This window comes from Canis lupus, chromosome 20, assembly GCF_003254725.2.
Source record: "Canis lupus dingo isolate Sandy chromosome 20, ASM325472v2, whole genome shotgun sequence".
In the NCBI taxonomy this organism is placed as follows: domain Eukaryota; kingdom Metazoa; phylum Chordata; class Mammalia; order Carnivora; family Canidae; genus Canis; species Canis lupus.
This window is the reverse complement of record NC_064262.1, coordinates 55,867,020-56,138,355: the sequence shown is the minus strand read 5'-3', so window position 1 is coordinate 56,138,355 and position 271,336 is coordinate 55,867,020. Positions and strand designations below refer to the sequence as shown.

General features: G+C 59.7%; 15 protein-coding genes, 2 long non-coding RNA genes and 1 other non-coding gene across 41 annotated transcripts; 5 read left to right on the top strand and 13 right to left on the bottom strand.

Annotated features, from left to right (window-relative positions):
- The first annotated feature begins 2,177 nt into the window (after positions 1-2,177).
- Positions 2,178-7,195, top strand: HMG20B (high mobility group 20B). 2 transcript variants are annotated; one of them, XM_025456933.3, is made up of 10 exons: positions 2,178-2,251; positions 2,531-2,586; positions 2,922-3,030; positions 3,542-3,745; positions 4,281-4,401; positions 4,703-4,749; positions 5,017-5,089; positions 5,350-5,565; positions 6,071-6,203; positions 6,527-7,195. In XM_025456933.3, the coding sequence occupies exons 2-10, from the start codon at positions 2,549-2,551 to the stop codon at positions 6,537-6,539; spliced, it is 954 nt and encodes a 317-aa protein (XP_025312718.1). In that variant the 5' UTR covers positions 2,178-2,251; positions 2,531-2,548; the 3' UTR covers positions 6,540-7,195. The 2 variants fall into 2 exon arrangements, with proteins under 2 accessions (XP_025312718.1, XP_048953899.1); XM_049097942.1 differs by lacking the exon at positions 2,178-2,251 and having other exon boundaries at positions 2,271-2,586.
- Positions 7,196-9,801: 2,606 nt separating this feature from the next.
- Positions 9,802-14,421, top strand: GIPC3 (GIPC PDZ domain containing family member 3). Its single transcript, XM_025456932.3, has 6 exons — positions 9,802-10,038; positions 10,803-10,988; positions 11,111-11,291; positions 12,742-12,854; positions 13,170-13,251; positions 13,379-14,421. Exons 1-6 carry the CDS (start codon positions 9,802-9,804, stop codon positions 13,528-13,530), a joined length of 951 nt encoding a protein of 316 aa, XP_025312717.1. The 3' UTR covers positions 13,531-14,421.
- A 3,489-nt stretch (positions 14,422-17,910) lies between these two features.
- Positions 17,911-27,426, bottom strand: TBXA2R (thromboxane A2 receptor). The gene is made up of 3 exons (XM_025456930.3): positions 26,304-27,426; positions 22,079-22,911; positions 17,911-18,571 (listed from the first exon to the last, which is right to left on the bottom strand). The coding sequence occupies exons 2-3, from the start codon at positions 22,862-22,864 to the stop codon at positions 18,326-18,328; spliced, it is 1,032 nt and encodes a 343-aa protein (XP_025312715.1). The 5' UTR covers positions 22,865-22,911; positions 26,304-27,426; the 3' UTR covers positions 17,911-18,325.
- Positions 27,427-29,693: 2,267 nt separating this feature from the next.
- CACTIN (cactin, spliceosome C complex subunit) lies at positions 29,694-43,687 on the bottom strand. The gene is made up of 10 exons (XM_025456935.3): positions 43,474-43,687; positions 40,209-40,689; positions 37,464-37,559; positions 36,870-37,015; positions 35,843-36,005; positions 35,647-35,761; positions 32,556-32,748; positions 31,741-31,863; positions 31,344-31,627; positions 29,694-31,109 (listed from the first exon to the last, which is right to left on the bottom strand). The coding sequence occupies exons 1-10, from the start codon at positions 43,638-43,640 to the stop codon at positions 30,619-30,621; spliced, it is 2,259 nt and encodes a 752-aa protein (XP_025312720.1). The 5' UTR covers positions 43,641-43,687; the 3' UTR covers positions 29,694-30,618.
- Positions 43,688-45,621: 1,934 nt separating this feature from the next.
- Positions 45,622-73,327, bottom strand: PIP5K1C (phosphatidylinositol-4-phosphate 5-kinase type 1 gamma). 8 transcript variants are annotated; one of them, XR_007404076.1, is made up of 18 exons: positions 73,188-73,327; positions 71,601-71,693; positions 70,437-70,567; positions 69,600-69,717; positions 66,668-66,820; positions 65,231-65,530; positions 64,496-64,701; positions 62,871-62,954; positions 61,192-61,240; positions 59,539-59,623; positions 57,817-57,978; positions 56,932-57,070; positions 56,781-56,813; positions 55,503-55,607; positions 54,688-54,799; positions 52,918-53,038; positions 49,023-49,106; positions 45,622-48,424 (listed from the first exon to the last, which is right to left on the bottom strand). XR_007404076.1 is itself a non-coding variant. In XM_035702956.2 (18 exons), the coding sequence occupies exons 1-18, from the start codon at positions 73,200-73,202 to the stop codon at positions 48,422-48,424; spliced, it is 1,959 nt and encodes a 652-aa protein (XP_035558849.1). In that variant the 5' UTR covers positions 73,203-73,326; the 3' UTR covers positions 45,622-48,421. The 8 variants fall into 8 exon arrangements, 6 of the variants coding, with proteins under 6 accessions (XP_035558849.1, XP_048953558.1, XP_025312725.3 ...); XM_035702956.2 differs by lacking the exon at positions 54,688-54,799 and adding an exon at positions 51,595-51,672 and having other exon boundaries at positions 73,188-73,326; XR_007404077.1 differs by lacking the exon at positions 45,622-48,424 and adding an exon at positions 51,595-51,672 and having other exon boundaries at positions 49,045-49,106.
- Positions 73,328-86,391: 13,064 nt separating this feature from the next.
- On the bottom strand, positions 86,392-96,226 carry LOC125753086 (uncharacterized). The gene is made up of 2 exons (XR_007404079.1): positions 96,025-96,226; positions 86,392-87,102 (listed from the first exon to the last, which is right to left on the bottom strand). It is a non-coding gene; the product is annotated as an uncharacterized LOC125753086 (long non-coding RNA).
- A 3,631-nt stretch (positions 96,227-99,857) lies between these two features.
- Positions 99,858-106,530, bottom strand: LOC125753087 (uncharacterized). Its single transcript, XR_007404080.1, has 3 exons — positions 106,187-106,530; positions 103,085-103,269; positions 99,858-100,610 (listed from the first exon to the last, which is right to left on the bottom strand). It is a non-coding gene; the product is annotated as an uncharacterized LOC125753087 (long non-coding RNA).
- TJP3 (tight junction protein 3) lies at positions 100,576-126,683 on the top strand. Of its 4 annotated transcripts, none has more exons than XM_025456936.3 (21): positions 100,576-100,774; positions 111,323-111,379; positions 111,509-111,618; positions 112,307-112,409; positions 112,626-112,953; positions 113,902-114,005; positions 114,938-115,103; positions 115,336-115,444; positions 117,408-117,466; positions 117,706-117,772; positions 117,982-118,138; positions 118,760-118,868; positions 118,942-119,179; positions 119,273-119,484; positions 121,592-121,687; positions 124,166-124,236; positions 124,526-124,736; positions 124,851-124,951; positions 125,103-125,360; positions 126,019-126,065; positions 126,480-126,683. In XM_025456936.3, exons 2-21 carry the CDS (start codon positions 111,332-111,334, stop codon positions 126,580-126,582), a joined length of 2,697 nt encoding a protein of 898 aa, XP_025312721.2. In that variant the 5' UTR covers positions 100,576-100,774; positions 111,323-111,331; the 3' UTR covers positions 126,583-126,683. The 4 variants fall into 4 exon arrangements, with proteins under 4 accessions (XP_025312721.2, XP_035558843.1, XP_025312722.1 ...); XM_035702950.2 differs by lacking the exon at positions 100,576-100,774 and adding an exon at positions 102,259-102,353; XM_025456937.3 differs by lacking the exon at positions 100,576-100,774 and adding an exon at positions 106,770-106,921.
- A 95-nt stretch (positions 126,684-126,778) lies between these two features.
- APBA3 (amyloid beta precursor protein binding family A member 3) lies at positions 126,779-134,250 on the bottom strand. Its single transcript, XM_025456945.2, has 11 exons — positions 134,101-134,250; positions 132,943-133,545; positions 132,815-132,854; positions 129,244-129,389; positions 129,040-129,126; positions 128,798-128,959; positions 128,340-128,519; positions 128,045-128,257; positions 127,322-127,441; positions 127,086-127,226; positions 126,779-126,993 (listed from the first exon to the last, which is right to left on the bottom strand). The coding sequence occupies exons 2-11, from the start codon at positions 133,516-133,518 to the stop codon at positions 126,922-126,924; spliced, it is 1,737 nt and encodes a 578-aa protein (XP_025312730.1). The 5' UTR covers positions 133,519-133,545; positions 134,101-134,250; the 3' UTR covers positions 126,779-126,921.
- A 308-nt stretch (positions 134,251-134,558) lies between these two features.
- Positions 134,559-137,974, top strand: MRPL54 (mitochondrial ribosomal protein L54). 2 transcript variants are annotated; one of them, XM_049097603.1, is made up of 4 exons: positions 134,581-134,680; positions 134,882-135,167; positions 135,796-135,961; positions 136,512-137,974. In XM_049097603.1, the coding sequence occupies exons 2-4, from the start codon at positions 135,050-135,052 to the stop codon at positions 136,642-136,644; spliced, it is 417 nt and encodes a 138-aa protein (XP_048953560.1). In that variant the 5' UTR covers positions 134,581-134,680; positions 134,882-135,049; the 3' UTR covers positions 136,645-137,974. The 2 variants fall into 2 exon arrangements, with proteins under 2 accessions (XP_025312739.1, XP_048953560.1); XM_025456954.3 differs by having other exon boundaries at positions 134,559-135,167.
- Positions 137,199-140,202, bottom strand: RAX2 (retina and anterior neural fold homeobox 2). Its single transcript, XM_025456955.3, has 2 exons — positions 139,975-140,202; positions 137,199-139,429 (listed from the first exon to the last, which is right to left on the bottom strand). The coding sequence occupies exons 1-2, from the start codon at positions 140,188-140,190 to the stop codon at positions 139,091-139,093; spliced, it is 555 nt and encodes a 184-aa protein (XP_025312740.1). The 5' UTR covers positions 140,191-140,202; the 3' UTR covers positions 137,199-139,090.
- Positions 140,203-143,104: 2,902 nt separating this feature from the next.
- MATK (megakaryocyte-associated tyrosine kinase) lies at positions 143,105-150,082 on the bottom strand. Of its 5 annotated transcripts, none has more exons than XM_025456948.3 (14): positions 149,377-149,541; positions 148,863-148,971; positions 148,026-148,085; positions 147,567-147,680; positions 147,316-147,431; positions 147,014-147,233; positions 146,435-146,528; positions 145,361-145,414; positions 144,608-144,707; positions 144,434-144,518; positions 144,274-144,347; positions 143,961-144,156; positions 143,626-143,712; positions 143,105-143,533 (listed from the first exon to the last, which is right to left on the bottom strand). In XM_025456948.3, exons 2-14 carry the CDS (start codon positions 148,866-148,868, stop codon positions 143,294-143,296), a joined length of 1,446 nt encoding a protein of 481 aa, XP_025312733.1. In that variant the 5' UTR covers positions 148,869-148,971; positions 149,377-149,541; the 3' UTR covers positions 143,105-143,293. The 5 variants fall into 5 exon arrangements, with proteins under 5 accessions (XP_025312733.1, XP_025312732.1, XP_025312737.1 ...); XM_025456947.3 differs by having other exon boundaries at positions 145,349-145,414; positions 149,377-149,535; XM_025456952.3 differs by lacking the exons at positions 148,863-148,971; positions 149,377-149,541 and adding an exon at positions 149,895-150,082 and having other exon boundaries at positions 145,349-145,414.
- An 11,329-nt stretch (positions 150,083-161,411) lies between these two features.
- Positions 161,412-205,576, bottom strand: ZFR2 (zinc finger RNA binding protein 2). 6 transcript variants are annotated; one of them, XM_049097599.1, is made up of 19 exons: positions 205,161-205,576; positions 184,599-184,812; positions 183,539-183,662; positions 182,912-183,130; positions 182,552-182,808; positions 179,818-180,000; positions 177,936-178,161; positions 176,733-176,890; positions 175,702-175,821; positions 174,061-174,185; positions 173,216-173,348; positions 172,363-172,550; positions 169,414-169,585; positions 166,668-166,806; positions 165,119-165,216; positions 164,818-164,913; positions 163,918-164,029; positions 163,309-163,457; positions 161,412-162,595 (listed from the first exon to the last, which is right to left on the bottom strand). In XM_049097599.1, the coding sequence occupies exons 2-19, from the start codon at positions 184,797-184,799 to the stop codon at positions 162,416-162,418; spliced, it is 2,880 nt and encodes a 959-aa protein (XP_048953556.1). In that variant the 5' UTR covers positions 184,800-184,812; positions 205,161-205,576; the 3' UTR covers positions 161,412-162,415. The 6 variants fall into 6 exon arrangements, with proteins under 6 accessions (XP_048953556.1, XP_048953554.1, XP_025312741.1 ...); XM_049097597.1 differs by lacking the exon at positions 205,161-205,576 and adding an exon at positions 198,871-198,978; XM_025456956.3 differs by lacking the exon at positions 205,161-205,576 and adding an exon at positions 198,871-198,978 and having other exon boundaries at positions 163,309-163,406.
- On the bottom strand, positions 194,365-198,609 carry LOC112666287 (nischarin-like). Of its 3 annotated transcripts, none has more exons than XR_007404078.1 (2): positions 198,313-198,609; positions 194,365-195,146 (listed from the first exon to the last, which is right to left on the bottom strand). XR_007404078.1 is itself a non-coding variant. In XM_025456960.3 (2 exons), exons 1-2 carry the CDS (start codon positions 198,497-198,499, stop codon positions 194,812-194,814), a joined length of 393 nt encoding a protein of 130 aa, XP_025312745.1. In that variant the 5' UTR covers positions 198,500-198,601; the 3' UTR covers positions 194,365-194,811. The 3 variants fall into 3 exon arrangements, 1 of the variants encoding a protein (XP_025312745.1); XR_004807393.2 differs by having other exon boundaries at positions 194,365-195,107; XM_025456960.3 differs by having other exon boundaries at positions 194,365-195,017; positions 198,313-198,601.
- Positions 205,577-205,692: 116 nt separating the features above from the next.
- On the top strand, positions 205,693-237,440 carry ATCAY (ATCAY kinesin light chain interacting caytaxin). Its single transcript, XM_025456961.3, has 13 exons — positions 205,693-206,043; positions 208,584-208,701; positions 219,629-219,687; positions 222,447-222,668; positions 223,555-223,740; positions 224,052-224,154; positions 224,983-225,114; positions 225,815-225,901; positions 228,758-228,856; positions 229,539-229,574; positions 231,482-231,553; positions 233,065-233,097; positions 235,295-237,440. Exons 2-13 carry the CDS (start codon positions 208,625-208,627, stop codon positions 235,302-235,304), a joined length of 1,116 nt encoding a protein of 371 aa, XP_025312746.1. The 5' UTR covers positions 205,693-206,043; positions 208,584-208,624; the 3' UTR covers positions 235,305-237,440.
- A 6,246-nt stretch (positions 237,441-243,686) lies between these two features.
- Positions 243,687-257,579, bottom strand: DAPK3 (death associated protein kinase 3). Its single transcript, XM_025456962.3, has 9 exons — positions 257,456-257,579; positions 256,512-256,651; positions 250,883-251,243; positions 250,516-250,645; positions 250,180-250,228; positions 249,469-249,495; positions 246,583-246,735; positions 245,829-245,874; positions 243,687-245,418 (listed from the first exon to the last, which is right to left on the bottom strand). Exons 2-9 carry the CDS (start codon positions 256,571-256,573, stop codon positions 244,882-244,884), a joined length of 1,365 nt encoding a protein of 454 aa, XP_025312747.1. The 5' UTR covers positions 256,574-256,651; positions 257,456-257,579; the 3' UTR covers positions 243,687-244,881.
- Positions 257,580-258,533: 954 nt separating this feature from the next.
- EEF2 (eukaryotic translation elongation factor 2) lies at positions 258,534-270,113 on the bottom strand. The gene is made up of 15 exons (XM_025456963.3): positions 269,958-270,113; positions 268,780-268,994; positions 267,703-267,884; positions 267,406-267,617; positions 266,748-266,926; positions 266,435-266,540; positions 266,109-266,222; positions 265,740-265,878; positions 265,375-265,570; positions 264,509-264,767; positions 263,968-264,075; positions 263,077-263,430; positions 262,610-262,792; positions 262,396-262,528; positions 258,534-261,812 (listed from the first exon to the last, which is right to left on the bottom strand). The coding sequence occupies exons 1-15, from the start codon at positions 269,958-269,960 to the stop codon at positions 261,619-261,621; spliced, it is 2,577 nt and encodes an 858-aa protein (XP_025312748.1). The 5' UTR covers positions 269,961-270,113; the 3' UTR covers positions 258,534-261,618.
- LOC112667014 (small nucleolar RNA SNORD37) lies at positions 267,003-267,067 on the bottom strand. Its single transcript, XR_003141007.1, has one exon. It is a non-coding gene; the product is annotated as a small nucleolar RNA SNORD37 (small nucleolar RNA).
- Positions 270,114-271,336: the final 1,223 nt, after the last annotated feature.

Below are 271,336 nucleotides of genomic sequence, written 5' to 3'. Positions count from 1 at the left end.
AGCCAGGCGCCCCTTATCCCCTTATTTGTTTCTTTTTATGGCCACTGATATTCTATTAGACTGAATGGACCACATTTTGTTTGTTAATCAACTGATGGGCTTTGGAGTTATTTCTACTTTTCGGCCATTCTGAATCATGCTGCTGTGAACATTTGTGGACAAGTTCCTGCGTAGACATGTGTTCTCCATTCTCTTGAATTCACCTCTAGGAAGGGGGTTTCTGGATCACCTGGTAACTTCATGTTTAATGTTTTGAGGAACTGCTAGGCTGTTTTCCAAAGCACTTGCCTCTGAGAAATTTACTGTATTTCACACATTTGCTTATTCAACAAATACGGATTGAGCAACTCCTAGGGGCACTGTTCTAGGTGCTGGAAGTGTTAAAAACCACTCCCCCATAAAAGAGCCTCTTGGGGCAAGTCACCAAAGTGGGGCTTAATGCCTAAGCCAATTACAGCTTCAGCCTCCCCCAGAAATGTTAGGTCTTACTGGGTCAGCCAGGAACTTTCCCTCCTCACCCCAAAGGAAAATGAGAGAATCTGCATAGTAAGACCTCCAGCTCTTGCCCTGCTAAGGGAAAGTCACCTTGCGAGTAGGAACAATTCTTTTCTCTTGCTAAGAACATCTTCTCCCCTTTTTCCTTCCTCTATAACTTCCCTTTAAAAATTTTATTTATTTATTTATTTATTTATTTATTTATTTATTTATTTATTCATTCATTCATTCATGAAGATACAGAGAGAGAGAGAGAGAGAGAGAGGCCGGGACACAGGCAGAGGGAGAAGCAGGCTCCATGCAGGGAGCCCAATGCGGGATTCGGATTCGATCCCAGGAACCCAGGGTCATGACCTGAACCAACAACTGAGCAGCCCAGCCGTCCCTAACCTTCCATTTTGTTCACCTCTTTGGAGCGCCCTTCTACTTGCTAGATGGGATACTGCTCCACCCATGAATCCCTCAACAAAACCACTTAGATTTTCAAATTTATTCTGTTAAAATTTTGTTCTTTGGGGGGCGCCTGGCCGGCTCAGTCATAGAGCATGTGACTCTTGATTTCTGGGTGGGCCCACGTTGGGGGTAGAGCTTACTTAAATAAAACTGAAAACAAAACTGTTATGTAGCAGAGGAAACAAACACATGGGGAACAAATAAGGTGTATGGGGGAAACCTCATTGAGAAGCTGACATTTCAGCAAAGACCTGAAGGAGATCAAGCCATGAGCCAGGCGGATAATCTGGAGGAAAGGGCACACCAGGTGCAAAAGCCTGGAGGCGGGAGTGAGAGAAAGGGACCTATTTGTATGTGAGGGGCATCAGGAGGTGGAGAAGGCAGAGGAGGGCAGGGCGGTGATGTGGGAGAGTTGTTTGGGGACTAACGGGACATCGTGAGCATCCAGCGGCCGCAGCTGTCATCCTGGGAGTCGGGGAAGTCCCAGCCCAGGCCACAGGACCACGCTGCCGCCTGGGGCTCCCCCAGATCCCAGAGCAGAGCCTCCTGCCCCTCCATCTCCACGGGGTCCCAGCCCCGGGCCTCAGCTTCGGGCATCCCAGCCTCCTGGTCCTGCACATCGTGCAAGGTCCCCATTGCACGGGAGGGAAAGCGGAGCCTGCGGGGGAAGAGCAGCCCCCGCCCGCGCACTGCGGGGCTGGGCACAGCGGGACGCCGGGGGCCCTAACTTCAGGGACTAGCGGGTAACTTCCCCGCCGGGTTTGCGAGATACGAAGACAGGTCCCACCTCGTCCTGGAGCGGGGGGTGGGGGAGACCGCCACGCCGCGGGGAAGGACCTTAACCCCCTTCCCTAGCAACCGGCCGCCGTCTCCATGGCAACCAGGGAGGGGCGCGATCTCGCCCGGCAGGTCCCGGGATCCCGCTGGGGCGGGGAGTCTCGCCTTGGCCGGGAGAGGAGGAGTCCGCGCCGCCCCTACTGGCCCTTTAAGGGGCTCCGCCCGGCGCGGCCCCAAGGCGCCCCGATTGGCCCCGAGAGCGGCCGAGCGCAGCCGAACTTGACGCACCCGCCCGCGGCCTTCCCCGTCCACCTCCCACGCGGCCCAGCGGCTGCCCCAGCCAATCGCCGGCCGGCGCGCCAGCCCTCATCTGCATGGCCACGCCCCAGGGAAAGCCTGCACCCAATCGGACGGCTCGCGGAGGCCGCATTAGCATGCCGGGGGCGGGGCGAGCGGCAGGGGCGGGCTCGGGGCGGTTGGTTGGAGCGTCGCAGCAGCCGAGAGGTCCGGGAAAGTTTCTTTGGAGGTGAAAACAGCCGCGGAACTCGGGGCCCTGCGAGGGGGCGGGGGCGCGGGGGTCCCGGGACCGGGGAGGGGCCCCTCCCGGACCGGGGGAGAGTGGGTCCGGCCCTCCCGGGGGGCGATCGCCCAACAAAGGATCCCTGGGGCGCCCGCCCTCGAGGGCCTCCCCGCCCCTGGATCCGGCCCCCCCAAACACCCCGGGCCCGGCATTCCGGGATCCCCCGCCGGCCCGGCCCGTCGGCGGCTCGGGCGCCGCTCACCCGGCCACGCGTCTGCCTTCCAGGTGGGGCCGGGAGCGGCCATGTCCCACGGCTCCAAGCAGCCCGGCGCGGCCGCCGCGTGAGTGCGACTCCCCTCCCCCAGCCCACTCGGGTCTGCAGCCCCGCCCCCGCCCTCCCTGTCGGAGCTCGTCGCCCCTCGCCCCTCGCCCCTCGCCCCCGGGTCTTGACTCCCCCCACTGCCGGGCAGGACCTCCCCGCACGCCCCCAGCTCCCCGCCCCGGTTCCTCCCGGGGGTCTCTCCCGCCCCCCACCCCCGTGCTTCCGTCCCGGCCCGCGGATAGTGACCCCCGCAGAGCCCTGCTCCCGGGCCCCGGGCCCCAGGCCCCTCTGTGCCAGCTCCGCGGTCGGGATGGACGTGAGGGCGGCGGTGACCCTGGCGTCCCGTGGCTCCAGGCCGGCGGGCGGCAAGGCTCCGGGACCGCACGGGGGCTTCGTGGTGGCCGTCAAGCAGGAGCGCGGCGAGGGCCCCCGGGCCGGCGAGAAGGGGTCCCACGAGGAGGAGGTGAGTCCCTGCGCCGTGGTGGGGGCAGCCCTGGGGCTCGCCCCTCGCCTGGAAGCTCCACCCCGGGCTGGATTTGAATTAGCTGCGGCCCCGCCCGCAGTCCTGATTTTCCTCCCGGAGCTGAGGCCCCGCCCCGTGCCGCGTGCCACGCCCCCGGAGGTCCGCGGCCTCGGAGCCCAGGCCCCGCCCACCGCCAAATGTCCGGTGGGAGGCACCTTCCCGTCGTCCCGCGGGGCTTTCCTCCGGCGAGAAGCCACGCCCACGCCAGGTGCCACGCCCACTCGCCGTCGCTGGGCCCAACCCGGCTCCTTATGCCCCGCGCCCGGGATCGCCCGGGACCTCCGATCCGTCACCCGCGCGGCCGGCGTTCCCCGAAACCCGCCCTCTCCCAGTTCTGGCCCTTGATCAAGCCATACCTGCAGGTTTCCAGGATAGGCCCCGCCCAGCCCTCTAGCCCCGCCCCAACCCTCCAGGCCCCTCCCAACGGCGCGGAGTGGGTACTGTTCTGCAGCCCGTGAAGAAGCGCGGCTGGCCCAAGGGCAAGAAGCGGAAGAAGATCCTGCCAAATGGGCCCAAGGCACCGGTCACCGGCTACGTGCGCTTCCTGAACGAGCGGCGCGAGCAGATTCGCACGCGCCACCCGGATCTGCCCTTTCCCGAGATCACCAAGATGCTGGGTGCCGAGTGGAGCAAGCTGCAGCCGGCGGAGAAGCAGGTGGGGACCACTGACCTTGCCCCGCCCACTCGGACACTGCCCTGCGGCCACATCCCCCAAAGGGCTTCCGCGGGGAGCACTGACCACCCTTGAGCCCTCCCCAGCAGGCGGAAGGAGGGGAGGGTCGCAATAAGCAGGAATCCACGGAAAGCTTGATAACCAACACGGAGAGGTCTAAAGAAGTAGGAGTGGGGGCCGGATTTTTATGTGATAGCTCTTGGTTTTCAAATCCTGCTAATTAAAGTTGCAAAAATATAGGAAACAAAACACACCACCAGTTTGCACCCTCTAAGTGGGATTTCACCAAGCAAAATGGGTGTGGGAGCCCAGCCCAGCCTGGAGATGGGAGCCTGCCCTCAGACAACTGGGAGAGGCTTTTAAAGGCAAGAGTTTGGGGGAGGAAGGTGCCCCGCACAGCAGGCCGAGGAGCCGGGTTCACCTCCAAGGAGGGAGCTGTGGGAAGGTGCGGTGTTGGCCTTGGAGGCCGGCCGCCCCTGCCCCTGGGCTGGGACAAGCCTTCCGCTGCCCCCACCAGCGGTACCTGGATGAGGCCGAGCGGGAGAAGCAGCAGTACATGAAGGAGCTGCGCGCCTACCAGCAGTCGGAAGCCTACAAGATGTGCACGGAGAAGATCCAGGAAAAGAAGATCAAGAAAGGTGGGAAGGGCCCCAGCCCCCAGGCAGCTGGGTGCGGGCTCTGAGACAGGTGACCCAGGCAGACCGACCTGCCCTCCTCCATGGGACTCAGTCCCATGAAGACGAGACAGCTGTGGGTGGACAGGGCTGAGCAGTGCCAACGCGGGGGCACACAGACACTGGGGGTCCTCACAGGAGCCTGCCCCAGGACAAGTAGGGCTAACCTGGGGGGGGGTCCCAGGCAGGGGGGACAGCACTTGCATTGCAAAGCAATGTGTGGGCCCCTGCCAGGCTGATCCTGCCCTCCTCCCTCCCCCACCAGAGGACTCGGGCTCTGGGCTCATGAATACGCTCTTGAATGGACACAAGGTAAGTACCCCTCCTCCTAGGACCATGCCTGGGTGAGAAAGGTCTGGAGGTCTTTAGACCCTGGGTGAGCCAGAGCCAGCTCTCACGGGAGGAAGCAGTGCCGGGCCTCCAAGTGTGCCAGCCGACGTGGGGCAGCCACATGGTGGGAATGTTGTTAAAAGGACGTCGATGCAGACGGCCAGAGGAATCCCTCTCAAGCTTGAGGGACGTCCCAGAGGGGTTGTAGCTGCCCCACCCCCCCATCATCACCTTGTCCTGTCGTCCCAGGGTGGGGACTGTGATGGCTTCTCCACCTTCGACGTCCCCATCTTCACTGAAGAGTTCTTGGACCAAAACAAAGGTGAGCGCTGACCAGGGGTTCTTGGGGAGGGTGCGCGGGCCAAAAGGGTGCCAAGGCCGCAGGGGGCGGGGGTGGTGGTGGTGGGGAGCATTTAGCACTCCCAACAAGCTGCGGCACCCACCTCCCCCGCCCCGCGTGGGGCTGCAGGCAGAGCAGGACAGCCGGCCTGGCAGGGAGGCCCAGCTAAGGCAAAGGCCCCTCGCAGGGCAGGGAGGGCAGGGAGGAAGCGCAGGCTCTGACCCGGCTCCCCCACGCCGCAGCGCGGGAGGCAGAGCTGCGGCGCCTGCGCAAGATGAACGTGGCCTTCGAGGAGCAGAACGCCGTGCTGCAGAGGCACACGCAGAGCATGAGCAGCGCGCGGGAGCGCCTGGAGCAGGAGCTGGCGCTGGAGGAGCGGCGGACGCTGGCGCTGCAGCAGCAGCTCCAGGCCGTGCGCCAGGCGCTCACCGCCAGCTTCGCCTCGCTGCCGGTGCCGGGTGCGGAGGCCCCGCCCCGCCCCGCCCCTCCGAGCCCGGGCCCCGCCCACTCCGCCGCCCCGCCCCGCCGGCCCCACCTCCTGGCCCCCGCCCCCGGCCGTGCGACTCCAGCTCCGAAGGACCGTCCCGGTCGTGAGCAGAGCACGCGCCCGCCCCGCTGACCCCTGCCCCGCCCCCCTCCTCCCTGGCCTTCCGCGCTGCGGCCGCAGCTGACAGCGGCTACTTCCTCCTCCCGGGTTTGGATCCCCCGGAATCCCCCCCACCCGGGGCTGCCCCTCACCACTTAGCACCCTCTGCCCCCTGCCGCACAGCTGGCCTTGGTTTTTCCGGGTCTAGACGTCCTGATCTCCCACCTGACCCCACTGACGCGCCGCGCCTCTGGCCCCGCGCCCCGGGACCCTGCCCCTGCAGACCCCCACCCCCTGACCTCTGCTCCTGTGGAACCCCGGCTGCGTCCGCCCCCCTCCTCCGCTGGGCCCCGGTGACCGGTCCCTGCCCTCTCCAGGCACGGGCGAGACGCCCACTCTCGGCACCCTGGACTTCTACATGGCTCGGCTGCACGGCGCCATCGAGCGCGACCCCGCCCAGCACGAGAAGCTCATCGTCCGCATCAAGGAGATCCTGGCCCAGGTCGCCAGGTGTGTGCCCGGGGCGGTGGGGCCGCCCTGCGCGGGCGGTGGGGGGCTGCCTGGGGCCCCGCGGACATGAGGCCGCCGCCACCCGGGACCTGCCAGGTGGGGCCTGTTTGATGCCCGCGGCCGGTGCACTGGGTGGCGCTGATCAGACCGGGTACTTTACTGCTGCCGGTGGGGTGTGCTAGTCCCCCTTGGCCAGTGGGATCCCCTGGGAGGCTAGAACGTCCCCACAGCTGCTCGGTGGGTTTGGGTGGCTTCCAGCTGCCCGAGACCCAGGGCGATAAATGATGGGGGTTCCCCGTCACCCGTCTTCTCTCCTGTCACAGTGAGCATCTATGAGGGTGTCTGCAGCCCCACGGATCCAGAGAAGACCAAGTTTTGGTCATGGCCCCTTCTCTACCCCCATGGAGGAGGATTGGGGGTCCACCTTTTGGGGCCATGCCCAATCCTGCACCTTGGGGGCTCCAGCCCCCCTAAAATTAAATTTCTACAGCATCCCTCTAGCTTTCAATTTCCCCAGCCCCCTGAACCCAGAAAGATCACCTGCTGTACACGATATACCTAGAACCCATAGCCCCGAGGCCCGGCAAGGCCTGCTCGCCTTGCACATGACACTACAGGGACGGGGGAGCACCACAGGGCTGCGGAACCCGGGACACAAGGGGACCTGCGGCAGCTGGCTCGCCCAGTGTGGGGAGGGTTACACCTGCTGCACCCGACCGGGCCAGGGACAGGGTAGAGAAAGCCCACCCCTGACACGCTGGGACCCCCAGCAGGTGCTCACCACAGGTGCCCCCACACAGGCAGGCACACTGCAGGGACACGGTCTCGTACCCGGGGCGGGGCCCTCTGCTTGTGACCTCAGATTCCTGCACCCCAGAATTGAGGGGGCTGGTACTGACCACCCCTCCCTCATTCAGCCGAGGGACCTTTGTGGAGGCAGCCTCTGCCTTTGCTCAATCTGGACTTTTTAAATAAAAAAAGTGGAATTTGAATTCCAAGCTTGTGAATGTTTTTTTCTGGGGGGGGAGGGGAGGTGGGCCAAAAGATGTGCCAAGGGCTCCCAAGACACCCCTGCTGGGTGTCCGAGGCCTGCCCACCCCTGGCAGCCACTAACCCCCTTTCTGTCTGGATGAACCTGTCCTGGATGTTTCACGGAAATGGACTCACACACCTGTGGCCTCCACCATGGGCTCAGGGTCCATCCCCAGGGCGGCACCTGTCGGCACCTCGCTCTTTTTCGTGGCTGAATAATATTCCAGCGTGTGGATGGACCACATTCTGTTGATCCCTTCACCCGCTGATGAACATTTTGGTTGTTTCCACCTCTTGGCTGCCGCGAGTCGGGCTGTGTGAACACGCGTGGACAGGCGTTTGAACACCTGCTTCCAATTCGGCAGGCTCTCTCCCAGGCGTGGGATGCTGTGCTTGACTTACTGAGGAAGCCTCGCTGCGACTTTTTGTTTAATGCGCTATTGAAGACATCCCAAAATTTTTGGAGAACAACTTGACAAACGCCCGTATCATGGGTTGAATCATGTCCCCTCAAAAGACGCTGAAGCCCTAAACCCCAGCTCTCAGAATGTGACCTTATTTGGAAATAGGGTCGTTGCAGATATAATTAGTCAGGATGAGGTCATCTTGCAGTGGGGTGGGCCCCTGATCCAATATGACTGGTGTCCTTATAAGAAGATGAAGATGTGGACAGCCACGTGACCAGAGAGCAGAAATGGGAATAACGCAAGCTGCCAGAGAGCGCCGAGGAGCGCCCGCCGCCCTGGCAGCTACGACAGGCTGGGAAGGGCTCTACCGAGGGCTCGAGGGCTCGGCGGCAGCGGGGCCTTGCTGACAGGCTGACGTCACACTTCGGGCCCCTGGAACCGAGAGACAGCAAATCCCTGTGGTTTTAAGCCCCCCTCAGCCCGGAGAGACTCGCACAGCCAGACGTCGCCACCTCCCCGACCCCAGGTCCCTTGTCTGCCCCACACACCCCCCCTGCCAACGGCACAGGTACCTCCATCCCGAATTTGGAGTATATAGCAGGCGGGTCTTTATATACTTTGAGCACGCAAGTATGTCTTCCTCGAAGAGTACCGCTTTGATGGGGTTTGGTTTTTTTTGTTCAGTTTTCAAAGGTTTGAAAGTGTACAAGTCTGTGGTTTCTAGCGTATTTACAAAGTTGTGCAATCATCGGCACAATCGAATTCCAGAACATTTCTGTTGCCTCAAGGAGAAACCCCGTACCCCTCTCAGCCACCGCACCCCCCCCCACCTCCATCAGCCCCTCGGGGACACGAGCCCCCCTGCCTGTCCCAGGACGAGCCCGGCCCGGACGTGTCACACGCGTCTGCTCACACGCCGGCGGGGCCTCCTGTGTCTGGTCCCCCACCCCCACCCCTCGGCCCCGCCAAGCGTCATGTTTTCAAGGCTCGTCCATGGTAACACACGGCGTGTTTTGCAGGCTTTTAAACTTGACATTACATTTTCTTACATTGTCCAAAGCCTTCTGGGACTTGCCTTTTTCCATCAACGCTTGGTTTCTGAGATTCTCCCAGGGCGGGAGGCCCCTCTTTGGGCCACTCCGTGGCATTCCAGGGCCGCTGACTGTAAGAGCCAACATTCTCATTGTTGGACGCCTCGATGTTGCGTCCCAGGGGATTCTGACAGGTGCCTCCCGGGGGCCAGAGCCTCCTTCCCTCCTGTGACCTGGGAGTCCATGCCTTTCCTCACTGCAGATTGCCGGGGTGCCTGCTGTCTCCGGGCACCAGACCCCAGGATGTGGCAGTGGGGAGAAGAGGCCAGAGCCCCTGCCCTCCTGGGGCTGACACTGCGGTTGTGGGGACAGCCGGGATACAGGACGATTAAGTAGAACAGTTGATATCTATCAGGTAGGGCTCAATACCAGGGAGAAAAACCTAGGAAAAGGGATTGAGAGGTGGAAGGAGCGGACAACATTTGAGCAAGTAGCTGAGGTGAGGCAGGGACCCGAGCGCATGACTGGGAGATGGCATTCCAGGCAGAAGGAACAGCACGTGCAAAGGCCCTGGGGCAGGACCCAACCTGGCATTAGAGGAAAGGCAAGGAGGCCGGTACGGCTGGAGCAGCGTGTGCCAGGGGGAGATGGGGAGGAAGGGAGGGCAGGGAGGGCGGCCGGCCTGGTCGTGCAGAGCCTGGCTGGCCTCAGGGAGGACGGAGCCCCCGGGGGCTGCGGCGGGTAGGGACAGGGTGTAGCTGAGGTGATCCCTGGTCCCTGTCCTGCCCTTTCTAGGGTCCTTGCAAGGAGTACATGGGCGCGCTCACTGCCCTGGTCCTCACTGGGGACCCCCGTTTCCGCCCCGTGTGCTGCTCAGGCCCCGCGGCCCGCCCGGCGTCCCCCGGGAGCGCGCAGCTGGCCTAGCAGGGCCCGCGCACCTGGGCCAGACCCCCCTCCGCGGCCCGCGGTGTCGCCTTCCCGGGAGGCTCGGGTTCCCGGATCCCCTTACCCAGCGGCTCGGCTGTCGCGCCCTGGGCCGGGGGAGGGGAGGCTGCAGGAAGCGGCGGATCCGGCGGCGGCGGCGGCGGTGGCGGTGGCGGTGGCCGCGGTGGCGCAGCTCCTCCCGCCATGGAGAGCGCAGCGGCCCACGAGCCCCGGGGCGCCGAGGCCCCGCGCCCGTCCGCGCCCCCGCCCCCGCCCTCGCCCGCGCCCGCGGAGCCCCCCGCCGCGCCCCGCGCGCGTCCGCGCCTGGTCTTCCGCACGCAGCTGGCGCACGGCAGCCCCACGGGCAAGATCGAGGGCTTCACCAACGTCCGCGAGCTCTACGCCAAGATCGCCGAGGCCTTCGGGATCGCGCCCACAGAGGTGAGGACCCCCGAGGTCCCCCCGCTCCCCGCGCCAGAGCCCCCCCCCACGCCGTCTGAGCGGGGAGAGGGGTGGAGCCCGGGGCGCGGGGCTGGGGGCCCGGACCTCCCCTCCCGGGTGCACGGGCTCCCATCAGCGGGTCTCAGAGACACGCCGCTCACATCCTGGGGGCCCCGTACCCCAGACACCCTCTTGGCTCGCCCTGCGCAGAGGGCCTGCGTCGGGGTCAGCGGGTCCCTAGCCTCCCCGGAGCCCTGCGCTGGGCCAGCTAAGAGCGGACCCCGCCGGCGGGGAGGCGCCTCTGCGGTTCCAGGGCGCGGCGGGGGCCGGGGTTCCAGGTGCGAAGTCGCCGGGGTAGGGGCCGGGCTGCAGGGCGGTGCGGCTCGTGGCCCCCAGGGGGCGCCAGCAGATCCAGAATCGACCCCAAAAGTCGGTCTGGGTGTCAGGGCGCCAATGTATCAAAACTGAAAATCTAGGGGTGACGGGGTGGGGGGGGGGCTCTCTTCCTGCCCACAGCCCCCTTATCACCCTGCTCCCCATTCTCAGGGTCTCAGACTCCTTCTTGCCCCTCTACCCCATTCGGAGGGCCCCACACCCCGCCTTGGACTGGGATCCCCAGGGGCTGGGTGACCAGGCCAGTTTCATGCCCCTTTCTGCCTCAATTTCCCTCCCAGGCTCCTGAGCCCATCACCCTGGTTGTTCTGCACAGACAGAGGGCGATGAGCGCTGTCATTAACTCTGGGCTTCCCCTCCCCTTGGGACAGATCTTATTCTGTACCCTAAACAGCCACAAAGTGGACATGCAGAAACTCCTGGGCGGCCAGATCGGGCTGGAGGACTTCATCTTTGCGCACGTGCGCGGAGAGACCAAGGAGGTAGAGGTCACCAAGACCGAAGACGCCCTGGGACTGACCATCACGGACAACGGGGCCGGCTACGCCTTCATCAAGGTGCCCACGGAGGGCGGGTGGCCTCCTGGGGGCTCAGGGCCCTGGGATGAGCCACTACCTGGGCTCTGGGAAGCCGAGGGGGTGGCTGGGGTGGCCCCCTGAGTGACTCTGGGTCCCTACAGAGGATCAAGGAGGGCAGCATTATCAACCGGATCCAGGCTGTGTGCGTGGGCGACAGCATCGAGGCCATCAATGATCACTCCATCGTCGGCTGCCGCCACTACGAGGTGGCCAAGATGCTCCGGGAGCTGCCCAAGTCCCAGCCCTTCACCCTGCGCCTGGTGCAGCCCAAGAGAGCCTTCGGTGAGGGCCGCCTGGGGCCCAGGGGGCAGGTGGGGTGCTGGCGAGGAGCCCTTCCAGAAGCGGGTTCTCTGGATGCCCAGCACAGTGGACGATGGGGGGACGGGACAGGATGGAAGGTTCTAGATGTCTCTGGTGGCATGACAGAGAGCCTTTGGCACTGTGTCAGGAAGAGGTCGGTAGTCTCTAGATTGTTATGGTCAGTCCAGCATGGGGGCGGCGGGTGAGGAGGTGTCTGGACCTGTTTGGTAACCTGGCTAGGAGGTTTTAAAGTACTGTGGTCAGGCTACGGTCCTGAGAATGTTTTCCCAAGTGAGTTCTAGAATGGTGCCTTTTTTTTTTTTAAGATTTTAATTATTTATTTGAGAGAGAGAGAGAGAGAGAGAAAGCGAGCACAAGGAGGGGGAGCAGCGGGCAGAGGGAGAAGCAGGCTCCCATTGGGCCAGGGAGCCCTATGTGAGGCTCACTCCCGGGACCCCGAGATCATGACCTGAGCTGAAGGCAGATGCTTAACTGACTGGGTCCCCCCACAGGCGCCCCAGCAGGTAATTTTTTTAATAGCAAGACCTTCTCAAGGAGGGAACCGGCATGTTGCTTCCCATTCCAGCCCCACTTTCCTATTTCTTTACGGACTGGCCTTTGAGTAGCACCATTCTCCAGCAAGAGGTTCTAGAAGCGCCCTGATGCATCTGGAGGGAGGTCCCAGGGAGAATGGGACAGGATGGGGTTCCAGATCTGCCCTGTTGCACAGCAGGGGACCCTGAGAGCCAGGCCCCAACGTTAGGACTGAGTTCTACACAAAGTCTCCTCTAGGTTGACCCTCTGGCTACGGGAGGGTCTCAAGCATTCCTTCTAGAGAGAGTTGTTTTATTTTATTTTATTTTATTTATTTTATTTTATTATTTATTTATTTTGAGAGAGTTGTTTTAAAAAGAGGAGGGATGGGGCGCCTGTCTGGCTCAGTGAGTGGAGCATGTGATGCTTTTTTTTTTTTTTTGTAGATTTTTAAAAAAGATTTTATTTATTTATTCATGAGACACACACACACACACACACACACACACACACACAGGCAGAGGGAGAAGCAGGCTCCCTGCTGGGAGCCTGATGCGGGACTCGATCCCAGGACCCCAGGACCCCAGGGTCACCCCCTGAGCCGAAGGCAGACACTCAACCGCTGAGCCACCGGGCGGCCTGGAGCATGTGCCTCTTGATCTCACTGTCGGGAACTCGAGCCCCATGCTGGGCATAGAGATTACTTAAAAAAACGTAAAAAAATAAGAAGAGGAGGGAGATTCAGGGGAAGAGAGGATTCTCAAGGGAGGTCTCTGAAGATTCACCTGTGGACCTAAGGAGGGCTTTGAAGGCTTAGAAGGTTCCAGAAAGGCTCGAGGGCTTACACAGATGCGGGTCTGCCCAGAACGCACGCCCCTCCCCACTCTGTCCCCTGCAGATATGATCGGCCAGAGGAGCAGGAGCAGCAAATGCCCCGTGGAAGCAAAAGTGACCAGTGGGAGGGAGACCCTGCGTCTTCGTTCTGGGGGGGCTGCCACCGTGGAGGAAGTGGTGAGTGAAGGGGAAGGGAGTCTCCTGGGGCTCTTGCACCGAGCACTCGGCTGAGGCCGTGGGACCTCGGGTAAGACCCTCTTCTTCTTCCCGCCTGCTCCCCTCCCTGCCAAGTGGGTCCTCCCTGCGAGGCGGGGCAGCGGCGGGGGCACTGAGCTCTGCCTCTGCTCACACCTAAGGGGCGGGGCCTCGGAGGGGCGGGACCTGCAGGGCGTGGCGGCGGGCCTCGGAGGGGCGGGGCCTCGGGGGGCGGGGCCGCGTGGCGGAGCGGGAGGGAGCCAGTTTCTGACCCTGTGGTGGATGCTCCTCCCCCAGCCCAGCGAATTTGAGGAGGAGGCGTCCCGGAGGGTGGACGACCTGCTGGAGAGTTACATGGGCATTCGGGACCCAGAGCTGGGTAAGGGGCCAGGGTAAGCCGGGCGGACCCTGGGGGGAGGACAGCCCACGGGGAGGGCGCCGAGGCCCACGGGGAGGCCGGGGCCCGGGGAGCACCCTCACCCGCCTTCCTCCTGCTCGGCCTGCAGCGTCCACCATGGTGGACACCTCCAAGAAGACAGCGAGCGTCCAGGAGTTTGCGCGCCGTTTAGACTCCGTCTTGGGCGAGTTCGCCTTCCCGGACGAGTTTGTGGTGGAGGTGTGGGCCGCCATCGGCGAGGCCAGGGAGGCCTGCGGCTAGTCTGCCCCGGCGCTGAGTGCGGCCCCAGCCCGGAGCCCAGCCCCCTGCCCCAAACCTCCCGGCCGGTTCCCGAAGCCCGGCTCTGCACCACAGCCCGGGCCCCATCTGAGACCCAGCCCCGCTGCAGAGCCCAGGCCAGCCCTGGGGCTGAGTTCACCTCTAGAACCCACAGCAGTGTCGACACCAGTCCCAGCTCTGAGGCCAAGCCCTGCTCTAGACTCCAGGCCGGCCCTGAGGCCGAGTTCATCTCTAGAACCCAAACCACGCCTGAGACCCAACCCAGCTCAGAGACACAGCCTCCTTCCAGAGCCCAGGCCAGCTCTGAGACCAAGTTCGTCTCTAGAACCCCTTCCAGTTCTCAGACCAAGCCCAGCTCTGAGGTCAAGTCTTGCTCTAGAACCAAGCTCAGTTCTGAGACCAAGCCCTGTTCTAGACCCCAGGCCAACCCCGAGACTAAGGTCATTGCTAGAATGCAGTTCGGTTCCGAGAACAAACCCAGCTCCAAAACCCAGCCCTTTCTTAGAACCCAAGACAGCTCTGAAGCTAAACCAAACTCTGAAATCAAGTTAAGGTCTGGATCCCAGATAAGTGTTAAGACACAGCCCGGCTCTGAGACCAATCCCAGTTCTGGAACCCAGCCCAGATCTATGACCAAGACCTGCCACCCAACTCAATCTGACACTGGAACTCAAGACAATCTCATGACTCAGCCGTACGAAGACACCCGGTCTAGCTCAGGAACTCCCATTAGTTCTAGAGCCCAAGTCAGACTCAAGAAACAGCCCAGCAACAGGAGCCACACCAGCTCAGGATTGGAAGATGGCTCCCAAACCCAACGCTGCTCACGAGCCCAGATGCATGCTACAGCTCAGTCCAGACCCAGACCCCAGCCCTGCTCTAAAACCCAACTGCATTCGACTACCCACCCCCATCCTGGGGCCTGGTCCAGTTCCAGCGATGAGTCCAGCTCAGAGAATGAGTCTGGTTTTAGACCCCACCCTAGTGCTACAACCGGGCCCATCTCCAGAAGTCAGACAAGCTCTGAAGCCCCATCCACCTCTGAGGCCAGCCCGGCCTCTGGAGCTCAGCTTGATGCCGAGCCTGGTTCTCACTGTAGAACACAGACCCGCTCTACAATACCAGCTAACTCTGGGACCCAGACCAACGTTAAGGCCTGGACATTTTCCAGAGCTCAGTCCAGCTCAGGGACGCCACCCAGCTCCAGAACGCAGCTCAATTCTGAAGCACAGACGGGGTCTGAAATCCCTTCCAGCTCCCAAACACAGTCGGTTGTTGGGACCTCACTGAGTTCCAGAATCCAGTTAAACTCTGGAATCCACTCCAGCCCCGGGACCCAGATCAATGCAGCAGCAGATTTATGCTCCACAAATCTGCCTCACTCTGAAGGGAGGCCCAGCTCCAGGACCCAGACTGGCCCAGGAACTCAGTCAACTTCTGGAAGTCAGATCATTTTGGAAACCCTGTCAACTTCTAGATACCAGCTCCAGGCTGCAACCCAGGGCAGCTCTGGAGTCGAGCCGGACTTTGGGAAGCAGACCAGCTCTGGAACTCAGCTCATTTCTAGAGCCCAGCCGAGCTCTGGGGCCCAGATAAGTTCAAGAATTCAGCCCAGCTCCAGTACCCAGCACAGCCCCAGGATTCACTTTGGCCCTGAGACCTGGCCCAACTTGGAAACCCAGAGCAATTCCAGAACCCAGACTATTTCTGAAGCCCAACCCAGCTCTAGAACCCTGATCAGTTCTGGAACCCAGCTCAGCTCTGAGACCCAGCCCAGTGCAAGAATTCAGCCCAGCCCTGGAGCTCAACTTAGCTCCGGAACCCAGCCCAGTTCCAGGATTCAGCTCAGCCCCGAGACTCAGCCCAACTCTGGAACCCAGAGCAGTTCAAGAACTCAGGCCAGCTCTGGAACTTACCTTAGTTCTACAACCCAGACTGTTTCTGGAACCCAGTCCAGCTCCGGGATCCAGACCAGTTCCAGGATTCAGCTCAGCCCTGAGACTCAGCCCAACTCTGGAACCCAGAGCAGTTCAAGAACTCAGGCCAGATCTGGAACTTACCTTAGTTCTAGAACCCAGACTGTTTCTGGAACCCAGTCCAGCTCCGGGACCCAGACCAGTTCCAGGATTCAGCTCAGCCCTGAGACTCAGCCCAACTCTGGAACCCAGAGCAGTTCAAGAACTCAGGCCAGCTCTGGAACTTACCTTAGTTCTAGAACCCAGACTGTTTCTGGAACCCAGTCCAGCTCCGGGACCCAGACCAGTTCCAGGATTCAGCTCAGCCCTGAGACTCAGCCCAACTCTGGAACCCAGAGCAGTTCAAGAACTCAGGCCAGCTCTGGAACTTACCCTAGTTCTAGAACCCAGACTGTTTCTGGAACCCAGTCCAGCTCCGGGACCCAGACCAGTTCCAGGATTCAGCCCAGACCTGAGACTCAGCCCAACTCTGGAACCCAGAGCAGTTCAAGAACTCAGGCCAGCTCCAGAACTTACCTTAGTTCTAGAACCCAGACTGTTTCTGGAACCCAGTCCAGCTCTGGGACCCAGACCAGTTCTGGAACCCAGCTCAGCTTCAAGACCCAGCCAAGCTCTGGGACCAAGAACAGTGTAACAATTCAACTCAGCTCTGGAACTCATGTCAGTTCCAGGATCCAGCCTCTTTCTGGAACCCAACCAAGCTCTGGAGCCCAGAGTAGTATAAATATTCCACCCAGCTCTGGAGCCCAGCTTAGCTCTAGAACCCAGTTTACCTCTGAGACCCGGCTCAGCTCTGAAACCCAGCCCAGCTCTAGAACCCTGATCAGTTCTGGAACCCAGCTCAGCTCTGAAATCCAGCCTACCTCAGAGACCCAGCCCAGCTCCAGGATTCAGCTCAGTCCTGAGAACCATCCCACCTCAGAAACCCAGAGCAGTTCAAGAACTCAGCCCAGCTCTGGAACTTACCTTACTTCCAGGTCCCAGCCTGTTTCTGGAACCCAATCCAGCTCTAGAACCCAGACCAACTCAAAGATCCAGCTCAGCTCTAGCAATAGACGCCACCTACAGACCCCTGGCCTTGACCCTAGAACCCAGGCTGATCTCACTCGCCCCGTCCAAAATCAGCCCTCAGGCCCACAACCCAGAGCCCTGACTCGGGCCCCGAGCACAGTCTCTCAGCCTCAGCCGCAGCCCCATGATCTGGTACATGGAACGCAGGCCAGTACCGGCCTGGGCAGAAGCCCACCAACTTCCCACCTGGCCCCACAGCCACAGAGCCCCTCAGCACCCCAGAAACCAGCGCTCTTCCCCAAGCCCCAGCTAGGACCCCAGAAGCCCACCCCACCCCCCATATCTGTTATCTCTAGTTCTGCCCCCAGGGCAGCCGTCCTGCATTCCCAGCCCCCTGAACCTCTAGCCCAGAGACTTGTCCCCTCCCCTACACTCAAGGAGTCGAGGTCTGCTCCTTGGGGGTCCGAGCCCCTGCCCCACCAAGGGGAGCTGTAGCTTGAGGGTAACATAATTGGCTTCCATGGTTCCCCCATCCTGTCTCCTGCCCCTCCCTCCCAGCCTGGGTCCCCTGGAGGCAGCAGGTGACCTCATTCCCCCAGCAGGTGGGGAGGGGGGGAGTGGGGAGAGTGGAAACAGGGGCTTTAGTTTCACTCGGCCTGGCTCTGAGAGGTGTAAGCAGATCCCGGGTCTGTGGAGTGGAAAGCCAGGCGTATGGCGGAGGGGGGCATGTGGGCCGGAGGTGGAGATGTTGGAGCAGGAGACAATTTTGTCCTCATGTACCTCGAGGGCTGGCAGGGAATAAAGGCATCTCCCACCCCTGCAGCTGGGTGCGTCGTTTTTGGGGGACGTTCATGGGAAGGCGGGGGAAGGGGCAGGTGTGAGTGTCCAGGGGGCTCACGTGACCACACGCGGCTCTGTGCCCAGCCCTTTACTAAGTGCGCGTGTGCCCGTGTGCCTGCGCGCACCTGATGCTGTGTAAGGCTCGTCCTCCGGCCGGTCGGGCCGTGTTCACACCTGCTGTGGGCCAGGGGCTGTGTGTTCCAGGCCCCGCGGGTCTGAAGTGTTGAGCGAACAAGCAGGTAAAGGCACGAGCCCCGTATGGAGGGGGAGGCAGGTGCTCCCTCCAGGATCCCGTGTCTTCTCTCTTTCCTCACCTCCCGGGGGTTAATCCCAGAACCCCAGGGGCCGCGGGGAGGCTCCCAGGAGATGTGACCATGGCAGGCCCACCGAGGGCGAGGGCGCGGAGGAGAGCGGCGGGCACCCAGCGCACCCCCTCCGCCCTGCCCGGCCCCGGCACGGCTCTGGCTGCGGCCAACACGGGGGAACAGCAATCTGACGCCCGAACTTTAAAGATTGATGATTTCCGGACCCAAAGGAAAGTAAAGCTGGGGGGGCCAGTATATATTTTGGCAAGAGAGCGGTGTCTTGCCTGTGCACACTCAATGTTTTCTAAATAGAGCCTTCTCGGGGCTGGGGAGTCAAAGGGAATCAACTGTACCCCAGGAAGCAGGTCATATCCAGGGGTCAGAGTCCCCCCATTCTCAGGGGATTCCTGGAAGGGGCGGCTTCCAAGTCCGATTTCCTCAGACACCCTCCCCCCAACATGCCTGCCCACCCTTTCTGGGTAGGGAGGGGGAAGGGATCAGAGAGGAGTTGGTGGTGGGTCCCCAGGGCCGCTGGGGGGGCCCCACCATCCTGGCATGCACAGTCTTGGCCCTTCTGAGACTCCGGGCTCCCGGGGCTCCGGGCTGGCTGGGGGGCCCCCCGTGTGCGGCCGTCCCGCTGGGGCCCTACGGCACCGGGCGCCTCTGGGTGAGCTGGGGCTGCAGGGACAGCGACCTGGGCCGCGCGCTGAGGCGAGGGTGCAGGCGACGGATCACCGCCCGGCGGAACAGGATGTACACCCAGGGGTCCAGGATCTGGTTCCAGGTGGCCACGCGCAGGTAAATGAGCAGCTGCTGCTCGGTGGCCCGGGACAGCTGTCCGGTCGGGCTCATGGCGGGCGGGCTGCGCAGCACCGTCTGGGCGATGAAGACCTGCGGGGGGTCAGAGCCGTTAGCGGGGCACCAGCCGCCGCCCGCACCCCACCCCGCGATCCAGTGCCGCTTCTGTCGCCGCCTTGCTGGGTGACCTGGGGGGGGGTGCCCAGCCTCTCTGAGCTTCCCCGACGCAATCTTCCTGCCTGTCTCCACAATTAAATACGGTGGAAAACAAGGCGGGTGTGAGCACGCAGAGCCCCCGCACCGCCAGCGTTATTATCCTCCTAAACACCTGAAAATTCGTAAAAATTTCATAATGTAAAACTATACTATTCAATTGCACCTTAAGTATTTAATTTTTTAAAAGCTTTTATTTATGTATTCCTGAGAGACACACAGAAGGAGGCGGAGACACAGGCAGAGGGAGAAGCAGGCTCCCTGCGGGGACCCCGATGCGGGACTTGATGCTGGGACCCTGGGGTCACGCCCTGAGCTGAAGGCAGACGGTCCACCGCGGAGCTACCCAGGCGTCCAAAAATAAAATCTTAAAAAAGAAATTTGATTAATGTTGTTTCCTGAGCACCTGCTGGGCAGTGCTGGGGACACTGCGCTGGCCACGAGGGACCAGTCCCCGCTGCACAGGCTTGCGGCCCCAACAGGAGGCGGCCAGGAAGTCACAGCGTGGGGGCGGGGGTGACAGAGCTGTGACAGGGGACACATGGGGCCTGCGGGAGGCCAGCGTGGGCGCCTGAGCTGACCCAGGGCTGGGAGCCAGTTGGCAAACTGGGTTCCCCAGGTGAGCTTGAGGGCCTCCTGGGGGGCTTATCCTCTGGGCCCATGGGGATCCGGGGCGGGATTAGAGCACCAGCTGGCCCCTTGGCCAAATCAGGCCTTTCCCCTCTTCCTGTTTGGTTTGCTTGGGCTTTTATGGTTTCATTTTATTGTTTTGTTAAGGACGTTTTTACATGTGCAAATAGTGGGAGAAAAAAAATAGGAAGGAGTTTGTGACATGTGAGAACGACATGAAATTCTCGGTGTCCTCTGGGCGCACAGTCAGGCCCACTCGCTGCCTGTGGCTGTGTTCCCGCCCGGGAGGGGACAACACAGCTGAGCCTGTGACAGACCGCGTTGAAAATACCACACGGAAAAAAAAAAAATTAAAAAAAAAAAAGAAAATACCACATGGCCCTTTATGAAACAGTTTGCCCACAAAGGGGACTCAGGGGGTGTCTAATGATTCAGTGATCCTACTAGGACGGCTTCCCTCTTATGTGTAGCAAGGAAACTCCTATTCATGCTTCAAAGCCCCGGTTCCAATGGTTCAGAGCAGCACGGAGCCCATTCTGGGTGTCCCCGGGAGAGACCGGGCGGCAGGGAGGAGACCGAGGCAGGTTCTCGGCCACTCTGCTCCTCCGACATGCCAGGCAGCGTCCTGCCCCAGAGCCTTTGCACGTGCTGTGCCCCCTTCCTGGAATGCCTTCGCCCCCAGATCTCCGCACAGCCCGCTTCCTCCCCTGGACCGCGTCTTTGCTTAAATGTCACCTTCACGGAGACGTCCCTGACCAGGATCTGCCGCAGTCTCCCGGGACCCCCAGAACGGGCCACGCTCTGCTCGGGACCACGGGCTCTGGGGCTCTGGAGCATGGGTGCGAGGTTCACAGCTGGATCAAAACCAGGTAGGTGTCCTAGATCGAATCTCACAGAGTTGTGAAACGGTTCCCGGGGCCCCTTTGGTGGCCACCTTCCTTCTTACAGGGCCGTGGAATAAATATTCTAAACGCAGTCCCTGTCGCAGCTGGGCCACCGCAGCCTCGGAGCTACAGGGAGGCACAGGGGCGTGGCTGTGCTCTAGTGTTATTTCTGGATGCGGAAATTTGAATTCCATGTCATTGTCACATGTCACAAAACATCAAAATATGATGCTCCTTTGTACTTTTTCCCCGACTACTTACGTATGTGAAAAATTCTTAGCAAAACAAAACACAAAGCAAAAAAAAAAAAAAAATATGATCTTTCCATTTGCAGTGCTTTCTTTTTTTAAGATTTTATTTTTAGGGGGCGCCCGGGTGGCTCAGTGGTTGAGCGTCTGCCTTTGGCTCAGGTCGTGATCCCAGGGTCCTGGGATCGAGCCCGGGTGGGGCTCCTGCTTCTCCCTCTGCCTCTGCCTGCCACTCTCCCTGCTTGTGCGCACGCAGTCTCTCTGTCAAATAAATACATAAAATCTTTTTTTTTTAAATGCATTTAAGGTTTTAAGTCCTCTCTACACCCAACGGGAGGCTCGAACTCAGAACCCCGAGATGAGGAGTTGCAGGCTCGACCGACTGAGCCCGCCGGGCGCCCATGCGGGGTTGGTTTGCACTCTAGCTCTTTTCACTCCCATCTGCCGCCTCCCGCATCGTCGCACACGTGCACGACCGGCCCTCCCCGCTGGCAAGAGCTCCCAGGGGGCTCCGTTGCTTTCATCCTCCGCTGTGTGTGTCCTCGGTGTCTACACCGCAGCCTGGGACGTAGCAGTCACTCATGAAACGCTTGTGGAAGCAGCAGATGGATACACGAGTTCATTTCAACCTCACCACCACTTGGAAGGGCAGGCAACTTTTTTTTTTTTTTTAAGATTTTTTTATTTATTCATGAGAGAGAGAGAGAGAGGCAGACATACAGGCAGAGGGAGAAGCAGGCTCCATGCAGGGAGCCCGACATGGGACTCGATCCCGGGACTCCAGGATCATGCCCTGGGCCGAAGGCAGGCACTAAACCTCTGAGCCACCCAGGGATCCCCAAACTTTTGAATCCCCGTAATCAGGCCTTGGGGAGGGGAGCCCAGAGCCAGAGTCACACAGCAAGTCCTTGAAGGACACGGGTTGGAAGCCGACTGTCTGACTTCAGACTCCAGACTTGTTCTGATCGAGTCAGAAATGGAAAAATGACCACCCCAAATGGCCAAGGACGTCGGCCAAGCTCCCCTGACTGGGAAAATCCGGGCAGAGCTGGGTCTCGGACCAGAACCCAACACAAAGTGGCCTCAGGAAATGTCTGACGGGTCGGTGATACTACGTAGAACGCTTTCCTTGGTTTTGTTTGGCAGATAAACTCTTATGTGTCCTTCAAAACCCCAGCTCCAGCGCCCCTCCTCTGGAGAACCCGCTGATGACCCAGATGGAAGCTTGGAGCCCCTCCGCCGGCATCCCGGGCCTGGCCCCCCCTGGTTGGGGGGTTGTCTGTGTCTTATCCATGAGCTCCTCTGGGAAGGATGCTCAAACATCGGGGGTCTGTGCCCACATTTTCCTGGGTGGGTGGGAACCTGGGAACCTAAATCCACTGTGGAGAGGCACCTGGGGGGCTCAGTGGGTTAAGTGAGCCTCTGCCTTCGGCTCAGGTCGTGATCCCCGGGGTTCCAGGGTCGAGCCCCACGAGGGGCTCCCTGCCCAGCGCTTCTCCCTCCGCCCCCAGCCCTGCTCGTGCCCGCACACGGGCTCGCTCTCTCTGAAATAAATAAAACCTTGAACAAAGAGGCAACAGGTCCAGGCGGATGGAGCCCCCCCGCCCCGGGGAGGGTGCACTCACCAGCAGCGGCATCCAGCAGATGCTGGCCACCACCATGATGCCCGTGAGCTGGGCCATCATCTCCACCTCGCAGTCCCGCGGGCGCTGCTGGGCCGCCTCCTGCCCGTGGTACACGTGGCACAGGGTGGCCACGCTGATGGTGTTGAGCAGGAAGGACAGCCCCACCGAGAGGCTGCCGAGGAGCGTGAAGAGGAGGCCGAAGGCCACGTCCCCGGGCTGGGCGCCGAGCGTCAGGAAGCACCAGGAGCCGGGGTACTGCACGGTGTAGCGGCCCACGCCCAGCAGCGGCAGCAGGCCCAGCGCCAGCGCCGCGGCCCACACCAGCGCCACGGTGGCCCAGGCCCGGCGGCGCGAGGAGGCCGCGGGCCGCGAGAAGGGCCGCGTGATGCCCAGGTGGCGCTCCGAGGCCATGGCGGCGCCCAGCAGCAGCGGGCAGAGGCCGAAGAAGACCATGACGACGCCCATGAACTGGCACAGGCGGCAGCCGGGGTCGGCGGCGCGCCAGTCGAGCAGCGCGGCGTGCTGGGCCACCACGATGGCGCCGGTCACCAGCAGCCCCATGAAGTCGGTGAGGACCAGGCCGCAGAGGAGCGTGAGGAAGGAGGAGCGCGCGTGCGAGCCGCCCTGCCTGGCGCCCGCCAGCACGCCCAGCGCCAGCAGGTTGGACGCCAGGCCCGCCAGGCAGAAGGAGGCCGCGAACCAGGGCGACGCGATGAGGCGCCGCTCCTCCGCCGTCAGGTTGCTCGGCCGGAAACACGGCCCCGCGGAGCTGCCGTTGGGCCACATGGCGCCGAGCCGGGCGCGGGGTCAGCACCCCATGGGGCGCGGCGCACCTGGGGGCACAGAGAGGGTGTGCTAGGCCCCGGCGGCGCCTCCCCGCGCTCCCGCGCCGCGTGACTCTTACTGCCTCTAGCAGCGCCGCTGTCCTTGATGGTCTGGGTTAGAAGCGCGGCCCCGGCCCCCCCCCCCCAACGTGACCCCAGGACCCGATCGGCCGTGCCCCGCCGAGCCCTTGGCCGCCGCGGAATGCAGGACGGTCGGCCCGAGCGCACCGCGGCCGAGGTGAGGAGGTCGCCGGCTCTCACGCGCTCCGGGCGGCCCTGGGCCCCGGTCCCGGCTTTTCGGAAGCCGCTGCCTCACACATGTTGGGGTCATGTGGATTCTTCCCCCGTCTGCCCCCGTTTTTATAATAAGAAATAAACCCAGAAATCCAGTTCCATTCTGGGAACAGCAGCAAAAAACCCCGGCTCACTCGGAGCAACAGACTCCCCAGGGACGAGCTATAAATGGCAGCGAGAGGGACCTGTCACCCTCCGGGGCTGCGAGACGAGGCGGAGACGCCCGGGCCCCGCCGCGAGTGTGGACGGGTGTGGACGGCTGGACCGGACGGGGTGGCAGGGGCAGGGGGGATGTCCAGGAGAAAGAAAACGAGGGACCATTCTGGAAACCGTTCCCGGTGCCCGAGAAGGACAGGCCGGGGGGCCTTCCGGGAGCTCCTGGCGGCAGCTGGCGGGTCCCCAGCCTCCTGCCCTGGTCCGTGCACCGGGCTCGGGTGGGCAGGCGTGGGCGGTACGCACGCAGGTGCCTGGGGGGCAGAGCCAGGCAGTGCCTACGAGGATCCCCACTTTGCAGAGCCGGAGCGGGAGACACAGGGGTCAAGCCTCGTCTGTCCCACTGGCTTGAGTTGACCTGAGATGTAAATTCAGGCCTTGTTATGCGTAAGCCCATTCGCAGGCCCGGGCCTGGGGGGTCCGGGGGCGTGGGTGTGGGCACCCCCCATTGTCGGATTCTTCTTTAAGGGGTAGAATTTTCTACAGCGGGGTCCGGCCAGATCTGCACCCAGGCTTGGCCACGAGCCCCCTCACGGCCCTGCTGAGCTTCAGCTCCCCTTCCTGTAAGCAGGGACGGTGGGAAGGAGCCAGGCGAGCGCAGGGCCTGCGGGTGCCCGTGGGTGCTGCCGTGGCGCCGGCCCTGGGGTGGGGGGGGCCCCTGCGGCCGCCAGCCCTCGCCCCCCAGCTCCCCTGCTCATCGCTGCGTTGGTCGGGCCCCCCTGCGCGGCTCCTTATCGCTCCTCATAAATCACCCAGGCCCTGAGCTTCCCTCCCAGGCTGTGAGCCAAGGCCGGGGCGCTGGTGGGGCGGGGCCTCCTGGGCGGGGGTGGGGGTGAGGGGGGTGGGGTGGGAAACCGAGGCCTGAGACCCACAGGGTCTTAGCCTCCCGCAGGGCAGGGCTTTGCCCTCTGCTCCTGCAGCGAGGCCTTCTTCAGGGCCTCTCGGGCCCGGGCACCCTCTGCCTCGGGAGCTGCTCTGCACCGTTTCTGAACATTCCCGGGGACTCGGGCTGCGCCTCCGCGTCCTGGGTCTCGCGGCCCCAACCGGGTGTGGGGGCTCGTGCACCAGCCATTCGCGGGGGGCGCACACCCCGAGACTGCCAACGGCCTCCGTTGTCTGAGAACAAACCTGTGACCCAGAGCCCTTGGCGTGGCCTCCTGGGGCAAGCTGGAAACTGGCATGACTCCCCCTGGCCACTGCCGGTGGTTTCTAGTACCCCCGCAGGTTCAGGTGATAGCGGCCGTCTCAGGTTCCCCAGGCACCCGGGCCAGGCCAGTAGGGGCACCGGGCACGGCCTCCTGCCCTTCCCAAGTTGTCTGGGAGGGATGGCGGGGCCCTCACCCTGCAGGGGACTGTCCTCGTCCGCGCGAGGTCCTGAATCAGCACCGCGTGGCCCTTGGGGGAGTCCAGCTCCAGCTCCCCGGGCCTCAGGGGAGGCATGGACCCCAAGTTCCCAGGCCGGATTTGCTGGACAAACCCAGGCTTCCAGGACCCAGGCGCGGGGAGGTGTGGGCTCCGAAGGACCAGGGATCTGGAATCCTCCCAAGCTGGTTCTGGAACCCCCGGAGGCCTCAAATACCAGTGGCTGAGGTGCCAGCACTTCGCCGGGCATGTGGCAGGGCCCTGGGTTCCAGAGCGCGGGCCTCAGCTCCCGGTCCGTCCTGGGGGACGACCCTGCGTGGTGGTCAGTCCACCTGGGGAGGCCGCCCGTCCTGCCCCGTCCTGCCCCTCCCGCGCCCAGGCCCCTGTGGAATGTGATCTGGGCTCCCAAGCGCCAGGCCCCTCCTCTGTCCGAGGTCACCAACGCCCAGCGCCCCTCCTCCCGCCCCAGGGAGCAGGCCAGCCCCCCATGCGTCCCTCTCCTGCGCTGCAGCCCATGCACTGGGGCTCCTGACCTGCCCCTGCCAGGCTGGGGGCGCTGCTGCTGAGCCTCAGCATCCCCCCTCCCTGAAATGCAGAGAAGGGGGACACCGAGTGGCCCGCTGGCATCTGGCTGGCCTCCCCAGGCCTGACCCGCTCCCACCCCCGCCCGGTGAGCCTCTCCTGCTCCTGGGGTGCTCCCAGCTTAACCTGTTGGCCGTGTGCACGCGTGGGGCGGTGGGGGGCAGCCCTGCGGCGGCCCCAGCACATTTTCTGAGTCCTGAGTGCTGTCTAATGACCGTCGCCGCCCTTTGGTGTGACACCACAGGGGCCCGGCCAGCCCAGGCCTGATGCAGACCCGTGGCTCCCGGGCGCGGCGCCCCCACAGACACCCACCCAGACACACCTGCCGGTTCCCAGGCCGCCCCTGCCCACCCTCCCACATCACAAGGCTCAGTTTCCGGGAACTTTTTCCTGTTTGTGACACCGACCTAGCCCTCACCTCAGAGGGTGCAAAGTGGGGCCTCCATAGTCAGCCCACTAGGTCTCAGCCCAGCCTGGGCCTGACTCAGGGGCCCCCTGGGAGCCTCAGTTTCCTCATCTGTACAATGGGTGTGCCCTCGAGGGCTCACCACCCACGGCCAGGGGGTCTGTGCAGGGGGGCAGGTGCGGGATGAAGGCCCCGGGGCCTGTGGCCGAGGTTAGGGCTGCACAGTTAGTGATGGTGCAGATGGGCGCTGAGACCTCGCTGCCTGTGCATGCGCACGCGTGCGCGCACACACACACACACACACACACACACACACACACACTTGCTCACAGCCACACCCAGACCCTTGCACCCTTCCCGTGACACCAGAGGCCCCAAGTGGCTCCACGCTCGTGGACCCCGGGACACGCACACGAGCACATCCTCAGCCACTCCGGGGCGGTGGCACACCTGGTCTCAACACCCCCCCAACACCCACACCTGGGCCGGCTGGTGGGGGGACACACCCACCCAGGCCCCTCCCCTGACCCGGCGCGGGTCTCACCTGGAGGTGGTGATCGGTGGGATGCGCTGGGGTCGCAGCGGCCGGGAGCGGGCCCAGGCCGGAAGGGCGGAGGGGGAGCGGGCGGCCGGGCCTCCGGGGCCCCTGGGGAAACAGAGTCACAGCCGGGGGCGGGCAGCTCGGAGGAGCCTCGCAGGGCACAGAGGGAGGGCGCGGCGGCGCAGCAGGCGGGGGTGCGCGTCCCCCGGGGCTGGGGGGGGCACGAGCCCTCCGGGCCGGAGCGGGTCCGCGGGGGCTGGGAACGGCCAGGCCCGGGGCTCTCGCTCCGCCGCCCGCGCCCTCTGTGCCGTGTGTCCGTCCGTCCCTCCATCCGTCTCTCCGCGGCCCCGCCCCTGAGCTGGCCACGCCCCTCCGGCCAGCCCGGCTGCTGGGGGTCGGTGGGGGTCGGTGGGCGCCCCGGGTGGCCTGGGCAGGGGCGGGGATGCGGGGCCGCGGCTCTGGAGCCTCGCCCCGGGCCCCCCTGGACCTGCCCCGCGGCCCCGCGTTGTTCACCAGCCCGGCAGCCCTGGATCGCAGGCCGGGAGGGCCGGCATCGGCCTCCCCCACCCCAGGCGCCCAGACCGGCGCCCAGGGCCCGGGGCTCTCAGCTGGTGACCCCGAGGGCTGGCGCCTGGCACCCAGAGGTACCTAAGAGGCTCTTTGGGCACCGGGCGGAGCCCTGGGGGGGGGGGGCTGGGGGTCCCCGCCTCCCTGCGGGAGTGTCCTGCAGGGCAGAGGCTTGGAGAGGCTGTGGGGCTGGAGAGAGCACAGCCCTAGAGCCCGGCAGGGGGAGGAGGTCCGGCCCCCTTGCCCCTCCACCTCTCACCCCTGCGTGGGGTGGGCAAGGGTGCCCGGCCGCTCAGCTCAGGCGGGAGTGCGGGTGAGGCCGGGGGCTTGGGTGCGGGCCGCAGGCAGGGTGCGCTTCCTCGGAGACCCCAGACCCCGTCCCCCCAGCCCCAAGAGCAGAGGGCGGCCAGGCTGGACGCGGCCGAGCAAAGGCCCCAGAGGTGCCTTTCGCTGCAGGTAAGTGAGGCGAGGCGAGGGGGGCAGGAGGCCTGACCGGGGCCTCACTGGCCCCAAGTGAACCGCCTGGACGGGGCGACTGGCCGCTTTGGCCTCAACCCCGCCCCGCCCATCCCCCCCCCCGGGGCTCTGCCCTCCTCTGCCCTGAGTCCCGACAGCCGCCTCCCGCGCCCCCGTCCTTCCGGCCTCCAGGCCTTAGCTCACACCCAGCGTCCTCCCAGACGGCCCCTCCCCGAGGCCGTTAACTCTAACTTCTCCTCCTTGGGAAGGGGTCCCCCCAACTCCTAGGCGCCTGGCACAGCCCTGGCTCCAAGGGCCCCTCCTTTGTAAAGCTCAGCTCTCCCAGGCAGTCTTGCTACCTCCAGCCTCCCTTGGGGCAACTCAGTGTCCTAGTCCTGCGCCGGCACAGTTTTGCGCTGGATCTGCCCTCGAGGATGCCCTCGTGTGGGAGAAAGACCCAGCGAGAGGGACAGTCCGGCCCCCTGGGGCCAGGGCTGGGCCAGAGGAGGTGACGGGGCGTAGGGGGTGCCCAGAGGTGAGCCAGGAAGGCATCCTGACAGAACTGGGGCTTTGTAGGACGAACAGGAGTCCCCCGGGTCTGAGAGACGGTCGTGGCAGAAATGACATGATCAAGACGTTGAGGAGGAGACGGGAGCACTGAGGCTTCGGGAAATTGTAAGGAAGGCAGATGTGGTGGCGAGAGGATGTGGAGCGGGGGCTACAGATGTGGGGACTTGAAGGACCCTGCTCCCCACTTCCTCTGCCGCGAGATAACAAGGACAGCATCCCTTCTGGGAACAGTCGCGGCGGTGTCAGAAGGGGCCTGACCTGCGCGCCGCCGCCAGCAGCGCCCGAGGCAGTGGGGGCGGGGGAGGGGACCGAGGGGCGCCGGCCAGCTCGTTGGCAGAGGGTACGACGTCCGGGTCGTGAGCTCAGCCCTGTGTCACGTGTGGGGATTACTCAAAAAGTCTTAAAAAAGGGGGGGGGAAACTGAGGCCCACAGGAGGAAACGAGGCAGCAGAGGCCTCGTGCGGGCACGCAGCTCGCGGCCACGTACGTCCGCCTCCTCCGGGCCTCCCTCCGGGCCCGCTCCCGGCCCCCCTCCCCCCTCCCGGCCTCCCTCCCGGCCCCGGCCCCGCCCGCCGGCTCAGGCTCAGCTCATCTGCTGGGGAGGACCAGATGGTGGGAACAGAGGCCAGGCTCAGGATGCGCCCCCCGTGGCGGGCTTCCGGTGGGGGCCAGGCAGGCAGTGTCTATTCTTAGCCTCCAAGGCCAAGGGCAGGAAGACGGGGTGGGGGCTGGGGCAGCTTAAGGCACCGGGCGGACCCTGGGGGAGGGCAGGGGGGTGGGGGCGGCTGCGCTGTCTCCACTGACACCCAGCTCCAGGCCGCCAGACATTCGCCCTCTATGGCTCCCAGGGCCACCCCCGGCCCGCAGTCACTGCTCCCCACCCCACCCCACCCCCAGCACCTGCTGCCTCAACCTCTCCCCGCAGCCCCGAGCCGAGCCACAGCCCTGCCCAGCGCCCCTTCTCCCCTTCTCCAGGGAGCCTTCCACGTTCCTTCTGGGGGCCAGACCCCAAGCCCCCCTTGCCGCAGCCTGACCCCTAGGTCGCCCTTGGGGTCCGCACCCCGTGGGGGAGCAGGTGGACACAGGCTGGGGCGCGGTTGGGAGGTGGGATCCTCCCAGCCGGAGACTCCAACCCCGGCTCACACACGTGGCCTCTCTCCGTGAGCCGCTGTGCGGTGCCTGGATGCACACAGCCCGCGCTGGGACCACAGGCAGCAGTGGACCCAGCCTGCGACCCACGGGCGAGCCCCAGACTCAGGCTCACGCCCAGGGGCCTGCGTGCACCCGGACAGGGGAGCAGATCCGGGATGCACTGGTGCCAACTGCTGGGACATGCGGGACAGTGGAAGATCGCTCCAGCAGGCGCCACTGATTAGCGATGTCTGTCGGGGGTTGTGAGGGGGCCCCTTCGTGCTGCCCCCAGCTGCGGTGGGCACATGTGAGCTGTGCCAGGCGCTCCTGGGAGCGTACGGTGGGCTTGGGGGCCACCCGTGGCCCTGGAACAGTCTAGGCTGTGCACCCTGGGGGGTGCTGACCAGAGCACCCTCCCCACCCAGGTTCCAGCCGGTCAGACGCACTGGGAGGTGAGGCACTGGGAGGTGAGGCCGGGCGGGCAGAGACGGGAAACCTGGAGCGGGAGGTTCCCGAGGGGCCGCCGCCTCTGAAGTGCTCTGCAGCTTTGTAAAAGGTCGTCTTGCCCGAGCCCTGGCTGGGACGTGTGTGCTGGGCTCACGGGAGATGGTAAGGACATGGCGGCAGGGCAGGGCGGGGCACTCTGCAGCATTTCTGACAGTCTGGAAGTATTCTAAAATAAAGTGTTTATTAAAAAAACATGCAACTTCATGAGTCGACCAATTAAATGAAAATAAGATCTTTCCCCCACCTAAAAAAAGTCTTCGTAGAGAAACCACCTAAAACATTTCCAGACAGAACAGGGCGTGTGGGTGGGGCCGTTGGGGGAGCCCGCAGGTGGCCCTTGGTGGGGTGGGGGTCATCCCCCTTAAGGCCAGAAGGAACCGTCTCTGGAACCAAATGTCAGAAGAAACGTTTCTGGGGCAGCGTGTGACCGGGTGGTGACTGCACCTGTCAGCCCCGCTGGGCTCAGGCCACACACGGACGCCGAGGCCAGTTTTGAGCCGGCTGGGAGGTGCTCTCCAGGGACATAGCTGTCCCAACATGGGGGGCCCCCAGGCCAGATGGCGTGCCACAGCCGCACACAGAGACCAGGCTCCTGCAGCCACAGAACATCTCAGCCCCCCCCCGCCCCCGGGCTCCTGGACCCGACGGCAGATGGTGATGGGTCTTCCTCGCCCACCCGGGGGGCACTGGCCCACACCAGCACTGGGGCCACCTGGGGAGCCAGAGCTCAGGCGCCCCTCAGCAGGCTCTCCTGGACCGTGCCCGGCGGGGGCCCACATCCCTGTGCTGCAGGCCCAGCCAGGCCAGCCAGGGAAGGGGCCAGGGGTGTGAGTCCTGCAGCCGCCCTGGACTTGGTTTCCTGCCCCTCGAGAGCGCCGCTCCCTGTTCCGCACCCTGTTGCACTGACTGTCCCCAGCAGGCTCTGTGGTGAGCCCCCCTGCACCCCCTTCCCACTGGGGAAATTGAGTCTGGTGGAGCGGCAGGCCCAGCCTGAGCTCCCGGGGCCCCTCGCCCGGCCCGGGGAGGCTGCTGGCTCCACCAGACCCCGAGGGGGGCAGCAGATGGTGTGGGAGGAAGGCCCCTGCCGTCACCGCCGGTAGCGGTAGCGCTTGAAGTGGAACCAGAGCTGGAAGATGCCGTTGGCGAACTGGCAGCGGAAGCCGTGCCGGTGGGAGTACTCCCACTCGCGGTTGACGATCTTGAAGGCGATGTCCTCGTAGGGCGGCCCAGCGTGGAAGCGCAGCGTGGCGAAGTCCTTGTTGTCGGGGCACGCCTCCAGGAAGTACTCGGGCGTGGAGCGCTTGTCGATGAGGTCGGGGTAGAAGATGTTGAACTTGTAGCCCTGCACGATCTTGGGCGGCGGGTTATCGAAGTCGTAGTGCGTCTGGTTGTACTTGTTCCACTCGAAGCCCGTGTGCACGCGGTTGAAGAAGCGCGGCTTGCGGGGCCGGTACTTGTCGGCCCACAGGTAGGCCTTGCCCGTCAGCGGCATCTCCACGCTGAACTGCGCCTCGTCCTGGCCCATGCCCTCCTTGGCCCGCCGGAAGAAGATGTCCTCCGCACTCTCGCTGGCGTCGCCTGCGGGCAGGGGTGCGTGTTGGCGGGGATGCGGCAGCCCTGGGCCCCGGCTCCACCGAGAGGTGCACAGAAAGCCCCCCCCTCGCTGCCCCCTGCCCCCGACGCCCGGTCTGGGTCATCTCCACGCGTCCTCCTGGGTGGGCACCGAAGAGCCTGTGGCCAGGAGCGCGGCCAGAGAGCCTGCTGGTGAAAGCCCTGCACGTGAGCCCCGGGCAGGTCCCCACGCCCCTGTACCTGTGACCTGGAGCTGCTGGCGGGACAGCTGCAGGCGCTGCAGGTCCTCGTCGGGCTCCAGCACGTGGGCGTCCAGTGGCAGCTCGTGCGCTGTAAGCAGCCGGGGGCTGTACTTGCCGGCGTCGTAGTCATCCAGGCTCTGCTGGATCAGGTCCTCCTCCATGAGCACGGCCTCCCCGTCCGCCTCACCCTCCACGGGTGCCGCCCCTTCCGCCTCAGGCTCCGCAGAGCCGCCTTCCGAGGAGGGTCCTGGCGGGGTCGGTGCCGGGTCCTCAGGCTCCAGGCTGCACAAGGGAGGAGGCTGGGCTGGGCCAGGCAGCAAGGAGCAAGGTGCTGCCCGGGGACCCACAAGAGGTCCTTGGCTGAGGGGTGGGATGGGGGCCACGGGGTGGCCTACCTGTGGCCAGGGGACGGGGGCTCCTGCTTGAGGATGGGAAACAGAGGCTCGCTCTCCACGCCCTGCTCCTGCTTCAGCTTGTAGAGCTTCTGACGCAGCACGTCCTGGTGGCGCTCTCGGAGCCTGGAACGCAGGCTGCCGGTCACCCCGACACTGGCCGCACAGGGGCCCCTCTCCTCCCCCACGGCCTTTCTTCCGACCCCCTTTGATGGTGAGGGCCTGGAGCCTGGGAGGGCACCAAGGGGTCCCTGCCCAAGCCCTGAGGCTTCAGGCTGTGGAGGGGAGAGGGGCGGGGGGGCGGGGGGAGCCTGCCAGGGTGGGAGTGCTGCAGGGGGCGGGGACCTCTGGGCCAGGGGCCGGGACTCAGAGTGACGACCCTGCCGGGAGCAGCATTCTGCGGTTGGCAAGGGCAGGTCCCCGTTCAAGGGATTCATGCGCCATGTCAGCCACCGAGCCGGGCGGGACAGGGCGCAAGACGCCAGCAGGGGACGAGTGAACTCAGAGGCAGCTCTGCAGTTAGCGACAGCCAGGCGCTGTGTTTATGCGGCGCGGCCAAACATGCTGAGAATTTGTACACAGAGGGTGTGGGGTGGGCGGGAGACGGGGGACAGGCGGCCTCCGGGCCCGCCGAGATGCCCGCTGACCCGGGCGAGACGAAGGCCAGGTGCGGCTGGAGGCCAGGCCCGCAGAGGCCCTGCCCGCCGCCCCGGACCCTGACCCCCGACCCCAGGGGCACAGCCTTCCAACTGGGACAGTGAGCGGACGCTCCCCGGGGCCGGCTCCTGGGCCCCACAGAGGCTGGGGGCAGCACTGACCTGGCGCGCGCCATGTGGGCACGGAGCTGCTGCAGGAGGCTCTCCCAGTAGCCCATGTCCAGGTTGGGGCCCCCTGCCCGGATTTTGCCCTCGATGCCCTGGAAGATGACCTGCAGCTGGCTGTACGTCTTCCCCTTGAAGACCGACTGCACGTCAGAGCTGACCGAGGCATTGACCCCCTCTCGCCGCTCTCCTGAAGGGGACGGGACGCTCAGCACGGGCCGGGGTCTGAGCTTTCCCTCTGCCTTCCCCCCTCCTCCCCTGCTCCTGGGGTCCTCCTCCCCGCCTCTGGCTGGATCCTGCTAACACATGAAGTGGACACCAGGCCACAGACCCTGGCTGGGATGGTTCGGACTCTGTGGGCCTGGGGAGCCGGGCAGGTCCTTCAGCAGGCCTGACCCCCGGGCCACGTCCGAGCACCTCAGCCTGGCATGTCTGGCCTGTCACCCCGAAAAACATCTGAAGAACAAGGAGGGATCGCCTGACAGCCCAACTCTCGGGAGCTCAGATCCTGCTCCCGCTCTCGGCCGTGTGATCCTGGGTAGGGGGCTTGCCGCTTCTGGGTCTCCCCGTTCCCCAGGAAGGAGAGCTGCTCATCTCCCAGGCTTTGCAAGAAATCCTGGCGCTGCCCGGAGGGGAGCATGCTCACCACCCCCCACCACGGTCCTGCATCCGTGTTAGCTGGGGGCCCCGGAGGGCGGTGCTGGGTGCTGCAGGCCCCACCCGCTCTGGCACACCCGCCTCCTCCGTTGCTCAGCACAGACACCACACCCTGTCGCAGGGCCTTTCCTCCAGCAATGTGACCTTCCCTATCCGTTTGCCTCCCAGATCGCTCCCCTTGGCCCGGATGCCCGATTTGTGGCTTCCCCGGGGCAGGGGCCTTGTGGGGCTTCTCTGCGGAGCCGTGCTGGCCCTCAGGAGTTAGGGTGCAGCTGCTGCTGGGTGCAGAGGGACATGAGCAGAACGTGGTCCCTGCTCAAGACCTGGCTTCTGCTACCCTCCCGCTGGACGGAGTCGTAGCCGGTCAGAGAGGGGCACGAAGGAAGCACGCTCCTCTAGCCAACCAGCGCAGGACCCGGGAAGCAGAGACTCGGCCCCTCTGCACACAGCTGGGCGCCCCAGGTACCCTAGTCTGACCGGCTGAGTCTGCGACGGGCACAGAAACGTTACAGGATCAGAAGTGAATTCAGAGACAGCTCCCAGCCGCCCCTGGGGCCACATCCCGCGCTCGCTCACACAGAACTCACACCACACACAGACTGCGTCCGCCGGCACAGCCCCACACGAGCCAAGCTCCACCTTGTCATGGGTTAAAGTCGGGTCCCAGGTCCAGATGCCCCCTAACACCCAGCTACACGGCCCGGCTGGCTGGAGGCGGGCGCCCGAGTGGCTGTGCCCTGCTGACTGGAGCACTCTGCGGGCAGCACACGGGGAGAACCCACAGGGAACGGTAGTGGGGGACCCGTCGCGGTCACCCACTTTCTACCGCACAGCTACCAACGTGAGAACAAGAGAAGCCCAACTGAACTTGTAAAGACAACGTGTGGCGCTTGACTCAAGGAACGATGGAACTGAGACTGCTTGGAAATGAGGCCGAAGGGAGAAACGGAAAAGCAAAGCTCACCTCAGAGGATGGCTCAGGTGAGGGGGGAGAGCGGGCGGGGACTGGGCGCAGGGCAGCTGTGCGCAGGGGCACAGGGCGGGCCGGCCCCCACTCTTCCCCAGCCGGACGTGCATGACGTCCCAGAACTTCCTGATTCTCGCCAGAAATTACTGGAGGATGCGTCCCACTAAGATGAGGGAGCAAAGTGCCAAAAATGATGATGTGGGGGGTCACAGTGGGGCTCCAACATGGGCAAGTGAAGGGAACCCCAGGAGGTGGGGGGTGAGGGAGGCAAAGGCCAGTGGTGAGCCTGAATGCCACGACCCTCGGTGACACTGGTCAGTGCAGCTTCTGGTACGTGACAACCACCTACTCGTTTCTCCTCCCGTGATGCTCCCAAACATGTCTTATCATCCCTGGGGGACAAAAAGGACAACCAGGCTCCCAGGAGCAGCCGACTGGCCCAGGTCACTGAGTGGCCTGGTGGCCTGGATCGGCACTCAGGGCCACACCTGCCCAGTCAGTGCCCTTTGGTCCAGAGTTCTATACCCAGCCCCGCTGCCACCGAAGGAAATGCCTCCTCAAGCATCTCCAACAGCAAAGTATTTCCTTTTCCTTCTCCTGAAGTTACTACAGGACGTGCGGAGGGGACGCAAGAAAACAAAGCACCAGTTACAAAGACAAGGAAAGACGTGCCTCCTTCTCCTAAGCAGAGGAAACCAGCCCCAGCCCTGTCTGAGCAACACAGGCGTGGGGGAGGGGAGGCCACCACGCCTGAGAAATAGCAGCAGAGGACGTGCCCAGGATAAGCGCAGAGGAGCCAGGCGTGGTTTGAGGGGCGGCTCGAGGGGTGGAATGCCGTGTTGGTTATAAGCTTCTAGAACAGCGGTTCTCACCCTGGACAATCCTGCCTCCAGGGGACACCAGGTTATGTTTAGGGAGCTCTGTGGCTGTCAGGACGGAGTGTTTCTGACACCGAGTGGGTCGGGGTCCAGCGTCTGTGGTGCTGAGCTCCAGAGTCATGCCCCAGAGGTCATGAGTGTGTGGCCACCTCCAGGGCAAGAACGCACACGGAAAGATCACCAGGTTGAACAGACTAGGGCTCCAGGGGGTTCCCAGACAAGCGGAGCCGAGTCCCACTCTGGTTCAAACACACCAAGCCTCTGGCAAAAACTTGAAACCCAAACAAACAGGCCCCTGCTGGCACCACTCCCAGGGAAGCTGAGCGGCTGAGTGTTTCAAGGAGGCCGGTGGGTGCGCTGGGGGCTCTGAGCCCCCACCCAGTCAGCGTCAGGAGCACCTGCTGCTGCCCCCTGGTGGCTCCCGGAGAGGCCTCGAGAGGGACATGGAGACCCCATGTGGGGAAACTGAAGCAGCAGCGAGGCCAAGGTTCCCTGGGGAGCCACCCAGACGAAGGCAGATCCAGTTATGTGTCCCTCAGAGCACACCGGGCGCTTTCTGGTGACTCTGGCGCCCGTGCTGGGTTACCTGGGCCCTTGCCCGACGCTTCCAGCTTGCGCAGCTTGGCGATCTCATCCTCTGTGATGGTGGTCATGTCCCGCCAGAAGTCTGCGTTCTTGCCCTGCTCCAGCTCCATGTACACCTGGAGGTGGACGTGCAGAGGGGCGAGTTGGCGGAGGGCTATCCCAAGGGCCCGGGTGCAAGGGGCAGGGCCGGGCAGTACCTGGATGTCCTCCAGCAGGTCCTCCATATCCGCTACGGTGAGGCCGTTGAGGAAGGTGTATGGCTCGTGCATCTCCACAGCCAGGTCATCGTCCTCGGCGCTGATGTACTTGGCCAGCAGGTCAATGGGCTTGGCCCGCCCGTCCCGGATGCGGATCTTGGAGCTGCCAAGGAGCAGGGAAGTGGTGTCAGAGCCCAGGACATCATGACCCCCGCTGCCCCTCCTGAAGACCCTACTCTGGAGGGGTGCCAGGGGGAGAGCCTGGCCTGGAGGGGCTGGTGGTCACAGAAGTCTTCGGGAAGGGGGGGTGCCAGGCACAGGAGCAAGGGAGTTGGAAGACGTAAGTAAGCGTGGCATCTGAGGAGCAGCAGGTGGGAGTGGAGCAGGGCAGGGAGGAGCCCACTACCTGGGGTGGGCTGCTGGGGTGGAAGATCCGAAGCCTCACTGCTGTACCCATGGGGACAGGAGTCAGAACCAGGTAGGTCTGAGCCCCTGGGGCTGGCATGGCCAGCAGGCCTCAGGACAGAGGGGCCAGGAGTGGGTTCCTGGCGCACACACACCGGGCCTGGGGTGCTCGTGAGCCCTAGAGCCTCACAGTCCTTGTCTGTGGACCAGGCTGTGGGCTGGAGTAGAGAGGGGTGACCACTCTGGCTTGGGGTCTAGCACTCTGCTCAGCTCCTGTGGCACCACTACATGGAGCGAAGATCACGCAGATGTCTCCTTGGCATGTGACTCAATGGGGGAGACAAGGGGACTCGTCAGTGACAGGCTCAGGGAAGGAAGTGAACAGGAAGCGGCACACACAGCAGGGGTTGGCACCAGAAAGGGGGTGAGGGAGGGACCCCCTGAGGCGGCGATGGGTGGAAACCTGAAGGGCAAGGGGAACCAGCCAGGGCAGAAGGCTCCAAGCAGTGCAAACAGCATATACAAAGGCCCTGGGGCAGACAGGGCTCTGTGCGTTTGGGCCCAGAAAGAGGCTGTGGGCAGAGGGAGGTGGAGGCAGCACCGTGCAGGCCTGCCCACGTACCGCAGCTTGGCCTGCTGGAGGTGGAAGTTGTCCTCCTGCTCCTCCCACGTCTTGAAGTGCTCTGCCTCCTTCTCCCGCTGCAGCATCTCCAGCTCCTGCTCCCGCATGGCCTTCTCCCGCTCCCGCTCCAGTCGCAGCTGCTTCACCTGGGGGTGCACGGGGAGGACGTACTCTCTAAGGCCATGGGGGACCCTGAGGTCAGGGGTGGGACTCTATCCCAGGCCTGGCCCCAGCCCACCAGCCCGGGTGTGGACTAGTCAGGAAAGCCTGCTTCAGACAGACACTAGGGCAGACGCACATTCTTTCTGCTGGAAACACAGCAGCCTGCAACAGCCAGGACCATTTCAGACCTTTAACTGAAGGAAGTTTCTGAGAGTAAAGCCCAGAGCCCATCAAAACCGAGAGATGGAGGGAGACAGTGTGCTGAGACACGGCCTGAACCCCTTGATCCAGCTGTGCCTGAAGCCAACCTCCCCTGGACTTACTGCATAAGCCAGTCAGGTCTCCCTTGACTTAAGCCAGAGTCAGCCAGCGTTTAGGCCCTCACAAGGGAAGGCCTCCTGACCCGCGTAGGCAGGCCCAGGGCAACCCCACCTTCTGCAGCTCTAGACGATTATCCTCCTGGATTCTCTTGTTGCGCTCCTTCAGCTCCTTCTCCTCCAGGTGGCTGATCCCCTTCTTTTCCAGGGCCTGGAAGGGCCAAGCACACGCCCACTGAGCAGAGACGCCTCCGTCCCAGGCACCACCCGCCAAGGATCTTCCATGCCCTCCTCTGTGAGACCCAGATCGAGATCCACCTGGCTGAGTAGCGTCTCTGCAGGTGAGGCCCAGAGAAGTGACCTGTCCACGGCCACACCTCCCTGAGTCCCACTGAAGATGCGGCCCCCTCAGTGCTCCTAGACCCAACACGGCCGAATGCAATGCTCAGAGCAGCCTCCTGCACGGGTGGGACATACACTAACGTGCAGAGGGGAGGCAGCCGCCTGCCCCAGGGACTCTCGGAGGTCTCTCTCAGAAGCACCTCAACATGAGCCCCACTGCCCTGGTTTACACAGGAGCCTAGCTGTGCCAGGTCCGTTTAAGCCCCCAGCAGGTCAGAGGCCCACTGCATGTGGGCAGAGGCAGGACATCGATGGAAGGACTCAGAGAGCACACTTGCCGGGCTCGCTATGAGAGGAACAGCAGTCCCCGGGCTCACAGACCCCTGGGGTGCCATGCAACATGGTCAATGCTTCTTTCCTATCTGCCCCCTCACCCAATGGAGGGTGCTTGGGGCACAGGGGCTGGAGACCCCTCGACCCTGACATCCCCCCCATGATTACTGCCTGAGCCGGGCGCTAAGCCCACACTTACTGACATGCACTCCCCTGGCTCCGAGGGCTGTCAAGGAGGCCCCCAGTGCCCAGGAAAATATGCCCGCAGCAGGACACGGAGCTCAGTGAGGGACCACCCGGCGACGCCCGTGCTGCTCCTTGGCCTCCCCAGCCGCCACACCTATTAGCAGCGACCATACTTGTCACCTCTGTGGCCACAAAGAACAGCAACTGAGGAGCTGGGCAGCCCTGGTTCCAATCACGGCTCTGCCGTTCAGGAGCATAGAGACCGTGGGCCACCAACTCAGTGACCTGGAGCCGACAAGGCCAAGTCAGGGAGAGCCAACACGCAGAGAGCACTGTGAACAACACCCAGCATGGAGTGTGTGTCAACGATTAACATGGTGACTGCCCATGCTGCCAGCCAGCGGTCCTGGGACAAGGAGACAAAACGCATGATGCTGCCCAAACTGTTGGCCTGTCTAGAGCGGCCTCAGAGGCTGAGCTGGGGTCGACCCCAACGTGCTGATCACCGGAGGGGCCAATGAAGGCCTCTTGTGGGACAAATCCCCCTAAGCCAGCATGGGGCCCAAGAAAGACCGTTGGGGAAATGCCTGAGCACATGTGTGTGCACACCACCCCACCCCGAACTCATTCATTCCACACCTACCCAGGGTCGAGCGTGCACCAGGCTCTGGGGACAGAGCTTGCCCGGTGGGGCTCACAGTCTGGCAGGAATCGCACGCACGTTATCAATCAGAACCCGCGTTTAGATGTCTGCTTTGCAACGAGACCTTTCTGGACCTGCTTATTCTAACCACAGCCAGAGCACCCCAACACCTGCCTGCCTTCTCTCCTCTGTGCTTTGCTAATCTACTTATTTACAGTCTCCCCCAGATGGCCAGCTCCACAGGCGTCTGTCTCTGCAGCTCACGGATGCATGCTGGGCCTGCACGGTCCCCAGTGCCAGCAGTTGAGTGGCACAGGTTCATGAGTGAAGTGCTAGGAGGGGAGAGGCAGCACTAGGACCTGTGGGACCAAGGGGGCCAACAAGCGGGCCCCGAACAGGGACCAGGTCAGCTGCGATCTGAAGGAACAAGAAAGCAGCAGCCACAGAAAGAGGTAGGAAGTGCTCCAGGCAGAGGTGCGGCGAGGAGCAGGGCCCACGGTGGCGTGGACTCAGTGTGTTCTAGACAAAGGCCTGGAGTGCACATGGTGAGTGGCAGACATCATGGCATCCGACTGTGCCACCTCAGGGGTCCCCCACCCCCCTATCCCACCATAGATGGGTGCCGTGTGAGGGTTAACTGCACCCTCCAGAAAGACGCATCCACTTCCCAAGCCCAGAACCTGTGAAGGGGACCTTACATGGAAACAGGGTAGTGTTCAGAGCAGCCTCCTGCACGGGTGGGACATACACTAACGTGCAGAGAGGAGGGACCCCAGATGTAGTGAAATAAGACCAAGTCACGTGGAGTTAGGCTGGGCTCTAAACCAATGACCAGTGTCCTTATACGAAGACACAAGATGGCCACGTGACCGTGATGACAGAGGTTGGGGAAAGCAGCCATGAGCCGACTTCCGAACTAGGAGAGAAAACCTGTGGCTTTAAGTCCTGTGCGCAAGGCCGGGACTGACGGGTGAGTGATCCGCATGTGACTTTCATCTCGACAATGAGACGTCCACAAGACGACTGAGCATCTGTAACTGGAATCCCATCTTGGGCACCCGACGCAGAGAACCTGCTCCCGGTCACGTCTGAGATTAGCCTGGTGTCTTGGGGAAAGCCTTTGGAATTTTACACGGCAAGAAAATTGACTCAGTAAAAGCTGGCAGAAACCAGGGCGCGTGCGCACGGATAAAATACACTCTTAACGGCAAAGTACCACCTGGGAACACGTGCTGCGTGTGCTAAACCACGTCTCTTGAAACAGAAACCGTAAAAGGCATATGAAGCAAACCCACGAGAAAGGAAGGAAGAACCTGCAAAGGATGCGCCACGTGCCGAGGGCGGGAAGAGGCTCACCTTGTTCCAGATGAAGGTGCCCAGGAGATTGTTGTCGCCGAAGGGGTTGTCGGTGTTGGTGTAGCCCATGTACTCCTCCCCCCAGCCCATCTTCTCCCGCTTCTTCCTCTCCTTGGCCTCCTTCTTGGCCAGCCGCCGGGCCCGTTTCTCCTCGGGAGTCTCGAAGGCCTTCATGAGCTCCTCCTGCTGCTTCCGCTCCTCCCGCAGCCGCAGCCGCTCCTGCAAGCTCTGCTGCTGGCTCAGGGCTGCCGCCGCCTCCCGAGGGCTCTGGGAGCGGTCTGGGGAGGCCGAGCTGGATGCCGAGGAGCCCGGGGACCAAGAATGTGTCCGTCGCCGGCGGGCCCATCGGCGCCGCTGCTGCTCCTGCCGTTCCTCATCCGAGTCGGACTGAGAGGACCGGTCCTGTGAGCGCCATCGTGGTGGCAGTGGGCTTGGGCTCGGCCTCCTTCGTCGCTGCCACCTTTCTTCCTCCGAATCTGACCTGTGGAGGGAATCCACAGAGGTGCGCTCACTGCCTGCTGGTCAGTCTCTTGTTTGACAGATGTTTACCGAGCACCTACTGTGCCAGGCGCTGTTCTAGGTCCTGGGGACACGGCCGTGACCAGCAGTGATACCGACCAAAGGTCGCACCCTTTGGAAGGCTCCCATCAACAAACACGCCACATGACACTAGACAGTGCTAGAAGTCGCAAAGAAGAGTGACTAGGCATTAGGAGATAGAGATCTGAGGAGGCAACTCTGGAGAAAGTGGGGGAAGATGCCACAGGGAGAGAGTCATCCATGAAGAGGGTACAGCAGGAGCAAAGGCCCTGCGGCAGAAATTTACTTGGCATGTTCAAAAAGCAGCAGGAAGCCTGTGTGGCTGGAGCAACGTGAACAAAGGGGAGTAAAGGGAGGGAGTGAGGACAGGGAGGCGGGCTGTGGCCTGGATGGTACAGGAGCTGTAAGTATAGGACACAGAGGATCTGATCTGTCCGAGGTAACAAGAGGGAGCTTACAGGAGAAGTGGTGGCTCAACAGGTCTCATAGGATGGGCCAGAGTGAACTGGAGTAAGACTGGCAGGACCCAAGCACCAGGCAAAGAATACTGTGGACACGAAATGGAATGCACGAGCCCTACTGCAGGGATAGGCTCCTTAATGGTCAGGGGCCTTTGAGTGTGCAGAGGAACAACCGTGTCTCTTCATTTTGTTAAACGCTCCACTTGTTAAGCTCACAAAAAAAAAATCTATGCCATGGGAACCAATTATTTTAGAGTCCCTGTAGGCAAACTACACACTTGATCAGATTTTTTTTTTTAAAGATTTTACTTATTTATTAATGAAAGACACAGAAAGTGGGGGGCAGAAGGAGAAGCAGGCTCCATGCAGGGAGCCCGATGTGGGACGCGATCCCAGGACCCCGGGGTCATGCCCTGGGCCGAAGGCAGGTGGTAAACTGCTGAGCCACCCAGGAATTCCCCCTTGATCAGATTTTCATAAACAACCCAACTTGAACTCGGTATCCAGGATGGCTGATTCTCCTGAGTAACTCGAATACCAGGAAACAGCAAATATGAGAGATGCACAGAAGACTGACTGCTGTCCGTGAACCAGTGCAGGAAACACCAACCCCAGGGGCTCACACCAGAGCCAGCAAACTCTCTCTGTAAATGGCCAGATGGTCGAGGACACAGTCTGCTGCTCTGCTGGTGTAGGGAAATAGTAGCTCGGACAGACAGGAACTAATGGGCATGGGTGGGTCCCAGTAAGTTTTTACTTCTGCACCCCAAAACTTGGACGCATTCAAGTACCCCATAAAATTTTCACGTCTCATGAAATACTTTTCTTTTCCCCCCCTCACCATTTAAAAACGTAAAAACCAAGGGCACCTGGGTGGCTCCGTCGGTTAAATGTCTGCCTTCGCTTCAGGTCATGATCCTGGGGTCCTGGGATCAAGCTCCGTGTTGGGCTCCCTGCTCAGCGGGGAGTCTGCTTCTCCCTCCTCCACTCCCCCCTGCTCATGCACGTACCTACGCGCTCTCTAATAAATGAAGAAAATCTTTAAAAAGACATGTATAAACCATTCTCGCTTCACAAGCGGCAGGCTGCACACCCTGCTTTAAACCCTGTCTGCGCTACTTCCGTTCTGCTTCTTATAACTTCTCGGCAGCCTGCGGTTGCAATGATCTTAGGAGCCTCAGAAAAGAAAAACTTTCTCGAAGCTAGAGGGCCATCAGCCACTTCTGACTACAGCCACTGCGGCTACTACGGTGTGAACAGGCCGGAGGGACGGGAGACAAGGCGTGCTGGGAGAGGCCCCATGGACATCTTCGGTACGGAGAGGAGCACACGTGGGCCACACTGGGGCAGGGACTGGCCCGACGGTCACAGCCAGGCAGGCGGTTAGTCAGCACTGGGACCGAGATCGGGAAGTCAGTCCCCGGCACCGTCGGGTCCCTTTGTGCAGGAGCAGCCTGAAGCCAAGCCTGGAGAGCGGAGAGGTGTCCCATTCCCCCCGAACCCGCTTTTTAAAGCTCGTATTTATTCATTTGGCAGAGAAAGTGAGCACGAGCAGAGGGAGGGGGTGTGAGGCTCCATCCCAGGACCCGGCCATCGCGACCTGAGCCGGAGGCAGAGCACTTAACCAAGGGAGCCACCCAGACGCCCCAGGCGTCCCCTTTCCAAAAAGACGGGACTGCGGGCCTCGGAGAAGCGGAGACCCAGGTCCTAGAAGTCGGCCCAGGCCTGCCACCTGTCGCCAGCAGTTCTTCTGTCTGGCGCCCACTCCGGCGGCAAGAGCTGTCACCTCCACTTAGGAATCCCTCTCGAGTGTGCCTCCCACCGCCTCCCTCCGTTGCCCAGACGACCGAACCACCTTCCTCCTCCCCGCTGTCGCTCCTGCCAGCCTCCTCCGTCCCTTTCCCACGCGAAAACCGGCGGAAAGTTCCACAAAGTAAGTCAGGCCACGTCGCTCTCTTGCTCAGAATCCCTCCCTGGCTACGTGCTTCCCTCCCAGTAGCGACCGAACCTCTCACCGCGGCGCAAGGACGGCCGGGTGGGCTCTCGGCTCTCGGCTCTCGGCCGGACCGCGCCGCCCAGCCCGCCCCCGCCTGCTCGCGGCGCTCCCACTGTCCCCTCCGACCCCCGGGACGCCTGGGGCGCCTCTCGCTCTGCTGTCGCTGCCCAACCGACACCCGCAGCCGGACGCCTCCTCCTCCAGGAAGCCCTCACGGACTAATTCCGGGATCCCCGGCTCCCCAGCGCCGTCCGCGCAGCGAGCCCACCTGCGCTCCCGGCTCTGCCGCCTCCGCCTGCGCCGTACTTCGTCGTCCCGGCGCCGGCGGCTTCGCCGTCCATGGCTCCCGCTTCGACTTCGGCTCCGACTCCCGCTCCGTTGCCTGCGGCGCCTGCGACCAGCCGACCGCGAGCGCGAGCGTGTGTCCCGACCCATCAGCTGAGACGGCGGCGGCAGCGCTGACACAATATCCGGGGCCTGCGCCGGGGGCCTTCCTCCCCTGCGGCGCGCGCCAGGCTGCCCCGCCCGCGCCTGAGCCGAGGGAAGGAAACCTGTGTCGCTGTCCCGTCCCGCCGGGACTCCGGCGCCCCGTCACCTCTCCACTGCCCTCAAATGTGGCCCGTGTGACGGCCTCCGGCCAGGCCTCCGTCTCCAGGGTGGAGGACTCGCCCTTTAGGCAGTATTAGGGGCAGCTCCATGTGGGTCCTCGCGCCTTGGTGGGGGGGGCCCGGGGGCCGTGGGCGGAGCCAGAGCGAACCCGGAACAGCGAGGGGGGCGGAGCCTGGGAGGGGGCGGGGCCTCGGGGGGCGGGGCCAAAGCGGAGGCGCGCCGCGCCCGCGAGATCTCGGGGCCCGTGCAGGCGGGCAGGCTGCGACGTCGTGGGTTCGAGTCCAGGCTGCTCACCGGGGAGACTGACGGACTCCAGGTCGGAGACTGAAAAGTCTCGAGGCTGGGCTGACCTTTGAGAGTTACCCTCATGCTCCATCGCCCGCAAAGATGGGGAAACTGAGGCTCAGAGATGGAAAGTCAGTTTAAGAAACAGTAGTCCCCCCGGCCCCAGCCCCGATGAGGCAATATGGAGCTGGGATCTGAACTAGGTGGTGCGGTTTTGTTCTGTGGGTGCTGGGGAGTCACAGGAGCGCTTTGAGCAGGGAGAGGGGTGTGTGTGTGGGTGCTGGTTGTTAGGTGGGGTCCCTGAGGGACTGGTGGCCCAGGAAGGACCAGGGCAGGTAGGGCTGGAAGACCCCGAAGTCCCTGCTCCAAGCTCCCGCAGCCCACCCCAGAGGATGGTACTTCGTGTTCTAGTTTAAGCTCTTCAAATGTTTATCTTTACAACTTCATGACCTCACCCTAAATGCTAGTTTGCACTCTGCTTCGTGCCAAGGCGCTGGGTGGGGTGGGTGGTGCAGAAGACTTCCCGAAGACCGTCTCCTGCCACCCTCCGTAACAAGCCAGCTTATCAGGATGTGGATGAAACCCAAAGGGCCCTGTGACTCTCAAAATGCAGATGCATCTTTGAGAGTACGCGAATACTCTCTGGACGTGACGGTAAACGTGCTGCAGCTCATCGGCATGTCCAGGTTCTAAGTGAGCTGTGCTGTTCCGCATCAGGATGAAACTGGGCGTCCAGTGGCCTGCTCACAGATGGGATCTTACTTTCAAAGCAGCGTTTCTCCAGTTGGGAATCCTGGAGAAATATTTTCCCCTTAAAAGGGGTCCATGCATTCATTACTCAATTTGAGCAACGCTGGCGGAACAAATACAAACTTTGGCAAGTTTGTTCTTTTGAGCTGGGCTGATGTCAGAAATTTTTCAGTTTCCTGAGCTGAACTGGAACCCAAAGCAGGCCACAGCTATTAAGGCATTAGGTCCTGTTATTTTTTTTTTATTTTTAAATTGCTTTTTTTTTTAAGATTTATTTACTTATTTTTTTTTTTATTTTTTTATTTTTTTTTTATTTTTTATTTATGATAGTCACATACACAGAGAGAGAGAGAGGCAGAGACACAGGCAGAGGGAGAAGCAGGCTCCATGCACCGGGAACCCGATGTGGGATTCGATCCCGGGTCTCCAGGATCGCGCCCTGGGCCAAAGGCAGGCGCTAAACCGCTGCGCCACCCAGGGATCCCAAGATTTATTTATTTATTCATGATAGACATAGAGAGAGAGAGAGAGAGAGGCAGAGACACAGGAGGAGGGCGAAGCAGGCTCCGCCAGGAGCCCGACGTGGGACTTGATCCCAGGAGCCCAGGATCGCACCCTGGGCCAAAGGCAGGCGCCAAACCGCTGAGCCACCCAGGGATCCCCGGTCCTGTTATTTTAAATCTGACCAAAGTTTCTTTCTGTTCTCCTTCAAAGTCAGTCCTTAAATTCCCCAGCCAACCACCAGAACGTACGGAGGCAGAGAGAGAGAGGGTGATGCTTATTACCCGATTTTATTAGAGAGAACTCTTCAACGTAAAAAGGAGGAGGGGCGGTAGGGAGGATAGGGGCCGGGGGGCTGCATATGTTATTTGGGGCCAGCAGGACTGCACAGTTACAGAGGTGCCCATGGCTCTGGGTTTGAAAGAGACGGCGTTCTGTGCCTGATGAGGCCGCGCTCCAGATTGTCACACCCCAGACCACGGGGGCTGAGCACACGGAACCCCCAGAGAGAATTAAGACACACGAGGTTTGCAGTTTCATTGTGTTGAAATCAGTTCGACCATAAAAACGACATTGGGGGCGGGGACAGGCAATGCAACTGAGCCACCAGAGAAAAGGCGGTGGAGGGCGCTGGCCCGGGGAGCAGACCGAGGGGCTGCAGCGACAGTACCATGGCAAGGGACCCCACCGGGAGTATTGCACTGAGCCAAGTGGTGGAGGGAGGGGCGAGGGGAGGCGGGAGGACGGAGGCTGGAGGCTGGCAGGGGCTCTCAGGAAGTTGCACCTTGTCAGTCTCAGGAAATGCCTTTTGTTTTCACAGCACAGCAATCCAGACAGTGCCCAGGCTCTCATCTCTCAGGGACAGCAGCCATCTCAGGGACAGCAGCCATCGGGGATGAGCCATGAAGGAACTCAGATTTCTATGCTGGGGGTGGGCACAGCTGGGTGGGTCCAGGGCTTTCCTGGGATGGGGAAGGGGGGTAGGGGGTGGAGCCTGGGAAAGGCCCTGAATTTTGCTACACATTATAAATAAGGTCTTGCCTTCCTGCCCCCACCCCCCACCCCCGGAACATAATAAGCAAACACTCCCACCGGCACAGTCTGCAGACCACGTTTAGCATCCACGTGACAGTTCTCTGAAAAGGGACAAAGAAAGCAACCAACACAAAACAGGTCTCCAAAGGGGTCTCTGGGACCTAACACAAAAATAGAAACATCATGATATCCAGGACGTCTGCAAATTTCTCTCAAGTGTCAGCATCTAAGTGATGCCTTTGTTTCGTGATTCAATTAGGAAAGCCCGCGGGGACCAGAAGGGCTCCCCTCCTGTCTCCTAAAGCTCCAGGTGGCTGTCAGTGTCCTGTGTCCAGGGCACACTGCTCCAGGAGGACTGTGCCTGCTGCTCTGGTCATCCCCACAGAACTCACAATGTGCCTGAACATCCGACCTTTGGGGGCCGGGAGGGGACTCCCAATGCCGGCTTTTGGATGACATAGTTGTCCCTGTCAGTCACCAAGGCCTGAGATACCCCTTCAGACCTCCGTCTGCTCAGTCACCACCTTCCTTGGCGAGAAGGGGTAGGGATGTGCTGACGACTCACAGCATGCAGCCAGGGCACCTGCAGAGATGCTGATCTGAAATCCAGGTAAGGACGCTTTCTGCCTCTGGACAAAGGCTCCTTGGGCAAGAGGGGGAGGACATCACTTTGCTTCTAATTGGGAACACCCACGGGCTTGTTCTGACGGATCCTCTCAGGATTGCCTTCTCTCAGGGCCGCACGCTGGCACATTCCCTGGCAGCTCTGGACCGATGGCAGCCAGGCCAACAGGCTCCCTCCAGGCACAAGAAAAGAGCCAGGCGAGGGGAGATGAGGGACACAGAAAATCAATCTCCTGGATCAGTAGGTTTTCCACCAGGAAGGCAAGGGCTGGGAGAAATTCTTCCAGAAGGCACAGCTTCTGCTCCAAGCCAGCTCCCAGCTCCTCCCAAGCAAGCCAGTGGGGGGCAGAGCGGTTAGGGGGAAGACCATCCCCGCCATGCCACCTCTCAGGAGGTGGGAGTGCATTTCTGTGGGGACAGGATGGACCCTGCCATGCTGTTGGTGCCCACAGTGACACAGCGAGCTCTCTGAGCCCAAGGGGGGGGTGGGCTGCCCCTGCTGAGGACAACAAACCGGAAAAAAATTTATTTTTCATGAGGAATTTTGTCTCCTATCCTTTAACTTGCGTTCATGTCAGCATCTTAAAGAGAAAGCCCAAAGCCCATCCCAGGCCTGGAGGAGCATCTCTTACTGGACAGCCGAGCAGCGTGAGCACGGGAGGGCCCCTGCTCCAGGACCGGCTCTCGGCAAGTCCCACGGCCTGAGGGCCCAGCGCGCCTCCCCGGCTCAGGCCCTCTTCCAGACACTGAGCAGGCCACGCCGGGAGCACAGACAGGCCCACAGTCCTGAGCTCCGGCGAGAGGGGTGGCCCCCGGCCATACCTGCTCATGAGTCACCTGGCAGGTGAGGTGGTGGGAAACAGACTCGTAGAGGTTACAGGCTTCGGCAGGGTGGAGAGTCGCCCCCGGACCACTGGTCAGACACCTCCAAGGTCGGATGTCCAGTGCCTGGCCCGGAAACCTGAGCCCATGGGCTGCGGGTGGGGGCCCTTCCTTCCTCTGCATCCCGTCCAAGTGTGAAAGACAGAGCCTCGGAGTGTGGATTTCAGCCGGGGGGGCACGGCCCCCCGAGCCCACAGGCCTTGTTCCCTCCGGGAGACACATGCAAGCACAGCAAAGAACCACAAAGTGCAGTGGACTTTCTTCTTTTCCCGTGACACGTCCTTTTTTTTTTTTTTTTTTATCTTTTTCTAAAAAAGCACACGTGTGCTGCTGTCTTTGTGCAAAGAGTAAGGACCCAAAATAAATACATGATCGGACACTCAGGGAGGTTCACAGTCTCACAGGCATAGGTAGTTGACGGGAGCGGCGGCGGCGGCGGCCGGCGTGCAGCCAGGTCCTGCGGGCGGGCCTCCGGGGAGCAGCCGGGGCGGCGGCGGGCGCTCGGCTCCGGGTCGGTGACTGCATAGGAATTACTGCGGAAGGCAAGAGGGTGGCTGAGGGGTGGAGGGGTGGGGCGGGACCCCCAGCTGCTGCCCTCCTCCCCCCCCCACCCCCCCCCCCCCCCCGCTGTCTCCCCCTTGGTCCTGGGCAGGTGGCCAGGCGGGGCCAGGCGGGGTTAGGTGGGGCCAGGTGGCCAGGAGAGGCCAGGTGGGACCAGGTGGGGCCAGGTGGGGTTAGGTGGGGCCAGGGGTGGTCAGGTGGGGTCAGGTAGGGCCAGGCGGGGCCAGGCGGGGCCAGGTGGCCAGGCGGGGTCAGGCGGGGCCAGGTGGGGCCAGGTGGCCAGGCAGGGTCAGGCGGGGTTAGGTGGGGCCAGGTGGCCAGGAGAGGCCAGGTGGGACCAGGTGGGGCCAGGGGGGGTTAGGTGGGGCCAGGGGTGGTCAGGTGGGGTCAGGTAGGGCCAGGCGGGGCCAGGTGGGGCCAGGTGGGGCCAGGTGGCCAGGCGGGTCAGGCGGGGCCAGGTGGGGCCAGGCGGGGCCAGGTGGCCAGGCGGGGTCAGGTGGCCAGGCGTCAGGTGGCCAGGCGGGCCGGGCAGGCCGTGCGCTGGCCCGAGGCCGAGCGGGGCGCACTTACGGTGTCGCTCTCGCCGTCGGAGGCTGGGTGGGCGTGCGCGCTATAGTGAAGCGGGGAGTACACCCAGCTCCTCTCATCGGTGGGCTGGGCGGGCGGGCGGGCGCGCGTGCAGGAAGGGCGCAGAAGAGCAGGGGTGCGAGGAGGCGCGACAGAGGCGACAGGGAGGAAGGAAGAAACAGAAATAAAGGAGGCGGACCCCAACGCGGACGACAAGGCGGCGGCTCAGCCCCTGGCCCCAGCGGGCCCTCCCCCCACCCGGACGGCTCCGGGCCGCGGGCGAGCGGGGCAGCGCGGGGCGGGCGGCAGGAAGCGGAGCGCAGGGTGCAGCGGAGCTGGGGGGGGCACTTTGCTTGCTGTCCCTGTCCCCTCCCCCCTGCTCAGCCCCCGCCCGGGGGGTGGCACCCAGGCTCGGGTCCTGCCTCCTGTGTGGCCACCGGGGCCGCCCCTCCACCGAGGGTCCTGGGTGATGAGGGCAGTCGGGTTGCAGGTGGAGCCCATTTCCTCATGTTGGGGGCGGGAGAGGGGGCGACCAAGGCGCGGGCCACCCAGAGAGCCAGCCACAGGGGGTGGGCCGCTCTTCTCCCGGCTCAGGGGAGGGGTCCGTCCCCGTTCTGGGTCAGACTCGGGGGGGGGGGAGGGGGGGCGGGGGGGAGCAGGGTGCACCTTCCTCCGGCACCCACACCTGTCCCTCCTGGGTCTGTTCTCAGCACCAGAACCCCTGCAGATCCCTTCTCCCTCTTCCTCCTCTTTCCTGGGGATCCCCACCCCCAGTCTGCAGCGCCCTTGCTCCACCTCTGCCCTGGCTAAACCCGCGGAGGCCACAACCCGAAGAGCCCCCAGACCTGCCCCTCCTCGGTCGGGTCACAACCACGAGCCTCAGCTCTGCAGGGGCGGCTTCTTCAGAGCCTCCTGAAGGACAAGTACGAGCACGCGACCTCCAGGCTCTCTGGGTGAACCCAGGACCCCCCTGACCTTGCTGCCCTTCAAGGCCCCCACTGCCTCTCCCCACCTCTGTGTCCCCTCCATCCCGCCCTCCTACAGCTCTGGCTGCAGAACCTGCCCTCACAGGCCAGACCACCAGCACTGGCACCAGGCACCTGGCCCAGGGCCACATCACCCTGAAGGCCGTCCATCAGCGGGCAGCCTGGCACAGAGAGGCGCATAGGCCCTGCTCACCGCTTGGTGGTCACAGCACACCCCGCCCGGCCCCCACCCCAGCCGGCTGGAACCGGTAGTCCGGGAGCATGGGGCGAGGCCTCTTTTGGGGCTGCTCATGCCCAGTGTCCAACACAGGGCAGCTGCAGCACACATTCGATGCCAGGGCAGCTGCCCCTCTAGGACAAGAATGTGGGACAAAAGAATCTCCATCTGAACTCTGCAAAGAGCTGGCCTCAGGGGAAGGAGGGATCGCGGGCAGCAGGATCCAGAACTCTGCGATGACCCCACTGAAGTGGGGCCAAGGACACATCCTCCCCAGGCCCTAGGGTCTGTGCCCACTCACCTAGCCCTCACACTTGCTTCCGTTGTGCCCTCTATGGAGGCCCCCTCCTCTTCCCGCCTCCCCACATCCTGAGTGTTTTCTGGTCCGGGTCAACCCCTCTCCAGGCAGCCTCTGCAAATCACTTCCCCAGGGGGCCTCAGGGCCTGCTGTGTATCCCCAGCTCTTGGATCATCTTCGGGGTGTGGAATCCCTGTCTCAGCAGGACACAGCATGGCAGGAAGGTCTGGGGAAGTGGTTTCCACTTCTTGGGTTTGCTTGGCAGTGCTGGACACCCACTGACGCTCAGAGGCATTTAGGGTAGGGGATGGGAGCCTCTGAGGGGCCTCATCTTGAGAACAGAAATTCCTACTTCAAGTATTCAACTTGTTTTGCCTGCTTGAGTGCTGTGTGGCTCTGGGCAGGTTCCTAGGCCTCTCTGCGTCCCTCATTTATTGCTCATGACGAAAGTAACAGGTCCTGATAATACCATGGCTACACGATACCCACAGTGTCCCAAGCACAATAGGTGTCTACTAGACACAGGGGCTGCTTGGGAATTTGGACCCAGATTTTACCTGAACTGTGCCCTTTTGTGGGCTTCCTGGGGAGCTGAGCCCGTGGTTTCTCCACTATCAAGTAGGTATGGAGATACCACCTCCTCTCTCCTGCAGCGAAAAGCTTGGCTTTGAAGTCCCTTTGCTGACCCACATGACCACCTGCTTCTGCAGGGCAGATGCCCCTTGGGGGGCCACTGGCAGCCAGGTCTGAATATTAGACAAGAGTCTACCGACTTGTCCCTGACTTAGCAGGCTGGGGAGGGGGCAAAGACAGCCAGGGGCTGGGGTCAGATGCAGACCCCATCGCTACAGACAAGTCCCCTTAGCCCTGGCTGTGTGCCTACCGGCCTAGCAATGCCCACCTCAGAGGGACCTAGGTGACATCACTGGGGACACATGACCAGCTTCAGTCGTGGTGATTATTTCCCCAAGTCCCTTCGCAGAGGACGAGGGACAGCCAGGACTTGTGGCTCCCTGCTGCCCAGGGTGGTGGGACAGGGGCTGGGCTCCCTGGAGGCCTGCTGTGGTCACTTACAGTCCCTGAGGAGCTCAGCGTCACGGCCCGCAGTCGGCGATGCCGGGGAGAGTAAATCCAGTACCTCCCATCGGTGAACTGGGCGGGCCGGGTGGGCGGGGGAAGAAGCAAACAGAGGACAGGATGAGGCAACAGGAATCCAGGGGACGGTTAGGTGGGGAGGGTGCTGGGCAGGGGCAGGTAAGCCGATAGCCAAGCAGGAGGTGAGTTTCAGGGTGGCAGGGGTCCCACAGCAGCCCGATACCTTCTCTGCTGCCCACAGGGCCTGGCCGCCCACTTGGGTGTCAGGACCCAGACACACATACAGGACATGGCCCCCTGGGGCCACCTCACACACCGGTCCACAGGATGGGACACAAACCAAGCCCCCAGGGATGGGGATATGACGGCGGGTGTGTGGACGCATAGACAGTGCACCTGTTCCTTCTCCAGGCCTGACGGAGGCCCCAAGACAGAGCAAGGTGGTGTTAGCTACACAGCAGCAGCAGCAGCAGCAGCAGTAGGCCCCCAGCTCACTGGCCAACAAGATCGAAGGTCTGGGAGGAGGAGAGGCAGTCCCCTTCATTGCATAAGGCCTTCTGACCTGACCCCTCAGTAGGGCTGCCTGAGGAAGGCAGCCCCAGGACCCACTGGGGCAGGGGGGGTGTCATTGGACTGGATTTTGCAGGCTACCTGGCTGCCCAGCACCCACCTCACCCAAGCTCCTGGCCCAGCTGTTTGCCTGTGGGAGATGCAGCGGGGGGAGGCGACCCCCTGCTCTGGAAGAGAGGTCCCAGGTCCCTGGGGGAGGGCCGCTTCTTGCTCCCACAGACCCCGCCCCATCCAGGAGCAGCCATGAGTCCTCAGCCAGTGAGGTTGGCAGCGTGAAGCACACCTACCCCTTGCCACAATTCCCTTGCATCCTTGAGAACAAAACCCGCCTAGCTGTACCCACCACCCAGCAGGAGAAGATCCACATGGTTTGCAGCCCTCAGAGGCTGGCCCGGTGGGGCACACAGCTTGAGGACTCCAGATGTTTCCTAGGGAGATGCGGTGGCATGGCTAGGGCCTTGCCTGGCGGTGGTCACGAGGCCTGGGGAGGAGGGACAGGGCTGTTTCCTGGTCTTGGAGTAGCCTGGCCTGGATGGCGAAGGCAATGTGCTCCCATGCCATGTGAGCATGTGATGTGAACGTGTGTGAGGGCACACTGGGCGTGCAAGAGTGTATGCATGTGACTGCTGACCAGTCAGTGCACTGTGTCCACGTGGGTGTTCTGTGAGTGTGACTGCAGGAGTGTATGCCTGGTCAGGGGTCTGGTGACGGAAGGAGTTGCAGGGGACTTACAAAGTAGATGTCTGTGGCGGGTGCATCCTCCTCATCCGAGGCCTGGCTGGCGGGCTCCGAGGCCTGGCTGGTGGTTTCTGCTTCGGCAGCCGCACAGGCATGAGCTGGAGAAGCCTCCACCCTGGGGACACGAGGACAGGGGAGTCCTGAGGCGGGGCTCCGGACAGCACCCACACCAGCCCCAGCCTGCACCTGCCTCTTCCCCTCTCATCAGGAGGTCATCATGGGGACAAAAGACTCAGGAAGCCAAATAACTGCCCCCCCACCCCCTGCCTCCAAACACCTCTGTGGAGAGGTGGGGAGGATGTGCCCACCAACAGGTGAGCCTCTACTGACCGCTGCTCAAGCACACACGGGTGGGCAGGTCCTGGCCTCACCACTCACCCCTGGCGACCCTGAAGGTCCTTTCCCAACCCTAAGCCTCAAGTAGCCCCACCTGTAAAGGAGGGACACCTAGCACCCATCCCACATTGAGGTCAGAACCCCTTCGTAATCTTTACTGAGCATTTGCGATCTTGGAAGAGCCAGGTATCCTGAGTTATGGAAACAGGCTCCAGATGGGAGGGGAGGCGACTCCTAGGTCTCACCTGGTGGCCAGGTGATTGGGGGCACAAGTTCATCTCATGAGCAAAATGCACAGCTCTGAGATGGGAGGGGCACCTATAACCACGGGGAGCTGGCTCTCCAGCCACGTGGGATGGTAGGCTGTTTTGGGGGCAAAGACAGAAAGATGTGTCACACGGCAGGAATTCAGTTAATGGGAAAAAGTGGCTGGTGGCAGAAACCGCTGTGTGTGCACGCGGGCGTCTGTCTGCGTGTCTGCAAAGTAATTCTTGATGGCAACGCGCAGGCGGGGAGTGTGTGTGAACGCTAAGAAAGGGGTCTTGGAAAGAAGAAAAATTTTAGAAGCAGGGAAGGAGAAATCAACAATGGAAGCAAGAAGAATTTGATAACAAAGCAAACACAGAACCAAACAGACCAAACCAAACAAGGACATAGGCAACTAGATGCCTCGATCAATACACGGGACACAGAACGTTCCTTCCCTCCACAGAAAACACACGTTTCTCCCACATGCCCACTGATTTGGGGGCACCTGGGAGGCTCAGTCGGTGAAGCAGGTCAGGATCCTGCGGTCCTGGTGTTGAGTCCCACATCCTTCCCTCCGGCTCCCTGCTCGGCGGGGAGTCTGATTCTCCCCTCTGCCCTCCCCCCCGCCCCGCTTGTCTCTCTCGAATAAATAAATAAAATCTTTAATAAATTTTGGGGATCCCTGGGTGGCTCAGCAGTTTAGAGCCTGCCTTCGGCTGAGGACATGATCCTGGAGTCCTGTCCCACGAGTCCCACCTCTGGCTTCCTCCAGGGAGCCTGCTTCTCCCTCTCTCTCTGTCTCCCATGAATAAATAAATAAAATCTTTTAAAAAAATAAAATAAAATAGAAAGATAAATTTTGGGGACGCCCGGGTGGCTCAGTGATTGAGTGTCTGTCTTTGGCTCAGGGCATGATCCTGGGGTCCTGGGATCCAATCCCATGTTGGGGTCCCTGGAGGGAGCCTGCTTTTCCCACTGCCTGTGTCTCTGCCTCTTTTTCTGTCTCTCACGGATAAATAAATAAAATCCTTGAATAAAAAAAGATAAGTTTTGTATTCAATCATGAAGGCTTTGATCTGTTTTTAAAATATACGTCTATTTCTTTAAGGCCGCTTTCTTCAACTTATAACTAAAGACGTATAGGGGGATCCCTGGGTGGCTCAGGGGTTTGGCGCCTGCCTTTGGCCCAGGGCGCGATCTTGGAGTCCCGGGATCGAGTCCCGCGTCGGGCTCCCGGCATGGAGCCTGCTTCTCCCTCCTCCTGTGTCTCTGCCTCTCTCTCTCTCTATGTCTATCATAAATAAATAAATAAATCTTTAAAAAATAAATAAAAACGTATAGAAATCAGCCCTGAAAATATAAACAGGTCTTCAAATCCTGTAAAGTTGAGAGACACTTCTAAAACCCTACAGCAGGGTGTCCCTCCCGGCACACGGGGGGTGGGGCTGACCGCCACAGGTGTCCCTGGGGTGGGGGGGGCAGGGTCACTCCCGGTCGCTGAGAGCCACTGCCCCGGATTAAGGAGCCGGTAGAGAACTGCCCCACGTGAACCCAGGAGAAGGGGCGGCCGCGGGCGCCTCCCCGTTGAGGGAAAGGCCTGAGCACGGAGAGGAACCAGGAGCGGGAAGGCAGGTGCTCCGCAGAAGCAGCGGACACAGGAACATACACACGGGGCAAGGGGGCTGCATCCAGAGGCTCCCTGGGGAACCGGAAAGCCCCCTCCCGCAACCCGGGGCTCAGGGCAGAAGGGGTGAGGAACCCTGGGAGATCCGAGGCCCCCCAGGGGCCCCTGCACAGACTGCCTGGTTCCCACGCCCTGCACCGCCCCTTTCCAGTGGGAGGCCCCATTCCCAGGCTCTCCCCCCTGTGGCTCCCCCACCCTGCCTGGACTACATCCCCCAGCCTGCCTTGCTGCCAGCTGGCCATGTGACTGCGCTTAGCCAATCGGATTGGACCGAGCGCGTAGTGCAGAGGTCGGGCGATGCGACACTCACCCCGCGTCCTCTTCCGTGGGTACCACGATCTCCACGCTGCATGCGGGCTCCACCTGCACCGTGATCTGCTGCAGGTCCTCCTCTGCATGTGTCTCCTCCTGGGGCCTGGAGGCAGTGGGAAACTGCACCTCACTCTCTCTCCTCACCCTAACTCTGCCCCTGGGGGCAAGCTCCAGGCCAGCTCAGATCTCCAGCCCTGGTAGGAAGCCGGGGGGCCTCTATGGGGTGCTCTCTCTGGGTGCCATCTGACCAGTGCCCTGGGCTGGTCCAGCTCACCCCTGGTCCTGTGGGTGTTATGCCCACCTGGGGTCTGCAATGGGGGCAGGGACTGGTTGTCCACCTGAGACCATCTTGTGACTCTGGTACCAGCAGGGGCATAATGCATAGGGTGGGATCCTGCTCACCCTCCTGGGGGGAAGCTGCACATGGACCTGGACTGGGGGTGGGGTGGCTCCAGGGCTTTCAAGGTCCAGGCCCCTGATGCAGGTGGGTCAGAACATTCCGGCAGCCAGGCATGCAGAAGCTCTCTGGATGGATGGCAGCATCAGAGAGCAGAAAGGTCGCTGAGGTGGGAGCAAGCAGCAGGAGAGAGAAGTGCATTCTGCCAAATGTGCTTTGTGCTGTAACTTTTTTTTTTAATGACCGGAATAATTGCCCCAAAACTAAGGAAAGCAAGCCCTATTCACTGTGGTCGCGATGGCAAGATCAGGCAAGTGCAACCACCGAAGTGCCCCCGAGGGCAGGCTACATTCCGTCAGACGGAACGCGCAGGCGCTCCCCCCAGCTCACAGATGACCTTTATCTGCTAAGTGCACAAAGCAAGAGGCCTGCAGTGGCAGAGAGCTGTGCTGGTGTCAAGACCAAAGGCAGAAACAGGCCAGTAGGTTTGTTTTCTCGTATAGTCATAAAATATTTCTAGAAAAATAAAAAACCCATCCAGGGGCTGCTCCCGGGGAGGGGAAGGGGCACGGGGCAGGGGGAGGTGTTTCACTATATTGTCTTTTGTACCGCTTAGAATAAAAATATGTAATAATGATTAAAAAAAGGATCAACAAGCAGGTTCAGGGGAGGGGTCCTCTGGCCCCTCTGGGGGTCTGTGTGGAGAGAACCACAAAGTAACTCAAGATTCTGTGACATTCTAGAGTCTAACTTAAAGCTGTGCCCAGGGGAGTGGCCAGAGAGGCGGGACTCTGGGTGGGAAAGTGCAGGGGTGCCTCAGGGGAGGCCGGACTGTGGGGGCGGTCGGGGTCTGGGGGGGAAGCTGGGGTCTCAGCTCACCGGCCATCGGGTCCTGAAGACTGTGTGCGCCTCCTGCAGAAAGACGCAAGCAGGTGGATCAGGTAGGGGAGGCAGCCCGCCGCGCCCCTCCCATGGAGGATTCGCACTCCCCACCCCTGCCTCACGGAGGGAGAGGCCCCAGGCTCCTCACCGGTACCGCGGCTGCTCTGATGACTCCGAGGGAGATCGCTCCGGGATGGAGAGAGACGTGGAGGACAGGGTTGTAGCGATGGAGGCGGTGGTGGCCTCCTCAAAAGACGGGGGCGTGCAGGGCAGGAGGTCGGGCCGACCTGTGGGGAGGAGGCTGTGGGCGCTGCGGCAGCCAGGCCCCCTCACCAGCCCTCCCAGGCCTCTGGCTCCACCTGCAGCTTGGCTCACCTTCAGCAGCCCGTGCCCCGCCCCACCTGCCACCCAACACTCCATTCTGCTTGGCAGCTTTAAGAGGACAAATAAGCTTGAATTTACTGTCGGCACCAAGGTTTCGGTAGCCCACTACTCTCAAACTGCAATCGAAACCCTCCTCAGGCCCACAGGTCCTGCTGGAGGCCCACTTCCTCCCTCTCTCCTTCCCTGACTTTGCTCCAACCACACAGGTGTCCTGCTGTCCCTCCAACACAGCAGCCCCAGGGCCTCTGCATGTGCGGTTTCTCCCTTCCTTTATGCTATTCCACCCAGCCCCTCCGTGCCTGGAATCTTTGACTCTTTAACCCTGGGAACTGGGGGGGACCTTCCAAAACATCATACCCAATTCCATCAAATGCTTCATGCCTCTAGGTCTCCAGGTGTCTGGTGATGGGGTGGGTCACCTCCCCGGTGGCACCTTCTCTGTTTAGCTCTCCCTGTGGCAGTCTCAGCTGCTCCCCCTCCCCACATGGCCGCAGATCTTTGGCTGGGCTGGGGGTGACTGTGACCCAGGCCCCTCCCGTCCAGGTAGCCAGCCTCAGTAAACCCTTCCTCACACTGTCCCTTAGCCCCAGGGACAGCACCTGTCCCCAGCAGCCCCCTTATCTCTCCCATCACCAAAGCACCCAGTCACCTTCGTCCTCCAGCGTGGGGTAGCTGCGGGCCCCCCGGAGGTCGTACTGTGCGTCCTCCCGCTCGCTGGGGATCTGGCTGGCCGAGAAGGCAGCTGTGGGTCCCAGGGGCTTGACAGCCAGCAAGGCCCCACGGCCCTTCTTGGACGGTGAAGATTTCAGGGCTGTGGACGGTGGAGAGGTGGAGTGGCGCTTGGGGCAGCCTGAGAGCCGAGGCAGCGTGGAGGCAGGCCCCCCCAGCCCCGGCCCTCCTCCGCACGGAAGCCTGGTTGGTACCCCCCGAGGCCCGCTGCCTGCACACAGGGCCCCCCACTGCCCGGCCTCCAGCGTGGGCAAGCAACATTCTCTGTGCAGAAAACCCTGCCCTGCTCTCTACCCAGCTCTGCCTGGAGGTCCCAGGAGGCCCTGTCCCGCGGCCCGCCCTGCCCGTGGCCTCCACTTTCACACGAGGACACGGAAAGCCTTGGGGCATGCGGGGTCAGCACCAAGGCCCAGGCTCCAACCCAGGACAGAGCCTGGGGAACGGGGCCCGCCCCAGCGTCACCGTCTGCAGCAACAGGGTGGGACGAGGCAGGTGAGCCCTGTGGCACCCCCCGCACCAGGCCTCGCCCATCCGCTCCTGCTGTGAGCTCTGCTCCCAGGATGGCCACAGCTCCCAGCACACACGTGCCGGATTCCCTGTACGCGGCCCTCTCGTCCCTGGAGGCTGGCAAGCGCCCCTGGACCACAGTGAGAGTGACACTCCAGGCAAGGTTCTCATCTGCTCACATGGATGGTACGCTCACGTGGATGAACCACCCGCTCTCAGGAGACAAACGCCAGAACTGTGGCGTTTGCACACTTCCCCAATGTGAACAATATAAATAATCCCCCTGCCATCGAGTTCAAGCTACTGGCTAGATGTCAGAGAACGTGGGGTCGCGTTGGCACCATGACTGGCTCCAGGTGACCGGAGCTGGGTCACCGCCCACACACACCTGGCAGAGAGGTGGGGTTCCATCGCTCCTGCAGGTCGAAGCCTGGATGGTAAAGTGTATGCCCACGAACACTGAACACCTGCTGCGTGCCAGGGACATACAGTGCAAGGCTGACAAGCACGCTGCCTTCTGGCAGCCCAGGGGGCAGATGCCAGGCAGGCACATGGGGACAGAGACAGGCCCTATCAGGCAGCACATGGGATCCTGGGCTGGGGTGTGCACCAGGGTCTGGGACTCGAGGCCCAGTGCAGACAGGGGACCTCCCGAGGCCACCCCTGGAGCACAGGCACCTCTGTCCTGTGCCCTCCTTAACAATGCCCGGTCTGGCTGATGATGGGCTGCCTCCATGCCCACTAAGGCCACGTGTCCTTGGTGATGCCACGAGGCCACAGGTGATGCCCTTGAGGACCGGTATAGGGCCAAAGGCACCCGTAAACACATCTTGCTCTCACAGCTCTGTACAGACAGGCAAACCGAGGCATGGGGTAGGGCATCACCTGCTGGAGGTCACACAGGCAGGATGCGGTGCGGCCAGGACTCAAGCTCAGACAGTGGGCACCAGGCCCTGTGCTGGGGCCCATGAGGGTGGCACCCTGACCACCCTGCTCTCTGGACCTCGTCCCTGAGCCAGGCCCAAGGATGGCCAGGCAGCGGGAGGAGGTGCTCCGGGTTTACTGCACTCTTGGCCACCCCGCCTCCCCGCTCCGCACCCCGGGGCTCTCCTGCCAAAGGGCCTGGGAAGCTCACAGGAATTCTTCCGGAAGACGGTGTTGCTCATGAACTTGAAGAAGCGCTCTGCATAGAAGCTGGGCCGGTGGACAGAGACAGTGTCCTGGGAAGAAAAGTGGGGCCCGAGGGCAAGAAGGGCTGAGTGCCACCAGGCCGCCAGGAGCTCCGTGTCCCACAGGACGGCCCAGGCCACGGTGGCGGGACAGGGAGATGGGTTCACGGTGTGGGGCTGCCTGGAAGACTCAAGGACCAGGTAACAGTGGCAGGGAGGGGGCCCGTCAGGAAGGGGGCCTGGCACACAGCCAGTGCTCCAGTGTAATGCTGGACCCCGAAAGGTGGGGATGCCTTGCTCCTCCCCAAGGGCCAGTGTCCCCGGCCTCCATGGCACAGTCTCCCCTTGGCACTACGCACGCCAGCCCCGGCGCTGTGGGAGCCTAGCACGATCCCTGCCCCCACCCCTTGATGCCGGGAAGCTCCCCCAGGCATGAGGATCACAGATGTCCCCAGACGTGGCCCGGTCCTCCCCCCACTGTAATGTAACAGGACCCGCAGGGACACGTGGACCTCAGAATGCTCGCTATGGTGAGCATCCTTGCTGCCGCGAGGCGTGACCGCATGCTCTGGCAGACGGCATGGGAGCCGAGGCGGGGACAGAGGCAGCCTGCAGGGCTGGGGGCGAGGGTCACGCCCGAGGGTGTGCAGCGACACGCAGGAAAGACCTGGGCCTCCACTCCACCGGCCACCCCTCCTGCCCCAGACTGCTCACGCCTGTGTGGTCACTGTGATCAACATCTGGACCCCGGGAGCTGACGCAAACCCCACTTCAGAGATTACTAGTGGCCTCGCCAGGACTTGGCAGCTCTCTCGTCTGCCACGGCCTCATAACCTATGGAACAGCTTCCTGCTCACCGGCTGCCACCTGGACCTTCCCAGTGCACTTTCCAGAAGCTCCCGCCTAGACCCTCCAAACACTCTGAGGGGTGTCGGGAGCTTGCTGGGATTTCCGACTTTACAGACTATGCAAACACACACAGCCCTTAGCACTTTAGTAAGAATTGGTCTGCAAGGGGGCACGGGAGGGGAGGCGTGCACCCGAGGCACCGGCCAGCTTGTCAGCACCACTGGACCAGGGCTGGACCAGGGCTGCCTGGGGCCCCCCAGGTGGGCTCCGTTTGCTCCCCAACCATTGGTTCTCAGTCTTTTATATCTGGGAATCGCCCACTGCCAGCATGCAGACGTTGGCAGCGCTGACAGGAAACCGCGCATTCCAAGCTACTCTCACGCAGTGGAGCCATCCTGGAGCAGGCCACACGCCTCCAGGGCAAAGGGTCAGCGCTGCACGGCCCCTGGGTGTGGCCAGTGCCCAAGACCCCCTCCGTATCGCACGTGTCCACAATGGCCCGACTTTCCTGCCAGGCTGTCCTTGGGAATCCTTCCCACTCCACCTCCGAGGAGCCTTCCTGTTCCGCTCACCAGTGGAGCTCAGAGCCCTCACTGGAGAGCCTGTGGCTGCCGCCTGTGCTCTCCTGTCCTGACCCCGACCCCCTGGCCTGTGACTGCCAGGTCACAGGGCCGCCCCCACTGGACGGAGACTCCAGGGAGGAGGGAACACGTCTCTTGTCGTGGCCGCGGGAGGTCATTATGTTTGTGGATTGATGGACGAACACTCACCCCATCGTGAACAAGAGCCTTCCAAGTATGTTCCAGCTTCTTGATGAACCTGCAGAGAGAAGAAATACCTGAACACCTGCCAAACTTTCAGGCCCAGTGGTTCCCAGTGGGGCACTGGGCCGTGTCTGGGGATGTGTGTGGTCACCACGACTGGGGGTGCTCCTGGCACGGAGTGGGTGGGGGAGCCCTGGTCCAGAGGAGCTGAGGCTGCCTGCTGCACCCACCAGAAGCCGCCTCCCTCTTGTCCGCTTGTCCCCCTCCAGGCCTGCTGGCAGCTCCTACCACTGCTGCTCTTGGAGCGGAAGTGAAAAGACCATGGTGCTTGACCCCCTGTGGGGGACGGAGGGCCAGCGCCTCCCAGAGCACGTCCTTCACCTCTCCTCATGGCCTGGCCTGAGCCCCGGGCCCCCCTGCTGGAACTATTGTCCTGCACAGTGGCTCTAACTAGGCCCCTGCACACGTGGGCTGGGGAGAGTGTTGCCTCCTCCAGACAGCCCTCCCGGACACCCCCTAGCCTGCAGCGGTGGAGGGCCCTCTCCTCAGCACACCCCCCATGACACCCCTGCCCCAGGATGAGTTTGTGGCTGCCTGACACACACAGGCCCCCCTCCTTGCCTCCACTCAGAGCATCTGCAGAAACCTTGCTCTGCTACCTCAGAAGCTTCCTAATCCTGCCCTAAATTGAGAGGAACATTCTGCAGCAGACACTGGCCTCAGGCAGGAAATCAACAGGCTGTGAGTCTGAGCATCTGACGGGCAGGAGTCGCGTTTTGATTTAGGGAGTAGAGACCCGTGAGGAAGAAAAGACCCAAGGCTCAGCGGGCTCCCGAGGCGGAGGGCAAGGAGCAGGGGCCACCCGCCCACAACGTCCCCTGGGTCCTGTCAGCCCAAGCACGAGGACATACACTACCCTCAGGACAACACGTTCATTGGCAAAGCCTCGTGAAGGACAAGCACAGGGCAGCCCGGTGGCTCAGTGGTTTAGCGCTGCCTTCAGCCCAGGGCCTGACCCTGGAGACCACGGATCAAGTCCCACGTCGAGCTCCCTGCATGGAACCTGCTTCTCCCTCTGCCTGTGTCTCTGCCCCTCTCTATGTCTCTCATGCATAAATAAAAAAAAATCTTTAAAAAAAAAAAAAAGGGATGAGCACAGACGACGGGGCTGCTGACCCCCCAGCTGTCACGAGGCTGGAGTATCTGTCCCTCAGGCCACGAGCATGTACTGCCCCCGCGTGAGCGGTCCAGGGATGCCGGGCTTTGTGGCCACGAATGAGCTTCCATCCTGCTCAGTGTAGCCCAGCGCTTGGCACACAGCAGGTGCTCAATAGACAGGGGAGCTGGCGATAGCCTGTCCCCCACGCCAGCCTCTACCTGACGTGGGCTCTCACCGCACTCCTAGCACAGATCCTCACGCGGAGTCACCACCTGGTCGGGGACCAGATGCCTCCCCTCAGGGCTGGGGAGGAGGGCGTGCTAAGGAAGGCTGGACAGCAGAGGGCACGCTGCTCCTGTGAGCAGGCGAGTGTATCTGGGGGAAAGGAGAGGCAGGGCAGGGAGAAGGCGGGAGGTGGGGAGGCAGGGGTGGAAGGGGGGGGAGGCAGAGGCGGGTGGGGGGCAGGGGGAGGCGGGCAGGGGGGCAGGGAGGAGGCAGGGCAGGGGGAGGCAGGGCGGGCGCCCACCTGTAGGACTGCAGAATGTCGATGATGCCGATATGCAACAGCAGGCGCTCCCCTCGGCCATTCACGGCGGGAATCCCACCCATCCTGGGGGGGAGAGGGAGAGAGTACCCTCTTCAGCACCCCACAGAGCCGGACCACATGGGAGGGCACCAGGCACTCACCCTGCCCCGAGCCCCCCTGCTAGAGCCCAGCCTGCACCCCCGTGCTCCCTGCAGGCGGCAGCGCAGCTGGGACTGAGCCGCTCCCCTCCTCTGGGGCACTCGAGGCTGGAGGCCGCCAAAGGGTCCGGCACCCACATGCCCATGTGCACGCATACGCACACCCATGCACGTGCATGCACACGCTCACCGGGGGCAGGGCCACCAGGGCTTCTGGGTGCCCACCGGGGAGTTAGTTGCTTCACTCAGCCCCTGGCCCACATGTGCCAGGCCCAGCAGGGTTAGTGAGGTCACACAACACAGCGACTGTCCTCAGGTCACCAATGACCCCAGACCCGCTGGCCCAGGCCCCCCACAGGCTCAGCTCACTGCACTCCACGCACTGCTGAGCTCACCTGCGCACCCCGCCAGCCCCTGCCAGGCCCGGCACAGATCCTACAAACACCAAGATGGTTGGAGGTGGGCTAGCCGCGCCAGGCCCTGCTGCTCCCCAGCCTGCCCTGGGGGGCTGGGCTCAGCTCCTCCTCTGGCCCCCCTGCAGCTGCTGGCCAAGTGTGGTGACCAGGCCATGGGCAAGCCTCGGCCCGGTCACCAGCCGGCTGTGCACCCAGGACAGCTGCTTCTGCCTCTGAGCCCCCGTGTCCCCAGCTACGGTGGGGGTGACGCCCCCTCCTTCACCAGCCACTCCCCCGTGATGGTCCCCAGCATGGTCAGCGTGTGGTGACGAGAAGTCACCCTTGACATCTGCCTTCAGCAGTGGTCCCCACCCAGGAAATGCCTTCCACAAGCTCTGGACAATGTCTGGAGACATCTGTGGTCCTCACGACGGGGGTCGCTCCTGGCACCGAGTGGGTGGGGGTCGGGGAGGCTGCTCAGCCCCCCAGGGCCCAGACAATGACCCGGCCCAGCATCCACAGTGCTGGGAAGGTGGGAGGGGGCACCGTGCAAGGCTATCTCCCCCCTGAGCCGAGCCCCATGGCAGGACTGGGTCAGCCCGCTGATCCGAGCCATGAGCTCATCCTCCATCACATCACGGCCACCTATCCCTGGAGCTGTGGGTCTGATGGCCCGTGGCAGGAGCCCACCCCCGTGCCCAGTGCCGCACCCTCTTCAATGCCTTTCCAGCTTTGCTTTGGACGGTGGTGCTTTACCCCGTTCTGGGGCCCGCCAGGAAGAGGGGGCAGCTGTGCTTCCCGCAGGGCCAGCCAATGGCCTCAGCCCGCTGGAGTGCTCATCCACACGTGGGGGTCTATGTGTCCGCGCGTGTGACCCCTATGGGGCCTGCCAGGCAGGCGCCGTTGCTCTGGTTCCCACACCCTGAACTGGCTGCAGATGGGTTTCTGGACTCATCTGCTCTGTGGTCTCTTGCCCCCCCCGGCCACCCTCCCCCTACCCCCGCCCGCCTCACACCTGCCAAAGGGGTGTGGACAGAGGAGCTGGACGCCCCGCTGGCCCCGGGCCACCTACGTGTCGTCCGACTCGATGGCCTCCCCGCGCGCGGCCCCGCCCTGGATGGACTCCATGGCCGTGGAGTACAGGGCCTTCTGGCCCAGAGGCCGCTTCTCGTCCGCGGTGCTCTGGGCGCCCTCCGCCTGCCGCTCGCGCTCCTGCTGGTCGATGTTGTGCACGCCCAGGAGCAGGCTGTAGTCCATGATCTTGAAGCTCTCCAGCACCTGCCAGAGGTGGGGGTCAAGAGATCAAGTTCTCCGTCCCCATCCCCAAACCCGGCCTGGCGCAACCCCAAGCCACGTCTGGGTCTGGGCCCACTCAGCCATGTGAGGGCCGATCCCCGTTGCACAGACGGTGAGGAGACCAAGGGGCCAGGCCTCCAATCGGGACTGGGACAGGGTGTGTCCTTCCTCCCGACAGAGCTCCCACCTGCCTGGTGACAGCTGAGGAGCCCAGGTGCTCCCGGCCCCAGCGTCTCTGACATCGGGGCTTAGGGGAGCAGGAGGTCCTCAGAGGTCTGTGGGGGTCATCTGGGGAGATCATGCAGTTTTCAGAGGCCTGGAAGCCGGGGGTGGTGGGCTGGGGGGCTGCGGATGGGGCAGAGGGCCCTGGAAGACCCGGCCCGGCAGGCTGGGCATGTCAGGCAGGGCTGCAGGGGTGGAGGAGACCGCACAGACACACGATGGAGGCTCAGAGAGGCGAGGGCCCGCGGGTCCCCCTGTGCTCAGGGGAGGCTGGGCGCAGCGGCCTCACCAGGCAGTCCCGCTGCAGCGTCTTGACGAGCGCGGAGAAGGTGTCTGCGTCGAGCAGGAGCCCCTCGGGCATGTCCTGGATGAAGTCCAGGTCCTTGTAGGTGGGGATGCTCTTCTCCTTCTCCTTCTTGCTCGCCCGCCGCTTGTACGTGGAGCCCTTGAGGTCGAACTTGAGGTGCATCTTGACCACGCGCGGCAGGATGTTGTTCATGACCACCACGCGGATGTTCTTGCCGCCCGACTGAACGCAGTACAGCCCGTAGAACTTGGGCAGCAGCGTCCTCGGGTTCTGGTTGAGGTTCTGGGAGGTGGGGGAGCAGAGAGGGGTCAGAGGAGTGGCCCCCTCAGGAAGCGCTCCCTGGCCACCTCCCGGGGGGGCAGGCGCCCCCCCCCCAGCATCCTGACGGGAGCTGGGCACCATCTCCCCAGCAGACAAGAGGCTCCAGGAGGGCCCGCTGCAGGTGTCAGGGCCAGACCGGGGGTCCCACGTGCCCAGCCCACCCCGGGGTGACATGGGGCACGGCCGCTGGGCACTGTCCAGGGCAAGGGTTGGCAAGCTCCGGCTGGAGGGCCAAATCCGAGCACCCGCTTGTTCTCACGCGGCTGGCTGAAGGTAGGGTTTTGTGACACATGAAGATTACGTGAAGTTCACGTTTCCATGTCAGTTGGTGAAGTGTCACCAGCGCTACGACACGCCTGCTGCTCCCTCCAGGCCCGCGGGGCCCTCCCTGCGACATCAGCAGGGCTGAGCAGGGCAGGGAGAGGCCGTCTGGCTCCTTCCAGAAAGCGTGCTGAGCCCCGACCGAGGGGAGCCGGGAGCCAGGGGCCCACCCAAGCCCACGTGCTAGGATGAGACGCCCCAAGCGGAGAGGGGTCCGCGCACAGCTGCCAAGAAAGGGCGGGCCCACCACTGCCAGGTGCCAGGTCGGGCTCAGCAGGGCAGGTGGGCGCTCAGGCCGAGCCAGCTCCACCCCGGGATGGCTGGATATGGAAGTGGAGGCTCCTGCTTCCACCTCCACCAGGGGGTCTGTTGTGCCCTTTCCGGTTGTGAGTCACCCGGGAAATGGGAAGCGCCCCAGCAGCTGGTCCTTGGTGACAGGCCAGCTGGTGGCCCGCCCCCCTCCCCCACGCCTGAGTCACCAGCTACTGACACACAAGCCCCACGAGACAGGATTTCTGGGATCTGTGACTCGGGGGTGTCAGTGGGGGCAGGGGACAGGGAGCGGGGGCTGCTCGGGTGCCCACCTCCCCCCCCCGGATGGCAATCTCTGCCTGCCGTGTGGGGGGGACCGCGTGAGGGGGATCCTGTGGGTGAGGCTCAGTGACCCGGCAAGGCCCCCGCAGCCCCCAAGAGGTGGGGTGGTGCCTGGGACCCCTGCTCCGGCGCCTGCCCTGTGAGGGAAAGGAGCTGGGGGAGGGGGCTGCAGGGCAGGCTCACCATGTAGTAGCCGGGCAGCAGCTTCTGCAGGAACTCGGCCTCCTTGTGCATCACCGTCTTGATGATGAACTCGTCGTCGCTTGTGACGTAGAAGAGGGAGCCGCTGGCGCCAGGGTTGGACAGCTCGATCAGGGGCTCGTTGCACAGCGAGTACTGGGGGGGCAGAGAGTGTGCAGGTGGGTTGCTGACACCTCACAGCCCAGCGGCTAGAAGACGACTCTGGAACAGGTCACTGTTCCTTTCACAGACGAAGAAATAGGCTCAGAGAGGGAGACCGACGTGCCTGAGGTCACACAGCACAGAGTCGAACCCGGGCCGAGCCAGCAGCTGGGGTGCTCACCTCCTAGGGCCCAGTCCTTCTCCTGCTGCTAACAGACCCAGTCGGGGTGGGGTGCTGACACATCGGGCCACACTCACTTCCCAACCACTCCCCCACCCACCCCCCCCAGCTAGGTGAGGCCGCAAGAGTCAGCTCTGGCCAGTATCTGCCTGTAGAAGCTTCTGAGTGGAGCTTTAGGGAAGACTCCCTAAGCGAGTGACAGAGGAGGGCATACCTGGAGTTTGGGACCTTCCCTCCATCCCATCTATTTCCCACCCGGAGTGCTGACGTGAGAGCTGGAGCCCCAGCAGCCACGTTGGACCACAGGGTGACCTTTGGTACGGAGACCACCCTCCAGAACAGCACAGAGGGGGACCTGTGCCTCTGGTGAGCAGCCCTTAGCCCACCTTCTCTTCCACTGACATCTGCTTCACCTCTGCTCTTGCGGTCCAGCAGCCCCACACGCCCTCCCACCAACAGTCAGTACGTTCTGTGGACGCAGGAATTTTTAAGCGTGTTGTTGGTGGAGGGTCCCCAGCGCCTAGGACGGTGGCCGGCAAGCAAAGGAGTGGACAGCAAAGCCCTGCAGGCTGCTCTCCCTGGGCCCATTCAGCTAGGGAGCCGGTGAAGCACTCTCCAGGGTGACGGCTGTTTGGGCTGGCTTTCTGTCCCTGCACCCCCAGTCCTGACTGAGCACCGTGGGTATAGAACACGGATGAGGCCCCAGCACATTCCCCACTGGGCTGAGAGTGTAAGACTGGGGCCGACAGGTGGGGGGGGACACAGGGAGGAGCAGGACGCCCCCCACCCCCACCGGGTGCCACGTGCTGCCCCTGGCCCGGGGAACACCAGCGTGCTGGGGGTGTCCTGCAGTGTGGCGGGGAGGCTCACAGGGCCGCAGCAGCACGGGGAAACAAGGTGTCACCAGCTCCAGTGTGGCCGTGCCCCCGGGGAGAAGCGAGCTACAGTGAGGCCTGGACCCCAAGACCAGGCGTTTGCCATCACAGCACACCCTGCCAGCCCTGGGCTGACTCTGCCGAGGGCCCAAGGCCAGAGGGCACCCGTAACCCTACACCCCAGCAGTCAGCGTTCCCCAGCTGGATGAAGACCCAGGGGATCGGGAGCCCCCACCCGCTCCTGGGTGGCACCGTGGGAACCCCAGGGTGGGGCCCGGTGTGCCAAGCACTGACCGCAGTGGGGCTGGCTGAAGGTGCGATGGGCACCCCCCGAGGCGTGACCTCCCAGGGACCAGGTGGGGGCTGTCGGTGGAGGGGAGCGGAGTCAACGGGCCTCCCACCTGCACTGGCACAGGCAGCCAGCAACCAGCTCAGGGAGGCAGTGGGTGTGGAGGGAGACCCACGGCCCTCCATCCATCCGTGGCAGCCATGAGGCTCAGGACAGCCGGGCACCATGAGGGAGATGGTGCAGGGGATGCCCAGCCCACCCTGGGCTCTGAGGGAGAAGGGACACACCTGGGGTCACCTGCCCGTGACCCCGCCCTGCTGGCTGGCCACCCGGCCAGGAGGTCCCTGTGTCACCTCTTCTCCCTCGGCAGCCAGGACCCCGAGAGGACTGACCCCATATCCCCACCAGGCCACTCCCTGAGGGCAACTGTTATTAGCCATGTGGTTCCAGAACATTCTCTGCTCATAGACTTTTGGACAAAGCCATTCCCTTCTCACCACTTGTTTCTCTCAGCACTATCCCCCATCTCCTGCCAGCTGGGGTCGGCCATACCGCCTTTGGGGTTTGCCTGTGAGGGACAGTGGCTGTGGGCTCCAGAGGTCCAGGACACCAGCCCCCGCAAGCTCCCCGCTTGCCCCTCGCTTCTGCTTTATAAGAGGGAGAGCTGACGTTAACACCAGGACGCAGCAACAGTGGGCACGCCCCCATGAGACTCAGGACCAGCAGCAGCTGCCAGAGAAGTCTCTGACCCAAGGCAGTGCCCGTGGCCCACAGGGACCCCTCCAGGAGACAAGACCCCCAAAGGGGTTGCGCTGACAAGCAGGGACAATGATGTCGTCTGGGTGCCCGCTCCAGCTGCACCCAAGCTCCCGCCCCTGCCACGGGAGCGTCTCTCAGTCCCAGGGGTCTCATCCCCATTGCTGCAGCAGGATGGGTCTTGAAGGGGACAGAGAGGCCGAGAGAGGACCTCACCGTGTCTGAGTCCCCGCCCTGCAGCCAGGCCGCGCCAGCTGGTGCCCACTCCCCGCTAAGGGCACGGAGGCCACATCACCACGACCGTTCGTGCAGCAGGTCTCCGCTCTACTCACGAGACCTCAAACCTAGGTGGCCCTGGGTCGTTTCCACTCCAGGACCACCAGGATGTCTTCGCTCTAATGAGGCTGCTGGACCACGGGGAAGGTGTTCACGGGGCTGCAGGGGACAGCAGGGGTGGCCGTGGAGCACGACACAGAGCCCGTGGTTGGGGGACCAGGCCTTGGCCTTGACAAGGGGCCCCGTGCCTTCTGCACCCCGGGCAGCTGGAGAACTTTGGGACCAACGCGTCCCTGGCCGGAGCAGTGCTGGTTCCCTCGGGAAGTTCCTGACCCGCGGGAAGCACCTGCCGTGGAACCTGCTATGCGGCGGTCGTGCCTTGACTAAGGTGCTCACCAAGTAATCGTCCGGCCGGATCCCGAAGAGCTCCCGGAAGTAGCGGAAGGCGACAGGTGCGTAGGTCTTGAACCTGAAGTCCTGGAAGTGGTGGGCGGGGGTGAGGTTGCTGCCTTCACTGTGGAGCAAGGAGGGAGGGAAGCCCGTGAGGGACACTGGCTTCGGGGGTGCATGTGCCCAGCACGCTGGCGGGCGCACAGCCTCCCCTGGTGGCCAGCCCAGAGAGCAGCACGGGGCCCCCGGGGGCCAAGGGCCATGGCCCGTCTCCAGCTGTGTCCCAGTATCCACTCCCACCCAGAATAAGTCCACTGCCGGCCCCTCCTGCCAGTGGGGGCGGTCACGTGCCTTTGCGTGGCCAAAGAGCTATGGGCGGAACAGAAACCTGTGCCATTTCCAGGTCCTGCGCTTAGAGGGAAGGGGCTTGTGCTCCCCTTCTCCTTTTCCTCCCACAGGTGGAATGCAGGTGTGATGGCAGGATCCCAGGCAGCCGCCAGACAGTACTGGCTGGCAAAGCTGCACATGAGGATGGCGGACCTGCTGGAAGGAACAGGGGCCCCACCCAGGGAGCCGCCTGACAGCCCTGGACTGACTGCCTATCAGTTCTTTTCACATGAGAGAAAAAGAAACTTCAGATTTTCTCTTCCTGTTTTCTCCCAACCAGTCACACCGCATCTCTCTGGTTCAGTAGAGAACTAACAGCGTGGCAGATACGGGGTCAGACCTCCAAGCCGAGCACATGCCAGGAGAGACCTGGGCGATTTGCAGCAGAGCAGGGCGCTCCGAGAGCAAGGTTGCAGGCACCGCAGCGGCAGCTCCACGGCGCAGGGCCAGGCCTACCTGGGGAAGAAGATGCTCTCCACGACGTAGAAGTCTTGCATGAGCACGTCGCGTTCCGGCTTGGAGCTCAGATTGCCCACCGTGTAGCCGATGCCCAGCTGGATGGCCCCCTTCAGGGTGGAGGATGTGGTCTGCAGGGAAACCCAGCTGCATCAAGGCCCTTGGCCCCCAGGGTGACCAGCAAAAGCAGCAGCCCCCCTGGGCAGGAGATCGGGGCACGTGCCCAGCCCGCAGCTGCACTCAGGCAACCGCCACCACCGCCGGGCCCCAGGGCACCTGCCAAGTACTTGTCACAGACCCGCTGGCCTCTGTGCCACTTAGCACACACGGGCGCACAGCAAGGAGGTGGCCTGGCTGAAACTCCAGTATCACCTCACGTGGCCCCAAGGCCTGTTTTCCATCTAGGTTCTAGAAGGTTCCAACTTCTCAAAACTGTCCTGACTCAGGAAGGGTCAGTCTACTGCCAGGATCTTTTTTCAGGGGTGGCATAAATTTACAGAGTGACACCCCAACTCCACTTCTGTTCCTTCCACCCATCCTCCCAGGGATGTGCATCATCACGCTGGGGGAATGACGCTGCTGCTGTGCCTCAGTTTCTCCACCCATAGTTGGGCATGAAGATGGCAGTACTGGCCATCCTGGGGCTGCCAGGCGTTATGTGGTCTGAGCCGCCGGGGCTGAAACCTGCCCACACCTGAAGGGGGGGAGATGGGAGTGATAGCTAACGGGGACGTCATTTTGGGTGACAGAAACAGTCAGCGCTATGACTGACTGTGGTGATAGCTGGACACAACTGGAAGATGCTAGAAACCATCTAACTTGGAAAGGGTGAGTCACGTGGTCACCCTTCCTGTGCACCCCGTGGCCTGGCCTCGCTCAGGCTTCCATCAGCTCAGCCCCACGTTCAAGGGAAGGAAGGAGAACGGCATGTCCCCCTCCCCAGAGGAGCCAGCAGGGCCGGAGGTGGCAGGTGACCCCTGCAGCCACCTGAGCACAGCGCCCGACGCCTGTGACATCAGCGACAGGAGGCAAGGACGTCGCTGGGACGAGGGGCCTGCACGAGAGCATGTGCCTCCAGCCAGATTCAGGCACAGGGCTCGCCCGACCCTGTGGGGCCCCAGGACGGCCGGGGGCCCACCCCACCAGCTAAGGGCAGGAGAGAACCTTCTTGTAGGTGGTTTCACCAGATGCGTCCACGCCCCGATGACCCAACTTCTTCCCGTGGCCAGGACCCGGCTGTCCAGTCATCAGCGGGGCCTGAAGAAGAGGAAGTAGGAAGCATCAAAAACCAGCACGGAGGTGCCGCTGGGGCCAGAACACTCTGGAAACCCTGAGCAGGAGGCTGAGTCGCCGGGTACTGACAAAACACATGGGGTAGAGGCTGGTGCGGACGGGCGCCAGGGCAGAGCAGGTGGCCTGTCACCCCAGGGCCCACACGGCCCAACTCTGCACACCCAGGAGGGCCCACCCCCAGGCCGCTTCCAGCTCCCAGACAAAGGCAGGAAATCGGCCAGCACAGCCTCCTTGCAGGGTCTGGCACCACTGACACAGGGGCCGGGTCATTCCCCGCGGCCCCCACCCCTTGGGGCAGCCCTGCCCTGGCACGACGACCACAGATGTCCCCAGACACCGTGCAGACACTGGGCAGTCACCCACCTGGGACCCTGGGCTGGAATGGCCGGGGGCTGAGGGGCACGGTGCCCCCGGCCTGGGCCCTCTCTGGGGACAGCCGTGGCAGGCGTGACAGACCGGTGCACGAGCACCAGCACCGACGTGTGACTCCACGGGGGCAGTGGTGGAAGGGGCAGGGGGGGGCAGCTGGGAGCCCGAGGCCGAGGCGGCCAGCAGAAGGGAGCCGGGCCTCCCGGGGGCTGGACCGTCACTGACCCTCAAGCGTCATCTGTGCACCTGCTGCCATCTGCAGAGCCCGCACAGCCCTGCGGCCCCCAGCTGGGACGGCTCGGAGCAGCCCGACCCACTGCCCCACATCGGGGCCCAGCAGCCCCTCCGATGCCCCACCTGCCCCAGCTCCTGAGCCCGGCTGCCGTGTGTTCTGCACACCGGCCGCCAGGGGGCGGGCTCTCCCCGGCAATCGGAAGGCACAGCCCCTGCCCTGCAGCCCCCTGCCCTGCAGGCCTCGAGGACTCCCCAGCGCCCCACGGCTTGACACCGCCTGGGAAGCCCTCCTTGCAAGATGCCACGTGGCAGATGGCATCCAGGGGACATGGATGCCTGGGGCCCGGCAGCTGGCACAGGCACAGGAACGCCACCCCTGGGCCGCTCCTGGAACGCAGGGCTCCTTTCAGGACCAGGGACCAGGGACCAGGGAAGGGCTGACGCCACCCCCACCCCCAGCAGGGCTGAGTGGGAGGGCGGCCCAGGCCCCAGAGGCGGCACCCCCAGGGAAAGCTCTCTGGAGCACGACCGACGACGCGGGACGCTACAGTAAGGGTGCTGGTGCTGGGCACTGGGCCCGGTCCCGTCCTCCTGGGAACTCCACAGGGACCCGCACGTGCCGGCTGCCTTCCCGCTCTCTGCCCCTCGGTCTCCGGTCCCTCTGTCCCTCACTGTCCGGGCCGGGTCCTCACTCTCCCCGCCCCAGCGGCTCCCCTCCCTGAAACTCGAGACGCTGGCCAGACTGCAGGACTTTCACCCCTGCCACTGGGGCCCCTGGAGGTGCGGTCAGCTGCCCCGGACCCCGGGCCGCTGTCTCTGGAGAGGAGGAGGGTCAGGCGGGCACAGGACACTCACCTCCGTCGGGACCATCTTCTTCTGTCCCAAGCCTGCGGGAGAGAAGGGAGAGGCTTCAGCCTGGAGCCGGGGCGGCCCTCCACCCGCTGTCACCACCCTGCCTCCGCCGCACACAGGTGCCTCTGACCCCACTCAGCCCTGCACCCCTATGGAGGGATGGGAGGACCGGGGGTGTGAAACGGGCAAGGATGCCAACCCACCACGGACGCCTCAAGACGTCAGGTACCCTGTGGCAAACAACTGGCTGAACTGACAAAGCCGTCTACACCCGCTGGTGGGAGCAGGGGTTAACAAGGAGAGGCTCGGGCCCCCGTTGGGTCGGTGGGAAGGGCCAGTGCCCAGGGCTGTGGACACGGCCCCCTGGCTCCTGTCCACACAGTCCCCGGGGAGAGCTGCTTGCCACGGAGAGAAGTCGGAGGCAGCGGAGCGCTTTGGGGGGCCCTCCCCCCAATCCTGGCTCCCGTGAGGCCACCAGCGACCTCTCTGAGCCTTGGCACCCTCCCCTGGAAGGCAGGCTTCTGCTGAGGACTGTGTTCAATGAGTGTGGATGGCAGATAGGGCCACTCCCTGCGGATGACGGGCTCTGCAGGGGGGCAAGGTGGGGGCGACCCTGGGTTCCCGGGGGGCCTCACGAGAGGGAGCCAGAGGTGGGAGCCCCAGAGACCGGCAGACCCCCACGGAGGTGAGGACAGAGGAGGGGCCGCAGGCTGGGGAGGGCCGCCTCTGGAAGCTGGGGGGCAGGAGCGGGTCTCCCTGGGGCCCCGGGGGGGTAGAGGGGGGCCAGCCCTGCCCACACCTGGGTTTTAGCCCCGGGAGACCCCTTTTAGGCCTGTGACCTCCAGAGAGTGACACAGGTGTGTGGTTTTAGACCAAGCCGTGGTGACTTGTCACGGCGGCAACAGAAGCTCATACACGGTGTCCACCACGTGTCCGGCTGGCAGGAAGGCAAGTGGGACCAGGACAGACACCGCCCCCACCTGCAAGGGCTCACAGTCGGGGGGTGGGGGGCAGAGAAGGCCTGGCCAGTGTGGAGAGAGCCAGGAGGAGGGCCTGGGGTGACAGGTGAGGGGTCGGGTCAGGTCGGCAAGGGAGGGCTGGGGCTTTTCCCCCAGGGAGGTGGGAGCTGGGCGGGGGGGGGGGGGGGGGGGGGGGTGGTGTCTGGCTCGGGTGCTCACGGGTGCCCTCTGGGGGCCGCCGTGGGGAGGGCAGGGGGTGGGGAGGAGGGTGGGGGCCCAGCTGGGTGGAGAGGGAGGCGATGGGGTGCACCAGGTGGAGGCCCAGGAGGGAGAGGGGTGCGCAGGTTCTGACAGGTGTCAGGTTAGGCTACGCTCATTGGAAGCAAAGTGAAGAAAACAAGAAGTCAAGAATGACTTCTTGGATTCAGAGAAGGATTCTGACTGCAGCAGTGACAGGACAGGACACACGGCCTCAGCCGAGATGAGTGACGGGGCAGGACGGTCGGGGACAGTGTGGCTGAGCTGAGTGAGGGACGCCCCGGACCCTCGGGCAAGGAGACCTCCAGGGTCAGCAGACCTTGGGGGGGGGCCAGTCTGGAGACAGGACTGTGGGCATCGTCCCGCCATCGACAGGGGAGAGTGGACGAGGCTACTAATGGGAATAGGGCTTCCTCCAGGGGACGAGAATGTTCTAGAATCAGCGTGTACAGTTGCACCACATTGCGAACACACGAAAACTAAATTGTAAGCTTAAAAGTGTGAGTGACGGCACATGGATTACACTTAGAGGAAAAGCGACCCCAGGGGACCCTGAGTGGGGAGGGGGGTCCTCGTTCAGCCGTAACCACCTGCGCCTCAGCCATATGCTGGACGTGGTCTAGCCAAGGAAACGGGCTCGGTGGGCGACAGGCCGATACCAGGGGAACACCGGCTGCCGGGCGCCCCCAGCTTGTCAGGGGCAGCGTGGCAGCTCCAGGCCACACCAACACCAGCATCTGAGATGCCGTCCTGCCCAGGCCTGACCTGCCTGAGGACACCCGATGACACGACCAAGCTGCCGCTGTGTCACCTGCTTCGTGACTGGGGTCCCCGTGACAGCCACACTCTCTAGCCCGACTCACATGCGGGCTAATAAAAGGGAGACTCAACCTCCCACCTGGAATATTCTGGACTCCGTGCCAGAAGGGGCCGCAGGAAGGCCACACACTGGCTCGGGTGAGAGGGGGGGGCCCGACTGCCCCACTGCAGCAGGATGCCGGGAGCGGCCTGCTGCTCTCCGACGGCGGCTTCGGGGGCGGTGGCTGCTCCGGGCCGGCGGGCTGCTGGAGGCCACGCTGTGTCGAGCTCCTCCCAGCCCCCAGCCCGAGACGTGACCATCCTCTTCTGAGCGAGCCACCCCATTTTTGAGGAAATTTTTTAAAAATAGCCTGGGGGATCCCTGGGTGGCGCAGCGGTTTAGCGCCTGCCTTTGGCCCAGGGCGCGATCCTGGAGACCCGGGATCGAGTCCCACGTCGGGCTCCACGTTGGGCTCCCGGTGCATGGAGCCTGCTTCTCCCTCTGCCTGTGTCTCTGCCTCTCTCTCTCTCTCTGTGTGACTATCATAAATAAATAAAATTAAAAAAAAAATAGCCTGGGGAGGGAGAGAGTGGGCCAGGCTGGACCAACACCTGCCTGGGCCCAGCTGGGCCGGCCGCCGGGCGGAAGAGGGGGGCGCCTCGGCACCAGGGCCCCGACTGCTCAGGGCGAGGCGGTGTCCCTGCTGCGCCGCTGCGTGACTCGGGCACATCCTCCGCCTCCCTGAGCAGCTTCCTCTGGTCTCCCCGCGCCTCCATGGGTGGCCGCAGCCAGCTCTCCGGAGCTGGGCCCCTCGCCCTAGCCTACCACCCGGCGCCACCATCGGGTCCTGCTGCGGGCCGCCGGGTCACTCCTGTGCAGGTGACCTCACAGCCCCACATGCTCCTCTAGGGCCAGAGCCAGGCCGAGCACCCACCCTGGGAGGTAGCTGCTCCCGCCCTGGCCTGCGGCCACCTTCACCAGGCAGCTCCCTGTCCCCCCACCGCCCTGCCCGGCTCCCTGTCCCGGGCCCCAGCCACCCCCCTGTCCCCCTGCCCGGCGCCCTGGCCCCGGCCCCCCGCCCCCCACCTGGCTCCCGGTCCTGGGCCCCCGCCGCCCTCAGTACACGCTGCTCCCACGCCTGCCGCCTTCTCCACTCAGGAACCGCTGCTCCTCCCTGCAGACCCTGTCCTGTCCCTCCGGGCGACAATGACGTCAACATCCGTCCTCCCCGCAGGAGCTGGGGTCCTCCTCCCTCAGGGCTGGCCCTGCCCTTAGCAGGCACCTACTAACGTTTGCCGACTGACAACCGTTCCTCTCCCCTCCGCACACACATGAGCTTCAGCAAGAGCCGCTTCTCCACGTTTGCTTCACGTGGAAACTGAGGACTGCGGGGCCCCAGGACCAGACATGAGCCTTCCCATCAGCCACCTGTACCCTTACAATCCGTCCAAAACCTGCCCCCGTCCCTGACCCTCTCAGCCATCACCTGAGCACGGTCCCCTCCACCCCATCCCAGGCTCCTGCCCTCACCCCCGTCCGTCCTCCCCGCGACGGTCCCCAGAGGGCGCCTGTGAGCACCTGGGTCAGGTCCCGCCCTCCTCTGCCCGCAGGGGAGGGGGGAGACAGGACAAGTCCAAGGCCTCCCTGGGTCCCCAGGGCCCTGCACGACCTGCTCCGTCCCCTCCCTGTCCTCCCCTCCTCTCTTGGGTCCTGCCCCAGGGCCTTTGCACAGGTTGGGGCCCCTCCCCACCTGAGACACCACTCCCAAGACACTTGAGGGGTTTGTTCCCTTGCGTCATCCAAGACCTGGCTCAAACGTCCCCCGCTGTGAGGTGTCCCCCAACCACCTCACCCCAAACAGCCCCTCTGAGGTCACTCCTCACCTCCGCCTGCTCAGTCTCCCAGGGACTCAGCAGCACCTGGCGCCTCTGTGCGATGTCTCCCCCACTACGGGGAGACCGGGTCTCCCCTGACAGACACCTCCAGCGCTCTCCGAGGGCGGGTCCCCACTGGACAGGGGCCGCAGAGGGGCACGAGGCCCGGCAGCTCTGCGCAGAGGCCAGGCGCCAGGGCGGGGCCGCTTCCCAGAGCAGGACTGCCGGGTGCCCAGGACGGGTGCCGGGTCCCCGTGACTCAGAACAAACAAGAAAGCACGGGGACAAGGCAGGCCGGGCCAGCAGCCACGAGGAGCCAGGAAGTGGCGCGGAGGCCCGGCCGCACACACTTCCCTCATTAGCTAGAATGATCTGGCCCCTGCGGGCCGCCGGCGAGGAGCCTGGGGGAGCCCGGCAGCCTCTGGGGGCAGCGCCCACCCTCACCTCGGTCAGGCTCGGCCGCCCAGACGCTCACAAGCCCCACTCGAGAAGTGGAAGAAAGTCTCCCGTGGCGGAGGGAACGGGGCCAGGTCTTTGCATCCACGTGATGCTCTGAGCAGCAGAGGGTGACCCCAGAAGCCGGAGGGCGCGGCAGTGCTGGCGGCTTCTGACCCGCCCCCGGGAACCCTGCGCCCCAAGGTCCATGGCGGGGTCTCTGCCAGAGACCGGAGAGCCCGTGGGGACAGGCAGGCGGCCCCCAGCTGAGGGCTGGATTTTGTGCCACCTGCTGAGCGTGGCTGCGTGGCTGACCCCAGGTGAGGCCGCGGAGGAACCGCCCCGCTGAAGCTGGGGACAGAATCACGAGCAAACACGCAGGTGTTCTCGGCACTAAGCTCTGGGGTGGTTTGTTACGCAGCATCAGCGGACTGAGGCTGGTATTATACGTGCACGTGGAGAGTGTTTCTAAAAGGAATACAATGACCTATTACCAGGGACTTCGGGGAGACAGAAGGGAAATAGAATTTTAAGTCTTGTATCCAATTAAAATTCCTTACATTCAAGACAGCGTTAAAAATATTCAAATGGTAGATGATTAAGTCATACAAAGGATGAAGTGCTGACACGCGCTGCCCTGCGGACGGACCCCCGAGCCCACGACCCTTGGGGGTGCGGGGTAACCAGACATATGAGGCCCCACAGCGTGAGTCCATGTGTGACACGTCCAGGATGGGCTCTTCCATGGACAGGGAGGGGGCTCCTGGGGGTCGGGGGGAGGGGGACGGGAAGTGGTCACTAATGGGGACTGGGTTTCCTTCGGGGTGATGGAATGTTCTCGAACTAGACAGTGGTAACAGTGGCACAACAGGCGAATGTAGTAAAACCCAATGAATTGTACACTTTAGAGGGTTTTTTAAAGACTATTTTAATTTTTTTAAAGTTTTTATTTATTTGTGAGAGACACAGAGAGAGAGGCAGAGACACAGGCAAAGGAAGAAGCAGGCTCCATGTGGGGAGCCCGATGGGGACTCGATCCCGGATCCTGGGATCAGGACCTGAGCCGCCCAGGCATCCCAAGACTATTTATTTTAGACAGAAAAAGACAGCGAGAATGACCATGAGCAGGGGAGGAGCAGAGGGGGAGTCAGAACTGCAAGCTGACTCCCCACTGAGCATGGAGCCCCATACGGAGCTCGATCCCATGACCCTGAGATCACAACCTGAACCAAAACCAAGAGTTGGATGTTCAACAGACTGAGCCACCGAGGTGCCCCAATGGGGTGAATTTTATGGCATATGAACGCATCTCAAAAATGAATCCCTTAGTTGCATAACCACTGCCCAACGATACCCACCATCCAGAATGTTCTCTGGACTCTAGTCTTTCTGGCAGGTGGTGCTGCAACGTGAGAGAAGGAGTGGCCCAGGTCACGCTGCCCCAGGCAGGGAGGCCAGAGGGTGCCTGTGAGCTCCTGGGACAGATGCCACCTGACTTAATGGTCTCGTTCTGGTACCAACATTTTACAGGGAAGGCAGGGAAAGGGTTTGAAGAAATTCACCCAGGTCGAAAGTGAAAAACCTAAGGATTACATCTCAGAATCCAGATAGGCATTGAACAAAATTCAACAGATTTCACATCCAAAACTATTAGAAACCAGAGAAACAAACAGAAAATGGGGGCCGGACAGGGGTAAGAACTGCCTTTACTTGAAAAAACACCATAAAGCGAAAGCCCACAGCAAACACGCAGCGTCCACCGCCAGAGGAGTGCAGCCGAGAGCCGAGAGCTGGCCACTGCAGTATGACAAGAAAAAAAAAAAAGGAACAGAGACCAGAAGGAAAGGCAAAATTTTAGGAATCCCAGAGAACCAAGCGGCCGACTGCTAGAACTAAACAGAGCAGAGCAGGTGGCCGGCAACTCACCCGAGGCCTGCACCGCACGTGTGCTGAGGAGGCGGCTCTGGGAGCTTCTGCCCCTTGCTCCCACCACCTGCTCTTTATCCGGCCGCCTCTCCCAGGTTTCACGCTTCGGTTAACTTTTACCTGTCAGATGTACAATAAGCGGACCCTGGGAAGGTTCCCCGTCCCCCAGGGGCACCAAGGCCCCAGAGCGGGGAGGGGATACGGGGGGGACAGGTGGACGGAAGGGGGGGATGGAGGGAGGTAAGTGGGGAGAGGCGCGAAGCAAGCACAGCAAAATGCCAATGGTAGGACCCAAGTGGTACGCAGTGCGCGTCCACTGTCCCATCCTTTCAACTTTTCTGCCCGGCTGAAAATTTTCCTGATGCGATCTTTTCCCTCTGGGTTAAAGGTGGAGTTTGACTTTCGCCGCCAGGTGTTTTCAAGCTTAGGAGAAGCACGTTTTTTTGAGTTGATTCTGCCCAAGGAAATGTGAGCAATCACAAGGGAAGCAGCAGTTGTTACGGAGCACCGTGTGCGAGGCTCCGTGCCTCTGCACGTTCACCCAGCAGACCTTCAAGAAGGCACATTCCCACCTCAGGGCCTTTGCACTCACCGCGCCCTCTGCCAGAATGCACTATCCATCTCCACATGCCTGGCTGCTGTCTGTCCTCCACCACCCAGGTCTCCCTTGAATATCGCCTGCTGGAGGGACTGTCCTTCCCACCCCCGACCATGCCTGCTTGATTAATTCATGACACACCTCGCTGTCTGGAGCTAATTGCTCGGCCGCCTTGCTCCTTACCAATGGAGCAGGGACCAGGACTGTCTTGCTGACATTACTTCCCCACGGCCTAGCCCAATCCTGGCACACGGTCAGAGCGCGGCGGCCACAGGTCCCGTGGGGCTGGGCGGGGGACGCTGGGACGGACAGGTGGGCCTGGATCTGGGAAGCACCCTGGAGGGAGGACAGCCCGGCTGTGAGAGGGGAGCACCAGGGAGGACACGATGCCAGGGACTGGGTAGGGTGGACAGCAGAGGCGGGACACCTGGATGTGGCCAGATGCTCAGGGCGGGGCACACACGCAGGACAGTGCCTGAAGGGCATCACAGGTGCTCGATCAACGTCCCTGTCAGGACTGGATACACAGACACTGTGGTTAGCACCCCCCACCCCACACTGTCCAAAACCCGGTTGGGCTGGCCCCCAGGGCACGTGGGAAACGCATCCCACTCAGTCCCCTCACGCCAAGGAGAACATACCGCGTGGGCGCTGGGCAACCACACGGGGCCTCAGCAGCAGCAGGACAGCCTAGAACAGCCTAGAACTTCAGAAGACAGGGCAAGTCTCCAACCAGGGCCTGGGGATTAATCCAGCTGTCCTCCCCCTCTTGGATGCGCCTCCCCCCACAGGTGTGCCTGCATCACTCGGAGCCCCTGCAACACTGAATGGGGTCAGGTCAGGAATTAGGAATCTTCCTTAACAATCAACTACCCAGAGAACAGTCTGTTTCTTTCCTTTACTTCCTCACTTGCTCGTTCCAGACTGGGGAGCATTTCCTGCTCGCTGGGCCCTGCCGTGGGGATGAAGGGCTATGGAGGGAGGGGCACGGCCTAAACATGATGCTGAGTGACAAACGGATTTGAAACAAGGTGTAGGGATCCCTGCGTGGTGCAGCGGTTTGGCGCCTGCCTTTGGCCCAGGGCGCGATCCTGGAGACCCGGGATCGAATCCCACGTCGGGCTGCCGGTGCATGGAGCCTGCTTCTCCCTCTGCCTATGTCTCTGCCTCGCTCTCTCTCTCTCTGTGACTATCATAAATAAATAAAAATTAAAAAAAAAAAAAAAAAAAAGAAACAAGGTGTAATATAAGGGACACCCCCAGGTTAAACAGATCTCGTCTTGTTTATCCCTTAAGTCAGGGGTCGTCAAATATGTCCTGTTAAAGACCAGAGGGACCCCGGGGAGGCAGGGACGGTGACCAGGGCAGAGGGGAGTGACATATAGGTGGCTCTCACCCAGGCCGGTCCTGCCCCACCTGGGGGGCTCCTGGTCCAGAGGCTGCTCAGCCTCCCCAGTGCCCGGGACGTCCCCCCCAGAACAACCCGGCTCTGTGTCCACAGTGCTGGAGACAGACTCTGGGGCTGCCATGGGGGTGGGAGTGGGAAGGACGAGGTGTCAGTATTCTCCAGGTATTTAAAACACTTTAGGGGGGTGCCTGGGAGGCTCAGGTCATGACCCCGGGGTCCTGGGAGGCTCAGGTCATGACCCCGGGGTCCTGGGATCGAGCCCCGCGTCGGGCCCTCTGCTCAGGGGGCGCCTGCTTCTCCCTCTCCCTCTGTGCGCTCTGGCTCTACCTCTCTGTCAGATAAATAAATACATCTTTAAAAAAGATGTTACGATAGGGCAGCCCGGATGACTCAGCGGTTTGGCGCCGCCTTCAGTCCAGGGCGTGATCCCAGAGACCCGCGTCCAGCTCCCCCTGCACGCAGCCGCTTCTCCCTCTGCCTGTGTCTCTGCCTCTCTCTCTCTCCCGGTCTCTATGAATAAATAAATAAAATCTTTAAAAAAATGTTACGATAAAAACATATTTGTACCATCCTGTGTGCTTCTGTCTGGCTTGCAGTTCCCCGTAGTAAAAAGCTACAGCGCGCACACCTTTCCCAGCGCTGGGCTGGGCCCCGGAAGCAGCTTCTCCAACCTCCTAACAAACACTCCTGCAGGCAACTGTCACCGGACCCACCTTACAGCCGGGAAGACTGAGGCTCAGACGTCCAGGCCAGTTCAAGGCAGCAGAGCTGGACTCACTGGTGACCTCTCACGAGGGCTGGCTCTCAGCTTTGCTCAAGGCAGCCCCAGCTGGCCTGTCCTGACGCGTGACCGGAAGCTTCCTCCCAAAGCCCTCCGGTGGCTTTCCCTGACCCCCCGGGCTGACCTGCTGCCCCTAAATGTGCTCCCTCGCGCGAGCCCGCGTCCTGCACCCATCTGGTCACTGTGTGACCCCCACCACCCTGTCTACGGGGCTCGAGCACAGAGCCCCTGCTGGGCCTAGTACTGGACCTGGTGCCGCGCTCTGAGCCCGTGCGACCTCCTGCCAAGCTCTCGGCACGCGGTGTCACCCACACCGTCACCGTCACAGGGACAGAGGGCGACTGCTCGTCTTTCAAGAACCTGGACACCCCAGGCTCACCCTCCAGACCCAGCACCCAGTAGTCACCCGCCCGCGCCCATGCACCCGCCAGCCTGTGGTCTGCTGTCTGCTCAGGTTCCTTCGCGCTGTGGGCCCTGGGCCATGCAGCAGCCGCATCTCCTCCCCACATCCCCTCTGCTTGGTGAATGCCTCCCCGGGGCCCATCCTGGGGCCTGGGGGTTCAGGGTTCTAGCCTCTCCTTGCAGCTTCCCTCTGGAACCCACAGCACGACACCACCTTCAGGGCTCTCCTGGCTCCAAGGACAGCTCCTCAGGACAGGTCGCTTCTCCCTGCCTCCCTCACTGACCCCCCTACCAGCCCTCAGGCACAGAGCTAGCCTCAGTGCACATGGCAGAGAAACCCTGGAGGGCTGCGTGGAGGCAGCTGAGGGCAAGCACCGCGGGACCCTCAGGGGAAGGGAAGGGCAGGGGGAATGCAGCTCTCACGTGTTCCCCGAGCTGGACATCTGATGAAGGGCTTCCCACCGGGCCTGTCCTGGGTATGCCTCTCACCCCTCTTCTTCAGAGGGTGAAACGGGCTCAAAGAAGGGGGATTAGGTGGCTTTGCGTTCAGTCAGACGCCTACCTCACACTGCTGGGACAACAGAGGGACATTCTTTTTAACAACTTTATTTATTGAGACAGAAAGATACAGAGAGATGCAGAGAGAGAGAGAGAAAGAGAGAGACCACGAGCAGGGGAGAGGCACAGAGGGAGGGAGAAGCAGACTCCCCCGCTGAGCCGGGAGCCTGACGTGGGACTCGATCCCAGGACCCAGGGATCATGACCTGAGCTGAGGGCAGACGCTTAACTATCTGAGCCACCCGGGGTGCACCAAGAGATATACAGGTTTCAAAGATTTCATTTCTTTATTTTAGAGAAGAGAGCGAGCATGAGGGGAGGGACAGAGAATCTCACACAGACCCCTCCTGAGCACAGAACCCGACACGGGCTCGATCCCACAACCCTGAGATCATGACCTGAGCAGAAGCTAAGAGGTGGACATTCCACTGACTGAGCCACCCAGGGCCCCTGTGCCTCCGTAAGATTTAATTTGAAAGAGAAAGAGAGAGAGAGAGAGAGAGGGAGAGGGAGAGAGGGAGAGAGACGGGGAGAGGGGCTGTTGTTAATATAACCCGGACCAGCAAACTGCGCCCTGCGGAACAATCCCACACGCTGTTTTATAAATGAAGTTTAATGGACACAGAGCCACGTGCACCCATTTCGGGATCCCTACAGCGGCTTTTGCGCTTCGACGGGAGAACGGGACGCTCGCCCCGGGCCCACCGGCCCTGCCCGGAAGCTCGCCAAGCCCCGACCGACGGAAGAGGGCAGGTGCGAGGAGCCTCCCCCCGGGCTCCTGGGGCCCCAGGACCGGCTCCCCCGCTGTCAGCGCCGCGGCCCTCCCGGCAGGGCCCCCAGGCAGGCGCTGACTGTCGGCTCTGAAGTCCCAGGGTAGGGTCCCCACGCGGCCCTGCAGCCAGCGGCGCCCTGCCTCGGGTGGGGGGTCGGGGCTCCTCGGGGGACGCCAGGTGGCCAACGCTGGACCCAGCCGGGACGGTCCGGGGACGAGGCTGACCTGGAGACGGAAGGGCAGGACGGGCGGGGAGGGAGGGAGCCCCGCCCCGGCAGGTGCCCCGCAGAACATCACGCGCTGTCTCAGGACCAACGTGTGAGGTTCCTTGGCCCAGTTTTCCTCCCAGATATATTTTTACTCCCCGGAAGCCAGGGCTGGGCTGCAACACCGCGCCTGAATTCTGAAATGCCAAGAGCGCTGAGGACGCAAGCGGGGCTGCCGGCAGAGGCCCCCGGCCCGGGGCTCGTCACGCCCGCAGGTGCGCGCCGGTCAGGCTCCAGGTGGACATTGCCTCGGCACGCGGTAAGCCCCAGGTGGGCCGGCCTCCCCATCAGGGCAGCTCCGGGCCTCCAGAATCCCGGGGCCAGCATGGGTGGCGAGCCGGGCCCGAACCAGGCGCCCGACGCCCGCCGGGCCCCAGGATCACCACGGGAGCCTTTCACCTTGAGGGTCCCTCCGCAACAGGCACGCGCTGGCTGCCCCACCCCGCGAGCCAAGGGCCAGCACGGCCCCACCCTCCGAAGCCCGCGCGGGTGGCCAGCCTCCAGGACAGCCTCCGGTGGGCCGGGCCCCCGCGTCCTCCTGCAGTGGCCGGTGGGTGTGGTCGACGGGGTAGGGCTCAAGCCAGACACCGTCATGTTCCCGGGTGGACGAGTGGCTGCCATGCCGGGAACCAAGGCCACCTGCCACCAGGCATGCAATGGAGTAGGTGGGGAGTGGCTCCTCCAGCCGCAGTCAAACCTTCAGGTGAGGCAGGAGGCTTGACTGCAAGCTGCTCTGAGACCCTGTGGGAACCACGCAGCTCGGCCGCCCTCGGGTTCCGGACACACAGACATCATGAGATAATAAACACGTGCCACTGTCTAAAGCCACTACATTTGGGGTAATTTGTTTCACAGCAACAGCTACCTGATACACGCAGGGTTTCCACATGGCCCCCGAGTACAGATGAGGATGGCAGGCTGGGGGATGCCCACAAGGCTGGCTCTCTGCCCCCCATGCTCCTGCCACATGGCTTCCTCACTGTCCTCACATGTGCCAGGCAGTCCTGCCCCAGGGCCTTTGCACACACTTCTCTGGGATGCTCTTCCCCATCTCACCATTCAGGCCTGGATCAAAGTCTCCTCCCCAGAGAGAGGCCCTCCCTGCACACCTGGCTGAAGACTGCTCCCCACCCCACTTGCCCCATCATAACCCCTACCCCTGATCAGTTCAAAGCTCCTCCTTGCTCCTGCAGTCCCACTGGCTGCTCTCTTAGAGGCCAGAAGCCTCCTGAGGGCAGCAAGCACATTGTGCTTCATGGCCACAGCTCAGGGAGCTGCTCGGCAGGGCCACCCACACAGTATCTGCTCCCTCCTGCCTGGTGGTGACGCAGGGAGGCACACGGGGAGTCACGACAAGGCCTGGGGGCCGGGGCATGAAAAGCCTGGCTCAGGAGGCAGACAGGGGAGCAGGAGGCTTGGGGCACAGCCTGCTTTGTGTCTCTAACCACTGGGCCTCTCCTGCCTGACGCTCCAGCACCGGCTAGAGAGCAGCAGGGCCGCGGACACAGCACCAAGGAGCTGACGTTTGCTGAGCCTGAACGTGGGGCCGGCAGCGTGGGACACCCTTGCGTGTGAATTCACCACATCCTCCAGCAGCCCTAGGCGGTGGGTCTGCTGCTACCTACACTTAATGACGTGGAAGCCAAGGCTCCAAGAGGCCAGCCAGGCCACTGGCCTGAGGTGCCCCAGGAAAAAGTGGGAACAGATGAGTGTGATTCTGGGCAATCGGGCTCCAGCGTGAGCCGCAAGCACACAGAGGAAAGGAGACGCCGAAGCACTAGCCACACTATAGCCAGCAGAGCCTCCCTGGCAGAAGGAAGAGCCAGTGCAAAGGCCCTGGGGCATGACTGTGTCTGAGAGTGTCTAGCGGTCAAGTGACCATCCCTGCCGCCCGTGCTGCTCAGGAGCGCGGGACAGGGTGGGAATCCGGTCACAGGGGCAAAGGCTGGTGCGGGCCTCTTCCTGTGTTCCTTCCTTCTGGGCTTCCCTCCAGGCCCAGCATACAGTAAGCGCTTAGGGCTGATGAGCAAGCAGGAGTGCCCGGCCTGTGCACAATGGGATATCACATGGGCTTCAGAAGACCCCGGGGGGCCCTGAGCTGCACCCACAAGGACAAAGCCAAACCTAATGTGTTAAAGTGTAAACTGCAGAACACAGTGGAAGATTCCCAGTTCCCCATTTTTTTTCTTTTTTACAGATTTATTTGTTTTGGAGAGAAACAGAGCGAGTGGGAGGAGGGGCAGAGGGAGGAGGATCTCAAGCCGCCTCCCCACTGAGCGTGGAGCCCGATGTGGGGCTCAATGCCGGGACCCCAAGATCACGACCGGAGCTGAAACTGAGTCAGACGCGTCACCAACTGAGCCGCCCAGGCGCCTCTCCCATTTCCTCATTTCCTAACTGATGACAAAGCCACAGTAATCCAGGCCAGGTGGTCCCCACAGAGGCAGGGACATCGTGGAATGGTCCAGAATGCATCAGTGAGGATCCAGGCGTCCATGTGCACACTTGCAGCCCGCTGAGATCCACCGGGCACCACGACCCCTCGGTGGGGGGGGGGGGTGCAATCCCCACGCCGGGACGACAGGACCTCCCTGCGTGGAGGACGGAGCGGGGCCCCATCCCACACCACACACAGGACAGACCCCCAGCACAGCGGGACTCGAAACCGATGTAACGAACAGAGGAAAACACGGCCGAGCCTTTACCACGTCGGGTCCGGCCGTGGCTTCTTGCACGTGACAACGAAGCACAAGCAACCGAGGCAAAATAGACTGGACTTCCTCAAAATGAGAAACATTTGCGCTTCGGGGGCGGCGCCCGGCGGGCTCGGTGAAGTGTACGACTCTTGACTCTTGGTGGCCGGCTCTTGAGCATGAAGCACACTTGAAAAGTAAATAAATAAATAAAATATTTGTTACAAAATGTTTGCCTACACAACAGGAGAAAATATTTGTGGATCACAGGCCTGGGAAGGGACCGGTCTCTACGACACACAAAGGACGCTTAGGATTCAACAATAGAAAGAAAAACCACCCAAGGGAAGAACGAGCAAAGGCTCTGAACAGACACGTCCCCACGGAAGACGAACCCATGAAGAGGACTCCACGTCGTCAGCGGGATGCAGGCCCCCGGGGGGGGCACCTCACCCCCCAGAACAGCCAGAGCTGAGCTGACACCCGGGAGCAAGTACCGTCCAGGACGGGGGATCCGAGGCCTCATGCATGGCGGGTGGGATGGGAAGGGGGGCAGCTGCGGTGGGGGAGTCTGGAGGTTGTTCACAAGGTTAAACCCAGACTTTCCACGCGACCCAGCAACTCCGCAGCCGGGTGTCCGCCCACACGACAACCTGCCCACGCAGATGCACAGCACACCACCCGTTATTGGCAAAACAGCAGAAACGACCCAGTTGCATCAACAGATGAATGGATACACAGGACCCGCTCCATCCCCAGTATGGAACGAAGAAGAGCGAGGTGTCCACACATGGTACCCGTGGATGAAGCCCGAGCACATGACGCCTAGTGACGGCGGGGAGGGTGAAGGCATCCTAAGGGGGAGAGAGCACGTGCAAAGGTCCTGGGGGAACAGGATGGGATGCTTTTGAGCAAAGAACAGGATGGGTTTGGTGTGGCTGGAGGGGAGGGAGCAACTGGAGGAGCCGAGAATGGGGGCAGGGAGCAGCCTGGGGGGGCAGAGCCCCGACCAGCAGCCGAGCCTCTCCCCCCACACCCCCCCCAGATCTGTCCATCCCCTTCTGCTCCCCCACCTGAATCTCACTGCACAAAGTGAATGCGTTTCCAGAGCAATAAACAGGAAGCCTTGCAAAGGATGGGGGAGGGTGGCCATGGGTCCAGAACTCCGCAGGCCTCAGGCCAGTGGTCACTTTTCCAGAACCCCCCAGCATTCAAGAAAGAGGATTCCAGAACTTTCACCAGTCTTGCCACCAACACGGCCACACACAGGTCCAGGCCAGCGCGGGCCTCCCCACAGAGTCCAGGGCCTGAAGCTTGAGAGAATCTGGCGGCTTCCTGAAGAAGCAGGCTAGGGGACCAGCGCTGAGCGAGCGGCGGGTGGAAGGCCTGGGGGTCGGGTCCACAGAGTGTGATCCTGGACCCCATCCTGGCGAGGAGACAGTCGCAGCCCTGAGGGACAGTTTTGGACTAACTGATATCCTGGGAATCCTGACCGTGCATCGGATCAGTGGTGACCTCGGGGGCGACTTGACCCCACACTTAGGGACGAGAACGTCTCTGATTTTAGGATCCGCAGCAGCTCGTTATTCGCGGGCCTGTACCAGCCGATCCACCCACTGGCCAAATCAACACCCGCGAGCCTTTCACCGTCACCTGCAGACACGCAGGGTAGTGAGAAATCTGTCACCTCCCACCCGTGTCCAGCTGAGGTCACTCTGCCTTCATGGTTCACCTCATGGACCACAGACACTTTCCACGGCCTAATGAGTGACGTGTCTTGAATTTTTGTGCTTTTTGTTGGTGATTTTCACAGGTTAAAACGGCCCCCAAGCGTCTGCCTTCGGCTGAGGTCATGATCGAAGGGTCCAGAGGTGGAGCCCCGTGTGGTGTCGGGCTCCCTGCTTCCCCCCAGTCCCCCCAGCCCCGGCAGCTCCCCCTGCTTGTGCTCTCCCTCTGAAAGAAATAAAGTGGCCCCCAAGTGTAGAGCCGCAGTGCTCTGGGGCCCGCGGGGGCAGAAGACCGTGTGTGACAGGCCCTCAGAAGGAAAACACTCGTGGGCAGCCCGGGTGGCTCAGCGGTTCAGCGCCGCCTTCAGCCCAGGGCCTGATCCGGGAGACCCAGGATCGAATCCCACGTCGGGCTCCCTTCTCCCTCTGCCTGTGTCTCTGCCTCTCTCTCTCTCTCTCTCTCTCTCTCTGTCTTTCATGAATGAATAAATAAAAATCTTAAAAAAAAAAAAAAAAGAAAGGGAAAACACCCGTGTGGACAAGCCTCCCCCACGCATGAGCTCCAGCGCCGCGGGCCAGGCCCTCAGCCTTAGCGAATCGACCACACATACCTTACAGAGAGGCTCTGAACAGAAACACACGTGACACAAGCTTCCACGATGAAACTGTGAGCAGAGGCTCGCAGGGACCTCACCCTGTGCGCCCGCGGGAGCCCTGCTTCCGTATCCACGGACTCGGTGTTCGCGCCGACCTTACAGGACAGAACCGACGCGAATGAGGAGAACCGGCCACCTGGGTGTGTCAGGACCAAAGGGGCATCAAGTCCGCAGCCGACTCTCAAGTGGCCCGCAGCATCTCTCTGTCTCCCTCACACACGCACGCGTGCGCGTGCGTGATAATACCCATTTGGTAAAAAGATAACGTAACGTGGTGAAGTGTGAGCAGCTGGCGAATCTCAGCTAAAGGCCTATGGGTGTTTGCTGCAGTATTCCTGCAACTTTTTCTGCAGGCTTGAGAATTTTCAAAACAGGAAGTTAAAAAAGAAAATGTACGGACACAGAAAACCACCTGGGATGACGGTTATCTCTCCTGGAAGCAGAGGGCGAGACAGGAATCTTCCCTCTCCCCTGACCACAGGTCTGATTGTTGCTTTTTTAAAGGAAACATGTTATTACTCGTCGTTACAGACTCGCCTGCTGCAAGAACCAGGCGGATGAGTGGGACAGAATAGAAAGTCCAGAAATAGAGCAGCCACGTGCACGAATCTGGTATGTGATAAAGGTGGCATCTCAAATCAGGGAGGAAAAGCAGCTTATCCAGAAAGTAGAGTTGGGACAACCCCGAACCACCTGGAAAAACACGGAACAGTAGACTCTCTTACACCTTGTGTAGGGATGAGTTCCAAATATAGCAAGATTTTAAATGTGTTGTTTTTTTTTTAAGTGAAACTACAGAGGCTCTAGAAAAATTATAACCTCAGAACAGGGAACTCTTCTGTCCATGACACCAAACCGAGAAACCGTAAGAGTAGACGTTGATAAGTTTGGCCACGTAAATACAAAGATATCTGCCTGACATTATTTATCATCATAAGAGATGAGAAAAGACCACTCATACCTGTGCATAAATTAAAAAGAACAAAAATGAACACTGTTCACGATATATAAAGAGCTTCCACCAATCAATAAGAAAAAGACCCCGAATGAATATGGGAAAGTTACAACCGCCCAGTTCCCAGAAGATACAGAGAGTTGTGAGACGTGAGTTATTAAATGTGGGAACAGGGGTGAGCAATGAGGAGGGGACTGGCCCAAGCGCACCTCGGGGCGTCCTTCATACACAAATACCCGAGGCTCACCCCACTTCCTTAAAGCTTCCAGGGGAATAAAGGCCAAGAAACGTGTGTACGGTGTAAACAAGAGACAAAAAGCAACTGTGACAAAACTGTCACCGTTTTGGGGGTTGCTTCTTCCAACCAAAAGCCAGGCTAAGTCCCCAAGACGCCTTCACACGGACTCAAGCTCGCGGGGCCCCTCGGGCTGGACCCCAAGCCTGTCAGGGTGGCCGGCTGGTAAAGCAGGTGCAGGGCCCCGTGGCTAATCCCCCGGGCCCATAATCCCCACACGGGGCAGCCCACAGCTCCAGGCCCCCCTGTCCAGCTGGCAGCGGCAGGCAATCCTCAGTGGGGTCTCAACCTGCCTTGTCACGAGTGGCGACACGTGGCTCAGCTACAGCAGCAGGCGGTGCAGACAGGAAGGCCCGGGAGCCCGAGACCCCCCTGGAGCCCGGGCCTCCCCAGCTCTGAATGCTGACATCACGAATCTGTCATTTGGTGAGCGCCACCCAGGGGCTGCAGGCCTCCCCCCCCAGCCCCCCCGTTCCTGCCTCCCGAATCCCCAGGACCCCACTGCCCTCATCTTGAAAGGAGTTGACATGGGGAGCAGCAACTGCACTGGCTCAGAGGCACAGCGTCCGGGGGGCAAGGGGGGCCGGACCCAGGCCAAGACCCTGCGTGCCCCTCCCACATCAGCACCAGCCTGCAACAACTTGCTCCTCCCCAGGCTCTCCCCAAGGCCCCCCACCAGCTCCAAGGCAGGGGCCAATCCCTTGTGGGTTCTTCGGCTCCCTCAGCCTCCATCCAGGCCCCCAGCACCGCTCAGCACAGCTCACCTGGTACCTGCCCTGGGAAGCTGGGCCAGGCCCCCCACCCCCACCCCACAACCCCACATGACTGGCCCTGCCCGTTTCAGAGCCACCCACAACACCAATTTTGTTTCCATGGATCAAATGACTCAAGCTCATGCCTACCTCAGGGCCTTTGCACGGGCTAACCCCTCTGCCCAGAACACTGGACCCGTGGCTGCACTTCTCACTTAGGCCACCCCTCCCCAACCACCCCACTGCAGCTGGCCCCGCACTGGCAGTCGCCCCGACACTGGTTTCTTTTTCCTCTGCACGCTCACTACTGACCAGCCTGCTCTCACCCAGGGGACAACAAACACTTTCCACTTTCCGTAAAGCACAAGACCGTGAGTATGCCTGACGTTGCAGGCCATGAAGTCTACGAGCAAAAAGTCTTCTCAGGCCACACGTGAGTGGGTGGGTGCAGCTGTGTGTGAATAAAACTACTGATGAAAACTGGTGCTGGAGGGGCTTGACCCCATGGCCCAGCGGCTGAGCCCCGACCCTGCCTGCCTGTGTGTCGAGAGCGCAAGGGAGCCTCCGGGTCACTGCACCGGCCCAGCTGGCCCTCTGTGGGTGCCTGATGTTTAAGGGGCCTTGTTCAAAGACGAAGAAGCAACTGGGTGTCCCCAGGAACCCCGAGCCTGATGGCAGACCCCACCCCGCGCCAGGCTCTGCAGGCAGCAGGTCCAGCACGCGGCCCTTGACCGGAGGAGGGAGGAGCCCAGCACCCACCCGGGGCCAGCTAAGGGCCCAGGGCACTAAGGCCGTAGGGGCCACCGGCCTGACCCAGCCCCATGAGAAACGTGCAGCCGTCGCACCCATTTCCCAGGTGGACACCCTGACGTGGGGGCCCCTGGCTGGTGGAGGACGCACGCGGGATGTGGACCAAGCAGTCTAGCTGCCAAGGCCTCTCCATGGAGGGGACGAAACTGGCAGAGGCAAAAGCGTCACGTTGCCAAGAAGCACCCAGGGCACAATTCCATCTGGGAGATTTCTGCCTCCGAAGCACACAGATGACTGGCAGCAGGGGGTGAGGGACCATGCGCCCACAACTACAGAGGAGGCCTCCGGTGACAATGCCCCACCCCAGCCCCGTGGGCTCCTGCTGGTTTTCAAGCACACAGGCCTTTGCCGGGGCTGTGCCATCTTCTTTTCTCTCCTTCAGGCCTCCTTCCAATGCTGGGGGAGGCCTCACTGACAAGGAGCTATTTGAGCAAAAACTTGAAAGAGCTAAGGAAGCAAACAACACAGAAATGACAAACATTCTAGACAGAGGGCATATGTGCAAAGGCCCTGAGGCAGGACCACACCTAGTGTGATGGAGGAACAGCAAAGGGGCCCACGTGGCTGGACCAGAGTGGGTGAGAGGGGGAGGGGGAGAGAGGGAGGAGGGGAGGCAGGTAGGTGGCGAAGGCCCTCATGGGCCTTGGGGAGGACTTGGGTTTTTATCCCAGGTAGGTGGGTGCCCTGGAGGGCGGTGGGCAGAGGAGGGTGGAACCTAAGTCTGTTTTTTTTCTTTTTTAAAGATTTTATTTATTTATGAGAGACACACACAGAGAGGCAAAGACACAGGCAGAGGGAGAAGCAGGCTCCTTGCGGGGAGCCTGATGCAGGACTCGATCCCAGGACCCCGGGGTCGCAGCCTGAGCCCGAGACAGATGGTCAACCACTGAGCCACCCAGGCGCCCCCTAAGTCAGTTTTTAATGGGAGCCTTCTGGAATGAGCTGTAGGGAGCACAGCAGGGACGGGGGACCAGGCCAGCGATGCTTGACAGGGCTAGACCAGGTGGGGCAGAGATGGGGGAAGAAGGAGGCAGACTCTGGGTCCATTGTGAAGACAAAACCAGCATAATCTGCCACCAGATTAGATGTGGGAGGGGGCTGGGGGGGTGCCGAGAACGAAGCCAACTGTTCTGTGACATCATGCAAGCACGAAGGACAGGAGGGAAATGGCTCCGAAAACCAGATCGCAGCTCAGGCCAAAAACCCACAGGTCCTAACAGTCGGCCCCGTGAACATATCCGACCCCCCTCCGGCCCTTCCTGGGCCAGGCTCGGGAGCAAGGAGCAGGGCATTTAAAGTAACCGGATTCTAAACACCACGATACCATTTCACCTCCACCACACTGGCCAAAATCAAGGAGCGGGTAACATTCGGAGCTGGCACCACTATGGCGGGAATCTGGCCCCTGCCAGACCTTTCGAGAAAGTCAGTGGGCATCAGATACCGACATTCAATCTGCTCGCCACCACCCAGCCAGTCCCAAGCAGGGGCTTCAACTGCTAGAAGGTAAAGGGCCACAGTCAAGGGCCACGATCAGAGATGTTTACCACAGCATCTCTCAAAACAGTAAAAGGTGGACTCCGGTAGGTCCATTAAAATGGTCCTCGGTAGGAGGCTGGTTGAACCAGTAATGGCTGGTGCCTAGAACAGCCTGTGTCGAATGTTCATGAAGCACTGTCAACAGGCTGACGCATGCTAACTCAGTAAGGCTCATGGCCAGCCCCAGGCAGGACACACATCACCCCACTTAACAGACGGGACTACTGAGGCCCAGCGAGAAGTCAAGGCATTTGCCCTTCAAGGTCACACAGCACTCGACCAGGGTTTGCACCCTCTTAACCACGGCACCATATTCTCTCTCTCTCTCTGAAGAAAGAAACTGATATCAACATGGGAGAAAAATTCAGATAAATTGCAAGATAAATGCAGATAAAAAGCAAGCCAAGTTATGGAATAGAAGATACAGTACGATGGTTCTCACCCGGGCTGACGGTGTCTCCAGGGGACACCGGAGGTATCTGGGGGCATTTATGGTCATCACGACTCAGGGGAGATGTTTCTGGCACTGAAAGGGCGGGGCCGGGATGCTGCCCAACACCCTATGGTGCCCAGGACGGTACTTCCAAAACAAAGAATTTTCCAGCCAAAAATGTCAATAGTGCCGAGGCGGAGAACCCCTGGTGCGGCATGGAACCATTTTGGCAAAAAATAAGCAGACGTGTTTATGGATTTCTACATTTCTAGGAGCAGCAGGAAAAGTGTGGACAGTTATTACCCAAATGAGGACTTACACCAGGAGAAATGAGTTTGGAAAGGGAGCGGTAGCTCTGCATTTTAAAGTTAGTGAAGTAAATGATTTGCTGGGGGAGTCAGATTTCTGCGGATCTTGGTGACGGGCAGTCAGGGCCGGTCCCTTATCTCCCACGTCCCCTTGCTTAAACCTGCCACCCCGCCACCGCTGGGGCCTGGGGCTCTATCTGCCCCCCGTGTGGCTCACTGAGCCCCTGATAAAATAAATGTTAGCTCTGTGGCTTCCTTGTGATCACTGGGTTGTGGGCTGATCTGTCTCTGAGCAGCCCAGGTCGGAGGGCTGATCGTGCGGGCCAGGGGTCTGATAAAGGAGCACGGCTGGGTGCCCGAACCACGTCTAGGGCCAGCCAGGCCAGGGCACCGGGCCCAGCCAAGAACAAGGGCGAGGCAACCGGCAACCGGATGGTGGAAGGGAAGCGGGTCATCTACCAAGCACTTCCAGATGGCAGTAGGGACAGAAGCGGCGGGAGCCTTCCAGAGCCTGGGGGAAGCTCGCTCGCTGGCCCTGGCGCTCTCTCCCCAGACATTTCGCCCAGCCCCCCTCCCCCCGCCCCAGCCACACAGCACATCCCGCCCTGCCTGCCAAGGAAGCTTCAGGAGGCCTGGGGGAGAAGGAGGACGGATGCCCATGTGGGTGTCTGCAGGGCCTCTGCTGGCGAGGGCTGCCCGAGGAGAGCGGAGGATCCTGCAGATCCGGAAACTTCTGTTTGGAAGCTTGAGAATGTGACCCAGAAGGAACCTTGGGGGACAAGGGGCCATCCCTCCGGGCAGCAGCTGGGTTCTGCGAGTGCCCCGGACACGGCTGGCCGGGAGCCTCCGGGGCTGGGCCGGGCCACCTCGCTCTGCACACCTGCTGTTCTGGAGGAGGCAGCCCCCTCCAGCGTCCAGGGAGAAGGCTGTGGGGTGAGGGGGGCCGCCTGTTTCTGCTCCACCTGCCTGCAGAGCCGTCCAGATGTCATGTCCTCAGCCCCCTCCTGTTGCAAGCAGGGAAACCGAGGCCCAGAACGGCAATGAGTGGCCAGTGCACTAGAAACTGGGGTTTGGGGGACTCCCAAATGAGGAGGAATGAGGCAGCCAGGAGGCTGACCCAGATGGCCTCAAAGACCCCCCCGCCTCCCCCGTGGCAGCTCCTGGCCTTCGGCGCACCGCTCAGCAGAGGATGTGCCCACGGTTGTGCTGCGGGCGGCCCAGGGAGCGGGGCTGTCAGCGCCCCGGCCCCGCTCACCGGGCAGGCGCGGCCCCCGCCAACCAGACTGGGTGGGATGCGACCCCGGGCGCCCTCGGCGGGAGGCAGCGCGCCCACCCTCCGCGTGCACCCCCGCCCGCCCCGAGGTGCGGACCCCGGTTCCCTGCACGCCTCGGACGGGGGCTGCTCCCGAACCGGCCCCGCACGCGCCCCGGGAGCCCCCGGGCAGGGCGGCGGCCCCGCGAGCCCCGGCGAGGGGCGCCCCATCCCCCCCCGGGAGCGCCCCCGAGTGGAACGTTCCGGCCTCCCCGCGGCGGTCCCGGCGCCCCTCCGGCGCTCGGGCGGGTCCACTGGGCCGCGGCGGGGGGAGGCGGGCGGGCCCATCGGGGAGCGCGGAGGGAGGAGGTCCGGCCCCGCTACCTGCCGCCGCGCCGCTCTCCGTGGTCCAGGACGCCTCCGAGGTCACGGCCTCCGCCTCGGCGCTCTCCGCCTCGTCCGGCACCTCCAGCTCCATGGCCGCGCGCGGACCGGCCGGCGGGCGGGCGGCCGAGGCTGCACCCGAGCTGCGGCCGCCGCCGCCGAACAACAACCGCCGCCGGCTGGAGGGCGGAGGGAGGGGGCCGGGGGCGGGGCCGGGGCGGGCCGGGGGTGGGGCCTGCGTGCGCCTGCGCACAGCACGCGCGCCGCCGGCAGGGGCTCGGGGCGGGCCTGCGTGCGTCCCCGCGCCTCGAGCGCCCCCAAGCGCCCGGGGGGTGGAAGGGCGGCGCCGCGCGCGTCCCTAAGGTTAGAGCCGGGATAACCCGCGCGGGTCACAGACCCAAGCGCTGACTACGAGGAGCGAAGCGCTGTCAGCATCGCATCGCGGATGACAACTTCTGCGCTTTGTCGTCAGGAGCAGCTATGATGACGCAACAAATGACGCAATAAGTAAAAATAAACAGGATCTGTGTTAACGTGCACGGCATATAAATGACGCGGTAGGAAGGTGCAGGCAAATTAATACCGCCAGACAAAAGTACATAATTTTGACAACAGAGATAATGTTAAAGCGTCGCAGACGTATATAATATATAACACTATGTATGATGTAATGCGAAGTTACAAATAACGATGCAATTAAATATCAGGCTAGATGCTAAAGCCTCTGAGTACAATCCCGTTGTAAGTTAGGGACCTATTTCTTGTTTGCCTTTTTTTTTTTTTTTTTTAAACTACTAATACGTTCCCGGTACCTAATATGGAGCATAACACCTAGAAGAAAATAAATATTTGAAAGTATTGATCAACCAGATTGGGACTCTTATCATTCCCATTTTACACACACAAAGAAAACAGGAAAAAAAGAAAGGAAGGAAGGAACGAAGGAAGGAAGGAAGGAAGGAAGGAAGGAAGGAAGGAAGGAAGGAAGGAAGGAAGGAAGGAAGGAAACAGGAGCTCAGAGAGCTGAAGCCACCTGCTGGAAATCATAAATAAGGATGCTGTGAATCAGTGTGTTTACATACTGTATTAGGACTCACTGTGTTCGTGTCATTAAAGTTTAATGGTGAATTTTTTTAAAGATTTGTTTATGATAGACACAGAGAGAGAGAAAGAGAGAGGCAGAGACACAGGCAGAGGGAGAAGCAGGCTCCATGCTGGGAGCCCCACGTGGGACTCGATGCCTGGACTCCAGGATCACGCCCCGGGCCAAAGGCAGTCACCAAACTGCTGAGCCACCCAGGGATCCCCTTAATGGTGAATTTATTGATGACATGTCTAGGTTACTAATTCTGAGGCCATGATTCAGGGAGTAATAAATGTTGGTATTATTAGTTTCGTTCGTGACTAATGATTTCTGTTGGGGGGTGAGTGGGGGAGTCTGAGTGCCCAGCCGGTGAGGGACAGCCTAGGATATTTTCACCCAGGCCTGTCTGACTCTGGAGACGTGGCCCTTCAGCACAGTCTGGGGTCCTGGCAAGGAAGTGGGAGACTGGATTCTGGGGTGCTTGGCAATGGGATGATGGGGATTGGGAAGATGGAGCAGGTCACAGTCAAACCCAGAGGTTAGAAAGATGTTTCTGAAATGTTTTCCATCAAAACAAGGAGGCAAATCAAGAAAGGAAAGGGATGGATAATAGGACTCAGGATGTGGCAAAAGGAACCCCCAGCTTAGCTGTGCCCTCTGTCAGAAGAGAGCCAACCCAGATCGGAGTCCAAAGACAAGGGAATCAAAGCATGAAGGATAAACAAAATGTGGCCCATCCACACACTGGAATGTTCTCCAGTCTTAGGAAGGAAGGGACCCTGACACCTGCCCCCACATGGATGGGCCCCGAGGACACCGGGCTCAGGGAGGGGACCCAGACCCAGAAGGACACTTCCTATAGGACCCCACTCCCAGGAGGTCCCCAGAGAAGGCCCGTCCACAGAGACAGAGAGGAGGTGGTGAGAGCCAGGGGTGGGACCGGGGGCCAGGGTCAGTGCTTCCTGGGGACGGGGTCTCCATGTGGGGAGATAGAAGGTTCTGGAGAACGATGAGTGTGCTTGATGCTACTTAGTTGTACACTTAAAAATGGCGAGAGTGGGAAATTTTATGTTGTGTGCATTTTATCATTTAAAACAACGTAACAGGGATCCCTGGGTGGCACAGTGGTTTGGCGCCTGCCTTTGGCCCAGGGCGCGATCCTGGAGACCTGGGATAGAATCCCACGTCGGGCTCCCGGTGCATGGAGCCTGCTTCTCCCTCTGCCTATGTTTCTGCCTCTCTCTCTCTCTCTCTCTCTCTCTCTCTCTTTCTCTCTCTCTCTGACTATCATAAATAAATAAAATTTAAAAAAAATAAAAAATAAAACAACGTAACATAAAGCCTCCAGGAAGAACTCTTTGGATACACACCATGGATAGATCTCCTGAATCATCTTGAATCTGGTGTTTTGTTAAGATTTTGTTTCTTTAAGTCATCTCTACACCCCGCATGGGGCTCAAACTCACACGTCCCTCATCCACTGACTGAGCCAGCCGGGCACCCCTCATTTTAAATCCATTTTGAAGAAAGATTAGAGGGATGGTCCTCGAAGCCTGGTCCTTGGACCAATAGCAGCAGCCTCAGCATCACCTGGGAGCTGGTTAGAAATGCAGATTCTTGGGCAGCCTCAGACTTCCTCTATCAAACACTCCATGAGTGGGTGGGACCTATAATCTGGGTTTCGGGGAACACCCTCCCCCCCACCTCCTCCTCACCTGAACTCCAGGCAATTCAGATGCCTGGGTTTGAAAACCATTGGCTCAGACAACTGGAGAAGGGTTGGGGGCTGGGTCAATGATAAGGATCTTGAAAACGAACCAAATTTTAAAAAATCGGGATCCCTGGGTGGCGCAGCGGTTTGGCGCCTGCCTTTGGCCCGGGGTGCGATCCTGGAGACCCGGAATTGAGTCCCACGTCGGGCTCCCGGTGCATGGAGCCTGCTTCTCCCTCTGCCTGTGTCTCTGCCTCTCTGTCTCTCTCTCTGTGACTATCATGAATAAATAAATAAAATCTTTAAAAAAAAATCAACTTCCAGGTTGATTCTGAAAGTCTCCTGGAGGGAAGTCAATACTAACATCGAAAAAAAAAAAAAAAAGTGGCAAGACAGGTCTTACTTAGATATGCGGAAGTGAATGTCCAAATAATCAGTTAAAAGACGCTCAAGGAGGGGTGCCTCTGGGAAGGGAGGAACTGTGGGGTGGCAGTGGCACTGCTAAGTTTAGCAAACCTAAATGATGACTCTTTAGGGTGCATGCATTACTGGGGGAAAACACACACACACGCACAAAAAAAAAAAAAAAAAAAAAAACTGGTGTTGTGGGAGGCAGGAGAGCATGGTTAGGGAATGGAGGGGAGGGGCGGGGATCCGGGCGGAGGTCGCAGCTTCTGAGCCTCCTACCTCATCCCGTCGTGTTCCCATTTTACAGGCCGGAAAACTGAGGTTCCAGGGCTGAGGCCGGTTATCTGGTTTCTAGCGCCCCCTGGTGGCTGTTACCGCCAGCTCCAGGTGCTCCAGATAGGGACTCCGCGCTTCCCTCCATCATTCATTCATTCATTCATTCATTCATTCATTCATTTATTCATTCATTCATGCCACAAGTCTTCACTGAGCACCTACTGTGTACCGGGCACTGTTCCAGGCCATGGGGACATAGAACTGTCACGCGTGCCAATTTAAATGGAAAGCTGTAACGTCATCTTAAAGTTTTTAGTAACCACATCTCGAAGAGTGAAAAATGAACAGGGAAGATTACTTTTAACGATTAAATTTAATCTAACCCAAAACATCTGAAACTGTTACTGTTACTGTTCCAACACGGAATCAGTATTCAAAATAACGAGGTATTTTACGTTCTCTTTTGCACGCTGAGCCCCCCACATCCAGCGTGTGCCTTACACCTACCGGCACCTGAGGACGGATCATCGTGGCTAGAAGGTGCGGACCCAGCATGGTCCTATGAGCACTTTACAGACATTTTCATCCGTTTATCCAACTTCTCAAATAGCCCCAGAACGCAGGGGCTGGTGCTTTTCCCATTTTTCAGGTGAGGAAACTGAGGACACTCGGTGACTTGCCCACAGCTGCCCAGCAGGGAAATGGTTGGCCAGTCCCGGCACAGGAATCCACGCAGGGGCGGCAGTGGCTGAGGAGCAGAATTTGCGCTCAGATGTGTTCCGCGGGCGGGAGCCAGCCGAGCGGTGATCTGCGGGGGGCATGTCCACCCCCCCGACAGAGCTAGCCAGCCTCAGATGCAGGGGAGCCGAGGGAAGGGGAGCCACCAGGTGCGTCCATGGCCCACCTGTTCCTTCCAGTCCCGTGGTGATGCCAGGGACTCACGGCAAGGGAAGCGTTGTGAGCGGGGCGGTCCCTCCGGGCGAGCAGGGGTTAAGGCCAGCGACGCCCACGTGAGAGCACCTTGGGACAAAGCCACACACCCAACCAGCTGCCGGTGCTGCTGGTGCTGCTGCTGCCGCCTTGTGCACCCCGTCCTGCTGGTTCCACCTGGCACAGGACAGAGCCGCTGCACTCACGGGGGAGGAAAAGTTTGGGAACCCAGTGCGGAGGACAGAGCTCAAACCTCAGGTCCCCACCCCACCCCATGCCAGGCGGGCACCCAAGCCCTGGCTCCTGCCGCCTGCCCAGAGGCCACCCCGCCTCCTAGACAGGTAAGTCCCTGGCCCTGCTCTACGACCGACGCAGACGCAGACTGAGCTCCCCAGCACCAGTCCTGGGACCCCCGTCACCTCCCCTCTGCTGCCCCTGAAAGCAGGACACTCACACTCCCGTGTGGGCATTTGACAAAGTTTCTACGGGCTTCTCTGGCTGGAAGTTAGCGCCCCTGGCAACCTGCCCAGGACGCCAGAGCCAGAGACTTAAAAGGGTCATTGTGGACCTAGGTGGGGCCAGGGAGGCCGAGAAGGTAGGGACTGGTTCCCGATCCCCCCACGCTGGGGCAGGGAGGCCCGCGCAGGGAGGCAGCAGGCGAGGCAGCCTGGCTCCTGGTGGGTGTGTGGGCCTCCTGGAGCTTCCAAGGAGACTCCCCAGTTTCCAGGCAGCGGCCCCCACCTCCCCTACTGCTGGGACCCGCAGGACCCGGGGAGGGGTCCCGTGCTGGGCTTATCTCATGCATCTGGAGTCCCTCTCTGGGCAGCACCTGCCAATGGAGAAGCGCAAGAAGGGGGTGGGGGTGAGCAAGGTGCTGGGGGTCCCTGGGGGCAGAGGAAGCCCAGAAACCGCAGAGGACAGGGTTAGGTGGCGAGAGGTTTCTTTTCTGGGTCGTTTGCTCCCAAAAGTGCAGGACAAAGAGAGCTTCCTGGCCAGCTAAGTGTCCGATTGCACCTCATGCCTCTTTGTCTGGGGCAGAGAGGGTCCCTCGGGGCCGGGTTGGGGGCACAGGCATACAGCTGGTTTGGAATTTGGGGTCACTCCCAGGGAGTGGAGAGCTTGAGAATCTGGAGTCTGTGGGGTTGGAAGGGGACAGATCTTGACTGTCGGATCCCACCTGCCTGGGGTTTTGGAGAGAAAATCCACAGAGTCTGGGAGATCTATGCCCCCGGCCGCTCAGCCTATCTAAACGTCAATTTTCCACTCTGTGAAATGGGTGCAATCCGAGTCGGTGCAACCCAGGGCTGCAGAGGGCAGCAAAGGAGAGCGTGGGCAATAGATTCTCAGTCACGGGGGGAGTCGGGTGTAAACTGTCCCACCCAAAATCGGGACTCAGAGTGCCAAGCTCGCCACAATGCCCCATCCACCTTCCTTAGACAGAAGTTGAACTCGGGCTCAGAGAGGGGCGGCCACTTGCCCAGGGCTGCACAGTAGAGAACGGATGCCAGGCAGATAGGGGAGCGGGGGGGTCTGGGGGCTGCCCTTGCCTCCTACCTCCTTCCCCCCGCAAAACCAAACACTCCCGGCTCAGCATCTTGTAAAAGTCCTGCCTCTGCGGCTCAGTGTTTCCGCGTGGCCCTGAGTTCTGGCGAAAGTCCACTGAGGCCAGTTTGGGTTCCTGTTCTTCCTCCTCGGCCTGGCCTTGTGCCACAGAAGCAGTGTTTGCTCAGGGAGGAGCCTGACACCCTTTGGAATGGGCTGAGGTTAGCGAGAGATGCCACCAGGAGGAGGGGCCGCCCCGGGAGCGAGCTTGCACTTATTGAGCACCTACTACGTGCCGGGTGCCGCTCCGGGGCCTTGGGGATTCTGGGCAGGAAACCAGACGGACAAAGCTCCCTGGTCTGGCGGGCTTGTATTCAGGTGGGTGAAGACATATGAGAAACAAGACGTATTATAAGGAAGTGAATCATATCCGGGGTTAAAGACTGGTCAGTCCCATGGAGGGAAAGATGTGGAACAACAGGGACGGGAGTGAAGCAGGCAGAGAGGTATTTTACAAACCTCAGTAGAAAGATCAGGGCGGCCCTGCTGAGCGGGGGACATTTGAAGAGACAGAAAGGAAGTGAGGATTTGGGCATTCCAGGTACATGGCTCAGCCCGTGCAAAGGTCCTGGGGCAGGATTGGGCCTGGCATGTTGGAGGAACAGCGAGGAAGCCCATGTGACTGGAGCAGAGTGGGAGAGGAGGAGAAGGAAGGGGGGGGACTGGGGGCAAGTCATGCAGGGCCTAGGAGGCTGCATATGTTGGTAGGACTCAGGCCTTTACCCCTAGGAGAGTGGGAGCCCCGGAGGGCTGTGGGCACAGGAGGGCAGAGGAATGTTCCAGGGCTTGGCAACATGGGGGGACCCGGGGCACCATGGGGAGAGCCCTGTGCCATAGGAGGGGGTCAAGGCTCCAGTGGGGACAAATGGAGGTGATCTCACGGCATTCCCAAGGCTGGGGGGTCCCCACATGCCATCTGTGCCAAGGCCTGTCCGTCTGTCGAGATCCCTGGTGGTGCCTATTACCAGCCTGGCCTCTGCGCCTATACCCCAGGCCAGCTCCCCTCAACCGGCCCTCAGGGAAGCCCCCCCTAGGTCGCCAGTCCTTACCTGCTCTGTGGCCGGACCCGCCACACCTGAGTCTGTCCTTCTGGGGTACACGGCACGGGTGTTCCTACTCTGATCAGAGTCTTGGGTGGCTCCCCAGGAGCTCTCTGGTCATCTCAGCTGTGGCCTAGGCGCTCGGGGTGATACAGGGAGGCGCGGGGCTCACAGACCAGCAGGGACAGCAGATCCTCCAAAAGTAGCCCGGAAATAAACGTGCAGTGAGCGAGCTGTGACCTTAGCTCACAAACATCAACAGGTCCTTAGCATTTGTGCGGTGACGGAGTATCGATCAATGTCAGGCTCTGGTGCGCCCTCCCAAACCTCCGGGGCTTCCTGTCGCCTCTGGACTATTTATTGTACAACCCCTGGAAACTTTTTTTTAAATTTTTAATTAAAAAAAAATTATTTCACAGCTCTTGTGGCTTAGAGCTGACTGGTAGCGCGGCAAACTTGACTCTGGTCCATAGAAACGCAAACGAATTTTGCTCAACGGATACTGTTGATTATTGCCCCGTGGTTAGTGTCTGGCTTATTGTTTATCTGTACATTCGTTGCGGTGTTCTTGATGTGTGTGTGCACGTGTGTGTACACGTGTGCGCACGTGTGTGCGCACCAGCACTCTGCCGTTCGGTTCATGGTGACCGTGGTGGGATGTTGATGTATTAGCTCTGACAACAAACCGCTGTCGTGGAAGACGTTAGTGCTGGGGGAGACCAGGTGAGGGTCATGTGGGGACTCTCTGAATTATAGCTGCAACTTCGCAGTCAAGGTTTTTTTTTTTTTTTTTAAGATTTTATCTATTTATTCATGAGAGACACAGAAAGACAGGTAGAGACGCAGGCAGAGGGAGAAGCAGGCTCCCTGTGGGGAGCCCGAGGGGGGACTTGATCCCGGGACCCTGGGGTCACGCCCTGAGCCAAAGGCAGATGCTCCACCGCTGAGCCACCTGGGCGTCCCCTTTTCTGTCAATTTTTAAATGATTCAAAGTGAAACGTTTGTTTGTTTCCAAGCTACATCTTGCAGGGCCTGCAGGTTGGGCCTTCCGGGTCACCACCCCTCCCCCGGGGCCGTCCACCCACAGTGGCCACCAGGGGGCGCCTGCGAGCACCTAAACTAAGGCCCCCTCTGCCTACTGCCCTCCAGGGCTCCCACCTCCCAGCAGTAAAATCCCAAGTCCTCCCCAGGGCCCCCAAGTACAGGACCTTCCTTGTTCCTCTTGCCACCGTCCCCTCCTCCTCCTCTCTCCCCCTCGCCCACTCTGCTCCCGCCACACAGACCTCCTGGCTGTTCCTCCAACACGCCAGCCCTGTCCTGCCCCGGGGCCTTTGCACAGGCCGTGCAGCTGCCTGGAACACCTAGATCTCCCCAGGGCTCCCCCCTCATCTCCTTTAGGTCTAATTGTTCGTCTGCTTAGACCCCTCTCACCTAGGTCACTCCTACTGGATTCAGTTTGTTTTTTTTTTAAGATTTTATTTATTTATTCATGAGAGACACACACACAGAGAGAGGCAGAAATACAGGCAGAGGGAGAAGCAGGCTCCCTGCAGGGAGCTTGATGCGGGACTTGACCCCAGGACCCTGGGATGGCGCCCTGAGCCAAAGGCAGATGCTCATCCGCTGAGCCACCCAGGCGTCTCAATTAAAAAAACAAAAAACCCACAAACTCTGCCTTAGAGCACAGGGTCATCTGATGGGTACTAGGGAGCCACTGAGAATTCTTGAGCCTGAATAGGTGGGGGCAAACGTCGGGTGGTTAGAGGAAGACCATGCGTCTTGGGGTGGTTGCCCCCCTTCCGAGGCTGGTCCAGAGTGGGGTTCCTCTACTACATTAGTGCCATTAACATTCTCACCCAGGTCATTCCTTGTGGGGAGCAGTGCTGGGCGCGGGGGATGAGCAGCACCCCTGGGCTCCACCTACTTGATGCCAGGCATCTCCAAGTGTCCCCCAGGGGCAAATTCCCCTATAGCGAGCCAGAAGCACTGTATGGAGCTAGGGGCGCGGGGTCAAACAGAGCCATATGGGGTGGGTTTGGGGGGGCCAAATCCAGCTCTTGCTGGCGGCGCTTGCCACTCAGTCAGGCTGCCAACGCGTAGACACGTGGACATCCCGTGTACCCGGGGCGAAGCAAACGCTCAGTAGACGTGCACCAGGGGGCTCATTACCTACAAATTCAACCCATTTGTTCCCCCCATGATGGTGCTGAGGTCTGTAGTGGAGCGGGAGTTTAGGACGCTCCTCACCTACAGGCCTCTCCGGGTGCTACAGCCGCAAACACCCACGTTCGTTCGCGTGTCAGTGGGGAGCTTATTTATGTTTTCCTATGACTCATTAAAACAAATACACAGCGACTTAAAAAGAAAAAAAGTTTGACCTTGTTCTACCTCAAGTTGTTCTGTGTGCCGCCTGCTGGTGACCTGACAGCAGGGGGTGGGGGGCGTGACTGCGAGACACGGAGCTTCCCCCCCAGACCCGAGGTTTCACGCAGGTCCTCAGAGGGGTTTCTGCAGAGACTGACTGTCTTGGGGACCTTTGGAGATGCGTGAGGGGCCCATTCCGGCCGCCTGGGCTCTAGGACTAGTGTTTTTTTTGGGGGGGGAGGTACAACAGTGAGGAGGGGTAAGAAGTCAACCCTGGGGGCCTCGAAAATGTTTATTACATCCTATTACAGCGATTATACCGTCCACGTTGTTCCCTTGGCAAACTCTTACCCAACCTTCAAAACCCCGCTGCCGTGTTCCCTCTTCTAGGAAGCATTTCCTGAGACACACACACACACACACACACACACACATGCACACACACACCCCGTCTCCTTGTTTCTCTGCCTTTCTGTGCCGCAGCGTGGGGCTCCGTGGGGCTCCTTTCTGCCGGAGTTGCCTGCATGAGGCTGGGAAGGGGCCTCTGCCCAGATTTGCCCTTCCGACCTTGGCGCGAGGTGGGGCACCGAAGAGCTGGGCCTCAGGGTGTGTGTGCATATTTATATTTACACTTAAAGGGGTGAGGAGCGCGGGGTGTAGCCAGGGGCAGCTCCAGCCCCCCTCCCCCCGGGGGATCCCTCCCTCCCCCCCAAGGAGGGGCTCTGCTCGGGCCTTCCCAGATCTTACCTTCTAAGGCCCAGGAGGAAGCCTGACCTTTGCTCCCAGGAGCCTGAAGAATGTTCTGGGCCAGGCCAGGCCCGCCCTCCTCAGCTGGGGGCCCGGCGCCCTGCGGGGTGTGAGGACGGGGCTCTCCGGGTGCCAGTGGCCCAGCACCTTCAGGAGGTCGGTGCGGCTGACCTCCCTGGGCCTCAGTCTCCCCGTCTGTGTGATGGGGGTGAACCTCCCGCGGCTGGGGAGCCCCGCGAAGGCCCAGGCCTGCGTCCCCAGGTCCCCGGCCCTGCGCTTGCCCCCGCTGTCACAGGCGTCCCCACCCGGAGACGCGCGCGGGCCCCGGGCGCCGAGCCGCGGGCCCGTCCGGTCCGCCGCCCGCGCTCCTCCGGGTCTTCCCGGCAGCCGGGTCCCGCCGGCCTCCAGCCCCGACGGCGGGCGAGCGGCGCGGCGGGCTGGGAAACCCGGACTGGATCGAGGCCCGGAGCCTGGATCCCGCGCTTCGGGCGGAGGCGGCCCCGCGCGGCCCGGGGGCGGGGCGGGCGGGGCGGGCGGGGCGGGCGGAGGAAGAGGGGCAGGTGCAGCGGCCGCGGCCGGGCCGGCGGGAGGAGGGCGAGGGCCGCCGCCGGGGCCGCCGCGAGCCTCCGCCGCCTGCTGCCTCGCCCCCAGGTGGGGCCCGACTGCCCGTCCAGGCCCCCCGAGGGGCACGGGCGCCGCAGAGCCCCGGGGTGGACCATGGCGGTGAGATTCCAGGCGAGTAGCCGCAGAGGGCGGGCGGGGGAGGGGATCTAGCAGGAGTGGGGCCTGCGACCCGGACCCGGGACCCCAGACCACCCCGGATGACGGATGGGGAAACTGAGGCCCGGACGCAGGTGCAGGCGCGCGGCGAGGTCCCTGAAAGCCGTCTCTGGGGTCTTTCTCTGCCCCCAAGGTCCGCTCCGTTACCTGGTGGATCTGGGTTCCAATTCTGACTTTTCTGTATGACTCTGGGCCAGTGAATCAAGGCTTCCCGGTACTTCGCCTATAAAAGTGATGATCTTCGCTTTAAAGAAGGTGCAGGGAGGATCCCAGGAGGAAAATGTGTTTTAAGCGCCCGGCACGCATGGGGTGCCCAATAAAGATGTTTACGTCCGGCTCCTGGGTGTTCGGCCGGGCTGAGCTTGAGCAACAGTGGAAAGGCGGCAGTGACTTCTCTTGTGGGCTGGAGTGGCTTCAGGGAAAGCCACGAGGCTGCTGGAGAGGGAAGCAGCATGCATGTATGAGCGCCTGCTGTGTACAGGGGTGGCAGACATAGGGGTCGAGAGCCCCTTTTCCACAGAAGCAAACATGCTGGATGGAGAGGGTCTCCGTGTCTCTATTTGGGGTACCACACTGTCCAGGGATGGAGCTTGAACTGACTCTTCCACAATCGCGGTATTGGGTGGGAGATCGCGCCTGGGGTTGGGGGTAATGGGGGTAAACTGAGGCCATAGGGAAATGTGGCTCAGCCCAGACCACCCGGCCTGAGCCCTGAGGCCGGGCCCTTCTGGTTGCCGCCTGCCGGGGAAACAGCTTCCAGAATCCCCTCCCCGACTCGCCTATCTGTGGCCCCCCGGCCCGCCTCCGGGCCTTTGTTCTGGAGGTGGGGGGAGGGGGAGAGAGGACTCCAGTCCCGGAGCCCAGGGCGTGGGGTTGTGTGCCTGGGTACCACCTGACCTGCCCCTCTGGGCGACTCCTCCTCTCCCCACTGTTTGTCAGTGGGTCCGAGCCCCCGCCCCAGCCTCCGGGCGGGCGGGAGGAAGGCACAGGCCCCGCCCCCTCAGCTCACCTGGATGGGTTACCTGCTGTGGGGTCTAGGAATTCCGGACACACCTGGCTGATTTCCTGACCAAATATACCTTTTATGTCACCACGTACCTGTTCCTCAAACTCAGTCTCCCTGCTGGTCCAGTGGGGACTACGCTGGGGTCCAGGGCCGCCAGCCCTGCCCACCAGCAGGCCCCAGACTAGAGGGGTGTATGGGAGACAGTGGACAGGGGCATCCCAAATTCTAGTAATTAGGGATGTGAGATGTGTGTCTGGGACCACTGAAGACTCATTTTCTGGAGGAAGAGACAGTGGCACTGGGGCTGTGAAGGATGAATAGGAGTTTGCCAGAGAGTACAGCACCTGCTAAGGCGTGGGGCGGAGGCTGATCGCCAGGCCCAGGAGGTGCCAGTGGGCGTCACCAGAGTGTGCAAATAAATAGCCGGCCTCACCCAGCCTTCACAGCCCAAGAGGAAAGACCAGAAACTTGCCAACCGGTGATTACACAGGGTACATTTAAGATGGTTCAGAGGCCCTGAATAAAGCGCAATAAAACAAAGAAGAGTGCTAGGGAGCCAGGGAGGCTTGGGTAGCCAAGGAGGGCTCCTGAGGAGGCAGCTTTTGAGCTGAGACCCTGAGTGGCAAGGGCTGGCTGTGCACAAATCCTGGGAGGGTGTGTTAGGGACAGGGGTCAGTCAGGGAAAGATGTGGAGGTGAACTAGGCTGACAGGGGCTGCGGGGTTAGCCTCCCCCCCCCCCCAGTTTTCATCAAGGCCTCAGAGCAGTGGAGGCACCTATGAGAGGTGGGATGAGCCTTGGCCACCTGCACCTGTCCCCCTAGGGGCCCTGGTACTCTGGGGCTGTTTGTTTGTTTGTTTGTTTCTTTCTTTCTTCTCTTTCTTTTTTAACTTTTCTATTTATTCATGAGAGACACAGAGAGAGAGGCAGAGGGAGAAGCAGGCTCCATGCAAGGAACCTGATGCAGACTCGATCCCAGGACCCCGGGATCATGCCCTGAGCCAAAGGCAGATGCTCAACTGCTGAGCCACCCAAGCGACCCCCTGGGGCTGTTTCTTTTTTTTAATATATTTTTTAATTTTATTTTATTTTGATAGTCACACAGAGAGAGAGAGAGAGAGAGGCAGAGACATAGGCAGAGGGAGAAGCAGGCTCCACGCACCGGGAGCCCGACGTGGGATTCGATCCCGGGTCTCCAGGATCGCGCTGGGGCTGTTTCTTAAAATAAGGCCAGGAAATCAAAATTCTGGAGGGCATTTCATGATACAAAGTGTAAAATCAAACCAAGTGAAAAAGATGGTTTTGAAAAATAAGCTTCCAAAGAAAAAAATGAAATAAGCAGCAGGATGCCGTGGGTGAGGAGCAGGGGTGGGGGACGGGCCACCCATGTCCACCGTCTGCTGTGTGACCTCCCGCAACTTCTGGACCTCTCTGGGCCTTCCTTTGCTCTCCCTTGGTGTAGGAACAATATTGGTGCCGCAGCCTAAGGCCCCTCCGGGTTGAACGAGGTGGGTGCGTGTAAAGCTCCGGTTGGCAGCCAGCACGGAGCAGGGTTTTCTCCTCCGTGCACAGGAGGAATGTCGGCATCCTGCCCTCTAGGAACCAATGCCGGGTCCCTGGAAGGGACCTTTCGCGCGTGGGGCTCCCTGCCTGGCCCTAGCTCCTCTGCCGTGAAGGACCAGGCAGCAGGGACCCGGGTTACCCATTTTACAGGCAGGGAAACTGAGGCCGGAAGAGGCGCAGGGCAGCCAGCAGAGGGGTTTGAGTCTGGGTGGTGAGGGCTGCCCTGGGCTCCCTGGTAACCGCAGCCCGGTGCCCGCGAGGCCCCGCCCTTGGCTTTGTTCCTCTCCCCTCCCTGGGAGCCAGGAATGCTGCTCTCCTGGGAACCTTAAGAAAAGGCCCTGGAGCCGCCAGCGGGGGTTCCTCTGCGGAGGGCATCACCCACCTGCTGTGCCAGGCTGGGGAGGGCCTCCCCCCCCCGCCCCCTCCCCCAGGAAATAGGGCCCCCCAGTGTGTGTGGGGGGGTGAGCTCCTCCTCCGCCTTCCCTCTGGCAGGTGTCCTGCAGTGTGGCCTTCCCGTCTAGAGTCTAGAGCACCAGCACGGGCCTGAAAATAATCTGGTATTTCCACATTCCCCAGCCGCGACCTCCGTCAGCTCTGTTTTCTTGGCAGGTGACTTTGCCTCTCTGGGTCTGAGGCCCTGTCTGTGCGGTGGGGGGGGGGGGGGGGGGGTTAAGAAAATCTCCTTCAATGAGTGCATTAAATGAGATAGTACATGGAAAGGGCTCCACTGCGAACGAGACGAACAAAAATCTCTGTCCCTCTGGATCTGATTTTTCTTCCTTCCTTTTTTCTTTTTTCTTTTTTTTTAAAGATTTTATTTATTTATTCATGAGAGACACAGGCAGAGGGAGGAGCAGGCTCCCTGCAGGGAGCCCGATTCAGGACTCCATTCCAGTACCCCAGGATCACGCCCTGAGCCCAAGGCAGATGCTCAGCCGCTGAGCCACCCCAGGTGCCCCCTGATCTGATTTTCTAGAGAGGGGAGTTGGACAGACCCCCCAAAAAATCCAGAGGACGTCAAGGGGTCAGAAGTTGTGTGCATTAGGGCACCGTGTTGGGGCAGGGGGTTGGGGTGGTCTGTTGTGCAGTGGGCGGGCCTCGCTGTTCTAAACCGGCAGGTGGGGAGGCCGTGTAGATAAGATAACAAGTGAGCCACGAAGAGCAGGGGTGAGGGGAGGAGCCTGGTGGAAATCTGGGGGAAGAGGGTTTCTGGCAGAAGGAACAGCACATGCAAAGGCCTCAGGTGTTGGAGGGACCCTGAGGAGCCCCAGGGTGGCTGGAGCTGAGTGTGCTCCCTCTGCCCAGCAGGCCTGGCTTGAGCCCCCAGGCACGGGGCCCCTCACCCCCACCCCCGGGCTTGATCCCCCTCCCCCCAGCCGTTTGTCTTTTCTCTGCTCGTACCTGTGTGGTTCACTTAAACCAGGGTCTCAGCTTTGGCATTTGGACATTTGGGCCTGGACTGTTCTTTGTGGGGGCTTGAGCAGCATCCCGCCCCCCCCCCCCCGGGTGCCAGCAGCACTCCGGGTTGTGATGACCATGGATGCCTCCAGACTTCGCCAAGTGTACCTGGGGGTGGGGGGCAGAATGGTTCCCGGCTGAGATCCCCCCCTTGACTTAAACCCACTTTGCAGATGAAAAAGCTGAGGTCTCCAGAGAGGTGGCAACCTGCCTGTGGGCTTGGGACCATGGGGGCGCCAGAGCCAGGCCCCCACCCGGGGCAGGGGAGGTCCCTGAGTGCCCCAGGGGACCTGCCACGGCCTCACGCCCGCCCTCTGTTCCCTCCCGCAGGTGCTGGACATGGAGGAGCTGACCATTTGGGAACAGCACACGGCCACGCTCTGCAGGGTGAGGCCTCCCTCCCCCCGAATGGGTGCCAACGAGAATGTCACCTGGATCCCGGGCTGCTCAGCGGGAGGGGAGAAGCTATGTGCCCATGGGAAGTAAAAGCTCATCGACTACCTCATCCTCTCTTAGGACCCCCGGCGAGGCTTTGGCATTGCGATCTCTGGTGGCCGGGACCGGGCCAGCGGGTCCGTGGTCGTGTCCGATGTGGTGCCGGGGGGACCCGCGGATGGCAGACTGCAGTGAGTATCAAGGTGGCGGGGGGCGGCCCCAGGAGGGACCCCGTGTGCGCCAGTGCTGGGAGTCAGGAAAGTGCCGGGTGCCTTCCAGCACCTTCGACACAGGGCTTGGAGCTGGCTGCATGGCCCTCACTGTCCCCAGGGCACTTCCTGGTCCTTCCTGGTCGGTCTCGGGGTCATAGTGGCCCCACGGCATTCCTGGAATGAGAAGTCCTGGAACCCTGTCTTGGCTGGAGGGAGGGAGACCCAGGGTTCGGAGCCCCGGGGGGCAGTAGGGCTTCTGGGAGTTACGTTGGGGGAAATGGTTCTGGGACCTGAGCAGCTGCCGGGTGACACGGCTCAGCCCCGGCACAGCTTCAGAGAGAGAGATTTTGAAACACAGGGAACGAGGAGAACAGCAGGAAGAGGGCATTGACAGAAGAAATGGGGGTGAGGAGAGACCAGTTATAACCACAGCTTCCGTTCTGTGGTTGCGTTTTATTATTATAGTAGCATCCACGACTGGCCCCCGTTTTACAGATGAGGAAACTGAGGCCCAGAAGAATTGATGTCTTTGTGAGACACGGGACAGTGAATTAGAACCAGGCCTTTGTGGACCTGGGAGTGATGGCCCCAAAGTGGGGCACTGGGGCAGGTGCCGGGGGCACCAGGGACGGGGGCCTCCTCCCTGAGACCCAGCCTCCTCCCTCAGGACAGGCGACCACGTCGTCATGGTGAATGGGGTCTCCATGGAGAGTGTCACCTCCACCTTCGCCATCCAGATACTCAAGACCTGCACAAAGTTGGCCAACATTGTGAGTGGGGTCAGGTGGGAGGGGAGCCCCTGGCACAGTGGCACCGCTGCGCCCCGCTGAGCCCCCCCCATCCTGCAGGCCACGGGCAGAACAGGTGTGAGCTTGTCCCATTTCACAGCTTGGATGTTGAGGCCCAGAGAGGGGCTGGGGTCCCCCAGGAGCACCCAGGGGACGGGGTGGAGCCCTGAGCTGACCCTCCCCTCGCTCCCCTGACAGACGGTGAAGCGTCCCCGGAAAATCCAGCTGCCTGCCACCAAGGCTGGCACCTCCGGCCGGGGACGCCAGGGCTTGGAGGAGGAGGCCGACTGCGGCCAGGGCTATGACGGCGACACGTCCAGTGGCTCTGGCCGCTCCTGGGATGAGCGCTCCCGCCGGGCGAGGACGGGCCGCCGGAGCCAGGCTGGCAGCCGTGGGCGCAGGAGCCCGGGCGGGAACTCGGAGGCCAACGGGCTGGCGCTGGTGTCCGGCTTCAAGCGGCTGCCGCGCCAGGACGTGCACATGAGGCCCGTGAAGTCCGTGTTGGTGCGGAGGACGGAGAGCGAAGGTGAGCCGGGGCGGCCGGGGCGTGGTGCTGGCCGTGGGGTCAGAGCTCCCGCTGAGGTGGCCCCCCGGTCACCGCCCGACACCCTGTCCCGCGTGGCGTGCGTGGGCGCGGCAGGATAAAGCCCCCAGGGACGTCCCCATCCTGGTCCCTGGGACCCAGGACGTTGCCTCCCATGACGAGGGGACCTTGCAGAGGGCAAGTCAAGGCCCCCGAGGTGGGGGTGACCCTGGGTTCCCGGGGGGCCTCTGGAGAGGGAGGCAGATGGGGGGAGCCCCAGAGACGGGTAGACCCCACGCTGCTGGCGGTGAGGACAGCGGAGGGGCCGCGGGCTGGGGAGGGGGCGCCTCTGGACGGGACAAGGCCGGAGCCGGCCTCCCTGGGGGTCCGGGGGGGTGGTGACCAGCCCTGCCCGCCCCTGGGTTTTAGGACTTCTGACCCCAGTACTGAGATTACAAAGTAGCATTGCTTTAAAGCCGCTGAATCCGTGGCAATGGTGAGCAACCCCAGAAAACTGAGGCCCGGGGACACCGATAGAGTCACGAACCTGGAATTCCCTTCGTGACACAAACAACGGGGATGTGACCTCTGACCCCACCTCGATTCAGTGGCAGCACTGTGACCTTTGAATTCTAAATGTCATGTGACAAGTGGCACCGGGGCCCCGTCCCCATCTTGCAATTCAATAACAAGAGTCACGTCCTGAAAACAGGAGGCGATGTCATTAAGGGTCTCTGTGGGGTCACGCTGGAGCCCCTGCAGTGACCAGCAGGGCGCTGGGAGCCAGGGGCAGGGGCCGAGGCTCTCTGTTCTGTCCCAGGCCTCCCCCAACCCCACCGGTGGCGGCCCCGGAGGGCGGGAAGGCCAAGGGCAGGTGAGAAGTCAGAGCTTGAGAGGAGCCCGCAGCCCAGACCCCAGGCCCCGCCTCAGTTTCCCTGCTCGCCCCCACAGAGTTCGGGGTCACCCTGGGCAGTCAGATCTTCATCAAGCACATCACCGACTCGGGCCTGGCCGCCAGGAATCGCGGTTTGCAGGAAGGAGACCTCATCCTACAGGTGTCCCCAGGCTTCCCGTCGGGGGCGGGACAGGGAGACCGGGAGGCTGAGGTGTGACCCTGCCACCCGGCGGGCAGGGCTGGCTGCAACCTGCTGCCTTCCGCGCTGTTGCCTGTTTCCCAGGGACCCCCTGCCCCCGGCCTCTGCCCAAACGCGGCTAGATGTCAGGTTCTGGTAGCCCCCTCGCCGCCGAATCACACGGGGGCGCCGGCCCAAGGGGGTCGGGGCCCACGGTCCAGAGGCCAGGCTTAGAGGAGCGGCTCTGCCGTGCAGTGGGTTTCTTTCCAGACTCCTCTCCTGAAACTCTGTTTCTAGCCATTCCTAATTTTTTATTTTTTAAATTTTATTCTTTTTAAAGATTTTATTTATTCATGGGAGACACAGAGAGAGGCAGAGACACAGGCAGAGGGAGAAGCAGGCTCCCTGTGGGGAACCCGATGCGGGACTCGATCCCAGGCCCCGGGGTCACGCCCTGGGCTGAAGGCAGAAGCTCAACCACCGAGCCACCCGGGTGCCCCCCACACGAAGTTTCTAAGCCACGTCTAAGTGTCTGATTCCAGGACCTCCCACAGATTGGCTGTCTACCCCCGCCCCCTAGTTAGACTTGTTTCTAATGTTTGTTCCTGGTGTTTCCTGGGAAACTCCCCTTGGAGGGAATCAACCTGCTTCTAATTTTCCCCTAGCTCCTACCCCGCCCCTCAGAAAACTGGCCGATTCTGGGTCTTGTGGGAGTCACTTCTGGGCGTGTCTCCTCCGAGCAGGAGGAAGCCAATTCTATTATTTCCTCTTGAGAACGTCTGTTTCTATGAATTCCTGGGGACTGTGTGTTTCTAGTCCCCCCACCCCACCCTGCAAGCTGTTTCTAGTATCCACCCCCCACCGCCCCATCTGGCGTGGACTCACCTCCTGTCTTCCTTCCCGGCCCCTTCTAGATCAATGGTGTGTCCAGCGAGAATCTGTCCCTGAGCGACACCCGGCGCCTGATTGAGAAGTCCGAGGGGAAGCTGACGCTGCTGGTGCTCAGGGACCGAGGGCAGTTCCTGGTGAACATCCCGCCGGCCGTCAGTGACAGCGACAGCGACAGCTCCTTCCTGGATGGTGAGGGGCCCCCGGGCAGGTTGAATGGAGAGAGGCCAGGGGAGGCCGAGAGGCCCAGAGAGGCATAGAAACATGCCCGAGGCCGCACAGTAAGCCGGGCTGGAGGCTGTGGCCGAGCCTGACTCCGTCCGGGCTCCTTTGCTTCGAGGAGCCTTGATGTTCCTCCCTGTGAAATGGGTCCGGCCTGGCAGGTGTGGGCCGGAGGCCTGAGGGGACGTGCTCTCCCCCGCAGACATCTCGGCCCTGGGCTCAGAGCTGTCTCAGGCGGTGCCGTCCCATGTCCCACCGCCACCCCCGCATGCGCAGCGGAGTCTGGACTCCGACGGAACCGACTCCCCCAGGTACGTACCCCCGACGGCCAGAGCGCTGGAGCAGGAGGGGATCGTGGGCACGTCTTTTCCAGCTGGTGCCCTGCCTGGAAGAGGCTTCCCCCTCCCACCCGTAGTCCTCCTGGCCCCCAGGACGGGGCTCTGCATGCTTGGTATGGGGCAGGGCAGCGGGGGGACCTGGTATCGATCGCCTGAAAGCAAAAGGAACTGAATTTTACAACACATCCCCGGAGATGTCAGAACACAAAGGGCCCCTTTTTAGGGCTTTTCTCTTGGGGGCAAAATGGCCGTGGATGTGTGTGGGGGATTGGAGGCTGCTTGTTCACTGTGGTGACGTTCGCAGGCGGGGACAGGTGGCAGTGACCTTGCACTGGTGTCCCGTGGCGGCTGTAACAAAGTGCCACAAACCTGGTGGCTTAGGATGGAGAAGGGTGTGGGCTCCAGGGTCCCAGATGAGGGTGAGGACAGGGCCACATTCCACTGGAGGCCTGGGTGGCGCGGGGCTCTCCGAGCTTCTGGGAGCTTCCGGGAGCCTCCCCTGCAGTCCTGAGCCCGTCGTGCCCACCTCCTCTCTGTCTGCACATCATCCTCTCCCCCGTGCATGTCTGTCTCTCTGCCCCAATGTCCCCATTTTATAATCCCCCATGGGTTCAGGGCCCTCCCCGCTCCTACTTGTCGGACCTCCTGTCCCCTGATTACACCCACAGCGACCCTATTTCCAAGTACCTCCACGTTTGGAGATGCTGGGGCTTGAGAGCTGAGCCGATGAATTTTGAGGGGACACGACTCAATGTCTATAGTAACCTAAGTGCCCCACACGTGGGGATTCGACAGCGGGAACCTTCCTAGCCTCCCACACCTGTGAGGCAGGGGGTCGGTCTGTTACCCGTGGCTGTGGGACAGGTTACCCTACAGCCTGGCAGCTCGGAACCCTGGACAACCTTCTCAGGCCGCGTCTGAGAGCCTGGAGCCAGGGGCGGCTTGGCGGGGGCCGTCGAGGGCTGGAGGATCTGGGAGTGGGTGAGCCACTCCCGAGCTCACTCACGGGGCGTTGGCAGGAGGACACAGGTCCTCGCCGGATGGACCACCCCTCTTGTGCCGCTGCTGTCCTGGGTTCCCTGGGACCTCTGGAGCGACACAGGGCAGCATTTCTCCAAGGGTTTTGGGGGGTGACTCTCGCATGACCTTACCGGGCATCCCGCTTGTGCACAGGAGGAGGATCTGCGGGGCCCGTTTCTCTGATGTGGACCTGCTGGGGGGGGTCGTATTTTCAAACCTCTTCCCCACCCCAAATCACCCAGCGCTAAGTGCTGACATGGGGGCTGATGGTTTCCTCCACGCGTGTTTATCGGAAAGTGACGGGAAAGTCTGGAAAGTAGGTCCTGCGTGCTAAGCGCGGATGGGCTTTGCAGGTGACCTTCTGACCCGTCTAAGTCGTCCAGCTCAGGCCGTGATGACAAATGCCGGGCGGAGGGGGGTTGTGGGCCCGCAGCCGCTGCTCCTCATGGCTCCGGAGGCTGCAAGGTCACGGCCGTGGCTGCGCTGCCCCTGCTGGGGGCCGTCACCCCGCTGCCCACGGCTTCCCGCTGTGCCCTCGCCCCCTTCCCAGGGGCCGCACCCTCATGACCTCACCCGACCCATCACCTCCCAGACACCGCAGCTCCACAACCACAACCATCCCACTGGGGTTGGGGGGACGGGGACACACTCAGGCCAGAGGACCTGCTACCACTTCTCACTAATACTGAGATAATACATGTGACCGCCTGTCACCGGCTCCGTCCCTTGGAGCCAGGGCTCCTGGTGGCCCTGACTCCGCTGTCCCCGGCGCTCGCTCGGAGGGAGCACGGGCCCCACGGCCTCACGGCTAGGGAGGGGCAGACACAGGCCTTGGACCCGGGTGCATGCGCACTAGAATCCCCCAGTCACCTCTCAGCGCGCACCCCCACTTCACCCAAGTACTGTCTCCCTCCAGGGACAGTCCCCCCCTTCGGCGGGAAAATTCTCTGGATTCCAGAACCATCTCGGAACCCGGTGAGCAGACGATGCGAGGGTGGTGACTCTGAGCATCCCCCTGGTTTTTCTGATCCCAGCCAGTGAGGTTGTGCCAGGCAGGGCGGGAAGGGCTGGCACGGGTCTCAGGGGTCAGCGGCAGCTCCCTGGGAAGGGCGGAGGGCCGGGTGACGGCGCCGAGGGGCAGGGACGCCGCAAGGCAGGGGTACGGCAGCGGGAACAGCCCGTGTGCCCGGAGACAGGCTGCTGTTCCCTTCCAGACGCCCCGAGGCACAGCAGCTATGACATCTACAGGGTGCCCAGCAGCCAGAGCGCAGAGGACCGTGGGTATGTCCCCCGGAGAGAAAGCCCACCCGCCCAGACCCGCACATCCCGGGGCCGCCTCCCTGTCATGCTACCCTGCCTCCTGGCACCAGTGTGTTGGTGGGGCCACCGTGCGGGGCTGGGGCCCGGAGCAGGTGCGGGGCTCCCCCAAGGACGCCCAGCACGCCCCCTGCACCCACTCAGGCTTGACCCTGCCCCTGCCTCCCCCCCAGGTACAGCCCCGACTCCAGGGTGGTCCGCTTCCACAAGGGCACGACCATCGGGCTGCGGCTGGCCGGCGGCAACGACGTGGGCATCTTCGTGTCGGGGGTGCAGGAGGGCAGCCCGGCCGACGGGCAGGGCATCCAGGAGGGAGATCAGATTCTGCAGGTGACGCGGGGCTGGCGCCGGGCGTGCAGCCCCCGCCCGCGCGTCCCCCTCTTTGCCCACCCCCGCGGACAGGCGACACCCCGTGCAGACATTTGAACACTTTAACGTCTCTCTGCCTGCGTCATGACCCTGGTGGCTGGACCACAACCTTACTGATCGGGGCACGACTTGCCCAGGGCACAACCTTGTCCTTGTCACATCCTGGTTATCAGTGTCCCCAACCGTGTCATCCAGGTCACGCCCTTGTCCCATTCACGGCCGTGTCATCAACATCATGATCTGGTCATTGGTGTCACGGCCACGCTCACCGTGTCCTGACTCTATTGTCTGTGTCACGGCCTCGGCTACTCCCCCACGACCCCCATGACCTCTCCAGTCCCTCTGTGCACCACCACGCGGTGTCTTTTGCGGCCTCATCCACGTCGTGCCTTCCCCATGCATCTTGCCTCCCTCCACACCTGTCCCCTCTCACAGTTTTACATTCTCATCCCTGTCCCCACGCCCTCACTCCAGTGTCCCGCTGTCCTCCTCCCGGGAGGGGGCTCTGCAGAGGCCGAGCTGGGGTGACCAACCAGGGGTCCCCCGGTGGCCGCGGCCCGTCTCATGCCCCCTTCCTGGCAGGTGAATGACGTGCCCTTCAGGAACCTGACCCGGGAGGAGGCTGTGCAGTTCCTGGTGGCGCTGCCGCCGGGCGAGGAAGTGGAGCTGGTGACGCAGCGGAAGCAGGACAGTGAGTGCGTGTGGCCGGGAGGGCCGGGTCCGGGCGGTGACCCCCGGTGCTCACCAAGCCCCCCACTCCACAGTCTTCCGGAAAATGGTGCAGTCCCGCGTGGGCGACTCCTTCTACATCCGCACACACTTCGAGCTGGAGGCCAGCCCGCCGTCGGGCCTGGGCTTCACCCGCGGGGACGTCTTCCATGTGCTGGACACGCTGTGCCCCGGCCCCGGGCCGAGCGGCGCCCGCGGGACCCACTGGCTGGCCGTGCGCATGGGCCGCGACCTCCGGGAGCAGGAGCGCGGCATCATCCCCAACCAGAGCAGGTGCGCCCCCCCCCCCCCCCCGGGGCCTCGGCTTCCCCGCCGGCGTTGGCTCGGCCCCGCGGCACAGTCACGGGTCCCCTGCCTTCTCCCCAGGGCCGAGCAGCTGGCCAGTCTGGAGGCCGCCCAGCGCGCCGTGGGGGCCGGGCCAGGTGCCTCCGTGGGCTCCAGCGCGAGGGCCGAGTTCTGGCGGCTGCGGGGCCTGCGGCGTGGAGCCAAGAAGTCCACTCAGCGGAGCCGCGAGGACCTATCGGCTCTGACCAGGCAGGGCCACTACCCACCGTATGAACGCGTGGTGCTGCGAGAAGGTGGGTCCCCGGGCCGGGAGGGTGGAGGGTGCCACGGGGGCGTCGTAAGATTGTCGGAGCTTCTGGACCCGCGATCCATCCACGTCCAGCCTTGGGAAGCCGCCATCCTTACCTCTCTCTGCTCACCAGAAATAACCCATTTTTTAGGGTGCTGGAGGAAACAGGGAAGGGCTTCTTTCCTTAAAAATTCATTCCTATTTCCAGTTGACACATGCAAGCCACGTAGGTAATCTTGAAAAAGAAATGGTTAAAGATAAGTTAAATAATTTATATCTAAACCATTATTTTAATAGATAATCCAATTATGGAATTAGTATTTCACATCTTTCTTTTGTGCGTGTGTATTGTCTTCGAATTCCGGTGTGTGTTTTGCACTCAGAGCAGCACGCCTTGGTTCAGAGGAGCCGCGTTGCAAGTGCCCCACGGCCACACGTGGCCAGCGCTTGTTGCAGACAGCACAGCGAGAGGGGGCGGTACTCGCAGTGGGTGCTGCTGGCGCCAAGCAGACGCCGTTTAAAATACAGGCGTGCAGTGAACGGGCGTTAGACCCCACCTTGCACACGCATGCTCACAGCAGCCAAAATGTGGAAACAGTCCAAATGCTCATCAGTAGATGAAGGGATATAATACAGCATGTCCCCCACGCGCGGGCATGTCCCCTGGCCACCGACAAGAGCCAGGCGCCCACATGTGCTGCCCCAGGGATGGACTCTGGGCCCATGATCCTCAGGGATGGAACCAGACACAGGAGGCCCCACAGGGTGTGAGTCCACATGTGTGACACGTCCAGGACGGGTTCCTGCACGGATGAGGAGGGGGCTCATGGGGGCCGGGACGGGGGTGGGTTGGTGACGGCTGATGGGGACAAATTTCCTTACGGTGATGAGAATATTCTGAGACTTAGTGGTGGTGGCTGCACAGCTCTGTGAATGTACTAAATGCCACTGACCTGTACATCTTTTACTGTACATACAGTAAAATAACTAATTTCATGTCATGTATGTTTCAAAACATATGTAATAATTTTACAAATATTTTTTTAAAGATTTTTATTTTATTTATTTGTTCATGAGAGACACACACAGAGAGAGGCAGAGACACAGGCAGAGGGAGAAGCAGGCTCCATGCAGGCAGCCCGACATGGGACTTGATCCCGGGTCTCCAGGATCATGCCCTGGGCTGAAGGCGGTGGCGCTAAACCACTGAGCCATCTGGGCTGCCCTCAAAACCTTAATTTTAAAAAGTCACAAATCTTAACTAAAAAAGTTAATCCAATCTTTAGAAAAACAGACAGAAGCAGCACATAGATCATAAATCCTTCCTCTGGTGGGGAGACAGCCCCGTCGGGATTGCAGGAAGGAGAGTGAACCCTGGCCCACGGCCTTGGGGGGAGAAAGAATTACAGCAGATGCAGAGGCCTTTAAAAAAAAAAAATAACCTGCCGATGGGAATGGGCTGAGTTGATGCTCCAAGGTCCGGGAGAGGAGAAAGATTTATGTTTTATTTTTGTGAGAAAGACTTCAGAGGCCAAAAACTTAATTTTGACCAAAGAATGTTTAGAAATCAAGGTATGGAGCTCTTGGGAGAGGGGCCTGTAGTCCAGGGGCACTGAACAAGAGCGGGGGCAGGGTATAGCCCAGCAGGGAGGCAGCATGGAAAGGGTGCCTGGGACTGTGCGCCAATAAAACTTTATTTATAAAGCAGGCAGGGGCTGGATGTCGCCCCCCCCCCTCCCCGGGGCTGCTGTAGTTTGCAGACCACTGAGTCGGCTAGGCTCAGCTGCTCCAGCCGTCCGCCCACCTCACCCCCGGGACAGCTGCAGACACAGACGAGATGCAGCCCAGGGCGGCCTCCCCGCGTCTTTGTTTTTCTGTGCAACTGGGGTGCAGGGTGGCTGCCCACACCTACCTGGGGGGCGGTGCTAGGGGCCAGGAGGTGAAGCAAGGCCGCTGTGCTCGTGCCCCATTGGCCAGGACAGAGTCACGTGGCCGTTGCCTGCAGGGGATGCTGGGAGATGTAGTCTTTGGCTGGGCAGCCGTGGGCAAGGCTGGATCTGGTGTCTTTGCTGCAAATGGGACCTCGACTGTTGCGGTTTCTGCGCCCTCAGCCAGCTTCAAGCGCCCAGTGGTGATCCTGGGGCCCGTGGCGGACATCGCTATGCAGAAGCTGACTGCCGAGATGCCTGACCAGTTCGAAATCGCAGGTAAGAAGACAGGTCCTAGCAGGGCCTTGTTGGCGGGGAGGGGGTTGGGGATCCTTTGACAACCGTTTCTCTACCGCGGGGGTGCCGAGGCAGGTTGGTGAGCCGGCTGCTGTTTGGGGAAAGGGCTAGAACAGCCCATGGGAAATGGGAGTCACAGCACCCTTCCGACGCCTGGGCCAGATGTCCTGAATCAGTCTGGATTGAGCCTCAGAATCTTTCTTAACACAGTTCACCAGGTAGCCAGTGTGCTCCCCCCCTTCGTTTGTTAAAGAGGTATTTATTGAGCCACAGACACGGGCACTGAGCAAGACAGAGAAGTTCCCCGGGAGAGGTCCAAAATTCGCAATGAGCTAGAGTGGAGGGTCAGCAAATGAAAGCTCCTGGGCCAAACCTGGGTCCCAACTTTTATACCGCCTGCTAAGAATGGAATTTACACATTTTAAAAATATTTATTTATATATATATATTTGGAGAGAGAGAGTGTGCACGTGAGCATGAGAGCTGCCGGGGGTGGGGGCGGAGGGAGAGAGGGAGTCCCCGGCAGGCTCCCCGCTGATCTCACAACCCCGAGATCATGACCGGAGCCAAAATCACAAGTCGGACACCTAACCCGCCGAGCCACCCAGGAGCCCTGCATTTACACGTTTTAAGTGGCCTAAGAGAAGTTAGATATTTTGTGACACGTGACAGCGACAGGAAATTCAGGTGTCGGCATCTACAAATAGTTTCATTGGGGTACAGCCACGCCCTTGGGTTTCGGATCGTCTGGGGCTGCCTCGCAGCGGAGACAAGTTTGTGCGGAGCGGATGCGCTTAAATAGAGCAGCCGCCGAGCTCTTGGTCGGGAGCCCCCAGGGCAGGGTGGGGCGGCTTCTGCAGCCGGAGGGTCCCCCTGGCCGGGCCTTCGAGTGAGGCTGTTAGGAGGGCGCGTGTGAGCTGCAGGCAATGCCGCGGGCCCAGGGGACCAGTGCCCTAAATCCGTTCCCGCTCTGCAGGGTGGGGTGACCCCCGGGCTGGCGCCTTGCCCTCTCCGAGACCCTGCTTCCTCGTCTCTCCCTCGGGGGCCGTTGTGCTCGGGAGGACGGGTGAGGGACCAGGGCGGGTGCGCGTGGCCTGCGTCCCCAGGCACTGGGGGGGAGCCTGCGTGAGCTGTGAGGCTCAGGAGGCGAGGCCCTCTGGCCCTTTGGGGCTCGGCAGCTTTCGGGAGGGCGACCTGGGAGGCCGGGTCTGTGGGACACAGCCTGGTGGGAGGAGGAGGCTCCGGGGCATGGTTCAGAGGGCGACGTGCGAGGCGAAGTCACACCCGAGAGGGGCCATCATGTAAAGCAAAACAGACGGATGGAGCAGGTGTCCGGGAGGATGTGGAGCAGGTGCGGCCCCAAGGTGACTGGGGCTGGAGGGGGCGGTGCCGGGGAAGACCGTTGGCAGCTCCCCGGAAACTTAAATACAGAGTCAGCATCTGACCCAGCAAGTCCGCGTCTGGGTCTATACCCAGGAGACGTGAAGGCCAGGCCGCAGCCTGGGACCCGCGCCCTGAGCTCCGGGCAGCGCTGTCCACTGCGGGCACACTGCGTTCTCAACCCATCGACAGGGGAGCGGGGACACATGGTGAGGCCCGTCCACACCTGGGATACGACCCAGCCCCAGGAAGGAAGGGGCCCGACACCTGCCCCCATGTGGACGGACCCCGAGGACACTGGGCTCAGGGAGGGGACCCAGACCCAAAAGGATGCCTCCTGCAGGACCCCACTCCCAGGAGGTCCCCAGAGGAGGCCCGTCCACAGAGACAGAGAGGAGGTGGTGGGAGCCAGGGGTGGGGCAGGGGGGCGGGGGTCAGTGCTTCTTGGGGACAGGGTCTCCATGTGGGAGATGGAAGGTTCTGGAGATGGTGGTCGGGGAGGGTGTGCGCAGCGGGGTGAGCGTGCTTCGTGGTGCCCTGAGCTGTGCGCTTAGAGATGGTTACGATGCTTAATTTTATGTTGTCCATATTTTATAATAATTAAAAAAACACATAAGGCTGTTACCACCCCTTCCTTCCCGGTCCCCCCAGGGCAGGCGTGCCTCCTGCTGCCTGGCTGTACTGGAGGGCTTCCTGGGGGAAGCCGCGCTCCACCTCAAGTCCTAGAGGGCAGATGGGGGGCAGGAGAGCCGCTTCCATCCACACGGTCTGGGCAGAGGCCTCCACAGAACTGGGGTCACCTCCGCACAGAGACTCCAGATCAGGCTCTTTCCCTGCCCCCCTGTTGGCTCAGCGACCGTGAGCCCGTGACCTTAGGTCCCCGAGGCCGAGTCCCATCTGCCTGCTGGGTCAGTGGCCGGGAAGGCCACGGTGGGCCCGGAGGCCGAGCGCAGCAGCCTTAGGGTGGCCGTCAGGGCGATGGGAGCCCGGGCGGGCTGCGCAGCAGGAGGGGCAGGGAGCGGGGAGCTTGGGCGGCTGGGGGCGCCCCTTCTGAAGCTGCCGGCTCATCTCCCCGCACAGACAGCGTGTTGAGGACCGACAGCCCCTCCAAGATCATCAAGCTGGACACCGTGCGCGTGATCGCGGAGAAGGTAAGCAGGGCCCCCCCGGGGGGGAGGGCGTTTCGAGGGCGGGGAAACCAAGGCCCGGGCCTCCGACCCCTCTCGCCCCACCCCGCGTGGTGATGTGGGGGCCTGCGAGGGACACGTGGGGGGGGAGCCCTGGGCCGTCACGGACCCCTCCCCCGCCCCCGCGGGCTGCCTGCGGCGCGAGCCTGGGGTCCACCTGGCCCTTCACCTCCGTGTCTGGTCGCCCCCTGCCTCCCCTGCCTCCCCTGCCTCCTGGCCCGGGTCCTGCTGTCCGCCCCTCCCCTCCGCCCAGAACAAGCACGCGCTCTTGGACGTGACGCCGTCGGCGGTCGAGCGCCTCAACTACGTGCAGTACTACCCCATCGTGGTCTTCTGCGCCCCCGAGAGCCGGGCGGCCCTCAAGGCCCTGCGCCAGTGGCTGGCGCCCGCCTCCCGCCGCAGCGCGCGCCGCCTCTACGCGCAAGCCCAGAAGCTTCGGAAGCACAGCGAACACCTGTTCACGGGTCGGTGGGCGGGGCCTGGAGGGGCGGGGGCGGGGCCAGGCCGGGGGCGGGGCCTGGAGGGGCGGGGCCGGCCCGGGTGGGCGGGGCCTCCCTGACGCCGCCCCCTCCGCGCAGCCACCATCCCCCTGCGCGGCACGAGCGACACCTGGTACCAGGAGCTCAAGGCCGTGGTCCGCGAGCAGCAGACCCGGCCCATCTGGACGGCGGAGGACCAGGTACGGGCGTGGGGGGGTGGGGGGGTGTCCGCGGCCCAGATCTGGCCCGAGGTTCGGGTCTTGACCCGGCTGGGACCGAGGCCGAAGGCTGGTGTCCTGGGTCTGGGGCCTGGGGGTGGGCGTCTCGGCTCAGCGCCCCCTTCGCCCCCAGCTGGACAACTCGTCCGAGGACAACCTGGAGCTCCCTCACCGCGGCCTGGCCGACAGCTCGGCGGATCTGAGCTGCGACAGCCGGGTCAACAGCGACTACGAGACGGACGGCGAGGGCTACACGGACGGCGAGGGCTACACGGACGTGGACGAGGGGCCGCCGGCGCCCGCTCTGGCCCGGTCCTCGGAGCCCGTGCTGGAGGAGGAGCCCCGGAGCCCGCGGGATCACGGGAGAGCCTCGGGTGCCCGAGGAGCCCAGGTGAGCGGGCCGGGTGGGCGTGCAGGGGTCCTGGGGTGAGGCCGAGACACACGGGGGGAAGGGGGTCCCCTCCAGGAAGGCGGCGAACAGGGGCGTCTCTGCTCAGACCCGTGTCTCCCACCCAGACCCAGGGTGTGGGAACCGTGAGTCCCTGAACGACTTAAAACCAGTGCTTTAACCTCCGTGCGTTCTAACCTGGGTACAACGGACTAGATAGATCTTGAGGCTCCAAGCGGTTGTTTAAACCCAACGCACTTACCCAAGTCCCAGCCTGCACGACCTGGGTGTTGACCAGTGACAAGGATTTATATGCTATTTATTTTTTGTGAGGCTGCCTCAGCCCCCGCAGTGCCTTTCTAGAAGTTCGACAAAGGTGCCCCTTCCTCCAGGCCCTCTCTGGTGAGATGTGAAAATGGACGAATCTATGAAATGCTCCCTGGAGTTGTGCAGTACCCAACCTGCTCAGCTGTCCGTGGCAGCCTTTGCATACCCAGACTTACTTACCCACCCCTGGCCCAGTGTCTCTTCTCACTAAGAGTTGGAGGAGCTGCAGAGCTGAGTGGGGCAAGGAGGGAGTCTGTGGGCAGTGGAGCCTGGGCCCAGGTGGGGAGCTGGACGGGGTGGGGAGGTGCTGACCTCCTTTCTCCCCTCCCCCCAGGTGGACAGGCACCCCTACCACAGCCAGGGGCGACAGGACAGCATGCGGTAAGAGCCCCCGCGCTCCACACTGGAGTCCCTCAGCCCTCTTCCTGGGACTCAGGCTCCAGGGGTCAAGGGACCTTGAACCCAGCTCTGCCTTCACGTGCTCCCAGCCCTGTGGGCGGGATGAAGGCGGAGAGGCTGATCCCACCCCACGCAGTCAGGGCCAAGGAAGTAGGAGCCTGCTTCCTGGGAGGACTGGGAAAGCTTGGGGGAGGACAGGACACGAGCTGGGGCTTTGAAGGATGTGTAGAAGTTCGTTAAGGAGGCCTGACACACCCACGCACACCCACCCCCGCCATGTGCAGCCCCACTTCTCTCTGTGCACACCCACTGTGTCTGGCAGAGTCAGCCTCAGGTAAGGGCAGTTCCAGCCTCCCCACCGGGCTCACAGCCTCCCCTCTATTTCCTGATCCCCAGGACGTACGGGCAGGAAGCCCTGAAGAAGAAGTTTACACGAGCTCGAGATGTGGAGTCCTCCGATGAGGACGGCTATGACTGGGGCCCGGCCACCGACCTGTGACCCCTCCCAGGTTCCCTGGGGCTGGACCTGGTTTCCCACTCAGAACCCAGAACCCCACGTCCTTCTGCCAGTCATTAATAAATAAGAGTATTTTCACAACACTGCTTTCTGGAGACTTCTGAGCAGGACACGACACGAGAGTCGGTCCTATCTGTCTTCTCTCAACGTCACAGACCTCAGTCCAAGATTCTGCTGGTTTTCTTTTTTTTTAAAGCATTTAATGTTTTACATGAGAAAATAACACGGCGCCAACGAGCCCAGGAAGCCCCGCAGATGGAGTCCCTGGGCCGCTGGAGCTAAGGCACGACGGGGGGCGGGGGCAGGGGTGCTGGTGGCCGGTCACAGGTACACGGGCTGCTCCTGGCCTGTGAGCAGGCGGTAGGTGGCGGCCGGCATGGTTTTGATGTGGACCTAGGGGAGCAGAGAGGGGGGCCGGTAGTTCCGGGGGACCTGCGCTGGCAGGAGCAGGGCCCCCCGCCCCGGACCCGCCCGCCGCCACGCACCTCGGTGTGGGCCTCGGTGAGCAGCTCGATGATGCGGGCGTGCGGCGTGGCCACCACGCTCTGCCCGTTGATCTCGATGATGCGGTGCCCCACGCGCACGCCCCCACGCTCCGCGATGCCGCCCCGGAGGAGACTGCAGATCTGCGGGGACGGAGGCGCCGCGCTGCTCAGGCGGCCGTGCTTGGCGCCCCCCCCCCCGTCCCTCCGTCCCCCCCCATCCGGGGCTGGGGTCTCACGATGCCGTCCTCCACGCAGAAGCCCAGCTGTTCGCGGGCGTGGGGCCGGCGGATGATGGCTGTGGTGACTGGTGGGCAGTGGATGATGCTGAGGGTGACCAAGGTCTGCGACTTCACCTCCTGGGCAGGACAGGGGCTGTTGGCCTAGCTGGGCCTCCAGGGTGCTGCAGGGCCTCTCGGGACACCGCAGCCCCTGGGGGCCTCAGTTTACCCACTCTGAAATGAAAGCTTTGGAGTCGAGGCTCTAGATTCTAGAAGACGCCTCAAGGAGCAGTTAAGGACACAGACTCAAGCCAGGAGGCCTCGGGTCGGAGGGGTGACCTCTCCGCTCCTGATCTGTGGCCTCAGTCTCCCCATCAAGAGCAAGCTTCCAGCAGCACCTGCCACACTCAAATGCTCGGCAACACGCTGCGTGGATCTGCCCTCCTGACCTGCCTGGGGCCCTCCCCAGCTCGGGCCTCAGTCTCCCTGTCTGGCAACAAAGGTCAAGACCCAAGAACACGCGGGCTGCCTCGTGGCGGAGGAAGGCTCCTGGCCCCGCAGCCCAGCTGCCTGTGTTCGAGTCCTGCCCTCGCACCACCAAGGTCCCCCCTGGGCCGGCAACGGCTCCCTCCCCAGGAGTCCGTTCCCTTGGGCGCCCGGGAGCGGGCGGGACGGTACGCTGCACCTCGGCCCTTCTGGAGCGCGCCAGGGAAGGGCGTCCCGCTCCCGGGGAGGACTCACGCGGACAGCGGCCTGGCAGGCGGCCAGGGGCAGCCCCACCAGGCTGGTCCCGTTGATGGCAGTGAGGCGGTCCCCGATGCTGAGGGCCCCCGAGCGTTCGGCGGGCCCCCCATGCAGCAGGTTGGCGATGACGGCCGTGGGCAGCAGGGAGCCCCAGCCCGACTCCACCAGGGCCACGCCCAGGCCCTCACCCCGGCGCTTCTCGATGCACACCTGGGAGGGCGACACGGGGCGGGGGGCGGGCGTGAGGGCCGCGCGTGGGGGGGCCGGCGGGGCCACCGGGCCGCTTGCTCACCTCCCTGCAGTTCTCGCTGTTGGAGAAGTGGTCGAGGTCCCCGTTGTGCAGGTGGCCGGGGCCCGCGGCGCCCTGGCTCTGCGGGGCGCCCACCTGGCTGGGGTCGATGCCGCTTTCCCGGAGGAACTGGCTGTAGGCGGCGGCGAAGGCCTGGCCGATGGCCTGAGCGATGAGCTGGGCCTGCGAGCCGACGGGCAGCGTCCATCCGGGGGGCGTCCTCAGAGCCGCCCTGCCACCCACCAGGGGACGGCGCGATGGCCCCGTGGAGTCCAGCCGGGGCAGGGGCGAGGGGGGAGAGGGAGGCAGGGAGGCCGGCCCGGAGGGGGCACGGTTCAGGGGTCGGCCCACAGAGGGACCAGGGGCTGAGGGGGTGGAGGGCGGACAGCGCCGAGGACCAGCGGGAGGACACTGGGGGCCCCCGGTGGGGGCATCCGGCCCAAGTACCCCCCCACGCTCACATCCTCTGAGTGGAAGACGTGGCACAGCATCTTGTAGAGCCTGCGGCTGCGCGTCTGGGAGGCCGGCCTCCGCGCCAGCCGCCGCCGGGCCATGAGCACCAGCACGCTGCCGATGTCGGCCGTGTAGGAGATGGTCTGCAGCGCGTGGTCCATCATCGCCTCCTGCCGCGGGGGACAGCACGCTGGGCGGGCTGCGCGGGCCCTCGGCGGGGACCCCCACGCCCCGCAGGCCCGGCCCGTACCTGGGAGTCGGCCGTCAGGACCTTGACCCTCTTGGTGGACACAAAGAGGTCCACTTCCGTCATGGGCTGGGTCTCCCCGTCGGGGGCCTGTGGGGCGAGTGGGAGGTGGAGGCCCGCCGGGACCCAGCCTCTAAGGCGCTGGGCTCCAGGGGCCTCGGGGACCCGCCCGCCCCGGGGACCCCGCCTGCCCAGCCCTGGCTTCACCTTGACCCGGTCCATCGCCTCCCGGGCCTGGGCCATGCGCGTGCTGGGCGGTGGGTTCCGCTCGGACACCAGCTGCGTGGAGCCCAGGTATTTCGCCCCAAATATGACACCGTCCAGGAGGTCTTCGTGGTCACAGGGACCAGGTACTGGAGGCAACAGTGGAGGACGGTCAGCCCCTGGGAGGCCCCCGCCACGCGTGTCCAACCCCACGGGCTCGGCCTTGGGTCCCGGCTCCCTCGGCGGGCTGGAAGCACAGAGCCCTCGCCACGGCTTAGCACTCCGGACCACACAGGTCCACTCGCTGTTCCAGAACCGTCCTGTCAACAGGAGCTACGGACAGGCAGCTCGGCCCTCAGAGGTCTAGAGCCCCTTGCCAGTCTAGAGCCAGCTCGGGCTCTGTCCATGGCTCAAGGACCCCGGGGCAGGGGACCCAGTTTTCAGGGGGCCTCCGAGCGTCTAGAACCACGGCCAGATCTGAAAACCCGCTCTAGCACCCAGACACCTCCACCCTGTGTTTTTTCTGTAATTCTGTCCTCAGGCGAGAACCGGGCAGTCCCATTTCTAAAACCAGCAAGGTCAGAAAAACCACAGTCAGCTGCACTCAATGGTTCTGGAGTCCCCCCTGGATCAATCCAGAGCCAGTTAGCTTTGCCCACTGTTCTAGATTTCTCCTTCGTCGGCCCAGGACCGGAGACAACTGTGCTCCATGGTTATACAACGGCCCAATTAGGGGTAGAGAGAGACAACGTCCCCCATGTCCAAAACTCACACACCATTCAGAACCCCAAATGGCCCCAATTCGTGGTTCTAGAGCTCCTCGACAGTCACAGAATTCCGCAGGGGTTCTAGAAACCAGCACTGCTCCAGAACCACATTTTCCCCACGCCGTGCTTCTGTACCTTCTTAACCATGATGCGCTGGATAGCTCTTCCTCTGCTTCTAGAACATCCTCCACCAGCTGGACACCTCAGCTGTACCCAGTGGTCCTAACACTTATCCGAGTAGTCCAGAGACGAACGACTCTGCTCACGGTTCTAGAATTCCACCAACCTGGCCCAGAACCACACCGAGAACTCTGCCCTCATGGCTCCCGTAACTCCCTGGGCTGCCCAGAACCAGCCAGCCCTGCCAGTTCTGAAAGGTCCAAACCTGCAGCCGTTGCCCCTTGGATTTAGAACTGCAGGTACCAGCCCCAGCTCTGGGTGACGTGAAGTGATTTAAACCACAGCCAGCTCTGCCCATTATCTTTCGTGACCTAAGCATTCTGGAACAACAGACGACTCCACTCTGGGGTTCTAGAACTGTGCCATCGAGCACGGTAGCAGCCAGGCACGTGTGTGTATCGTGCACCTGAAATGCGGCTGGCCCAGACTGAGAAGTGCTGTGAGTGTCAAATGTGCGTGGGGTTTTGAAAATTTTATATGAAAAAAACGTAAAATAATCGTAAGATCTGGATTATATGTTCAAACAACACCTAAAATATACTGAGTTAGGGATGCCTGGGTGGCTCAGTGGTTGAGCGTCTACCTTTGGCTCAGGGCGTGATCCTGGGGTCCCGGGATCGAGTCCCACATCGGGCTCCCTGCCTGAAGCCTGCTTCTCCCTCTGCCTGTGTCTCTCTGTCTCTCACAAATAAATAAATAAAACCTTAATATATATAAAAATATTATTAATCTTACCTGTAATTTTTTTTGTTTCGTTTTCATTTTTATTTAAATCATCTCTACACCCAACATAGGGCTTGAAGTCACGACCCCATGATCAAGAGTCACAGGTCCTCTGACTGAGCCAGCCAGGTGCCCCATGTTTATTTTTTTAGAGCAGGTAACTAGGAAATTAAAAGTCACACATAGGGGGCACCTGGCTGGCACAGTTGGTTGAGCGTCCGACTCTTGATTTCAGCTCAGGTCATGATCTTAGGGTCCTGGGATCAAGCCCAGGGACCCGGTTGGGTTCAACACTCAGCAGGGAGTCTGCTTGGGATTTTCTCTCTCCCTCCGCCCTTCCTCCTGCTAGTGTGCTCTCTAAATAAATAAAATCTTAAAAAAACAAACAAAGTCACAGGGAGCCTGGGTGGCTCAGCAGTTGAGCATCTGCCTTCGGCTCAGGGTGTGATCCTGGGGTCCCGGGATCAAGTCCCATATCAGGCTCCCAGCCTGCTTCTCCCTCTGCCTGTGTCTCTGCCTCTCTCTCTCTGTGTCTCTCATGAATAAATAAATAAAATCCTTTAAAAAAATTTTAAAAATAATTGGGCAGCCCCAGTGGCGTGGTGGTTTGGCGCTGCCTGCAGCCTGGGGCCTGATCCTGGAGACCTGGGATTGAGTCTTACGTCGGGCTCCCTGCATGGAGCCCACTTCTCCCTCTGCCTGTGTCTCTCTCTGTGTTTCTATGAATGAACGAATAAAAAAAAAAAAATCTTAAAAAATTTTAAAAATAAAAAAGTCACACATCACTCACATTTTGATTCTACTGTACAGTGACTCTAGAACTGATTCCTCTAGAATCAGAGAGCTGTGTCCACAGTGCTAGAACACCCTCTGATCTAGAACTGTAGATAAGTTCTATTCACTCCACGATCATGAACACTCCCCGTCTAGATAGCTCGGTCTCATTCCAGAACACTGCCAGCCCAGGTTCCTTTAATCTAGAACCACAGGCAAAATGCCAAATTCTGGAACTCCCTAGGTGAGTCATAGTCCCATCCATGATTCCAGCAACTTCTTAGAACTGTGAGTTAAACTAACTCTCCTTCCCACAACGATAAAACTTGCTCTTTGACTCACAGCCTCAGGTAGTTTGGGGGGGGGGAAATCCTAGAACATTCCAGGTGCCCAGAATTGGTTCTTTCCATGCTCTCAGGGCAGAGATTCACAAACCTTCTTTTTTTTAAAGCAGGTTCCACGCCAAGCCTAGAGCCCGAGGTGGAGCTTGAACTCACAGCCCTGAGATCAAGACCTGAGGTGAGATCAAGGGTCAGACACTTAACCGAGCTACCCAGGCACCCCAAGATCGGCAAACTTCCTATGCCGGGGGCCAAACCAGTAAATATGCTTGCGCTTGTGGGCCAGATGGTCTGTGCTGCAACTGTTCAACCCTCTCTTTGTTAACACGAAAGCCACCGTAGACCATATGTAAATGAATGGGCATGACTGTGTCTCAATAAAACTTTATTTGTGGACACGGAAATTTGAGTTGCACATTGTTTTCATGGATTGAGAAACACTATTCTATTTTTCTCCAACCACTTAAAAACGCAAAGGCCGCTGTTAACTCACAACTCACATGAGAACAGGTGAGCTGGACCGGATCCGCAGATGGCTGTAATCTGCCAATCCCCGCTCTAGAACCCAGTGCTACAAATGCCATACCTGCCCTTCCATCCCCTTTTCGTTCTAGAACATTCTCGCCTCTATCTCTCTCCTCTCAGACCGTCTGGAATCTACTCAAACCAACCTCAGAGCCTCTCTAGAAGCAACTCCTTACTGGCAAACTTTTGTGCCACTCTGGGAGCCTGGTGTGGGCTATTCTGAAACTGCTACGTCTCTAGGGCCAGGGTGGGCAGGACACTCACCCTCCTGGAGGGCAGGGTATGGCACCAGGGTCTTGGGGCTCTGGAAGAAGATAGAAGAGGGGCAGGACTGAGTCCCCTGGCTTGGTTCCTGGCAGCAGAGGCGGCCTGGGGGGCGGGACAGGCTCTACCTGGGCACTGGCAGGCGGTTCTTCAGGAGCAACCAGAGGTACCGTCTCCAGCCAGGGTTCTGGGGAGCTGCTTGAGCTCCTACTGCCACCCTGCTCGGCAGAAGCTCCCTCCGCCCATTCCGGGGCACTGGTATCTCCATCCGGGTCCTCGGGGGGCTGCAACAGGCGAGGGGCAGGGTCCGGAGGCTCCTTGGGACAAGGCTGGGAGGGAGGGCACTCCTGGCACTGCAGAAGGCTCAGCAGGTCCTCCCGGCCCGCCTCCGCAGACAAGAGCCCATGGGCATCAGCAACGTCCTGGGAAGCCAGGCCGTGGCCCGTGGCAACGTGCAAGGGGCAGGGACGTCCATCTGGGGACAAGCCCACCAGATCACCAGGCAGGGCCTCAAACTGCTGCACCAGGTCCTGAACACTTGGCCCATCGAGTTCCATCTGACTCAGGCTGCCGGAGCTTGCCGGCACTGGGTCCCACTGGCAGGTGGGCGTGAGGTCCTGAGAGGGTGACAGGGTGTCCCTGGGCTCCTCCAAGTCCATGGCTGGAGGGGCTGAGGGAGACTGGGAAGCCGTCAGGAAGTCCATGCTGGGACCGCGGGCTCAGGTCAGCATCTGAAAACACAGGTTCAAAGATTAAGATTCCCCAAGTGCAGCCGCGGTGCGGGCTCTGGTGGGAGCCGTTCCCACAGAACACATGCACAGGTTAACCCCTACATGCCCTGCAGGGAAGGGTCCGCTGCGATCTCCGTTTTAGGGACGAGGAAACCCAGAGCGGCGCAGGGGGTTGTCAGGCAGTGGCTTCGCGGGCGGCGAGCCGGGGGTGCGTGTCCCCGCCCGTGGGCCCCGTGCCCCAGGCCTGGCTCTTCCAAGTCTTCCTCCACCGCGACGTGTAACCCAGGCTGCCTACACCGACCCGGCAGGCGCAGGTAGCCGGGGCCTCGGCCTCGGGGCCCCAGACCTACTACCTAGAGATCCAAGCCGCCGGTCCCACGCTCAAGATCAAGGCCGGACTCCGACCCGGACCTCGAACCCAGCCCCGAAGACCGAACTCCAGCCCGAGGCTGCGAGTAAGCCCCCGGGGCTCTCGCGGACCCCAGCCTCAAGCCCTCACAGCCCTTCCGTCAGCCGCCGGCTCCAGACCCTGCTCGGCCCCGCCGGGACACTCACCTCCCAAGCCGAGGTGGCCTCAGCCCAGAGCCCCACGCCCCCGGCCCGACCGTCCCCCGGTGGCCGCCGCTCGCAGATCCGCGGCCGCGGCGCCGGCAGGTCCGTCCGCGCAGCGCTCCGACCCACTGGGCTTGCGCGCGTTTGCGAGGCCTGCTGGGAAATGTAGTTCTCCCAGCCAGCAGCGCCGCGCCGGAACTCTAGGTGTCCGGACCAAGGGTTCGCATCCTGAGCCTCAGTTTACACAGAGTGGCAGCCCAGGCTGGCCTCTGCTCCTGTTTCCTCCGCCACAAAGCGGGGTAGTGATCGCTGCCCATTATTAATAATGCCGCGGCTGCGGGCATTATTCCAAAGGATGGCAGATGGGAAGAAATAGGACTGGGAGATATTAAAGCGGAAGGCGGTCCCTTTCGACGAAAGGGACACCGGAAAGCAGCGCGGGGACCCTAATTGTAGACGGACTTCCGGTTTCGCTCACAGCTGGGAAAGCGGAATGGCGCGTCCTGGCAGGATTTGCCGTCCCTGCGCTCCGCTTCCGGAATTATAAACCGGGGATGATAATAAGAGCACCGACCTCCTACTTGTGAGCATGAAGCGGGCTCGAGCTGGTTACGGATTTAGCAAGAGGAATGGGATATAACGAGTCTATTAAGTATTGCCTAATTATTTTGGGGCTTTTAGTAATTGCTGATTGAATAGAATCAGGCATGCATAAGGCGTGATCTTAAAGTAGGTGATAAGCAACCCGAGAAGGGCAGTAAGTAAACGAGATGTCTTTTGAAAGTCTCATACAGTAACAGGGTATCCGTAAAAGTTTAAAGAAGACTCAGGGAACGTCTAAGACTGGAATACTACATTTCCCAGAAATCTCTAGGAGCCTACAACTCCCAAGCACCCCCTGGCCGCTGTCGGCTCCCGGAACAAGTGCACGTGCCGGCAGTCGGCGTACGTCATGGCGGCCAGACGCCTCTTTGGGGCTACGTGGAGCTGGGCCCGCTGGCGGGCCCGGGAGCCCCTGGCCCCTGCCGAGCCTGGGAGACTCCTCGTTCGGGGTTACGCTAAGAGACCGGGTGAGCTGGGTTAAGAGGGACCCGGGTGAGAGAGGTTTGGGACATTGGGGAGTTGGTAGTGCGCAGGCGCTGGTTTGGGAGGTGGGCCCGGAGCTCCGTGCGCAGGCGCAGTGCGAGGTACCTGGGAGGTGATCGGACCCACTGCGCAGGTGCGGGGTGGATGCACCGTTGCATGGAGGGGGGTGTGTGTGGCGGGGGGTGGGGTCCTCGTGAGCTTGGGTCCCAGGCCTGGTTGTGCCTCCCGGGCACCGTGTGAACCTGAGCAAGTCGCCAGCGGACCTCGAGGCCGCTGAGCATTGGGCACCGAAGAAACCCCCAATCAGCCGGGTGTAGCCTCGCCTCGTCTCCTTCGTTGGAAGGAGAGACTTGATAACATGTTGGGCCTGCGAGCGTCCGAGCCCTTTCTCCGTGACGCAGACGGGAGGAATCAAAACCATTGGAAAGCGGTGACCTGGTCCCTCCAGGCCTCAGTGTGTAACGCAGTAGCCACGTCCCACCTAAAGTCATCTTGGGCGCAGCAGACAGTCCGGTCAGGGGCCCCAGGGCCACCGGGGGAAAGAGGGAGCAGAAGGGAAGGTGGGGCTCCCGAGGCCGCAGCCGGCAGAAACGACCCTCTCCCACCCCGTAGTCATGAAGGGGGGCAAAGGCGGCAAAGGCGGCGTGGCCAGTGAGGCCCTGAAGGACCCAGACGTGTGCACTGACCCTGTCCGCCTCACCACACACGCCATGGGCGTCAACATCTACAAGGACGGCCAGGACGTGGTCCTGAAGCCAGACGCCGAGTACCCCGAGTGGTGAGTGATGGGGCTGGAGAGCCGGGAGAGTGTGATGGGGCGAGGGTGGCCTGGCTGAGCAAATCTAAGGTTTCCGTAGGGCTTCCCTGGGGAGGGGAGGTGGGGCTGGAGACCTAAGTGGGCGGTAGACTTTTTAAAGGTGCAGGGAACAGCCAGTGCAAAGGCCCTGGGGCAGAACTGCATATGCTTTGTTAGCAGGACAGCAGGAAGCGAAGGTGGAGATGGGTGGTGGTGGTGATGGGTCCCAGCCCTCACAGGGCCAGCGGGGAGGCAGGCAAGATTTTGCTCTCGGCCCCAGGACCAGTAGCAGGGCACTGAGGCCATTGACCCACACTGATCCTTAAAGCCGGGGAAGCTTCAGAGAGGTTGTGTGGGTGCGGAGGTGTCCCCCCCCGGACAGCACAGGCAACGGGCAGGAGGCAGAGGAAGCGGTGCGTGCCCACCTCCCAGACCAGTGCCAGCTTTCCCACAGCCGGGAACTGGCGCAGGATGGGGTGGGGGAGCCTTGGGGGTCGGCCCACCTCCCTGATCCCCGCCCACACCGCGGCAGGCTGTTCCAGATGAACGTGGGGCCCCCCAAGAAGCTGGAGGAGCTGGACCCCGAGAGCCGGGAGTACTGGCGGCTGCTGCGCAAACAGAACATCTGGCGTCACAACCGGCTGAGCCGGAGCCGGAGGTTCTAGCGGGAGGGGGCCGTCCGCCCAGAGCCCCCGGGGCCTCCCCCGGCCCTAAAGGACGACCCAGACGCACGCCGCGTCCCTACCCGGCCCCCACACAGGACTTTATATTCCTGAGGAGAACAGAGTTTTCTGAGGACAGAGGAGGCCCCTGACCTGGCGCCTGTGTGGTCCCCACGGGCCACCCCTGGCAGCCCTGGATGCTGCTGGGTGCTGCGGGTGGTGGGGGCGGGGGGGACCTCAGCCCCATGGCTCTAGGGGCAGGGTTTCCTAGACACGTCCCTTCTTCCGGGTTGCAGGGGACTCGCGCCTCCAAACTAGCCAGACGTGAGAGTCTCTGAGCTTCAGAGACTCTGTCCAGGTGGGCTCGGCCTTCAGGCACGCTGCACTCGGGGGCTTCGGTGTCCAGACGTGCGGCTCCTTCTGGCTCTGGTCCCTGTAGCCCCAGGGGGTAGTTCTGCGGGGCGGGGGGGGGGGGGGGGCTCCAGGACTCCCGGCTGACACCCCTGCTCGGTCAGCAAGCCCAGCCACAGGGAAGGCACTTCCTTTTCCTTCCCATGAGCTCACATGTTCTCTGCCTGGGCCAGTCGAGCCCAGGACCTAGGCCTCCCGTCCATCCTCCTGTCCACTGCCTAGTTCTTGGGTCTCAGCCTCCCCTGCGCCCACCCCACCGGGAAACGCACCCGGGAGTCTTAATCTGGCACCATGAACCCGACCCTGAGTGAGAACCCCAGCTCCCCGGTTCCTGACTCCTGGCCTGCGCGGCTGGGGGCAGGGGCCGGGGGTGAAGCCTGGGAGGGTATGCGGTTGCAGGGGTGGCAGGATGAGGGCGCCACCTGGGGGCTGGGCCAGGGCCCCTCCAGGCTCCTCTGCACCCTCTCGGCTCGCCGGGTGGGCGGGGCCGGGGGCTAATTCTAGTCCCGGGAACCCTGGAGCCCTCATCCTCTTACGAGGACTCTGCCAAGCGGATTATCTGCCCTCCCTGGTGGCCTGCCCAGAGCAGGTGGAGGGTCCCAGTCCTCCATGGCTCTCAGGGTAGAAACAAAGCTGTGGTGGCCACAAGGCCTTGCCAGACCTGCCTCCTGTCGTCCGTTCCCCCCCCCCCCCCCCCCCGTGGGCACCTCGCTGGCTTTCCTTCAGCCACAGGGGCCTCCTGGTTGTTCCTCCCACATCCCAGGCCCGGTACTACCCCCGGGCTTTGGATGTGCCATTCCCTCTGCCCGGGTGGCTCTTCCCCAAGTGTTCTCTTGGCACCCTCTTTTATCTCCTCCAGTCCTCTGATGTCACCTCCAAGAGGCCCTCAACCACCCCTGGTAAACTGCTCTCGTGCCACACACTCTGGTTTGCCTCTTGTGGTCTTATTTTCTCTCAACACTTAAACCAGCTGGTGTTTTATGTATGTGTGCATTTATTTGTGTTGTCTTCCTCCCACTGGGGCGGAAGTTCCACCAGGGCAGGGATTTTTGTCTGTTCACCCATCACATCCCTGTGCATGGATGAGTAGGTGCACGGACGGGGTGATGGAGGGGTGGGTGGCCGGGTGGGTGATGGAGGGCGGATGAATGGATGATGGGTGAGATGGACGGTGGATTGGTGGGTGGATGGGTGGGTGGGTAGATGGACGATGAGTGGATAGATGGGTGGGTGATGGGTGGGTAAGGGGGGTTGGCGATTGACCCGGCTGCCACGACGTAGAGAAGACATGGGCATAGGCTCATGTGAGTTGCCCAGTGAGACGAGATGAGCAGGCCAGCTTGAACCCGGTGGGTGTGCACCGGTGCGAGGACCCAGCAGTGATCCTACAGTCACTTTGTGGACAGACCTCAAAAGCAGGGTGCTCGTCACTTGCGACTTCTGCCCTTGAGCCCCTCCCCTCCTGTTCTGACCCAGGCTGCCCCGTCCTGCCCCGTCCCCTGGGGAGATCCGCTGTTGTGCTGAGACTAGGCCAGGCCCGAGCCTGGTCACACCCTGTTCCTTGCCCTCGACGCCTCCTAGTCCTGGAGTCCAGCTGAGTTCTGGGAAGGGTGGTCAGCAAGCCTGGCCTCTGGGCCTCGGTTTCCTCCCCGAGAAAGCAGCTGTCTTGAGGGTCAGGTGATGGGCCCAGGACGGGCACACGGTGAAAGACGCTGGGGAACGTGCGCTGCCCCGGCTGTTCTTGGTCATGTCTTGGAGAGCGGGAGGCCCGGGAGCTGGGGCTCGGCTGGGGAGGACCAGGCGCAGGCGGGGGGCCGGGGCGCAGCGAGCCGGGTGGCTTGTGATTGCAGCCTTGCTGTCCCAGAGCCTCCCCCCACGCCCGCCCGTCTGGCAGATGGGGAGGCCGAGGCCCCAGGCCGGGCCACTTCCTTCCTGAGGCAGCGCCCGTCTCCCTGCAAGGCAGGGTGAGGAGGTGAGGGGGGACCAGCACGGGTGGGCACGGACAGGCCGAGGCAGGAGGGCTAGGCGGGCCCCACACTCAGGCCTGTGGCCAGGCCCTGTCCAGAGCCTGCGCGTGCTCCTTGGCCAGCAGCCGCAGGGACGCCTCCTCCAGGGTGAAGCCCTCCGCGAAGGCCGGACCAAAGGCGTGGGGCCCGAACGACGCCTGCAGCCCGGGGCCCGGGGCCAGGAGGCGCGGGAGGCCCGGCACGGCGGGGGGTGCGGGGCCCAGCCAGGGCTCCAGGGGCAGTGGCATGGCTGGCGGGCGGGCAAAGGGCAGCGACGGGGCCTCGGGGAGCCTTGGGGCTGCCACAGGCCCGGAGCCTGACTCCAGACGCTCCTGGCGGCGCCACTTGGCCCGGCGGTTCTGGAACCACACCTGGAGGTGGTGAGAGGGGTGCTCCCAGCTGAGGGCCCGGCCACCCCTCGCTCCACCGTGAGCTGCTCGGGGCTCCTGCCGTGCGGGATCCTGCCTGCTGCTGTGCCTCAAGGGGATGGTGTCTCGGGAGAAGGTCCCCCCAAGGCCCCCACCAGGTCAGCCGAGGTCCCCTGAAGCTCGGCCCTCCTGGCCTCAGCTGGGGACACCCTGCACGGGCTGCGCCCCCCGGCCCACCCCCTGGGTGCCGGCAGGATGGGAACCCTCCGGTGGCACCCCTCCACAGCTGGTGCCCAGAGAGACACCCACCTTCCTTCCTTCTTTAAAAGATTTCAAGTACCCTTAGACCCAGCGTGGGGCTGGAACCCCCAACCCCGAGATCAGGAGTCACTCGCTCTACCTGCTGAGCCAGCCGCGCCCCCGACCCTTTCTGCTTTCTAACTGGAAAACCTGTGCTCCGGCGCCAGGGTCCCAGTCCCACATCCCCTCCTTCCCGGATGTCCAGGTCTCCCGCCTGCGCTCCTCCCGGGGCCGCCGGGCGCCCTCACCTGCACGCGCACCTCGGGCAGGTGCACCTTGGCCGCCAGCTCCTCGCGGCTGTACACGTCTGGGTAGTGCGACGCCTCGAACGCCCTCTCCAGCTGGTGCAGCTGGTACGTGGTGAAGGTCGTGCGGTTCCTGCGGTGCTTCTTCTTGGGGGTCTCCTCACCGGGGCCCGGGCCCCCCGCCTCTGCCGCCGGCCCCTCCCCGGGGCTCAGGAACATGGCTTCTCCTCGGCCCCCTGGGGGGCGGCAGGGCAGGGGGCCGTGAGGCGGGCCCCGGTCTGCCGGTCTGTCCCTCCACCTGTGTCCCCTCCCGCCCGAGCTCTCCCTCGTGGCCTCCGGCCCCCACCCCCGCTTTCGTCCGTCCGTCCATCTCCGGGTGCCTAGGACGCCGCCCCCAGAGCCCCCCTGGCCCCGCTCAGTACTCACCGCCGCCGGCAGCCCCTCGGCCCCCCAGCGTCCACGCGGGCCCGGCGCCCCGACTGCTGCTGGCCCGGCCCTGCCAGACCCGAGCGGGTTGGGGTCTGCGAGGAGATTAGCGCCAGGTGATTAATCGGGGCCCCTCCCGCCCGGCTGGCCCGGCTGGCCGCTCTGAGCTGCAGGGGGCGGGCACGGGGGAGGGAGGCTGGGCTCCAGAGGGGTGAGCTCCCCTTGCGGGGGGACCCGGCCAGGGCCTCCCCCTCTCCGGGCCTCGGCTTCCCCGGGACCTACCTGATGGGCTCTCACGGGGCAAGGGGGGATGAGGGAGCGGGCGCCGTGACTGCGTACAGGGCGTGCTCGGGGAGTGTCCACTGCTACTGGTTTTATCAGCTGGGGCCAGAGAGGTGCTCTCAGCCACACAGGTGCTGGGGGGCCGTTCCCGTCGGCCCCGGACAGTGAGCTGGCCAGGGAGTAGGGGGCATTGTTGCTGGGTTTTGAGGAATGAATAGAAGTTCACTCTTCATCCATGCAGTGGACATTATTGAGCACGAGCTGTACACCAGGAACTGTTCACGGCGGTGAACAAAACAGACTTGGAGCTGACATCCTAGTAGGGGAGGTGGACAACCAGCAAATAAGATACGAGCGTGTCAGGGGGTCACAGGCTAGCGAGGAAACGCAAGCAGGGGAGAGAAGGGGGAACGGAGGGTGGGCTATTGTAGAGAAAGTCCTTGGAATGGAGGATGGAGCAGGAGGCTAAGACTGTGGACACAAGGCGTGGAAGGGGAGGGTACTGGGGAGCCATGGGAGGTCGTGGAGCAGGGAAGGGATGCAGTCAGATGGCATTTTGGGTGAGTATGTATTGTGGGCAAGATGGGAGGCCAGGAGGAAGCTGGGGCCTGAGCAGGCAGGGCTGTGGGGATGGAAGTGGGGGGATGGGGGGCAGGGGAACATCCCCGGGGAGAAAGTTCGGGGAAGAGGGAGGAGCTGGTGATACCCAGGCCCCTGTTTTGGGGACAAGTGGATGACAGGATTGTTCCAGAGGCTGAGCAGGTTCCATGGAAGCCCCTGAGCCTGGTTTACTCCCCCCAAAGGAGCCTGGGGCCCAAGGGGAGGGGAAAGGAGAGGTGGGGACCTGGGGGGGGCAAGAAAATGTCTGATGGATTTAGTGACATGGAGGACGGAGGGAGATGGTGTCTGGCATGAGGCAGGAGGCCCTGGAGGGTGAGCACGGACCAGGGAGCAAGTGGGGCGGGGAGAGGGCACCTGCCAGGGAGCTAGTGGGGCGGGGAGAGGGCACCTGCCCTAACGGAGGCTTCGAAGGGAGGGGCCCGCGGGAGGGAGCAGCGCCCGTGCACCCGCACACACGGTGGGGCGGCTGGCCCAGGAGGGGGTCCACGGCCTTGCGCGGCCAGGATGCAGAACCAGCTGTGGGTCCGGCTGTGGGGGGGGCGGGCAAGGAGGCCCTGGAGGACACCCTGCCCCGGGCGGGAGGGCAGCAGGTGCTCCCCGAGGCTCCCTGGGACCTGCCCCGTCGGTGAGGGGGGCTCGGGGGCCAGGGGCACGAGGCCTGGGGTGGGGGGCGGGGGAGGCTCCCTGATTCCCTAATTGCTTCCTTGCTAACGAGCTGCTCTGTTCTCAGGCCCCAATTAGCTAATTGGCCCGGGGAGGTTAAGAGGCTGCAGGAGGATCAGGCGTTAGGCGCAGGGGCTCTGCTGGCTTAGCGGATGCGGCTGAGGGTGCAGACGCTGTGTCAGCTTAGAGGACCGGATTAGGGGCTGGGTGGGGCGGGGCCCGGTGTCCCCTCCAGCTGGATTAGGTGGGGGTCAGGCCACCCTCAGCCTCCTATCCCTCCACCTGGAAGGGGCTTCCTGAAGCCCCTTCAGGGGCTAGTAGGGAAACTGAACCCAGAGGGGGGCAGGACTTCAGGGGGGGCACTGCAGGAGGTCAGTGTGACCTTGGCAAAGTCCCCGGCTGAGGCTGTGTCAGGCGCAGGCGGGCCAGCCACCATGGGAGGGTGTGCTGTGGGGTGGGGCCCCTTCTGGCATGGGGGATTCCTGGGATGAGGGAACCCCTGGGAACATCAGGGGGTGGGGGTGATGGGGTCACAGCACTGAGCACCAGCTGTGTGTGCTGGATCGCTGGGATGAGCCTTCAGGTCCCTACCCCCACCCCGAGGCTTCTGGGGTGCAGGGGGGGACTGACCCCTGTGTGTCCCCGTCCCCGAAATGCTCTCCATTGGGGACGGCTGGTCGCCACAGGTCGGGGTCAGGGCCACAGAGCGGAGGGTGAATCAGACTCAGACCCCGGGGGTGTGGGCCTGGGCCCCAGCCCCCGAGTGGGTGTAGATGGGGGGCGGGGCCAGTGCTCCTCAGCCCGTCCCCCACCCCAGTCACTGGGTGGTACCGAGCACCCCCTGGCAGGCCACCGCGGGGCAGAGGTTCCCCGGGCTCCCACAGGCCCACCCTGAGGGGCAGGGGTGCTGGAGCCTGGACCTCCCGAGGGTACGACGGTGGGAACCATGGGTGACGGCAGGCCTGTGGGGGGGCTGTGGTCCTGGCCGGGGGCTCCATCCCTGCGCACCTGTGTGCCCACGGCGGCTGCAAGGCCCTGGCTGGGGTGGGTGATCGGCCCGGGCTGAGTGATGGGGGTCCCCTGGGGTTCACCCCTGGGGTGAAGGACGCCAAGGGTTGTAGAGAGACACAGACACCCACAGTCCTTGGAACCAGTCTTTATGGAGGCGCTGCCCCGGTCCTCCCTGGGTGTAGGGTGCCCACGGGCTGCCCGGAGCCCCACGTGGGCGGCTCCCTGGCCCTGACCCTCCCGAGGCCTGGCCCCATGCCCGCCCCGCACCCGCCCCGCGCCCTCCGCTCTCTCCTCTGGGGCCTGCGGCCCTCGGGCAGGGTCAGGGCTCCTGGCCGCGGGGCGAGGGGGAACTGTCCGTGTCCTGGCCCCCCACCAGGGCCGGGGCCCCCGCGCTGCGCAGCTCCCGGGCCAGCTTCTCTGCCAGTTTTCGGAAGGGCGGCCGGCGGGCAGGCTCAGCCTCCCAGCAGCTGCCCATGAGGGCATGGATGGGGCCCGGGCAGCCCTCGGGGGGCTCCATGCGGTACCCCTTCTCCACGGCCTCGGACACCTCCTTCAGCGACTGTGGGCAGAGGGCACACCGGCATGGCTGGGGTCAGGGCCTTGGCGGCCAGACCTGCGGGGCACCCGGCGCCTCCCCAACACCCCACTCACCATCTTGGGGTATGGAGCCCGGCCGTATGAGAACACCTCCCACAGAAGCACCCCGAAACTCCAGACATCCGACTTGCTGGAGAACTTCTGTGGGGCCCAGGATTGGGGTGAGGAGGGCCCCGAGGGGCTTGTGCACCAGTCCCCTGCCCGGGGACTCGGACTCCGTGCGGGGTTGGGGGGGTGTTCTTGTTATTCTTGGCCTGGCATGGAGCCCGTCTGTGTCAGAAACGGGGAGACGGAGGCCCAGAGGGTCCCACAAGCGAGAGGCCAGACGCAGGGTCACACAGTGGGCAGAACTGGGGCTTCAGGGGTCCCGGGGGCAGAGGGGCGCTCACCCCGTGTTTGAGAGCCTCGGGTGCCGTCCACTTGACCGGAAGCCGGCTTGAGTCCAGCCCCTTCCGCTCGGCTTTGGCCAGACCGAAGTCACTGACCTTGGCCACCAGGTCCTCGGAAACGAGGATGTTGCGCGCGGCAAGGTCTCGATGCACCAGCTTCTTGCTCTCCAGGTACTCCATGCCCTCAGCGACGTGCCTGCGGCGGTGGTGCGACGCTGCCAACGCCCCAGGCCAGGCCGGCCCCGCTCCATGCCCCAGTCTCCCCCTGACCTGGGAGGGCCCCCGTCCCCGCGCCCCGGGGAACCCCACTCACAGGGAAAACTGCAGGAGCTGGGAGGTGCTCACAAGGGCCCGGCCTCGGGTCCGCAGAAAGTTCACCAGGTTGCCCTGTGGGGAAGGGAAGTGGGTCTGGGGGCCTCAAGCCACTCTGCGGCCCCCCCAAACCCTGATGGCACCTCAGGCCCCACCCCCACCTTGCTCACGTGCTCCATGACGATGTAGAGCCCCTGGTGCAGGATGACGCCCAGCAGACGCACCAGGTTCTTATGCTGCATCTTCCTGGGGGGCCGGCAGGCGTGCCGTGAGGGCGCGGCTGGGACCCCTACCCCAGGACGCCCGCCACCCACCCCCGCGACCCCCGGACTCACGTCATGACCGCCGTCTCGTCCAGGAAGGCCTGGGCCGTCACATCGCACTTAATGTTCTTCACGGCCACCTTCTGCCCCAAGTACTCGCCCTGGAGGACCGCTGGGGGGGGGGGGCGTGGGGACAGACAGATGGAAATACCCGCTGTCCCGACCCCGCGTACACCGACACAGCAGTGGGGAGCCCCTCAGCCTCCGCGCTGCTCAGAGAATCACCGGGGTGAGGTCTGCAAACTGCAGCCGTGGGCAGAGCCGCCCCGGACAGCGGACCCCGGCATTTTGCGAGGCCCCTAAGTTCTGAGCGGGTTTTGCATTTTTATTTTTTTTTTATTTTTTATTTTTTGGGGTTTTGCATTTTTAAATGTTTGAGAAAAAAAATCAAAAGAGGAATAATACTTTGCAACAATTGAAAATTTACACGAAGTTCACATTTCAGCGTCCAGAAATAAAGTTTTATCGGCACGTGGCCGCGCCCGTTCATTCCCGCCGCAGAGGCAGAGCTGGACACACGTGACACGGGCTGTGGCGCTCAGGCCCCGCTCCAAGCCCCAGAGCCTTCCAGAACAGTCTCCGGGAGTCTGGGAGTGGCGTTCCAGGCGCAGGGCCCGGAGGCATGCAGGCACCCCACGGCCCCCGAGCGGACGCCAGCCCCCCTCCCGGAGCAGGTGGTGACGCGGGTGTGGATTAATCCACCCCTAAACCTGAGCGCACCCCCCGCAGCCCCCGACCCGGGCCTCCACTCACCTCCAAACTCACCCTCTCCTATCCGCGCGCCCAGCGTCAGATGCTGCAGGTTCAGTAACCAGCCGGCTGTGGGGTGGGGACGGGCTCAGAGGGGAACGGCCCCCCCACAGCGAGGGGCCAGGTGGTGTCCCCCCCAATTTGGGTGGCTGCTGCTCCTGGAGGTGGCCCAAGGGCTAGTCCGGGACACCCCATCCGGCGCTGGAGAGCAGCAGAGCCCGTGGGCCTCAGGGCCCGAGGAAAGGGGCTTGGGGACGGTAAGGCCCCAGCCCTGCTCCCCAGGAGCGCCCACCCGGCCCGGGGGCGTGGGCAGCCCCATTAGGGCCACCCCTCTCTACCTGGAGACCGCGGCCCTCCACGTACCCCAGGGGCTCCTCCCTTTACAGTCCTTTGCTCTGGCCACCCCGACACAGCAAAACAGCAAACAGGGAGACTGCTAACGCTTCTGGAGTCTTCCGACAAAGGTTCCAGAATCTTCCCATGCTCTACGTGGTCATCTGTGGTCCAGCCTCCCTGACCCATGCCTCAGACATGCCCGTGTTCTCCCAGCCTCTCTCCTCTAGTAGGTTCCACGGGCCGCTTCCCCTTCCTCCCCAAAGCGCCCCCTCCAAATCTCGAGCCTGAGTTGCAGTCAGGCACGGGGACACCAGCCTCCCCTCGGGCCCGACCCCGACACGGGAGAGACGAGCTTCCAAGGAGGCAGCCAGGACCACCGGGTTCAAGGGTCAAGGGCAGTGGCCGTGGACGGGCCTTGCACATGAACCAAGAAAGATGGCTGGGCCACGAGGGAAGGTTCTAGAAGGCAGGGTGGATTTTCACCGTAGAATGTCCCCTCGGGGGGCACCGAAGCAGGGGTCCGGTGGAAGGGGAGTGCCCCCCAGGGAGGAGGTGGTCTGACGGCCGGGGCTGAGGCGGCCCGTGGCCCAGGCGACGGGCAGATGACGGGCACGTGCAAGCAGCCACAGGCGTGGGGATGCGCTCCCTCGGGCTGATGGGTATCTGTGGGCGCCCCTGCCCGGCCCGGGGGCTGCCCCCCGCCTTCCGCTCACAGTGCCAGGCACCGGGGCCCAGTGGGGGGCGGACCCGCACCTTTGGCCAGCTCCTCCTCTGCGGACCTGGTGCCCTGCTTCCTCTTGGGCTTCACCAGCTTCGTGCAGATGGCTCCCTTGTCCTTGCTGTAGTGCTGCAGGGAGGGGCAGCGCGGGGGAGCCGTGAGGCGGCCCCGGTTGCGGGGGACCCTGCTTCTGCGCCCCTCCCCGGGGGGTGCTCTCTGAATGGGGTGGGCAGGAGCTGGGGAGGAGAGGGGTTTGCTTCCCACTGGGGGAGTTGGGCTGGTTTCCATGGGAACGGAGAGGATGCTAGGAAACAGGAGGATCCTGGGGAAGGTGGGGCGGTGGTCCCTGGCTTAGTGTCAACTTGGAGGTTCCTAGGGGTCCCCAGAGGAGCCAGCCCAGCCCGTCCCTAGAGGTGGACGCAGAGGACTCAGACCACCTGTGGGGTTGCTGGGCTGTGGAGACAGCCCCTCCTTCCCACCCTGCGACACATAAGGCTTCGGGTACCCGGGGCCCACCCGGTTGCCACAACAGGACAGGGGGGCCCTGGGGTCCCTCCATCTCCACAGCTCAGACCACACGGCTCTGGGGGGGCCTGGGCCCCGGGGGGCCGCACCTCCACCATGTCCATGAGGTTGCAGAAGCAGACGGCCTCGTCGATGGTCAGGTGGCCGTCGCGGTGCAGCACGCGGTAGTGGATGACATCACGGCCGAAGCTCACGCACAGCACGTAGTCGCCGGGGTGCCGCGCTGACTCGCGCACCAGGAACAGCCCGTCCTCGGGCGGCTGCAGCTGCTGCACGGCCTCCTGCCCGGAGATCTTGCCGTGGAACCACCTGCGGCCGGAGGCGGGAAGGGCACGCTGGGCGGGTCGGCCAGGCCCCCCTGCCGCCCGCCCCGGGGCGCCCCGCGACTCACGGCATGAGGCTGAGCTTGGGGTCGGCCGACAGGGCCTCTCGCTCCCGCAGCGCCCCCGCCGCCAGCAGACCCTCCTGGCCGCTGGCGTGGTGCTTCGCGCGGTACCAGCTCTTGCTCTGCCAGGGAGGGAGCCAGGAGTCGGTGTGTGTGTGTGTGTGTGTGTGTGTGTGTGTGTGTGTGTGTCAGGGCAGGGGTGTCCTGGCAGAGACACATGTCCCCAAGCGCGCCCAGGCCCTCTGGCCACCGCTCACCTCACAGGCCTCCAGGATGGTGACCACGTCGCCCTTGCGGAAGGCCAGCTCTCCCGGCTTGGGGCGCATGTGCTCACACTTGGTGATGCATTGGGTGCCTGGGGCCCAGCGCCTCTGAGAGGGGGTGGGGGGCAAAGGGGCATGAGGGGGAGGCCCAGGGCGTGGAGGACAGGGGATTTGGGCGAAAGACAGCAAGGCAGACACAGAAGGAGCAGAAATCAAGAGGGAGCAGCCAAGGCAGAAACATCAGTCACAAACCCAGGTACCCAGCGCAGAAAGTCAGGAAGGAAAGGTGACACAAGTGTCACACCAACTGACAATGTTACAGCAGGCAGCGTCTTCCCGAAGGGGGCAGGCGTCACCAAGTGCAGCCCGGGGACAGCGGGCTAAGGTCCCCGGGGGGGGGGGACTGAGCGGAGGACCAGCCGGGACACAGGCCCCGGGGTTGGGGGTACTCACCGTTGGCATCCTGGCTGAGATGCGCGTGGGGTGCCAGGCACGGAGGAAGTGAGGGCTCACCTGGGGGCGGGCAGAGACCAGCTGCAGAGACCAGCTGCGGAGCCCAGACTGGGGGCCGGCTGGGGCCCGGGGCCATTCCTGACTAACCACTTCCCGCCCAGGCCTAGTGGAGGCAAGCGCAGGAGGGCATCCCCATGAGGGCCTCCAGGGGGTGGCTCCCCAAGCCCCCTGGGAGCGGTGGTCTCTACCCACAGGGGTTCCTTATCACCGTCGCAGCCATGGAACCTCTGCGAGGGAACCGCAGAGTCTAGCCCCGCCACGGTCCCGAGAGGGAAACAGAGGCCCGAGGTGGGCACGGAGCAAGCGGCCACCGGGTGGGCAGGGCTGAAGCGCCACGTTCAGGCCCCAGCAGGCACACGGTGGGTGGGGGACGCGGTGCCACCTAATTGAGTTGGTTCTTCCTCTTTTCTGCTAAGTGGGCAGGAGCAGGGCAAGGAAACAGGATGATTCAAGGTCATTCCTAAGTATCTCTGAACCTAGGGTGGGGCCCGGGGGGGGGGGGGGGGGGGGGAGGGGGCATGCAGCCCCGCCGGGCTCCTCTGGCCCTCGGAGCCCTCGGCTGAACCTCTCCCATGCCCCCCAGTCCCGATGCCAACCTGGGACAGACACGCGGTGTCTCACCACTGCTGGGTGGGGGCTTTTCCAGGCCTTTCCTCCTGCACGGACCCCACAGCAGGTGGCTGGGCTGCGGCGAGGGTTGGGGGCACGAGCCTCTGCCCCTCCAGGACTGCCCCCCCCCCCCCCGTAAGTCCCCAGCCCCCCGCCCCGTGTACTCACACGCATACTGATCCATGTACACACGAGCACACACAGAAACACACGGGGCTTGGACACAGGTGGACACAGGTGCCCACAGGCGCGGGTGTGCAAGCAAAAGCACGTTCACCTAGAGACAGGTGTGTACACTTCTACACACGTGTACACGCGGACAGACTCTGAGACAGCCAGCAACGCGGGTACCTGTCCCCCCAGCACACACGCAGCCCCACACTTGGACACCTGGGCGCCAGACACTGGGCCACCGGGGCACGCAGGGCCGCACGCAGGGCCGCGCACACGCGAGCACCCCTCCACGTGGACGCGCGGATACACACACCGGGAGCTCGCAGACGCGCACACTCGCGCCCAGAACCCCCCCACCCGGCGCCCGATGGCCGCGAAGCACCCGCCGCCCCAGCCGCGAGCCCGCCGCGCACACTCGCGCGCGCCCCGGACCCCCGCCGCACGCCGGGCGCCCCTCCCCCGCGGCCCCCTCCCCGCGCCTGTCCCCTCCCCCCGCCGCCGCGCTCACCTGCTCAGGGGGCGCCCCCGGGCCGCGCCCCGCGCCCACACCCAGGAGGGCCCCCGCGCGCCGGCTGCGCACCCCCAGGCAGCCCCGGCTGCACAACTTGGAACAAGTTGCTCCGTTTCCTCATTTTGGGGTGGGGGGGCAGGGCCGGGGGAGCGGGGGAGCGGGAGGCGCCGCGGCCGGGAGCCCCCGCAGGTCCTAGCGCCGGCCGCACTGCGGTCTCCTCCGCGCGCCGCCGCCGCCGCCGCCGCCGCGGCCCCTCCCCGCCCCGCCCCGCCCGAGGCCCCCGCGCCGCCCGCCCCGCCCGAGGGGGGCCGGGGCGCTCGCCAGCTGCCCCCTCCCCGGCCCGGTGCCGCGGGGCGCGCACCCCGCCCACCTGGAAGCCCAGGCCGCGGGGCGCGGGGCGGGTGCCGCGCACGGGGCGGGGGGCGAGGCGGGAACGCGAGAGTGAGCTGCCCGTCCGGGGAGAGAAGCAAGCCGCAGAGCCCGGACGCCGCAGGGATTCCAACGCGCTCGCTCACCTCCCTGCCAGGAGGGTCGTTGGCGTCTGGTGCAAAGAAGTGCTCAGAAATGCCGCCGGTCACCAGTGCTGTTAGGATCGCCAGCAACAGTAAGGGGGTGTGGGGGCCCCGGAAGAAAGGTCACGGGGACCCGGGGAACCCGAGGCCTCGGGCTGGAGCGGCCGCCTCGGAGGGCGCAGTGGAGCCCGCCCGGGTCAACCCGCTGAGCCGGGGCTCGACCTCCCTCCGCGGGGCCCGCACCGCGGCTTCGACCTCGGACCTGGCGCAGCGGTTCAGTCGCTGCACATCTGGGGCCGGCGCCCTGGGCCTGGCCTGGGCGCCCAGCGAGCTCTGCTTCTCCTCGGGGAGTCCGCTTGGACCAGCATGGAGCTGGTGGGAGGCGGTGATGAGCCAGGACGCCCGGGAGCCCGAGTCCTGCGGCCCCAAGATGCCCACTTGCCCAAAAGCCTAAGTAAATGTCTGTGCTCTAAGGCATCATGTGGTTTCTTAGAATACAGGCCCAGTTGCAGAATTACAAAACATCCCTATTATGGAATATTATAGAACAAAAACTAGGAAATCATGTGTATCAAGGTTCTAGAATCAACAGTTGTCGAAAACCACCCCCACCACCCCCACCACCCCCACGCCGTGACACAACCCAGACAGCACCACCCTGTCCTGTTATACAGGAGAGCATAAGTCCAACGGGGAAAGTTCTAGAAGGAGACCCTCCAGATGGCACCAGGGTTATCCCAGCGAGGGCAGGGGGCAGGGGAGGGGAGCCCCGGAGGGAGAAGACGGCTGTCCTTCCTTTCCTTCCAGGTGGTGGAGTTCCCAGAAGTGGTAGTGTTGGCAGGGAGGGTGCCCTAGCATCTTCCTGCTAATAAGCAGGGGTCCCCGGGCTCCCCGGGCTCCCCAGGCTCCCCGGGGCCGGCTGCTGGGAGTCCTGGGGTCTCGCCCCACCTCCCAACCACAGGCACTGCTGTGGACCCAGGGCTGGGGACCCTGCCACCAGCATTCTGCTGGGTCACGGGGCCACCATATATGGCAAAGCATCATCACTTGCCTGAAATAGAAACATTGAAATAGCCACAGGAAGCCCAGCAGCACCAGTAGATTCAGACCAGAGTCAGAGGTCCCACGATGGGGTTCGCCTGCTGTCGCCTCAGCGGGGACGGAGCCCGTGTGTAAAGCTGGAGGAGGCCCTGACACCCCAGGGAAGCTCTCTCCTTGACGCTGTCAGGGAGATGGGGAGCGGTTGAGGGGGGCTGGCTTGCTCCCTCAGTGAATCAATACTTGGTGTCTGAGTGGTACCCGCGTCTTCCCCGGCACCCCATGGACCCTTGTCCCACACTCTGGAAGGCCCTACCCCAGAAGGAGGGATCAGAGGGCCCACAGGGGCTGGACTGGAGAAAGACAGACTTCAGTGGGCAGCACCAGGTTCCCCAATCTCCAAGGAGGGCTGACCTGGGGTGCAGGGGGCCCCCCAGCATACGGGCACCTGACTCCAGGGAGCGAGGTTTGAGTCCATGGCTTATTTGGGGTGAACTCCCCATCCCCGAAGGCATTCAAGCGTTGGCCACTTTGAATCTCAAAGACAAAGATGGGAATTCCAGGCCTCAGAGGTGGGAACCCCTAGTTTCTCCTCCTCCTGCCAGGAGCGGGGTGTGGGGGAACTTGGGGGACTTGCCCCTTCCTCTGCCAGCCTGAAGCCAGCCGGCAGCCACACCAGCAGGCTGGACTCCAGAGCTACCCAGCCCCGCGCTGCTCACCCCCCATATTTCTGTCCTGTCAACGTGATTGTGGAAAATCCCTGACGTCCCAGGCCACCCGCTGGTCCAGGTGACACAGAAGGCCCCCCCGGGCTCCCTAGTTGCCTCCAGTGTTTCTCCTTGCCATCACTCACCTTCCGCTGCGTGCCCAAGGATGAAGATGTGACTGCGCGCCCCTGGGCCCCGCTGTGAGTCCTCCCAGAGCTCCCCGCCACCGCCACTGAGGCGCTGGGTCTGGCACTCAGAGCTCTTCCCGTGCAGGAGTTTGCGTCCCCTTGTGCCACCTGTCCCTTCTGCCTGCAGTGCCCTGCCACCTCACCCGGCCGGTGTCCCCCGCTCATGCCCCCCTCAACTGGCAGCATGTCGGTGAAGCCTTCTTGGATGCCCGCGCCCTGCTCACAGCAAGACCCGGCCCCGGGAAGACCCCCCGCGGGAGGCCCTGGCCCTCTGGTCTCGCTGTGTCGCGCTGGCCGTGGACCTGGCCTTGGTGACCGAGCCCTCGGCCCGCCGGGGAAGGAGCCCAGTCCCAGTGATGTGGGAAACAAAGGCAGAAGGAAATTATTCCATTTCCTTACTCCCTACAGCCCGCTGACAAAGTCCTTGCAACGGGCAGAGCGACCTTCCTCTAGGGACTCGGCTGCCTCGATGTGACGCTCTGCCAAGGGCAAGAGGCAGCCCTAGCCCGACCCCAGGACCCTATGCATCTACTCTGACATACAAAAATCCGGGGGATCCCTGGGTGGCTCAGCGGTTTAGCGCCTGCCTTCGGCCCAGGGCGCAATCCTGGAGTCCCGGGATCGAATCCCGCGTCAGGCTCCCGGCATGGAGCCTGCTTCTCCCTCCTCCTGTGTCTCTGCCTCTCTCTCTCTCTATGTCTATCATAAATAAATAAATCTTAAAAAAAAAAAAAGAGCCTGTCCTCTATTTAAAAAAAAATCCCTTTGGAAACTTCCTTTATCTTTACCCCCCAAGATATCACCCTCCGAGCGATCATCCACCAAGCATATGACCCCGCCCCCGACGTCTATCTGAAGGGTATCATGACTGAGTTTTTGCTAAATAATAATAAATGATCTTTCCCAACAATAGCTAGCCCCCTCGGGATCCGGGAAACCTTGTTCCCAAAATACCTGGGAGGCTTACACCCTCCCTAACCCGCTCTCAGCTTGAGAGTGTATCATGGGCCATCCTCCTGACCCCATAATGGGCAGCTCTTTCTGCCCACAGGCCCCGGGCCTCGCACTTTAATAAATCCACCTTCTTGCATCAAAGACGTCTCAAGGATTCTTTGTGGGCCGTCAGCTTCGAACCCTCACGTCTCCCCTACATCAGCAAGACGGCAGGGGCTGAATCCTGCAGGAAGAAAGAATGCAAATCCTTGGATCCTGCCAGAGGTCACGCTATGACTAGTGCTGGAAGCCACTGGTTGCTTTTTGGGTTGCTTCTGAGGCGGGTTTCTGCTACCTGCAAGCAGAAGGAATCCTAATACCGAAAACGGGGCAGGAAGTAGGGCGGTGGAAAGACTTGGAGAAGCTGATTAGATTTCCCTCAACCCAGTCAGGAAGCGGGATCTCTTGGGTGCGCCCTCCCACGATTCCATAAATCTGCCCGCCACCCATCCCTCACCTGCGGCAGAAGGACCCCGAGGGACCCCTTCAATCCCTCCCCAACGCCTTTCCTTCTTTATTTCTTTATCCAAATCTCACTCTGCTTCCCTCCTACCTTTCTCCTGTTTGGGCTGTTGCGATTTGGGTGGGGAGTTGGGGGGGCCGATCCCCTCCTTCTGGAATTGGAGCAGCTGAGTTCCAGAGAGGCAAAGCAACTAGTCCCTGCTCACGCAGCTGGCCGGGGCTACACACCAGGCCTGCGGACTCCACTCAGGGGGGCTGTAAGCTTCTCAAAGGCAGAGCTCGTTTCTTCTTCTTTACTAATACGGATGAAGGTCAACGTAGGCAATGAACAGGGGGGGTCATGTGACCTGCCCTTCACATAGTGCATCGGTCAGTTACGGACGGAGGACCCCCAAGTGCGAGAGGCTTGAACTAGACAGAAGGTAAATCTCTGAGGGGTGTGCTCCTGGGCAATGTCAGGAACCGGGGCTCCTGCCGTCTTGCTGCTCTGCCTTTCATAGCACGCGAACTTCCATCTCTTGCGCTAAGAGGGCTGCTCAAGCTCCAGCCCTCCCATGTGCATTCCAGCCAACAGGAAGCAGGAAACTGGGGGGGGAAAGGTTCACCTCTTCTCCTTAAGGCCTCTTCCTGGGGATGCCCGGGGCAGGGTGTGTGTGTGTGTGTGTGTGTGTGTGTGTGTGTGTGTGTGTGTGAGTGGTTGAGCGTCTGCCTTTGGCTCAGGTTGTGATCCCGGCGTCCTGGGATCGAGTCCTGCATCCGGTTCCCGCTTCTCCCTCTGCCTGTGTCTCTGCCTCTCTCTCTCTGTGTCTCTCATGAAAATCTTTAAAACATAAAAATTTAAAAAAATAAATAAATACATAAAGCCTCTTCCTGGAAGATTCACGGTGACACCTTTGCTTCATTCCACTGGATGGAACTTAGCCACGAGGTCAAAATCAGTAGCAGGGGAAGCTGGGAAATGTAGTCTTTACAGCGTAGCAGGGCAGGGCAGGGCAGGGGGAGGCAAAGAAGCTTCCTCAAAGCCCTGTTCCCACCCCAGGGCCTTTGCCTCAGCTGTGCCTTCTGCCGGGGCACTTCCCCAGACATACCTTACAGAATATTGCAACGTGCTGACACTTCACGTCCCCGCCCCTTGGAGCTCTGCAGAGCTCCCGTAGTCTAACTGACCATATATGCTGTTTGTTTTTCTTGTTGCTGGCCGCATCCTCTCTCGAACATCAGCTCCCCCGAGGGCAGGGATTTTGGACTGTGTCATTCATTGCTGTGGCCTCTGTACCTGGCACACAGGAGATGCTCAGAACCTATTTTTTGTTTTGTTTTGTTTTATTTTTAAGCCAGTGAATATCGGGGAGGGGAGAGGTAACGGCAGTGAAGACACCTGTGCGCTGACCACTTTCATTGTACCCATTTACAGACGTGAAAAACTAAGGCTCAGAGGGTTCTGCGGCTCACCCCAGGACACAGGAAGTAGGCAGGCTGAACTTTTTAACCCAGGGCTGTCAGGGTCCAGGGCCCCACACTCCAGCTGCACAGCAAGCATCCGAGAGACCACCCGTCCGAAGAGTTTTATAGAGGGCAGGTGAGGCAGGCCAGCGGCAGCCAGGTGTAGGAACAGCTACACCCTAGTGGATCTTCCGCTGGAGCATGTGGCCAGGTCAGACTGCCCCAATTAGTACACCTTTAAATTTAGCTTTCCCTTCCCTGCCAGGGGACTTGGGGATTCGGCGGAGGAACACTCCGCTCTTTCGAGGAAAATTGCTGCATCGCTCGCTCTGCAGCTGGAGGCGGGGCTTGATGGGCCATTCTCTGCTCTACTGCTTTGGGGTGCCAGGGATGGTCGGCCTTGGGTGGTAGAGTCGATCTGCTCCCACATCCCTCACCTTGCCTTCCTTGTTCCATAGGTGGAGCTGGGCCTGTCATTTCCCAGCCACGCTTGCACGTTCAACACGTGTAAACTGGGTCTGGGTCCCTTTTTGGCTTAAAATCTTGCCGTTTTAAGGCTCCGCCACGCTTAGGGTAAACCCAGGCTCCTCACTGCAGCCCGTCTCCAGCTGGGTCTGGCTGCTGTGACCTCTTGCTCCGAGCTCCCTCCACTTCCCTGGGCTGGCTCTCTACCACCTCCTCTCTGCTCCTCCTGCCTGTTCCTCGAATGTTCTAGGCATTGATTGCCCAGCCTTGGAGCCTTCGCACAGGCTGTTTTCTCCTCCTAGTATTTGCTTTTCCTGGCTTGACTCTCAAGATTGGCTCCCTCTCAGCACTTCTGGCTCCTCTGAGAGACCCTTTACTGACCACCCATAATGGCCACCCACCATCTGAGCCCAAATCACTGCCTGTTATCCTGTCTTACTCATTCTTGTTGACTGCCCTCCTGACTTGCTCTGACCCCCTTCATAAAATATATATATATTCCATGAACGAGGGCAGGGACTGTCTCTGGCTTGGTCAGTCATTCATCTCTGGACCTGGCACAGAGCAGACCCTTATGTTATTATATGTGAATTGCTCACAGCAGAGCAACGTCCACATAAGAACACTTTTATTTTCTAGGACTTGCTTTGTTATTTTCCTGGAGTTAATAGTTGCCTTTGTTTTGTGTATCTATGACATCCTCTTACCTCCAGCCATTCTGATGGAAGAAACTTCTCCACTCAGGGCCAGCTGCAGCCCAGCTGTACCCCTGGCCCTTCTTTTTTGGCACGTGGGTATTTCTGGGATGTAGCTCCTGTTTCTTGGGTCCGGGTCTCCCTGTTTCTTGGTCTGTGCCCTTGTTTTGGGAATGTGAGCCCTCTAGGCATTTCCAGAGAAGGTATTCTCTCTCCGTACTCTTCTGTGATGGTGGTTTGGCTGAGGACGCTGTGCTGGGTGGGGGCTAATTTCCTTTGCCTTGTGTCTTCCAGCTTCCAGTCTTGGGCAGTTGAACAGCCTGAAGCCAATCCTCTTTCCTCATTGTCTGCTCATCATGTTGTCTTCTCTCTCTTGGGGAAGCTTGTAGAATCTTCTTATTCTCCTCATCCTGCACTTTCAAAGTGTGGGTTTGGTGTGGGTCTTTTCTTCGCCTGTGGTGCTGGATATTTAGTGGGGCTGTATCATGTCTTCCATTCCCCGCAAACTTCCTAGAATGACATCACTGGTGATATCTTCGACCTTGGTGTCTCCTCTGTGGAACTCTTCTTTGACATGTGTTGGCCTTCCTGGGTTGATCTTCTAATTTTCTTGCCTACCTTTTTTTCATTTTGTCTCCTCATTCTACTTTTTCTTCCAAGCCTGTCAACATTTCCATCTTGACTATCAGGTTTTTAATTTCCAAGGGCTGTTTCTTGTCCATTGAATGTTCTTTTTCTTAAAGATTTTTAGGACATCTCTACACCAAACGCAGGGCTTCAACCCACTCTCCTGAGATCAAGAGTCGCATGCTCCCCCGACTGAACCAGCCAGGCACCCCTCGGTGTTCTTTTTCCAAAAGCTGCTTCCTGATTGCTGTGTCTCCTGAGACCTGAGGATTAACCTACTCGAGGGTTTCTCTGCAACTCATTGTCTCTTTCCTCCAACAAGTTACTTTTTTCTTCTCCTTTTGGGTTTTAGTCTCTCACTAGCTGCTAGAATTTTTGAGGCATGTGCTGCAGAGCTGACAGGGGGGCCCCTTGCCGTTGGGGTGGCTTCACTCTGGTTTGAGTCTGAGGCACTAGCCACTGTAGGCGAGTCCCAAACACCAGCAACATCTGCAGGGTCTTTCTCACAGCCCCGCGGCTGGTGTTCTAAAGATGAAGGGGCCACTGTTCCATGTGTGACTTTGTGACTTTCATCTCGATTGCTGGTTTCCACCTTCACACTTGCCCTCTGCCACACCTATAACTCTGAGGCTGACCCTTTCTGGGCAGCAGGTGTGAAAAAATACATTTTATCACTGAGTTCTCCCCCCAGCTCTGCAACCTGGGTGCTAGTAGTTGAAATTCAGCTTTATAGAGGCTCGGGGAGGTGACACCCCACAGCTAATATGTCCAAGGGCCACACTGACACTAGAGCCCGGAGTCACCCTCCCTGCACGAGTTACAGGGTCTGGGTCGTCTTTGGGTCCCCTCAAGGAAGGCAGTGAGTGCTTGCTGATTGAATATTGAACACATTTCAACACTCTTGGTGGGAGCCATGGGGAAGCCACGCGAGTGACTGTAGTTCGATAAACACTGTGTTGAACAACTGAGGAAAAGAAAGAACAGCGGTGTGGGATGTGAGACATCACACAGGAGGAAACCGAACTGTTACACTTCTGTCCATGCGAAGAGAAACGTTTGGGACATGAGAAGACAGGGTCCTGACTTGGGGTGGAGTCTGGGGCTCCTTCGGTTACAGCGAGAGGGACACTGGCAAAACCTGATGGAACACAATCTCGCACATGGAAGTTTCGGATGCCTTAAAATGCTCGTGCCCTTAGATTGAGAAGCTCCATTTTTGGACACCTATGGGGGTCAGCGACAGAACCCCAACTGTACAACAGCAATCTAAGTGTCCAACAGTAGGGGGGGATGGTTAAGCAAATGAAGGTATGTTTATTTTATGGAATATTATGCAGCTGTTAAAAATTTTCTCTCTTCATAATAGCCCCAAAGTGGCTATTTCCAGTTTTGGAAACAACGCAAATGTCCATCAATGGATGAGTAGATAACAAGACGTGACCCACCCACACGTGGGAATATCAGCTACGAACAGGAGTGAGGCGGCCACATGCGCTGCCCTGTGGACAGTTGGACCCTGAAGTCACGATGCTCAGGGAGGGAACCAGATTCAGGAGGCCCCACGGGGTGTTAAGTCCACATGTGTGACATGTCCGGGATGGGCTCGTCCATGAACGGGAATGGGGCTCGTGGGGGCCGGGGGCTGGGGGTGACAGATGAGGGGGCTAGGTTTCGTTTTTGGGGTGATGGAATGTTCTGGAATGAGACAGTGGTAAAGGTTGCACACCTCTGGAAAAAAAAACAACCCAAAACCACTGGGTTTTACACTTTGAAATGAAGTGGTTAAGTTTCACACTATGTGCTCAATTTTAAAAATTACGTCATGAGGTCTGCAGAAGTATAAGAAAAAGTATCTGAACACATTAAAACACATGAGAAAGCCACGCTGTGACAGCGTCAAGTGAAGAAAAGCAGGAATCACGATGGTATAAAGAGCCTCTCCGCAACCAGGAGAGCATGAGAGGCGGGAAAGGAAGGAAACCCGGTTCGGGTTCGCAGCGGTCCACTGCATTCCGCTCTTCCACTGTTATGGAACTTTCAAGTTCTTTGTAATGGGAAACCGCAACGCATTCAAGCTCCTTAGTGTAAAGCGGATGTAAACTCACCATCTTCACCATCATAATTGCCTCTAGGCTCACAGCTCAGGGCACGGAGCACACTCACTCCACCACACACCCACCCCCACCACTGTCTCCAGAACCTTCCATCTCCCCACACGGAGACCCCGTCCCCAGGAAGCACTGACCCCCTGCCCCCTGCCCCACCCCCGGCTCCCACCACCTCTTCTCTGTCTCTGTGGATGGGCCTCGACACCTGCCCCCACGTGGACGGACCTCGAGGACACCGGGCTCAGGGAGGGGACCCAGACCCAGAAGGACTCCTCCTGCAGGACTCCACTCCCAGGAGGTCCCCAGAGGAGGCCCGTCCACAGAGACAGAAGAGGTGGTGGGAGCCGGGGGGGGGGGGGGGGGCAGGGGGTCAGTGCTTCCTGGGGCAGGTGTCGGGGCCCCTTCCTCCCCGAGGCTGGGTCGTGTCCCGGGTGTGGACGGGCCGCACTGTGTATTGACCTGTTGACGGGCAAGTGGGTCATGTCCACCCTTTGTCTGCCGTGGACAATGCTGCTGGGAACATGGGGAGGCAAATACCTGCTTCCTAATACTTTTTTTTTTTTTGGCAGAACCTGGGCAGACATAACCGGGCACTACTCCCCCAGCCCAGGGCCCTTCCGCACCGAAGGGGCAGCTCTGGCCTCTGGCTCATCCGCTAGCACAGCCTTCACCTGCTCGCCTGGAACACCTTCCCGACTAACAGGCACCCAGGGAGCCCAGGGAGCCCGCCCGCAGGGCCTCTGGAGATGCCCCCGCTGCCCCTGGGGCGCCACTTATCCCCCGACAAGGGACGCGGCGGGTTTTCACGGTCAGCAGGGACTTTGGATGAAGTTGGCAGACCTGCCCTTCCATTTTTGTCTCTGGGGACGGGCTGCCAGGTTCAGCTCCAGCCCTGCCCACACGGCCCGCGTCATCCCTCCCACACTCACCGCCGTCTCCTAGCAACCTGCTCGCCCGCCAGCATCCTGCAGCCTGAGGTCTAGGGGGGCTTCCCGGGCGCCGCCGGCCTGCGCTGGGGTCTCCTGCCCGGGGCTGCAACGAGCTCGGCGGCCCAGACGCTTCATCCATCTGGACCCAACGCTTCGCTAGCCAACTGCTTGATCATTGTGGAATTGCTGGGGGGGGGAGGGGGGTGCAGATCTGCCTCCCCAACAACGGCATTGGTTTCAGAGCACCCGGTGGTGAGGATGCCATCGTCTTCCCCAGCGAGAACAGTGGGTTATGGGGTTGTCTGGGGTCGCCCCTGCCAGGCACTGTGCCCGTGGGGCTTTCCACGACCGCCCCGCATGGTGGAGGCCAAGCCATCCTCCCTTTTCTTCACCTCCCCCCCTCCTGCCACCCCCCCACCCCCCCCCACCACCGCAGCTGAGGCCTCACCCCAACCCTTCCAACAGCCTCCTGGGATGGACACAAACGGGGTCCTCACTGCCAGGAGGCATTTCCTCTGACAGGGAGCCGCATCTCGGAGGCAGAGCACGGCTCCAAGCCGCCTAACGCGTTTATTGGGCTACGACGGTGTCCGTGGTCTGTTCTGGGGGATACCGTGGTGAGCGGAGCGGCCGCACTCCCTGCCCACAGAGAAGTCACATCCCTGGGGGAAGGCGGGGAACATGTGATTCTAACCAGGGGTGTGCGGTAGTCAGAAAAACGGTCATGTGACCATCAGGCGTGCTCGAGGAGTCTCCTGTGAGGGGGTGACACCTGAGCTGAGACCCGAGGGAAGGGAGGAGTCGCGGGCCCTACAGGTCAGGGAAGAGCTTACTGGGTAGTGGGAACAGCATGTGCAAAGGCCCTGGGGTAAGGAGGTCTGAAGCAGCAGAGGGCCGCCGTCACGGCAGGCAGAAGGGGGGCTTGCACCCGAGCAGGCGGCAGTGAGCCGGGGCATCTGGGTGAGAGGCAGGGCCCTGGACGGGGAGCGTGGGGTGAAGGCCTGCTGCGGGAGGTGGAGAAGGCGGCGACGCCCTCCCCGTGCCCACCTGTGGCTGCAACCAGGGCCAGCTGAGGGGCTGGCTCTGACTCCTGGTGTTGTGGGGAGCGGGGGCGGGGGGCGGGGGCCGCCTGCCCTCTGGGAGGTGGTGGCGGCTAGGCGCGGGCTGGCTACAACGAGGCTCGGCCTCTCCCCGAGGGGCTGATGGCCCCCCGGCCAGGCTCTGAGAGGGGGTCCTGGCACCTCCCCACCCTGGTTGGCATGCGCCCTGCCCGTGCTCCGACAGGGCCACTCCCGCTGGACACCGTGCCCCCTCCCCTCCGGGCCCCTCCCTGCTGCCTGCGCCACTGCCCGGGGCGCCCTGGCTTGAGGCTGTCAGCAGCTCAGCCCGTGACCAGGTCTCCCCATGTGAGCCCCCCTACCCACCCCCGGAGGTCTGCAGTGAGGATTTGGGAAAACTCCAGCAAACTCTTGGTGGGAGACCTGCAGGCAGAGAACCCCCACCCCACCAACCCCGCTTGGCCGCCGCCTCCTCCAGGAAGCCCTCTGGGCCTCTGACCGTCGTGCTGATGGCCCCACTGTTCATTTCTGGGACCAGAACAAGAAGGGTTCCTTGAGCAGCCGTGGGGCAGGTGTGAGAGGAGTGCTTCTGGGGCAGGATCCCCAAGTGTGGGGATGGCCCGAGGGACCACACGTCAGGGTGCAGCCTCCAGGAAGTACCAGCTCCTCAGACCTCCCCACTGGTCACACTCGAGGCCTGAGTCCCAGAGGCCAACACTGGCTGGTCAGGTGCCCCTGCTCGGAGCCCTGAGGGAGTGGGGGGGGGGCCCGCAGGCGCACCTGTACCCCGAGCAAAGGATTGCACAGTGCACAGCAAAAGATGCTGTTTATTTACTCCCCGCCCCCCACAAACTCTGGGGTAGCCCTACAAGGACATGAGACACGAAGCCACACTCAGACTGTCCCCTAAACACAGAGGTGAAACTAAAAGGACCAAGTGACTGTAGACTTTTCTCCTTCAGGGTCACGGGGCAGCTGGTCAGAACCCCCGAGCACAGGGAGGCCTGCCGGGGCGGGCGGGGGCTGGGGGGTGCCCCACGTCCACCAGCGCTCCTGCACCAGGCCCCGCCCTCGGCCCACCCGCAGCTGCACGTGAGTGGGGCCGAGGGCAAGGCCCAGCCCCGAACGAGAAGCTGCACATGGCAGCATTACTAGAAGGCACTCGGCGGTAGGGGTCAGGGCACACTGGGTCATGGACGCGGCTGGGAGGCGAGGGGGTGCCCAGCCTGCATCCTCACCACCCTCCCTGAGGGCTGACGTCGGTGGGGTGGGGGAGACACCAGCCCAGCTCAGGCCTGCAGACCTCTGGCTGTGGGGTCGGGGGCTTCTCTAGGCTGGGGGTCTGGAGGGGTCGGCTGGGTCGGCAGCAGGCTGGGCCTGGGGAGCCCGGCTCCAGGCCTGGCAGTGCCCCGGGTTCACCCCCCCGCCCCCCAGTGCTCCCTGGCCTGCCTCCCCCGCCAAGGGGGCCTGTCCGCCTGATTTCCAGTCCTCACACGGCTGGGGCATCCCAAGGAAGCGCTCCCGAGCCCCACGTGCCTAGCAGGCCACCGGCGAGTTGAAAGCCAGTGAGAAACACCAGGGTTTACCATCCCATCGGTGCGCTGTACCTCCTACCGGCTGGGGGGGGAGGGGGGGCAGGCCTGGGCTGGCGGGGCTGCCCCAGTCGGCTCTCACTCCCAACAGCGTGGTTTCACTGAAGATCTAAGCACAACTGTTTTTAAAGAAACCCACGGAGCGTTTCCGGAAAGGAAAACACGACTGTCCTCTGGCTGCGGGGACATGTGCCACATCACTCGCAGGGGTGAGGCTGCTCACGCAGGTCCCTCTCTGCCCTGCCCGCCCTGCTTCCTCTGGACTTCGCACTCCGAGGCCACAACCTCCTCCCGCAGCCTCTTCCGGAAGCGTGGCCCTGGCCTGCTCCTGGGGGGTGGCAGCGGCTCCATGCCCAGGATCGTGTGGATCTGCCGGAAGGCCAACAGGCGCAGGGCGTGCTGGGGGCAGAGAGCCAGTCAGGGCCCACCCGCGGCCTCCCCTGCTGCAGCCCCGGCCCGGCCCACCGCGGGCACAGGGGCTCCAGGGGTGTCCTTGACAGCAGCCTTCCGCCAACCACAGAGCCCAGGGCACACTAGGCGTGAAGAGGTGTGGGGGGCTCGCCGGGCGCTGATGGCAGGACGCTGCCTGGGAGCCCCTGGGGTGTCAGCCCCTTCCGGCCTCCCTGTGGGGACCCCAAATCCAGCCTCTGCTGTTGCCTCTGATCCGGAGCAACTTGGCTCTTCCTGTCAGGGGCAATTCGTAAGTGCCAGGCCTGATGCGGTTTGTGTGCCACTGGGAGATCTTCTTATAAATAAACTCGCCGACGAAAGGGAAACCACAGGCGGGGGCTGTGCTGGGGGCCAGCCGAGCTCGAGGCCATGGCTGGGTGTTTTCACAGCACAGGGAGGGGGGGCTGGGGGCGCCCAGGGAAGTCCCAGCCAGCAAGGGCCCAGGTGTGTGCCTCGTCGCCATGGCAGCCGGGCTGTCCTGCTCCTGGGAAGGGTCCTGCCACCTGCAGGCCACCCATCTCCGCAAAGGGAAGGTGGGGGAGGGAGAGCCCCAGACCATTTGCAGGACCACCAAGCCTTGCTGGGACCTGGGTGCCACCCTCCGTCTGCTGGGGCTGGACTCCACTCAGAGCCCTGTGAGCCGCAGAGATCGGCTGTCCTACCTGGGCAGTGGCCGTGAGGTCCTCACGCTGCTGGGGGGTCATGGACTCGAGGGTGTCCCTCTGGTCTCTCTCGCAGGGATCCTGGAGCCCAGGCCCATCTTGGTGAGGGGAGGTGGGGGCGGCGAAGGAGAGAGCACCCTGGTGAAACACTGCCATGGCCACGGGGCCATGCAGGGGCCCAGGCGGGTTCCAGGGCGTCCGCCCCTGCCCCCCCCCATGCACCTGTGACCGCAGTGACATGAAGGGCCCACAGGACGGGCCCACGGCATCACTTCTCCCCTCTCTTAACCTGCCACCATCCCGCAGCACCAGAAGGACCAGGAAACCCCATTTCTGCATCTAACACCTCAACGTTGCAGTGGGTATGGGGACGCCCTCGGCACCCGTAACATAGGCCGCGTGAGCACCTCGGCGCGCAGCCCACTGTCCCGCCGGTTATTTCCTTGGGCAAGATTCCCGGGCTCTCCCGACACAGGGGGGCCCCTGAGAACCAGGGCTGTGCGGCCCCTCCCACTCTCCTTCGCAGGCGCCGTCCTGAGCCTGTGTATGCAGCTCCCTCTGCACCTGCCACGTGCTCTAGCGTTCTGGGCTCCGGCTGGTGGGACTGACCTGGCAGGAGTGTCCCCGAGGCCACGCACTCCAGGACACGCCTCAAGCCGTCCCCAGGGTTCAGGCGCCCACATGCGCTGCTCAGAGCCTTCTCCACCAGCAGCTCCAGGGCCTGGGGTGCGGGGACAGGACAGACACTGAGGTGTAAGAGAGCGCTTGGGCCGCTGGCTCCCACCCCAACAAGAGCCAACCCTGGGCCGAGAGGCCCCCCCCACACTGCCCGGCTCTCTGCCTCTCGCCCACCCTTCCCCGGAGCCTGGCCTCCTGCCCCCGTCACGCCCTCTGTGACCCTCTTGCATTTAGCCCTCTCAGAGTGGACCCCGTGTCCACCCTGGGGTGGTGTCAAGAGCGGTGCCCCCCTAGACACGGCGGGAAGTGGAGGTTGGGGAGGGGGCACGAGAACCCTGGTGGCTAAGGCCCAGGGCTGGGCGCGGGGAAGGGCTTTGGAGGCAGAACTGCAAGTAGAAAAACTTGTCCCCAAAGTAAACGAGGGAGGGACAGACTCAGACCCGCCCTCGGGTGCAGGGGTATGGCGCGATCCCAAAGGAGGGTGTGAGGCGGGGAGTAGCCCAGAGAGGGCAGGGGGCTGGGGGCCTTGCAACACGGCACCTCGGGGCCTGGGCGCACGTGTGCCCCGTGGTGTCTTCTCCCCGCTTCCCCACGATGGGCTCCAGGGTGACTGCCAGGGGGTGTCAGAGGAGAGAGGGCGCAGGCCAGGCTCCTGTTCTGTGTGCAAGGCGTGGGTTTAAGGTGCTCCCCCTGGTCCCAAGGGACCCCGAGACGTGCCCCCCATCCACCTTCCCTGGCTGCTCAGGCTTCAGTGGGCGCCTTTCTGAAAAGCCCAGCCTGGGATGGGGAGCGTCTGTCTGGGACAAAACGGGGCCCCCGGGGATGCCTCACCCAGTCTGGCAGGGCGCCCCACGTGGGCACACGCTGGCAGAGGTCACGAAGGACCCTGAGGACGATCACACACGACTGCAGGCCGCTGGCTCGAGCCTTTGGGGGAAGAGGCGCCCGTGAGCTCAGGGAGCCAGCCCGTGAGGCGTGGGGAACAAGGGCCACCCGGGGCCGTTGGCCAGGAGACATGGGCCGACGCCAGGCAGGGAGCCGCCGTCAGACGCTGCCCTTCATGGTTGTACTCAGAGCCCGCTCTCCTGCGCGGCAGGGCAGACCGCGTGGCCCCCCGCCCCTGCCCCCTGACCTGGAACCACTTGGCATGGCGGAGGGCGGCCAGTGACTGCAGGCACTTCTCTGGGCTCAGGATGTCGTCGGGGTTGGGCTGAGGCACCTGCACTCCTTCTAGAAGTAAAGGGCATGTGGGCACGGTGCCCCCTACCCCTCCTCCCACCCCCCGCCTCCCAGGGCCCTAGACCGGCCACCTTCCTCCAGACACTGCAAGGGCCAGAGACAATCCTCTCCCCCTGTGGTTTCTTTCTTCTTTTCTTTTCTTTTCTTTTCTTTTCTTCTTTTCTTTTCTTTTCTAAGATTTATTTATTCATGATAGAGAGAAAGAGAGAGAAGCAGAGACACAGGCAGAGGGAGAAGCAGGCTCCATGCCGGGAGCCCGACGCGGGACTCGATCCCGGGTCTCCAGGATCGCGCCCTGGGCCAAAGGCAGGCACCAAACCGCTGAGCCACCCAGGGATCCCTCCCCCTGTGGTTTCAAGGGGGAAACTCCAGCACCCAGTCCCGTGGTGAGCAAATTCCACATCAGGTGGAAAACGATAAATGAAGCCAGACTTCCAGATACTTCCAAGTGCATCCCAACAAGGGAGCAAGAGGGTCAGATTCAAACAGATGCCACCGCTGATGGCAAAGGCCTGGCGTTGGGGAGACACCCTCTGACTGCTGCTTCACACGCACCTCCTCGCCCCAGGAGGCCCCGGGTACAGAGGTCAGCAGTGAGACCCACGTCACTTGTGCATAGATGTCCCCACAGTGGGTGTCAGGCCAGCTGCTCTCTCAGGCAGAGATGGAGGCGGCAGGGGTGTCTGCGAGGAGGGGCTTTTGACACCCCCTCTGGTGACCACCAGCCGGGGCCCGGGCATCCCTGGGGACACAGGGGCCACCCCCAAGCCTGCGCCGTTAGTGGACTCGGGCCGTCCACACTTCCCGACCTGCCCCATCTGCCCCTTGTTCATGTGCTGGAGCAAAGCCTCATGGGGCCTTCGGCTACAATTTAATGGTGTTTTATCCCCGAGTTTATTTTTTAGATGAATGTGACAGCTGGTAATGTTTTCCACCAACGGTTCAACGGTGCCACTCAAAAAATTAAAGTGACAAAAGTGAACTGATTTAAAGAACAGTGTGAGACGTTCGGGGTCCTCAGCTCTGACGAAACAAGCAGAAGGGGCTTTAAGAATGACCAGAGCTTGGGACGCCTGGTGGCTAAGCATTTGAGCGTCTGCCTCCAGCCCAGGGTGTGATCCCGGGGTCCCAAGATCGAGTCCCACACTGGGCCTCCTGCAGGGAGCCTGCTTCTCCCTCTGCCTGTGTCTCTGCTTCTCCCTCTGCATCTCTCAGGAATAAATAAATAAAATCTTTAAAAAATAAAAATAAAGGAATGACCAGCTGTGGGCCCGTGTCTGTCGGCAGCTGCCCTGAGGCCCAGCTCTTCTCCCATGGCAGCATCCAGGGCTGACAGAATACATCCCTGGCCGCGGACCCCACCCCACCCGCACACAGGCAGATGCTGCCCTCAGCCACCAGTGAGTGTGGGGAGCAGGTGGGATGCAGGGGCCCGGCCGCACCTTGGTCCACAGAGGAGTCCTCCCGCATCAGGGGCGAGGTGACACACACAATGACCTTCATCCTGGGCTCCTCACAGGAGGAAATGATGACGCTGTCTTCAGAGTCAGAGGAGACCTCATACTTATCTTCTGTCACCATCTGTGAGGTGCAAAGGCAACAGGAATCCGTGTCACTGCAGCTGAGAAGCACAGGGAAACCAGCAAGGATGGAGTCGAGTGACAAGCCCCGGGCTGGGCGTCTGGAACCTCCAAGGGACCGAGACATCGCCCCCACCCTGCAGGGGCGCAAATATGTAGCAATGCGTACAGATAACGGATCCTACATGTAGGTACCTTCATATGTAAAGAATGCCCACAGCTCAATAACAAGATGAGCAATCCAATTAAAGAAACAAACTGGTGAGTAACCTAACAGGCAGTTTGTGGAAAAGAAACAGAAAGGACCCTCTTTACACAACAACACAGGTTCCTCCCATGGTGAGGACGAAGCAAATTAAAACTATAATGAGGTGCCATCGTCACCCGTGAGGACAAACCTCAAGAAGTCTGAGGGGCAGCCCGGCTGGCAAACCCGGGCACCCATAAACTGCTGGCAGAGGCTGATCTGGAGACGTGCACCAGAAGCATCTGGCCTCCCGTTGCCCAGCAATTCTGCCCCTGGGAGAAGCTCTCACAGGTGTACAAGGTCATCTCCTCGCTGGTAACACTGCGCACCGGAAACGGCCTGACTGTCCAACTACACGGGCGGGGCCCTCAAGTGATGGACGGACAGCAGTGAAATGCTCATCGGCCACACGACACGGCGACGCTCCTTAAGCACTTAAGCAAGGTTACGCAACTGGACCCAAGAGGTGCTGCCCAGTGAGAACGGCAAGACCACTTAGTGGGTCTAACAAGCTCCAGGGTGGGCATACCAGGGAAGTGTGGGGAGAGCCCATTCCACGTCCTGCCTCCAGGCAAGACCCAGGCGCCCTCTGGCTCTGGTCGCCACCCTTACCTGCCACAGGGGCCCAGGCACGGCCACTGCCTCTCACTGGGGGCGGCCCTGAGCCGGCCACCCTCACACGCAGGGCCTCCGGGGAGATTTCACAACCGAGGCATGTTTGGTGCAGCGCCCACTGCCCCAAGAGGCCTTACTGTGCCCCTTGCCTTGTTTGGGCAGCGTGCTCCCGAGCTGGCCTGGAGCTTCAGGCAGCCGTGTCTGCACCCCTGGACATGCTCCACGCCCCGGCTAAGCCGCCTGGCCCCCACCTGGCCAGCACAGATGAGCCCGAGTTAGGCGGTGGGTTCAGATGCTTCCCCGTCACAGCTCCACATCTTAGTGTGGGGACCAGGGAGCCCACGGCCCACCTCAGGGGGCCTGGGGCCTGCAGCACGGAGCTGTGCACCCAGCACCCAGCGTCCATCACCCTCTGACACCACCTGCATATACGCCTGAGGCCACTCTTGGCCCTGAAACGCACCCTCCTCCTGCCCGGTCCCCTGTTCTGCTCAGGGCCTCCTGCTGAGGTGGCCCCGGCGGCCTGTCCACGCTGCTAGAGTGGGGCGCACTGCCCACGACTGAGGCCATCCTCATGGGGCTGCACATGAGCCATGCTTGCACCCCTGCAGTAGTGAGCTGGAGACTACAGTGAAGGAAACAAGTATTTACTGATTTACTTAAAGATTAACTATGAGAGAGAGAGAGTGAGTGAGCTTGAGCCCGCTCATGTGGGCATACAAGGCGGGGGAGAGCAGAGGAGGAGGGAGAGGGAGAGGGAACCTCAAGCAGACCCCCTGCTGAGCACCGACCCCCCCCCCCTCCCCGTTGCAGGGTTCGATCCCATGACCCTAGTATCATGACCTGAGCCGAGATCAAGAGTCCAAAACCTAACCGGCTGAGCCACAGAAACGAGTATTTACGTGGCCAAGTCGGGGCACGTCACTCCTCTGCTCAGAACCCTCCTGTCTTCCCACTTCCAGGGAAGTGGTATGATCCAGGCCCCCATGTGCTCGGACACACCTGCCCCGCGGCCACTGCAGATGCAGGTCCTTCTACAGGGACCACTGCTCCCCCACCTTTCAAGGCCACCCCGGTCTCTAGCTCCTGCCTTGAGCGCTCTACCCTGTTGGGATGCACGCCTCCCACCACCCCGTGTCATGTGCCTCCCTGCTCCCGCCAGTGCTCCCTCCTTGGCATCAGGCTTTCACTTCTTCACCGACACGCTGGAGGTTAGCTTGCTCTCGTGCTCCCTGGTTGTGCGTCCTGACCAGCGTGGAGATGTGCTGGGGTCTGCCCGGCCCCCATGCGGGGTTCTCCCAGGATCGGAGGCTGACACACCAGGAAGGGCCCCCCACACACACCCCGGAACTGATTTTTTTTAGCCTGAGATGATCCATTTAGATCACAAGGCCATCTCAGTCCTCCCACAATTGTTGTTTCTGGGGAGAAAGTCCCAGGAGCCCAGGCCGCCTCCCGCTGGCCCCAGACGCCGCTCTGGCTGCCCCAGCACAAAGGGCCCCGTAAGGTTCTCGGCTCCCCTTGCCCCGCAGTGGCTGGTAAGTCGGCACTGCCGCGACAGGACACTGTTGCTGGGACTTACCCTGAAGTCACCTTAGGAAGGAACCCCAACGTTCCTCCCCCTCTTGTCAAACTTTTAATGAAAACAACCTGGTTTGCATCTAACAGCCAAGCCTCTTGTTTCTTAGAACCGCGTGGAAACAAGTCATCCCGCCTGGAGCCCACGGGCGGAGCCGAGGCTCTTACCGGGAGCTGGCGGGGCAGCTGCTCCGAGATTCTCCGCAGCAAGGCGCGAGTGGGCTTCTGCGAGCAGAGCAGGGTCAGCTGCACCGTCCTGTCTCCCCGCAGGAGGAGGCCCTTTGCCAGGAGGCCGACCCGCATCACGCCCTTCAGGACCCGAGCTGAGGAGGAGCCGCCGCTGTGAAGACAAGCCCACAGAGGTGTGAGACCCGCGGGGTTAGGGGGGTGGGGAAGAGGTGCTGCCGCCAGGGTCCCTGGCTCCGGCGCTCACGGGCTCCTTGCCAAGCCTCTGCCTCAGCTTCCGCACCTGTGAAATGGGCACATGCCCAGGGACAAGGCTGCTGGACTGCACGTGCTCAGTAAGGGCTGGAGGTTGTTACTCCTTCCGGATAATCTACACTCTGACAAAGGCCCCCAAAGGCCATCCCCGTGGGCCCTGGTCACCGGCGGGCCCCACCCACACGGGCCCTTGGCTGTGTGTCCCCTCCGAGTGTCTCTGGGGTCATGGCGCCCCCACCTTAGCTCCTTGGCTGGGAGGCCTGCCAGGTCCTCTGCTGGGAGCCTGCCCTCTCCCCTCAGGCCCAGGTCCCGAGGCCGGGGGCGCCCCACCTGCAGCGGCCTGACGCAGGTCCCTGCTCGGCCCTCTGAAGGCCTGGCCTGCTTGCTGCCGTGTGAACCTGACTACTGCCTCTGTCCAGCGCAGCCCCTCTGCAGGCTGGGGGGGGGACTCCAGCTTCTCCCAGCCCGGCTTGAGGCCTCCTGGCTGCCACCCTCTCCCTCGTGGCCTCGCTGCCTCCCTCCATGGGCCTCTGCCTCAGCCCCTCACCAAATCCCTGCCTCGGCTCAGGAACTGCCACCTTTGGTTTGACACTTCTTGGGATAGGAGGGGCTCCAATTTTTACAAATCCATTTATGTATTTCTTTTTCTTTCTACCTTTTTTAGGTAGGCTCCATTCCCAGTGAGGAGCACAGTGCAGGGTTTGAACTCACAACCCGGAGACCAAGACTCAGACACTTAACCAACTGAGCCACACAGGTGCCCCCACTTATGTATTTCTTGTTGGTTTCTGGACCACAGTGCGCTGGAGCCCAACATGGCCAGAGAGGCCTGGGCCGAGAGGCCAACAGCAACATGCAGATGGGAGATGGCTGCAGAGGGGCCGAGGTCCACGGAGGGCAGAGCTCGGGGGCGGGTGGTGGGGGCTGCAGACACAGAGACTCAGAGCTCGCCAACCAGTCTGGATCCTAATTCATACCCACTGTAAAACAAAACCACCCCCAAACCCACAGTCTGACCTCTGTGGGACAACAGGAAATTTCAACCCTGCGTATCTGACAATGTTGAAGGATTGTTGTTGAAATATAATGGCATTGTGGTTTGTTAAGTCAAACAAGAGCCCTCGCTGCTTAGGATGGGCTTCTGGCCTCTCAGCTCCCTTCTGAGGGATCAGCTGGGACAGGCACCAGGCGTTCCCCAGGGCTTCACTGTGTGTATGTGACAGGCCCTCCACAGTAAGCGAAAACCCCCAAACACGAGCACACTCTGCCCCCAGCTGAGTAAATGACTGTCTACTATGATCCCGTGTAAAGAAGGCACATCCCTGTTTTTGAACAATAACATAAAGACCTAACACGTGATGTGACATAAATGTCAAGTGAAAGCTTAAAATGGGGTCAGGGCACCTGGGGGGCTCAGTGGGTGAGGTCTGCCTTCAGCTCAGGTCGAGATCCCGGGGTCCTGGGATCGAATCTCGCCTCGGGCTCCCTGCTCAGCGGGGAGTCAGCTTCTCCCTCTGCCTCTGCCCCTCCCCCAGCTCATCCCTGAGCACTCTCTTAAAAAAAATTTTATAAAAAGAACAAGGTAAGTTTTGTTCTTCGAGCACACAGCGGCTGCAAGGTTTAGGGGAGGCTGACTCGTGGCCGTGGGGCCACACGAATCTGCAGGTCCTGAGCTGAGCATGGTGGGCGTGCGCACATCCCCAACAAGCTGGAACGGGACTTTGCCCTCTTGTACGAGGATGCCCGTGGGGAACAGAAAGCGTGTCTCTTTGCACCCCTGCTTCCACCAGCACTCGAGGTGGAGGAAGGGCACTCTCCTGGGGGAGGCCCTGGAACCTGGGGGCATTTGTGTCAGGATGACCCCCTGGAGCTCACTCAGGGGCGGTACACATGCACTTTCCTAGGGCACAAGTCTGCAGAACAAGAAGCTCCTGAGTGGCACCCGCCAGATGCAAAAGGGCCAACCCTGTAGGGGTTCCTCTTGCAAGTGTGTGCAGTGTCCGGAACAGGCCGAGCACGGGGACAGGACGTGCAGTGGTGGGTGCCAGGGCCGGGGTGGCCAATTTACCAGGGCCGGATTTCTGCATGAGGGGGCGGAAAAGCTCTGGAAGCAGATGGTGGCAATGGGCACACAACCTGTGAGTGTCCCCTGTGCCGCTGGACCATACGCACGAACGTGGAGTACTTTAGCCTCATACAAACAACTCAAAAAGGAAACGAAGCCACCACTCAGAAAGAAAGGCCTTGGAAAGGCAGACTTCCTTCAGATCACAGGCAGCGGGGCCTTCCCACCCGACAGTCACAGCGACCGGAATAGTGACTCACTGCGGGGGCGCTCCAGGGCATCCTCCCGCCAGCGGGGGTGGGGCCAGAGGAAGAAGAGGGTCAGAATCACCCTAATCTCCACTTCACAGAAGAGGAACAGTCTGGTTTGCCCTTTGTGAAGTACATTTCTAGATGCACCTTCCGTAGGAAATGCCAGTTTGGGGAATGTTCTGCCCACGGGTGGAAAGCCCCAGAAACTGGGGTGAGCTCAAAGCCAATCAGGGTGAGGCTGCCTCTGCCCTCCTGCCAGCCAGCCACGTCCCATCCGAGACCCCGGCCCTCCCCCCAGGGGGACCTCTCTGCCCTGCCAAGTCACCCCGGGGCCCTGGGAACGGAGAGTGGCCCCACTACCTGTGCTCACCACCCGCGTGCTCCGGGCTCCCGGAGCTGTCCTCGGCCAGAGTGTCAGACACCAGCTTGAGGGCACGCTCTGAGTGGGAGACGGCCTTCTGGACGGCCAGGAGCTCCTCCTCCGTGGGGTAGATGGCGGCGTGCTTACACAGGACGTGCCGGTCATCGCTGGTCTCCCGCCACGTGGACTGCAGGGCAAGGCGTGCACGTCACAGGCTGGCTGCGAGGCCCCAGGCGCCCGGTGGGCAGGCGACAGGAGGTCAGCCCTGCTGAGGCACAGCACATGCAGCAGGAGGCCACAGGGAACCCCAGAGTCAGGCTGGCTTCGGGGGTGACAGGCAAGTGGCAGCAGGGAGCCAGGCCAAGGGAGGACAGGAACCCGTGAGGCGTGGAACAGCGGGGATGCGGGACTGCATGGGGCCAGAGGGCTCCCTTTCGGTGACGTTCTTACATTTCTGAGCCAGAGGCTTTTCAGCCAACTCAGTGGGGCTCTTCCCCTCAGCAAGGTGGGAATGAAGGCTCCCATCCAAGCCTAGGCCCAGCCTGCACGGACGGACGCCGAGGGCTCTGGAGGGAGGTGGTGGCCCGGGCCTCGGAGCTGAAGGAACTCCCGTGGCCAGTGGTGGGGCCTGGGCCTGGGGCTCCTGCAGGTGACCGGTGATGGGGTGGGTAGGCTATGGCTCTCAGGCCCTGCCAGCTCCCACCCTCGGGCCCCTCTTAGGGGGGTTTCAGTTCAAAGTCATGTCCCTCACCCTGGAGAACTCAGGTCCTAGCGAGGACTTGAGAGGGTCACCTGCCTGCGGGGCCTCCACCGTGGGAGGCATGATGGCACCAAGACAAGGCCACCACCCACCAGAGCTGAGCCGGCAGGCGCCCCTGGCCTGCTCTTGAGGGAAGGAGGGTGCTGGTCAGGTGATGGGGGTCCGGGGTGCTCATCCTGGGCCTGGGGCCCCTCCTCCAGGCGTCTCCTGCACAGCTCGTGGCGCCTGCCGGGGAACCAGGGGCAAACAGGGTGCTCAAGTGGCTGCAGGCCTCACTGGGCTGGTCACATCAGAACCACACCTGGTCGTGGGGCTCAGCAAGGCTGGTGGCTCCAGGACCACCAGGGAGGGTCTCAGCTGCCCGACGGGGCCCTGAGAGCCCAGGAGATGGAGGCGAGGTGGGCTGAGAGGACACAGGCCAAGGGCAGCAGCGGGGGAAGGCAGGGGCGGCTGCAGCCCCCGGTCTGTCCAGGGCTTCGTTCCCCAGCTCAGCCACGGCCCAAATCTTCCATCAATCATACACTAGGTCAGAAAAGGCTTCCAAACTGCTCCAGATGGTGAAGGGGGACATGACAAATGTGTGTGTGCTCAGGGGACACCAGGATTCAGGGGGGACGCAAGGAACACTAAGATTTAGGGGAGACAAGAGATCAGGACACAGGATGTCAGAGGGACTCTGGGGAGAGAGGGAGACACAGAGCATGCCCAGGAATGGGGGCCCAGAGCACCTGCCCTGCGGTCACAGGGGCTGTGCTGTTCTGCATTTATTATGTGACAGTAGCACAGATCCTCAGTGTGACCGTCTCCCCCAAGGGCGGTGTCCCCTGCTAGCCTCTCAAGGGTGAGCACCTGGGTCCTCAAGCCTGAAGCGAGCAGAGGGTGTTCGGGAGGGTGGGGGCGGCCTGGCAGGGACCCTGTGCACCCCATCCCCGCGTACCAGCGTCGCATCTCCTCAAGCCGCTTCTTGGTCAGCTGCCTCTGCTTCCTCAGCCTGGCCTCCAGGAGCTTCTGGGTTCTGTGGCTGGGCTTCAGTGCAATCGGAAGGTCAGGGTTCACTTTTTTCTGGAAAGTGGAGGAAGGGCCGTGAGACAGGAGACCTTCATTTCCATGAGCGCTGGGAGCCCCAGGAGCCCCCATGCCTACAGCCTCCTGTGCTGACTCAACAGTTGGGGCTCCATCCCACAGAGTCCTAAGGCTCCTGGGACTGGGAGCCACAAAACAGGGAGCTTCTAGGGGGAGTTTGCCCAGCAGACACCCGGGTGTGGCCACCCAAGGAAGAAGGGCATTCGGTACCACCTTGAGACACTTCACTGACCCTGGATGGGTCGCTGCAGAGCCAACCCCAAGTGCGTATTTCTAATCAAGCAAATTCAGCAGAAGCACCATTTGCGTGAAATCCGGCAATCTGAGTTTTCTATACCGTTGCAGCTTCTCTCTTCCTTCATCATCCAGAAAGTGCAGCACTGTCTAGGGAGCACTCACTGCCGGCAACGGTCCACATGTACACGTTCCCCCGACACGGGCACATCCCTCAGCTGCAAACAGCGGAGTGAGGCGCCCACACATGCCACCCCGGGGACAGACCCTGAGCCCACGACGCTCAGGGAGGGAACCAGACACAGGAGGCCCCATGGGGTGTGAGTCCATGTGTGTGACACGTCCAGGACAGGCTCCTGCACGGATGGGGAGGGGGCCCATGGAGCAGTGTGTGCAGGTGTGATGGGACCTCATTTCGGGGTGATGGAATGTTCCGGAACTAGAGAGAGGAAATGGTCACAGTGTGTGAATATACAGTAGTAAAAGCCGTGAAACCGTACCCTTTATATGGGCAAATTGTGTGGCGTGTGAATGACGTCTCAATAGAGCAGCTAGAAAGGAGGGGCCCTGTGAGAGAGCCACTCATGTGTGCTGTGCACAAGCTTGCTCGTCGCCCATGTGCACACGTAACAAGACCCATGCTCTGCAAACCTGTGAGAGGGAGGCTGAGGGGGGGCAGCTGACAGCTGCACTGGCTGGGCCCATGGGGCAGAAAGGCCCACAGGCCACCCCCTTGGGTGGGAAGTGGAGTGCATGGACAAAGGCCCCACTGGCGCTGGAGGCCCTCAGCACCTGTTGCCCAGGGTCCTCGGAGGACTGGCTCCCTGAAGACACTCAGCCTGGACAGCCCAGCACTCCTGCCACATCTGTGGCCCCTGGGTCACACCCTCCTGCCCCCCAGGCTCCCCACTCAGCCCCGCACGCTAGCTGGAGCTCCTGGTAGACACCAGAAGAGAACACGGACGCTGAGAGCCTGGGGACAGGAGGCGGCATCCGTGAGCCCATCCCATGTGCTTCGAGGACCCCCTCCTGCAATAAGCGGGCACGGAGTTTTACCACTAAACCTTCCTTGGCAGGAGCTGAGACACCACGGGAGACACAGCTAGTGCTGGGTCTCCTCCCACGGTCCCCAGGCAGCGGGAATGCGGGTGTGGACACTGCCTGACAGGCTCATGGGGCCTGGAGCTCCCGGCAGGGGCTCAGACTCAGGAGCGGGGGCCAGGGCGGGGTGCATGAAGCCTGGTCAGTCAATCCCACATACCTTGTACTGCAGCCGATGTCGCCGTCCCCGCACATGCGTGTCCCTGGCCGTGGGGTCGCCAAAACTGCACTCACACAGCCTGCAGTGGAACCGGATCACCTTGCCTTCCTCATTGCACACCTGAGACACAGAGACCTGCTGAGTTGGCTGTTGCCCACGCAGTGTGTCTAGTCCCTGGGCAGGGGGACCCCTGTCCCCTCAGGGGCACTGAGCCTCCCCCGGAGGCCCTGATAAGGGACAATGGAGCCATCCAGGCCTGCGTGCTGGCTTCCTGCCTGCCAAGAGGCCTTCAGGGGAGCCAGCATGTCACCAACACACCCTCCCGTGCCCTGGGTCTCCCCTGCCTCCACCCCCTTCCCCCACCCCCATCCCCACCCCGGGTGCCGACACCTGGGGCCCAGGCCCTGTCCTGCAGAGCTCCTGCCTCTGTTCTGTGGCGAGTTCCACATCATCAAGCCCTTCCGTGCTTCCTGCGGCTTTTATGCACCTTATCTCCTCCACTACTAAATGACGGGGCTTCCCACGGCAGGACTCCTATCTGGTGTGGTTATTTTATAAGGGACAGAACAGAAGATGCTGAATGGGTTGAACAAAGAGAAGAAATGGTGATGCTCACACACTCCCTTTCAGCCACTGACGGGGAGCCTGGGAACTATGGAAGCGGCCAGTGGAGGCGGCTTCCAAATCGGGATCTAGAAGGCTGTTCAAGGCAGGCCGTGCAGGGCCACTGCTTGAGCTCTGGGCATCTGGGCGATGCCACAGAGGCCACACACCAGCTCCTAATGCCCAAGAGTCCTGTGCCTCTGTCTCAGGCCTTCCTCCTAGGGTCTGAAACCTAGTGCTGGGACCTTCCAGTGAGTTCTGCAAGATGGTTCACTGAGTCTGCCCGTGGACAGGTGTGTACATGTCAGATGGAGAACTGGGGTGCAGTCTTAAAGCCTGACCCCTGCCAGAGCCCTCTACCACAGCCCAGAGGCGGAGCAGGGTGCACACCGACGGTCCAGGGCACGGCAGCTGCCTGGCAGTGTTACCTCTTCCACGTAGCCTGGGCCCACTGGCTGCGCCTCACAGCTTCCAGAAGCTTCTGCAGAGCCTCCTCGGGTGGGCGGATCTCTAGGCCTGTCTGGTATGGGGTGTGCCCGCTTGCCCTCTGGGGGTCTGCTGCCTGCTGCCTGCGGCTTGGAAGGCCCTGGAAAGAAAAGCTGGATTGCTCATGACCTGCTCCAGCGGGGAACTAGGGCCGGCTTCTGTTCTGCTAGTGTGAAGGGTGGAACACCATGCAAACCGAGGTCTCCCACTGCCCATTCACCCCCTTGTGACATCAGCCAGTTTGGTGCCAATCTGAACACATCCACAGGGCGGCCCTGGAGGCAGGCCCCTTGCCAAGGAGCCCACGGCCACACCAACTCTGCAGCCCTTGGGTCCCAAAGATGGAGGTCCTGGTGGACCCAATGTCATGGTCAACTGAGCCCCATGAGGCAAAGTCACTGGGCCTCAGAGGGGAGACGTGTCTTGTTACCACACTGCTCTTTGGTTTGGTCTTCGATGTTGTGTGGTGATTCAAAACACAGAGCTGCTGAGGCTTAAAATAAGTCCTCCTCCCCCTTCCTGGGCAAGGCCTGGAGGTGGAGAGCAGACCTGTCGGCCAGATCTGAGTCTGAATCTCACCTCTAAGAGCTGTGTATGAAGGGGCCCAGGGCCAGGTACATGACCTCACCTCACCTCTCTTTCTCCCTCTGCAAACTGGGATTACAGCAGAACCTACTTTCCAGAGTCATGGAGGGCAAACTGGTCAACGCCGTGAAGCAGTCAGTGGACTGAGCGTCTCACACGCGACCCTAGCTGTTAGCCACTCAATCTGCACCACCAGGCAGCCTTTACTGCCCGGGCCCCCCCAGGGGAGGTGGGACCACAGGTGGGGGGACCAGGAGCCCACTTTAATCTCCCCGAGACCCACATAACTCATCAGAGCCTGCTCCGTTCACCCTGAACACCAGGGTGTGAATCGTGCTGTCACCATGCTGGCTCTCAAGGGTGTGGCCCAGAGGTGGCCAAGATGCGGGAGAGGCCTGCCTCTCACCATTCCCCACCCTCCATCCAGAGCTTAGTCCCTCTGGAAAGATGTGATGGCTGTACACATACACACAAGTTAACGGGACAAGCACTTCTGTGAAATTCCAGCATGAGGAGTGAGTCAGGGCACGGGCATTAGGCTGTGACACGCAGACATGTACCCACACACGTGGCCTTCAAAGCTGGTCTCTTGGCTAGTGCTGGCTTGCTCAGGGTGCACATGCTGGGGCCAGCAGGGGCTGTGGGCTTGGCAGAGGCCGTGGAGAGATTCTCCGTGGTGAGAGGGGCTGGCTTGCTGGTACAGGTGGCCTGGGCCGAGCTGGAGTCCCCTGGCACTGGTTCTATGGCAGGGATGGGCTTCCCCAGCTGAGTGTGCAGCTTGAGGACCTGGAACAGACCCAGGCCCCCTGTCAGGGCCACCTCCAGGTCTGATTAGACCTCCTAAAAGAAGAGCACCTGGGTGGGTGTAGGAGGCAGACAACCTGGAGAAAGGGGGGTGCGGGTCCCATCCCAGGCCCCAGGGATATGCCCTTGGCTCCCAAGCATCACTTCCTGCTTCCAGGCCCACTAGTCATGCCCCGGCAGGACCTAGAACATCTCAACACCCTGTGCTGCTGACATCCACAGCTCTGTCCAAACGGCATGGTCTCAGCTGAAAGACAGAGCTGTTTTTGGCATCCCAAGCAGCAGCCCAGTGCCCACCCCAGATGGGTACAGGGACCACCTGCTAAGATGTATGACGGTCCACATGCACGGATACACTCCATGTTCCCTTGGGACTGTGCATCCCTGTCCAGGGACACGGATTCACGTAGGATTTGGTGACACCCTGTCCTTGGCATCCCAGCACCCCCCTCAATGCATTACTACAAGGACTACCCCACCACCTGCAGCATCTTTGCTGACAACCACCTCAGACCTGGCTTGGGTGCCGCGGCTCTGACACTCACAGCTCAGACCTGCCCCCTCCCAGAGCTGGCTGCAGGATTCCTTGGCCCCTGGAACAGCCCAGCCCTGTTGGGTCCCAGCTCTCTTGCCTGCAGCCCCACACGGCCAGGCCTGTGCACCCACTCTTCCCACTCCTCTGCTTGCTTGCTTGCTTCCCTTCCTCCAGGTATCTGCTCTCTCCTTTTGTGGGCTTTGTGGGTTTGCTCAGGCTTCTGAGAGCCTGGCCTGGCTGGGCTGAGGACAAGGCCCTTGAGGAGGGGAGGGGAAAACACAGGACCTTGGGCTGGTGACCTTGGGGTGGCCCAGCTGGCAACAGGAACTGGAGGAGGGCCGGCAGCGGGGCAGGGCAGGAGCAGAGGCCCCAGGGGCAGGAGGGAGCACAGAGCGGGTTCCGTGTGGGCCCACAGACCGGGGCCTCCCTAACTCTCCTGCCTGTGAACTATATGTCACCAAGCTGGTGTCCCACCAGGCACTCCTCGTCCTGCCTTCAGGGCACACCCCCTGCAAGTGAGCATTACCTAGCTGGTTAACAATACCATTTGGGCAGCGTTGCTGCTTTTCAAAAAGCTCCCTCTGGAGCCCAGCAAGGGCAGACCCCTCAGGGAGAGAGGTGGGTGTCTCTCTACCTTCTCTAGCCAAGGGGATCCCACTGAGCTTCTCATAAGCTGGCATAATACAGGCACTTTAAGGCCACAGGAAAAGGTTGATATTAACATAGTAATAAATATAAAAAACACAGATGTTAAAGAATCTCATACCCATTAAAACACTGCTATCAAAATTGACATGGGAACTTGACCATTTTAATTGTATTCATTTGATCTACTTTTTAAAAAGCAGAACCCCAAATTGAACATGCAGTTTGACCTCATCCGTGTTCCAACTCTCATTTCCATAAGCAGGTAAACATACCTAAGGCCCAGAGCAGTCTTCCCTGGAGTCTGGGAATGAAAGAGGCCTCGATCCAGGGGGCGGGTACAACTTCTAGAACATCCCAAGGAATGCAGCCGCATGGGCCCCACAGGAAAAGCTTCCTGTTGTGGGCAGCTGCCCCCTGGGAGGCCATCGGTGGGGGGTGGGCATGAGGGCTCCTACCTTCTGGTGCCTGGCCCCCCGGATGTGAGCGGCGTAGGCTTCTGCCCCCGTGCATGACACGGCACACAGGCTGCAGCGCAGCTGTGCCTGCACCCCACACGGGCTGCCATTGGGCTGCGTGCCCGCCTTCTGGGCCGCCTCTCTCTTTTTGTGCTTCTGTCCCTCCAGGTGCTCGCGGTAAGTCTGCAGGCAGAGAGTGAGAGCGGCCTGAGAGGCCCGTGTGTGCAGTTCCGTGATGGGGGAGACCCAGGCCTCCCGCCCCCCTCCCTCCGTTCACTGGCCACCCAGACGGTTGTGTGCCACTTTATTAGACCTGGTCAACAGGCCAGAAGCTCAGCCTGAAAGACATAAGTTTTCTTTCTCTTCTTGGAAAATTGATGACCTTCTTGAGTTTCAGGGGCTACTTCAAAGGAACATGCTGGCTATTTAGATCTGACCTCAAGAACCACACGAGACATACGCTACCAGAATCACACAGGGCACACTTCCTTGTCAGAAGGCGGCGAACATGCCGGGGGGTCTGTGAGGGAGGCTGCGTGAGTCACCGGCCTGTGCGTGCTGCACCAGCGTGCCCGAAATATCTGATGGCGTCTGGCAAGTGACCAAGCTCTTACGGGGCATTCCAGATTCCCCTCTGGGAGTCCTTAAGATGAGGCCAGCTGCAGTAAGCATGCTCTAAGTGGGCCTGCTCAGCCACCTCGTCAAGAATCGGCCTGCCCTGGTGACATGCGCCAGTGACACAGGCCAGTTCCGGGGCAGATGGGAGGCAGCCAGCAACAGGAGCAGGAGAGGAACTCTCTGGAGCTCAGGAAACTTATGAGCATTTACCTGAGCAACAGAACACACACACACACGCACGCACGCACCCCCCCAGGTAAAGGCCTGTGGGGCAGAGAAAAGCCTGGAAGAACAGACTCCATGGTGCTAAAGGGAAAGCCGCTGTAAGTACAGCAAGTAAGGCAGCTCCGGCCTGCTCCTACATGCACCACACCAGTTAACCCTCACGACTTCGACCATCTGAAGTCTGACTTCTGGCTTCATCACTGTGGCGAGTCTGAGTTCCTCGGTTCTGGGCCCCAGGCCTCCCCCTGACACATGGACGTGGTGATGAAATGACCTACAGGACGTGGGGCGCAGAATCTGAAGCTCAAAGTAAGAGGAAACGTTTGCAACTGTCTTTCTGCCACCAGACCTCCCACCATCAACATGCATTCAGTGTGTGAAGACAGAAAGACCAGGAAAGAGGCCTGTCTGGTGCTCCTGCAGCTCCAAGGACTCCCCTTGGCCACACAGGGGCCCCATAGTCCACATAGTCCTGGGGGCCCCATAGTCCACTGGGGGCCACTGAGAAAGGCCCTCAGGACACCCCGAGAACAGGTACCAGGGACGAAGCCCTGCACATGTAGCAGATGGGAGTGAAGGGCCAGGGGTAGGTAAGTGCTGGGAACATGCAGGTCCCCGAGGTGGTGGTGGCAGATGCAGGGGCCTGCCCAGGTGCTAAGTCTGCACAGAACAAGATGCACACACATGTACACATGTGCATGACAAGCTGCAGACATCTGAATAAGAAGGATGGCTCGCATCAATGTCACCACCCTGGTTGTGACACTGACTGCAGCCCGGAAACTGGTGGCCTTGGGGAAGTTGGGGCAGGGGGTACAGGGACATCTCTGAGTCATTATCTACACCTGCTTCTGAACCCACAGCTTTCTCAGCAAAAATTCCAATTTCAAGAGAGCCATTAACCTTAGCAAAAAAGCTGGCATTGACAAGAGCTCAAGTTTCTGCGGCACATGGCACGTCCAACAGGTGCCAACCTCGCAGCAGGCATGTGTCCCCCTCGTGGGGGAGCGCCCCACCTCACTCAACACAGTGCTGTGCAGGGCCTAGAATTAGGAGTGGAGGCTTGTGTTTGGCAAGTGAGAGGACCCAAGAATCGCAGAGATGCAGAATAAAAATCCCGCAGAGAAGTAAAGACAGGAGCAGAGAAAACTAACCTCCCCTTAATGAGCACGTGTGTTTTACAGTGGAAAGAGTGCACAGAAGTTTCAATCAAGAGGCCTGTAAAGAAAGCAGGAGGCAGGAAAGGGCCCCAGCCTGGCCAGGGAGGTGGGGGCTGGATGGGGGTACTGAGGGCTCCCCATGCACCCCGATAGCCTGCCATCCTGGAATCTACGCACTCCTCCAATTTCCAGCTTTCTCTCAGAGTAATAAAAAGAAAACAAAACTAGTGTGAGGTACTCTGTGAAGAGGGAGCCCTGGGGTCTGATGACTTCAGACTGCGTGAGAGCTGGGTTATCCGTGAGTGTGGCTGCGGGATCTCCTTCTTAGACACCGACAGGCACACACGCGAGCGCACGCTGGCCTCCTTAGGTGACCCTGCAGCGAAGGCACGCCACCCCCAGGCGCCTCTTGGAACGGCGCCTACTGGACCCATCAGGTGCGGAAGAGGGGGCCCCGCCCAGTCTCTGCCCTCTCAGGCAAGGGAACCCCCAGACCACGTTCCCACCGCCAGCAGTCAGTGCTACGCCTGCCCTCTGTCTTCCACAAGCATGCCAGAAAGGCAACTCTGACGTGCACTTGACACTGCCAGTTTAATAACAGGCCTTTTGGGGCAATGACCCAGATGTCTGGTTAGCCAGGTGGGGGAGGGGGCTCTCCCAGCCCACGGCGGGCAGGACGGTCCCCAGAAGGTCCTCTGGGCCTGCTCAGCGGGGGGTGGATGGCAGCTGACCTGGGGACCAGCGCAGCTGATCTTGCAGATGTCACAGTAGTGAAGCGGGGGCTCCCTGGGGCCGCCCTTAGGTTTCGGCAGTTTGGGGGGAGCCAGTAGCTTCCCAGAGAAGCTGCCGGCAGAACTGGCACCGGGACTGCTCCCTGAGCCGCCCCACAGGGAGCCCGGGGGCTCCGGGAACGGGAGGGGCGGCAGTGGGGGGCAGTGAGGACCAGCCGCCGAGTGCACCGCTGCTTCGTAGCCCAGGTAGCTTGGTCCTAGAAAGCAGAGAGAAAAAGGAGACAGGAGGATACGGGTTGGTTTCAATGACACTATTAGAAGTATGGCCTGTGCCTGCACGTGCCCGGAAGCACGTCTCACCCATGTCCGGGGCAGAGGTGGGGCTGTAGGAGGTCGGGGTGTAGGAAGGCAGGGCAGAGACAGAGGCCTCTGGCAGAGTGCTGGTCACCAGCGGGTAGGTGTAGTTCTCCATGCAGCTCGAGGCCAGGGTGCCGGGTGGCTGCCCTGCCTTGGCCGTGGCCGCTGGTTGTAGGGCTTGGCTGTCCCCTCCGCTGGGCTGGATGGAAGTTCCTTTAGTCCCTGGGGGGCAAGCAGAGTCTCTCTGCAAAGCCACCCTTTGGAATGACTCCCAGCAGACAGTGGTGGCCACACTCCCTGTGGCCGTAGCAACTGGCCGCCCCAGGCACTACTGCCACACCACCCTGGAAGTCTAAGCTTGGCCGAAGGCCAGAGCCCCCCTCTCTTCCATCTCTAAACTCCAAGTCCTCAGCAGAACTCACCTCCTTGGAAGAAACTGGTTAGCGCCCCTTCTAGTTCTCTCTCTTTCCTTCCTGCCCTCTCTGTCCTACACCAGCCCCACCCCTGGCCAGGAAGATAGCCCTGATGTGCACGGGACCCCTGGCCCTCCTCTGAAGCTGCAAAGTTTCAAGTGTGACTTCGCGGCAGCTCCTGGCACCGTAAGGCCAGTGCCTCCATGCAGAGGCCCACCTGGCTGGCAGAGCGTGGCAGTGGCTGGGAGCTGAGGCTGGCTGGAGGCAGGTAAGTGACACTGTCCGTCCTCGTAGCTACTGTAGCTACTGGCACCTGCCGACGGTCTGTAGAGGGAACTGTCCTGCAAGGGTGTTACCAGAGAGACACAGAGGAGGGGAAAGCCCTTCAGGGCAGGGGTGAGGGCTGCCCTCGTTCGCCCCACAAGTGGCACACGTTCACACGGTTCCTGAGCTCCTGCTCTGAACTGGGTCATTTCAGGAGCTGGGGACACACTGACCAGTGACATGGACACAGCCGCTCCCGTGGAACTGTTAACATCTGAGAGCAGACATGCTCTGAGGAGTGTCTAGCTTGGCGACAGCTCCTCGGAGGAGCAGTACAGGCAGCGCACACGTGAGCCAGGGCCGGCACGCGGAGGCAGCAGGTGGGCTTGCCGACCAGAGGGCAGTAAGAGCACAGGCCTGTGCACATGCCATCTGGGGCCAGAGGGACAGGTGGGGCCAGGGGCTCGGGGAGGGTCTGGGTGCCATGCCAAGGGGCATTTGGGCTGTTGCGTGGAACAGGTCAACATGCAGGCAAGGACAACAGCAGAGGCCAGGCAGCGCCCTGGGGGTGGGCATGAGTTTAGGGGTGGCCTGGAGGGAGAGTCTCAGACGCAAGGGAGGGAGGAACAAGGCAGAAACAGGCAGTGTGAGCTTTGCAAGCTGGGCAGCCCATGGTACCACCCGCTAACGTCAGGGGTACATGTGGTCAGGGGCAGAGGCTCGGGGGTTGGACCATGCCCAGCTTGGGACGTGTTGGCAATTCCAAGTGGAAATGCAGCAGCCAGATGTCTAGGCTCAGAGCTCTGAGTTGAGGAGATGGCATCATCAGTGCCAGAAGCGCCCTATTAGCACAAGCTCATCCCCTGCTGCCTGTCAGGGGCAGGGACAAGAGCAGGAAGGTAAGTCTGTATGTGTCCTCATTTGTCTGCCACTACGGGCTGCCCAGCGCACATGCCCACTCAACGGTATCCGTGTCTTCAACAGTGCTAGCCAAAGAAAGGCAAGGCTGATACCTGGTAGGAGGAGGCCATGGTGGGTGCCAGGGCGGGCTCCTGGGGCTGGCTAGAGTGGAGCTGGTACCCGCCATATCCCGCTGGGGTGACAGGCCCGGGTGGCTGGGTGGCTGCAGGGAAAGGTGGGGTCATAGTGGGACCCATTCCAGCAGCGGGGCCCGAGGCAAGGCTGGCTCCAGCGGTCGGGAGGGGAAAAGCCATCGGAGGCTGGGCGCTAGAACCACAGATAAACACGACAGCTGGTTGCGTCAGATGAATTCTAAGTAACACTACTGTGGAACACACCCTAAGTTCCATCAGGCCCTGGGCGTCAGCTGCTCTGGACGCCTACAGTAAACCCGCCCTTTCTGTGACTACTAACGTTTGTTAAGACCTTTCTAGGGCAGCAGGCTTGGGTCTAAGCACTTTCCACGAGTTAACACAATGTCCTAACAACTCTGTGAGTCAGAGGCCCCCCTTGTCCCCACTGACAGGAGAGGAAACTGAGGCACTGTAAGTGGCAAAGTCAGGCCCTGAGCCCGTTGGTCGACTTCTCAGCTCATCGGTGTGGGCAGCAAGCTTTTTCTGGACATCAAGATTCTTTAAAGCAAGCTGGTCTTGAATGGAATTTTGTAACTGAGGGACAAGTGGATCCTGGATCACCCCTCACCCCTGTTATTAAAATACAGAAGATCAGTTAACACGAAACTAAAAACTCATTGTCACCAGAACTCGTTTTATCACCAGTCTGCTCTGAAGGCAGCACAGCACCTCTGTCTCCTCCTCCACTTCCTCATCACAGAGGCGGTGCCAACTGTGTCCATCTGTCTGTCCGTCAGTCCCGTTTCTGGATGAGGAAATCTGTGACGACCATGACACAGGGCAGGTGCTTGATTTGGACCTAGATCTTTGTGACCCAAGCGTCCCTCACTCTGCTAAATAGCCGTCACTGAGGAGATGGTCCTCGAAGGTGAAAGTCCATCTGTCTGGGAAGGGCGTCACCGAGGCTCTCAGCCCCATACCAGTATGGATCACATAAAGCCACCGCAAACCCTGCAGGGGACGAGCCTGGTGTGCACGTGTGGTTTGGGGCAGGCAGGCCCAAGTACAAAGAGACCGCAGCAGCGGTGCTCATGTACCTTCGCACTTGTTCTAGACCAAAGCTAGCCACACGATGGCTGCCGAGCTGCCCCTGTCCCTCTAAGTGGCTTGCCGCCCAGCTGGCACAACACGGGGAGCACTCTCCAGGCCGAGCACAATGCTGACGGTCAACCACACAGAGTGAAGTGCCAACGCCGCTCACAGGAGCTGGGGGCCAGCAGAGCCCGGTGCCTCACCCCTGCCGGGCGCCCGTCCACCTCCTCACTGGCTCCGTCCCCCTGGCAGCCAGACCACAGCATAAACCTGTCTGTGTCACCTTCCTGCTTAGAACCCTCCAAGCCTCCGAGATGTGGCCCCATCCCACTCCTGATGGTCGCTGTTCGAATGTCACCTCCTCCAACAAGCTCTCCCTGAGCCCGTCTAGGACAGCAGCAGTACCCTGCCCCTTGCCCTGCTGGATTTTTCTTCCCAGTACCACCTGATCCTCTCGGAACTGTCTGTCCCCTGGCCGTCTCCTCCCCCATAGCATGAGCCCACAGGGGCACAAGAATGGCAGTGTCCCCCAAGGTCTTTCTGGGCACTGCAGGAGCATCTGGCGCAGAGCAGGTGCTCAGCAAATACAGCTGCGGGAGCAGGTGTTTACAGTCCTCCTGGGGGGCATGTGTTCAGGTAAGGGTGGGTGGGGGAGGCCCCTGCAGCTCCCATCTAGAGCATCTTTCTGGATCCAATCAAAGGCAGCATCCTGGACCCACCAGGGCCCCCGGGGCCACTCCTGAGTGCAACGCCCACTGTCCAAACAGGTCGAAGTCTGCAGCCCTACGGCAAAATTATAACGCCACCTGGAAACCAGACCTCTAATAACCTGAGATGCTTTCATCTCTCCCAGGAAAAATGGAAGCACCCTGTCTGCTATGAAGGAACGCTGAGATTTCTCAAGTCAGCCACTTGTGAGGTTCACGTGTCTCTGTGCACCGTCTCAGAGACCTTCTTGGTCAAAAAGCAGATCAAGCGAATGGCTGACTAGCTCTCTGGATCCCTCGGCATTGGGACTTCTTTCTTAGACAATTTTCAAGCACAGAACATAATGACTGCACACCGCTGAGATGTAATAAACCTTCATGTTTTGCCCTATGTCCCCCAGAACTTCTTTAATGAAAACTGAATCTTACCCCCATCAGATCCCCTTCCTACCTCCCCTGGGCTTGGCCCTTATTTTTATACTTTTACTACACAGGAAGGAGTTTCCATGTCCCAGTGCCGTCTTCCAACGTTAAAGCCATGTCCATATTATATATCATACCCCGCAACCTGCTTCTCCACCCCCAACATCCCCAGGCTGTCCAAAGGTACTGGAATGAGACAAATACTTGTGCTTCCTTCATATTTAACTCTGTTATGGCCCATGCTGCCCTTCACTTGGGCTAAGGAGCCCCTGACCTGGCCCCCACATTTTATTTTATTTTATATTTTATTTTATTTATTTTATTTATTTTATTTATTTTATTTATTTTATTTATTTTATTTTATTTTATTTTATTTTTTTCTGGCCCCACATTTTAGAGCTATGCTGCTCAATATGGCAGCACTGGCCACATGTGGCCCCAAGGCACTTACAGTTTGGCTCCAGTGGTTGAGGAATGGAATTCAACGTTTAGTTTCATTTTAATTAATTTAGGTTTCGAGAGCCACCTGTGGCTAGCGGCCATCACGGTGGAAGGCGTAGATATAGAACATTTCCATCATCACTGAAAGTCCCGTGGGGCAGTGCTGCATTAGAAGCCCCCCCCCATCACAAATACACACTTGTACTGAGAAGCACACAAGCCTCTCTGACCCCACCTGCTCCTGTGACCACCCCTCTTCAGGCCCTGGGGAGACCCTTCTCCCCACCTCTTGCTCTAGGACATGAAAGCAAAATGTGGTCTACACACACATAATAGATTATTTAGCTTTAGGAAGGAAGGGACCCCGACACCTGCCCCCACATGGACGGACCCCGAGGACACCAGGCTCAGGGAGTGGACCCAGATCCAGGACACCTCCTGCAGGACCCCACTCCCAGGAGGTCTGTCCACAGAGACAGGAGATGGTGGGAGCCAGGGCTGGGGTGGGGGGCGGGGGGTCCGTGTGGGAAGATGGAAGTTCTGGAGACGGTGGTGGGGGTGGGTGCACAGCAGGGTGAGTGTGTTGATGTTGCTGAGCCATGCACTTAAGAAATGGTTCATTGGTATATTTTATGTCTATTTAACTGCAATAAAAAGAAACCTCACAATCACTACCTGTCACTCCCCATCCCCACCCATATAGTTTGTCTTTACATTAACAGAAAATTCTTAATATTTTTTAAAGATTTTATTTATTTATTCATAGAGACACAGAGAGAGAGAAGGAGAGAGAGAGCCAGGCAGAGGGAGAAGCAGGCTCCACGCAGGGAGCCCGACATGGGACTCGATCCTGGGTCTCCAGGATCACACCCCTGGCTGCAGGTGGTGCCAAACCACTGCGCCACTGGGGCTGCCCATTTTTTAATATTTTAAGAAAGAAACCTTTAGAAACACATGAAAAATTGTGTTGATTTTCCATGTTTTACATTTACTCAGCATTTTTAAAAAATATACTCAGCATTTTTGATGAGAATATATCTGTTTGGCACACTCTGGCTTTAACTGCATCTTATGGTTGGATCTTCTAGCTCAGCCTTTCTCAACTGGGGTCCCAGTGGAAATGAAGGCCTCTTGCCCCCAGGTATCCGTGTAGGTAAGAACTCTCGTCCCCCTGTGGAGCCTGGAATGACGCTGCTTGTGGCCCGTCCCTCGAGGACTCAGGCTCTCCGACTCTCTGACCATCTCCCGTGTTCTGCAGCTGTGAGGTGGAACTCTCATCATCTAAGGGGCTGTGTTGGTTTGCTCGGGGTGCCGTTACAAAGTCCCACCAATGGGGGCAGCCTGGGTGGCTCAGTGGTTTGGTGCCTGCCTTTGGCCCTGGGGTGTGATCCTGGAGTCTGGGGATCAAGTCCCAGGTCGGGCTCCCTCCATGGAGCCTGCTTCTCCCTCTGCCTCTGTCTCTGCCTCTCTCTCTGTCTTTTATGAATGAGTAAATAAAATCTTTAAAAATAACAAAGTCCCACCGATGGGGTGGCTTGAACAACAGACATTACTGTACAGGCCAGAAGTCCAAGATCAAGGAGTTGGCAGGGCGGGTTCCTTCCAAGGTGTCTCTCTGGGTGTGCAGACACTGTCTTCTCCTGTGTCCTCACAGGGTCATCCCTTTATGTGTGTCTGTGTCCTCATCTCCTCTTACTAAGACACCAGTCAGATTAGATTGGGGCCCACCTTTGTGACTACATTTTAACTTAATCACTAACTTAATGACCTTTTTAAAGATCCCAATCTCCAAATACAGTCACATTCTGAGTGAGGTCTTGGGGGTTAGGATTTCCAACATTTAAAATTTAGGAGGACACAAGTCAGCCCACCCATGACAGCTGCCTCATTATTGTAACAAAACTCAAATAACATGTAAATCTTCATTATGAAAACATCATTCATGCTGAAATGAAAGCACCTAAAATAAGTTTTACAGAATATATAATCATTTATGAATTTAGGACATCCAAACAGCACTAGCGGATCAACAGAATGCCCAGACATGCACGACAATAAACAAACTCAATCATCTTTGATGTTTTGCTAAACAGAAAAATCTTAGTCTTTTTTTTTTTTTTGGAAAGAATTATTTGTCAAGGTAGGTAGGATAAAACCTACTCTATTTAAAAAAAAAAAAACCTACTGTATTTAAATTTTTGCCAGTTAGGTTTATAATGTTAAAATGTTTAGACATATGGGGATCCCTGGGTGGCGCAGCGGTTTGGCGCCTGCCTTTGGCCCGGGGCGTGATCCTGGAGACCCGGGATCGAATCCCACATCGGGCTCCCGGTGCATGGAGCCTGCTTCTCCCTCTGCCTGTGTCTCTGCCTCTCTGTCTCTCTCTGTGTGACTATCATGAATAAATAAATAAAATAAAATAAAAATAATTTAAAATGTTTAGACATATGGTATGCAAGCTCCCATTTGTACTTTCATCCTGGGCCACCCAAATTTAAAGGCTGATTACTTAGTCCTTTGAATAGATCACAATTCATTTGCCTAACCTCCTCCTGGTAGATATTTATATCATGTATTAGTTCTATGTACTGCTGAGTCACAAAATTATCCCCAATGCCATGGTTTTGAATAATAGTAATCTTCACAGTTTCTGTGGGACAGGAACTCAGGAGTGGCTTGGCTGAGCTCTAGGCGGTCTTTCTGAGGTTGCCAACAAGATGCTGACTGGGGTGGCATCATCTGAAGGCTTGATGGGGGCGGTGGGCCATGCTTCCCCAATGTTCCCTTACATAGTGAGCCGTTTGCTGCTGGCCGTTTGTGAGGAGGCTTGGGTCCTCTTGCGTGGGCTCTTCCCAGCACAGCTGGAGCATTCTTACAACACAGCTCCTGGCTTCCCCCAGAGAGAATCGAGAGAGTCTGGGGGGTGGGAAGGCCCAGGCGGAAGCTGGCCTTGTAATGACCCAGCCTCTGACCCTGGTCACATGGCAGTGTTGCCACATTCCATTAGTTAGAAGTGAGATGCTAAATCAAACCCACACCCCAGGGCAGATGATCATGCCCCAACTTTTGAAGAAAGGAGCATAAAAGAGCTCCTGGGCATCTCTTTAAACCACCAAACATTAATTCCAATTTCCTGCAGGTAAAGCAATGCTACAAGGTATCCTCACGTACATTCTGCATATGCTTTCTTGCACTGACTCCCTCTCATGACTTCCTGTCCAGGCTGGGTTCCACACCACACACCACAAACCAAGCACAGGCTACAGGATGGGGCCAGGGTGGCTGCCTCAGACCCACCCGTGTCTTCATGTAACTTCAGTGACTTCATTAAAGGCATCACATTGGGGGTTAGAGTTTCATATGAAGGAGGTGGGGAGAAGGGGACACAATTCAGCCTACAGCATCACCTTACCATCCTCAAACAGGACAAATCTTGCACTATCTTGGTGATTCTCCATTGATTACTGCATAAAAGCAGCTTCTGCCTCATATCTGAGAGCCCCGAGCCCACCGTCTAGCCTCCTGCCACATCCTCTGTCCCTCAGCACACAGCAGTTTCCCTGTCAGCGCCTGTACTTTGCTTCCATTTCAGTGTCCATTCCAGGCCCTTCTCTCAGGCCAGTGGGTCATGTCCAAGGCCCACCCATCAAAATCCCAGTCGCCCTTTACTGTAAGGCCTCTTCCGGCCTTGGGAGGTAGAGGAGGGCTCCTGCTAACTGAAGGGCTGCTGGCCCATCCATTCTTCCTCCTTCGGGGCTTTACCAACACAACGGGGTTTTGCAGAGCAATCTAGGGTAGTAAATGTGTGGTGACAATGACCAAAGTGGTGGCTGTGGGCCAAAAAAGGGAACACTAGACCAACCTTATCCTAAGTAACTACTCACGACACCACGAAGGCACCTGTGAGTGTTTATGGTCTGGGAGGGTAGAGTGTTGCCTCACTTTTATTTAGTGAGCTCTAGAAGGATGTGGAGCATGGACTCCCCCTCAAACTCGGGGAGGGCATGTGCTGTGCATCTCACACCCACTCTTAGAGACCTGGCACAACAGGGCCCAACGGGAGAGATGAAGTGAGAAACGGGAAGGTTTTCAGCAGGGTTTGGCAAGGGACAGCCACATCTGTCCACTGCCTGCTTTTGTATGGCCCACAGCAAACTATGGTTTTCCCACTTTTAAATGACTAAAGAAAGACCCTTGGGTGGCTCAGTGACTGAGCATCTGCCTTTGGCTCATGTTGTGATCCCGGCCGGGGTCCTGGGATTGAGCCCTGCATCAGGGTCCCCATAGGGAGCCTGCTTCTCCTTCTGCCTATGTCTTTGCCTCTCTGTGTTTGTCATGAATGAATGAATAAATGAATGAATGAATAAATCAATAAATGAGTGGAGAAAGTTAAAGGAGTAATATTTCGTGACATGTGAAAATTATGTGATGTTCACACTTCAGAGTCACACTAAAGCTTCGATGACACACAGCCATGCCCACTTGTATACCGTCTACGGCTGCCCTTGCCCTAGAATGGTGGAGCTCAGGGGCTGCTGGCACTGGGTCAGTCACCAGGGATGCTGCTCCACTCCCCACAGCACTTACCCCGAGTGACCTGCCTCAATGTCAAAAGTGCTGCTGAGAAACTCAGACCTGCCAAAATGGGTGAGGATACTGCAAGCTTAGGGACTGCAAATTGAGCCTAACGTTTGGGGAGAAAGGCAGCCAAGGGGGCAGTAGAGGCACTTTCTTTCGCCCAGGCTCCCTGCACACATCCAGAGGTAGAGCACCCCACCTCTGCTCAGGCTCCCCTTCATGGGAGGTCATTGGTCACCTTGCCTTCTCTCAATTTCCAAGTTTTCTGGGTTAAGAATCAGCCAGAAGCTGAGACTTCCTTCCCTCCGAGTCCTTGGAAATGGCAGTTTTGCCTGCAGTCACCTGGGCTTCACAAGCCCCCGATTAAGAATCCCTACTGGAACAGAGATAGGGGTAGGGGAAGTAAAAAGCAGTTGTTGAAGTTAAATGGCAAATTTTACGTGGCCCTGTGTGACGTGGCCTGTCCCCTTCTCTTGGGAAATGTGAAGTCTCCTTGCAGTGGCACGGACCTCTTCGTGTCCTTACTCAGGCACCTTCTGGGGATTAAAATCCCACAGGCACACGTGAGACATTCCCTTCAAGAAAGCTGGTAGAGAAGAGAGGCTGAGGATAAGAAAGTTCTGCCTAAGGACTGAGCTGGAGTCACAGAGGCTTCAGGATTAGGAACTGGAAAGAGAGCCCCAGCCCAGAGGGATGGCTTCCAGTCCTGCGCTGCAGCCTGGGGCCTTGAGCAAGTTACTCTTTCCTACGCTTGGTTTACTCGCCTGTAGAACGGGAACATCCACCTCTTGAGATGGCAGGACAATTCAACAGGAACTCAAGTGCTACAACACCTGGCACGGGCAGGAGCTTACGATGCAGTCCAGAGGTGCCAGATCTTGCGATTTTAAGCAGGTCCAGGGATGCAGATTTTCCAATTAAAATCAGGGTTTTTGCAAAGTCTCCCAATGTTTATTTTTTAAAGTGTTAAGTAACCTTGACCCCCAACATGGGGCTCAAACTCACAACCCCCAAATCATCAGTCACATGCTCCTCCGACTGACCCAGCCAGGCCCCCAAAGTCTCCCGATTTTTAAATGCTGGTAACCAATTCAAATAAAGCAAGCGACAAGCCTACTCCACACAGGCTGAAGAGGGCAGCTGTAAGAATCAACAACCATGGTGCACAGGCTGCCAATTTTCAACTCTTGATGGATAAGGAACAATAAAAAGCTACAAATTTGCTCTTGGTGAAGCCGCCCCTTAAGCCAGCAGCCTAAGCTGTGAGGCTATTGTTGGAAGTCACCGGTTGTTTAAGGAGAGGGTGTGCCACTGTACTACAAGGCTGAGGGCCGCTGTCTTCACAATGAGGATCACATGACAACAAGGACCCAGCTGGGGCCGTCTGCCCAGGAGGGAGAAAAGCTGAGGCCAGAAGCTGGGGGCAAAGCGTTGGGCACCTGTTAGCACAGGAAACGCAGTATTTAAGCACATATATGTGCTTAAATATGTGGATTCCTAAGTCCTACCTGGCATCCTCATCTTTGGATCAAAGCAAGTATCTTCTAATGGCTTTTGGGTCTAAATGTTTGTTTCAGGAAGTCAGGGGGTTTTTTGAGAACACCATCTAGATAAAATTTTAGAATGCAAGGTTGGCAAGACCCGTTGATATCATTTTGCTCAGTCACCTAATTGATGGGGACATGGAGGGCTGGAGATAGAAGGGACTTGTCTGAGAAGGTCAGGTTCTTTCTCCCATGGGAGATGCTCCTGCTTGCTCCTGAAAGGCCAAACATAAAAGAACACAGGGAACCCTGAATGTAGACCTCACTTCAGAAAGGTGGGTCTGAGGAACCTACAGCAGGTAATGAAATGTTCTGGGTTTGGGAGCAGTGATGGCTTCTATATATAACTTTCAACAGGTCATGCTCAGTGGGAACACACACACAAAACTAGAAACATTTAGAGTCTGAAAAAAAAAATCAAGTGGAAAAAAGATTTTCCTGGGCAGCTCCAGTGGCTCAGCAGTTTAGCGCCACCTTCAGTCCGGGGTGTGACCCTGGAGACCGGGGATGGAGTCCCACATCCAACTCCCTGCATGGAGCCTGCTTCTCCTTCTAACTCTCTCTGTTTCTCATTAATAAATAAAATCTTAAAAAAAAAAAAAAAAAAAGATTTTCCTGCAATCATAGTGCTGAGATACTTCAGTCAGTATTTTCTTTTTATACCTTGGACCCTTCTTTCCAGAACACAGCTCTTCACCTATTCATTTACTTCCTCCTCCTCCTCCTACCACTGCCCCACATGGCATAAACTAAGCCCGACTGAGATTATACCCAAGTACCCAGCAGCTGGAAATCTCACTGAATTGCTGGAGAGAGAAAACGGCTCCAGCACCCTGACCTTGGTACAGTTTTCCAAGCAGGTCTGTGACAACTCAAAGGCTGAGGAACAGAGTTTAGATGGCTCACGGTGAACCACAATACCCACTGCTAATATGGTCACTAAACACATTCATCAGAAAGGACTTTTCCAAATCTGTTTTATTGTAAGACCATATTATTTTATGTGTACATGCACATAAAAAATACCCAGGGATCATCTCATTTGGCACTTTGGTTTGCAAGGTTTTTATATTCAAAATATACATTATACACATTCACATTCATAACAATTCTGATTTTTAAAAATATTTTATTTTTCTAAAGTTTATTTAAGTAACCTCTACACTCAACATGGGGCTTGGACTCATGACCCTGAGATCAAGATTCACATGCTCTTCCCAATGAGCTAGCCAGTGCTCTACAATTCTGATTTTTTAGTGAATTTTTTTGTTTTTAATTATGAAAGCCTTATATAGCTCCTCCAAGTGAAATCCCATTTCAGATCCAGATACCCCAGAAAACATCCCAACATACTAGAAAGGGATTTGATAAACTAAATCCTCGGGCTCTTGAGAAGATGACAGAACTTCATTCCTCACCCCCAACTGCAACCTTCTTGAAACTGCAGTCAGGAGTCTCCAGCTCTGACTCAGGGCCAGCCTGGCTCCTCAAGACAGAGCCACTGGGCTGCTCCACATTCCTGAGGCAGGGACTCCCAAGGCTGGCAACAGGTGTTTCCCGAGCCTCCAGGGTGAACCAGATTCTGTGCTTGGCAGTGCATCTCTTCCATCCTTCTGCAAAGGAACATGGTGCCCACATGGAGGGTGGCCCCAAGGTTAGTCCACCAGGCAGGTGCTCACAAATGCTGTCTTGATGAGATCATGCTGAGTAAGCCAAAGAGAAAGCATTCTGTATGCGCCCTCCTAGAAGTGCAAGCGAAAGAATTTCCAACTGGGGTCACAATGGCCTCGCTAGTCTATTGCTGTAAATCCAACTGGTGACAGGCCAATGTCTGGGGGCTGGCGAGGGGTCCTGTGTGGTTCCAGCCCTCTTCTGCTGCTTTCAGGGGTGGAGAAACCTCCACAGCCACATCTACACTAGTCTAACACATGCACCTCTTATGTCAACAGAGTGAAAGGCAGGACTAGACAGCCAATGTGAGGTTCTCGTGAGGTTCTCATGAGCAAGTACAACAGATGTCCAACTACCAACCCTGGATTCAAGCAATGACATTCAAATGAAAAAGAAGCCACTGGTGGGGCACCTGGGTGGCACAGTCGGTTACAAGTCCCACCCTTGGTTTCAGCTCAGGTCATGAACTCCCAAGCCCTGAGACTCAGCCCCCAAGTTGCGTTCCTGCTCAGCAGGGAGTCTGCTTGTGATTCTCTCTCCCTCTCCTCCTCTGTCCCTCCTCCCACTCTCAAATAAATAAATCTTTAAAAAGAGAGAGAGAGAGAAAGCTTCTCAATGTTTATTAAAATAGAGCTTCTCCTGATGGGAAATCAAGTATTACCCCCAAATCCAGCAGGTGTTTTATTTAGATTGAACAAGAATGTGAAGGTGAGGTAGCCAAGTCTACTATAGCAGTGGAATTTTCACAAAACTGCTAAACAAAGAGGGAAGGAAATGTAATGAGAGAGGGCCAGCCTGTCCTGTTCCACCAGTATGGACTTCCAGAGCTCAGTTCCCAGTTCTAGATGTTTCCATTACCAAAGTGATTTAAACACACATAGAACCCTGCTGGAGTTCCTGAGCTGCTCTCACTGAAAACCACACTTGGGACTAATGAAAAGCACCATCAAGGGGATCCCTGGGTAGCTCAGCGGTTTAGCGCCTGCCTTTGACCCAGGGCATGATCCTGGAGTCCCGGGATTGAGTCCCGCATCAGGCTCCCTCCATGGAGCCTGCCTCTCCCTCTGCCTATGTCTCTGCCTCTCTCTCTCTCTCTCTCTCTCTCTCTCTCTCTCTTTCTGTCTCTCTCATGAATAAATAAAATCTTTTTTTTAAAAAATGAAAGAAAAGAAAAGCACCGTCAAATTCAATTTTCCACATGGGATTAATCCTTCACTCAGAAGACCTGCAGCACTAACTCTATAAAGCCTTAGGAAATTTAAAAGACCATATAACATACAATAAATGAAACTCATCATTACCAACAATTTTAAACTTTTCTCACACCTTCAAGAGTGAATGTGCATCTAACTCCTATTGACCAACAACTCAAAAAGTTCAGATCCCAACCCTAATAATGGACAACAGTGTAAGGAATATTCCTATCTGGGGCTATGGTTATCAAGCTTAAAAGCCAAGAAAACCTACTCAAAATTCCTCCAAGAAAAAAACTGTTGTCTTTACTTTGGCAATTTGTGAAACAGGCTTTGAAAATACTATTGTCCAAATGCTACCATGAAGTTGATGTGCAATGTCAAAATCTGTTAACTAGTTTCCTCATAGCACACTACATTACAAATATGTACTCTAACAGCAGAAGGTTCCAAGCAAGTCACTTCCCCCAGAAGAAAATGTCTAAAGTCATTCAGATAATGCAGATGGTATCTTTCAAATGTTTTGTAAGACTGCAGTTTATTTTACCATGATACCCGTTTCAGTTTCACTTAAATTTACTTTTTTTTTAAGATTTTATTTTTTTAAGTAATCTTTACACCTAACGTGGGCCTCAAACTCATGACCCTGAGATCAAGAGTCCCACACCCTGAGCCAGCTGGGCACCACTACTTTTTCCTTTTTATTTTTTTAAGATTTTATTTATTTATTCATGAGAGACACACAGAGAGAGGCAGAGACACAGGCAGAGGGAGAGGCAGGCTCCATGCAGGGAGCCTGAGGTGGGACTCAATCCCGGTCTCCGGGATCACGCCCTGGGCTGATGGCAGCTCTAAACCGCTGACCCATCTGGGCTGCCCCCCCCCCTTACTCTTTTCTTAAGGAATAACATGTTCTTGGGGACAATTCTAAAGCACAGACTAATATGACATTTCACTCAGAGTAGTTTCCCAACCTAAGTTACAGGTGGGTATCGCTTAAGTCATCAGAATACAGACAACAGCTAGGCTGAAACGTGTACGAACGTTAATTCAAATAAATGACAGATGTGCCCGCTGGAGCCCAGCAACTATTTATTTTAACAGTGTAAATACTCCGTTTCTCCTCCATAAGATTTTTTTAAGTATGTATTTAGGTATGTATGACAGGGAAAAAGACAGCGGGAGCAGAGAGGGAGGGAGGAAGAGGAGCAAGCAGACTCTGCGCTGGGGCTTGATTCCAGGACCCTGATATTCTTTTTTTTTTTTTTTTTTTTAAGATTTTTTTATTTATTCATTCATGAGAGACACAGAGAGAGAGAGAGAGAGAGAGAGGCAGAGACACAGGCAGAGGGAGAAGCAGGCTCCATGCAGGGAGCCCGAGGTGGGACTCGATTCAGGGTCTCCAGGATCGCGCCCTGGGCTGCAGGCGGCGCTAAACCGCGGCGCCACCCGGGCTGCCCAGGACCCTGATATTCTGACCTAAGCTGACACCCAGAGTTGCACACTTAACTGAGCCAGCAGGCCCCTCCCCCAGAAGGTGACCTTAACAGACAGCGTTAGCATTCGCGCGACTTCCCACGCACGACTGAAGAATGCGCTGGAGAAAAGAAAAAAAAAAAAAGGAGAAAAGGAAGAAGTGCCTGCGGCGGGCGGAGGGTGAAGCGCACGCAGCCAACACCCCAGCCGACTGGGGAGTCCGGGGAGCCGGCGGTAGCAGCGCTGAGGGTGTGGGGGGAACAGGACGAAGTAAGAACAGTGTGCGGCAGAGACCGCGGACGCCATCGGAACCCCCACCTGAGAAGCCGCTCCAAGTGCCGAAACCATGCGCAGCAGCCCCCCCTTCCCAGCACCCTCACTTCCGAGCAAGCGCTGGGACCCCAGAGGGAAGAGGCGGCAGGGTCGCCCCGACGCGGTGCGCGGTCGGCCCAAGCTTTCCACTCCTGTCCTCGACCCGCTGAGACCAGGCGTGCGGCCCCGGCCTCAGGGGCGCAAACGGCGTCCCTGCGGGAAAGCGTCTCCCGGAATCCCAAGGCTGCAATCTTACCGAGGGTGGGCCAGGCCACAGCAGGAGGCGGACCCCCCGCGGGGGCCGACCCCGACCGCGCCGCGCCGCGCCGCCTGGGTCCTGCCCCTGAGGCTGAGGAGGCTGAAGAGGCTGAGGAGGCTGAGGAGGCTGAGGAGGCTGAGGAGGCTGAGGAGGGCGGCCCCGAGGAGGCGGGGCGCGCGTACATCCGGGTCCGGCACAGCCCGCGTGCCCCGACCCGTCCTCCCCTCCCCCGACGCCCCTCAGAGGCCGGTGCGCCACCCGGCACCGCCCGGGCTCCGTCTTCCCGCCTCCTCAGGGCCGTCCCCGCCCCCGCGGCCACCGCGACCCTCCGGGGCGTCCGTCCCTCCCCCACCCCCGGCCCCCGGCCCCCGGCCCCGCCCCGAGGGCTGCTGCCCTGCCCGCCTCAGGCCTCCCGGCGGCGCGGCCATCTTAGCTGGCGCAGGCCTCCCAGCGCGCCTCTCGCCTCGTTCCAGCCGACACGCCGGCCCGCGGGTCGCGCCCCCGTCGGGCCGGCGGCGCGGGCGGCGCGGGCGGCACGGGCGGCGCGGGGGTTACCTGGACTGTGGGCCGGCGCCCCACGCGAAGCCGGAGCAGCGACCCGCCGCCATCTTGGCGCCTCCACCGAGCGCGAGCCCCGCCGAGGCGCGAAGGGGCGGGGCCGCCGGCGGTGACGTCCCCGGGCCCCGCCCCCCCGCGCCGCGTGCCGCTCGCGCCCCGCCACGCGCCCCAGGCCCCGCCCCCCTGCGCGAGGCTCCGGCCCTCTCGCTTCGCTGCACGTCTGTGGGCGGTCGCTGCGTCAGGCCACGCCCCCTCCCGGGGCCCCGCCTTCCCTTTACCCAATAGGCTTTGCGGCCCAGCACCTGAGCCTGCAGGTGCTCTTACCTGGTGTCCCACCAGGGTGGGGTTGGGAGTTCCGCTGACCGCCCTGGCTGAGTGCAGGTGGCCCTGTCCGTTCGGCCACGTCCTGCTTGGCCCTTCCGCAGTCCCTGGTGGGCGGCCTTCCGTGGGGCCTTTTTTTTTTTTCTTTTAAAGATTGTAGTTATTTATTCATGATAGGCACAGAGACAGGCAGAAAGAGGCAGGCTCCATGCAAGGAGCCTGATGCGCGACTCGATTCCATGACCCTGGAATCACGCCCTGAGCCAGGGCAGATGCCCAACCACTGAGCTACCCAGGCGCCCCTTCCGTGGGGCCTTTTTTTTTTTTTTTTGCTATAAAAATTTTTGCTATAAAAATTTCCATATGCTTTTAAAAATATTTTTTTTATTGGAGTTCAATTTGCCAACATATAGCATAACACCCAGTGCTCATCCCGCCAAGTTCTGTGGGGCCTTTTAAGAGTCCACTCAGCACCTAAGATTTGGTGACCCCTAAACTAGTGGTTCTCAACTGGAGTGATTTGTCTCAGGGCACACTGGGCAGTGTCTAGGGACATCTGTGGATGTCATACTGGGGTGCTCCTGGCATGGAGCAGGTGGGGCACCAGGGATGTTGCTCAGCCCTCCACAGAGCCCAAGACAGCCCCGCAGAAAAAGACCCCACTTTGTTTATTTATTCATGAGAGACATAGAGAGAGGCAGAGACACAGCAGAAGGAGAAGCAGGCTCCCTGTCAGAAGCTTGATGCGGGACTCGATCCCAGGACCCTGGGGTCATGATCTGAGCCAAAGGCAGACCTCAACCACTGAGCCATCCAGGTGCCCCTTGAGAGATACATCTTGACCCACCTACTACAAGCCCGGCCACGTGGAGGGATGCGGCAGTGAGCAAAGCCGCATGGTGCCAGTCCTCCTAGAGTTGGGGAGGCAGATCATAACAAAACTATTCATTACAATCGTTTACAACTATTCATTACAATGCCTTTTTGGTTAATAGCAGCTTTACCAAGATAGAATTCACGTACCAGACAATTCATCCATTTAAAGTGTGCAGTTCAGTGGTTTTCAGCACATTGACAGAGGTGAACAACCATCACCACTGTGAGATTCCAGAACATTTTCATCACCCCGAGTAGAAGCTGTCTCAATTAGCAATCACCTCTCAATGTCTCAGCCCCTGGCTACCACTAGCTTGCTTTTTTGTTCCTGTTCTGCACATTTCAAATAAATAGAACGCTTCTTAGCAACAAAAAGGAATATATTCTTTTTTAAAGATTTTATTTTTAAAAAGGAATAAATTCTTGATACACGCAACAACTTGGATGAAGCTCTAGAGAATTATGCTGAGTGGGAAAAGCCAATGCAAAAAGGTTACATGCTCTACATACTCTTATGATTCCATTTACATAAACTTCTTGAAACGTCAAAATCACAAAAAATGGAGAACATATTTTTGACTTCTAGGGGTTAAGGACATGGGGAAGAGGGCATGGGGAGTGGAAGCGTTATAAAAAGACAACATGAGGGATCCCTGGGTGGCGCAGCGGTTTAGTGCCTGCCTTTGGCCCAGGGTGCGATCCTGGAGACTCGGGATCGAATCCCACATCGGGTTCCCGGTGCATGGAGCCTGCTTCTCCCTCTGCCTATGTCTCTGCCTCTCTCTCTCTCTCTCTCTGTGTGTGTGACTATCATAAGTAAATAAAAATTAAAAAAAAATTTAAAAAAAGACAACATGAGGTATCCCTGGGTGAGGAAATCTTCTGTATCTCAACTGTATGGGAAGCAATGGTGATGCGGCACTATAACTCTGTGAGATTTTACCACTGGGTGAATGGGGGGAAAGGGTACACGGGGTCTCCGTTATTTCTTACTGCATATGAATCCACAATTACTTGAGATTTTAAAAAAGTAATTTTTAAAAAGTGCATTTACTGACTGTGGAGGGGTGCTGTTCCTTTCCTCCTTTATATGAAGCAGGCGCAGGGCTAGTTAGTTCTTGGACAGAAACCATGGCAAGCCCAGGGTGCCAAGGAAAGCCGTATGGGTGATTTAGTGGATGGCATTCTTCCACTTGTGTCTTCATGACCATGTGTGGCCACCAGGAACAATCTAGTGGGGCTGGCAAATGCAGCTCTCCCACCATGCCCTGGCTAAAGTTCAGAGTGATAATTATACAGGGCCTCCCTCCAATTCCCTGCAGCTCTAACTAGGTAATGAAGGCTGTGTGCTTTACACAAAAGCAGGTCTGTTTTAATGTTTTCTCTGGATTACATAATATCTTTTTCCCTCCTGCTATTTACTACAAACATTGTGCTAAACGTTTTGCATGCACGATCTTATCTGGTCCTTACAATAGTCTCAGAAATAGAAACAGTTGATTCTCATTATTGGCAGCAGCTCTGTTCTATAAAGTTGCAGCAGACTCTGGAAGGTGAAGGCTGAAGCATGGCTCCTGGGGGAAAAGAAACCCTGGGGTAGGTTCCTGCAAGCCTCTGGTCACAATATTTTCATCAACTGCTCAATACATAATCTTGTGTTCTGTATGCTTCTGTCTAAGGATACCTTATTGAATATACATTGTTGATTCATTAACAGCCAACAGGACTGTAATTCATGCCTGAATGAAGCTTATCTAACGCATATATTTTCTCTGTGAGCTGCACCCCAGCCTTCTTGTGCTCAGAAACACCAGACAGCACTTTGGCACCATGCACGGGGGCACCATAAGCAGCAAAACCAGCAATATAAAGTGCAGAAACGCAAAATTTATGGTAGTAAATGGATCCTGAAAGGGGCCATTTACAACCTGGGCTGGAATAAGGAGGCAAAATTGTGCCTCATTCAAACCCAGCTGGGAACTTGTGCGGCCAGCACTTAAAGTTTTCACCACTCTGCATTGTCTGCAAATGACCCCGAAAGCATCGTGAGTATTGATTTGGAGGTTACAAATGTTACAGATGAATTTCAGCCAGTAGGCCAATTTACAAATACAGAAACAACTAATAATGAGGCTCGAATGTCCTTGTGTCAATTCCCTTTGCAAATCAGGAAAATGACAGCCAAGAAGCTTTAGCAATTTCATTGCCTCAACCCGATTTAATGAGAACTGACTATGTTTCAGGCGGTCTTCTAGGGCAGGGCTTCTCAACCCACGCTGTCGATATTTGGGGCCAGATAATTTTCTGCTGTGGGGGGCCGTCAGGTACATTGCAGGGTGTTGAGCGGCACCTTTGGTCTGTACCCACTCAATGCCAGTATTGTCTCCATCCCCCAAGTCGTGATAACCAAAAATGTCCCCAGACAGTTGCCCAATGTCCCGTGAGGGGCAGGACCCCCGCCCCACCGTGAAAACCCTGGTCTAGGGATTTGAGACGCAGCAATGACAAAGTGCAACAGCTCTGGTCTCAAGAAGCTGGCATTATGGGAGAATGGTGAATGGGGGTGGGGAGGTAGTGTCTAAGGGGGACAGAGTTTCCGTTTGGGAAGGTGAAAAAGTTCTGGAGGTGGCTGGTGGGGATGGTGGCACATTGTGAATGTAATTGATGCCACTGAATTTTACACTTAAAAATATCAGAAAGGCAAGTTTTATGTTATGTATGTATATATATTTTAACCACAAGTAAAAATAAACCAGACAAGAGCCAAGCTTGGTTCTTGCAGAGGCTCCTTGGCAGTGGCCACAGCACCACGGACAGCTCCCCGTGCTCTCTCATCGGGCAGGGAGCGCGGCTCCATAAATGTCCCTCTGTCCAGAATGCCTTACTCTGTTTCTTCATCCATCCCACTCCCACCCACTCCTCAGGGCCCCCAACTCACATGGTCGCTACCCACCCTCCACCCCGGGAAGTCTTCCCATGCACCCTCCCCCACGCCACTCTGCTCCAAAGATGTCTAAATCAGCCCAGACTCCTTTGCCCATCTGTTTCTCCAAATGGGAGTTCTGCAAAAGCAAAGTCTTTCTTATTCACACACTGGACCCCAGTGCCCGGCACAAAGGCTGGCCTGGATTTCCAATTAACACAAGTGTCTCTTCCCAGAGCTCCACTTCCTCCAGCCAGGAGGCTCTGGGCTCTCCTCCCGTGCTGTGGGGCAATGCCCTTCTGCCTTGGGCTTGGAGGGCACAGACCCTGATGCAGTGAGTGAGGCAGCCACGTGAGCAGAGTGTTGTCTGGTATCCGGGAGGAGGGCCGGCATCCCCACATTCCACCTGCATCTCCCAGAAGTCTCCTCTGCGCTGGGTGCTGCTGCCCTCTGCAGAGAACATGGCGGTGTACAAGACTAACCAAGCCTCTTTTATCTTGAATTTTATATTCTAGCTAGGGGGTCAGGGAATTAGCAAAGACATAAGTAAATAATTTCAATTAGTGGTGAGTGCTGTGGGCGAAAATCAGGCTCCTCAGTAAGTGAAACAGAGACTTACTGGGGGCAATTCCACTCCTAGACATGTACCCAAAGGACATGAAAACAGATAAGTCTATGCACATCCGTGTTCACAGCTGCACTACTCACAACAGCCAAAAAGTAGAAACAGCCCCAATGAATATATAAACAAAATGTGGCACATGCATACAATAGAATATACTATTCAGCCATCAAAAGGAATAGAGCGCTGGCACTTGCTGCATTGTGGATGATCCATGAAAAATTATGCTCAACCAAAGAGGCCAGACACACAAAAAAATAACATCGTGTATGATTCCATTTATATGAAATGTCCAGAACAGGCAAATCCACAGAGATAGAAATAGGATTAGTGGTTGTCGGGGTTTGGGGCTAGACGATGGGGAGTTAGTTTAATGGGGACAGAGTTTCAGCTTGGGAAGATGGAAAAAGTCCTGGAAATAGATAGTGGGGATGGTTGCATGGCCATGTGAGTGTGCTTAATATCACTCAATGTATGCTTTCCAATGGTTATAATAGTAAATTTTATGTTATGAGTATTTTACCACGATTTAAAAATGTATATACTAAAAAAAAAATCAGACTGGGCAATGGAATGGGTGATGGAGCAGGGGTGGGGGGCAAGGTAGGAGGGGTTAGGGAAGGCCTCTCTAAGAGATTACTTCTGAGCTGACACCTGAATAATGAACATCTGCTGGAAGAGTGTTATGGCAGTGGGAACAGCATGTTCAAAGGCCCTTGATGTGTTCACAGAACAAATCAAAAACCAACAGTCACAGAGCAATAGGCATCGGTCCAATCAGGGCCATGTATTAGTTCCCTGGTGTAACAAAGTACCACAAACCAGGTGGCTCAAAATGATAGATTTCCATTCTCTCATAGTTCTGGAGGCCAGAAGTCAAAAATCAAGGTATTGAGACGGTTAGCTCCTTCTGGAGGCTGTGAGGGAGAATCCATTCTAGCTCTGATGGTTTTTGGAGATCCTTGGTACCCCTTGGTTTGCAGATGCAGAGACATTTGTCATTGGATTTGGGATTCACCATAAATCCAGGTGATCTCATCTGGAGAAGAGAGTACCGGACTCCTAATTCCATCTGCAAAGATCTTTCTCCCAAATAAGGTCATATTCACAAGTTCCAGAGGTTAGGATGTGTCCATATCTGGGCATCCCGGGTAGCTCACCAGTTTAGCACCGCCTTCAGCCCAGGGCCTGATCCTGGAGACCCAGGATCGAGTCCCACATTGGGCTCCCTTCAGGGAGCCTGCTCCTCCCTCTGCCTGTGTCTCTGCCTCTCTCTCTCTCTCTCTCTCTCTGTGTGTGTGTGTGTGTATTTTTCTCATGAATAAATAACTAAAATCTTAAAAAAAAGACATGGCCATATCTTGTGGGGGCCACCATTCAGCCTGCTACAGGTCTAAAAATAGACACAGCAACGGCAAGAAACGCCTATAGCAGCTTTCCAGGGCTCCGTGCTAAGTGTATCTCATGAAACGCCCCAACGCCAGTACCATGGTGTTTACATTTCACAGATGGGGAAACCGAGGCCTAGCAGGTAAGATCACTTACCCCGTGGTGTATCCCAGCTAGTTAGTTAGCCACCCAGCCAGGCTTGAACCTCCTCCTGGTCTGATTTCAGAGGCTGCACGCTTCATGTCCTCCTGAAGTCCTCCGGGGCAGGGCCGCTGCAGCGCACACCTGCAGGGGGCGCCTTTCCCTGGTTCCGCCCCCTCCTCCCCCAGCAGGTGTGTCTCCGCAGACTCAGCCTCCCCAGCACCCAGCCGGGCCCTCAGCACACACGGCTTGGTCCACCGTGAGGGGCCCCGGCTGACGGACTCAGGGAATGGGGTCCTAAGCATCTTCCCCTCCTCCCTCCCTCCTAATCTCAGGAATGAGGCCATCGCTGTCATTTATTTATTTGTTTGTTTGTTTGTTCCTGGTCCTGTTTTTAAATCTGTGATGCGCCATCAGGAAATCATTTCCGCTTCTGCCACCGGTGAGGCTCAGAGATATTCCCCTTCCAGCCAATGGAGAGCACCGGATTCTGGCTGGGGGCTGTGCTTTTTGGTCAGCCCTGCCCCCACCCACCCACCCTGCACACAAAAGCAGCATAATTAACTGTCTTAAGGCAGCCGAGCCTCCGCCAGCTGGGAGCTGGCGAGAAGCACACACTCGGGAGGCACGGGCGGGAGGGTGGCAGGGGCCGCGATCGCAGCCGGCAGAGGGGCAGGCGACCACCGACTGCGTCCGCCCCCCAGCCCTGGACAAGAGCAGCCCCTCTGCGCCGCCTCGCTGCTCCGGGTGACCTTCCCTGGGTGCAGAGTCCGCCCCAGCGCCCGCCGCCCTCCGATGCTCTGAAGGCCCCGGGGCTGCGCTCGGAAGGCCGGGGATGTCCGGCTGCATCGGCGCGGGGCTCGCCTTTGTTTGCGCGTAACCGGCAGAGGCCGCCGAGGTGAGTCCACCTTGCTTTCCCCCGGCCCGGCCCGGCCCGGCCCGGCCAGGTTTGGCCAGGTTTGGCCGGGGCCGGCCGCTGCCGCAAAGCCCCTTCAGCAGGTGGGGCGGGTGGGAGCAGGGAGCCGCGGGCTTGTGATGCTCCCGGATGACAACCCAGCCACATCTCGGGATGATGCGGGATGATGCCGAGCGAAGCCATCGCAGGCACACACACCCACGGCGCACCTTCCGTGCCCACCGTTGGAAGGCAGGCGATTGCACCATTTTTCAGGACGTGCTTAGAGATTAGGCTGATAAAACCCTCAGCCTCTCTCTGGGACGCTTCCTAAGAGACCGAAATGGACACGTCCCATCTCTGTGATTTTCCTATTTATAACACCGTGAGCGGATCTGGAAAAAAAGAAAAAAAAAAAAAAAAGAGAAGAAGACTTGCTAGATGTGTACCTAGAGGTTTGCCGATGGGGTGGGGAGGAAGGGAGAAGGTTGGAGACTTGTAGCTCCTCTGTGTGAATTGGGGTAATTCAGCACCCCAGCTCGAAGGCACACTTCCCAGCTGCCCCCCACCTAGCCTCATTTTCCAATCCTCGAACGCGAAGTCGGGATCTTAGAACAGGAGTGCACGGGGCCCAGCAGGGACCCACCCACACCCCACGTTTACATGATCGTGGGGCCAGCTGTGTGGCTACAGAGTCTCAGTGGTGGGTGGGATGGAGGGGAGCATGCTTCCTGGGGGCTGAGGTCATGCCCAGCTCAGGATAAGGAAAACCAATCCTTATTGGTGCAGAGACCAATCTCCTCGGAAAAAAAATTAATTTCCATTGACCTGAACTTTCCCTTGCAGTAAGGTTCTGGGAGGTGGCTGTTGCCAGAGGCATCAGGGAGAGATTTTTTTTTTTTTTTTTTTTTTTTTTTTGCGTACTGCGTCGAACTGTCCCTCCTCCATGAATGAATGACGACATTTGAACAGTGACAAGAATCCAGTGGGAAACTCTCACCCAAATGTGGGGGGAGGAGTGGCTAATTTTAGCCACCCCTCCCCCTGCCTGGCCTTCACCCGGCCTAGGCTCCCTCTGGGTCTTTCCTGACCCACAACCTCAAATGCACACCCCCACACCCCCACACCCCCACACAGGGGCTGCTATCCTGGGCAGGGCTTCAGATGACACGCCCAAACTGTTAGCCACGCATCAGCTCTACAGAGGGACAGCCTCGGCATCTGGAAGGGTGAGGGCTGGCGGGGGGCAGGGGAGCCCTGGTGCGGGGCTGTGAGAATAACAACCCGGGAGCTACCTGGAGGATGGGATGGAGGGACACAGAGAGCCCTCTACAATGACTGTCATACCCTGCCCGAGGTCCTTCCACAGTGTGCCATTAGGACAGGGCTTCTCCATCTCGGATCTGTGGACGTTTGGGGCTGGACCACTCGTGGTCCTGGAGGCCACCCTGATCACTGTGCAGTGCTGAGCAGCATCTCTGGCCTCCGCCCACTCCATGCCAGGAGTTCTCTCTCCAAGTTGTGACAACCAAAAATGCCTCTAAACATTGCCAAGTGTCCCCTGGGTGGGTGGGGAGAGGGCAAACTTATCCCCTGTTGTAAACCACTGGTTTAAAAGCACAGAACCCATTAGCCCTGGGGTCAGTAGGTTGTCAGGACTTGCTTCTTTGTTGGGGAATAAAGGGGCAGGGCAGGCAGCCTAGAGAAAAGTAAAGGTGGGTTGGGGTCGACCAGGTCCTATTTGAAAGTGTCGTTCCCAGCAAGGAAGCTTAAGTATATCAGTCACTAACACCTTAGTATAAATTATTTTAATTAGGGACACCTGGCTGGCTCAGCAGATGAGTGTCTGCCTTTGACTCAGGGCATGATCCTGGGGTCCAGGATCAAGTCCCACATCGGGGTCCCCACAAGGAGCCTGCTTCTTCCGCTGCCTGTGTCTTTGCCTCTTTTTTTTTTAATTTTTATTTATTTATGATAGTCATACAGAGAGAAAGAGAGGCAGAGACATAGGCAGAGGGAGAAGCAGGCTCCATGCACTGGGAGCCCGATGTGGGATTTGAGGATCTCGAGGATCGAGCCCTGGGCCAAAGGCAGGCGCCAAACCGCTGTGCCACCCAGGGACCCCTGTGTCTTTGCCTCTTTCTCTCTGTGTCTCTCATGAGTAAATAAATAAAATCTTTTAAAAAAATAAGTAAATGATTTTAATTGGCTTTATTGCTTCCCAGTTTAAGTCCAAGGTAAGGGAGGGATGATGAGGCCTAAGGAGAATGGGCTTCGGAGAATGGGCTTCAACAGGAGAGAGGCTTATACCTGGTGGCTCAGCCCCTCACCTGGATTCAAATTCCAGACCCACGTGGGTGTCATTAGCTCTTTACACCTCTGTTTTCTCACCTGTGATGTGGGAAACCTCACGGGGCTGGTCAACGGTTCGGTGTAACAGGGGATGCAACACTCTGTGCCTATGGAGCTGAAGCGCTGCGCGTGGGTGAGGGGCCGTAATTATGACAACTGTGCAGTCAAACCTCCCTTTGGCCCTCCCTCAGGATTCATCTCTGCTGCCAGCCAGAGCCTCTCCTCGGCTCTCATGGGGACCACGGAAGCCACGCTCCGGATGGAAAACGTGGATGTGAAGGAAGAATGGCAGGACGAAGCTCTTCCCAGGTACGGCTTCCCCGTCCGCTCCCACATCACCTGTTGCGTGGAGGGGAGGTGCCCACGGCTTCTCTGAGGTGGGGTGTGGGGGCCGCCGCCGCTGTCGCCGCTTGATGGGGCCAGGCACATAATCGATATTTGCTGGGTTACTTAAGATTGGTTCCCCAGGGATCCCTGGGTGGCTCAGCGGTTGAGCATCTGCCTTCGGCTCAGTGTGTGACCCCAGGGTCCCGGGATCGAGTCCCACATGGGGCTCCCCACAGTGAGCCTGCTTCTCCCTCTGCCTGTGGCTCTGCCTCTCTCTGTGTGTGTCTCATGAATAAACAAAATCTTTGAAAAAAAATTTTTTGATTCCCCGCCCCCGCCCCCACCAAAGCACCACAAAAGCTCCCATTCCCGCGTTATTTTAAGAGTCCTGGACGTTCTCCTACAACCATCCGATGGACTGTTACGTTCCTACATGTGTTCCCAGGAATTCAGGTGATAGCGTATGTTCTCCTGTGGCAGCCACAGGGATCGCGTCCCCCTCCTGCTTGAAACCCCCTGGGGCAGAGTCCCGTCCCAAAGAAAACCCCATGTTCAGCCTCCCCTGCGGCTTCTTCGACCTCTCTCCCACCACATCCCCTTCTTGCCCCTCCGGTTCTAGCAGCTTCCTTCCCATTCCCCTCCCTGAACTGTCACACTTCGCTCTGGCTGTTCCCTGTGCCTGCAGTGCCCCCCCCAGACGCCCATGCTTCCCTCACCTACTTCAGGCCTCTGCCCGTAAGCCTCACTCTCAGAGGACCTCTTGGCGCCACCGATTTACCCCCTCCCTCGGTTCCTGAATTGTTTCCTTCCTGAACAGCGGTCCCCAGAGATGCCCAGGTCCCAATCCCTGTCCCCTGAGAATGCTCCCCTACATGGCAAAGCCCTTCTGCGAACGTAATAGGGCTAAGTAAGGATCTCAGAATGGGGAGGTGACCCCAAGTTATCCAGGGGGGGCTCCGACATCACAAGCATCCTTCCGGGAGCTCGAAGGGAGAATCTGTTTTCATCCCCTTACCAGATTCTTCCTTCACGCTTCCAGAAGGAACCAGCCCTGGCTGCACCTTGCCTTCAGCCCCGTGCCACGAATTTTGGACTCATTTCTGGCCTCTAGACTCATAAGAGAATAAATTCATGTTGTTTTAAGCCACTAAACGGTGTGGTGATTTGTAACAGCAGCCACTGCGACTCTGCGAGGAGTCTCATACCCTAAATATTCCGTGCATTTATCTTGTTTAGAGTCTGTTTCCCCCACCAAATGGAACCCCACGACCGCGGGGGCCTTTGGTTGGATCACTGTTGTAAGGCAGCATGAGGACAGACCCCGGCATACAGTCGGCGCTCAATAGCTATTGGGTGAGTGGGTGATGGCCACTGTGGGAATAAGAAACCACGTAGGGGGAAGTTGAGGTGTGTGAACCGCCAGGGCTTGTGCCCCTCTGCATGCTGCTCGGGCAGCGTGGGGCAACAGAGGACGTGGTCGGCACGGGTGCCCCGATCCGATGGCTGGACTCACAGCCCACCGCTGCCCGTCTTTAATGCAAGCAGCTTACCCCAGGGGATGATGCCCAACAGCTCGTTATATAACCATCCGGGCAGGACTAGCCAAGGGATGAGCGTCGTCACCCCGGAAAAGAAAATCAGAAGGAGCCGAAGGGTTCCTGGTGCCTCAGTTTCCCTGTCTGTGAAATGGGGACTCCCGATAATCCCTCCCTCTCAAAGTTGCTGGAAGAACTGGCTGGGGTGCTCAGGGCTGGGTGGCCAGGCTGGGGTCGTTGCATGATGCAGGCGGCCCAGACACCACCCCCTGCGCCCCAATTTCTCAGCTTTGTCGTGTTTGCCCCGGCTCCCTGTGCCCCCCACCCCCACCATCTCCTAAAAGCTGTCCCCTCTCCCAAGCCCTGTTGAGACAAAAGGGGGCAGCTGCAAATGTGGATTTTCAGAGTTTCTCCCAGCTGCAGAGGGTCCCCGCGCCCTTTTCTGTAGGCCAGTGTGTGGGGGACAGTGGCCCGCTGTGCGGCGCGCGCGGGGCGGGAGCCAGCCTCGCTCTGGAGGAGGGGCGAGCAGCTCCTTGAGGCCGCAGCCAGCTGCAGCTCCACATAAGCACCTCTGTCTGCTGCCAGACAACCCACAGTTCTGTTCCTTCCAGCTCAGCGATCTCGTCCGTGGGGCGTCTTCGAGCTTCCTGGGCCGCTGGGGAGGATGGGGGGGCAGAGTGCCGGCCCTGCGCCCGCAGCCCCCCCTGCTGCCATGACCTTTTACTATCGCCCTTCACCCCTGCCTTCCTGCAGGTTCCCGTGGGGCCAGAGGGCAGCCCCGGAGATGGTGTAGCTCGCTGCCTTACCCGCCCCCCCCACCCCCGGTTCATTCTCGGTGATGATATGCACCCCCTGTATGCCAGGCCCCCGGCGAGGCACACGGCGAGCAAGACAGACACCCTCACGGGGGCATTCAGTCTAGGGCAGAGGCAGGCCTTCCCCTTGTTAAACTTTACAACCCAAGATAGAACTGAGGCTGGGTTCCTGGTACCTGGAGAATGCCTGGGTGGGGTCCCTCCCGGCTGGAGAGACTGCAGAGGTGGGGAGGGCACTGGTCCTAAGCTGTGAAGGCTGAAGAGCGCGAGGGGGTAGAAGCTGAGCGTTTGGAGCTCGGAGAGCGGTGTGTGCAAAGGCCCTGAGGCCAGTGGAAGCGGGCTGAGGAACAGAAGGAAAGCTGAGGGGGGATCTTGGCCAGTGCCTCACAGCAGAAGAGAGGCAGGTACAGGGTTAGACGTCTGACGGGCGCCCCGGCCTGCCCTAACCTCCACCAGCAAGCGGCCGGCCATGGCCGTGGATTTGTTTGTCTCCAACTTTTTATTCTGACACAGTTCCAAACTGAGAAAAAAAAAAATTACAAGAATGGTGTAAGGCATATCTGTGAACCTTTCCCCGGATTTGCCAATTAAATTTCACTCCCTGTGATTTATCACTCCCTCCCCACCTCTCCCTCCCTCCTCTGCCGCTCTCTGCCCCTCCAAACATATACATCAGTTCCCTGTTTGTATCTCCCCATCCCGCCGGGGCAATGCCAGCGCTTCGTCTCTCCCCCAGCCCAGCACACGCGCAGAGCTGATTTTGTGTGGCACACACCTCAACAGCCCCCCCAAAATGTGTGCAGCCACTGGGGGTTCAGGGCGAGGAGCAGGGAGGGCTCTGGGCAGCCTGAGCATCATCGAGGGGCGCCCCTCCGCCGCTCTGCTGCGGCCTCCGCTCTCCTCTGCCCCAGTCTGCTCCGGATGCCACAGCAGGACGCCACGGTTACCCTTCTGCTCCCACAGTCCCGGAGGCTGGGAGTCGGGTCGGGGTCGGGGGGGCTGGGTGAGGGGGGGCTGGGGGCCGGCGAGGGCTCTGTCCATGGCTTGTGGCTGCCTTCGGGCCGGGGTCTTTGTGCCATGTGTGGAGGGATCACTCCTGTCTGTCTACCCCCCCTTCTCCTAGAGCCACAGCCCACTGGGATCAAGGCCCCCCAATGACCTCATGTGACCTTGATTGTTTCTTACCGGCCCATCTCCAAATGCAATCATATTGGGGGTTGGTCCTTCACTATGTGACTCTGGGGGCTGGGGGCATGCGATTCAGTCTAACATCCTCTTTGCTGAGACGGAGCCCCACTGCTGGAGCCTTTGGTTGGATCACTGAGTGGGGGTGGGGGCAGGGCTTGGTGCCGCCGCTGCCCGTGGTTCTGAGCGTACCCCAGGCCTTGGGACCCTCCCTGGGGGTGGCGGTGCTGGGGGAAGGAAGGGGAGCGAGATGAAGGGACAGACGTGTTGGACATCGCAGCACATTTGTCCAGTCTACGGAAGCCACCAGAGTGGCCAAGAAATAATCTGTTCGCCCTCTCTGGTTCCCTGGGTGGGGCTTTGGGGGTGTCAACGCCGTTGGCCCAGTCTCGAGCCTCGGGAAAGCCTCCCTCTACCCAGAAAGCGATTTCTGTGGTCATCGTGCACCAAATGTGGCCTCGGTCGGGCAGAGGCAGAGGCTGGCCAGCCCCGGAGGGGAGACCGAGGCAGCAGAGGGCAAGCTTGATACCCTCCAAGTCCTGGAGCACAGGCTGGGGTCGGGGCAGGGGGCAGGTCAAAGGTCATTCCCAGTCCCCTTGTCTCCAGCATGAGAGACCAAAGCCAGAGGCGGGGAATGTGTGGGTGGAACTGGACCCAACCGGGGAGGTCAGAACTGTGCTCCCCCCATCACAGGAGGTGCCCTCACCCAGTCTGCCCTGCGACAAGCCACTTCTCTGAGGGCCAGACCGTGACTCACCAAAGTGAGGTAGGAGGAGGCAGTTTGTCGTCGTCCCAGGAAGCAAGCAGTTAGTGGGTGCGACCGCTGGGTTCTGGGGCGGACGGCGGGGTAGCTGGAGGCCGGGCTCACTCAGAACCTCCCGGAGAACCCTGCCCCAGCCTTAAAGGCTAAGCAACTTTACCACACAGACAAGGCAGGAAGCAGCACTCTGGACGGGGGTGGGGTGCAAAGGCACTGGGGCAGAGGAAGGGAACGCAGCCCAAGAGCCCAGCCAGATCGCGGCCGTGGGGCTGCAGGGTTCACAGACGGCACATCCTGGAGGGGTGCCCAGGTGGGAGGCCAGGAGTCCACATCGCGGGCAGCACGCGTGTCCCAGGGTTGCCGCACTGGGTGGCCTGTGATGACAGACATGTGTCCTCGCACGGTCCTGGAGGCTAGAAGTCAGCAGGACCCTGCTCCCTCCTAGGACTCCCCAAGCTCATTTCCCCCTACCAGCCTCTGCCCAAATGGAACGCCTTCCCCCAGTCTTCCCAGGCCACCAACCTCCTGCCTTCGGGTCTCCATTCACAAGTCACCTCCTCAAAGAGGCCTTCCCTGACTGCCTGCAACTGCACCTCCCCTCCTCCCCCTTCTCCTGGCTTATTTTCTTTGTGGCAAGTATCACCATCCTGCTTCCTTCACCTTCATCTATTTTGATGTAGGAACAGATGGTAGGGTTCGAAGCCAATGGCCAAGGAGGAATTCTTGAGAAGTCTTTGGTGCAAGGGTCCTTTGGGACAGGACCCGGGGGCAGGAAGAGCTGCACTGGGCTCGTGAGGAGTGGCCCATGATATTCTCTCAAGTTAGGGAGGGGGTTAGGGAGAGGCAAAGTCTCCAAGGTATTTTGGAAACAAGGCTCCCAGGACTCTGAGGGCTCTAGCTATTGTCGGGAAAATGTCATTTATCACCGTCTGATAAAACCTTGGTCAGGGCGGCCCGGGTGGCTCAGCAGTTTGGCGCCAACTTCGGCCCAGGGTGTGATCCTGGAGACCCGGGATCGAGTCCCGCATCGGGCTCCCTGTGTGGAGCCTGCTTCCCCCTCTGCCTGGGTCTCTGCCTCTCTCTCTCTCTCTCTCTCTGTGTGTGTGTGTGTGTGTGTGTGTGTGTGTCTCATGAGTAAATACATGAAATCTTAAAAAAAAAAAAACTTGGTCATAAGACCCTTCAAATGTATATTGGTGGGTCATATGCTTGGCAGATGATTGCTCGGAGGGTTATATCTTGGGGGGTAGAGATAAAGGAAGTTTCCAAAGGGATTTTTGTATGTCAGAGTAGACGCACAGGGTCCTGGGGTCGGGCTAGGGCTGCCTCTTGCCCTTGGCAGAGCGTCACATCAAGGCAGCCGAGTCCCTAGAGGAAGGTCGCTCTGCCTGTTGCAAGGACTTTGTCAGCGGGCTGTAGGGAGTAAGGAAATGGAATAATTTCCTTCTGCCTTTGTTTCCCACATCATATATGTCGACTCCATTGTTCTCTTTCTCCCCTCTACTATCAGTCAGGTTCCCCGCAAAATAACAGAACCAACAGTTTTTTAATATATCTACGATATCTAGTATTAATAATACTTTATATTAAAATCATATATTAATTATGTAACATATGTTCTATAATTAAATGTGTATATATAAATTACTTATATTTGGAAATTACTTATATTTGTGTTACTTTATTCATTTATACGTTATTGATATATATTATGCTTATTGTATTTTTGTGTCGTACATACAATTACATGCAATTACACATAATCAGATCTATAATTATGTATATTTTATATGTAATATAAAGTATAAAATATATATATTTTCTATATTATTTTGTACATGAGTATGTATATATTTTTTTGAGAGAGAGAGAGAGAGTGAGCAGGGCAAGGGGAGAGGGAGAGAGAATCCCAAGCAGATGCCCCCTGATGTGGGGCTCGATTTCACGCCCCGAGATCATGACCTGGGCGGAGATCAAGAGTCGGAGGCTTAACCGACAGCCACCCAGGCGCCCCGAGGAGGTGTGTTCTCCATGCACCTGACCTATTCCAAGGCACCAGCTCATGCACTGCGGGGACTGGCGGGTCTGAAACCCAGGGGGCAGGCTGGGATCGCAGGCGGTAGTGATGCCACCGTCCTGAGGGAAAGTTGCCTCTTCCTTGGGGAAACCTTGATGCCTTCCAGCTGCACGAGACCCACATCAAGGAGCGTCACAGGACTGCGGAGGTCACGCCTACCCAACACCTTGACAGCAGCCCCTAGATGGGGTTTCTGCGGCCGGACGAGTGTCTCTCTGCCCTCACTCCACCCTGCAGTTAGCCCGGAGCCCCAACGCCTACCATGTACCCATTAGCTGCGTGAAACGAGGTGCTAGCTCGGGTCCCTTTTAAAGATGAGGGAAACCGGCCCAGAGCAGGAAGGGCACCACCCCCAAGCATCGCGCTGGAGATCAGTGGTGGGGCGAGGGGTGCTTCCAGGCTCCCGGACATCCGCTCTGTCTCCCTGGAGCCTCGGTTTCCCTGTCTGCACCTTGACAGTTTGGCGGTGGCCGGGTCACAATCCTCTGGGTCAGCGGCCAGCATAGGATTTACGCGGCCCTGTCCAGGGTCGGGCGGCTGAGTCACATCCTGATGGGAATTGGACAGCCTGGGCTGCAAAACAGCGCAGCTTCCCTCCGGCTGGGGGGTTGGTGGCAGGACGGGGGGGAGGGGGTCCAGAGGGCCCCTGGCTGGATGGAGGGTGGGGCGCCCAGGCCAGTGGATTGTTCCCTGGTGTCCTCATTGGGGTCGTTGCCCTTGCGCTGACCGGACACAAGGGGGCAGTAGAGGGCAGTGGCCGGAATCTGGGCTGTCACTGGGTAGTTTCTACTCCCCTGTGCCCCGGGGGGGACCCCAGGCCGGCCTCAGTTTCCTCCTCTGTGCAGTGGGCTCCCCCCTGCCTCCTAGGGTGGCTGTGAGGAGCAAGTAAGATCATGCCACGAGCATTCCAAGCCGGCACGCCGCGAGTGCCCTGCCTGTGGGGTAAGTCGTGATTCCAGCTCGTTCTAGAACAGGGATTGCAGCCTGAGACCTCGTCGATGGGCGCTGGGCAGGCGGTGGACGTGCTAGAAGGAGCCAGAAGCAACCGCATCCTGGCGCCCAGGGGAGCAGGAGTGGCCCGCAGTCGGCTGCTGGTGGCTTGTCACCACTCGCGGAGGGCAGGTCCCTGATTGCAGAAAAGATAGAAATCCAAGTTTTTTGTGTGTCACGTCTCTGATTTGACAGCAAATGTAAAATGTTTCCAGATGCTGTGTGGGCAGGACAGAGCTGCAGGCGGTGCGCCCGCCGCCGGTCTGCAGGCTGGGGTCCCCCGGCAGGTGGCTGGTGTTTCCTGGGCTCTGGGGCCCTGGGCCCCTCGCGGGTCACCCGCAGTGCGGAGCAGGAGCGCCCGAGACAGGCTGGCTCTCCGGCCCTGTCCGCCTCTTCTGACTCTATTCCAAGCTTGTTTGCTTTTCTTTTAAATGAGGGAGGATTCACAGAGCGTGAAAGCGACGGGGTTAAGTGCACGGCTCAGTGGCATTTGGTACATTTGGAATGTTGTGCAGCCACCACCCCTGTTGCATTCCAGAACATTCCACCTCCCCAAAATGGAAGCCCCTCCCCATCATTCCCCGTCCCCTCCTTGGCTCCTGTGAGCCCCCTTCCCGCCTGTAGATGAGCCTGTCCTGCACGTGTCACACACGTGGACTCACACCCCCTGGGGCCTCCTGTGTCTGGTTCCCTCGCTGAGCGTCGGGGACTTGGGGTCTGACCCTGGGGCAGCGTGTGGGCTCCTCGCTCCTGCTCACGGGCTAGTGACGCGCCCACAGGTGGGGGACACGTTGTCTATACCCCTTCGCCCCTTCATGGACACTGGGGGTGTTTCCAGCCTTTGGCTGCTGCAAACCTTGTCACCGTGAGCACCAGGGGGTGAGTTCTTCTGTGGATACGTGTCCTCACTTCCCGTGGGCCTGTTCTGACCTGTGACCTCTGCGAGGGAGCAGAGTGGGGTCCTGTTCCTCCCTTACCTCCCCCCCCATCACTGCACCTGGCGGTGGGGGGGAAGTGGTTTCTCAGGGAACACCCGATGCTCCGTGAGCAGGAGGAAAGGAGAGAGAAGAGGAAGACAAGAGCCGACTCAGGCCCTGGCAGGAATGAATTGTTTTCTTTTTCTTTTTTTTAAGATTTTATTAAAAAAAAGATTTTATTTATTTATTCATGAGACACAGAGAGACACATAGGCAGAGGGAGAAGCAGGCTCCACGCAAGGGGCCAGATGCAGGACTCGATCCTGGGACCCCGGGGTCACGCCCTGAGCCAAAGTCAGATGCTCAGTGAAAGGGAAACGCATTCCAGCACCCTCCTCTCCTGACCAGCACCCCCGGAGCCCGCACACCCTGCAGCCAGAGCCCCTGGCAGCCCGCGCTCTCTGCCTACACCTGTTGCCCAGGAGCAGAGGAGCCGGAGCGTCCGGCTCCAACTTGGGCAGTGTGAGCCGGGACCCCAGGAGTGGTCCAGGCTGGTCCAGGCAGTGCGGCCTGAAGAAAGGTCTTATTTTGCAAATCCACGCTCAGCTGGCCGTTACAGGGGCACCAACGCATAGTTGGCGGCGTTATTTTAAAGAAATAAAACAAAACTTTACCTTTTAGAAGTTTCAGATTTACCAGGGGCGCCTGGGTGGCTCAGTTGGTTAAGCGCCTGACTCTTGATTGGGGCTCAGGTCACGATCTCGGGGTCGTGAGCCTCCAGCCCCAGTGTCTGGCCTCCACAGTCAGCGGGGAGTCTGCTTCTCTCCCTCTCCCCCTTCGCCACCCCCACCCCCCCCAAAAAAATAAGTAAATAAATTAAGAGTTACAGAAAAGTTGCAAGAATATGACAGAAAGTTTCCATATATTCTGCAGTCAGCTTGTCCTGGGGTTTACATCTTTTTAAGATTTTATTTATTTATTTGAGAGAGAGAGAGCGAGAGAGCATGAGCAGGGGGAGCAGCAGAGGGAGAGGGAGAAGCAGACTCCCCGCTGAGCAGGGCGCCCAATGCTGGGGGCTCGATCCCAGGACCCCAAGATCATGACCTGAGCTGAAGGCTGGGGCTTAACCGAGTGAGCCCCCCGGGCACCCCCATGATTAACGTCTTACATTAGGAGACTGCATCTGTTACAATTAACAGATCAATGTTGACACATTCCTAGTGAGCGAAGTCCACGATTGATTCTGATTTCCTCAGTTTCCCCAACGTCCCTCTTCCGTCCCAGCATCCCCCAGGATACGCAGGCGTCACATCTCCTCGGGCTCCTCCCGGCTGGGACAGTTTCTCAGACTTTCCTTGTCTCTGATTCTGATGCCCCTTGACGGTAGCATGGAGGTCTGGGCAGGGCTTTTTTTTCTTTTTTTTTTAAGATTTTATTTATTTATTCATGACAGACAAAGAGAGAGAGAGAGAGAGACAGGCAGAGGGAGAAGCAGGCTCCATGCAGGGAGCCTGATGCAGGACTCGATCCCGGGACTCCAGGATCAGGCCCTGGGCTGAAGGCGGCGCTAAACCACTGAGCCACCCGGGCCGCCCCCGGGCAGGGCTTTTGTAGGAAGCCCCTTCCTTGGGTCTGTCTGGGGTTTTTCTCATGGCAAGGCCGGGGTGATGGGTTTTGGGAGGAAGACTCCGGAGCAAAGTGCCCTCCTCCTGGGGCCATCTCAGGGGGCACGTGCTGTCACCATGGCTTGTCACCGCGGACGTTGGCCTTGGTCCCCTGGCTGGGGTGGGCGGGCAGGTGTCTCCCCTGCAGGGTCCCTCGCTTCCTCTTTGCTGACTGTCCCCGCGTCCTGGCCCACACTTACAGAGAAGGGAGTCATTCTGTGTCCTTGATGACAGAGAATCTACATACATGATTTGGAATTCTATTCCACAAAAATTTGTCTCTTCCTCCTATTTATTTACTTATTCAATCATTTATCTACATCTTTATGGACTCATAGCTGTTTTTTTTTTTAAGATTTTATTTATTAATTCCTGAGAGACACAGAGAAAGAGGCAGAGACCCAGGCAGAGGGAGAAGCAGGCTCCATGCGGGGAGCCCAATGCGGGACTCGATCCCAGGACTCCGGGGTCACGCCCTGAGCCACAGGCAGACGCTCTACCGCTGAGCCACCCAGGCGCCCCTCGTGGCCGTTTATTTTGTAGTTCTGGCTCAGAGTCCAATAATCCATGATGTCCTTTGTGGCTCGAACCATCCCAGCGGTGACCACGGAGAGCCTTTCGGTAGATCACTGGGTTTACCCGACAACGCCTTGCAGCATTTAGTAGCCAAAACGCATCCCGGGGACCAGACTCTGCAGGGTCACCCCTGAAAAGTGCTGTGCATATTCCGAAGGGAAAGTGCGTGTGATCCGCCCCCCATCCGTGGGCTTTGGCATTCTGCATCCAAAAGAAGGCAAGAAAGGCTGAACATCCATAGATGATCCGAAGGGGAACCCCCCGCCCGCCGCTCTGGCACTGACGGGTTATGATTTTCTGCGCTGAGAGCAGGTGTGTCCCGGCCCAGCGACTCCCCAGAACTAACCAAGTCTTATTGTTGTTGTTGTTTGCCCTCGGCCCGGCCTGCAGGCCGCTCCCGGAAGAGACGGGGATGGACCCGCTTGGCAGCCCCACGGAAGACACGTCCTGTAAGTGTCCGCGCGAGTGGCCTGGGGCGCGCTGTTTCCAGCTCTCGCTCTGCGTGAGGTTGGACTGTAGAAATGTCAGGGGAGGGGGTTGTTCTGCTCGGAGGCCCGGAGGGAACTCAGCCACAGTGGGTCATGAAGTTGGCACGTGGCATTGCTATGTGTCCTTGAGCTGGTTGCTCGGCCATTCTGTGCCTCCAGGTCCTTATCTATTAAATGTAGGTAGTGAGCTTCCCACAGAAGGGGGTGTGCAAGGATTTAATGAAGCGACATGTATAAAGTGCCCAGGGGTTGCCAGGTGCAAAGTCAGGCCTGGGAAGGCTCTGCTGCTCCAAGCGCTCAGGAGGGCTCACAGCCCCAGGATAAGAGGGGGTCCAGGGCAGCCAGAGGAGCTTCCCTGAATAAGTCCTCCTCAGTGGCATCTCCTCAGAGTCCAGCTGCGGTCCCCGCTCTGCCCGCATCTCCCCCATGCAGCTCATCACAGCGCCCACCCTTTCTGAGGGAAGACTGACGAGAGAGGGACAGCCACATCCCTGACGTCACACAGCACTAGGAGCCAGGTCTGCCTGCAAGCCAGACGGGGGGCCAGCACGGCCCAGTTTTCTGGGGCCATTCAGGATGGTTGGTCACCTTAGGGTACCGGTCCTCCTCCCGGCCTGAGCACACAGGCTCTGCCTGCTGTTGTCACATCCCCAGAGGGTGATCCTGGTGGGTCCCTTCACCCCTTTGGGCCCTGTTTCCTTTTTTAAAAATTTTTTAAAGGATTTTATTTATTTATTCATGAGAGACACAGAGAGAGAGGCAGGGATGCAGGCAGAGGGAGAAGCAGGCTCCCCACAGGGAGCCCGATGTGGGACTCGATCCCAAGACCCTGGGACCATGCCCTGGGCCGAAGGGCAATGCTCAACCCACTGAGCCACCCAGGGGTCCGTGATTTTTATTTAGTTAAGGAGCTGGAGAGATAGGGTGGTGAGTTGTATGTGTCCACGTGGCTGGGCCACCCCACCCAGAGATGTGGCCAAGCATTATTCTACATGTTCCTGTTGAGAGTCACTTTTCTGATGAGATTAACATTTAAATGAGTAGACACTGAGTAAAGCCGATTGCACTCGAGAGCGTGGGTGGGCCGCATCTGATCAGTCGAGGGCCGTAGAGGAAGAAGACTCCAGTGTGGCTCACCCTGGGACAGAATTCCTCTTCAGCCGTGAACACGGGATACCCAACAGGTTTCCGGCTTCCGTAATATGATGGTGGGGCAGGCGTGGGACACACAACCTCATTCCCAAAAGGAAAAATAGGAAGGAAGACAGAGATCATCGATCCCAGTCGATCCCAGCAAGTCTGAAGCTTGGCAGGACAAATTCTATCAGATTTTTTTTTAATTCTATTGGATTTTAAGGCTGGAGAGCACTCCTCTGGCTCGATGCTCTGTGCTGCGGGTGCCCACCACCCCCCCCCACCCCCCCGTGGCATTACCCCCGCCTTGCTTCCCTGCTGGGGAGAATCGTTGTGCGGACAGCCTCTGTCTCCCTGTCACCATGCTGTGACCCCGCAGCTCCACCCCCTGGGAGAGGGAGCCCCGTTTCTACCGAGCACGCTGGATGCACCGCGCCCCAGCCACGTGCTCCCGGCAATCACCACCTCGGTGTCCCCATCTGTAAAGTGGCTGATGCGACCTGCCACGCCGGGTCATGCTGAGATCGAGGCGTCACGTCAGTGGCGGTAGCACGGAACAGGCACAGAGTGAACAGGGCGGTTTTGTTTTTATCACTTTGTGCCAAAGCGCACATTTACCTCCAAGCCACTTGTGAAGCAGTCACCTCTGACCCGTGGCTCGGGGCCGGAGAAATTCAGAGAAAAAAAAGAAAAAGAAAAGTGAGGAGCTGGTGCATTTAATTGTGGATTGAGGAGCGTCTTCATCCGGTGAGAGAGGGGCAGGGCTCTCGCATCGGCCCATTTATTTTGTCCTCGATGGTGAACCTGGCCGCGCCTTCCCAGGGTCTCCAGAAGAGCGGGCTTGGGGGCAGCCGGGGGCTCTCCTCGCCCGTAGGGTAACCTCCGCCCCCCCCCCCACCCCCCGGTGCTGGCTCTGCTGCACTCGCTGCGGGATCGGCTCTAACCCCTTGGGGAGGAGCCACCTGTCACAAGGAGACCGCGTGCAGGCTGAGGGTGTCCGGGAGAAAGCAGTGCAAGCCCGGAGGCTCGCGCACCCTGACCAGCTCCAGAGGGAGCACCTGTACCCCCCGTGCCTCAGTGTGCTCACCTGGCAAAGGGGATGATAACAGAACTTGCCTGGCACGGATATCAGTGCAAAGATGGCCCGTGAAAAGGCTGGGGGAGCACTTCATGGGGGGCCTGGCCCCAGTGCCGGGGTCGGTTCATGCCAGTTATTAAAGGGAGAGGCCAAAAGTCACCCGTGGGGGTTCATCCGCTGGCCGGATGCAGAGGGAGCTGTGGTCGCAGGGACTGGCGGGTGGGGAGCACAGTGTCTGGGGCTGGTCCGCAGGCCCCGGGGTGCCCCTGACCTCACTCACCTCATGGAAGTCGCATCTGGCAGATGGCGAGAGCAAGGCAGGCCCAGGGAGGCGAGGCGAGCTAGGAAGCAGCCCCTCCGGGCGGAAGGTTAGGGCATGAACCCCCACCGGCCCCACAGGACATCCTCCGATTTCTAGATTTCTAGCGGGTCCACACGATGGGGCTCAGCCCTGGCTGGGTCGGCGAAGCCGCAGCTGTTTTGTCTCCTTTCCCGGTTTTCCGAACAGCCCCTCCCAACGCCTTGAACTTCAATGGAGCTCATCGCAAGCGGAAGACGCTGGTCGCCCCGGAGATCAACATTTCCCTGGATCAGAGCGAGGGCTCCCTGCTGTCTGACGACTTCCTGGACACCCCCGATGACCTGGACATCAACGTGGATGACATCGAGACCCCCGACGAGACCGACTCGCTGGAGTTCCTGGGCAACGGCAACGAGCTGGAGTGGGAAGGTGAGGCCCGGGCACAGCAAAACCGACGGGCACAAGCTCGTCGCAGCTGGTCGTCCGTGCTGTGAGGCGTTGGGACAGGGTGGGGGGTGGGTCTCACCTGAGGGGCCATCCTGCCCCAGGGGTCACGGGGCTATGTCTGGGGCTGTCACACTGGGGGTGCTCCTGGGCCCACCCTGCCCCCCGGCGCCTGGGATGCCCCGAATTTTCTGCAGTGGTGAGGGACAAGGATTGGTGTTACCCACTTATTCATTTTAAAAAGATTTCATATATTTATTTGACAGAGAGAGGGGGAGCGCGAGTAGGGGGTGCATAGGCAGAGGGAGAAGCAGGCTCCCTGCAAGGAGCCCGAGGCAGGACTCGATCCCTCTTTAAATGTTTGCTGGAATTCAGGACACCTGGGGGGCTCAGTGGTTGAGCATCTGCCTTCCGCTCAGGGCGTGATCTGGGGTCCTGGGATCGAGTCCTGCCTCGGGCTCCTTGCAGGGAGCCTGCTTCTGCCTCTCCCACTCCCCCTGCTGGTTCTCTCTCTCTCTCTCTCTCTCTCTCAAATAAATAAAATCTTAAAAACGAAAAGAAAAGATAGGTGTCTGCTGAGTTTTAGCCACAAAGTCACCCGGCCCTGGGCTTCTCCGCGCTGGGGGCTTCCCATCACTGACCCGGTTTCCTTCTGGAGAAGGTGGCAGTTGAGCTGGAGCGTGAAGGGAGAGCAGGAAGGGACAGTGGACGAGCAGGGGCTCCGGGCAGGGAGACACACATGGACCAGTGTCACAGGAGAAGGATGGGGTGACACGTCCACAGGCAGCAGGGCACAGGGGTCCCGGGCAGGAGGTTGCAATAAAACGTCTGGCCTCAGGCGTCCCTTCTGCTCGTCCCGGCCCGCTTCTAGATGACACCCCCGTGGCTGCCGCCAAGAACATGCCCGGGGACAGCGCGGACCTGTTTGGGGACGGCGCCACGGAAGATGGTGGTGCCGCCAATGGGCGCCTGTGGAGGACGGTGATCATCGGAGAACAAGAACACCGAATCGACCTGCACATGATCCGGCCCTACATGAGGGTAGTGACCCACGGAGGTGAGACCGCACCCCTCGGGCTCCTCCTGGCTCCAGCCAGCCGCCTGCGGGTCGTCGGAGGGCCTCTCTGAGCCTCAGTCTCTTCTGCAGGGATGTTACGCCCTCGTCTCTGGGTGGGCGCACACAAGGGTGCTCACGGGTGCCTGTGAGGGTGGCCAGACGGGGGTGGGGGTTGCTGACTCCCCTGGCGAGGTTCTAGGACTCAGAGCTGTGCCCTCTGGGAAGGGGCCTGGCTGGCGAGCAGGTGGGTGCCTGGGCCGGAGCACGGGGCCTCTCAGAGCTCCCGCCGCTCACCGGCCGCCTGTCCCCAGGGTACTACGGCGAAGGTCTCAACGCCATCATCGTGTTTGCTGCCTGCTTCCTCCCGGACAGCAGCTCCCCCGACTACCACTACATCATGGAGAACCTCTTCCTGTGAGTGGCCGCTCGCTCCATCCCGGCCCGGGGTTCTGAGCGCCCCCCCATTGCCACCCGAGCTTACTGAGCATTTACCGTGGGGCAGCCACGGGCCCAAGCACTGCGTGTGCAGAAACACCACCAGTAGGTGCTGATGCCCCTCCCTCTGCAGGTGCGACACCTGCCCAGGACAGCCTGGTCCAGTCCTGTTATCAGGGAGACGGATAATACACCTGCGGGTAACAGAAAGGGCTCGCAAATCACGATTAGTCCTGTGTTTGTTATTATGAAGATTTCCTTCTCACCCCGTGGGGCTGGGGGGCCCGTGGTTCAGAGGATGACCGGTCAGAGCCGGAAGAAGCCGAGAAACCAGGGAGCCCACCCCCCCACCCCCCACTGACAGGTGGGGAAGTAGAGGCTGAGACAGAGGAGAGGATTTCTCTGAAATGGCTCAGGGAGGAAGGGGCAGGGACGGACCCCAGAGTGGTGAGGTCCGATGGGGGGGCTGTCCACGGGGTGCCCGTTCCCCACCTGTAACTGGGGCTGTGAGACCCACCGCTCAGGATTAACCGAGACACTCTATCCTCACGCGTATAAAACACTTGGTGCCTAGTAAGTGCCATCAGGTAGTAACGACTGCTGTCGGTCTGTCCACTGACACGAATCTCGAGGAGGCTGCGTCTACCCCTTCCCCCGCCCCCAGCGAGCCGGGAGGGCCGCCGGCTGAGCAGGTGTGGCTGGCATGGCGGGGGCGAGAGAGCCCAGAGGCCAGGTGCCCCAGTTGTTCAGCCGTGGGGACCGCGGCTCCCTAACTCTTGCCCCCCCGTCTCCCGCACCTGCGACCAGGTACGTCATCAGCAGTCTGGAACTGCTCGTGGCGGAGGATTACATGATCGTGTACCTGAACGGGGCCACCCCCCGGCGGAGGATGCCCGGCATCGGCTGGCTGAAGAAGTGCTACCAGATGATCGACAGGAGGTGAGTGCGGCGGGGCCGCCTCGGGGGCGAGGGCGCGTGGAGGCTCACCCGGAGCAAGGGACCCCCGGGCCCCTGCATGGCAGCCGTGTGGTCGTCAGCCCGGCCCCGGAGGCGGGCGGCCGAGGATCGCTGTGGGCAGGGCTGGGAGGGGGCGTCTGTCCCTGTGCCTCCGGGCTCCCGGGGGTCCTCGGCCATCCTGGGCGTCCCTCGGCTTGTAGACGCGTCGCCCCATCTCTGCCTCCGTGGTCACATGGCCTGTCCCCCTTGTGTCCGTGTCCAAACATCCCCTCTTTGTAAGGACACTGGTGACAGGATAGGGTCACCCCGCTCTGGCATGGCCTCTTAGCAAATTACCTCTGCGATGACCTTATTTCCCAATGTCCTGATCCGAGGTGCAGGGGGCAGGGCTATAGCATAGGAATCGGGAGGGGGGGGCGATGCAGTTTGACATGACTGTGACAGGTGCTCAGAACCAGGTGGGGGAGCGGCGGTTCTGAAGCAGGTGGCAGCGAGGACTAGACATCAGGGTGGCCACCTGCAAACCCCACAAAGCAGTCACGCAACCCAGCTTCACGGACCCCTCTTCCCCACCCCCTGGAAACTGAAGACAAGCGTGGCCGGACCAGGGAGCGCAGGGGAGGAACCACCCCTTAGCTCCTCCCTTCCCGGGGGCGCTCCCTCTGCTCCCTCCTCCCCCCAGATTGCGGAAAAACCTGAAGTCCCTCATCATCGTGCACCCGTCCTGGTTCATCCGCACCGTCCTGGCTATCTCCCGGCCCTTTATCAGGTAAGGACGCTGTGCCCTGTGCGGGGCCCCCACTCGGGTCGTGGGCCTCTGCTGTTCTATTCCGGATTTTGCAGCTTCTCTAGGGCGACTACGTATTGTTGCTTTAACCCGTTTTCAGCCGTAGGTGCGGTTATTGAGGAACAAACAGGAAAAATAATAGCAGGCAGCCCCCCGTATTACGTGTTGGATCCCTCTTAACATTTACAACCGCAGCCTGAGAGGCCGATGCTGTCGCGAACTCCTTGCCCGGATAAGGGAACCGGGACCCTGTAGGGTCAAGGGACCCAGCCCGGGTCACGCAGCCAGGTCGCTAGCCCACGGAGTCCCCAGAAGTGGGCCGAGCTCCGTCCGCCACAGCATCTGCGCAGGGACCCCGAGGACGCCAGGAGGGTCCGAGCCCCTCCCCGCAATGATGCAGGAACCCTGTGCGTTGGGGTCCTCGAGACTCAGGTGTGGTGATTCACGGCAAGGGCTCACAGCTCAGAGCAGCTGCTACGGTTTGCTGCAGGGGAAGGATGCAGTGAAGGTGCAAGGGACGAAGGTGCACGCGGGCGGGCGTCCAGACTCCACTTGTCCCCTCCCGTGCGGCGAGCTCCCCTTGCTCTCCAAGGTTTACACCGGGTTTAGCCACACGGGGATGGAGTAGCCAAGGGTCCGACCTTAGCTGCTGTCCTCGGGTGGCCCAGCGGTCACACTGACGTGATGTGCCCGAGACGCCCACCACGAGTCACACCCTTGACACAGACTGTGTGACAGGGTCCCGGCCCAGGTCACCAGGGCGCTCCTCGCGGGTGGGGCATTCCAGGAGCCGCCAGGCAGCCTCCCCGAGCATCAGGAAGCCGGTTCTTTCTTTTCGATGTGCAGGCTTTGGGGACCCCCACCCGCTGGGTTCACCGCGCGATATAAGAGCACCCGACATGCAGATCAAGTAAAGCGAAACTAGTCGTAGGAAATGCCCCAGTCGATGGCATAAACCCCATATTGAATCCAATATGCTTCAAAGCGTTGAATCGGATCGAGACCCTTCAGGGGCGCCTGGCTGCCTCGAGCCGCAGAGCACGTGTGCAGCTCTTGATCTCAGGGTCATGAGTTCGAGCCCCGCGTTGGGTGTACAGACTGCTTACGTAATAAACTTGAAAAGAAAAATCCATCACATCCACATTCCCAGTTCACGATGTGTGGCGAGGTTGAGGGAAGGTCCACGCTCTGAGAGGGTCACGCTCTCGGCGTGAACAGTTTGCAAGGAGGTGATGTCAGACTGTGTGTGTTCAGGGACTTGGTGGCACCCTGAAACACTTGCACACTAGTAAAACCAGGTAAGTGCGCTAATCACGGGCCGCGTGTGCTCATGATGAAACCCCCCCTCCCCCAACCGCTGGGCAAAACGGTGAAGACGTCCTCCTGCCCAACAGAAGCTCGCTCTGCCGTCCTTGGCACCCCCAACCGGGAACGTACGTTTGCCCTGATGCAGGTAACTCTCTCACTTGGGATTGCTTTCCCACGGCGAATTTTGAGGGGTCAGGTTTGAGTTTCTATTTTTTCTAAGATTTTATTTATTTATTCATGAGAGACACAGAGAGAGAGGCAGAGACACAGGCAGAGGGAGAAGCAGGCTCCGTGCAAGGAGCCCGATGCAGGAACTCGATCTCGGGTCTCCAGGATCACGCCCCGGGCTGAAGGCAGGCGCTAAACCGCCACCCAGGTGTCCCAGGTTTGAGCTTCTAAAGAAAAAAGAGGAGGCGGGAGAGAAACATGAGCTTCCCCATTTATAAGCCTAGGAAGGTGGAGGCCATTCTGAGCCCGCCGGGAGATAGGACGCGGGCCCCCCAGGCAGACGGAGCCTTGTCACCGCGGAGATTCGGGCACAGTGTCAGGGGACGGGCACGGTGGGCATCGCGGGGCCGCAGCGGCCGTGCTCTCCGCCTGTATGGATAGCCCGGCACCCAGAGCAGCAGGTGCGGGCTCTGCGTACCCTAAAACCCTTCCTAACGGATCAGATCGTCCACCCTCAGAGCCCCTGGGCCTGGACGCACTCAGGTAACATGGACACGACTCCTGCCTGGCTGGCTGAGGCCCACGCCCTGCCCCCGGTCCCTTCTCGAGACAACTCCATGTTCCAAGAATAACTGGGTTGGGTTTTTTTTTTTCCTTTGTATTAAAAAAAGTGACTTGAACTGCGTGAAGGCAATTGGGGCCACTCATTGTGCCGCACATGGCCACTTGTGACCCTCCGTGGGGGGACACCTGTCGTCCCGAATCAGTGACCAGCCGCCTTCTGCCGAGCAGCCGCTTTATTTTTCCCTAATGGACACTGCGAACCGTGTGATTCCTCATCTGTCCCCCTGTGCATCGGCTGCGGGAAAGCTGGAGCCAAATTCTTATCTCATCTCTAAAAATAGATATGAAACGCCTTAGCACACTTCTGTACATGTTTGGCTTTATCTTCTCTCTTTTTTTTTTTACTGTTACTCTATCATTTTATTATTTCTGTAGTGCTGTATGCTCCGGGCCTTATGTTTGTCGTTCAGCAACATCGTTTGACCTTGAAAAAAAGGTCATTTAACACTTTACGTGTTACCGAAATTAGGTTTAATTAAATGTGAAAAAAGTAGTCGCGGCCATGAGTTCACAGCAGCATGCTGGTGACACAGCCCGGCAGGGACCCTGCCCCTTGACCCTGGGCTCTGCTCTGTGCACCCCCACGAGGGGCGGGGGTCGAGGCTAGCCTGGGCAGCCAGGGAGGTTTGAGGGAAGGTGCTCGGGACATCGTGCAGGAGGCTTGTGTGCTCATCCCCGACTGCCAGCGCCCCCTCCGGGCCCGGACTTCAGGCGTCTGCCCCCCTCTCCCCCCGCCAGCGTCAAATTCATCAACAAGATCCAGTATGTGCACAGCTTGGAGGATCTGGAGCAGCTCATCCCCATGGAACACGTGCAGATCCCAGACTGCGTGCTGCAGTAAGTGTCCCTGTGCCGTGTGAGTGTCCCCCGTCCCCAGCCCCAGCGATGCTAGCCTCCTCATCTCCCCTCTCCGGGATGGGGGTGGTGGGGACCAGCCCCTGGACGTGAGTGGGAGCAGCGGAGCAGAGGGGAACACAGTGGGCATCTAGCGCAGGGCAGGGGCCGGCAAGCCACGGCCCACAGCTTGTTTTATAAATAAAGTTTTATCGGCGCACAGCCACGCCCGCCCACTGACGCATCAGCTGTGGCTGCTCCCGAGCTGCCTCTGCATGGAGTAGCGCGGCTGCAAGTGGCCTACAAAGTCGAAAATATTTACTCTCTGGGCTGTTACAGAAAAGCTGCCCCGATGTTGGGGTGGCGGCCAGCCCTCATCAGCGAGGGTGCCGCTTCCTGACGGCACTGCTTCAGTTGCTGGTGCTGAATCAGGCAAAAAAAAAAAAGAAAAAAAAAAAAATCTGCTGAGTGGCCTGTACCCCGTGCTGGAGTTCGCCAGCGAGTCAGGTGTTCCCGGCTGGGGCGCTGCGGGCCACTGCGGGGCTCGCTCTCCGCTCCGGAGCCTGGCGTGTGTGCACACCTGACAGTGAGCTTTTCTCCCCTCCCGGGAGGAAGGACATCCCGCCGGGGCGCCTTCGGGGGGCAGGAGGGCCGCGGCCGACCGGCTGTGCTTTCTCTCTTCCAGGTACGAGGAGGAACGGCTCAAGGCCCGGAGAGAGAGGTCTGTGCGGGGCGGCCGTCGGGCCGGGGCCGGGCCGGGTCGGGCTCACGTCTGGGGGGCAGGTGGGGGCGTCAGCTGAACAGGGGCCGGTGACCCCCTACACACACACGGCTGGGGGCCTTGTCAAGGGCCTTGAATCAGACCCGGGTTCGAACCCCGTCGGCCCCACGGGCGGGTTACCGTGGGAGATCAGGTCGACGGGACCCCCCGGCAAAAACAGTGGCTCATCGTCATCGTGATTAAATTATCGTGCAGCGTCCTGGCCCCGGACACCCCCAGAAACGCCCCGTCGCTAACTTACTGGCTCAATTTTCACTGGCGGCATCACCGTGTGTGGCGGTCACGGGGCCCCGGGGCTACTCCAGGCCCACCCTGTCACGGGGCCCTGCGCCATCTCCCCTTCACCCCACCCCGCTCCCCACCGCCCGGAGCAGGCCAGAGCCAGGGCTCCTGACAGCATCTTACCGCCCAGGAACCCAAGGGCCGGAGTCGGCAAGGCAGCTGCCCCAGGCCGCACCCCGAGTCTGGGAGACGGGGCGGGGCGATCCCTGCCAGGCCCCGTGCCTGCCCTGGGGTGGCGGGGCAGGTGGCTAAGACAGGGTCCTGGGCTCTGCAAACAGCCCGGGAGAGGGACACGGCGCCAAGGAAGGAAGGGGGAGCCCGCGGCAGGGTGGGCGACATGGGTGGATGGGCCACAGAAGGAGCAGAGCTATGGTGGCCTTGCACGATGACGAGCCGAGGGCGACAGGGAGGGAGGCCGAGGGCAGGCGGACGCACCAACCCCAGCCTCCTCCCCTCCCCGTCCCGCCTTCTGTCCTCTCTCTCTCTCTCTCTCTCTCTCTCTCTCTTTCTCAATGTTTTATTGTGTTAAATATATATAACATGAAATTCACCATCGTAACCCCCGGTAGGCGCACAGCTCGGGGCACGAAGCACACTCACCCCGCCGTGCACCGCCCCCCACCGCCTCCAGAACCTTCCATCTCCCCACACGGAGGCCCCGTCCCCAGGAACCACTGACCCCCGCCCCCCTGCCCCACCCCTGGCTCCCACCACCTCCTCTGTCTCTGTGGACGGGCCTCCTCTGGGGACCTCCTGGGAGTGGGGTCCTGCGGGAGGCGTCCTTCTGGGTCTGGGTCCCCTCCCTGAGCCCGGTGTCCTCGGGGTCCGTCCATCCACGTGGGGGCAGGTGTTGGGGCCCCTTCCTTCCCGAGGCTGGGTCGTATCCCGGGTGTGGACAGAGTGCACTGGGTTTATCCTTCATCCACGATGGACACTGGGTTGCCCCCACCTTTGGGCTGCTGTGAACGGGGTGCAAACATCCGTTTGGGTCCCTGTTTTCCCAGATGGAATCACTGGGACAGCTGGTAATTCCACTTCTAAGAGGTAGAGGAACGGCCACGCCGCGCTCTGCGGCAGGGTCACTGTCTCGGGCCCAGTCCTGCAGCCTCTCCCGGCTCATCGTCGCTGCAGCTTCTGGTTTTAGGACAGGAGCCCCGCCCTGGGTGTGAGGCGGAGATGTCTGTCTGTCTGCCTTTCTCCTCCCTCTCTGCCCCTCTCTCCATCTCTCTCTCCCTGTCTCTCTGAATCTGTCTCCCTGAGTAGTGCCCCCCCATCCGGGCCCCCCAAGCCTTAGCTGCGGGGGGGACAGAGACCAGCACCACAGGCCAGAGTCAGGGCACAGGGTGGCAGCATCCATGCCACAAGGGCCACAGGACGAGGGCACAAGCATCTGGGATGATGGGCCACCCCGGTCAGGCCCCATCCCCGTGGCCACCTCTGCTGCCAGTAACCCCTGGGTGATCTCTGCACCCTGGGGGCCTGTGCAGGGGCAGGGAGACCCCCGACACTACCCGCAGAGACCACAGTGGCCAGCTTGTCACCCTGCCGCCTCTGTCTGTCCCCAGCACCAGGCCGCAGCCAGAGTTCGTCCTGCCCCGGTCTGATGAGAAGCCAGAGGCCGCGTCGGCGGAGGACAGGTGAGCGTGCAGGTGACCGTGGCGAGGGCCGCTGAGCCCCCAAACCCCTGGTGAGCGTGCCCCCCACGCTATCGTGACAAGGGCATAAGAATGCGGGTGTGAACAGCCAGCATGATGCCCACTCCCTTGTGGGGGCTCAGTATCAGGGTCCCCCTTCCCTCCACCCGGGCTGCCCCTCGGGGACACCGCAGAGGCCGGCTCAGTCAGCGGAGGGTGGGACTCCCAGTCTCCGGGATGTGACTTCAAGCCCCACATTGGGCACAGACAGGACTTAAAAAAGTAAAATCTTTTAAAATAAATAAACATGGGGGCACCTGGGGGGGTTAGTTGGTGAAGCATCTGCCTTTGGCTCAGGTCATGGTCCTGGGGTCCTGGGGTCCTGGGATCGAGTCCCACATCAGGCTCCCTGCTCACTGGGGAGCCAGCTTCTCCCTCCCTCTGCCGCTCTGCCTACTTGTGTTCCCTATCAAATAAATAAAATCTTTAAAAAATAAATAGGTAGGTAGACAGATGAACTAACAGTCAATAAAATGGAAAAGCCTGCTCCTCTCTGGGGCTCGGCTGCCTTCTCGGGGCCACGGGGGCTCAGAACACACGCGCCCACTGTGCAGCACGACCCTGGATGGCCGGCCATGGTCCCCCCTCTTCTCCGGGGGCTTCCTCACCACAGTGAAATTCATGTGATGTGCAATGAACTATTGTGGGGTATTTTTTAAAAGATTTTATTTATTTGAGAGAGAGAGAGTGCGCAAAGCAGGGGGAAGGGCAGATGAGGAAGCAGACTCCCTGCTGAGCAGGGACCCCCCCCCCCAACTGGGACTCGATCCCAGGACCCTGGGATCAGGACCCGAGCCAAAGGCAGATGCCTCACTGACTGAGTCCCTGAGGCGTCCCTCAATGAACCGTTTTTAGTGCCCATTCCAGTGCCCATCACCCCACGAGGGACCCCAGACCCATTGAGCAGTTGCTCCCATTCCCCCTCCCCTGTTCTTTCTTCAGCAAATATTGTTACAAGTCCTTTAGCACCTTGCCCTGGGACGGGCAGAAACACGGCGCGGCCCTGGCCCTCTCCCTGCCACCCACCGCCACCTGGCCGGCCTGCCTTCTGCATCTGGCCCGGGTCACCCTCCATCCCTGCCCTGCACGACCTGGGGGCAGGGGCTGTGTCTCGGGACCATCCCCCGCCCCCACCCCCTGCATCCAGCACAGGCCAAGGGTAGGGACCGTGGGTGGCTGAGGCTGGCAGGTGACTATCATGCCACTCCGCGGGGGTGGGTTTGGCCTCCCCAGGCCAGGACCCTGAGGCACATTACTGGTCTCATTTTGGGTTAGTGAGGAGCCTCGGCCCCTCTTCTCCGGACTGCCTGGCTCACTGACAACCCAACAGACACGTGCTGATGCTTGCTTGGCCCCAGATGACGACAGGGCCGTGCTGGCCCTCGTGGAGCTCGCGGCCAAATGCCAAGGCTCCCCAGATAGGCCAACGACATTAAGACGTCTCTCTTCCACAGGTCTGCTCTGGCCACGGAAGATCAGGAAACAAGGTGAGGCAGAAGCAGGGCCATCTTGGTGCCCGGTTTTCCGCGCACGTGGAGCCTACCCCATGGGAACTGCCCCACGATTTATTGTCTGGGGTCAGAGGGGCACCAGCTATCAGGACAACAGGGTCTTCTCTGTGGCAAGCAGCCTGTCCCCGCACAGCTCCAGGGGGTGCCATTGACAGGAGGCCCCAGAGCCAGGCTGCACGGCAGCCCTGCCTGAGACGCGTGCCTGGAGCCAGGCCATGTGGAGCCTGGACTTGCTATCTATCTATCTATCTATCTATCTATCTATCTATCTATTTACTTTTTATAGCTATTTATTTTTAAATTTTAAGTAGGCTCCACGCCCAACATGGGGCTTGAGCTCATGACCCCAAGATCGAGAGTTGCATGCTGTAGTGACTGAGCTGGCCTGGTGCCCCAAGCCTGGGCTGTATTACTTAGCCATGGGTACACTGCCTGCCCACAGCCAGTGTCAGCGTCCACACCTGTTCTAGATGCCAGGAGAAGCCTCTCAGCGTGTGTGTATTGTGGGGGGGTGTCCATGGAGACCACCCCCAGGTTCAGGTTTGCTAGAATGACCCACAGGACTCAGTAATGCTGCTATGCTCACGGTTATGGTTTAATACAGCCGAGGAGTGATGAATGCAGGTGAAGATCAGCCATGAGCAACGGTGCATGATTCCAGGGCCAAGAGAGACCAGGGCAGGGTTTCCAGCAGTTGCCTCCTGGGGGACTTATCCAGACAGCCCTTAGTTCTCTCAGCAGCATGTGGTAATACACAGGTCATGCCGCCAACCAGGGACACTGTCCCCCATCTTGGTGTTCGGGGTGTTTGCTGGGGGCAGTCCCTTATGCATGGCTAGTCACCCCCAGGGCTGACCTCAGCCTCAGCTCCTGTAGAGGCCGGGCTGATCCCCCCATCCTAGGTCACATTGTTAGCACAGACTCTCCCATGTGGCCCAAGGTCTCCAGGTGGACAAAGGCACTCTTACCAGGCAGGGCCCTCCAAGGAAGGACTGCGTTACCTCCTGCGATCTGGGAAAGGGCCGTACCTTCCTTTGGAACATGCAGCAGTAAGGGCTAACCCTTGACCACACGGTCTCCTACAAATCTGGGACACAGCCTGACCACATGCCTTAATAGCAGCTGCTCGACCGGGAGGCCCCAAGCCGAGAGAGAAACATCAAAAATGGTCTTAGTGGGTGCCCAGGTGGCTCCATGGTTGGACGTCTGCCTTCAGCTCAGGGCATGATCCCAGGGTCCTGGGATCGAGTTCTGCATCATGTTTCTCCCACAGGGAGCCTGCTTCTCCCTCTGCCTGTGTCTCTGCCTCTCTCTCTCTGTCTCTCATGAATAAATAAGTAAAATCTTAAAAAAAAAAAAAAAAAAAAAAAAAAAAAAAGGTCTTAGACCAGCACTGCCCTGGGTACACTGAATGGAAGCAAGTTCTCGGTACATCTCCGAGGTCATCTCAATCCCTGTCTTCCGGAGATGACTTTGTGTCCACAGACACAGAACATGCAAGGAAGGCAGCCACCATGAGTGAGAGCCAGCAGATACAATGAAAAACAGGGTTAGACTCCTCGTGGGAATCCTCAGGTAGGGGTGATAAATCAAGATGTTTTAAATGATCAAAGATGAGGCACCTGGGTGGCTCAGTCGGTTAGGCATCCGACACTTGATCTTGGGTCAGGTGGTGATCTCAGGGTCGTGAGACCAAGCCCCATGTCAGGCTCCTCACTCAGCGCGGACTCTGCTTGTCCCTCTCCTCCTCTCTGCTCCCTTCATGCTTGCTCTCTCTCTCTCTCTCTCTCTCTAAAAATGAACAAATAAAATCTTTAAAAATCATTAAGGACATGGAAGAGATTGTAGGAAGCAATGGATGGATGGACAGACAGGTGGGTGAGTAGATGGGCAGACAGAGGAACAGAAAGATGAGTGGCTGATTTGAAGTGTCCCTCTGGTCTGATTGGTGGCGCCAGCCCCGGAGCCCCATTCCACTAAGGCTGAGAGATAGAGAGAGAGAGGTCCCCTTCAGAACCACATCTGGAGGGTGGGTGGCGGGCAGGTACACCTCTTGCTGCTGAGGACCCCCAAAGCCGGAGAAGATCGTGCTCCTGGATTCCACACAGGGATGCATCCCCTACTTTCTTTAAAAACAATCCTAGTGACCTGGCCTGTGTTTATTCCTCTCTAGCATGTCCTGAGGTGACAAGAATGCAGAGAAGAACAAGAAAGAAGATTCCAGATGCCAAGAAACCTCTGTCAGACGCCCTCTGGCCCTGGACCTCAACCCTGCCTCGCCCTGAGTCCCCGTCTTCGGGGTGGGGGTGTGTGTGCCAGTCCCCTCCATCCATCTCTGAAACCCAGCATCCTTTTTAGCTGCTTGGAAGCATTTTTGTTTTGTTTTTTATTATTTAAACAGCGCAGTATTCGTGTGTTCCAGAAGGGGCCCTGGTTCTCAGCCCTCCACCCCTCCACACTCATGAGCTCATGGCCAGGATGAGCGAGCGGCTCAGGGCACGACCCGTGTGTCCTGGACGGCTTCAGAGACCCCTCCCACTGCGCCAAGTCCTGGTTCAAGACCCTTCTGTCGTTTGTCACCTGGCCCACGTTGGAGCCACCGATGCCCACCAGCTCCCTGGCCGGATCTGGATTCGTTCTTGTGCCTTTTCTCCTAGAATATTCCCTGCAGCTCTGGGCATCTGGCCTGGAAGCTCAGCCGCCCAGCAGGGCCGTGCCCCAGGGACCTCCCAGCCTTCCATTTGACCAGCTCCCTTCATCTCTTGTGACACCCGCCGTCTCTGGGAGCATCGGAACCCACAGCACACAAGTGCGCTGCCGATAACCATCCCTGCCCTGCAGTTACAAAGCCGCCCCTCCCAGTCTAGAACATTCTCAAGCCCCTTTAACATGGATGCCACCGCAGGGCAATCCTGATCAATCAATACCTCCTACTGAGGGAATGAAGTCTCCCCACTTTCCTGAGCCCCCTCCACAATCAATGCAGGGTTGGGATGCGCCCCTGAAGTTCCCCCCAAGGGGACCCGGCTCCGAACTGCATGAAGGAAGATACAGGGTACTGCAGATTTGAGTATTTCGAAGTTCACTTGGGAGAGCACATCCTTGTAGCCCGGACGCTGTGGGGACCTGCCGTCAAAGGGGGCAAACTGACCTTGGACAAAAGACAGACTTTCCTAATGCAGCCCAAACCCAGGGCTGGCCAGGTTGGCCTCTAGAGGTAGTGAGTTCCCCACCGGTGGAGGCATTTAAGAAAAGGCCGGCAAGTGCTTGCAGAATGTGGCCCTCTGCGGTCCCCTCCAGTCCTAAGAGTCTCTATTTATATAAACCTGAGAACTGGGATGGACGCCTTCCCCCGGCCCCTCCTAAGCTCACGCAGCTTCTTAGCCATGGAGATGGTGAGTGTGGGGTTCCTGGCCCCGGAGGAAAGGTCAGATGCCTCTCAGCCTGGGACCTCAGGTGTTTGGGAGGGGCCAGTGGTGTTTGGTGCCGCACACATGGCTGCGTGGGAGGGGGTCCTGCATGTCACGGGCCGCTCCCACCCCCAACACCAGAGGCTCCTGCCTTGGGGAACGCGGGGTTTCTGAGCACTCCTGGGCCTGGATCCCCGGGACACTTGGGGGCGGGGGGGCTCTTAAGTGTGTGTTTCTACCGCGTTTCCCGAATGTTGAGTGAAGGACAGGCCTGTGGCCCGGGCCTGGTGACCGTGTGTCACCTGGAGCCCGAGGCAGCGGAGGCTGGCAGGCGCCGGGTGCGAGCCGAGGGCTGGGACCGTGCGGGCTGCCCGGTGCCAGGGAGGCGACAGAGGGAGAGGAAGCGGCAGACCGCAGCCCCAGACGAGCCCGCAGCTGCACGGGGACCCCCCGGCTGGCGCGCCGCCCTCGGACCACCAGCAGCCACAGACCCCGGCAAGCAGGACCCAGGACCCCGGCTCAGCCGCGGCAGCCCCTCCAGAATAAAGAGGGACCCCGCGGTGGGGGGCGCTGTCCCCAGGCGCACAGCTCCGTCCCCACGGGGCCACCACGTCCAGGCCAGCCGCTGCCCGCACTCAGAGCGCCTTTGTGCAAGGCGTGCGTCCCGGGGCGGTCGCAGCCAAAACGCAACGGACCCCGGGCTTCGTGGGAAAGGGACCCCGGGTTTTCCTCCCATGACACGTGGGATGTGTCCCAGGTCGTAGCTCACATGTCCATCCTCACCACGGCGAGTTTTGTGGTTTTTAAAAAAAGAAACCCTTCATTATGATTACTGTCGTGATGTTCAGACATCATCTCCATGAGCTTTGGGGGATTTTTATGTGGAAATAAATACGCGATAACTGAGAAGGGAGGTCTGTTCCTTTTGTCCACTTCTCCGAGGTGTGGCGGGGCGGGCGCACCGGCCTGAAGCCCCCGCCCGAAGCCCCCGCCCGGCAACCTCGGGCAACCTTGGGTGGCCTCAGGTGACCCCCCAGCCCTCTCTGGAATCAAACCTAGCCAGCAGGTAACAGTAGTAACAATTTAATAATCAAATACCTGTTCTTATTACTCTTCCGCCCGCTGTCCCCACCCCACCAAGTCCCTCGTGACCCTGAGGGGGTTCTTGAAGCCTGACCCCTTCACTCATAAATGCATGCGGTCGCTCATCTGCTGGCGCTGGGGGTCCTGCAGGGTCCCCGCTCCTGCACACTGCTCCCGGCCTGGGGGTGGGGAGCTCGACCCAGGGCCTCCGTGGGGACCAGGATGAGGGGCCGGGTGCTGCTCTGGAAAGAAGGGTCCTCTCTGATGGGAGACCCGATGGGGAAGCAGCAGGCAGCAGGCAGCCGGGGGTGGGGGGTGGCGTCCGGGGCAGAGGGCCCCGCCGGGCACAGGGCTGGGGGCTGGGTCAGCGGCCCGGGTGCCTTAGTGGGACCAAGAGCTCACTGAGGACCTAGCCTCTCTCTCCCTCTTCTAAATTTACCATTAGTGGCGTGTAGAACATTCATGACACTGTGCACCTGTCAGTACTATCTAGTTCTGGAACATTCCATCTCCACCAAAGGGAAAGCCTGTCCCCACGAGCAGTCGCCCCCAGGCCCTGGCACCCACTAACCTACTTTTTTCTCTCTCTGTGGATTTGCCTGTTCTGGACGTTTCACACAAAGGGAATCCAACACTCTGTGGCAGGATGGTCGCTCTTCGTGACCTGTGGACTGTTTGGGGATAGGCAGGTCGCGTTGTGTGCCAGGTGAGCTGACGCCAAGCGGCAGGCGGCCTCCCAGAGGTGCCCTGCCAGGGCCCCCGTCGGGGACGTCCCTGTCCCCCGTGGTCTGGGCTTCAGGCCCCACAAGGAGGCTCCCAGGAAGCTCTGGCCACTGAAACTGGGGCGGAGGCCATCCCCCCTCCCCCGCACCAGCTCCCTGCCCGCCTGCCAGCCAGGCGCCTGGGGGAGCTCAGGGGTCACAGTCCAGCTCAGAAACTGAGGCCCACAAGGGGCTGTAGGTGGGAGGAGAAGAGGTTGGGCCACTTGCTCCCTCTGTCCCCGGTGGCTGCCTTCCATGCGAGGGTCACACCCCCGGTGACCTCTCCGAACCTCTGAACCAGGTCAGTCCCGCTGTGGCCGAGCAGGGAGTCCTTAATGACCAACCAACCGGATGACACGTGTTCAGTCTCCCTGGGGTGTCTGGGCCACTGCGGTCCTGCCAGCAGAACCAGGGGACACACAGGGCAGCCCCAGAGGAGGATGTCAGGGCAGGGGAAGGGCAGCACCTGCTCGGGCTTTGTGCGAAGCTGCCTCTGGTCACACGTAGACAGGGAGTGTCAGAGAGAGCCAGAGCCAGACAGTCGCTGGGGCGGAAGAAGAGGCTGCGCTCAGCGTCCACTGCAGGCGGGAGAAGCCCTAGGTGTCGCGTGGGGGGGGACACGGGCGCGTTACAGCCAAAGGGAGGCGGCTCGGTGGACAGAGGTCGCTGTCAGGAGACACAGGGGTATGGGGGGAGGGGGGCTGCACAATCTGACTTTCCCAGTCTCAGCACCAGAAGTCCTGTGTCATGGAGAACCAGGCACGCGGGGATGCCGGTCACCGTATGCGTGCCCCCCACCACCCCGGGGCCACAGATGAGAGGTAGGAAGGCCTGCGGGTCACGGTCAGGAGGGCCTGGGCCCCCGAGCCCACCCACCACCCATGAGCCATGCAGCTAACAGCTCAGGACCCTGCGTCCCTGTACACTTGGGCCAGATTTGAATCTGTCAGGGCACTTAAAACGAAACAAAAATCAAAACCAAAAGACACTCTTATGAATTCAGTCGTGCCCCCCCCCCCACCCCGCCACCAAAGGTTCATACACTGGAGCCCCAATATCCCAGGACCTCAGAATGTGACTGTATTTGGAGGTGGTTCAGTTAAGGTGAGGCCACGAGGCGGGGGGCCTGGCTGGCTCAGCACGTGGAGCATGGGACTCTTGATTTCAGGTCGTGAGTTCAAGCCCCATGCAGGGTGTAGAAATGACTTAAAAATAGTATCTTTAGGGATCCCTGGGTGGCGCAGCGGTTTGGCGCCTGCCTTTGGCCTAGGGCGCGATCCTGGAGACCCAGGATCGATTCCCACATCGGGCTCCCGGTGCATGGAGCCTGCTTCTCCCTCTGCCTGTGTCTCTGCCTCTCCTTCTCTCTCTGTGACTATCATAAATAAATAAAAATTAAAAAATATATATTTAAAAAAAATAGTATCTTTAAAAGAAAAAATGAGGTTGGGGCGCCTGGGCAGCTCAGTCAGCTAAGCGTCTGACTCTTGGTTTTGGCTCAGGTTGTGGTCTCGGGGTCATAAGAGGGGAGAGCTGCGTCGGGCCCTGCTCAGCACACAGTCTGCGTCTCCCTCTGCCCCTCCCTGTGCTCATGTGCTCACTCTCTTCTCTCTCTCTCAAAATAAATAAATCTTTAAAAAATAAATGATGTCACAAGGGTGGGTGGGCCCTAACCCAACATGACCTGTGTCCTTACAGGAGAGCAGCTCAGGACGGAGGGGGGCACCATGAGAAGACGTGGGGAGGAGACGGCCTTCTCCCGCAGGGCGGCAGGGGCAGCAAGGGGCAGCAGGTAGGACAGGGGCTGGCGGGGCACACAGGGAACGCTGAGCCTTTGCAGGGCTTTCTGGCGGCAACTAGTCCACAGGGGCTCCTGCAAGTCCTGAGCACACGGTGCATGTGCTCCTGAATGCTGGACAGGTGTCTAGCAGCTGTCTGTCCGCTCCCTACGCTCCCAGAGCCGGCCTAAATAACAGGGGTTGCCCTGGTTATTAATAGCAGCACCGAGTGTGGTAGGGAACCCGGCAGCTGAGGGCTTGGCCAGCCCAGGCCTCCTCCCTGACACCTGCTCACAACCCCAGGCCAGGGCACAGGGTACAGGGCATGCGGCCTGCCGCTGACCTACAGCAAGGTGGCAGCACCCACGGACACAGTGTGGTGTGGGAATTCCTACATCCGACACCCCCGCCAACCTAACAGGACTTGTGCTTAGGGGGTGCCTGTTGTGCTGACCACCTTTCCTCCACCCCTCACTGCCCACCTGGGAGATACCCTAAGGCAGGGCCGACATGGCAAAGGGAGGAGGTGTGTCTGCCATGAGCCCAGAGCCTGATGAGGCTGTGCTCAAGCCCGTCAGAGACCCTGTCCCTGGGAAGCAGGGGGGACTGACCCCCCCGCCCCCCCTCCGGCTCCCACCACCTCCTGTTTCTGTGGATGGGCCTCCTCTGGGGACCTCCTGGGAGTGGGGTCCTGCAGGAGGTGTCCTTTTGGGTCTGGGTCCCCTCCCTGAGCCCGGTGTCCTTGGGGTCCATCCACGTGGGGACAGGTGTCAGGGTCCCTTTCTAAGGCTGGGTCGTATTCCAGTGCGTGGACAGACACCATGTTCTTCGTCCATTCATCTGTCAATGGACACTTGGGTTGTGTCCACCTTTGGCTACCGTGACCTGCATTGAAGCACGTATCTTGACCCATTTAATCCTCAAAACCAACCGAAGGTTGATTCTGTTCTGGACATTTCACAGAGGGGGACACTGAGCCACGGAGACGTGAAATGACCTGTGCACAGCCGCAGAGCGCCGAACGCGAGCCGCGACTCTGGAGCTGGGCGGTGTGGCTCCGGTCATGACTGAGATGCCTGTGCCCATCCCTGTGCCCACCCCCGCGCCCTCTCCGCAGCCCGTGTCGGGGCTGCATGCGGGGAGAACCCAACCCGCCCCGGGGATGCCCACAGTGGTGGCCTCGCCTGCTCAGACTCGGCTGCCACCAGCTTCAACATCTCCGAGAACACCGCACTACAGGATTACAAAGCCCTCTCCGAGCTCCCACCGGACCCTCACGGCGTTGGTGGGGAAGGGGGATCACCACCATTGTGCACTTGGGCGTTGTTTGCAGGAGGGGGTAACGCACCTGAGGTCCCTCTGCAATTGCTGAGCTTTGTTTTGAGACAAACATGAAGCTTTACACCCTTCCCTCCAATGAGCTTCACACACACTGCAGCCCAAATCGGGGCCAACCTAGGGGCAGCTCTGCCCGGATTCCTGCCTGGAGGAGGAATGCAATCCACGGCTCCCATAGTCCATCCTTCCAACACACCCCGGGAAACCGGCATGATGACACCCCCACTTCGCACAAGACGAAACCAGACGGCAGGGAGCCCTCACCCCGCACACATGCTCCATGGTCCATTCCACTCCGAAGGAAGATGCCGGCCCAGCACTAACACGCGTCCCAATCACAACCCCTTAAAGAGGGGACGAAGGCTCAACAAGCAGTGTGGCCGCAGAGGACATGAGCAGAAGGTCAACTGTTCAGGAAGCACACAGGTGGCTGTGGCTCACCTTCCTCAGTGTATCCGTCAGCTACTGCCGTGTAACACAGGACCGCGCATGGTGGCCTGAAACGACGCACGTTCTCCCCAGTGTCTGTGGGCCTGGAGTGCAGGCACGGCTTACCTGGGCCTCTGCTCAGCGCCCCTTGATCCAGGCCTGGGTCTTAGCTCTCGACTCCACTGGGGAAGGGTCTGCTTCTGGGACCATTCGTGCAGTTGGTGGGCTTTACGCCTTGCTGGCTGTTCCCCGCCACCTGGGCCTCCGGCGTGGCAGCTCCCTTCATCTAAGCAGGCGAGGGAGTCAGCTAGCAAGATGGGAGCCACAGTCCTACGTGGCCTAAGGAGGGAAGTGACCCCCATCACCTCTGCTGTATTGTTGGTTAGGACCCACCTGGGGACCAGCCTCCTCTCAGGGGGCAAAGCTCCATGGAGGTGAGCTCAGAGTCCGTGGGCCAATGTCCAAGTAACTATATTAGCTCCACGGGCTCTGCTAAATGCCTGCACGGGCCAGACACCCTGGCTCGTGCCCTGGTGGCCCAAGGTGGCTCCTCAGGCCCTCAAATGGTGGAATGAGGAAGCAGGGGCTGAGCTGTGTGAAGCCACCCAAGATAACCCAGGTGGGAGGGGTGGAACCAAATTGTTTCCAAGGCCAGGACACCTGCCCGTTACCCTTAGTAGACGCAGGGAATCTAGGCCTGCAGCGTGGCCGACCCTGGATACTGAGCAGGTGGGTGGAAGTCCGAAGTGGATTCCCGTTCCTACCCAACCTCAGAGCAGCTGGAGATATGCCTACTCCCTCCTCTCCCGCATCAGGACAGACATGGTCTCAAGCTCCCGCCAACGCCTCCCGTTGCCCACCACAGTGCCCAGAAGGTGCGAGAACGGCTCAGCACTGGCTGGAGGCTGGACAGGTGCTGTCTACCGGCCCCTGGGGCCCCATGTGGTCTGGAGTTTACTGACCCCACACACATCTGGGCGCCCCTCGCCCACAGCTGGCCCACTGCTCTTTGCGGTGTGACATATAGCAGAATTGGTTGCTCGGTCATCATCCTAAAGGACCTGACAGCTGGACACCATATGCGGGCCAGACCGGGTCCTGGGCTGCACAATCCAGCTGCAGAGAACAGTTGGGGACAAAGGGAGAAGACCCGAGGTCTGAGCAAAGAGCTGAAATTTACTGAAATGCCAAACTTGAAGTTGCTAACCAGGAAGAGATTAAAAGGGAGAAATGTTATGGTACCTCAGATCTCAAATTTTTAAAATTAAAATGCAAAGACAAGACGAACAAGGAGAAATGTGCCCTGAGGTGTATGGGATGAGGCAACAAAATGATGGCTGGGGGCTCCCAGGAAGGAAGTAGGAGGGCTTCTTCCTGGAACATTCCAGACCCGGGGGCTGCACAGAACAGCAGCAGGGGCGATGAGGGCGCCGCTCACATCCCTCCCAAGATGGGGTGGCCCAAGCTGGGGCCCAACGTGGGCAGGGGAGCCTGTGTGTAGCCTGGTAGTGTGTGACGCAGGACAAATGGACAGGAAACCCCTCTGACTTCACCCTGGCTGCCTGGAAGCTTCTGGTTCATTACAAGGAAATGAGACCAGTCCAACCCCAAGATCACGCAGCCTGCAGCCCCCATGATGCCCTCTTCTTCCCAAGCACAGGGGCAGCAGCGGGGAGAAGAGACGGGCCAACCTGGCGAGGCCCCGGCAGCGGGTAACCACAAGGCTGGCTGCCCCTGCCCGGCCTCACAACACACACAGCTGCATGTCGGGGAAGTGGGGCTTTATTTCCCTTAGGCTTGCGGCACACATGCAAATGGGTACAGCTGAGCTCGTGGAGGGGTACACAGTGGCTCCTGACCCAGCCCTGCAGACAGGCCTAGCACATGGGGGGACACCTCTGTCTGACCTCGCAGCCGGGTCCTGAGGTCCTGGCCAGTCCCACTGCCCGGTTCCTCCCTGCACTCGGCCCAGGTTGGCTTCTGCCTGGAGAACTCCTCCAGGGCCATGGGAGGGCTGCACAGATGTCACTCGCTTAACCCGACCTGCCACAGGGAACGTGCGCAGAGCACTTCACGTTCAGGTGAAGCCCAGACCTTAGGGCACCTTCTCTGCCACGTGACCCTGCTCGAGGGCGGCACCTAGTGGCGGCGATAGTGCTGCCCACTGCAACCCCTCCACTCCTCTCTGTCGGGGGCATCAGGCCCTGCGTGGGGCGGTGAGGGGCAGCAGGGGGACAGGGACTGGTGGGGCACACAGGGGACGCTGAGCCTTTGCAGGGCTTTCTGGGGGCAACTAGTCCACAGGGGTTCCCGCAAGCCCTGAGGTGAAAAGGCAGCACTGGAACAGGGACTGAGGCTGGGGCGTGAGGTCGGGGCGGGGGGGGGGGGGGGGGGGGCGTCCTCCACATGCACGGAGGCCACAGGTGCTGCAGAGGAGCGTGCAGCCCAGACGGCTCCTCTTCCCACCCAGGGCTCCCTGGGCTTCTGCAGCAGGGCACCATGCCTGGTAACACAACCCCCAGGACCCACTCCAAACTGACGGCTTGAGGGCTAGGCCATCTCCACTCTGGCCCTGGTGCCAGCTCAGACCTTGGGGTGCAGTCAGGATGGGGGATGGCGGGGTCCCCACGAGAGACCCCAGGGGAGCTGCCTCCCATGGCTAGAAGAGGTGGGACTTTGGTGCCCAGCAGAGGCAGGGGAGGCCCCTCTGATTCTAAGCCCTGGATCCTCAGCAAGGCTCCCAACACAGGCCCAGCACAAGGCGGTGTCCCCGCCAGCCCAGAGTTCCCCAGGTGGTGCTGCCCCAGAAGCCCCAGAGTTGCCAAAGCCGGAGGCCAGAGGAGCTCAGCCGGGAAAGGTAGCACTGAGTTCCCAACCCCCACCCCCGAGAGCACATCCCAGTGTGGCGCCACTCCCGCCAGAGCCCAGGAGCAGGGTGAAAGGTGCCTCGGCCACGCGGCCCTAGCGTAGGCCACACTCCACCCCCTGCAGCTTCTCCTGCTCCATGGCGCGCACCAGATCCTGCACGAAGCGCATCTCGGAGGCCACCTGCTTTGCCAGGGCCTCGTAGCGGTTCTCGAGGCGGCTGAAGCGCCGCTTGAGCCCACTGGCCCCCAGCAGGGCGCCCTTGGCCTCCTCCTGGGCCTGCCGCTGCAACGCCTCCGTCTTGTGCAGCTCCTGGCGCAGCCGCCGCAGGTCCTGGCCGATGCTCTCGTTCTCCTCCCTGTACCAGGCCTCCTTCTCCTCGTAGATGGCCGTCAGCGCCTCGATGTCCTCGTGGAAGAGGCGCCGGCTGTGCTCCAGCCCCCGCAGACCCTCCTCTGCCGCCGCCACCTCCTCTAGCACCTTGGAGAAGCGCTCAAAGTTGACATAGGTGTTGTTGGGGGGCATGCTCGAGTGGGACTTGATGGTGTACTCCTTGAGGCGTGCCGTCTTCAGGCGCCGCCGCTCGGGCTTCCGGCCACTGTCTTCACGCCGCACGTTCCGCCGCCGGATCGCCTGTGGAGAGAGGCCCAGGGCCTGGAGCAGGGGGCGGAGGCGGCCACTGAGGGCCACATCCCGCCCTCCACCAGCTTTCCCGGACAAAGCTTCATCAGCACGGGGCCACCTTGCCCGTTCAGGCAGGGTATGCGTGGCTCTGGCACCAGAGACCGCAGAGAGGAAAACACAAGACTCTCCGGCCCTTTACTGCTGCCCCTGGCAGACGTCACCCATTCTAGGAGTTTCTGTGGGAGGGTGCCCTGCTGTGTGCAAATGGGCTGAAGAGCCAGCCAGCATCACAGGGAGCCGGCACCAGCACCACCTCAGGCGCACCCCATGTCCTCTGCCACCCAGGCCCACTCCCCTGGGTCCCTCCCTCCCTTGTCACACATGGCATCCTTGAATGGGAGCAGCCCCGCCCACCTCACCTTGATCCAGGAATGCTCCAGGCTCTGGGCGATGGTCATTCTTCTCCTGTAAGAGCCCCCCACCCTGGTTAGTCGCACACATTCCACGTGCTCTCTCCTCCCACAAGGCTGGTGGGGAACCGAGCAGAGATCAGGGAAGGGTTTTCCAGGCTCTCCCTGGCACTTCTGCTCTCCACCTCCACCTTAAAGGACTCCCACACGTGGGCCCCTAGGGACTCCCCTCTGGCCTGGGAACAAGTCCCTGAAATGACCTTGAAACCACCTGTGCCCTCCAGAGCATCTGCCCTGCTCAGCCAGACACAGGCCCTGGGGCCTTCCATGCTTTCTCAGAGGTTTTGTGAATCAGGGCAAGACCTAACGCTGGGTCTTGCCAACTCGGGAGCCCACGGGAGGGACCAGGTAAGTAGCAGGAATGGGTGGCTGCACCAGGGCAAGACTGTCACCAACAGGAGCCCCTCTCCAGGAGTGAGGGCTCTGTGACACCAGAAGTTTTAGATTTTCCTAGGAAAAAAACCCAGGAATCTGGAATTTCACATGAAAATTATCTTAAACAAACAAAAAATTATCTTAAACATCAGCAAGGACTTAACAGCTCTTAAAGAGACACAGCGGAAGCCAAGCTAAGCACACTGCCACCCCAACCCCCAGGTACGTGGAGGGGACTGCATGGAGGCCCGTGCTCCTGGGGGACCCAGCAGCCTTCCCTGACAGCCCCCTGCCCCCCCACCCTCTCAGCCCGGCCTGGCGCTCCTACTTGGGGTCCTTGACAAGCAGGCGGCGGATGAAGTCCTTGGCCAGCTCGCTGGTGTTGCTGAAATACTCCTCGTCAAAGTCGTAGTTCACAGCCGAGATGTTGGTCAGGGTCTCCTGCTTGGTCTCACCCAGGAATGGGGAGGCGCCGCTCAGGCTGGAAGGCAGACACAGGGCTCAGCGGCCCCTGCGCTCGCTCCACAAACAGGCCACTGCCTGGGCTCCCAGCGGCTCTGCCCTGCCACCTCGGGGGGCCGAACACAGAGGAAAGCAGACGCCGGGCCCTGGGTGTCCCCCACATCCCCTGTTACTTGCACTCAACCAGCCCGTAACCTTCCACCAGAAAGCACAAAATCTTCCCCCCTGGCCACTGATGGGCACTGAAGAGTGGGCAAATGTCCCTAAGGAAGCTTGAAGCACCCGCCCTAAACATTTAGTGCTCACGGGGAAAGCTGTTGACTTCCCAGAAGGGTACCCTGGCTGACGTCAGCACTCGGCCAGGGTGCACATCACCAGAGATGACACAAGGACGTCGTGTGCCATCCTGATGGTGCTTGGGGGCCACACTACCATCTCGTGAGGCTCTGGGCACGTGGCACTGTGACAATAACAATTACACTTCCGGTCCTCACCCCAGTCCTCAGGCACAGAGCTCCCATAAGCCTCACGCTTTCCTAAATGCTACCAACTAAGAAAGTGGCAACAACTGTTCTGACATTCGGTCTCTATCCTCGGTTTCTGAAGCGGCTGCAGGGTGATGAGATGAGAAGAGCCTTTTGCCGACCATCAAGAGCGCCTTTCAACCACACCAGAGTTTATGTGAACAAGGCGACTTCTGGAAGTCACCCCAGATGACCCTGGGATGGGGCTGGTGGTTGGAGGAAGCAGCCATGAGATTAACAGGATGGAACCGCTGGCCCCACCCCTGACCTCTGGGGCAAGAAGAGGGGCCAGAGATTGATTCCATCACCAACAACTTAATCATGCCTACACAATGGAACATCCATAAAATCCCTCAATGAAAGGGCTTGAAGTTTCCAGGCTGAATGCCCCCACGTGTGGAGAAGAGGGTGCACCCCCAAGTCCACGGAGACAGAAACTCCTGCGCTTGAAGCCCTCCCAGACCTTACCCTACTACGTGCCTCCTCATCTGGCCTTTCATCCATATCTACGGTCTTCATAATTAACTGGTACCAGAAAGCACACTGTTCTGAGTTCTGTGAGCCCCTCCAGCAAGCTCTCCAGGCCGAGGGGGTCAAGGGAGCCTCTGATCTGATAACCTGGCCTGTGGCTGGTGGCAGAACTGGGACCAATCCCTGAGCCACCTCCAGGCTGACGGCGCCAGAAGTGAGGGACGCTGCGGGATGCGATCCAGGGTGGGGTCCTGGACCACAAAGAGGCAAGAGCAGGAAAACTCTGGGATTCTACTTGCTAGTGTTGTACTGGGCTCATTTCTTGGTGTTGACAGATGCTCTTTAGGGCACTAACGCTGGGACGCTGGGTGAGGCACACAGGAATTCTGTACTGGCTCTGTAGCTCCTCTGTAAACCTCAATCTTTATTTTTTTTAAGGTTTTATTTATTCATTCATTCATTCATTCATTCATTCATAGAGACAGAGAGAGAGGCAGAGACACAGGCAGAGGGAGAAGCAGGCACCATACAGAGAGCCCGATGCGGGACTCGATCCCGGGTCTCCAGGATCACGCCCCGGGCTGCAGGCGGCGCTAAACCGCTGCGTCACCGGGGCTGCCCAACCTCAATCTTTAAAAACAAAAACTGGGGATCCCTGGGTGGCGCAGCAGTTTGGCGCCTGCCTTTGGCTCAGGGCGCGATCCTGGAGATCCGGGATCGAATCCCACATCGGGCTCCCGGTGCATGGAGCCTGCTTCTCCCTCTGCCTGTGTCTCTGGCTCTCTCTCTCTCTCTGTGTGACTATCATAAATAAATAAAAATTAAAAATAAATAAATAAATAAATAAATAAATAAATAAATAAATCAAACAAAAACTGACCTAATAAAAACCTGTCTTAACAAACCTTTAGAGTGTATCGCTCTATCATCTGACAAGGGAAGAAAAAGCAGTGGGAGCCTGCTTGACGCAGGGATGGAGATGAGGAACAATCCAACCTGAGGGAATGGTGCCTGAGGGAATGAGGTCAGGGAAAACCACTCTGCACAGAGCAGGGCTCTCCAGGAGCCCGAGACAGGAACTGTCTTTCCCTCCTGCGCAAATCCATGCATTCTTCACTCATCCATCCACCCAACCACCCATACAACCATCCACAATCCACCCATCCATCTACCCATCCATCCACCTTTTCACCCACCCACCAGCCACCCATCCACACATCCACCCATCCATCACCCACCCACTATCCACCCATCCATCTATTCACACCCACCTATCCACTCACTCATCCACCACTCACCCACTATCCACCACCCACCATCCACCCACCTATTCACCCACCCATCTACCACCCACCATCCATCCACCTATTCACCCACCCATCCACCACTCACCCACTATCCACCACCCACCATCCATCCACCTATTCACCCACCCATCTGCTACCCACCATCCACCCATCCATCCACCCATCTGCCACCCACCATCTACCCATCCAGCCATCCACCTATTTATCCACCCATTCACCTATTCACCCACCCATCTGCCACCCACCATCTACCCACCCACCCATCCACCTATTCACCCACCCATCCAGCTATTCACCCACCCATCCACCACCTACCCATCCACCCACCAAGTTCACTGAGCACTCTGGTGGGTCAGAGCTCATAGTCCCCATCCCTGCACAGGAGCCATCCTGACCCTCCTCCTGACCCAGGGCCTCAAGAAATGCAGGAAGCATCAACCGGGAACTCACAGGATATAGGTGATGACTCCAATGCTCCTGGAGAGAACACACAAGAAGAGAAGTCAGCTCAGCAGTGGGCGGCAACACCCCAATTCTCAAAACGTCTAAATGGCCGGGGATCCAGAGTCCAGGTGGGGAAGCCAGAAGCCCATGGCCTACTCTCCTTCCAGGGTCTGCATGGCCTCCACTAAGAGCCTTCCTCTCTCCCACTCTGGGGGTCTCAGGATTGGACGCTTGAGCTCGTCTGGCCACACCCACCTATCCAGCTCAGAGCAGGGGAGGGGTTGCGGCAGATGCAGGACTCTATGACGCCTGCTGTGCTCAAAAGTGGGCTGACACACTTTCTACAAAGGGTGAGACAATGAATATTTCACACTTTGTGGACCACAGTCTCTGTCGCTTATTTGTCTGTTTTGTTTTTAACATCACCTTAAAAACAAAACCATTCCAAGCTCACAGACCTGTTCTGGCTGGTGGGCCATTGTTTGCTGACCCCTGTTCTAAGGCAATGGTCTACCTGGCCCAGGCCCATACCCAAGAGCATCACAACCATGAGGATGGGCTACGTCCTACCCTGTGGTTGTGGCCCGGCAGCTCCCATGGATAGTCAGGGGACTCCCAGAGGAGCAAAGGTGCTATATGCCAGGTGTGTTGTGTGCTGGGCTCAGCGCCAGCAGCCCTACCACTCCTTGCCACTCCCTGCCACTCCTTGCCACTCACCACATGTCTGCTTCCAGACCCAGGGGTTCATAGTTGACAATCTCTGGAGCTGCAGAGACAGAGAAACAGAAGGTACAGAGTCAGACGCTGGGTAGATCTAAGGCAGCACTGGGGACACAGCCACAAGGAGCAGCACAGCCCACCTGCAGGTGGGGGGCAAGGCCGGCTCTGGGGGCAGCAGGCCTGACCTCATGTACCTAACACCAGGACTCGGGAAAGGAAATCTGAGTGAGGTGGACCAGATGACCAGGGGTTAGGCCTGAGGCACGCACGCAGGCCAGGAAACCTCAAACGGTCCCACAAACCCTAGCCCCAAAGCACCATGCAGCGCCATACCCACAAATTCAGGGGTGCCGAAAATGTTCTTGAACTCATTCCCCGCTTCGATCTTGTGGGCGATGCCAAAGTCGATGAGCTTGATCCGTGGGTTGGGCACGTTCTTGTCTAGCAGCATGATGTTTTCTGGCTGGGGGGTGGAGGAGGACTCTGTAGCTCTGCTGGCCCAGGGTTCCCAGGGACAGCCTCGGCTCTTCCCTGGGAACCCCTCATAGGTGGCAGGCCTGAGCTGGTCTGTCTCGACCCCTAGGCAGCAACGGGGCTGCAAGGGTGCACTCTGTGCCATAAGAGCTGGACCCCCTTACCAGCCCCCCACCTCACCTGCCCAGTTGGTCCCCAGCTCCCTCCCTGGCCCACCAGGGCCCACCTTGAGGTCAAAGTGGGCAATGCGCTTGGAGTGCAGGTAGTGGACACCATCCAGGATCTGCTTGAGGAACTGGGTGGCCTCGTCCTCTGTCAGTGACTCCTTCTCTGCCAGGAAGTCGAAGAGCTCCCCGCCTGAGACCAGCTCCAGGATGAGCACTACATCAGTCTTGTTCTCAAAGATGTCGTGCAGCGTGATGATGTTGGGGTGCCGGATCTCCCGTAGGATGTTCACCTCCCGCTCGATCTCCTCCCGGCTTACTCCCCGCCGGCTGGACGACAGGCGGCGCTTCTTGATGAACTTGGCCGCATACTCCTTCCCAGTCCCCTTCTGCCGGCATTTCCGCACAATCGCAAACTGGCCGCTGCGGGGACAGAGGAGTGAGTGGAGCCCTGTGAGGGACTGGGGGAGTGGAAAGGATGCAGCTTCTGAGACAGCACCTTCCGGCCCTGCCCCTCTGCCTCTTGTTGGGGGGGGGGGGGCTGTTAGGTGTGTTCAAAGCGGCCATGGTATTTCTGCACTGCAGAGGGCAAAGCAGCCCCTCGGTGTTTGCAAAAGGGAATTAAGTCCATCCCGGGGTCGGTGGAATCCCACACAGCCAGGAGAAAGCAGCAGACTGGGAGACAAACTGAGGACCTGCTCGGGGCAAGATGGGCTTGCTTACAAAGGCCTGTGCAGTGGGCAGGAGGCCTGAGGGCTCGCCACCATGTCAGAGAAGGGGTGGAGGGTCAGGGCAGCCAAGAGCGGCTTTTACTTTTACGTAACACAATTCTACACTGATTTATCTTTCCCTGGTCTATTTCATCATTTTTAAAAACCTAAGAAAAAAAAAAAAAAAGCCACTGACTTCAAAGGGGCTTCTTATTCAACTGGCTGAGTGAGAGGAACACACCCATTTTCAAACTGACAGAGGATGGGGACCGGAGCCCACACCCATGGAAACGGGCTACTGGTTCCCCAAGAGCTTAGACACTGTTTCCATGCGCTTCTGCAATTCCCTCCAGTGTCTGCCCAAGAGAAACGACAACATAAATCCACAGAGAAGCTTCTACGCAAATCCTCAATCAGCCAGATTCACAGCAGCCTCAAGAGGGAAAGAACCAGATGTCCATCGACAGATGAACATAATGTGTCCACCATGCACGGGCCCATCCCTCTGCCGTGAATAGCAGTGAGGCGCCCAAACACACTGCCCTGGGGACAGACCCTGAGCCCACAACACTCAGGGAGGGAACGAGACACAGAAAGCCACATGTGTGAGTCCACGTGTGGGACACATCCAGAACAGGGTCATGCAAGGACAGGAGGGGGCTCGTGGGGGCCGGGGGCTGGGGGAGGGATGGGGAGTAACAGCTGATGGGGATGGGGTTCCTTTTAGGTGATGGAATATTCTGGAATTATTTAGGGTAACAGTTGCAAAACCCTGTAAATACACTAAAGATCACTAACTTGCACACTGTAAATGGGTGAACTGTACAATATGTGGATTATAGCTCAAGACAGCAGTTATTAAAAGCGAAAGAAAAAAAAGCGAAAGAGAGAGAAATCCTATTTACTGCACTCCAGGGAGCTGTCCAACGTCCCAATTATTTTGCTATCCAGGAACTTAGTTATATTAACTTACTTTAACTCAAGAGTTGGCTGAAAAAGGCCAGACAGTAAATATTTTTAGCCCTATGGGCCATGTGGTTTCTGTCATAATTCTTGTGTGTTTTTACAACCTTTGAAAAAATAAAAAAACATTCCAGGTTCACAGGCAGGCAGGGCCACACTAGGCTGGGGCTGGATTTGCCCACAGGCCGTAGTCTGCTGACTCCACATGCACAGGAACCAATTCCAAGACAAAGCACGCGCTCCACAAAGAAAATTTTAAGACACCACCAGGGATCCAGAGAAAAGATGATATGACCTGTCGGGGAACTGAAGGAGAGGGCGTAACGGGAGGAAGGAAGGGCAGAGACTGGGAAGGTGGGTGTCCGGGCAGGCTCTCTGACGCTGGGGATGGCAGAGGGAAGACAGGCCAGGCAGGAGCCCAAGAACAGAGACACACAGACTAGTGAGGGACGCCGTTGCCAAGCCAGCAGGGCCCCCGAAAAAGCTGAGGAACCCAACTGGGTTTGTTTGATAAGTGGACCAGGCAAAGTTCAAGGTGAGCAGGTGGGAGGTACAAAATTATTACTAACACACTGGGTTGAACAACAGCCCCCACTAAATGCCCACATGTGAATCCCCAAGACCTGTGAATATATCACCTCTCCTGGTAAAAGGGACCTTGCAGGTGGAAGCAAGTCAAGGCCACCGAGGTGGGGGTGACCCTAGGTTCCTGGGGGGCCCAGCGTGCTCACTAGGTCCTCATAAGAGGGAGGCAGAGGGTGGGAGTCCCAGAGACGAGCAGACCTTGCGCTGCTGGCAGTGAGGACAGAGGAGGGGCCTCGGGCCAGGGAGGCAGCGTACGAGCCGGGTCTCCCTGGGGCCCTGGGGGGACCAGCCCTACAGGTCCACTACAGACTCTCGACTCCCAGACCTTTCACATAATAATTGCACACTCTTCTAGGCTGAACTGTGATCACTGACAGCAGTGACAGGAGACTCAGGCCTCGCCCCCCCATCCCCTGAACCTGCTACAACAGTCTTCTGGGTACATCATGCTCCTGTCCCCTCCATATCTCCACTAACTCTCCCGCCACCTGAAATGCTTTCCTTTCTCTTTTGCCTACAGCAGCCAAGCTAATTTTTCCAGGCCCACCTCCAGTCCCATGACAAACTCCCGATGGTAATGCCATTGAACGCCGAACATTCACCTCATACCAGTGGCACTGTGCTTCGAGCTAGACGTGGGGCCTCATTTTCAAATGTATGGATTATTTTTCCCTGCTTTATTCTGAGCTGAGCTAACAAATGAAGAGCAGTAATGCTCATGGAAACAGGTAAAAAGATGCTATTCTAATTTTTTTTTTTTTTGCAGAGTGTTTTGTTTTTAAGATTTTATTTATTTATTCATAGAGACAGAGAGAGAGAGAGAGAGAGAGAGAGAGAGAGGCAGAGACACAGGCAGAGGGAGAAGCAGGCATCATACAGAGAGCCCGACGTGGGACTTGATCCAGGGTCTCCAGGATCACGCCCTGGGCTGCAGGCGGCGCTAAACCGCTGCGCCACCGGGGCTGCCCAAAAGATGCTATTCTAGACTGAACTGTGTTACCCCAAAAATCCATGTTGAGGTCTTAACCCCCAGCACCTCAGAACGGGACTATCTGGAGACAGGGCCTTTAAAGAGGTGATTCAGTTAGAAAGAGCTCACAGGAGAGGCTGAACCCAATCTAATCCAAGCCCTTTTAAGAGGAGAGCAGAACAGATTTGTTCTGACAGAGGGACAGCCCTGGGAGGCCACAGGGAAAAGATGGCCATCTGTACATCAAGGAGAGGCACCTCAGAAGGAATCAGCCCCAGTGACACCCTGATCTGTGCCTCCTGCCTCCAGGCCTGGGAGAGCATAAACCCCTGGTTCGTGGCCCCCTGTCCCAAGCCAGCCCAGGTGCACACATCACTCTACCAAGGCAAAGCCAGGGTGAAAGTCCACACTTGTCGACCACAGACTAATTATTTATTTCCCAAGACTATCAATGTGAACTAGGAAGAAAGAATTCCCCAACCCCTCCCAAGCACACACACAAAGAAACTTGCTTCCAGTTCATGTGGCCCCATCCCCCTGGAACAACAAAGTGTCGCCCTGTTTTAGTCCTGGTCCTCGTTGCCACGGTGATGCTTGGCAGCTAACTCCCCAAAGACAATCAGCAACTGGCCTCAGGGAAGACCCTGCCTGCCTCTGAAACTGAGAGCTCCCTGCAGCAGCCACCTGCCACCTGCCAAAGTGCAGAGCAAGCATGGGAGAGGATGCTCTCAGGGGCAGAAGGATGCATGCTCTTCCTGACGTGCAGGGCTGCTCTTCACTGGGACCTCTAATGGGCCTGTTCCAGGGGGGCAGGCGGAAGCCTAATGTTCACCTCTGGTTCCAGAATGCCTGGGCTTTGCACCCAGCAGGGCCTGGTCTCAAGGCTTGACCCCCACATGGCCTTGGACAAGTTGCTTCCCTCCTTTCAGCCTCCACTCCTTTATGAAACGGGGAGGGTAAGCACACCTGCCTCGTAGGTCCTTTCGCAGATGAACAAAACATAAAGACAGACTAGAATTCAGATGTCAAAATGACATCCGTAACTCATACAAACTGCAGCACAGTGCTCACAGTGTCCTGTCCCTTTAACCCTTCACCTCATGGTTCTCTGAGCACAACTGGGATCACCAGAGCAGTGCTGTCCAAGATGACAGGCACCAGCCACATGGTGGCCCACAGGCCAGTCCAAACCGAGATGTATTCTGAGTGTATATCACACACCAGACCTCAAAAGCTTCATATCAAAAAGAAAGGTGGTAAAATTTTTCATTCATAATTTTTATTGTGATTACAAGCAAAATGTAATAGTTCAATCTATTGGGTTAAATAAAATATATTAAAACTATTAAAACTGACACAGCTACTACAAAACTTCAATACACTTCTTAGGTGGTGAACATCATATAGGTTGCCTGGATCCTTGTAATGGCTGCGTAATATTCCACCCACAGAGGCAGTGGTGCTGGGGGGACCACTGAAGAGGCTCCCCGCCCTTTGTTCATATACAATCCTTACAGCGACCACCCCTGTTCTTGGGTCACTGGGTTTGCATATGCATGTATTCCCGCTGAATTAATTCCTAACAGTGGAGCTGGCGAATTAAGGGGAATCTACATGGGACACTGGCTGACTTTTGCCAAGCCACCCTCAGCAGGAGGACCTAACACATTTTCAACAGTAAAGGATGAGATTGGGCAGGGGGCATGGGGGAAGAGAAGGGGACGGGGTGAGGGACCCTACATTCTCTACGACTCTATTAAGGAAATTCCTAAAGGAGAGACTTCAGAATCCCAAATGAGCCTGAAACACTTTCTCAGCCAAGGCCTGAGGCACGACTCAGTTATTTACATTCCCTTTTGGTGACATCATGGGTTGGTCAGCAGAGAACTCACCAAATAAGGTTTGAAGCTGGAGGGGGGGTGGGGTGGGGAGGAGATGGTGACTGGCTAGTCTGAGGCAGGGTGTTCTCAGGGGACACTCAAGGCCCCGCCAGACAGGAAATCAGCTGCCTGGCTGGAATGGGAAACCTCCGCGCTTTCCCACAAGAATGCTAAACAATTGGCAGGGACGTGGGCCCAGACAGGAGGCCTCTCCTGCAAACGTGCCCGAGAATCAATCACCTCCCTCAATCAAGACAGGCTTCAACAGAGGGACAGACCTTTACCAACAAACACCGCCACCACCTACCGCTCTCATGTCACGTGCCAGGCGCTCTGGTAGGCGCTCCATGCGCTCCACTCTATTTTTCCCCGAAGGAAATGCACAGAGAAGGTCAGAGCAAGAACGTGCGGTCAGGGCCACCTGACTCCAAAGCCTAAATTCCCTCCGCCAGCACATGCCACTGACTCATTCGCGCTGGAGAGGGGAATGAAGGACAGGAGGGGGGATGCGATCTGGAAACCCCCGCAGCGCCTCTTGCTCTTGCCCATGCCCGGAGCCCTGGCGGCCACAGGCCCTGCTCACCTGCCCAGCTCCTCCCCCATCTCATAGTAGTCTTCCACGTCTTCCTGCCTGAATGTGGACATGGTGGGCAGCCTGCCTTCTGGTGCCCTCCTCTCACTGAAGGCTGGCGACAGGACCTCAGGGAGTCCCTGAGCTGTGACCTGGAGGAGACAGGGAAATAGGGAAGAAGTGAGACACCAGCCATTACTCCTAAATGGAACAACTAAGTTCCCCCAAAACTAAGTTCCCCGATCCTCGGCCAGGGCACGTGCATGCGGCGCCCGGGGTGCTTTCCTGTTATCCCGCTCGGTGACCACACCACCAAAATGTTGGTGGCAACCCCACTGTGCCCGCTTAGCCCCGAAACCTCCCCCAGGCCCACGCCGCCGGCTCCCCTCACGCCGCCCCAGCCCTTCTCTGCCTCTCCCTCCCAGGCTTCTCCCGACCTGCTCATCCAAAGCCCCCCCTTCCTGCAAGTTCCCCCACACTCCGCACACCCTAAGCCCCGGGGCTCCGCACGCCTGCCCAACTTGCTGAGTCGGCGCGGCGCCGGCCCCCGCAGCTCCCCTCCCCCACTCCCCCCGGACCCCGGCCGTCAAGCTCGCGCCAGCCCCCGCCGCCGGCCCCTCGCCCCGGCCCCCGGCGCCCCGCCCCCGAAGGCTCCCCCGCGGAGGCCCCCACGCCGTCTCCCCCACCCGCAAAGGGCCACACCGCAGAGCCTCCTCCTCTGCCCTCTGCCCTCTGCCCCGACCCCGGGGCGAGCTCGGGGGCAGACCCCCCGCAGGTGTCTCCGAGCCCTAACCCCCGCTAGGAGCGCCCCGGAGGCCGCCACGCCCCTCGCAAGCCCCGACCAGCCCCTTCACCGGCCCGCTCAGCCCGCGGGTCCCCGGACGTGCCCCCGCGCCTCCAAGAGCCGCCCCGGCCTCCCCCGCCCGCCGCCGCCGCCGGCCGCGCCCGCTCCGCACCCTCCGCGGCCCCGCGCCCCGGCCCGCCGTCTGCCGCGCTGGCTACCGCCGCCCTCCTCAGCCCCGCCGCCTCGGCCACCGGGACGCTTCGACCCGCGTCGACGTCACCGCGTCCGCCAGTGCCCGCCCCCCGGGGGCGGTCCCCGCCGCCCATTGGCCAACGCCCCCGCCGCTCGTGACGCCCCGCCCCCGGCCGCCTTCCAGGCCCCGCCCGCCGGCGTCCGGTCCTCCGAACCCGGATGCCGCCTCGCCACTGGCTGACACTTTCGCCCTCCCGCAGCCGATTGGCTGGGGCGGACGTCGGGCACACTTAGGAAGTCGGAAGGCCGACTTCCGGCCCCGGGCCGCCCCGCCCACTCTCCTCTGACCTGGGTCCTGAAGCCGAGGAGCTCGGTGCTGACCCTCTGCATCCCTCTTACCTTCCTAGAGCTCGAGATACGCGAAAGCGCTCCCGCACGACCGCTCCTGGGGTGGGCCCAGGCACGGCTTTCGTCCCTGACTTCAGTTTCCCCCTCCGTAAAATGTTACCCACATCCCAAATGCATAAACAAAAATGCAGATGAGGCCGGTCAGGTGTTGCCATTCATCCTTGAGACATTTCTGATTCCTGTTGTCTCAAGACACGGGATGAAGCAGCTAGTTCGTACGAACCACGCAACAATCTTAGGAGGTAACGTATGTTAACATTTCTCTCGTTCTACAGACGGGGAAGCCGAGACCAGAGGTTAAGTAACTCACTGGGAGTCACACAATGTCATGGCTGAGATTCATTCCCAGAAAGACCCGAACCCAAAGCCGGTGCTGCACCACTGCAGATGCCATGTGACTAAAGACCCCAAGTCTTGAGCGTCCCCGACTATCCTGACCTCATGCTGTTCTGTCCTCATTCACCCCACTCCAAGCTCATTTGCCTTCCGATTTCAAACATTGCACTCCCACCCACGTATTTGCACAAGTTGGTCCTTCAGCCTGGAGATCGCCTTTCTCCATTCTTGTTTAAAGTACCTCCCACACCCATTGCCAACTACATATTACATTATGGCACACTTGTCACAACTAGTGAACCAGCAATACATGATCATAACCAAATCCATCGTTTATTCAGATTTGTGTTCCCGAACATCATCATCCTCTTGTATCAAATCTCATCCGGGATCCCACATATTCAGTCCTTAAGAGTCCTCATCGTTTCACTTTCCTTTTAGTGACATTGACAGTTCCAAGGACTGGTCAGGTATTTTGTAGAATGTCCCTCAACTGGATTTGTCTGTTATTCTCATAGACTGGGGTGATGGGTTTTAGGGAGGAAGACCAAGTCCTCTTCTCATGACACCGTATCATGGGCCCAGGTTATCACCATATTGCTGTTCACGTTGACCTTGGTCACCTGGTTCCAGGTAGTGTCCGTCCGTCAGGTTTCTCCAGAATACTTTTCTCCCCTTCCCATGCCGTATTCTTTGGAACTAACTTATGTAGATACCACACTTAGAGTCGGATCATTTTTCTCGAAATAACCCAATAAAATATAGTAAATTAGACTTGGGTATACGGCATTTTCTCAAAAACCTTATCACAAAGGCAAACAATGGACAGGATTTGTTGCCAATGGTCAAATTTTAACCACTGTAGAAAAAAAAATCCAAAACTTGACAGTGATTTCCTGATACTTCAACCCTTCCCTGATGAAACTGTTCCATGAATGTGACCTTTCAGTATTTAATGAAATGTATCCACTGGAAAAACAGCAAACATCGTATACCAGTATTTCCAAGGAACTGATGCATGGTGTTACAAAAGCATGCATGGGAAAAGGACACAAAGTGCAAGATGGAGCCAATGGAGTTTAATTAACAGCATGAAAAGCTCATCGATACGATTTAGGATACCACATAATTAAATTACCACTTGAGTTTTTGGTGTTGTATCAAAGAATACCCACACCAACCACCTGAGAACAATTCTTAAAGTGCTTCTCTTCTCCAAGGACAGGAATGAAGCTGGATACGCTACATAGAATCCAACCAAAACCACGTTATCACGATAGACTTAACACAGCAGACGTGATAATCTGGCTTCTATTAAGCCAGAGAGTTCAAAGATTACAAAAACGTTGAATACCACTAATTTTTTGGAAGGTTCTTTTCCTCATAAAAACATTATCAAACAATGGGTTTATTATCTTTAAAACAATTATTCTTAAATCTCTCAAATTTTTAAACATGGTTAAGCATCAGTAGATAAAACCCATGTAAACAAAAAGGATCTTTGGGGTCCTCGATATGATTAAGAATATACAGGTGTCCAGAGACTAAAAAGGTTGAGAACTACTGGCCTAGAGGGACAAGAGTTAAAATCGATTAAAGGAAAACATGTAGCCAACAATACACACCCACACACACACATACTTGAACACGTTGATGCTTGGGAATAATTTAACACAAAGACATAATGAAGTCAGGTCAGCCCCTACAAATGTAATCCTTTTGAAATTTACAGCTGAAAATGCACAACTAGACTTGCTGTTAGCAAGCCAAACACCCCAAGTGACATATGAATTTAGAATTTAAAACTTAAAACAGTCTCCTCTTCAATTTACAGTCCTATCTTTTGACAAATTGCTGGATGTTAAAAATGTGCAAAACTAAATGCAGTGAGGTATCCTGGATTGGACCCTGCAACTGTGTAAAGGACTTTAGTGGAAAACCAAGTAAACAGTCAATTAGCGCACCTTTGTAACATCTTTGCACCTTTTCTGTAAATATAAAATTATTCAAAAATAAATGTTTACAAAAGTGCAAAAAACACACGTGCCCTTCAAGCAATGTCAGGTTTTGAAATAAGAACAACTTCCAAAAGGGCGCTTAGATGGCTCAGCCTGCTGAAGTGTCTGATCCACCGTCCTGACACTCAGACCCACATCAGTATTCTGGCTCAGCAGGGAATCGGCTTCTCTCCCTCTCCTCGTGCTCTCAAAAGCTTCCCACCAAGGAGTGCTCCCTCCAAATCTTAAACATTTTCCAACTTTAAAAGGACCTTGTTGGCAGATGCTAGGGGTCAGAGACTGCACAGTACAACTTAGATGGGCAGAGCTGTGCAATGCAGGACATCCATCATCCCTGGTTCCCGCCTTTTAATTACTGATAGTGTTCGGCTCCCATCACAGTTATGGCATCACTGTTAAAGCTAGGTTTTTTTCAATCCAAGGAAGATTAAAAGGCATGAAGTAGAAAGATCTTAGTACTACATTCTGTCTAGAATTAAAACGTTGAGGTTAAAATAAAAATCTATTACATAGGTGTGTCACTTATATTCCCACTTTTAACTTCTGAATAACCAATTGTGGTTGAATAAGACAACTTGCCTGGCAGGTGATGGTTTCTTCTGTGGTTTTCCCTCACTGGGACAGGGCTCACTTCAGAACCCAGAAGCCACACCAGCCAGGGGCTGCCCCTCTGTACCACATGGGTCCATGAGGCTCCGCCATCCCATCAGCTAGCCCCATGTGCCAAAGGGGAGGACTGCTGGGCTCTAAAAAGGTACTTCAAGGTCAGGTTTAACCTGCATTGCAGTATCACCAATGGTGGGGAATGGCACAGGGGAGCCCACTGCAGCCTGACTGGACCAAGGAAGTCACAGGGACACACACAGTCACCACCATATCAAATTTATTATTCCAATGGCACTAATACAGCTGGAGGTGCTCACGGTGACACCGCACAAAGTTTCCTGCCTTCTAGCTTCTGTCCAAAAAGAAAGGTCTACCCGCTCGTTCCTTCCCCCTTTCTGGGGGGAAATCCACTACGGGCCATTTACCCAAATAAACCTCTTAATGCGTTTTTTTGACATTTGAGTTTCTGAAATGGAAAAAAAAAATGTTGAGTGTCCCATCCCGCCTCCCCCACCCCCACCGGCCAAATAAGTCCCTGCTGCTAGGGCATTTGTTGCCTCTGAAATTTTGAAATAAATATTGAAAGAAACGGCATCAAGTGTTCACGTTGAGTGATGGCACTAAGTGGGCCCCAGAACCTGTCAGGTGGAGCGTCACTGGACAGTCTCGAGGTGTCATGGAGAATGCGAGGGCTTGTTGCTGTGGTCGATCGTCAGCCGGGTGCAGGGGCTGTGCTGAGTCCCACCTGGGGTGGTGGGCTGCAGGGGAGGGCTGCCTACAATTTGTCCAGGAAGTTGTCCAGGGCAGGGATGCCTTCCTTCAAGCCTTTACGCTTGCGTGTTTCAGCCACCACCTGGCTGGGGCGGCTGGTGTTGTCGAAGGGATCCCCGGGCAGGATCTGCCAGTGGTCAAATACGCACTGGGGGAAGGCCTGGCCACCGGTGTTGGACCTCAGGTCAGCAGTGAAGCCTGTGGGGAGGGACAGGGCTTACTAGCAGGCTCAGGAGACTTAACTCCCACTACCTCCATGGCAAAACCCTGGAGGAGGCGGCAGGGGACAACAAAGGCACAGAGATCACAGAACCTAATCAACCCAAACTGGATCAGACATTAAACCTAACCCTGGAATCTCACCCAAGCCTTGCTCAGAGAACACTAATTTGTAAGAGAGGCAGTGTTGGCCATTCCCTGGGCCTCCCCCCTCTGCTCATCCACAGGATGAATCTGAGCTACAGCCCAACTGCTCTGCTGCCCTTGAACATAACATTTCACCAAGTTACACATCCCAGGGTGGTCTTCTGCAAATTCACCATTTCAAGGGATCTGCTTGTTGAGTGGGCCACACTCTCCTCTGAACTGCTGTTCCAATGGCCCAAATGGGTGGGGGCTAGGGCAGCACTTTACAGATTCCATCAATGATTCAAATATCAGACCCACTCTAGAATGTGCCAAAGGCAAAACCCAGACATATCCTAGACCAGGTTTGCCCGGAAGCCATCTAGCCACAATCAAGTGGGCATTCGAGGAATGATGCATTGATATTGAGACTTACCAAAGGACTCATTCACAGGCAGGTAGGCCTTCACAACAAACATGGGAGTGCCGGCCACCTGGGACTCCTCAAAGACGTGACCTCGCTTCCTATTCAGGACACCATAGATGCCACCAACCACTTGTTCTGGACACTGTCAGGAAAAAATGGCCATTATAAGCAGTTGTTGGGCAAAAAAGAGCCTGTTAGAATTAAGAGGACCAAGCCTCCCCACCTGAATCTCCACAAGGTAGATAGGCTCCATAAGCCGGGGCTGGGCAGTCAGCACACTGGCGTAGAGGCAGCGCCGGGCAGTGGGGATAATCTGGCCACCCCCGCGGTGGATAGCGTCTGCGTGCAGGGTCACATCGTGGACATCGAAGCGAACACCACGCATGTTTTCCTCACACAGAGCACCCTGCAGAAGGAGCAGAGACTGTCATCACTGCAGCCCTTCCCTCCAGAATGGATCACATAGCTTCTACAATGCCTCCAGGTCTCTAAACAGACCTGTTGGGTCCTGCCCCACCAACCCCACCCTCCCTAACATTCCCTTCCCAGAAGGCAGGACAAGAGCCCCCACATCACCCGCAGTAAACTAAGGACATATCCTAAGATCCCAACAGCTGTGAGCATCCCTGGCCTGAGAACACCATAGGTGACTGATCCACTGTCAGCTAGACACCCAAGCGACCCACTCACCTCTTTGGTGGCCCACTGGAAGCCAGCTACCACGCTATCCTTGATCTCGTTGAGGTACTGCACACCCTTAGTGATATCAGTGAGGACGTTGGGGCCAGTGCCGTCAGGCCCGAAGCACCAGATCTTGCGGGCCTCAGCCACATCCCACTCATACTTTTCTGCCAGATAGCGGGCCCGCTGCTTGAGCTCCTGGCGGGCAGACACCTCACCCTTGTCAATGTCCTCAGCCAGGCCGTCAGGGAAAGGCCGTGCCTTCATGTACAGCCGGTTGTGCTTGTTGGGGGACTTGGACAAGCAGAGCACATTCGACTCCTCACTGACGGTCTCACGATAGGAGACAACAGGGTCAGATTTCTGCAAAAAGATTGTTAAAGTCAGGCCAGCCTCCAGGAAGCAGTGACCACTCAAGATTTACAGTATCTTCCTGATTCGATTCATGAATGTAACATATACATGGATGGAGCTTGGTGCCTTGCAAAAGCAAATGAAATCCAAACCACCCTGAGACTTGCTACAAAAACCTAAATGATCTGTATCTTAGAAGTTTCCAAGCTTTTAGTGTATGGAAAACAACACACCCCAGGATGCCTGAGTGGCTCAGTGCTTGAGCAACTGCCTTCAGCCCACATCAGGCTCCCTGCATGGAGCCTGCTTCTCTGCCTAGGTCTCAGCCTCTCTCTCATGAATAAATATCTTAAAAAGAAAAAAAAAAAAGCAGGGCCCTCACACTGCAACCTCAACCATTCTGAACACATATGCAAACGGTTTCCTAATAATAGCACATTTTTCTGACAAACACATCAAGGAAGCGTGGACTATGCAGTCTACTTGTCCTGCTCTGTACTGGAAAACGCAGGCCTCCAGCCATCTGAGCCCAGAGCCAGGCCTCACCTTGATGGGAATGCACGCATGGTCCTCCTCCAGGTCCTTCAGACAGATCTCCAGGTGCAGCTCCCCAGCCCCCGCGATGATGTGCTCCCCGGACTCCTCAATGATGCACTGCAATGGGCCAGGAGTTAGGCTCTGGGCACGGACCCCAAGACACTCAGAGACCCCAATAAATTCTAGGAACAGGTATAAAGCTCCAGGTTTCCCTCCAGATAGAGAAGACCAGACCCACCAGAAATGGGTTTTGTGGCAACTCAGGGCTCGTAAAAGGCAGCAAGAGCTGTGTTTTTGCTATTCTCGTTAACCTCACAATCTGCTCCACAGCCAAACCATAAAAATAGAACTGGTATACAAAGAATTAACTAGATTTCTCAGAAAAAAGCCACCACCTTGTCACACAGTAGCTCTGCCAGGGAAAGTGTATGCTCAGCACACACCAGACTTTCCAAGATTTGAATATCCGTAAATCTGTGACAAGCCCTATGTAAGCCACAAATTAACCACTTGCACCGCGGTGTTCCCATCTGCCAGGGCACCCACCTACCTGCACCATGGGGTCCGACTTGGCCAGCCGTTTCAGACCCTCCACTAGCTTGGGAAGGTCAGCTGGATTCTTTGCCTCCACAGCAACCCGGACAACGGGGCTCACGCTGAACTTCATCACCCTCATGTTGTGGGCATGCTCAAAGGTGGTGATGGTGCCAGTCTTCACCAGGAACTGGTCCACTCCCACTAGACCCACAATGTTCCCACAAGGCACATCTTCAATAGGCTCAACATAACGGCCCATCATCAGGATTGTTCTAGGGAAGACAAAAAAAACCCTCCAGATCCCGAAATGACCCCAAAACACCCCTTCCTTCTAAAGCCTGTGGCCATCCCATCCACCTGAAATGCTGATGTGAACCCAACTCCCAGAGCCTCAGGCCCTAGCCCTAGTTTCACCTTATCAGCCCAGTTCCTGTGACAATAAGTCCCAGCTCTCTTACCCCAAAGCAGAAGCCACCTGCTCCTCCCCGACTCCCCTATGTAGGGCTCCACACCCAACCTAGCACTGATAGGACTGTCACGGGAACCTGAGAACCAATGAAAATCAGGGCTGCAAGAAGCTGGAGAGATGGAAGTTCACTCTTCCCACTACCCACACCAGGAGCCAGGGAATGGTGACTACCACTAGCCTCTCGAGACGGCTCTGCAGATGCGTGCCACCACCCTGACCTTAGGGCCAGGTCTGTCCAAGTCAGAACTAGCGCAGTGCGCCTCACCCAGACAAATCACTCCCTCCCTCAGCTTCAAGGGTCCTCCACCCTTCTCTGGACCACATTATGTCTTGTCACCCTCCCTGTGGAAAGAGATAATCTTGGATATGGACCAGACTGGGACGTACCCAGGAGCTGCTGGGCACCTCACCTCTGGATGGGCTTCAGGTACAGGTCCTCCTTCTTCCCAGGGGTGTAGTTGGGCCCCATGATCCTGACTTTCAGGCCAGTGGACACCAGCCCCGAGAATACACGACCAAAGGCGTAGAACCGACCTTTGTCGGAGGTTGGCACCATTTTAGAAATGTACATCATGAGAGGGCCTTTGGGGTCACAGCTTTTAATGCCTGTGAAGAGGAATTCCCAAAACAAAACATGTGATTCCCTCAGAGCTCACCCTCACAGAACCCTGTGACCTGGACTTGCCAATGAGCATCACCACCTGACCACAGCCACAAAAATACTTAGGCCTCTGCCCAACAATCTAACCCCAGGACGCAGGTGATCCTCACATACCCATGGCTGCCTCGTCGTCTGGGGGGCCCTCATACAAGAGCTCACAGCGGTATTTCTGGGCTGTCACAGGGGAAGGCAGATGGATGGTGATCATCTGCAGCAAAGCATCCCCGGCAGGTAGCCAGCGGCGCATCACAGCCTACAGGAGAAGACAGGGAGGTCAAGCAAGGCCCAAAGCCCTCAGAATGCCATGCCCAAGGTCCTGGTGAGAGGCACTTAGATTCTGAGCTGCCCCTCCTGGGGAGGTGCCAACAACACAGATCCCCTGACCACCCTGTTGGTGATGGGGACATGACTGGAAGATATGACAAAGAGCTCCAGTCAGTGCAAAGCTGGTAGGCCCACCCCAAGAGGCACATCCGCATTCACCTTCAGAAGTGGTTTGCCTTCCTTATCTTTGTCTTCACTGTCCAGCTTGATGTCCAGCTTTTCAATCAGCTTTGCGGTCTCCTCTTTCTTGAAATTCATGATCGCATCAAACACCTGACAAGTCACAAAAACAGGAAGATGGGTTCAGGAATGTTACTGGAAATGTGCAGCTGCTTCCTACCAGGCAAACCTCACCCTCCTCCAGCACCCACCTGTCAACCCAGCTCTGCCCAGCCAGTTAGGTCAGGTAACAGATCCTCCGGGAGCCACCAGGCCCAAGGACAGCCCAGGGGACGCACATCCATGAAGCACACTCAGCAGCTCACCTTGAAAATAGGGTCCAAGATGAGCTGGCAAAACGTCCGCGGTAGCTTCTTGCCGTCAGGGCTGGTGGCTGACTTGCTGAATTTGCCGTTGGCTGGATCAAAATACCTGGCAGAGGAGTACAGGAGTATTTCACCAACTCAACGATGGTAGATGGGTTGGAGAAACAGGAGACCCAAGTGAGTGAGGAAACCAAGCTGGGCAGAAGGACCCTACAGACGTTTGGTGCCCCTTAGTCATGTTCCCACCACTGCAGGCAGGTCCCTGCCCCGGCACACAGGTACCAGAGTGCCCTGCACCTCCCCCAGTACTCACCGGTCACCCCACAGCTTCTTCATCATGTCCTCCACTTTCTTGGCCCGCTCAGCAGGCCCCAGCTGGCCCTCGCCCTTGGCAGCAAATTTGGCCACATACATCTCTGCAAACTGCTTCAAGGTAAAGGCCCAACCGTGGAGTCCAGACCCAAAGCCAACGGTCCCAAGTACAGGGTCGATCTGTGAGGGTCAGAGAACACTATGAGCGGAAGTAAACAGCTGTACAGAAAGCACAAGAGTCCCTGGGCACCATGGGCCTCAGACGTCAGTTTTCTTCAACAGCCATCAGGTCAAAGTGAAGAAATTTTAGTCATCACTTACAAGGCCCAACTCTACGCCATCCCCTCTGGAGGAGCAAGGAAAAGGTGTGCATAAACTTGGTGAGCACAGACAGCAAGCAGAACCCACTACCCCACAGCTCCCCCCCCCACCCCAAGTGCCAGATGAAATAGCTACAAAAATGATCCAGGCCCCTTGTCACTCTACAGGTCCTGGCAAACCTTTCAGAAGTGCTATCAATAGTCCCCAAGATCAGCACCCTCTCAACCAGAGCCCTTCCAGTGCGAGTTAAGGACTGTGGTTCCCCACCTTGGGAGACGTGTGACATCAGCAAGCTGGTGGAGGAACCCTCACTTTCAATAGGCAGTTAAGCTACTTACCATGATGTTGCCCATGGGACCGCTCTCGCCCTCCCCATACGTAGAAATGATGACGTTGACGTTCTCCACAATGCGCTGGAAGGTCTGGTAGAGCTCCTCAGGCTCCAGCTGCAGCTCCAGAAGAGCCCGGTCCATCTTGTTCATCATCAGCACTGGCTTGATGCGCTCTGCAATGGCCTGCCGCAGCACCGTCTCTGTCTGCACGCACACACCTGGGGATGGGCATCTCCATCAGCCAGAGGAGGAGGTAATAGCCCCCGGGTCCCAGCCACACCGAGGGGGGTACTTATCGCTTACCAGACACACAGTCCACTACCACCAAGGCACCGTCGGTGACACGGAGGGCGGCAGTCACCTCTGAGGAGAAGTCCACGTGCCCCGGGGAGTCGATGAGGTTGATTAGAAAGCCAGAGCCATCCTTACTCTGCTTGATAAAGTTCAAGTCGTTTTCGGAGAGCTCATAGAAGAGTGAGATAGCCCTGAGGAGATTGGTGCAAGTTGGATCGATGGAAGCCACGTTTCATTGCCCTCCCAGTGACCCCTGGAGTCAAGCCCAGGTTCCTGTCCAGGGTTAATATGGCTTTCTTAAGTATCAAGGAGATTGTAAACGGTTAAAAAACCAAGTCCCACACTACAAAAACACCACAACCTGTTTCCTCTCCTTGCTAATTACTTCTTCCTGCAGACAGATTTCAGATTTCCCACAAAGAAACCATTCCACCCAAGCAGCTTTGCCCTCAGCCAGGGAGGTCCACCTCCCTCCTAGTACCAGCTACCAATAGCAGCCTCTGGGAGTCCACCTGTGCAGCCCCTTCATTCAGGTTATTCCCAGGCTCAACACACTTGCTTCCAAATATTGACCCTGTGCCCAAACTATATCTAAAAACCCTAAACTATCTCTTTCCCTCCGTTGTCACCTAAAATAAATCTCAAATGACCTAGTAGAACCTCACAAACAATAGATAATTGGCAGCTACAGGCACTACTTTGAATGCCCTTGCTCAAAACGGGGAGCCAAAAAACTGTCGCTGCACAGCATAAGATTTTTGGCAGCGTCCTTATGCCAGTGGCACTACCCCCACACTTCTCCAGGCACTGCCCAGAGCCCTGAAATGAAGCTGCCGGGTTAACCCTCTTTTCAAGGCTCCCCTGCCGCCCCACCCCAAGCATCACTGCGCCTCTCCAACTGGCTGCACTTTTCCATCACTCCACTGCGCCTGTCTGCCTCACAGTTCAGAATCCCAACCCCCAGCTGCTCCAATCATCTCCCCAGCAGCCCCAGGAACACGGTAGCACCTGCCCTCTGGCTTCTCCACCCAAGACCTGGGTGAGGACCTCCCTCCCATCCTCCCTAGGATATCAGAGCCTGCTCACGTGGACTTGATGGTGATGCAGCGCTCCTGCTCGTCCTTCCGGGTGTCAGTGAAGCGGGTCTCCCCAGCGCGGGCGGAGGCAATGATACCGGCCTTGCACACCAGCGAGTCCGTCAACGTGGACTTGCCGTGGTCCACGTGGGCGATGACGGACATGTTTCGGATGTTGGCCTTCTTGTCCATGATGGCCCGGATCTGGTCTACCGTGAAGTTCACCTGGGCGGGGAGGGGAGGAGGGGAGGCTCAGGCCTGCCCAGGCGGCCTTGGGACTTCACAATCGATGGGCTGCCAGGCCCCTGCCAGGAGTGCACACTGCAGCTGGGCTGGCCCCAAACCACCACCTGAACTCCATCTGTTTGCTGACACCCCTTGAAAATGCCACTTGCCCCGTGGGGGGGGGGGGGGGAGGGGCAACGCCGCCTGTCACGGACACACCGCAACTCGGGCGGGGACGAAGTCTCTGGCCCCGAGGCCGTGACTTCCCAGGGCACACGCTGGTCAGAGGCAGCCCGGCCGCTGCAGGGTGCAGGAAGGAGGAGGCTCCCCTCAAGCCCCATCCCCGCTGCCTTCTCCCCGGCCTCTCCCAACCGGAGATCCAAGGTCATCCCTCCAGCTGGGGGTCACACGGGGCCAGCGTCCCCCGGAGGGACGGCTGGGCGGGGAGCTCGCCCTGCCCCCCGCGGACGCCAGCCTCCATTTGCAGGCCGGCTGTCAGCTGTTCTGAGCCGGGACGCGGACGCGCCGGGGGCACAGGCAGGCGGGCGAGGGAGGCCCCCCGCGCTGGGCGGGGGGAGGGGCTCCCCCCCCCCCGCGGACCCCCCAGCTCACGACCCGGGTTACAGAAGGCGGCTCCCCTCGCCGCGCTCCCCACACGGCGCCCGCCATTACAGCGTCTGCCACATCATCACCACCACCACCACCCCCCCGCCCCGCCTCGGCCCCAGCTCCGGACCGGCCCGGGCTCCACGCGAGGCGGAGGCGCCCCCGGAAGCGGGGAAGGGGCTCGGCGAACGGCGCGTCGCGCAGACATGGCGGCGGCCGCTTCCTCAGCCCCGGCCCCGCCGGCGCCGCCATGTCTTCTCCACGTCCGGGCGGCCCCAGCGCTCCAAGGCCGAGAGCGCCGGCCCCGCGGAGGCCCCGCCGCCCTCCCAGGCCGCCCGGCCCGCCGGCGTCGCTCACCATGGTGGCGGATGGCGGTGGATTCTCCCAGGTAGATCCGAGCGAGGCGAGTCGCGCCGAGGATGGCGGCGACGACGGCGGAAGAGAACGTTGACGTCAACACCCGACCTTTTATAGGCAGAAGCCGGTTGGGCGGGTCATCTGACCGCGCTGCGGGGGCGGGGCGAGAAGCAACGCCCTGCGCAGGCGCAAGGACGCACTCCTCCGGTTAACCCTTCAGGCGCTGGCGTGGCTGCGGGAGCTCCCGGGGGCGGTGGTCTCCCGGGACCTGGGGGCACGCCTCCAGAATGCGATGCTCAGGTGCAGAAAGCGAAAGGCGCCGTTTTAGCTGAGAATATTAATCGTAGCAGCTCTATCAGCTTCCAAAATGCCATGCACTTCTGTTAAGAGCACTTGACAATGGGAAAAGGGTCTGTGGATTGTACCGCAGCCAGTTTTCTGGTTTTGCTGTTATGTAATGAATCCACTGAGGGACAGTGGAGCAAGGATACTCGACACCTCTCTGTACTATTTTTGCAACTACCTGCCTATAATTATTTCAAATATGAAAACCTTTTTTGAAAGCAGATGTTAATCACACGCTTATCCCACAAAGATAGATTGGCTATCTACTTCACCAAGAACTGTGATAGGTGTAGTCGCTATAGCAATAAACAAAACACCTTACCAGCCCCACCACTTTACCTGCTCTTACACTAGGTATTTGGGTTTTTCTGAGCCTCAGTTTCTTCATCTGTAAAATGGGGTAATCGGTACTACTTCACTGGGGGAAGGAAAGAGTAAACACATGCAAAGGGATTAGCTCTGGTGCCTGACACAGCACCCAAAGCACGTCAGCTCTCTTAATTAGCTATCATTGCTATTAATACAACATTTATTTCAGGGACATGGTTTGCTATGTCTCAGGCACAGGGCTCAGCGCTTTCCAGGTGCCATCTCATTTTCTATTTCATTTCCTCTCCAGCCGGAGGTTCACAAGTCTAGTTTGCATTTGTGTCCTAATGTGACCCTAACAAACTATTGTATTCAGGTCTTTGGCTCGAGAGAACAAATCGGCATGCCATTCCATATCTCTATTCTTTATAAAGAGCCAACCTCAATGCTTGGTACGAAATACATGCTTAGGAAATATTTCTTGCATCATCAGTGAACAGTATTCTTACTAGCACAAACCCCATAAGGTACATCTTCCCCTACACTCATGCTGTCAAAATGAGAGGGACAGCATGGCTTTTCCCCAGCTGGGAAGAGGGAAGATGTGCATCCCCAAAAGGCAATGCTAGATGGAATCTGAGCTCAGCCTGTGCATCCCTCCTTCCACAAATGCTTTGCATGTTTTGCTTTGTAAAGCACTGTCCAGCCCTGATTGCATTTACACT

Bases quoted from the DNA above. Each gene is read 5' to 3' on its own strand.
- HMG20B (XM_025456933.3), top strand. From the start codon at position 2,549: ATGTCCCACGGCTCCAAGCAGCCCGGCGCGGCCGCCGC. The intron at 3,031-3,541 runs GTGAGTCCCTGC...ACTGTTCTGCAG, and splicing joins AGGGGTCCCACGAGGAGGAG to CCCGTGAAGAAGCGCGGCTG. The intron at 4,402-4,702 runs GTGGGAAGGGCC...CTCCCCCACCAG, and splicing joins GGAAAAGAAGATCAAGAAAG to AGGACTCGGGCTCTGGGCTC.
- GIPC3 (XM_025456932.3), top strand. From the start codon at position 9,802: ATGGAGAGCGCAGCGGCCCACGAGCCCCGGGGCGCCGAGGCCCCGCGC. The intron at 12,855-13,169 runs GTGAGTGAAGGG...CTCCTCCCCCAG, and splicing joins CTGCCACCGTGGAGGAAGTG to CCCAGCGAATTTGAGGAGGA. The intron at 13,252-13,378 runs GTAAGGGGCCAG...CTCGGCCTGCAG, and splicing joins CATTCGGGACCCAGAGCTGG to CGTCCACCATGGTGGACACC.
- TBXA2R (XM_025456930.3), bottom strand. From the start codon at position 22,864: ATGTGGCCCAACGGCAGCTCCGCGGGGCCGTGTTTCCGGCCGAGCAAC. The intron at 18,572-22,078 runs GTGAGTGCACCC...GACCCCCCGCAG, and splicing joins TCTGCTGGATGCCGCTGCTG to GTCTTCATCGCCCAGACGGT.
- CACTIN (XM_025456935.3), bottom strand. From the start codon at position 43,640: ATGGGTCGGGACACACGCTCGCGCTCGCGGTCGGCTGGTCGCAGGCGC. The intron at 35,762-35,842 runs GTACTGCCCGGC...GTCCACCTCCAG, and splicing joins ACCTGCTGGAGGACATCCAG to GTGTACATGGAGCTGGAGCA. The intron at 31,628-31,740 runs GTAGGCCACCCC...TCCCTTGTGCAG, and splicing joins CCCCCGTCCCCTGGCCACAG to CCTGGAGCCTGAGGACCCGG.
- PIP5K1C (XM_035702956.2), bottom strand. The intron at 59,624-61,191 runs GTGAGTGTTCGT...TTTTCTTCCCAG, and splicing joins AGGCTCTTGTTCACGATGGG to GACACTGTCTCTGTCCACCG. The intron at 49,107-51,594 runs GTAAGTGACCAC...CCGCCCGCCCAG, and splicing joins CGCTGAGCTCCTCAGGGACT to CCCACCGATGAGAGGAGCTG.
- TJP3 (XM_025456937.3), top strand. The intron at 118,139-118,759 runs GTGACGCGGGGC...CCTTCCTGGCAG, and splicing joins AGGGAGATCAGATTCTGCAG to GTGAATGACGTGCCCTTCAG. The intron at 119,180-119,272 runs GTGCGCCCCCCC...CCTTCTCCCCAG, and splicing joins ATCATCCCCAACCAGAGCAG to GGCCGAGCAGCTGGCCAGTC.
- APBA3 (XM_025456945.2), bottom strand. From the start codon at position 133,518: ATGGACTTCCTGACGGCTTCCCAGTCTCCCTCAGCCCCTCCAGCCATG. The intron at 128,258-128,339 runs GTGAGCAAGCGG...TCGCCCTCCCAG, and splicing joins ACAGCGAGAACTGCAGGGAG to GTGTGCATCGAGAAGCGCCG. The intron at 126,994-127,085 runs GTGCGTGGCGGC...CTGCTCCCCTAG, and splicing joins TCACCGAGGCCCACACCGAG to GTCCACATCAAAACCATGCC.
- MRPL54 (XM_025456954.3), top strand. From the start codon at position 135,050: ATGGCGGCCAGACGCCTCTTTGGGGCTACGTGGAGCTGGGCCCGCTGG. The intron at 135,168-135,795 runs GTGAGCTGGGTT...CCCACCCCGTAG, and splicing joins GGGTTACGCTAAGAGACCGG to TCATGAAGGGGGGCAAAGGC. The intron at 135,962-136,511 runs GTGAGTGATGGG...ACACCGCGGCAG, and splicing joins GACGCCGAGTACCCCGAGTG to GCTGTTCCAGATGAACGTGG.
- RAX2 (XM_025456955.3), bottom strand. From the start codon at position 140,190: ATGTTCCTGAGCCCCGGGGAGGGGCCGGCGGCAGAGGCGGGGGGCCCG. The intron at 139,430-139,974 runs GTGAGGGCGCCC...CACCACCTCCAG, and splicing joins TGCCCGAGGTGCGCGTGCAG to GTGTGGTTCCAGAACCGCCG.
- MATK (XM_025456947.3), bottom strand. The intron at 147,681-148,025 runs GTGAGTACCCCC...ACCCCCTCTCAG, and splicing joins TCTCAGCCAGGATGCCAACG to AGGCGCTGGGCCCCAGGCAC. The intron at 146,529-147,013 runs GTGCGGCCCCCC...CCCTCCCTGCAG, and splicing joins ACCTCATGGACATGGTGGAG to CACTACAGCAAGGACAAGGG.
- LOC112666287 (XM_025456960.3), bottom strand. From the start codon at position 198,499: ATGTACGCGCGCCCCGCCTCCTCGGGGCCGCCCTCCTCAGCCTCCTCA. The intron at 195,018-198,312 runs GTAAGATTGCAG...GTTCCTTTGCAG, and splicing joins TGTGGCCTGGCCCACCCTCG to AAGGATGGAAGAGATGCACT.
- ZFR2 (XM_049097597.1), bottom strand. From the start codon at position 198,923: ATGGCGGCGGGTCGCTGCTCCGGCTTCGCGTGGGGCGCCGGCCCACAG. The intron at 180,001-182,551 runs GTCAGCTGCCAT...CTCTGCCTGCAG, and splicing joins TCAGCTGCGCTGGTCCCCAG to ACTTACCGCGAGCACCTGGA. The intron at 163,458-163,917 runs GTCAGTCCCACC...TGGCCATGGCAG, and splicing joins CTCGGGGACACTCCTGCCAG to TGTTTCACCAGGGTGCTCTC.
- ATCAY (XM_025456961.3), top strand. From the start codon at position 208,625: ATGGGGACCACGGAAGCCACGCTCCGGATGGAAAACGTGGATGTGAAG. The intron at 219,688-222,446 runs GTAAGTGTCCGC...TTTTCCGAACAG, and splicing joins CCCCACGGAAGACACGTCCT to CCCCTCCCAACGCCTTGAAC. The intron at 228,857-229,538 runs GTAAGTGTCCCT...TCTCTCTTCCAG, and splicing joins ATCCCAGACTGCGTGCTGCA to GTACGAGGAGGAACGGCTCA.
- DAPK3 (XM_025456962.3), bottom strand. From the start codon at position 256,573: ATGTCCACATTCAGGCAGGAAGACGTGGAAGACTACTATGAGATGGGG. The intron at 245,875-246,582 runs GTAGGAGCGCCA...GGGCTCTTACAG, and splicing joins CTGCTTGTCAAGGACCCCAA to GAGAAGAATGACCATCGCCC. The intron at 245,419-245,828 runs GTGAGGTGGGCG...CTCTCTCCACAG, and splicing joins TGGAGCATTCCTGGATCAAG to GCGATCCGGCGGCGGAACGT.
- EEF2 (XM_025456963.3), bottom strand. The intron at 265,571-265,739 runs GTATGTGAGGAT...TCCTCTTCACAG, and splicing joins AGACGACGAGGCAGCCATGG to GCATTAAAAGCTGTGACCCC. The intron at 262,529-262,609 runs GTGGGGAGGCTT...TTTTCCTGACAG, and splicing joins TCTACCTTGTGGAGATTCAG to TGTCCAGAACAAGTGGTTGG.